Source organism: Trichosurus vulpecula, chromosome 4 (assembly GCF_011100635.1).
Source record: "Trichosurus vulpecula isolate mTriVul1 chromosome 4, mTriVul1.pri, whole genome shotgun sequence".
Taxonomy (NCBI): Eukaryota; Metazoa; Chordata; class Mammalia; order Diprotodontia; family Phalangeridae; genus Trichosurus; species Trichosurus vulpecula.
In genome coordinates, this window is record NC_050576.1 from 80,292,807 (window position 1) to 80,573,698 (window position 280,892).

The following is a 280,892-nucleotide window of genomic DNA, read 5'->3' on the forward strand; positions in this document are numbered from 1 at the left end:
TTTATGTATGTAATTAAAGTAAGACTGTCGACCCCCTTTAAAAACTATTTTTCCTTTAAAAGCAGATCAAAAAACCTCTGCTAGCAGGCCATCCTGAGTATGCTAGGGTGCTTGCTGTTATACAATGTCATTGTGTCATTAAGAGACTAAGCCAGTAGCTAACCATGCATCTAGCTAGGAGCTGGAAGAAGACAAATTAGACATGCCAAGGAAAGGCAGCTTCAGGGAATATAACCTCTTCAGGGGCTAAGAGAAGGCAGCTCTGGACTCTGTAAGGGTATCAACCTTTAGAGCCCAGCCAAGAGCTATACCTAAGGGAAACTTCATGAAGACTCTAAAAAAAGGAGAAATAAACTTTCAATAATTCAAGTCTGAAATTTTACCCTTTTGTCACATGTACTCTCTAAGCTTGAGATCACTCTCCCTGGATTCTATATGTACTTGTAAGAGAATGTGCCTCATACTACTGGGAGGATTGGATTTGTACCAAGTGGTTTTACATCTCTTTAGTAAAATCCCTTTGTAAAATCTAACTAATTCTGACTGTCTAATAATCGGTGGGCAGGACATTGATAGGGACTCATGGGTAATAGTATTAGAAACCCCTCAAACCCCTCAAGCTTATCTCTAGAACCGTAAGGGGAGAAGTGGTCAATTGTCCTCTGTTGACCCAGTTTACCAATGTAAATGGGAGAGTGAACCCAGGTAGAATGGTACATAGAAAAACTGCACACTAAATGTTTTTTTTTTCCTATTAAGAGAAAGAAACTTTTTAAGAGTTCAAAACTGACAACAGAACTAAGTTTTTATAGACCAAATTTTTTGGAGTTTCCCAAAGTAGGTGATACCACCCCTGCAAGGTGCTGGAACAATCCAGGGGGCAGTAGTAGCCTCAGGTGCAATTGGGGGGCCTTGAATAAAAATAAGGGGGTGGTGGAAGCATAAGGAAGGAAGAGAAGAAAATTTTGAAAAACTGTTTATACGTGTTTCATCTGTTGTGTAACAGAGTTAAAGTTGTGGTGATTACATTATTTTCCAAACAAACACATAAAATGCAAGTTATAACTGACTGTTGGTCAAGTCCTCTGACAAGTCTTAACAAGCAAGTGTTGGCAGGCAAGTGTGTTGTTCATGGTCAGATAATCCAACATGTATCTGCAAGAATATGTGCATGTAATGAATTATTTATAATATGATACTATACAGTTGCATGATACAATATTGTGTCATCAAAATTTCAAGGCAGGAAAACCCCACAAATTTACAATAAATTATTAAATTAAAGATGTATCATTTAAAAATGTATATTTTTTTGTAATGAAGCGAATTTTAAAAAACTGTTAAAAGGTTAAAGAAAGTAGATTTCCAGGGGCACTGAGCAAATTTTTTTTAAAAGGGGGCAGCTAGGCCAAATAAGTTTGGGAACCTCTGGACTAAAAGAAGTAAATTGTCACTTAAACGTGAGATCAGTCTAATTCAAGAGTCAGAAGGAACTTTAGAGGCCATGTACTCCAGCTCTGTTATTTTACAGATGAAGAATTATGGATCATATGAATTGGGTGACTTGCCCAAAGTCATACCAGAAATGAGGAACAGAGCCAGGATACAATCCCAGATTCTTGAACTCTAAATCTAGTGCTCTTTTCACTATTCCATATCAATGCTTATCTATCATTACATCATCATTACGTCTGCCACTCACTGGCATCCCAACAGAAAAGGAAAAATTGATCTCATTTCTGAAAGATTAGCTCTTAGCTCAGAGCTAATATTAACAAGAAATCAGTCAAGGATCATGTTAATGCTTGAAAAACCTATCAAAAATGTATCCGGACAACTTTTCGAAGAGAAACATTTTATTGGTATATAAGCACCTTACAAGGTAAATAAATGATTACGAAGTGTTTTGAATTTTATTGACTTTGCAGAAACTAGATAAAACAATCTACAGGGAGTAGGGTTATAAGAACAGTATTTTGTTTTCTTAAAACTGCTACAAAGAATCAGTACAGAATTCAGAGGGTTTGGCCCTCAATCCTGTAGGAACAAGGTGCAAAGACAAGAGTTCCCAAGCCTCTTACCGTCACAACACTACCATCAATGACCGATTTTGTAACATCACCCTTTCCTTTCTTCTAAAAATGTCAATGCCTGGCACATGGGCTATTTAAACATCGAAAGCATGTGGAAAATACTTATTTTCTAAGAAACATTCCCAACTACCACCAAAGACTTTTGTTATGCCTCTTGAAATAATTGTTGGCTCCCTCAAGAAGTGGGATCTAAATATGGGAGACACCATTCATGAAAAAGTCTATGCCAAAGAATCCTGAAGCTTTTTGCATAACTTCAGAGAGAGTTTGCTAAATTCGAATCTCATTAGGGTGGCTCTCAAAAATCTCTCTCTGAAAAGGTAATTTGCTACATGTATTCATTGCAAAGTACACACATCCCTACTGAAAGATAGAAATGGACAAAGTGCAAATCATAAAAACTAATTATCTCTCTGGAGGAAATGAGCCCCCCTCCCAAAGTCAGCAGGGTTAAAACCAGTTGATAATCACACAGCTTTCACCCAAAACTAATACATAAAAGTGACTGTGATGGCAAGAAACCATTGGTGCAAATTTCCATACATTGAGCTCGACTGACGTATATCAGAGAATCCAAGGATAATATTCGTAGGCTTTTAAGAGTGCTAAGTTCATCCTAAGCTTGACACTAAAAATCACAAAAGAAGTAAATAAAATCCCTATGGAAGGCAGAAGAGGCAGTGTGATATGGTAGAGGGCCAGCCTTGGAGTGAGGAAGATCTATGTTCAAGGCCTGCCTCTGATAAATACTAACTGGGACTGTGGGCAAAGTGCTTTCCCAGTCAGTCCCCCAGGTAACTATCAATTGACTATAAATAGACTATAAATTGCCAATCTGCACAAGTGGAGGGACTTCCCAACACTGGTAAAAATCATAGCTCTAGATTTAAAAAAAATTAAAGTACTTCTTTCTTCATTACTGTTGTTTAGTCATTTTCAGTCGTGTCATGATCCCATCTGGGGTTTTCTTGGCAAAGATACTGGAGCGGTTTGCCATTTCCTTCTGGAGCTCATTTTACAGAGGAGGAATCTGAGGCAAAAAGGGTTCAGTGACTTGCCCAGGGTCACAGAACTAGTGTCTGAGGCCAGATTTGAAGCCAGGAAGATGAGTCTTCCTATCTCTTGGTCTGGCACTCTATCCTCTGCACCACCTAGTCGCCCCCACTTATTTCATACTCCACTCTGAAATGGAACAATTGTCTTCTACCTTTTGGTCAAGGTAGCAAGGCCTAGTGGGGGGAAAAATACTGATTATACATCTTGGCTTGAGCCCTGGCCCTGACAATGCGTAACCCTGGCTCAGTCACCTGATTTCTTATGGCCTAGGCTTCCTCATCTATAATATGAGGAGATTGGTGTTAATGACTCATAAAGTCCTTTCCTAGCTGCAACATCCTATCACTCTACTGACAAGTTATGAGATATTTTAAAAGTGATTATTATGCATTTTAATTTTGATAACATTTATGTAATTTAATGGCTACATGTAACCTGATTTTTTTTTCTGTTTTGCTTTCTGGAGTAACACATGATAGTGTACATAGAAAAATGTCAGTCTATCAAACAGTTTTTAAAAATCATGATAGTCTTTTTCCTTTTCGGAATAAATCTACTTTGAGCTTTTGCTTTGCTAGACAATCCAGCTCAGATTTGTTCTGCAGACTGCAAATAAGGAGGACCAACTGTACTTTGAGTTGAGGTTCCCAAGTGAGAAGTGAACTTGCATTGCCAAATCTGAACTTTTCCCCAGTACAAAGTTGCAAGAACGTTATATATCCTTTTCACTCCCCACCCTGAAATAAAGTGTAAGCTCCCTGAGGGATGGGATTGCTCAATGTGTTGTCTTTCTAGCCCTGGAATCTGGCATAGTACCTGACATATAGTAGACAGCCTAATAAAAATGTTTGTTGAAAGTAAAACCAAAAGGCAAAGTTACAAATACAAAGGTGACAGGTGATGGCAAGAAATTCATGAGCCCAATGGGTTAATGGGTCTGAGAGTAAGTTTAATTGGCTACAACCTTTCTTAAGACTTTTCAGCTTTCCCTCATTAAGATCCCTACATTTATAACATAATTAACACGTGTGGGCCTCAAATTGCTGCAAGGACTGTCTGTGTTAATGAGCTTGCTGTTTTGCTCATCCAGGCTGTGGATGATTGATGAACTCCTAGGAGTAGTGAAACTGGGATATTAATGAATGATGAAAACTGGCATTACTGTAAACATTTGCATTAATCCCTTTAAGGAGAGTGAAAGAGAAGGAGAGAGGAAAGGGAAGGAGGGAGGGAGAGAGAGGAGAGAGAGAGAGGGAGATGCTTTAAAGTGCTGTAGAAGGCAATGTCACCTAAATGTAGAGTGGATTGTGAAACCTGATCACAGTGTTTTCTCAGCCATAAATATAACCCTCACCTTTGTCCATCTGTCCATCTCCCTCTTCTTCTCTACCCCCCCACCCAAGTCAAATAAGGACATTCCATTATTTTTGAAATTCCTATGAAAACTGAAGCAATCATTTGCACAGAATAGTTTGCCTTGCCAGCAAGAGCTGCTGCTTGACTACTGTAACTAAGGCTTTCCCTTTGGTTTCACTTTTTAGTTTAAAGGATCTTCTTATAATATTTATTTGTAGAAACTTACATGCAGACCCTAAATAAATCCCCTAATAATTTTTGGCTGATTGTTTTCAGAGAGAAACTCTCTGGCCAATTAACATTGGCTAGTTTTCTGACTGCTGCTCTGTATAGTTCTCCTGGTTACTTTCACAAGGAGATTTTATCTTTCGTGCTTGGAACATTTTCGGATATCTGCTGGTACTTGTCATCCCACCAGCATCGTTAAGCCTTTGGTGTTCTGAATTTTTGGGTCTGCATTTAGGCAAGGGAGTTATTCTCTTTCTCCTGCTCCAGAGGAATCAAGCTCTGCCCAGCAGATTCCATTTGGGTGTGGCCATCATCCAAAACGCAATCTTCTTCAGTTAAGAGCTTACTCTCAAGAAAAAAGGCAGATGTGGTTTCCATCTCAGTTCCTGCTGGGATGGCCTGAAGCTGGGCTCTTTCTATTTCTTGCAACATGGAAGTGCCCCCTCTAGATATACTTTCACTGGGTCCCACTGTTAGCAGCTGATCACTTTGGGGAACTTGACAATCGTGTGCTTCAGTATACCAGACACTGCTAGTGGCTTCTGCCTCTGTTTCCTCTTCTCTGTGTTCTCCTGAGAGTTTAACACAAGCTGGCTGAGGACCACAGTTGCTCACTTCTGGCAATTGCATCGAACTTGTACCACTGATCTCTTGACTGGAAGGAGAAGACAGATTGGCACTGATCTCACCGAAAGTGCGCTCTTCCCAATGGAAAGTGGATGTTGGTTTGGCCTCTTTATTCATTTGGGTTTCTTCTTCCTTCTTCCCTTTCCCACCTTCTTCCCCCTGCTGGTTCACATCATTCTTCATAGCTTCTCCTCTTTCCTTCTGGGCAGGATCTGTTGGCACCTCAACAGTCACTGTCAACAAGTTCCTGATCTCACTCAAGGAGTCTGGGGCAAGGGTTTTTTCCCCAGACTGGTTTACATTCTCAGGAATTCCTACCAACTCGATTCTAAGTGTGTCTGTGCTTAGGAGATCTGCCTTTTCCTCTTGGGATGAATCATCTTGGTCAAACATCCTAGCAATAATCACTTTCTCATTGGTGTTTAGAGAAGGGCTAGACAGCAGGAAAGACATGCTTTCCTCTCTGGCAGAGGGGTATGCAGAGTCAGGTTGGGCTTCTGGGTTCTTCTCCTCTGATGTGAGGAACACTTCATTGCTTGATGTTTCATGGTCTGAAATTTCTTGCAGGCCTGTCAATGATTTCTTGGCGGGACTGGCCTGGTTGGACCCAGAGGGGGTTTTTAGATCAGTTAAGCTGGACACACTTTCACATGGCAAGGCCATATTGTCCTCAAAAAGATTGTGCTTCTTGAGAACAGCGGCTTCTTTTATCACTGTGTAGGAACAGAAAATGAAATGAAAAGTTTACATTCCACTCTGGATATTATATTTTCAGCCAGAACCCCAAGTACCCTCCCAACAAAATCCCACACAATCTTCTAGGTCTGTCCCAAGTCCTACCTCCAGCATGAAACCTTCCATGGATCACACTAGCCAGAAATGTTTTCTCATTCCCCAGAATCCTTTCAGCCCTTAATACAGGCATAACTCACCTGAGCTTTCATGTGATTGGGGTATAGGGTCTAGCTCTAGAAAGAGGCTTTGAGATAATCTTGTCTAGTCCTCTTATTTTATATAATTTACTTCTTTCAAGTGAGCAACCTTTTCTAGGAAGTCTTTCCTGATCCACCTTAATGCTAGTGCCTTTCCTCTATTGATTATCTCCAATTTTCCTGGCTATATCTCATTCATACATAACTGTTTGCATGTTGTCCCTCCCTGTCCCCGTTAGACTGTTAGCTCCTTGAGGACAAAAGCTGTCTTCTGTCATTCTTTGTATCCCCAGTGTTTAGCACAGTGTGCTTTGTATCCTCTTTTCATGGCATGTAGTAGGAACCTAATAAATGCTTATTGACTCATTAATTAACTGTTACACAGTGCTATTATTTAATTGTTGATGTATGCATGTCTCATTCCTGCAACTAGGTGGATAAGATCCCCGGTGGCAGAGACCTATTTTGTACTTCTTTTCTATCCTCCCTGAAGCGCCTAGCACAAGGGGAATATCATAGTACATTTCTTTTGTTTGTTTGTTTGTTCTTTAGGCAATCAGGGTTAAGTGACTTGCCCAGGGTCACATAGCTACTAAGTGTCTGAGTCCATATTTGAACTCATGTTCTCCTGACTCCAAGGCTGGCACTCTATCCACTGTGCCACCTGGCTGCTCCACATAGAACATTTCCAGTAAATACTGTTGACATACATTATGAGGTTCAAGAGTTCTGCTCAGACCCTCCCTTTCATTTTCCTTCCCCCTTAAATGGCCTGAGCACATGGAGGATGAGAGAGCCTCTTTCATCTCTCCAGGGTTTTCCCAGTGAAAGATCTGACCAGACCAAACACTTAGCCCCAGTAATCCTGGGTTGTTCTACTAGGACATGAGGCATTTTGGCCAATAGATCTCTTCTATAAAGGGGTAATGTGATACCCAAGGGCCATTTTTATAGTGGGCAGGCATGTTTTAGTCATAGCAGGTTTTCTAGGTAGCCCACACATTATACTTCTACCAGAATCTTCTCTACCCTCATCCGTATCCTCAATATGGCACAATTCTTGCAGGACTTTGGGTACTAAGTAGTCAGTAATGATGACCTTTAGGGCACTAGGTCATTATCTTTTATCTTTTGCTCCTGGTATAAGTGAGTGATCCTGTGGTGTGGTGGAAAGAACACTGAATTTGGAGTCAGGGGACCTGGGTTCAAATGTCATTTCTGTCACTCACCACCTGTCTTACTGTGGCAAGGCATTTAACCCTGTGGGCCTTAGACTCCTCATCTGTAAAATGAGGAGATTGGACTACGTCAGCTTCTATGAAGGCAGCTTGGTGTGTGAATAAAATATTGGACTCAGAGTCAGGAAGCCCTGAGTTTGAATCCTACCTCAGACACTCACTAGTGGGCTAACTCTGGGTAGGATACTTAACCTCTCTCAGGTTTAGCTTCCTCATCTGTAAAAACAGAGGTAATAATAGCAACCCAGAGCTGGTGGGAGGATCAAGTGAAAGAAAATATGTGATGACTTTGCAAATATTAAGGTGCTTTATTAATATTAGTTATTTATCAAAGGTCCCTTTCAGGGTGAAATCTATGATGCTCTGAAAATGGTAGCTGGCACTGATGTGATTAAAAAGATCTTATGATTTACAAAGGACTTTATGTCCATTAATACATCTGATCGTCTGAGACAGGTACCTTGACTAGACATATCCCTAATCTCTGCCTGGGTAAAGCAGGGGGGAGGAATGTGATTAATCTCCATAGCTGAGTGTAAGCAGCTCTTTCCATTGGAAAAGACTGATATACAGCCAGGAAGAAGACTCTTCTTCCCTTGTCTGAACTGCACTGACAGTGAGTCTCATGCCTGCTTAGAGGAAAAAAAGGACGGTCTGGGTGTCTGCCTTTATTTGAGGTCATCCAGATCTTTTAAATAGGCAGGTGTCTGGAAGAAATTAATCTATTAGCTCTTCCTCTCGTGCTCTCATTTCTTTCTTCCTCTCTTTATGCCCTTTCTTCTCAGGAAGCCCATATAGATCTTTCCTTTCCCCTTCTGTATCTGTTGGTAACAGACTTGGCTGATTCCTTGCATCCTGTTTTGGATTTCCCCCTTCCTGATTGGAGCCCTCACCTCTGAGCATACCCAAGATCAAGAAATGACCCTTACCTTTTATGGTTTCATCAAGGAGGGTCTGATACAAAATCTCCTCATAGACATTTTCAACTTGGATCACATTGGTGTGATCTGCAAAGATGAACTGCTCATATTTCTGAAGCTCCTAGATGGTTAGAGAGAAAAAAATGAAGAGAAAAAAGGTGTGAGGTGATGGTTATTTCAGGAGAAATTGTAAATGAGAGCTACTGTATGTAAGCTCCTTGAGAGCAAGAAGGGAATTGGGATTTTTTTTTGCCTTTGTAATCCCAGTGCCTAGCAGTACCTTGTAGTCCATCAACAAACATTTTTAAAGCATTCACTACATGCCAGGCACTGTGAATATACTAGGTGTTTAATAAATGCTTGTTTAATTGAACTGAATTGAGGACAAGGTAATATTGATCAACTAGATCGGGGGTCAGAAGACTGGAATGCAAATTCTGGACTCTACTACTATCTATGTGACCTTGGGCAATTCACTTCATCATGCTGGGCCCCTCAGTTTCCTCGTCTGTCAAAAGAGGGGGGTTAGATTAGTTGGCTTCCAAGTTTCCTTCTGGTTCTACAGCTATGATCCAATGGACAGTTCATTGGCTCTAGTCTGGATCTGTAGGATTTAGAGGCCATCTAGTCCAACCCAAGCCCCAGAGAAGTGAACGGAATTGCTCAAGGTCACACAGTAGTAGAAAGCAAGGAGAGCATGGATTTGACCTCAGGTCCTTTGACTCCACATCCCCAGTGGTCTTTCTAAAAGATCCACGTAGCCTTCCTCAAAGATAGCTACCGCCAAATATTTGAAAAGTTCTTAAATGGAAGACAGATGTGACTTATTGCCGTGCAGTTCCGGAGTGCAGGACTAGGAATAGTGAGAAGAAGTAACAGAAAGGCACTTTTAGATTTGATGTAAAGAAAAACTTCCTAACAATTAGTGCTGCTCAAAAGTAGAATGAAGTACCCTAACAAAGTAGCAGACTCCCCTCTAAATAGAACTGAAAGTGAAGGCTTCTCGGGCATACCAGAAAGATGATTCCTGTTCAGGTACAGGCTGGACAAGATGATCTCAGAGGTCCTTTCCAAATCTGAGATTCTGTGATTTGACTTAAAGAGCCCAGACTGAATGTGGAAAAGCTATAGACAGTGTGGTACCAGAGATAAGAGCAATGGATATGGTATGAAAGGACCTGAATTCCAATCCTGCCTCTGACTTTGGACAAGTTACATCATCTGTGGTCCTCAGTATCCTTAACTGTAAATTGAGGGGGTTGGACTCCATGGTCCTTAAGGTTCCTTCCAACCCTAAATCCATGATCATATACTCAGTTCTATTCTCAGTTCACATTATCTGGGATCCTGGTAGGGAGAAGAGAAAAGGAGAAGGCTCTATTTGGATGGGGTAGATGGTTTATTCCCTTGGGTAGAATAATGTGATGCCAATCAGTGATTAAAGATCTCCCCCCCTCCCCCCACTCAATAGGCCTCAGGTGGGGCTAGTTATGGGAGGCTTGATTAGAAGCAGGCCCACAGCTTTACTTACTAAATGCTAAGCCCCAGGCCTACACCCTTTCACTGACTGGCCATGAAGCCCTTGGGCCCTAAGAAGAGTAATATACCCAGAAGGTAGCAATTAAGGTCAGAATTCAGCCCAATGAGGAGAGAAGTAAGAACTGCAAGGTGACAGAGCTGAGAATCTGCAGAGACTAGTGAGCTATAGCACTCTGAGAGCTATGGAGAGATGAGAGAACAAAGGCAAGCAAAGTGGGGCTTTTTGCTGTTTTTTCTTTTGGAATGCTTCTCAGCCCTAAGGCAATCAAGTGCCTTTGATTGAGTCTTGCCTTTGTTTCAATTAAGAGTCTTTGATGACCTGCTTAAGTCACATGAGTTTGAGTCACATGGTTGTGACACCCTTTGACCCTGAAGAAGTGTATATATACTCTGAGGTTAGCATTTTGCTTTGGGGCTCACTCATTGGAAGACTGTTTGTGTGATTCTGCCAGATGAGACACTGGGTAGCTGTTAAGGAGGTCTGCCTCCCGGCTTTGAATACCCAGATGTTGGTGCTTCTCTCTCTAGTAACTATGTGTATATTGCTATGGACAGAGAGAAGCCCCTCTCTGCTGATTTGTGTTATTTGCTCTGTTTATATAATTTCTATTTGTGTTTTCTCTGAAGTTCAGGGTGCTGACTTTTTCTCTTGAACTAAGTGAATGATTGATATATATATATACACACATATATTATTATAACATATATTATATATATATATGTATGTACGTTTAATTAAAGTGAGATTGTAAACCCCTTAAGGTTGCTTTCCTTAGAAAAGCAGATCAAAGAACCTGTGCTGGCAGCCCCCCTGTGTGTTGGTGTTATTGGCCTTACACCTCCGTAGCAGCTGCTAGCATCATTGTTGTTACAAATACCAGCTGGCCAGTTTAGATTCCCTTGGTTTTGAAGGCAAGCCTTTTGGATAGCTTCATCCAACTACATTCACATCAAGGCATTGTGCTAGTTAGGGTTGTGTTTGAAAAGCATGAGAGGTTACAGGTTATATATAGCTGAAAAGTCTCTGTAGCATGGTCAGGGGATCTGTATATCACAGGGGAGTCTATCTCTCTTCTACAATGGCAAGAGTGATACCCAGAGGCATAGAAGCTGTTTCCATGTAGCCTTGATTCTCTATGGGCTCCTACAGAAATGCTTTCAGTACCCAACTATCATTCTTATCCCATTACAGAGGAATGAGGAGCTAGAACTCACCCACCAGGAAGGGAAAAGTGATAAAGCATCTCACTGAGTGTCTATTATGAAAGCATATATGCAAAGCAGTAGACAGTAACTACTTCCAAATGGCTCCATTGTATACTGTTCCCCTCCTCTGAGAGACCCTGAGCTCTTTCAATCAATAAGTAAACACACATTAAGGTTCTACCAAGGGCCAGGCACTATGCCAGACACTGGGCATTCAAATACAGGGAATGAAAAAAATCTTTATTCACAAAGAGCTGAGAGAAGACAAAAGACAATTTATAGGCGCTGAGGGGACACAGAGTTTACTGGACATGAGTGCTAACACTAGGGCATGGAGGAGGAGTCAATTAAGCCAAGGGAAGAGGGAGATTAGGGATGCTATCCAGGAATCTGGAAACTTTGCTGTAGGTTTTTACCAAAACACATATTGTGAAGTCTATTCCCTCACCCAGAAAATAGAGAGTAAGCATTTATTGATTACCCACTACCCACTGAGCACTGTTTGGACCATGTACACCATGGTCCCCATTCTGTGGGTGTCACCAAGTATGATATGCTAGAGTTTCCAATGCCCATTTGCACTGTCAGGTTAGGCTCTCAGATGGCACCAGCTACTTCTCCCCTCATGGTTCTACAAGTAGCCCTAAGGGGTCAGGGATGGTTTTCCAATGGTATAACTCATGAGTTTCTACTTGCCAGCAGCAGGGAGAGACTAAAACTCATACTCAAAAGATTGGCCAATAGGAGCTGGTCTTCTCCCCCTCCTCATTACATTCAAGAGGGAAAATGAGTATTTTGTGTTGAAATGTTCTTAATATAGTAAATATTGATTAAGACCTCATTAGCTTGTAAGTTTTTGGAATAGGGGCATAATTGCACATTTCCCCACCAAGGTTAACCTAGAACAGTAGGTCTCAGAGAAAGGGGTGGCACCATGGCATATACCAGGATCAAGGTGATGGCCTTCTATCCCAGGGCAAGACCCTCACTATTCAAAGCTGACCCATTTGTTAAAGAGTGACAGACCCCAGTAACTATCAGATCTATCACAGAGTTTGGAATTCAGAAAGCACAATTTTACTTCTAACTCTCAGGCGGAACTGATGAATAGGCCAGAGATCCTAGCCAGAGTCAAGGTGATTTTGTTCATAGGTCCATAAATCCAGAGGTGGAAGGGACCTAGGAGGACTCCTTTCATATGTTATCCTCCCAAGTTAGAATGTGATCTCACTGAAGGTATGGATTGTTTTTCTTTCTGCTCTTATCTGTATTCCTAGCACTTAGCACAGTGCCTGGCACATAGTAAGTGCTTCATAAACGCTTGTTGACTTAACTTATTGCACCCCCTCATTTTACAGATGAAGAAAATGAGGCTCAGAGAGGTCAAGGTCATACAGGTAGTCAGCTTCAGAGGCAGGATTTCAATCCAGATCCTCTTATTCCAGTCACCTATCTTCCTACTGTACTCCTTAACACACAGCCTATTTAAGCTACAAGCTAAAGGAAGAACATGAGAAGCATGGACCTCCTATGCTTTACCATACATGTGGTAACACTGCCTTCTTTTCTTCTCTCCCTCTGGCAATACCACTAATAGCATTCCAATCTCAGTTTCTAGTTTTTGGCCAGGCTTGAAAATGCCTTCCTCTGAAGGCGTTCCTGAAAATCTTTCAATCCCTGCCTGTCCTGCTAGGCCAGTGGCAGAAGCAAACAGCAGCATTTTTTCCTCCTGAGCCTCTGTTTAGGAGGTCACATCTCTTCTCTTTCCTTTTTTGGGGAATAGATGAAGATTGGGGCAGAGGTGTGGGAGGTGAGGAGCACTGAAAATGAAGGTTACCACCAAGCCTCCTTCCCTCTGGTTTGCCAGTGACACACATCCCTTCATTCAACGTACTCATTCTCTTTCTGTGCTATGCATATTAAATAAATCCAGTATGGCCCAAGGGAGGTGCTGATTTCTAATTCAATTCTGTCTTTGTAGGGTATGTTCTCTCTCTCTCTCTCTCTCTCTCTCTGTCTCTCTCTGTGTATACCCCCTTAGACTTGTTAAAATGAATGTTTTCCATGTGCTCGCTAAGCCTTATTAAATCCCCCAGCCATCTCAAGGAAATTCATGTTGGTTCATTGGCCAATGTAAAAGATACCAAGTATCTGAATGGGGAGAAGTGTTGAATTATACATCCAGGATCTCTTCCTGGAGCAGTGATCCACTTGGACCCAAGAATACCATGAAATTATCAAACACCTTGCTGGATACCTTCCAGCCTTGTTCTACATTATTTCCATTCCTGCGCTCTAGGGTCAAGTGCCACTGGCTTCCATACAGTCCCTGAAACATGACACTTTGTTCCCCATTTTCTTCCTTCTGCACAGGTTGGCCCCCATGCCTGGAATGCACTCCTTCCTTACCTGGCCAGTTTTAGATTCCCTAGTTTCCTGACCTGTCCCACCCCCTAGCAGCAAGTGCCCTTAAATACCTTCAAGGTCTTCTGCAGGAAGCCTTTCCCCATCCCTCTTAATTCTAGTGGCCCCCTCCGTTGATACTTTCCTATTTAATACCTTGTAAATAGCTTGTTTGTACATATTTATTTACTTGTCTCCCTGATTAGATTAGGAGCTCCCTGAGCCAGGACTGTCTTTTACCTCTCTTTGTTTCTCTTATCAAAATTCCTGGCACAGAGTAGGTACTTAATCAATGTTTATTGACTGACTGATTGACCTTGCATATACAAATCTCCACGTATTTATTATGGATATACTATATATCTCCTCCAGTAGGATATAACTTATTGATACCAAGGAGTGGTTTGCTTTTGTCTTCCTACGCCCTAGCACACAGCACAGCACCTGGCACAGAGTTAGCGTTACTGGGGAGCAGCTAGGTGGTACAGTGGATGGAGCATTGACCTCAGTCAGGAAGACCTGAGTTCAAATTCAGCCTCAGATACATCTGTGTGACCCACCCCCCCCCAATAATAATAAATGTTTATTGATGGCTGGATAAAATTCAAACATACTGAATGTACAAAATTCCCTTGGATCTTGTACCTGATCAAAAAGGAGATAAGGTCAGTGTGTACAACTTGTCCTTAATGTGCTCATCCTGGTTTCCTAGTGAAGACCACGTTTTTGTTTGTTTCTTTAAATATACGCACCTAAATTCCATTGAGGGATTAGGGACTCGACCTGTGATTTCCTTAGCATAGTAAACTCCCAGATGAGGAAACATCCTCTACCAATACAGATCCCCATCAGTTTTGTAACCTCTAGCTTTAGAGAGTGGCCTAGGGGTTCTGAGAGGTTAAATAATTCCTCCAGGCTTCCACAGTCAGTATGCTTCAGAGGCAGGCTCTGACACTAACTACTTGTGTAACCTTGGCCAAGTCACTACCTCAATCTGTGCCTCAGTTTCCTCACTTTAAAATAAGGAGGTTAGGGGAAGCTAGGTGGCGACGTGAATAGAGCACCGGTCCTGAAGTCAGGAGGACCTGAGTTCAAATCCAACCTCAGACACTTGATACTTACTAGCTGTGTGGCCATAGGCAAGTCACTTAACCCCAATTGCCTTGCCTACCCCCCTCCAAAAAAAAATAAGGGGGTTGTACTAAATATGTGTAAAATCTCTTAGCTCCAAAGCTATATGAAATATGATCTATGATCAACTAAGATGATCCAAAGGCTGTTTAATTTCAAATGACAAGAAAAAATATATTACTTTTTGATTAAGTTAATGAATGGGAGTGGGGAGGGAAGAGGAGAAAATTTAAAATTTGTGGAAGTGAATGTTGAAAACTAAAAATAAATAAATTAACTATTATAAGTTAATGAATGAGGAGGGGAAGGAAGAGAGGGATTCCATCTGTCACTGTTCGCCTTAGACAAGTGGCCAAAGCTCTCCAGGAAATTTGATCAAGGGCCTACTGTGCCATTGTGTCTGTACTGTCCTAGGCACATGTGCCCCAGTAGGCATCATGTCGGGCAGTGAATACTAGGTGCTGTCTAATAAACACTTAAGAGGCAGTGGGGGGTTGGGTCACTGGGAATAAGTGAGCTCTCCCTGGAATGCCTACTGCAGGGAGATTCCCTGGTCGTGATTTACTAAGGTATTCCTTCTCTGGCCTGGTCTGACCTTGCTTCACTGTCATTCTCTGTCCTTCCACAACAAGGAATCCCTTAACTCCCACAGCTTTCCAAGGGTTTCCAGCATGTGAAAGTTCAGGATCAAAACGTACCAAATCATATCCCTAATGATCAGCTTGATAAACCTTGCAATTGCTCATGCTGGAGGATAAAGTTTCACCACAGATTGCAATCATAGAAGCATCTGGTTTAGGGAGTCATTCAGTAATAGGGTATGAAGACATTTGCCTGCAGGTCGCTGGTTTACAACAGGTGATCACCATTCAACAGCTGTTCTGTGGAATGACTCGGTGGCTTTTATCCAGTGTCTTGCTAATAGCTGAATAGTTTGCAGCTGCTAATAATGGAATTCTTTTTTTTTAAGCAACCTCAGAGGAAAGCCAAAGCACATATATGAGACCCATCCCCCCACACTCTAGCAGTGACTATAAATGAGAGTCTCCATTTAGACAGTGGATAGGGAGTTGGCTTTAGAGTAGGGAACGCCTGGGATTATGTCTGGCCTCTGACACATATTGGCTATGTCACTTGAGCTCACTTAAACCCTCAGTTGATCTGACCATTCTTGACAAAGTCACCTACACTAGTGCCTACACTTTCTCTCCTCTTAGTCACTTCTAAACTCTGTGCAATTTATCTTCTGACCTTGGCATTAAACTGGAAATTCCTGTCTAAAATTACCAATGATTCTCTAATTTCCAAATCGAATGGCCTTTTCTCAATCCTCATTCTTGACTCTTTCTGTACATTTGACTACTTTTTCCTCTTGAATACCCTCTCCTCTCTCGTCCTGTGATACCGTTCTTTCTAGGTTCTCTCCCTGTCTGATTGCTCCTTCTCAATCTCCTTTGCTAGTTCTTATATCTATATCATGCCCATTAACTAGAGGTGCACCCCAGGCTCATTCCTGGACCCTCTTCTCTTCTCCCTCTATATACTATCTGACTTGTGATCTCATCAGCTCCTATGCATTTAATTACCAGATAATTCCCAGATCTATATAGTCAGCCCTTGTCTTTCTCCAGATATATAATCCCACATTACCTTTTTGACATCTAGAACTGGATGTCTCGTAGGCATCTCAAACTCAGTTTGTCCAAAACAGAACTCATTAGCATCCTGCCCAAACTCCCCTCTCTTCCTAAATTTCCTATTACTGTTGAGATCACCACCAAATTTTCCCAGTCACCTATAACCCTGGTATCATCCTTGACTTTTCCCTCTCACTTGCAGCACACATCTAATCTATTGTCAAATCTTCTTTCTACCTTCACTGTATGGCTCCTGTATTTCTTCTTCTCTCTACCCTACCATATTAATACAGGCCCTCATCATCACCTTGCACCTAGAGTATTGCAGTAGTCTCCTAAATGGTCTCACTGTCTCAAGCCTTTCCAACCTATCATCCATTTAGCTTAGCTGCCAAAGTGATCTAATCTTACTACCCAACCCCGCCTCCAAACTCCTGTGGTTTCCTGTTAGTTCCAGATCCAACATAACTCCTCTTCAGCATATAAAGCCAATTACAACTTGGCCACTTCTTACCTTTCCTGTCTTCCTACTCCTTACACTCCTCCATTCACTCATCATTCAAGCAACACTGGCCTACTTGCTATTCCTCCTACGTGACATTGCTTCTTCAACTCTGTGTTTTATGTAGTCTGTCCCCCATTCTTAGAGTGTTCTGACTCTTCACCTCTGCTTCTTAATGTTGCTGGCTCCCATCAAGACTCAAATCTCACATTTATCAAGAGGTCTTTCCCAGGCCTTATCACTACTAGTACCTTACTTCTGAGATTACCTTCTCTCTACTCTGTATGTATCTGGCACATGTATTTACATTTTGTCTCCTCCATTAGAAGGTGAGCACCTTGAGGGGCAGTAACAATGTTTTTGCCTTTTTTTCCCTAGAATTTAGCACAGTTTCTGGTTCCTAGTAGGCTCTTAATAAATCCCTGTTGGCTGACAATTTCTCATTGCCCCCAGGAAACTTTCTAAGAATCTAAACTGCAGAAAAGATATCAACCTACCATGGTAGAGGGAGTTCCTCACTGGAGATAAGTTTTGGGAGAAAAAATGACTCCCTCCAAATGGAAAGAGATTTTTTTTATGATAATACCATACATATGAAGAATATTAATGATTCAGTAAAAAAAATCTTCCGACTCCCAAAGTATAACTTTATAGATTTATGAAACTCTTTAAAAAAACTTATTTGTTCTGAGATGAAAAAATGTCATCCTCAGTTCCTTATTCTCATGTGTTTTGTGCCATAGTCTTTTTCTCCTACATACCTACCTATGTAAATAAATGACTTCTAGGTCATCACGGCCAACACAGAGTGGTATAAACAATCCAATGATACCAAGGAGACCAGGGCTCCCAATGGATGCCAAATTGTTCTTTGTAGGCCTAAGTCTTTTCCTCCCATTGACTTGACTGGGAAAAAAAATTATCTTGGACTCCATTATAACCTTGATAATGGAGGACAGAGAAAACTATTATGGATGCCCCTTGTTATATAAAGTATTTTTTAAAAAACTACATATGTTTGTCATATTTAGAGGAGACATGATTTGACACATGGTATCTCAAAGCTGTAGCAACAAAAATATGACAGCAAGATCCAATGGTGCTCAGCATCCAGATAAAATATACCCCAAATGAAGAAGTTGGGAGGAACCATTTTCATTAAGTCTTTGTACCTAGGCCCTTGTCTACATGGAACTAATAATTTAATAGCTAGAAGTTATACAGAGCCTGCTATGTGCCAGGCACTGTGCTAAAATGCTGATCCTCCCAACAGTCTTGGGAGGTAGGTGTTATAAGTACCACTGCCATCTTACAGTTGAGGAAGCTGACTAGTAGGTTTCTGAGGCTGGAGTTGAGCTCAGTTGTTCCTGACTCCAAGCCCAGCACCCTATCCATTGTACCATCAAGCTGCCTAAACTTTGGTTTAGCAAATATCAGTTGGATTGATATAGACTGTCCCCCCCGCCCTGAAATGCACTCCCTACTCACCCCTGCCTCTTAGAATTTCTACCTTCCTTCTATGTACTATTTATATCCTGCCTCCTATAGAAAGCCTTTCCTCATCTCACCAACTGTAATGACTCTCTCCTTCCTCAAATTATCATGCGTATACTTCTCTGTTTATATGTTGTATCTCTCCCTACTCTCTGCCTCCCCCCTAATAAAATGGAAGCTCTAGGAAAGCAAGGTCCATCTTTTGGATCCCCAGTGCCTTGCCTACAGCAGATGCTTAATAGGTGGTTGTTGAACTGCAGTATATTGGAATCTAATGCAACACAAACCTGGGCTCTTTAAGAGTAATATATTCAATCTCTTACTGGTTTGCACGTTGATGCCAATGCCTTTTGCATTGTGGGCAGTGTGATCTGAACCAGCGCCTCCTGAAATAGCATCTTCCGGATGGTGCTGCTATCATAATCATATTGCTGTCAATACAAAGACAAAAGCATATGCTAAGTAATAACACCACAGTCTGGTGAAACTTTTCTTAAAAAAAAAAAAACAACACACAACAACAAAACACCCAACAACCCACATCATCTCACTTTCTTATTTTTGGTATGGTAAGAGACTTTATCGAGGTAACTCCCACATCTATTTGGTAAAGTGATTAATAATAATGATGGTGATGATAAAAATAACATTGTGGAAACTGTGTAATGTATCATTGTAGGTTGCAAAAATTTAGCAACTGCTCAATGCCTAGAAAGATAAAATCAAGTGACTAGGATTACATACCAAAAGGTCAGATTCCTTTATAAAATAGCAGGATAGATCCCAGTACCACAAATGTAAACACCAAAATATGATTGAGAATTCAATAAATCAATTTTGTTGGAAGTGAAGCATAAGATAGGACTGTAATCTACCGCTGCCTTGACATAATATTGACATGTGAAAAATTCAAGAATGTTTTCAATAGATATTGTCATATCAAATACTCATAAAATCAAACCTCTATGGAATAATTAACCTAGCATGTATCACATAGCACTTTAAGGCATGTGAAGTGCTTTACAAATATAATCTCATTTTATCTTCACAACAACTCAGAGAAGTAGGCACTATTATCACCTGCATTTTACAGATGAGGAAGCAGAGACAGATTGAGGTTAAGGGACTTGGTCAGGGTCACACAGTAAGTGTCTGAGGTCACATTTGAACTCCTTATTCCAGGCCTAGTACTCTATCCATTGTAAGACTTAGTTACCAATGAAAGAAAAGCTTTCAAAAATAAAGACCTAGCAGAAAAAATTTAAACCACTTAGGAACAGAAGGATGCATTTGTCGTCTCTTTTGTTCTGATACCAGAATTGTCTTAAAAATGCTTTTAACGAGTTTACGGAAGATGAACTTATATCTCAATGCTTTTATTCAGTTACAAGAAGCAGACATTTTATATACCTGTGCAAGAGTTCACAAAATGTTATAACTATAAAAGAAGCAGGCTAACAACTTTTCCTTGGGCTTTATAGGAAGCCCATAAAAAAAGATAAGGAGACTCTAACAGCAACAACCACCATCATGATGATTGTGATAAAAGCAATGATTGACTTTTCTGTGGCTCTACAAAGGGATAAAATATTTTATTATCTCATCTGATTCTCAACAAATATCTGAGGTAAGTAATGCAAATATCATTATTCCAATTTTATGGATAGGTAAATGGAGACTTGAGAGGCTATGGGAATTGCCTGTTTTGGGTCACACAATTGGTAAGTCAAGGACTCTTTCTGCTAGATGCTGCTGACTATCTCACAGGAGGGAAACTGAAGCCTGACAGAATGAAGCTGTTTCTCCACGTCCTGAATAAATTTGGGGACAGGACTGGGTTTTTAAGTTCATGTCTAATAACATCTTGTTCCAAATTTAGATCTACTTAGTTCACACAGTAACCTACATTCGTTGTACTATAGATGGTCTGTCTTAGAAGAACCTCTTGTTTCTCCTCTAAGAGAGGATATGGATGAGGCCTTTTGTTCTGATACTGATGCTGCTTGGTTGGTAGAGTACAAGTTGGCCTTGCCCTGAGCACCCCATGGGACTAGTGACACCATGTAAGAGTGATTGATTCTTTGCTTGTTATACAGCTGAGCTGTGATTAGATGATTATCTAGAAAGATCTAGCTCACACCTATTCTCTTGACATACATTTTCCCTATGGGGCAGTGGAAAGTAGTGGTTTGGGTGCTAGGAAATCTGGGTTCTAGGCATGAGTTCTAGGTAGTTGTATAACCATGGACAATTTCCTTATCCTCTCTGGGCCTCAGTTTTCTCATCTGTTAAATTAAGGGGTTGGAGTAGATGATTAAGTCCCTTACTGCTCTCATTTTAGGATTCCAAAGTTGCTGTTATTGGTTCTGTATTTTCAGCCCTATAACTATTTCTATGCTCTTTATTTATAAAAAGCAACATTACTTTTAATGCCAATGTTTTGGCCTCCAGTGTCTGCTCTTGCCAATGTGGCTTTACATCTCAAGGATCAATTTTGCATTCATGTCTGCTCTGGTCTATTGCCTTGATAAGTGCAATTTAGAACCACTTTAACAAGTTGCTAAATTAAGTTTCTTTCCTTGAAATGAATAAAACATACTAGAAGTAAATGATTTCATCTGGCATGCTCTCTGGACCAATCTGGGGTTATATTAAGCCATCATTTCGTGACTATCTTTTGAAAAGTAATGCTGCCAAAAGACCTGAAGTTCCACAAGGATCCACCAGATGGCAGAACAAACACAAAAGCCCCACATTGGGGGAAAATCCTGACCAAATTATTTGGTTATAATTATGAAAAGTGTTTCAGAGAGAGGCAGGGAGGATGAGGGAGGAGATGGTGGGGAATAGAGACAAATTTAAAAGGGAGGGGAAGGAAAGGATAAAAGAGGGGTGGGAAGGGAGAAGAGGAGATTAGTTGGGTAGGGAACGTGATAGCGGTCTTCATGTATATGAGTGTTAGCATGTGGAAAAGGGATTAGATTTGTTCTGCTTGACCACAGAAGAGACTAAACTAGAAGTATTTAATCTGTGGAAATTGCAACAAGTCATATTTTTGACTCATTGTTTGAAAAAACTTCCTAACAGTTAGAACTCCACCATAGTGGAATGGCTGCCTCAGGAAATAAAAAATGGAGGGTAGATTACTCATTGGGTATGGATGGGGTCAAAGTGTTCTTGTTCAGTTACAAATTCTATGGTCTCTGGGGTTCCTGCCAGCTCTTAAGATTCTGTGAAGGAAAGAGAAGCAAAGGGAGGGAGATAAAAAGAGTAGGAAGGCATTTGACATTTAACATAAAAAACATAGGAGCCATAATATTGTTTTATACAGTACTTCCATTAAAAAAAAGGAGTTTTTTTTTTTACCTTTAAGACTCGTTTCTTGACTTTTTCAATGGCTGTGGAGATTTTGGACACGTCTCCTTGTTGATGGGGAGATAGAAGCTGCTCAAAAGTATAGACTGCATTTTCCATGAGCTAGAAATCAAAGCCAACACATGAATAGAGCCAGAGTGACATTACTGATTGGAGGTACTGTTTGTATGTTCAACATTCAGTTGGTCCCACCCCCTTCTCCCCTATCCCCCTTCCACTATCTAAATCAGGGCAGTTCCTGAAGCAAGAAAAATCTGGTCCTTTAGGCACTACTCCAAGGTTGACCAAGGAGAATAGCTTCTGGGTATGATGACCCTCTCCATGTGTCTACCTCCTGAAATAATTCTCTTAATGGCCAGGATGGAAACTGTGAGATGATGCATTCTCACTTGGGATTTTTTTTCCCTGATGTCCTTTCTTCTCTAATTTGAATGGAATCAACAAATCAACAATCATTTATTAAGTGCCTACTATGTGCCCTGCATTGTGCTAGGTGCTGGGGATATAAAGACAAAAAAGAAACAGTCCTTGCTCTCAAGAAGCTTATATTCCAAGGGGATATTCAAATATTCACAGATAAGCAAATACAGGATATATATAAAATAAATACAAAGTGATGGAGGGCATATTACCTGGGGGAATCAGGAAAGGTCTATTGAAGGAAGGGGCAAGCTCCTTGATGGGAGCTGGGAGTATCAAGGGGTAGAGAGGGAGAACATTCTAGTCATGAGTGGGCCATGCAAAGACATGGAGCTGGGAGATGGACTGTCATGTATGGGGAAGAGCAAGTAGGCCAGTTTGGCTATAATTCAGGATATACGGGGGAGAATAATGTTTAATTAGCCTGGAATGACAGGCTGGAGCCAAGTTATAAAGGGCTTTGAATGCCAAACAAAGTTAAAATTTTATCCTAAAGGCAATGGGGAGCAACTGAAGATTCTTGAGTAGAGGAGAAAAATGCTCAGTCTTGCTCTTTAGGAATATTAATTTGGCAGCTTCTCAGAGTATGGATTGGAGAGGGCAGAAGTTGGACACAGGAAGACAAATTGGGAGACTATTGCAATAGTCCACATGAGAGGCAATAAAAACCTGACATAGGATGGTGGCTTTGTGAGGGCATAGAACATACATATATATATATATATGGAGAGAGAGAGAGAGAGAGAGAGAGAAGTGGAGACGGAAACAACATTTATTGGATACTTGGGGTGAGTGATAGTGAGGAGTTGATGATGACTGAGTTTGTGAACCTGGATGCTTGGAAGGATGGTGGAACCATCAACAGAAGGAGGGAAATTTGGAGAGGGCCTGATTTGGGAGGAAAGATGAGTTCTGTTTTATACATATTTAGTTTGAAATGGCTATGGGACATCTAATTTGAAATGTGCACTCTCTTCTCCATCGTGGTTCAAGAGGCAGCTGATAGATATGTAGATTTTCTTAAAATAATTTTTTGAGGTGATCAGGGTTAAATGACTTGCCCAAGGTCACACAACCAGTAAGTATCTGAGGCCACATTTGAACTCAGGTCCTCCTGACTCCAGGGTCAGTGCTCCATCCACTGCACCAACTAGCTGCCCTGAGATATGTAGATCTTAGTCATAAGCAGAGAGATTGTAATTGAAACCATGGGAGCTAGTGAGAGATCTGGAATAGACCAAGTAGAAGAAAAGAGAAGAGAAAGCAGGAAAGGAGCCTGGGGGGCTATCACAGTTATGATTTGGATGATGAGTGAATGAAGAAGACTGAGATGGAGTGGTTACATAGGTTAGAGGAGAACCAGGAGAGAGCAGTGTCCTAAAAACCCAGAGAGGAGAGAGAATATCTAGAAGGATCTTATGATCTCTCCTAGCTCCATTTGCTGTATTCTCTATAGTCTACCTGAGTGGAAAGATGGTTATACTTCAATTTTAGTTTGTTGAATGGAATTCATTAAATGGAATTCTATTGAATTGAATTCTGACAGCTTTAATTCTGCTCTACTGATTCTTAGTGGGTGAAAAGCACCCAGAATTATTGTTCCTACTTTCCCTTTTAGACTATTTCCTCTTCTCTCCAGAATTTTTCACTTCTCTTTAGCGGTCAAGGAAGCAGCATCTGGGGTGGGAGTGGTAGAAGCCTGCTTTGGGCTCAAAGCATTGAGGAGGAACCATGCTGGAACCTTCCTTTCTTCCCACCCCTCCAAACTCCCAGTCATGCTGGGGAGAGTCCTACCAAAGACTAGCTCCTTTATGGCTGGGAATATTTGTTCTCTGTTTGGTATCTTGATCTGCCACCCTTTCTACAGTCCCTGCCTCTCTCAGGGGAATGCCCTTGCTTCACTTACTTCTTGCATGTAGTTTTGGGTCCTCTGTACGACCGAGTCAATGTGGGGGAACTTGAAGCGGCTCTTGAGGTCTTGGAGTTGTTCTTGGAGTAGGTTGACTTTCAAGTAACAAGGTTCCATCTTCACTGAGTTCAGTGGAAGATTCCTCAGCTGGTCCAAGTGCTATAATTTGGTAAAGAAACAAAATATCCTTGAGGTCAGACGGGCTGATTTCAAGGAATACATACTAAATTCTCAGGGATTCTGTGCATGAGTGTGTTTCTACAGATAAGAACCCTAGGTCTATGAAATCTCCAACCTGCTATATTTTTCTGCTCTGTTAATTCTTAGTGCGTGAAAATCACCCAGAATCATTGCTCCCTCTTTCCTTTCTTACATTTCCTCTTCTCTCCCAAATTTTTCACCATTCTTTAGTGGGCAAGGAAGCAGGACCTGGGGTAGCAGTTGTTCTTGGTATTAGGATAAACCTATTGGTAGAGGAGGTACAGAGCTGTGGAGAAATCCCAGTTCTAGCTACTCCCTATGGAACTTCAGGAAAATGCAGGTTGTAGAATTTCAAAGTTGGAAGGAGTGTCAAAATTCTACCAGGCCAACCAATAACTGAACAGGAATGCTCTCTATGGCATCGCTTAGCCTACATCTGAAGATTTCTTGAGGCAATCCATTCTACTTTGGGATAGCTCTAATTGTCAGAAAGTTATTTAGGACACTTAGAAAGTGAAGCAGTGATGGTGTCATGCTTTCATCAAGAACAACTCATACCAGATTAACTTTTTTTAAGGACTACTACTAGATGAAAAGATCAGGAGAATGACATAGATAGAGTATTCCTGGATTTCAGCCAGGAACGTTATGTCTCTCATAGTGCTCTTTTGTAAAAAATGAGACGTGGACCAAATGGTTGTATAGTTAGGTGGACTGGATCCAAAGAATGGTGATTGATAGATTGATATTCCCTTTCTCTGAAAGGATAGCCCAGAAATCTGACGTGTTCAACATTTGTTATCATAAAGAGACTGTTGTCATCTTACTTAGATATGGAAAACATTTTAGGGGATTCACTTAATCAAGAATGATGACAGGTTCTCAAGTCTAAGTTACAGTGAAAATCATTATCCCAAATTTTGTCATTGCCACAGCTATATACTGTCTGTTTAAAAAATTCAAATAGATCTCTGCCAAGATGAGAATTCCTCAAATACCCAAATGCTCCATCTCCAACTGGCAGTTCCACTTTATTTCTTTACCTCCTTCAGCTGAGCAGGATCTTTGTTGGTCTGGAAACTTTGGCTGATTTCATTCACCTCTTTTTCAAAGAGAGCCCGGACTTCACTGAACCCAGAACTCACTGGCCCCATGAGTTCCTCCAAGATGGAAGACAGGAATGGTTGTATACTCTCTGCACAAGTTCTTCCAGCAGGTTCAGCCACCATGACTGAGGTAGGAAGAAACAAAGAGTCATGAGTTTAGGGTAGTTGTAGAAATGGCTGCAGAAGCATCAGAAGTCAGGTCAGACCAGCACCTGACAAGGTACTCCAAGGACTCTCCTGGGCTTCCTGACAGCCCCCTGCCCCCACTGCCATGACCAACTAGCTTGGTATTTGCTGTGCCTAGTTTTAGCTATGAAGAATCACTGTCATATACAGCTGTTGTCCCATTGTATCTGACTGTTTTGCAAAGTCCCTTATCTCCCCAAGCTTTCTTTTGCCCTGGGATAGAGACACATATTTCTTCTATTTCCGACAAACATGCAAAGAAGGTGACATACATCTGATACAAAAGGAAAAAATTCTGGTACTCCACACTTCTGTATATTTCATTGTACTTTCGAATACACACATAATACAGGAAAATATTGGGAAAGCCAGTGAGGTACAGTGGATAAAGAACCTCAAAGTCAAGAAGACCTGAGTTCAAGTCTCACGTCTGACAATATCAGCTTGTGTGACCCTGGGAAAATCACAAAACCTCTGAATATCCCAGATAAGTCTCTAATCGTTTAAGTTGCAGGATGGAGGCTGAGCCACATGGGTAAAGAGATTTTCCTCATAAGAAGCTTTCTACCCCCAATACCAATGAAAGTGAAGTTCCATTCCAACAGGTATACACGTGTATACACACGTGTATGTGCATATGTATATATGGTTCCAGTTATGTAACACTATATTTACTTGTAAAATGAAGGGGTCATTTCTAGCACTATATACTATGATCTGCTTTCTCCTGAAATCACTTTGTCTATGTTACATTCATTTATCTGCATACCTGTTGATCCTCTTAGTAGGATGTAAATACTTTGAGAGCGGGTCATGTTTTGTTTTTTCGTCTTTTTTTGTCTTTCCCCAATTTCTAGGACAGAACCTTGCACATCATTCCTCCACAAATACATGGGAAAGAATTAGAACTTTCTTTGGTCAATAAAATGATTGTCTCATAAAGTTTTTTCTAAAGGAAAAGAACTCTGAATATAATTTGAATGACTGGGCAGCTATTAACCAGCCAAACAACTTGTCATGAAGACAAAAGAGAATGATAACATTCACAATAGTAATTTTAAAAAGCATCTTATTAAAATGTTAGAACAATCATGAAAGGTAGTCTTGAAAAAGAAAAATACAACCATAACCTCTACAATAGCCTCTAACCTGCTGAGCTGGTGTTCAAGCCAGGGGGTGGAGCTCATTTTTAATTTGGGGCCAGAGTGAGGTGTAAAGTGGACAGAGGTGGAAATTCCTTCCCTGCCATAGCACAGATCAGACTCCAAACAACAACTTTCGCCTTATCTCCTACTGCACCCCTCCACATGCCCTAAGTTCCAGCCAAATTGGACTATTAGCCATTTCCTTAACAGGCTCTATGTTTTCCCAACTCTTTGTCTTGGCTCATGTTATTCTTTATATTAGGCCATCCCCTCCCAGCTATTTCTATTCACATCCTTCCAAGCTGGCTGAAATCCTTTCTCCTTCATGAAGTCATCCCAAATCTCCCCAGCTGGGAGAAAGCTCTCCTCACTCCAAATTCCTTTAGTTTGTGCCTTTGTTTGTGCCTTTTAAATTACATTTAAAACAATACAACAAGCGTCGATTGGGTGCTTACTACATGCAGAACATTGGGCTAGGTGATGTGGGGAAATGAACATTTTAGATGAGAAGCCCCCACTTTCATTAATCTTATAGTCTAGGAAGGAGATAATCTACCACACCAGGGAAACATACTATGTGGTAGGTGAATTGGAGAATTACAGAACCAGTGCCATATTAGGTCTGAGGGAGAAGTCTGTCATTGACCAGAGTTGAGGGAAAACTTCTTGAAGGGGGAGGCACTTGAATTGGACTTTAAAGAATGAATAGGAATTCAATAAGTGAAGAGAGGGTATTTCTGACACAGGAGGTGAAGGTAACATATGTTCAGGGTCAGGGAATAATCCCATTTAACTGAAGCAAAGTTTTGGGGGGGAATAATAAAAGAAAAGGCTAGAAAAGTAAAGCAGAAACTGCCTTTTGGATTGTGTAAGGCCTTAAATGCTAGGCAGAGGAATTTTAAAGATTATTTGTTAGACAATAGTAGCTACAGAAAAAATGTGAGCTTAGCAATGAAATGAGAAGATCCACATGTAAGAAAGAATATTCCAACAACAGTATGAAGTATAGATTGAAGAGGGGAGTGAGCAGTGGTGGAAGACCTATAAGGAGGCTATTTCAGTATAGGCCAGGGGGTGGTAATAAGGGATCAGGCTAAGGTGGTGGTGGTTGAGATAGAAAGCATGAGTTTGAAAGGTATCCTAGGCATATAATTGTTCTAAGGCAAGCAGAGTAAATTAATCTTTTTTTCTGTATAACCCTTGCAATATTTCCATTTAATTTTATTTAACAAAAATGTATAATATATTCTACTATATACAGGACCAGGTAATGAGAGATACAAAGACAAAATAAAATAGTCCCTGACCTCAGGGAGGTTATATTCTGCTGGGAAGATACAACATATACATAGATAAATTAATCAATACAAGGTAATTTCCAAAGGGAAAGCATATGAAAGTAGGGACATCAGTGAGAGTTTCAGGAAAGAGGTGATGCCTGAGCTAAGCCTTGAAAGATTCTAAGAGGTAGAAATGACAAAGGTGTAGTTTTGGACATAGGAAGGTGAATAAAGGGGAGTAATATAAATATGAAATCAGGCTGGAAAGATAATAATAACCGACATGCAAATAGCACCATAGGATTGCTAGGTGGAGGTGTGGAAGGAGCATTCCCAGGGCCTAGAGTCAGGAAGACCTGAGTTCAAATTCAACCTCAGACACTTATTAGCTGGGTGACCCTGGGCAAGTCACTTAACCCTATTTGCCACAGCTTCCTCATCTGTAAAATGAGCCGGAGAGGGAAATGGCAAATTGCTCAAGTATCTTTGCCAAGAAAACCCCAAACAGGGTCAGGAAGAGTTGGAAATGACTAAAATGAATGCATAACCACAAATAGTGCCATAAGTTAAGCACTTTACATGCATTGTCTTGTTTGGTCCTGATGTAGGAGTGTGCAATCAAAGCTGCTAGGTGGCGCCACAGTATGCAGAGCCCCAGGGCTAGAGCCAGGAAGAAATGGTTTTAAATCCAGCCTGAGACACTTCCTATCTGTGTGACCCTGGGCAAGTTGTGTAACCTCTGCCTCAGTTTCCTCAGCAAAAAAATGGGATGATAACAGCATCTACATCCCAGGATTGTAGTGAGGGTGAAATGAGATGATACTTGTAAAGTGCTTAACACAGTGCCTGACACATGGGAAGAGCTATATAAATGAGAGCCATTATTATTATTAGATATAGTTTGGCTAGTAGAAAGGGCAGAAAGTAGGAAAGTTATGAGATAAGAAAAGGCAGCCCAACAAAGGAAAAAATACTCATCAGGGTAAAGATGATTGAAATGTCCAGTTCCCTGGCATCTAATTTGTATAGAAAAGGATTAGGGAGGATTAGGGAATGAACTTGAAGAGAGACAGAGAGAAGAAGGATAAGGTCTAGGTAGTTGGTAAGACAAGGCAAAGAAAACAAGAAAAGTTAAGTGAAATAATTAGGTTATGCAAATTGGTAGGACAATACCGTCAAATCAATGAAACCGAAGATTGTTACAAAGCTGAAGGGAAGGTGGATATGGCTGGGGCTTTGGCTATGGGTGGAGTTGCTGGAACAAAGGAAAGGAATTTGGGTGAAGTTGCTATAAAAAGTTTTAACTAGGTGCTTCAGCTTGAAGAGCCACAGTTTTAACACATACAGGTTCAAGAAACAAGACTGAAGAAGAGGAGGGAAAATTGTGTAGTGGCTTGTATCAAATTCATGACATTTCCATTTCTGCCACAGTCAAGTGGTTGTTATCTACATTACAAGAATAGGCTGTTCTCCCTCCTGGAGGAGAAGGTAAAGGAAGACTTTTTAAAAATGCCTTTTCACACTTCAAGTTGTTACGGAGAATGAAAGAAATCAGAAATAAAGATTCAATGGGAAAGAAAGGGACTTGAGATTGAGGAGGGGAGGCCTGACCCTTGTCAGAATGATGGAAAATGGAGGTGTAGACAAAGGAGAAAGGAAAGGAAAAGGACAGTCATACAATTAGAGTGAAAAAGAGATTTGAGGCTCATCTTGAAGAGGAAAGAGCTGGATGGTATAAAGACAAAGCAACCACTCCTTGTTCCAAGGATGGTATAGTGGAGAAGCTCTCTGGTGAGAGATTATTTAGTAATGGGAAGAGGAAAAAGAGAAGAGTAGTAGAAGTTGGTAATTCCCTGCTCAGAGGTTTTCTGGAAGTTATTTGTTGACCTGATAACCACATCAGAAAGGTTGGCTGTTCTCCTCAGGCATGGATCCAACTTATAACTATCCACTTCTGGTGATTCACATGGGCACAAGTGACACTTTCAGGAGGAATGTAAAAAGTATTGGCAATGCTTATGAAGTCTTGGGCAAGAAACTGAAGACCATAAGGTTGTGTTTCTCTCACTGCTGCCCATTGAAGGCGAGGAATGCAGAAGAGAACAATTAACATGGGAAGTGAACAGCTGACAATGGATTTGAATTTCTGGATCACAGCTTACAATATAGGGCTGACAGAGTAGTGGCTAGAGATGCAGTACACCAAAGGTTGGTAAGAATGCTTTTTTCTGGTATCTTAGAAATCCTATCAAAATTGTTTTAATCTAAAAAAGGATGGGAAGATTGATGGTGTATATGGCCTTTGTTAGAAGTATAAGAAGGAAGTATAACAGTGGCTGAGAATTTCAGAAATTCACAGGAGAAATTTAAAATCTAGAAATTTACAGGAGATAAAAATCCAAAAATAGAACCAGAAGTAGAATCCATGGATACACACACACACACACACACACACACACACACACACACACACATACCCTTTCCTATCTTTCTAGTCTTCTTACACCTTACCTTACACCCCCTTCCCCCAATACTCTTAGCTCCAATGACACTGGCCTCCTGTTGGTTGTATGGACAGATCTCTTAGTTCGGAGCATTTTTTTTTGCCTCTCCCCCATGCTTGGAATGCTCTCCTTTCTTAGAGAATGAGAGTCTACTGATTTCCCTGGCTTCCTTTAAGTCCCAACTAGAATCCCATCTTTTACTAGAAGCCTTCGCCAACACTTTTTAATTCTACTACCTTTCCTCTGTCAATTATGTCCTATTTATCCTGTATAAATAGCCTGCTTTGTATATATTTGTTGGCACATCTGACATGTGGCCTAGATTTGGGGAAAGCAGATTTCAAAGAGTTCAGAGGAAACATAGGTAGGATCCCATGGACTAAAATGCTGCAGGGACGTCAGCCCAGGGGTGATGGGAAATGCTCAAGAATGATATTCACTTCCCTTTCTAGGGAAACAGTTCCAATGAAGAGGAAAATGGGATTTGTCTGAAGAGATTGATGTAGATACACAGGGAATATACCAACCAACTTAGATTTTTACAAGAAATGTACAGAAAATGGAAGAAAGTCCAGATGCCAAGAAATGAATATAAGAACATGTCCCAGTCCTGGGGAAAAAAAAGATGACAAAAGGGGGATTTTTAGCTAGATGGGGAAACAAAAGATCAAAGAAGGCATAGCTTTTTGCTTTGGGTTGATAGGATGATGATAATTGACAACATAGACAAGGCATAGATGCTTAACTCTTTATTTTGTTTTAGTTTTCTCTGCAAAAGAGAATGACCTTTACCCTGGAAATGACAGAACAAAAATTACTAACACTGAGGTGATAACAATGATAAGTAAAGGGTCAGTGAGAAAATACCCAGCTGCCTTTGATGAATTCAAATAACCTAGCTCAGATGAACTACATCCTTGTTCACTGAAAGAACTAGCAGATATGACTGCTAAGCCATTGTCACTGATATTTAAAAGATAGTGGAAAATGGATTATGGTACTAAAAGATTTGAAAAGAGCAAACATTTTTCTGATTTTTGATAACAAGAAGAGAACAGTATCTACAAATTATAGGTCAGTGAAATTGACTTCTATTCCAGAGATGAGTTCTGGAATGGAGTAAAGATATCATTTCTGAACACCTAGAAAGGGATGCAGTGATTACAAATTTCCAGCATGGCTTCATCAAGAGCACATTCCAGACTGAGCCCATCTCTTTTTCTGACAGGATTACTAGGCTACTCTCTGGGGGAAATGTTTCAGATATAATTAAACTAGATTTCTAGCAAAGCTTCTGATGACGTGGCTGATAATATTTTTTTTGGTGGAGATATGGAGATTAAACATAATCACTTGAACTCAGAACTAGCTAGATGTAAAGAGCAGTTGTTCATGGCTCAACATCAATATGACAGACAGGAGACCTCTAGTGGAATGTCCCCAGAATTTGTGGTTAGCCCTGTGTGTTTAACATTTTTATGAATGATTTGGATAAAGACACAGATGGTATGCTCATCAGATTTGCAAATGAAACAAAGCTGGGACAGAGAGCACAATAATGAACAAATCCAGGTCCAAAAAGTTCTTGACAGGCTCTATCATTGGGCTGAATCTAATATCATAAAATCTAATAGAAACAAATGTAAAATATTACACTTGGGTACAAAAATTCAATTCCATGAGTATAAGATTCCTTCTAAAAAAGATTTAAGTATTTTAGTGCGCTGTGAATTCAATATAAGCAGCAGGGTCATGTCAAAAACAACTAATCAAACTTTGGGACTAAGAGGGACCTGACTTCAAGGAATAGAGAAGAGATAATCCTACTGTACTCTGCCCTTGTCAGACCTCAACTGGAGCAATATGTTTGGGCACCACAGTTTTAAAATGGCATTGACAAACTAGAGAATGTACATAGAAGGATGGTGAATGGCCTTGACTTCATGATCAGGCATGTTTAGCCTAGAGAAGGAAAGAGGAACACAATAGCTGTCCCTTAAGTTTCTGAGGGGCTGTCACATAGAGCAGGGATGAGATTCATTCTTTTTGGCCCCAAAGGGCTGAACCAGGAATAATTGGGGGGAGGTGGGAACTGTAAGGAGACAAGTTTAGCCTTAATGTCAAGAAAAACTTTCTAACAATTAGAGCTGTCCAAAAGTAGGATGGGCTGCTTCAAGACCTCTTTTAAGGTCTTCAAGCAGAAGCTAGATGGTTATTTGTTGGGTATATTACAGTAAGGATTCCTTTTTTGATGGGTTGAACTGGGTAAATGCTGAAGTCCCTTCTAGCTCTCAAATTCTGTGATTGATAGATCTGGTAATGATCACACAGCTAGTGTTGGAAGTGAGAACTGAACCCAGGTCTCTGATGACTCTAGCACTCTTTTTACTATAAAAGCTGCCTCCTAGAATAAGTCAGAGATATCTCAGAGAGATTCTGGAGATAATGGGGAGTCAGCCAGGCTTTTGAGTGGGAGAGTGACATAGCCAGATCTGTGCCTTAGGAAGATGAATCTGACAGCTGTGGATTGGAGGTTGGGATTGGAGAGGAGAGAGACTGAACCATAAAATCAGAATGGCATAATCTAAGAGATGGAAGGAATCTCAGAGGCTACCTAGTCTAAGAAGAATGTTGAAGGTTCACATTAAGAGCAAAAGTTTTTTTCTCACTTGCTATACAGCATGAGAACTGCCTTAAACAATTATCACTCCTCCACCATTGTTTTAATTATTACTCAAAATTACTTATTTTAGGCATACTACAGGAATATAGAAATGTATAGCTTAATCAATTAAAAGGCTTATGACTAGATGTCATAAGCACATCATCTGTTTAACAACGTCTCCAGAGAATAGCTCTGAAATGAGGCCATAAAGAAGGCAACATTATATCTCTAACCTCTGATTTTTCCAGCTAAGAAGTTCTTTGAGTTCACAATCTGATCCATGTCTGAACGAATGGTCCCTTCTAGGCCCTTTGTCAGAGCTCTGCATTTCTCTTTCAAAGCACTTAATCCTTCTGAAACTTGATGCTGGACCAAGTTGTAGGCTTCTTCTAAAATCTATAACAAAACAACACATAAATTAGTGTTCTGCACCGTACAAATGATTGTCTTGACACTCCAAAGAACAGAGATTAGGTTTGTTGATTGGACCATCATAACTTGAACTAAACTACCAAAAAAATATTCATGTTTTTCTTCCCAACTTATGGTGAGTTTGTTTTTGCCCTTATGCAAGTGAGACTGGCCAGAAGCAAGAAGTAGTCATGAAATACAATTCCCTACACAGAATTCTCTTTTTATTTAAAGCCACCAATTGTGAGAAGGCAGTGCTAATTTTGTTTTACCCACAAGCCAAGAGTAGTAATAAGGCAATAGAGTAACTTACACCAAACCAAGCTCTTTTTCTGTCATTCTTCTTTCCTTTCATTTTAGGTAGAAGGTCGGTCTGAAGGGTTGGCAAGAGCTCTTCCATCACTAGGTTGCTCAAGATCTAAAGGATCAAAGAAAAACCATAGCTTTAGCCCTTGGGGGTTCAAATGAATTAGAAAATTATCAAATGATTTCCATGGTGGCGGAGGGGAGGGAAGGAAGAAAAACTCCTGGTTCTCTGCCCTTTCCTTCAATGCCATTTCTTCAAAGTCAGCTAAAACATAGATCTCTTAGCTGGCCTTTCCCTGTGCTAATCACAAGAGAAGCAGGCTCTAAAAGTATAAGTCATCCTGTTGGTTCCCATTGAATGAGGAATGGCAAAAAAATAAGTGGTAAATAAATAGAATAGAATATGTTCCATCAAGGAAGTGACAGATATGAAGGAATCAGAGCTCAGGAAGATTCAAGTGAATCGATGTAGAGCAGAATAAGAAGAACTAGAAAAACGACATTCAAAAGGACAACATAAAGGAAAGATCGACCAAATGATACTGAACTCTGTATAATTGTTAATGACCAAGCTTGACTCTGGGAAAGAGTTGCAGGAAAGTACCTTTTCTTCACTGCAAGGGTGAGGGACTATAGAGATCGAATATTGCAGAGTCAATATATAGGTTAATGTTGTTAACCTGTTTTTTTTTTTTTCACAAAAGATGGCTCACTGGGAAGAGGTGTGAGGAGGAATATATCCAGAGATATAGTAGGCCTTTTAATAAATGTAGGTTGATGTAAAAATAAAAGGCATTCATAAAAACTGGTGAGAGCTTCCCATAATTAGCCCAACTTAGAGCCATCACTAACATGATGTCCCTGTTCTCTCTCTGTACCCATGCCACTGCCTGAGTACCACTACCCTATCTATACCCAACCCCTTCATTGTTCCAGTTCTGATGGCTCAGAGAGAGTATAAACAGCAATTGTTTGTGTTTTGGCTAGAAACCCTGAGGGTCTTTCCTTCCCAGATTGATTTTTTTTTTTGACTAGGTAAAAGAGGCCATTCTTTGCCTCTTTTCTTACCTATCCTTAATCATCAAATGGCAATTGCCTCAGACAGAGACCTGTGAAAGACCTTAGCTTAAAAAGGCCAAGGTCTCCAACAGCATCCTGGGCCACTGCCACTTGTCCTGATGCCTATCTTACCATTGGACCCAGATGGCTCTAGAGGATAAAGTGAGGCTAATGATTTTGCACAGCCCTGCCTCACTTGAATCCAATTCACTTGCAAGTCAAGACATCACCTTCCTGATGTCATTGGTCCTCTTTGAGAATGAAGGACAAACAACGACAACCAGAAGAAAACATGTCAATCAATTGTCCTATGACTCTACTCACAATCTTATGGATTCTCTGGTTCAAATCACCTCTCACTGACTATTCTTTTAAAAGAGTCATTTTCCCTATTAAATGTAAACTTCTTGATAGGAAGGAATGTTTCTCTTTTTGAATTTGTGTCCCAAGAATTTAACAAAGCACTTTGAATGTAGTTAGAACTTTAAAAATGCCTTTTCATTCATTCAAAAGATAATTTGAACAAAAGAGAAAAGGAAAGAATCTGTGATCTGGTGAGAAAATGCTGCAGGTTTCAGTCCTGGATCTGAAGCCACAGAAATACTGAATAAGACAACCTGAAAAGCAAAAGATTTTTAAACATCCTGAATGACAGAAATTCATGAGGATGATGGATATTTTCACATAGAAAAGAGCCAACAACTTACTGTACTCAAAAGAGAAGTATCGTAGCATTTAGAGTTGGAAGGGCGCAAGAGATCACTAAGCCCAGCTCCCTTATTATTTAGGCAGGAATTAAAGGCTCAGAGAGATTAAAGTCAGCCAACTAACTAGTGGCAGCCCCAGGACAAGAGCTCAGCCTTCTGACTCCCAAACCAGTGAGTGAATAGAGATGCTGGGCCTCGACTGAGGAAGCCCTGAGCTCAAATCAGACTTTTACATACTTACTAGCTGTGTGATCTTACGCAAGTCACTTAACCTCTGTGTACCTCAGTTTCCTCAACTGTAAAATGACACTCATGACAGTATCTACCTCCCAGGGTTGTTGTGAGGATCAGATGAGAAAATATTTCGTTTAGCACAGTGCCTAGCATACAGTAAGTACTTAATAAATGTGTGTTCCCTTCCCATTCCCCTACCTTTCCCACTAGGTCACAGTTTCCAAGGTGGGTTAGGTACAGGTAAAAAACTGATCCTTGTGTGTGGGGTTAGACAAGTCCCCTTCAGACCCTGGTCAGCAAGCCCTTTCCAATGTTCCCTTTAAAAATGTGCTTAAGCTAAGGTCTTTAACTTACATCTTGTAGCACATTTTTTTTTTGGTTTTTTTTTTTTTTTTTGGTTCTGTTTCTTCTTTCTCATGATTCATTCCATTGGTCAAAATTCTTCTCCACGACTTGACTAGAGCATAAATTAATTCAATGCGAAATTATACATGACAGTTATATGAGACTTCATGCCGTCTTGGGGAGGGAGGGGGGAAGGAGGGGAGAAAAACTGGAACTCAAAACTATGTAGAACCATGTGTGGTAAACTAAAAATAAATAAAGAAAAAAAAAATGGGAAAAAAAAATGTGCTACAAGATGTAAGTTAAAGACCTTAGCTTAATGTGCTATTGGCTTGTAAACTCCTCGAGGGCAGGAACTGTTTTTTGCCTCTTTTTGTATCCCAGGTACTTTAGCACAGTGCATGGCACACTGTAGGCCTTGAGTGAATGAATAGACATTTCCATGTCAATGGGGATCAAAGTCTTAACATAAAAGGGTGGAGCATCACAAGTGGAGTTTCAGGCTTCAGTAAGTGGTAGAATCAATTAATCAATGGGCAAGTATTTATTAAATGTTTGCTATGTTTTAGGCATAGTGCTAAGTTCCAGGACTGCACAAACACACATAAAAAGTTAAAAAGTCCCTGCCCTCCTTGAGGAAGTAACTTGTTTCTCTAGGAAGGGGCTTATTTTTCCCATGGCCACTGGCTAGCTCTAGGGGAAGACCTGAAGGACTTACAAACCATAGCTTGAGAAAACCCTGGAATCAAGACTGGGAAAGTAACTTTTCCTCTAATGCACAATAACAACAACAAAGGCACATGCCCAGGGACTAAAATAAATGTAACTCAGACCTGAAAGAGACTTTAAGAAGTCAACTAACCCAGGTTGCTGTCTTCAGAGTGAGCCCAAGAAAATCAAGCAATGAGACTCATTAAAATCTGGAGACCTTGGCCTTTTTAATCTAAGGTCCTTCCCAGGCTAGGTCAATCAATCAAGAGAAATTTAACATGCTTTTTGCTTTTGTTTGTTCAATTAATTCAAAAAGCATTTATTAAGGACCTACTACATTCCTGGCACTCTGTACAGAGACAAAAGCTAAAACTATCCTTCAAGGGACTTCGAGTGTCCTGGTAAGAAAGAGCATATATTTGTGTAAGTAAATACAAAAGCAATAAAATGGAAATGCAAAGTTATTTTGATGGAGGAAGGTTATTAGCAGCTGAGAACTAAGGCCTAGGAAAAAGTCTCAAGTAGGAGGTGGTAAGTGAGCTAAGCTGTGATGGTAGATTGGAATTCTAAGAGAGGAGGTGAGGAGGGAGGGAGGGAGGGAGTACATTTTAGTACTGGAACCAAGCCTTGGGCAAAGGTACATAGGCAAAAATGGAATGGAAAAACATACATGAGTAAAATAGCAAATAGGCTGGAAGTAGAGTGTAGAAAGGGGATACATGGAAAATAAGCTTGTAAAAGGTGCTTAAAGTTAGAATGTGGAGAGTTTTAAATTGCAAACAGAGACTGTTTTTTTTTTTCCTAAAGGCAATAGGAAGGGGCTGGAGCTTTTTGAGCAGTGAAGTGACATGGTTTGAATTGTATTTTAGGAATATCAATTTGGAACCTGAGCAAAGAAAGTATTGGGCAGGGAGGAAACTGGAAGCAGGGAGACCAATTGAGAGGCTGTTTCATTAGGGCAGGTAAGATGAGGCCTGAACCTGGGGTAGTAGCCATGTCAGTGGAGAGAAGGGGATGAATGCAAAAGAGCATATGGAAGTAGATGCTGGATATGGGGTGGGGAATGAGGAAGAATAAAGGGTCAAGGATGACTTGGACGTTGTAAACCTCAGTGACTGGAAGGATATCAGAGCTCTCAACAGAAGTAGGAATGTTAGGGAGAGTAGGTTGGGGCCAGGGGAGAGAAGAAGTCTGTATAGAACAATTTTACATATATATATATATATATATATATATATATATATATATATATATATATATATATATATATATATATATATACACCTATTTCTGTCTAATGGTAGCCATCTCTAGGGTGGGGTTGGGGGGAGAGTAGAAAAAAAGGAGAGAAAATAAATTTACATGACAATTCTGTTGTATATTTGAAAGGAATAGCAAGTCATGCATAGTAGATTTGCATGTACAATCATCTTTTTTATTGTACTATGTTATGGAAGTACTTGGATTATTCCATAAATATGTAATAATGTAATAAAAAAGAAAAGAGAAGAAAAAGAAGATAGTGAAGTCTGGTTTAACATGTGAGATTTCTAGGGGATATCCAGCTGGAAGCTGGATACAAAAGCAGATCTGGACTAGAGCATAGGAGGATAGAAGGACTATTACCTTTAAATTATTTTCTCATGGCTCAAAGGTAGGGACAGAGAAGGAGCAGAAAATGGGCACAGGGACTCTGGATAAGTCTCCCACAAATAGACATTCACTGGCTAATACAGAAATATGTTTTACATGACTTCATATGTACAATGGGTATCATATTTTTTGCCTTCTCCATGGGTGGAGAAAGGGATGAAGGAAGGGAAAGAATTTGGAACTGAACATAAAAATAAAATTTAAAAGCAAACAAATAGATGCTCACATTCCCTTAGCCTATTACAAAATTATAAAAGGGCCAGAAAATGGAAAGAAATGCACTTATCAAATAAGTAGGTCTAAGGCATATTTTGTATGAGGAAAAGAAAAACAACTTTGGAGACCCAGGATTTCTTTACCTTGTTGCAAGGCTGTCCTAAAACATTTGGAGGAATTGGTCTCTTTGGCCAAGGAACGCGTGTCTTTGGTGCTTCAGCTGAAATTTATGTACTGTATCATCAGTGCTCCTCACCCCTTCACTGTCATTAGAACAGGAGTGACGTTTTATTTTATTTGTAAATATGATCTTTTCAGGCAGGGCCCTTAACTTAGCCTTTAGTACGAGGCTCTGGGCAAGGACTTGGCTTAGAAAAAAACACAGAGTGAGTTAGGGGTGACGATTTAAAAAGTGGGGAGAAGTCACTCCAAAAAACATCTGTTCTACTCATTTTAAAATAATATTTGGATAAAATTACTTCTCCACGCCTTCTTCCACCCCATAAAAGAGTCAACCAAATTTAACTTTGGAAAGTGAAAAGGATTTGCCCTGAGCTCATCGGTCTAATTGATGCCCCTCTGCTAATGCAACAGTTCATTAGATCATCAAATCCTTTTCTCCATCAGGGCAAGATGGAGGCCACTGACAAAGGAGGGAGATCAGAGGAGGAATTACGGGAAAGATGGCTTTTGAGGTGGGCCTTAAAGCATGGTTAAGATTTCAACCAGTCAGTGCTGAGAGGGAGAACACACCAACCGCAGGGAACAATTTGGCCAAAGAGGTGGGAAAGCAGAAGACACATGCCAAGCAACAGAGAGAAGTCTGGTTTAGCTGAAGTATAGACTAGGTAGAGGAAAATAACATGAGAGGAGGCTGGAAAGGTATGTTTTGATGAGTTCAAGACAAAAACTGAAACATTCAGACTTCATCAAAGTCAAGGTGCCTTGCTACTAAATTCAAGTTGAACACTTCAATTCCAAGTACTCTCAAAGTTCTCAATGAAAAAGTTTAGAACAACAATCCTAGGAGGAAGGAAAGAACTTTACATCCCTACCATCTCATCAGCTGCCTTCTAGCCTGGACCAGAGACCATGCCTGGAGGACTTAACCCTTTTATCGACAGAACTCCAGTCCTGGGGCCCCAAGGTTCTGATTGGTGAGGGCCTTTTGTGGGGCCAATATATTAGCCAACCTTCACTTTACTATCCTTCCATCTTCTTAAAAAGCATAGGGAATTCAGGGGAAAGACCCTGGGGACTTTGGGGAACTGATATACCAAAAGTGCTGGGTCCTTGGCTTTTATCTCACTGTGTTTTCCTCTACATTTTTCACTGGCCACCAGAGATCCTTTGGCGTGCTGCAAGTGGCCCTTGGCTGCAAATTGTGCAGGCCTGGTCTAGAGTCATGGCCACTCCAGGACCCATACATAGTCTGAACCAGAATTGGAAGTCACCTGTGTTTCAGATTCATCCTAAAGCTGCCAATCTGAATATAAAAGCTAAGTTTAGTGGAGCTTTCTCACCTCATAGGCAGCAGAGGACAGAGAATAGGGCTTTGTACTTCAAATCAGGAAGACCTAGGTTCAGATCTCATCTCCTATCCCTGCTAGCTGTGTCAAGTACTTTGTGAATTTTAAAAAGCTTTAAAAATGTCAATTGTTGCCCCTAGAAAAAAAGTACCTGGTAGAAAGGACTTCTGACTTTTAATCCAATTTTTTTCTGCTGCCTTTCATTGTATATGTATATATATATGTGCATATGTAATTATATATGTACACATATGTACATACGTACACACACACACACACACACACACAAAATATAGCTAGGACAGCTAAGTGGCAAAGTGGATGTAACGCTGGGCTTAGAATCAGGAAGACTCATTATCCTGAGCTCAAATCCAGCCTCAGACACTTACTGGCTGTGTGACCCTGTGCAAGAAATGGCAAACCACTCCATCTTTGCCAAGAAAACCCCAAAATATAGGGGTGAAGAGTTGGACATGGCTTAAAAATGACTCAACAGCAACAACATTATAGAAGCATACAAGAAGCACCCCCACACACACATAACTTATTATTTTTGCTAATTTTTTAAAATTTTATTTCACCTGGTGATGTCGTCAGTTCCTATCATCTCTATATTAATAATTCTCAGATCTATTTATTTAGCCCTAAACTCCTTCCTAACTTCTAAACCAACACTTCCAACTTTATCTTTAACATTCCAAATTCTCCCCCCCCCATACCTCCCTGACCCATTGCAAAAGCAAGCAATATTTCAATTGTATATGTGAAGCCATGCAAAACATATTTCCCTATTAGCCATGTTGCAAAACAGCCATGTTGCAAAACAACAACAAAAAGCAAGAACACAAAGAAAGTGAAAAAAGTATGCTTCCATCTGCACTCAGAGTTCTTCTTCTTCTTCTTCTTCTCTCTCTTTCTCTCTCTCTCCCTCCCTCCATCCTTCCCTCCCTCCCTCTCTCTCTCTCTCTGGAGGTAAACAGCAGTTTCATCCTGGGTCCTTTGTAATTAACTGTCTTGGATTGTTGTATTGACCAAAGTAGCTAAGTTTTTCACAGTCGATCATCTTTACAATATTGCTGTTACTGTATACAATGTTCTCCTAGTTCTGCTCACTTCGCTTTGCATTAAATCATATAAGTCTTCCCAGGTTTTTCTGAAACCACCCTGGTCATCATTTCTTATGGCACAATAGTATTCCATCACAATACTATACCATAATTCGCTTAGCCATTCCCCAATTGATAGACATTCCCTCAATATCCAATTCTTTGCCACCACAAAAAGAGCTGGTGTGTGTGTGCGTGTGTGTGTGTGTGTGTGTGTGTGTATTTGTACACATAGGTCTCTTCCCCTTTTCTTTGATCTTTTTGGGATACAGACTAGTAGTAGTATTGCTGGGTCAAAGAGTATGCACAGTTTTATAGTCCTTTAGGCATAGTTCTAAATTGTCCTCCGGAACAGCTGGATAAGATCACAACTCCACAAACAGTGAGTACATCAGTATTCCAGTTTTTCCATATCCCCTCCATCATTCATCATTTTCCTTTTAGTTTTTTTGGGGGGGGCAGGGAAATTGGGGTTAAATGACTTGCCCAAGGTCACACAGCTAGTAAATGTGTCAAGTGTCTGGGGCTGGATTTGAACTCAGGTCCTCCTGACTCCAGGGCTGGTGCTCTACTCACTGCGCCACGTAGCTGCCCTTCATCATTTTCCTTTTCTGTCATATTAGCCAATCTGATAGGTATGAGGTGGTACCTCAGAGTTGTTTTGATTTGCATTTCTTTAATCAACAGTGATTTAGAGCATGTTTTCATGTGACTATTGGTAGTCATTTCTTCTTGACAGTCTTGATTGATAGTGATTTCTTTTTCTGAAAACTGCCTGTTCATATCCTTTGACAATTTATTAATTGGGGAATGGAGGCCAGGCATTTCCAATGACTGCTTTTCATCCTGGAATTCTCTTCCTCCTAATCCCCCATCTCTTTGCTTCCCTGCCTTCCTTCAAGTTCTAACTAAAATTCCACTTTCTACAAGAAGTCTTTTTTGATCCTCCTTAATGCTAAGCCTTTCCTCTGAGATTATTTCCAATTGTTCCAGTATAAACATATATATACTGCATATACATAGAGATATGTATATAAACATAGGAACACACGCATATATTGTATAGACCATTTGTACAAGGTACAAACAAGATATATACTTGATTATATATGTGTATATACACAGATAAGTGTACATATAGGTAAATACATACATAATCGTTTGCATGCTGTCTCCTCTATTAGACTGTGAGCTCCTCGAGGGCAAGGTCTGGGTTTGAGGCCATTTTCCCCCTTTTCTTTGTTCCCCCAGCAGTTAGCACAGTGCATGGCACTTAAGCGCTTAACAAATGCTTGTTGACTGGTTAGAACCAACCAGCAAGAATTTATTAAGCATTTACTATGTGCAAATTATGGTGCCAAGTGCTAGGGATACAATTACATGAAAAAAGAATGATAGTCCAAGGGGACTGTATTCTAATGAAGAAAGAACATCAAGAGGAGCCATGAAAGAGGAAAGGTGCAGGTGCAAAGATAGTGGAGATGTCTGTGAGGTGGTGTTAGGGCTGCATTCCATGCAAAATGAGATGAAAACTCATCTATCCATATAGGGGGACCCAAAGGCTAAGAGACAGGAGGGATGAGGAAGATGGCTACGTGACATGGGGAGGAAATAGTTGGGAGTGTGAAGTTTGAGATGTATACAGGACACCCAGATTGAAATGTCCAGTAAAGAGTTGGTGACATGGGATTGGGAAAGAGACAAAGCTTGGATATATAAAGCTCTAGGAGTTATAAGCACAGAGATGGGAATTAAGCCCAAACAAGCAGAAGAGGCTACCAAGACTATAAAATCAAAAGAGAAAAAGGACTCGGGGTATCCCTATCATTAGGGGGAAAGGAGAAGTGAACAAGCATTAATTGTTGTTTCATTTTTCAGTGGTGTCTAATTCTTTGTGACCCTTTTGGAGGTTTTCTTGACAAAGATATTGGTGTGGTCTGCCATTTCCTTCTCCAGCTCATTTTACAGATGAGGAAACTGAGGCAAACAGGGTAAAGTGACTTGCTCAGGGTCACATAGGTAGCGAGGGTCTGAGGCCAATTTTGAACTCAGAAGATGAGTCTTCCTGACTCCAGGCCCAGCACTCTATACACTGAGCCATCTAGCTGCCCTGAGCCTTAAATTACCTATTATGTTCTAGATTGCCCTAAGTTATACTATAAAGAACATTTTTTTTGTCACATTAAAAGTAGAGGATTACAATATACACCTTGACCCATTTCAAATATGTCCAGTTTTTAGAAGTCAGGATTTCCCTTTGCACAATAGTATTGTTATTTTTCCTAGCACCTTGCTGTTCCTTTCTTTGGGTTAAAAAGGGTACCCAGACCACCTGCCTTAAAAGGTGGTGAGTTTTCCCTCTCTGGAAGTCTTCAAGTGGATACTGGACAGTTACGTGTTTAGTGTGTTACAGTGGGGATTCTTTTAGTATATGGGTGGGACTAGACGGTGGCTGAGGTCCCTCCCAACTCCCAAATTTTGTAAGACATTCACCTATGCTTTCCAACACCTCTAGGACCTCTGGATTACACTATCTATAAAATGAGTGGGTTGGACTAGACCTTCTCTGTGGTCTCTTCTAGGTCTAAGTCTATGACAATTCTAGCTTACATTTATATCACACTTTAAGGTTTACAGAGTGCTTTGTATGTATTATCTCATCTGATCCTTACACTAACTCTGCTGGGTAGGTAATGCAAGCATTAATATCTCCATTTTGAAGACAAGGAAGCTAAGGCTCAAAGAGATTATAATGTCTTTTCAAGCCCACACAGCTAGGTATTGTCTAAGGGGAGATTCGAAGCTGGGTTTATCCTGACCCTCAGTCCAGATATCTAACCAATATGCTGCATTTCCCATGATGCCATGATGCTAATATTTTGACTCCTCCCTTGTTCCCTGAAGAGAGGGTAACATTATTACTGACCAACTGTACAGTTACTTGAAGACAAATATATATTTATATAAACAATGAATCAATCAGTGAGGCATTTCAGAAATACCTTACTAGTTCCACAATAACAAACTTTATGGGTAAGTTAAGCTAAGTTATTTGCTTAGCCTGGATATGGTACCAAAATAACCACAGCCATTGTGCAGAACCAACTGTGGGGGCACACCATGCTTTTAGAGTGAGTCATTACTTGAAAGATAATCTCGCAAATTGTCTGGAAGTCTTCTGATTACAGGTTGCCTAGGTTAGTACATTATGAGTAAGCTCTTGGCTGGTATGAAGGAAATATGAAAATCAGAGCAATGCTTTAAATAAAAGACTATAGATCAGAGGGAGCCTCTGTCTGTGCTGTCTTCTTAAATCAGCTGATAAATTTTATCCTCTTTAGCTCGTGTGTGTTTTCTTTAATCTCTCATTCTGTGGCGTCCTTCTCTGCAGTGCCTGGATATGTTCTGTTCTTTGCCACTCTAGGGGTCTTGCTTTATTGTCAAAGCCTTGACAACTATATTATTTATATCATCAATATTATAATTATATTATCAATAGCTGTTGTCAAGTTGTTCAGTTGTGTCCAACTCTTCTTTACCCTGTTGACTATACTTGTCCATGGGGTTTTCTTGGCAAAGATGCTAGAGTGGTTTGCCATTTCTTTCTCCAGTGGGTTAAGGCAAACAGAGGTTAAGTGATTTCCCCAGGGTCACACAACTAGTAAGTGTCTGAGGCTGAGTTTGAACTCAGGTCTTCCTGACTCCAGGCCTAGTGTTTTATCCACTGAGGCATCTAGCTGCCTCAATGCCTGGCATATAGTAGGTGCTTAACAAGTGCAAAGTCAGAATATCTTGGCTTCTATTGGTAAGTCAGATTACCACAAGTTACATTTAAAAATATATTTTAGTTTATTGATGGCTGTACTTTAAAAATATACACATTATTACTTCCTAGTGACTTCCCTCCCTTCTCCAAACACAACCCTTCTTTGTAGTAGAAAAGTTCCGCTACATAAAACAAATCAACACATTGTCAGATATGTATGGGCTCACTACACACCCTTAGCTTACCACCTCTCTACTGAAACGCTGAAAGTGATAGTTCTCCATAACATTCATAAATTTCAATTATTTCAACTATTCCTAATTAATGGGTACCCACTTTCTTTCCAGTTCTCTCTTGCTATACAAAGTGCCCCTAAAAATATTCTTGTGTCTAAGGCTCAAGCTCCAATGTCTTTGATTTCCTTGGGTAGAACGATCCTACCATCTCTACAGAAAGCAGTGTGGCATTATGAAACTGGACTGAAAACCCAGCGACCAACCTTAGTTCTAGTTCTGGCTCTGGCATGTCCAATACTACTGCTATTAACTAGCTGTGTGATCCATTTAATAAAATGAGGATGTCTCAAAGGTTCCTTCCAGTTCTAAAATTCTTTAAGTTTATAATTCTACTAAAAATACTTAAGTTATGAGGGAGCAAAGACTCAATGATTGGGACATCCTCTGGTACTATGGAGGAGAGCCAAAGGAAAGACAAGCTAAGGCAGTACGCACACCCACCTAGAATTTAACAGAAAATAATAATCATCAATGCATTCCAATGGGATGCTGGCCTCATAAATAGAGAGTAAATACTCTGGGAACTGCTGCCAGGCCTCCCTGGAGTTTAAGTTACTTCATGACTCCAACATATATTGATTTCTCCTCTACTTAATTCAGTTTGATTCATGGTAATGTCTTTATTACAAATTTACAACCCTATTCTAACTGCCTGCATCATTTCATAGAACACTTTGTCACAGCAGTATCCAGCGCTGATGTTTATAAGCGTTTCTCAGCGTTTGTTGTTTCCTGTATATGTTTCCCTTGTCTGTCACCTCCTCAGGGACAGGGTCTTTTACTCTCTCTTTTTGCATTCCAGAACCCTGTCAAGGACAGAGCCCTGTGTTCACTCACTTAGGTTGGTAACTTGGAGTCATCATTAACTCTTTCTGCTCTTCCTCCACCCCCACTTCCAAATGCTTGTCAAGTTTTGTTGTTTCTACTTCTCTGACCTCTCTCCCATCTGTACCCTTCTCTCTATGGAAGCAGTCATGTGATATCATGGCTAAAGAGCAAGAGGCGGGAGTCTTAAAGCCTAGAGATCAAGTCCTGTGGCCGACACCTACTAGCTGTGTCACCCTGGGCAAGCGCCTTAACCTTTTCGCAGCCTTGGTTTCTTCATCTGTAAAATGAAGATAACCCTACCTGCCAGGGTTGTTGCAAGGATCAGATGAGACAATATATGAAAAACAATTTGTAAGCCATAAAGTGCTGTGGAAATGGAAGCTGTTTTCCACACGTTCTAGTTAGGTGGTGCAGTGGATAAAACAGACCTGGAGTCAGGAAGACCTGAGTTCAAATCCATCTTTAGATACCTACTAGCTGTGTGATTCTGGGCAAATCACCACATACTTCAGTTTCCACAACTGTAAAATGAAGATAAAAACAACACCTAGCTCACAAGGTTGTTATGCAGATTAAATGAAATAATATTTTTAAAGCACTTAGTACAGTGCCTAGTACACAGTAGGTGCTATATAAATGCTTATTCCCTTCCCTTCCACCTAATTTATACCATAATTCAGCCCTTTATCCCTCTTGTTTAAACTAATGCAATAGGGTTCTAACTGGTCTCTAATCTCTTCTGCCAAATGTATACTCCTAAAACATAGATGCAACCATGCTGTCTCTTCCTACTTAAAAACACTCAATAGCTCCCTATTACTTCAAGGATAAAATATAAAATCTTCAGCCTGCATTTAAGCACTTCTACAATTTGACTCCCACTTTCCTTTCTGGCCTTATTTCATATTACTACTCTTCGCCTACTCTCCATTCTAGTCCAACAGGTTAGCTAGCTATTCCCTACCCACAGATGACATATTTCCCACCTCTGTGCCTTTTTACTCCCCTCCCCGCAAGTCTAAATTGCTCTCCCTCCTGATTTCTACCTTGTAGACTCTTCTCCCTAGCTTCTATCCAAGCCCAGCTCAGGCACCATCTCCAATATGAGGCCTTTTCCAATTTAGCTGATCAATGGGATCATAGACTTAGAGTTAGAAGACACCTTTGAGGTCATCATATCTCATGACTTCATTTTCCTGTTGTTCAGTTGTTCAGTTGTGCCCAACTTTTTGTGATTCCATGGACCATAGCACACCAGACCCTTCTATCCTCCACTATCTCTCTAAGTCTTTCCAAGTTCACATTCTTTTTTTTTTTTTTTGCCATGACACTGTCTATCCACTTCATCCTCTGCCATCCCCTTTTCCTTTTGACTTCAATCTTTCCCAACATCAGGGTCTTTTCCAATGAATCTCGTCTCCTCATTATGTGTCCAAAGTACTCACTTAAGCTTCAGCTTCAGCATTTAATTTTCCAGTGAATAGCCTGAATTTTAAAATTCTTTAAGTATTCACTGATCATACCCTCATTTTACAGATCAGAAACTGAGGCTCATACGTAACTTGCCCACAGTAAGCTGACAGTGTTCCTTTGCCTAAAAATTACCTTGTGTTACTTGGTATGTAATTCTTCTTTAAATCTATACATGGTAGATCCCACCAGCAGAATATCAGCTCTTTGAAGCTGGGAAATGTTTTGTTTTTGTCTTTGTAACCTCAGGGCTTTGCGCTTATTAAGTATTATTAAGTACCTTAATAAATTGCTGTTGTTGACACAGACGTATACATAGTCAGTGATCAAAAGCAGAGTGGAGAGAACCCTGAGACTGGCATCAGAAGACTTGAGTTAGAATCCTGGCTGCACCACTCACAAAGCTTTGTGACCATGGGGATATCAGTGCATCCCTCTGGGCTCAGCTTCCTTCGCTATAAAATGAAAATGTTGGACCAGATGACCTTTAATGTGCCTTCTAACTCTAAATCTAATGATCATATGATGTGATAAGCTTTTATTTTTTGTCTCTCATAAATATTTGATTTCTTTCTCTTCTTAGAATTTCTAATGAGTGCACTAGGGACACCTCAAATCCAGAAAGTAAGAATTTGTCCAAGCTCAGCTCTTTGTCTCATGTTGGGAAATAAATAGGCTTGGACTCCATGGAAAGGAAGATTCTGAGTCATATGGTAAAGCAATAAAGAACAGCCCTGTCTCCTTGAGAAAATGTTTTGAGCTTTAGAAGTTTAATGACCATAGAGAGGCCAAGAGCCATCTGGCATCTTCCTAGTATTGGCTCCCAATAACAGGTCTCACAGACCCCAAGACTCTTCGGGGACATGGGGAAAAAAAGAATTACATGTTTGGAATCTGGATGCCTATATCTAAATACATATTTTTAAAATCCTGTCCAACATTTCCTCTTTGTTTAATTATACATACAACTGAACCACATTGCAAGAGCTATAGTCACCATGTCGAGGATAGTTTTAGGGAGATCCATGCAATATGATGCCTGGAATAGTACCTAATACAGCAGTCAGCTTACACTGGATATTAATCAGTGTGGACTAAATAAGCAAAAAGGAAATTACAATGACTAATCAGAGTAAATCACCAAACAGGGTGAAATATGTAGAAACTTTGTTGAGGCCTTATTTAAAAACAAAAACCTAGTCCTATTTTGTAAATGCAATTGTCATCTTCTTAGTCCCTCATTCACTTTACTGGATTGTTGGATTACTCTTTATGTAGAAAAAAGATGTAAGCAAGGCTCTTTCTATTTCTATGATGAAGTTCCATTGGCTAGTATTCTCTGGCACAGAGAATATGTATGTATGTGTAAATATATACAGTTGCTGCTTAATCATTCTTGTTGGTATTGAACAACTTTAGATAAGGAGCAAAATTTCCTCCAGAATTACTATCCCTTACATTGCAACTGAGACCATTATCTTAAATTACCATCGCCATCAGAAATAAGACAATTCCAGGAAAGTTCAGCCTAACGTTACCTGGACTTCATTCCCAGTGATCATTTCCCATGATCCATAGTGGCCCTTCTCCTGCCGGAAGAATTGTACCGCTTCTAAAAAGGCTTGGGCTTCAAATGTTTTCTGCTTCAGATAATCTATAAATAAATAAGATCAGAGTAATTAGCAAGAAAAAGTATTTGACATTTTCCGTTGATTCTTTAATATGCTTTAACTTAGGTGAAATGGTCCAAGAAATTCTGTAGTCAATGGACTGCAAATGTTTTGTTCTGCCATTTCGATCAATCGGCCAACAAGCACTTATTAAGTGTCTGCTATGTGCCCAGCATTGTGTTGGAGGAAGGATGTAGCAAAGACAAAAGCCAAACAGGCCCTGCCCTGAAGGAGCTTATGTTCTACTGGGGACACCTCTACATAGACAGGGACAGTAAAGTAGAAACAAGGTGGTTTAGAGGAGAGGGCAGTAGTAGTTGGGGGTTAGGAAAGCCTTCATGTAGAGAGTAGGGCTTGAGCTGAATGTTGAAGGAAACTAGGTATTTTGGGAGCCAGAAGGAAGGAGAGAGTGCCTTCTAGACTCAAGGAAAAGTACAGGGATGGGAAAGGGAATATCATGTAAGAAGAATGGGTTGGCTGAAGCATATAGTGTGTGAAGGGGAGTAATGTGTCATAAGGCTGGGAAGGTAGGTTGGTGCCAGCTTGTGAAGGGTTTTATCAAGCAGAAGAGCTTATATATGCTGCTAGACAAGTTCATATTGTCTCCTGGAAGGAGCCCCTAGAGTTTAGTAAGTACTTGCTGTGTGATCTAGGGAAATTCACTTGACCTTTCTGGGCCTCATTTTCTTATCTATAAAATGAGGGGTCAGATGAGAGGATATCTGAGGACTAGTCTGGGTCTAGATCCATGATCCCATGAGCCCACGGTCCAATGCTCCTACAGAGAAGCAGGGCTGTAGGACCAGGACAAGATCATACATCTGCTCTGATGCCAGAGTCCCTGGGTCCAAACTCCACCTCTGCCATTTTCTACAAGTCTGACTTTGGGCTAATCATTGAATATCCCTTGACCTCGGTATTCTCATCATAAAATGAAGGTGTTGGATTACAGTAAATGTCCTCTGAGGTCCGTTTTAGCTTGAGATTTATGATCCTATGATATATAATCTTATGGTCTATAAATCTGTGGGTCCATGCATAGGTTCCCAAAGTGGGCAATACTGCCCCCTGGGGGGGTACTGGAATGATCCAGTTTAGTTATTTGCAATTGGGGAGCATTGAATAAAAATAAGGGGGCGGTGGAAGCATAAAGAGAAAATAAAAATTTGAAAAACTGTTCATACATGTTTCATTTGTTGTATTACAGAGTTAAAGTCATAGTGATTACATTATTTTCCAGCTATAACTGATCAATGGTCAAGTCCGCTGACAGGTCTTAACAAGCAAGTGTTGGCAGGCAAGCATGTTGTGCAAAAGTCCAGCCTGCATGAGTAGGAATATGTATGTGTAATGACTTGTTTACAATATAATACTACATGGTTACATGGCACAATATTGCATCATCAAAATTTCAATGCAGGAAACCCTCCCACAAATTTGCAATAAATTATTAGATTTAAGATGCGTCATTTAAAAACAAAATTTTTTATATATTTTTTGAAATGATGTACATTTCAAAAAAAGTTAAAGGGGAGATTTTCAGGGGGTTCTGAGTAATTTTTTTTTAGAAAGGTAGGCCAAAGAAGTTTGGGAACCTGTGTTATAGCTTGCAATCCATTAATTATAGAATTCAGAGATGAAAACAGAGGAAGAGTCTGAAGCCTATCAAAGTGAAGTGTTTGGCCCAAGGTCACACATTTAGCCAGGGACAGAGAGGTTGGGAGAGAAAGGTCTTGACTTCCAGCCAGTATTCTTTCCACTACACTGTTCTAAACAAAAGGCTAATTAACCATAAGGAAAGAGACAAGACTTGTGATTTCTCCAGCATATGGAACTTTATGATAAAGACATTTTCTCTACCCATATAGGTTAGCACCTTCTCTGAAATTTGCAGTTTTAAGAGTGTTTCCTAGAGCCCTGGGAAGTTAAATGATTTGCCCAGGATCACACGACTGGTATATGTGAAAGGTGGGACTTGAACCAGGGGTGTACTAATAGATGTTGAACAACTGGCTCTCCCCTCCAGAAGAAACGTATGCATGACATAGTTTTAAATTTAATCTGAATTATTATCATGCTTTCCACCATGTTCTTAAGTCTAGACAATCAACAAAATAATAAATTGAGCCCTGATTTGCACTGTTTGCCAAGGTGTGATTGCTCATGCTGAAAATATGTCAACTCTGGTAAGCTAGTTCAGCTTGGCTCTAGCACATATCTGACTTGAACCCAGGTCTTTCTTATTCAGAGACTGGCCCTCTAGCCACTACACCTTACTCTCTGATGGAAAACAAAAATGTTCAGAGTTGGTACCAGGGCCAAATTCAGGTGAAATTGTTAAATAGGCAGTTAATTTGGGGCACGTAGAAGGAGCCTCTTTCCTCTTCCCATTTTCTCTTGCTCCAGATTTCTTATGTTGCTCACTGCAGGATGAGAAATGTCTCATGCTCCAAAATTATCTCCTCCTTTTCTCTCTTTTTTACAGACATTGCAGATGGACATGAATGTGGGCCTGGAATTGAATAGAGGATGGAAATTGGGCTAGATTGCATTTGGAAAAGTATACTGCACTTTTAATCATCTCCAGCTGCTCCCTGCAGTAAAAAGCCCATCTTTTTAAACACCAATATTCTGCCAGTGATACTATATGGCTGCAAATCATGGGACACCATGATCTCAGAAAAATCCCAACGGTGAGCCATGGAAAGAGTCATGGTGAATATAAGTAGAAGATAGTGTTAATAAGAGAAGAGATATCATCAAGGGCATGGATAACTAAAAAGGGAGGTTAGCTGACCACCCAAGTAACTTTCACATATTTTAAAAACTAAGTGTTTTGAACAAATGGGGGATTTATGTAGGCTGGACAAGAATGACAAAGGGAAAGGCATGGATGAATTAGCAATCTGTATTGGGGAAGAGAATTCCACAGATAGGAGATTATAGATCCATTGAAGTATCCTGCTCCATCAGAACTTTTATCCCCTTGTACAATGTACTTGACTAGTTATTAGGTGGGTCCCATGGTGTCATGGAAAGAGCACTGATTTTAGAAGTAGAAGAGCTGGGTACCAGTTGTGTGACCTTGAGCAAGTCACTGAACCACTTTGAGACTCAGTTTCCTCATCTCTAAAATATTTCTTTTAAGGTTGTGATGGGTCAGTTTTAGGCAGTCACATGAACCAAAGTCTGTGTGTGATGGAAGATGCTGCAAACTGTAGAACTGAAAAGACCCATAGTAAAAAGACCAGGAATTTCAACAGCTTCTGCTTCAAAAAATGGAAACCAACTGTAAATGATCGGTTTGGTATGTGGGAAAAAGTACTGGTATTGAATCAGAGGATCTGGGTTCAAATGATCAATCCTGCATTTTCTTTCTTCACATTCATTTCTTAATCCCTTGTAATTTGGCTTCTGACATCTCCACTCAACCACAACTGCTTTCTTCAGAGTTACCAATGATGCCTTAATTGCCAAATCTAGTGCTTTTTCTTAGTACTTGCCTTTCTCCAATTCTCTGTAGCATCACACTACACTTCTGAACACTTTCTCCTGTCTACATTTTTGTGAAACTACTCTCTCTTGATTCTCCTTCTCCCAATCTGATCTTTCTCTCTCTCCTTTTGTGGATCCCCATCCATGTCCATCCCTCTAAATGTGGCTGTACCCCAAGGCTCTGTCTTGGACTGCCTTCTTTTCTCTCCCCACACTCTCTTTCTTTCTTGGGGATCTTAATAGCTCTCATGGGTTAGAAGATCAATTCTGTCATTCATTCTTTCATTCTACACAGATGACTTCAAGATCTATATGTTTAGTTCTCTACTGAACTTCAGGCCTACCTTACTAATAACCTTTTGGACATTTCCAATTGGATGTCCCAGAGGAATCTCAAACTCAGCATGTCCAAAGTAAAACTTATCTTTTCCTTAAAACACTCCCTTTTTCTAAACTTCCTAATTTCTGCTGAGGACACAATCGTCCTTCCAGTTACCCAGATCCACAGTCTCAGTTATCCTCAACTCCTCAACACCCTTCACTCCCCACTTCTATTTCCAATAACTTGCCAAGTCCTGTTGATCCTACCTCCACAACAACTTTCATTATCTGGCAGTTAGTTGATGCAGTGAATAGAGATATGGGTTTGGTGTCAGGAAGACCTGAGTTCAAGTCCAGCTTCAGACACTAGCCATGTGAACCTGGACAAGTCACTTAACCTCTATCTGCCTCAGTTTCCTTAACTGTAAAATAAGGATAATAATGGCGCCTACCCTGCAAACTTGTTGTAAAGATCAAATGAGATATTTATAGTTCTTAGTACTAGATATATGCCTGGCACATAGGAGAAGCTTTTTAAAAAAAGATGCCTGTTCTCTCCCCCTTCCCTCCCTTCTTATACTTAAGGCCTCCACCAAACTTCAGGTATCTATCACCTCTCTAGGCAGAACTATTACAATAACCTCCTAATGGTTCTCCCTCCCTCAAGTCTCTCTTCCACCTCCAATCCATCCTCCACATGGCCACCAAAATGATATTCCTTAAACAAGATCTGATCATGTCATACCCTTGCTCAACAAACTCCAGTGGCTTTCTACCACACCTGCTAACTTCTCTGTTTGGCATTTAAAGCCCTTAGCAATCTGTCTCCCACCTACCTTTTCAGGTTTATTACATATTGCTCCCCATTATGCATTCTATGGTCAAGCCAGACCAGCCTTCTTGGTGTTCCTCGAATACAACACTGTGTCCACCATCTCTTTGTCTTTGCACAGGCTGTTCCCCATGTCTAGAATGCAGTCTGCACCCACCTCTATCTCTTAGAATCCGTAGCTTACTCCAAAGCTCAGCTCAAGTGCCACTTCTTCTATAGGTGATCCTCCTCTCTCATTCCCTCCACTTTCCAGTGCCTCTCCTAATGACCTCACATTTACTTTGTATATGTAAGGGACTGTCCTTTATGGATGCAGTTTTGTTGTTGAAAGGCACAGGAAAAGAACATTTGTGTAAGGAAAACAGATAAAATCAACTTGTGAAGAAACATAGCCCCTCAGGTAACATGCCTGAGAAAAACAGCTTGTTCTGAGAACCATATAGAGAACTGTTCCTCAGATGAATGTACCAAGAGGATCTGTTTGAAGGCAGAGCAATGAGTAGGATAATGATAGCTATGGGAAATTGTGGCCCATTAGCCTGTGTATCTGTAATTGTTTTCAGAGATTTGTAGTTTATAGTAGACAAGATTTTTTTTAGAGATTTGTAGTTTATAATAGACAAAATTGTAAATTAAACCAAATAACTGCTTGGGGAGTCAAGGGAGAACATTTTAAATAATATTGGGCTCATACCTGACAGAAAAGCAGATTTCTTGAGGTTTGCATCACAATTTTGAGTCATTGACCACCAGGAAGCTCAGATTTGAGGCTTTGGAAGTTATAAAATATTTGCAGGAGAAGAAGCTATAAGAAGAGATAGAAGAAGCAAAAGAGTATGCAGAGCTCAAGAGTCTCAGAAGCTGGGGACTGAATTTAGAAAGTTATAAGGAAAGCTGCGTACAAGAGACAGAATACAGAACTTGACAGGAACTGAGCTGATAGGAAGGCTTTGCATGCAGCTACTCTGCTGGAAGTCCACTGACTGGAAAAAAGTTATTACTTTAAGGACTGGCTGGAGAAAGGCTGGCTAAGGTAAGAGAACTCTTCAGTTACTGTGCTGATTAGAAGGGAGCTGCTGTGTATAATCCTTATTACTCTCTAGCACCAACTACAATCTGAGAAAGGGGAAACTTCTCATGGGTGCTTGGTTGCTCACTATTGTTCTTTCTGGTTAGAAAGAGGGAAAGACAGAATTTGCATTTGCTTTGCTATGGAAAAAGGCTTAACTGAACCTAATGGACAGAGCAGATTGTTGTTGTTGTTCAACTGTTTTCAGTCGTGTCCAACTCTTCATGATCCCATTTAGAGTTTTCTTGGCGTGGTTTGCCATTTCCTTCTCCAGCTTGTTTTACAAATGAGGAAACGGGCAAACAGGGTGAAGTGACTTGCCCAGGGTCACACAGCTACTAAGTATCTGAAGCTAGATTTGAAGTCAGGAAGATGAGTCTTTCTGACCCCAGGTCTTGCACTCTGCCCACTGTGCCACCTAGTTACCATATGTATCAGAGGCAGGACTCAACTTCAGGTCTCCCTGGTTGCTTCAAGGTTTCTTCTCTAATCACCAGGCTGCCTTTCTCTAGGTTTCAAACATGTACAAATAAGAATTCTAGATGAAATTTCCTGAGGCTTGTACTACTACATCAAAAGGTTACTGTGCTGTCCTTAATAAGGAAAGAGAGGAGAACCCTAAAAACACAAAATCCACATCGATAGGTGACACTGAACAAGCCACTCCACTCTTCAGCTGCAACTCTTTACAACCATATGTTGCATAGCAAGTGCTGACTGGCATAGAGAGAGAGCTCAGTCCTCACTGGGAGCTTCTATCTTTGATGAAATCACAGAGACTGTCCAAAAAATCAAAAGTAAAACCCACCCAAAATCATAAAATCCTGGGAAAAGTCTGAAAATTAAAAGAGCTATACAACAAAAGGGGACACTTGTACCCATATTCCCATGGTATGAACAAGTAATACATTTCTTTCTTTCTTTTTCTTCCTTCCATCCTTCTTTCCTTTCTTTCTTCCCTCCCTTTTTTCCTCCATCCTTCCTCTCTTTCTTAAAAAAATGGAAGTTCATGACTGATGCTCAATATCAACATAGGGATTTGATCAAAAGGACATTTGAAGCCGCAAGGAAGACTCTTTGCAAAAACCTAGTCTTCAAAATTACTGCCTTCTATCCCTTATTATTTTCTTAGTATAACAACTGGATCAGAGGTCTCTGTGTATAAAACTGACAATACTTCCTCAAGGGGGCTGGAATAGGGAGCACAGCATGTTGGGAGGGGTTCCACCAGCTGGAATGGAAACTCTAATGACTACATTGGGACTGGGGGATTGACTCATGATCTCTTATTTTTAACAGCTGTTCCCATTTCCAAACAAAGGCGAGAGAGATGGAAGAAAACACTGGTACTGTACTTGGATGGAGCAAGTGTGGCCAGTCACTGGATTTGGAGAATGTAGTTTTAAATTCCTCCAGCCCGTGAAGGGAGCATAACTTTATTTATCCCTTCCACTCAACCTCAAAAATTAAGGGAGGTGACTGAAATTCTGTCCGGGTCATTTGTGGCCACAACAAAGCATGCAATAACATTCTTATTGAGGTGGTCATTGAAAAAATATTTTTTTTCAGATATAACGGAAGAAATGGTTGGGGGGAAATGTGGAAGAAGAATGAAAGAGAAGGAAAGGGAGAATGACCAAAAGAGGGCTAGAGAAGGAGTAATTATGGTCCAGGGAGGGGTAAACAAACCACACTCAGAGACTGAAAGTATTAGTAACCAAATTTACCATGACAGAAAATTATAGTAATTCATCACTGGCAGCGAAGCCTAATAAAATTCAGTTTACTCTTGGTGACCTGACTGAATCTTCACTATCAGAACTAATTCAAACTCTATCTCACCTATTCCATCCACAACATGGAAAATTAGTTCCAAAATGAATTCATCATAAAACGTTCTCTTTATTTTTTTAATATAGACCCTTAAATAAGGAAAGAGCATAGGTTTGCTTCATTAAAAGATAAAAATTACAACCTTTATTCTCTACCTCTCCCTCAGTTGTTTGCTAAAGGATCATTGAACTTTTTCAGAAGGTACAGGTGTTTCCGAGAAAAATGGATATCAAATAACCAGGGTGACAAGCTAATTAACTTCCTGTTCTAGTTCTTTAGCTAAATCCCATGGAAAATAGGGAGCTAAGATGTTAATTATCTTCCTTTTTCTTACCCACAAGCAAACTAAGAATCCAACTCATCTCAGTCCCAGCAACTTCAGTAGTAGCTGCCTTGAAAGGTTCACTTTAGACTGCAAACTGCCTGAGTTAGAGATTGTGTCTATGACTTCCTTAGATCCTAGCTGTGATGGGGTCTACAATGCTCTGTGAGTGTGCACGTCAACTAAGTGATTCCCTGTGCATTTCTTGCAGAAGTATATCTTTATGGCTGTCTAGCTCTCCAGCTTTCAGATTTCAAAATGTTTGCTGGGAAGTTCTTGGTCTGGAAACTCCATGCAAGTTGGGGTTACAGCAAATAGTTCAGGAATATAGCATGGAAAAGAAAGGAATTGCTTTCTTCACCCACCATACTTGACCCAAACACCTCTGAACATCATTGCTCCTTGTTAGAATTTTCTCAGGGAAACAGAGTAGGGATAGGGAAGCAGAATCAAGCCAAGCATCTAGGTGCCACAGTGAGAGCTGGCCCTGGAGTCAGAAGAAGACCCAAATTCAAATCCAATCTCAGACACTTACTAGCTATGTGACCCTGGGCAAGTCACTTAACCTGTTTGCTTCAGTTTCCTCAACTATAAAATGGAGATAACAACAGTGCCTACCTCCCAGGATTGTTGTGAGGATCAAATAAGACAATATTTATAAAGTGCTTAGCACAGTGCCTGGCACACACAAGAAATTATATAAATGTTTGTTCCTTTCCCTTCCCCTCCTCAAACCACTAAGCCACAAATCTAAGTGTTATATCATATTTTACTCACTGTGGCACATTGAACATACCCCCCAGATTTTCCCCATTTTAAATATTTAAATATTCTGTCCTTTTTCCTCCACAAGCTATGAAAATGCTCTGGAAATTCCAAATATTTTGGCAAATAATAATCCAATGAGTAAGTAAGCATTACAGTAAATCCATATAAATCCAATAAAAAATATACATGTCATAGAATATTTGCAGTCATAAAAGTGGTGCTGGCAATTTTGGTTTCTAATTGAATAGCCCTGCCTAAGTTTTATCTACTAACCGGAAGAATAGAGACAACCAGTGCTTGTGACTGGAGGTAATTAACAGGAACAGGGGAAAAGAACACTCCTGAGGAAAGGGGGAATGTTCAAGTCAAGATGGAAGAAAGTTCACTGAAAATCATATGAGGTTAAACCAGGGAGATAAGATAACCAAAGCCAGTGGCTAAGTAAGAGGCTGGAAAGGACTTCAGAGCAAGAAGGCAAAGCCAGAGACATCCACAGACAGTTAGGGAGACTATACAATGAAGGGGGTGGTTATAGTAGGTACCACTGAGGTCATATATAGTTTGTTTCATATAACTTCACTAACCAAGACAGAATTCTTTAATAAAAATATCAAGCTAACTCCATACCACTGTTGTCCCTACTGCATTGTCACTGTATTGGATGACCTGCCCAGGAAATTGTGACAGGAAAGCAAAGTTGTTTGCTGCATGAGGTGATGAAGGTCAGCATTTCTAGGGACTACTGTACTTTGTTACTTTGCCTGTAATCTGAAGCTTTTTGAAGTATGTTCTATGTGTCCTGATTTGGAATCTGGAAAATAAGATCATTGCTGTAAGTGTCCACCAAAAACTGATTGAGAAATGCTCTCTCAGTAAGGTGGTCCCTGCATTTTTTCTGCCAATGACTTCTTTTTGGTATCTAAAAGTTCCCCCATAGCTATTACTGCTTCACTTTTGCTAAAAGCTCTAGATATGCTCTCCTCTTCCAACTTTCATAGGAGATGGTATGGTATACAGGAATGGTCTTGAAGTCAAAAGGTGGGAGGACTGGGTCAGGGCTCTTCTTTTAGGATGTGACAACCTCTGTCTTATGCTTTCACCCAAGTTCCATTTTCCTTATCAGAAAGATAAGGAGATAAAACACATCACCTACTTTACATGTTTGTTGTAAAACTCAATTGAGATGATGAAAGTGAAAGTATTTTATGAACTGTGAAGTACTAACTGTAAGTTTATGTTTATTCTCATTATACGTTGGCCAAGAGCAGAATTCCTATTATCTATGGTTACCCACCCACCACAATCCCAAAACAGTCTTTAGAGGGAGGGGGCACCTGAAGCTTGTGTTGTGTATAATCCTTATACTGGCACTGAAGATTCAAGGGACCTATCCATGGGGTGCTGATAAATGAGCAACCAAAAGGAGGGAGGGAGGGAGAGAGACTATCCCTGTTCCTCTACTCCCATCCAAGAGTTGGATGAATAAAATGAAATAAGATAATGTCTTTGAAAGCATTTCAAAAATATAAAGTGTTGTACAAATTTAGTCCAGTTCCATGATATCATCGAGATAAGGAAATCCCAGGACAGAAACTTTCCACTAATCATCATTGTCAGCTCCTCTTAACTTAGAATCATCTGGGGCACTAAGAGGTCAAGTCAGTCAAGTAGTCAATCAACCAGCATTTATCAAGTGCTAATTAGGTGCCAGGTGCTTAGCACAGTGGGGCTCCCAGCCCTCAAGGAGCTCACATTCTAAGGGGGAGAGGAAAGGACACACAAATGACTTTAAGTACTGGTTAAGTACCAAATTTCTGTAACTTTCCTCATTTCCTTGTTGGATTCTTGAAGAATATTTTTCTGTAATTTCTGGTGGTAATAACCTACCTGCTCCTGATTTACCGTCATAAACCCCTCTGTTTCTATTAACAAATCTGCATGACTCAAGCATTTGTTGTTACTGTCTTGACCTTTCCTTTCCCTTCAAGCAGTTATGGACATTTCCCACTGGCCTCTTTTCCCTACTCTCTGTGGGTTTGTTAATAACCTACACCCATGTTCCTTCTAGAATGTCTCCATTTTATTCAACACATTATGTGTATTAATAGTCAACACCCCAGCCCAGTCCACTCTGCAAAGGTCTTCTGATCCTGAAGATCCCCACTTGAACTATACAGACTAATTAGCCCAGACTTAATGAAACAGTTCCTTAGGGTTCAAAGCTTTGGTAACTGCTTTCTAATTAAGGTCAAGATTTCAGAGCAGCTATACTAGACTCAGCTGCTTTGTCAAAGAGCAAGAGAAATGCTCTGGGTTTGTTATTATTATTGTTGAATATGCAGCTCACAAAGCAGAGTGACTGGAGATCTGCAACAGAAACAAGAGCTTTGGGAGGGAGCAAGTTAGATTTTTTGAGACCCATTCTAGAATTATTTTCCCATGCATCTCTTTCTCCTAATTCTAATGTACTTGTCAGAACTGTCCAGCCTTAAGAAAAGAACTATTCCTTTGTTTTCTTATCTGTAAATCAAAGGGGTTTGGTAATCTAGTTTAATTCTGAGGTTCCTCCTTGCTCTCACATTCTGAGTCGATGATTCTATAATTCACATGTTTGGGCTATTGAGAATATTAGCATAACTTCTGACCCAAACTATTTTGGTCTTCCAGCCTTTTCCCTCCAAATTATGGACCCGGAAAAGTAATGAGTCAGTTCAAGCACAGCTTTTCCTACAGACTGTAATTATCAGAACACTCAAAAGGTCTAAAAAATAATTTAGAATTGTAGACACTGCAAACTGGAATGTACCATAGAGATTTGTTGTTTTCGGCTTACATATGAAATTTCATTTATATAGGGAACTCCCAGTATGGAAACTCCTTCCAGTGATGCAGAGCTGCAACTCATCTATAACTTGTAGTCTTAGAGCCTAAGGCACTCTGACATTAACTGGTCTGGCCATGGTCACATGGCCAATAAATATTAGAGGCAAGATGTGAATGTAGGCCTTCTAGATTCCAAGACTGGTCCTCTATCCCAGTAGACTCTAAAGCGAAGGCTATGACATTACCCCAAGGGGGACATGGCATAACTCCAAGGGGTAACCAATCAGAGTAAGAAGATGAATTATACTCCACCCCAACTCCATGATAGTCAGTTGTGGAGTACCTTTCCAACACAACTATATCATCTTCTTTACTCATTAACAAGAACCAATACCCAACTGTACCCAGTCACAATCATAGCTTGCCTCCTATGGATGTGTGAATTCCCAACCTTTCTTCTTCAGCACTAAATATCAGCCTCTCTGGGTATTTATAACCTAACCCCAACCTGGCACTGTCACCAACAGCTAATTAAAAAGCAGCTAATTAATAAAGCCAATAAAGCTAAGATTAAAAGGGAAGCAACTAGGGAAAAAATTCTTTGCAGCAGGTTTTTCTGAAGGTCTCATTTCCAAGATAGACAAGGAAGTATTTCAGATTTTCTAAGAATAAGAGCCATTCCCCAACTGATAAATGGTCTAAGAATACAAATAAGCAAAAGTATATATGGCCATATGAAAAAAAAATGTTCCAAGTCACTACTAATTAGAGAAATGCAAATTAAAACAATCCTGAGATTCTACCTCACACCCATCTGTAATATCAATTAAGTTGGGACTTTTTTACTGTTTTAAAATGATTAATTAAACATCTTTGATTGAGCCTTACTAGGTGCAAAGAAAGCCCCAGGCCCAAACCCCTAAATACTATATGCTAAGCCTATGTGGGCGCGAAGCCCTCAGGGTCCTAAGGGGAGTTGCAAAGACCAGAGCCAATAGTAGGAGTCTAAGTTCTGGTCGCTCAGATGAGGTTTGATGACAGCTAAAGAGTGTATAAAAGCAAGAACACAGCTATTTGTGGGGGTCTCTCACTCTTGGAGGAGTGCTGATGTGGAGACTCTGGGCAGCTGTAGTTAAGAGCCCTCCAGCTTGTAAACCCAGATGTTGGGACTTTGTTAAATCCTGGTAACTATGCATTGAGATTTGAATCAGACAAGGTCTGCCTGCTGATGTTTGTAATTTGTTTGTATTTGCTCTGAAGTTCAGGGTGCTGGCTTTTCCCCCTGAACTGAGTGAATGATATTTGTGTGTTGGATTGAAATAAGATTGTTAACCCCCTTAACGCTACTTTCCTTAGTAAAGCAGATCAAAAGAACCTGTGATGGCAGCATTCTTGTTGTTGGGCTTGTGTTGGTTTTTCACCCTCATAGCAGCTGCTAGCTGAATAGTTACAACACCATCAAATTGGCAAATAGGACCAAAAAGAGAAAATCATAAATGTTAGAGAGACTATGGGAAAACAGACAAATTGATGTATTGTTGGTAGACCTGTGAATGGATTCAAACATTCTGGAGAGCAATTTGGAATTATACCCCCCCAAATTACTAAACAGTACATACACTTCAACTCAGTCATACTACTACTGGGCCTCTACCCAAAAGAGATCAAAGACATAGGGAAATATTTATAGCATCTCTTTTTTTTCCTAGTGGCAAAAAACTAGAAACTTAAGAGATACCTATCATTTGAGGATTGGATGAATAAGCCATGGAATATGAATGTGATGAAATTCTGTTGTGCTGTAAGAAAAAAGGAAATTAGATGATTTTTAAAAGACACGAAAAGAATTCTATGGACAGATGCAGAGTGAAACTAAGCGGTCAGAACAATTTATACCATTGCATCAATATTATAAAAATGAATAATTTTGAAGGTATTTATAAACTGAGAAAGGATGAAATGAGCAGAACCAAGAGAATAATTTATACAATAACAACATCATAAAGATAAACAACTTTGAAAGCAACAAGAACCATGATCATGGCCATCTCTAGTTTCAGAGAACTGATGATGAAACATGCTATCCATAACATAGAGGTAATGGATTTAGGGGGCAGGATGACATACTTTTGTATATAGTCAATGAGGGAATTCGTTTCATTGACTGCTCATATTTGTTACAAGCAAGTTGTTTTTGTATTCCCCTTTTTTCCCCAATGAGATGGGGGAAGGTACAAGGGAGAGAAAATAGATTTCTGTTCATTTACAAATATTTTTTAAAATAGAGAGGATAGATGAGAGAGCTACAGATGTGAAGTGTTGCTTGTATTTTCATCTGAGGCCCCTGTATTGTTACTTTTTTTTAACTTAAATGTTTTACTTTGTTATAAGAGAGGTCTCATGGAGTTGGGATCTGGGATCTGGAAATGTCTGTCATGGAAAAACAACACATCAACAAAACTAATTTTAAAGTACAGAAAAGTATGTATAATGGAGATTTGCAATTTAGTATGCAATCCTCTTTTTTTCTATGCATATGCATTTGTTTAGGTGGGTTATATCTATTGACATTTACCATATTAGAAATTAAAATATTTTTGCATTATTACAAAAATAGTTTTGACCTCATAGACTCCTTGAAAGAGTCTTGGGGATCTCCAGACCACACTTTGAGAATTGCTGAACTAGATAGTTACCAAGGTCATTTACAGTTCTAAAGTCTATGCACCTCGCCATTTAGTCCTAGAAGCAATAAGGCATAGGACAAAGTGAGAGAAGCAACGTGGTTTAAATGGTGGGAGAGCCAGCCTTAAAGCCAGGAAGACATAGGTTTGAGTTCTACTTCTGATTCCCTTCTTGGTGATCCTGGGCAAGTCCCTTAATCTCTGAAGGCTCTAGTCAACTCTCTAAGACTAAGTTGCAGAGAAGGTGGAGACCAGCCTTGGTGGGAGAAGTTCCATCACCTGGAAGTTCCCTGAACCAGTGAAATCAGAGGTCCTGTCCTCATTCATATCCCTATAAGACAATAATTAGAGCTGCCATTTACATAGTGTTTGAGGGCCTTACAGATGTTATCTCATTTGAATATAAGACACCAGGGAAAGAGGAAAAGAACAAGTGTTTATTAAGCACCTACTATGTACCAGGCACTGTGCTAAGCATTTTATAAATATTGTCTCATTGTTCCTCTCAACAACCCAGTGAGGTAGGTGCTATTATGATCCCCATTTTACAGTTGAAGAAACTGAGGAAGGCAGAGATTGTGACTTGTCCATGGTCACACAGCTACTAAGTATCTGAGGCTGGATTTGAATTCAGATCTTCCTGATGCCAGGACAAACACTCAAAAGACTGCATACGAGAGTATAAAGAGTAATGGATTTGGAATCAGCAGACCTAGGTTCATGTCCAGGCTTTGCAACTTACTACCTGCATGACTTGATGACGTTATTTAACCTCTCTGAGCCTCAGTTTCCTCATCTGTAAAATGAAACGTTGGACTAGATATCTAAGGATGTATTCAGTTCTGAAGTTTATAATCCTCTGATCTTTGCCATTTGGTTCAAGTCAGTCAACGAGCGTTTATTAAATGTTTGCTGGGTGCCAGACACTGTGCTGGGTATAGGGACAGAAGCTGCATAGTACAATGAAAAGAACATGCTGTATTTGGAATCAGAGCACCTGGATTCCAATCCTAACTTTGCCACGTATTACTTGCTCATCTTGGGTCAGGTCACTTCATCTCTGAGTCTCAGTTTCCCTATCTAGAAGATGAAAATGTTGGAGTAAATAAGATTTAAGGTCTCTTCCAGCCCCAAATATATGAACCTCTGCTCATATAAACTGTCTAGGAACACGCTTTCTCTGTCTGCCTTCATTTCCTCATCCAAACTCATTCTCCTACAGCTGCATGGAAAACTCATGTTTGGGGGAGATGAGTGAAATAGCTTTCAGGGGAAAGGAAAACTCCTTCTGTTCCCACAGGGATGTTCGCTGGTGAGAACAGCCAAAGGGAAATCATTTTTCCTTCCATACAGATTTATAACATGCCCCCATCATCAGAGACTACAAACTTCCATAGCCTACTATGTAGTCATCCCAGATCTTGACCTATGTGAGCTTATGGGGGCTCCTTGACTCAACACTGCTTTGGAAGCTGCCATGTTATTCGGCTTTAAGAGGAAACCAAGCCAAGCCTTATTAAGGGCTCTGCCCCAGTGATTTGTGGAAGTTATATAACTAGATTACTCACCATGATTCCTAGTGAATCACCTTATTAAGTTACATTTCCAAACAGTCTGTAGGCCTCATGTCCTGTGCCCTTTACCCTGAGATGACTGAAGTGAGACTGTTGTCCCTGATCTTTTACAATAATAAGGAAGAAGAAAAAAGGCTTTGAGACAACCAAGAACCTTGATTCTGAGCAGCTCAGAGTTGGATCATGAATCCACAAAGAATTCATGAATTTCACCTCATCATTCCCATTTTTATAAAAGGGAGAAACTGAGTCACAGAGAGGTTACTACACTTATGAAAAATGGATATACTGAGTCAGTTACTGGGTATACACTAAAACCCAGGAATCTTCACTCCCAGACTGCCAATTTTTCTCTGTGTTTCTCTATTCAAAATAATCCTTTAGGTGTTTAATAAGAGTTGGAAGGGGTTTGGGGATATTTTTTTTCCTGATTTCAGCATGATTTTTAAAAGATCATATATAATTAGCCTACATCTCCCAAAGCCTTGAAAATTTGATTTATCAAATATATTTTTGATAAATTGCATTTTATCTTTTGAAAACTGTTCCTAGTCTTTGACCACTTATCTATCTGCAAGTGGCTCTTAATATTATATATTTATCCCTATCAATTTTGAATATTAGACTTTCATCAGAGACATTTCAGGAAAATATCTTACCCCAAATTATTGCTTCTCATCTTATTCTAGCTACATCAACTTAGGTAAAAAGTTTTTCACATTTATTTGACAACCAGTTAAAGCAATCTCAAGATTCTACAGGTTGAAACACAAGATAAATTATATCACAAGTGCTCCAATGGAGCCAGAATCTCCTGACTCTTTCTGTAAGAATTCCCACTGACTTCCTTTTTCTAAAATTTTATTCCAAACTTAAGAAAAAACCACAGGATACAAAATAAACCCACATAAATCACCAGCATTTCTATATATTACCAACAAAGTCCAGCAGCAAGAGATAGAGAAATTCCATTTAAAATAACTGTAGGCAATATAAAATACTTGAGAGTCCACCTGCCCAGATGAACTCTATGAACATAACTATAAAACACTTTTCATACAAATAAAGTCAGATCTAAACAATTGGAAACATATGAATTGCTCATGAGTAGGCTGAGCCGATATAATAAAAATGACAATTCTACCTACATTGATCTATTTATTCAGTACCATACCAATCAAATTATCAAAAAAAATTGACAGAGCTAGAAAAACAATAACAAAATTCATCTGGCTCTCAGGAGAAGGAATGAAAGAAGGTAGTCTAGTCCTACCAGATTTCAAACTGTATTATAAAGCAGTAATTATCAAAACAATCTGGTATTGGCTAAGAAATAGATAAGTAGAATAGATTAGGTACAAATTACATTATAGTAAATGACCATAGTAACCTAGTATATGATAAACCCAAAGATCCCAGTTTTTGGAACAAAAACTCATTGTTTGACAAAAACTGCTGGGAAAACTAGAAAACCATATGGCAGAAATTAGATATAGGCCAACATCTCACACCATATATCAAAATAAGGTCAAAATGGGTACCTGATTTATATATAAAGGGTGATACCATAAGCAAATTAAGAAAACATGGAATAGTTTGTCTGTCAGACTTGTGGATAAAGGAAGAATTTAGGACCAAAGAAAATATAGAGAATATTATAAAATGTAAAATAATTTTGATTATATAAAATTAAAAAGGTTCTATACAAACAAAACCAATGTAACCAAAATTATGAGGAAAGCAGAAAACTGGGGAATAATTTTGCAATAAGTATGTATATATAGAGAGAGAACTGAGTCAAATTTATAAAATACAAGTCATTCTCAATTGATAAGTGGTCAAAGGATTTGAACAGGCAATTTTCAGACAAAGGAATTAAAGCCATCTATGGTCATATGAATAAATGCTCTAAATCACTATTGATTGGAGAAATGCAAATTAAAACATCTCTGAGGTACTACCTCACACCTAATCATATTGGCTAATATGACAAAAAAAGGAAAATGTTAGATGCTAGAGGCAATGTGGGAAAACTGGGACACTAATGCATTGTTGGTAGAATTGCGAACGAATCCAATCATTCTGGAGAGCAATTTGGAACTATGCCCAAAGGGCTATAAAACTGTGCATACCCTTTGATCCAGCAACACAATTGCTAAGTCTACATCCCAAACACATCCAGAAAAAAGGGAAAAGGACCTATTTGTACAAAAATATTTATAGCAGCTCTTTTATAGCTCTGGTGGCTAACAATTGGAAATCAAAAGGATGCCCATCAAGTGGAGAATGGCCAAAAAAAAGCTGTGGCATATGATTGTAATGGAATATTATTGTGCTATAATAAATTATAAGCAGGATGGTTTCAGAAAAACCTGGAAAAATTTACATGAACTGATGCTGAGTGAAGTGAACAGACCTAGGAGAACATTGTACACAGTAACAGCAATATTGTTTGATGAAGAACTGTGAATGACTTGGCTATTCTCAGCAATACAATGATCCAAGATGACCCTAAAGAACTAATGATGAAGCATACTATCCCCCTCCAGAGAAAGAACTGATACTGTTTGAATATAGACTGAAGCATGCTACTTTTACTTTCTTTCTTTCTTTTTTTTTATTCCAGTATTCTTGTACAAGATTACTAATACGTAAATGTTTTACATAATTGCACATGTATAACCTATATCTGATTGTCTGCCACCTCAGGGAAGGGGGAGGAGGGAGGGAGGGATAGAATTTGGAACTCAAAACTTTAAAAATAAAAATGTTTAAAAATTGAAAAAAATAAAACAAGCATTTCCATCAGGTCTCATATAATCTCCTCTATCCCTAGTTTGGTTATGAATTTTCCCCCTGTCTTTATGAAATATACAATCTTTTATTCTCCTCTAATTTTTTAATATGATATGATCTTTTATATTAGATTGCCTATTCATGTGGAGTTTGGTGGTGTAAGATGCTGGTCTACTGTTATAATGTGGACCATGAGATTAGGAACTGTGTTTTGGCCTCACTTCGCGTCCCCAGAACTTAGTCTAGTGCCTGGAACATAGTAAACATAGTCTAGTGCCTGGAACATAGTAAACATTTAATAAATGCTTGTTGATTTGAGTTGTTATTTTAAAATAAATTTTAAATTCATGAAGAAACATCATGGCATAGTGGAAAGAAAGCCAGCCATAGAGCCAGGAAGATCTAAGTTCAAATCTCTTCTATAACATATAGCCCTAAGCCCTAAGTCACCTAAACTCTGCAGCTTTCTAAGACTGCAAATTGCAGACAAGGTATTGATCTGAATTAGTAGGAAGCATTTTTTTCCCTAGAAGTTGCTTATAGCAATAAAGCCTAATTCCAGTCCTTATTTCTACACTTCACATCTACAGATACTTCCAGATTAACAAGCAAGATCCTTCTTCACCCCCTGCCATCTGCAGCCTGCACAACAACCTTGTGAGATGGGTAATAGAACGAGTATTATTATTCCTATTTAAGATGAGGAAACTGAGCCTCAAAGTCAAATGATTTGCCCGTGATGACATCACTGGTAAGTAGCAGAGTTGGTATTCCAACTCTAGTGTTTTTTTTCCATTCTACTTCCTACTATTATGGATTTAAAGAAATCACAAGGTATATAGATGCCATTGTACAAAATATTCCAGTTTTGCTATTTATTTGGATAGTTTAAATAAGACTTGGGAAGTCAGATATATTACCTAAGACAAAAGAATCTCTTCTCTAAAGAAGGAGAAATCAGGAGTGTTAGCAAATTAAAGTGTCATACTATTTAGGCCTATTTTAGTCCATGCTCCAAGGCAAAATCAAGTTTGACATAAAGCTTTAATTAATTGATTGATTGATTGAACTTTAAAGTTTAAAATTAAATAGATCTTAAAATGTTTCTTTTATAGTATAGCAGTAGCAAAATTATTGGTTAGAAAAATTTACAACCAAGTGCAAGTGAAAAAATTACCCTTATTCCCTTCTATATAGGGGAAAAAGAATATGGTATCTGGGTACACTTTTTTCCAAATTCTCTCTGTCTCTCTCTGTCTCTTTGTCTCTCTGTCTCTCTCTCTCTCAAACACACAGACACACATATACATATATGTATGTATTTTTTTGGGTGAGGCAACTGGGGTTAAGTGACTTATCCATGGTCACTCAGCTAATAAGTGTCAAGCATCTGAAGCCAGATTTGAACTTAGGTCCTCCTGACTCCGGGGCTGGTGCTTTATCCACTGTGCCACCTAGCTGCCCCCCAAACTATATTTGCTATCCTAAATTATGCTGTAACAACAGTAAAATGGCAGAATCTTCTTTTAAAAGAAAATCACTCAAACATTCAGTCTCATAATACATCAGCCATCTCTCAAGTGCCTACTACGCATGAAGGATTGTGTCTATTAAAGAAAATACATCATAATGCACCATAACTGTGACAGGCTAGAAGCAGGGAGATATGGAATCGAGGTATATATTCTTGCTTCTATTCTCTCTTTCTCTTTCTTGCTAATTCATACTTCCTACCATTTACTCATTGATTCTCTTTATGCATAAATCTGAATAAGTCTGATGAAACATGATGAGTGTCGGTACCACTGAATTGGCATTAGAAAACTTAGGTTCAAATCCTGGCCCAGATGCTTGTTGACTATATGAACATGGGCAGGTCACACCTCTCTGAGCACAGTACAAATATCACCTCCTCTAGGAAGCCTTTTCTGATCTCCCAATCAGTAATCAATCCACAAACTTTTATAAAGTACCTACTGGGTGCCAGCCACTGTACTAGGATGTTGTCTTACCTTCCTTACATAACACACTTATTTATTATTTTGTATTACAGTTGTATGTGTAGGTATTATATCTCTCTACTAGTCCGTAAACTCCACGATTGCAACATTTGGCACATCATCTAGCACCTAGGACACCTTAGCATGGGGTATATGGGGTGTCCAGGGGGGACTAGAACCTCTGGTATAAGGACTTACTGAGCCTTTTTTGTGGCTGCCCATCCACCTTTGGTGTGCACCTTTCACCCAACTCTCACCTGTGCCTCCAAGAAATTGTAGTATGTGCAGTGGCCACAATTCGATAAAACCTTCTCAGCAGTTGAGGGTAACCTACAGACTCCAAACCTGTCAGTGAATGAGGAGGATGTCTACCCCAAGCATCTGAAGACTTTTCCCCAGAGGAATGGGCAGATGAGAACAATTTGTTCCAGTGGCCATGAAGGCAGCTAAAGTCGACACTATGGAGCACTTAGAGGTTGGTTAGATATCGAAGACACCAAGGTCATCCCCTGCATCCCAGGTCATCACCAGTTATCTTGACTTTTGTTCTTCCATTGGATTTCAATGACTCAGGAAGAAAGAGTGAGGCCGACAACTTTGTGCAACTCTGCCTCACTTAAATCCAATTCATGGGCAAATCAAGACCTCACCCTTGTCACTGGTCATCTTAGAAAGTGAAGGACAAATCACAAGCTTTACAAAGAGCCTTGCAAATATTATCTCACTTGATCCTCACAACAATGCTTGAAGGAAGTGCCATTATTATCCCCATTTTACAGCTGGAGAAACTGAGGAAGACAGAGTTTAAGTGATTTGCCCAGGGTCACACAAATAGTAACTGGGACTGGATTTGAATTCAAGACTTCCTGATTCTAAGTCCAATGCTCTATCCACTGCACCACTTAGCCACTTCTGGATCCAAAAGAACCAGATCACTGACTCAGAGAAAATGACAGTAGGTGCTGGACATTTTCCCTCTAGCAATGAATTAATCCTGAAATAGCAGGGGGAAATTTGCAAAACCTCTGCATTGATTGTTGGGGGAATATTTCATTTCCTGGTGATTTTGCAAATTCGTGTGTTTCCTTGTTCATAGGAAACAACTGTAATGAGAGAGAAACAACTACGTTATTTTTTATGAAATGTTGGCAAACATTGACTCATCAAATCTCCTCAGAGGGATAAAAGAGCTTTGACCTAGCTCTGTCATCCGTCACCCATCCCTGCTGAACGTTTCAAAGAATGATCCTCAACAACCAGGGGAACCTCATCACCATGTTAAGACTCATCTTGTTGCTTATGAAGAGACACTAATAATCACAGTTTTTGTTGAATGACATGTCAGCAACTTATGACCAAACTGAACACACTGACACTGTAATATAAATACCAATGGGACTATCTGGAGGGTCTCAAAAGACCACCAGTAGTCCCTGATAGTAATAGCCCACATTTATAGCACATTTTAAGATTCCTCACAACAATCCTGTGAGGTATATAGATCACCTATCTAGACCACACTTCAAAAAGCCCTGGACTAGAATGCTGTCTGTGGATCGTCATTTTTGAAAGGCTTGACAGTATAGTGGATAGAACTCTGGACTTGTAGTAGGGAGACCTGAGTTCAATCCTGCCTTTGACACGTACCAGCTGTATAATCCTCGGCAAGTTTTTTAATGTCTTATCTGCCTCAGTTTCCTCATTTGCAAAGTGAGAATAACAGTAGCAGCTATACCCCAGGGTTGTTGTGAGTATTAAATGAAAGAATATTTGGAAAGTGCTCTGCCAACCCTAAAGTGCTACATAAATGGTAGATATGATTGTTATTTGAGTAACAGATAAGACCCAAGTAGTTGCAAATCATTCCTCAAGACCTGCCTGAGAGTCTCCCTGGCCCTCATAGGCAAACTAGGTCATCTTTTGCTTCAATTCTTATATAGTCTTAAATCACTGAATGGGTGTTACCTCAGACAAACTGAGACCTGGGAAGGACCTTAGCTTAAAAATTAAGGCCAAGGTCTGCCACTGCATCTGGGGCCATCTCCATCATGACCTATGTCTTGCCACTGGATTCAGATGACTCCGGAGGAGAGAGGGAGGTGGATGACCTTGCACAGCTCTGCCTCACTTAAATCCAATTCACTTGCAAGTCACGACACCCTCCTGATGTCATTGGTCCTCTTCTAGAATGAAGGGTGAACAACAACAACACAGGCAGTTACAAAAGACAAAGATGATAGAAGCCCTGTGAAAAAACCTAGCTCTAGGATGTGATTGATTGACTACAAATACTCTTACTCTGTCAGTCACAATAAGGCCTCCCTTCTTGCCAACTCATCTACTTATGATGAATAAATCCTTTCCCTGTTAACAGGCCATCATTTACTGCATACACACCATGTGTTTTATAAAAGGGGAAGAATTCAATGGCTTCTCAAGGCAAACAGATTCAGAGCAGGAGAAAAGCGTTCTCATTCTGATCCTGGGATAAGACTCAGTTCTGACCTAAAATCAATCAACAAGCATTTATTAAGCACCTACCATATGCTAAGCACTGTGCTAAGGCTAGGAAGACAAAGAAAGGCAAAAAACATTCCCTGCCCTCAAGCAGGCATATGCCCATATCTGTAGAGATCTAGAAAGATCATAGAACCTGGAGCCTGAAAGTGATTCTGAGAGATCATTCAGTCCCTTTAGAGCTTACTTTTAGTTATGACTTCTAGGCAACCTTTCCAGAGAGATGAGAATCCTTTGAAAAGGAGGTCATGCAATCTCCCTCCATACTCCATGTTTACGTACCATGATCACTATCTGGAAATATTCTTTTCCCAGAACAAAATTCAGTCTTCGGTGTGTTAGGTGAGTCTCCTTTCTTCTCATTTGGTTTCTGGTGCATATGGAAAACTTGAAGACTTATTAGGTCCTGGACCTGGACCAACTTTGTTAGAATCTAGACCTTCTCTTCTTCAGTAATTACTTCTTCAAGTAATTTTTATTCCCTTAATTTTAGCTCATAGCTTTCTCTTTCTATGGGAACTATCACTATATTCCTTGCAGAGAAAGTGCATGGAGCACAAAACTATCTCTCCCCACTCCCCACCTCTGACCAAATCCCAAATTGTTATTGGTGCAGACGATGTCCCAAAATTCTCAGAAAAAAAGAAGACATTAACAATATACAGAGAGGGAAGTAAAAGAAAACAGAAACTATAACAAAAACGATTTAGTTTTCTCTTTGAACCGAGAATTCTGACAGCGATCGCCATGGAAGGATTTAAAAGCAATGTGAATGCTCGGGTAGCCGAGTCAGTCATGTGCCTCCCGTTAACATTATGGAGAGTTATGTGGCGAACTCTCTGCAAGGAAAAACCCACCACACCGTCTGGATGCAATTTAAGACAAGCATATGCTTTCATGGGAAGGGAGGGGAAAAGTCCTCCAACAAAATAGCATGGTTGTCCTTCATTTTTGACAGAGCCTTTCCCCATGCCTGTTAAGTGAAGGATTTCAAATGGAGCTTTGTGGAATTTGTCGATGTGACAGCATTGCAACCTTAGAAGGGAAAATCCCTTTCACTTCCTGCTTGGTCCTTTGGCTACATCGCCAGCACCCGAGTATCTGATATTTACACCTTCCTTCTGGGGTAAGAGCACTTTAGAAGTGGACCGCCATTAATCTAGACACAGCTCTGTGAACACAGGAGGCATTTCCCATGTGAGGGGATAAGAACCGAATGAAAGGCATGACAGTGAATCTTTGGTAGAGGAAGGGTAAAGGCAAATCTACTCAATGGAACAAATCACTGGTGTTAATCCCCAAGGCTTGGAAAGAGTTACAACCTCTGTATCACACCCCACCCCCACAGCTCCTAAATAGTTTGACATAATCCCAGGGTGTTATTTTGGCACCACCCACACTTGGAAATGGAAAACCCACTTAACAGGTCACCACATAAAAATAAAGAATCAAGTCAAAGCAACTCGTAAGTGAAGTTTTAGTCCTGTTTAAGATCTGATTTACAGAATAATGACCTCATGTAGAAATGACTGGCTCTGTAGAATGGGGGAATGGGAGGGAGGTGAAGAGGAATAACATAATTTAGCTTAGTACTCAGATATGGCAAAAAGTTCATTTATTTGAACTGGTACCTTCAAAAACCCAGTACCAATAAAAGTTTCCCGTGTGCCTGACCTATTTATTACAAGAAGTGATCATATTATCAACAAAGTTATTTTTATTTTTAAACTAAACCTAAACCATAATTCATAATGATGACCTTTTTAAGCCAAAGGGATGTACATATAGCACCCGAATGAAAGACTATGCATAAGACATAAAGCTAGGAAGGACAGATAAAATATTGGATGACAGAGGCAAGATCCAAAAAGAATCTTCATGGTCTGGAACAATGGCTTAACTCTAACCAGTTGAAATTTAATAGGGATAAATATCAAGTTTTATATTTAGGTCAAAAAAATCCACTCACCAAGGGTTGGGGGAAGATGTGGCTTAACAGCTTAAACTGTAGTTGACCATAAATTCAGTATGAGTCAACAGTGTGACACAGCTGCCAAATGAACTAATATCTTAGGCTTCCATAAAGGAAATAGAGCATCCAGCATGAGAGGTGACAGTCCCACTGTATTCTGTGGGGCTGAGACCATTTCTAGAGTAACATGCACACTTTGGGGTACCACATTTGAGAAGAAGGTTGACAAACTGGAATGTACCCAGGGAAGGGGACCTGATCATGCGAGAAAAGAAGCTGGGTGCGTTTGGATTGATGAAGAGGAGTTAGAGGAGACATAATATCTCTCTGCAAATATCTAAAGGGATTTGGAAGAGAAATTTGACATTTTGTCTGCCTCCAGATGGCAAAACCAGTGGGTGGAAATTAAAAGGAAGTAGGTTCTGACTCAACATAAGGAGGAACTTCCTAACAATTAGAACTATCCTAAAATGGAACTAGCTTATGAGGTAGTGTTCCTCATCACTAAAGGTGTTTAAGCAGAGAATGGATAATCTTTTTTTAAAGCTAAATTTAAATCATAACTCATGGCAATAATTTTTTTAAATCAGAAAGATGCATGAGTTGCATCCCAATGCTGAAAAGATACATAATTGCATGCAAGAGGTGTCAGAAAAGGGATTTACATATTAGGGTGAGGATTGGACTAAATTACTTCGAAGTTTTCTTCTAAAATCAGTCTATTTATTTATTATTATTAAAATAAAATATGCAGTTTCTCAAATAAACATATTTAATGTGGCTTTATGTTCAGAGTGGTGTGGTGGTATAGTGGTCAGAAAAGCAGTCTCTAAGCCAAGAAGATGTAGACTCAAGATCTGACCCCAGGTTTACTGGCTATGTGACCCAGGCTAAGTCACTTAAATTCTAGGTACTCTAGGCAACTCTCTTAAGATTGTAAGTTGCACAGAATGTGTAGCTCTTCATCATTAGAGGGAGTTTCCTCTCCTGGGAATTCCTTATACCAATGAAATAATAGATCTAGTCCCTATCCCTATCTTATATTCAGGGCAACTAACTACATACATTAATAGAGATTTTCAGTATAGTTCAAAAAAACCTTTTCCTTCAAAAAACTAGTCCAAGATTCTGTTTTTTGGGTGCTAAATGCCACCATAAGCATTCCTTCTCACTTAACCATTCAATTCAGTTCTCCAGGAAGTTTATAGGGTAAGGAGCTTGGATCTCCAGCAACCAAATGGAGAGGCTGCAATTCTATCACAAAGAGCCTATATCAGAGGTAGCAGGTTCAAAATGGTGATCAAAAAGCCCTAAGAGCTTTAGTGTCGAATGTCATCATATGTTACTAAGGCTGTATTTCCAAAGCTTAATGACTGAGGTAAGTGACACTGCACACATGAAGGCTAGCCCCTTGACATCATTTTTTTTTCCCCAGGAGAAACTGTGTCATTTTAGAGTTCGCCCAATTCCAGTTCTTGTCACTATGCTGGGACCACTGAAAGTTTCCAGTGTGTTTTCCACTGAAGAAGTAATTTCCCCCCCTCTTTTCACCTTCCTCAAAGCTCTTGCTTAATGTAGCTTGCTCAGAATGATTCCTCAGTGGTACCTTCTAGATGGTTGTATTTCAGGGATAGAGGAAAATTCCTGTCTTTGAAAAGAGTTTTGGGAACCTACAAAAAAGCCTGCTGAAGATGATGGAAGACATCTGCCTTATTAGCTGTTAAGTGTATCAGGTAAAGGTATCTAAGTATTTGGATATGTCTTCAATAATACATAAATATCTAATAATCAAGCAGTGTGATATAGTGGGGAAAATAGAGGACTAGGAATCAGGAAGCACGGGTTCTAGTTCTGGTGATAACATTCCCTTGTTGTGATGATTTTGGCAAGATGCTGAATCTCTCTGAGTTTCCCCTGCCATTTCTTCTACAGCCCTGCTTTACTTACATACTTTCTTCCCTGGTTCCCTCCAGTTCTGGAACCATAATACAGTCAGCTGTGCCATTGTTCCTGGATGGGCTGTATCAGTCTACTTTCCTATGACTGACCATCTCCCTCTAGCACTAACCATTCTTATAATTTTCAGGATCAAAATGCCTCTCCCTGATCACCACTCCCCAATGTGTATTTTGTCTCCTTATTAAACATAAGCTCATGGAGGGCAAGCACTGTCTTTGCTTCTATATTTGTATATATAGCACCATGCTTTGCATATAATATGTGCATAATAAATGCTTTTTTCATTCATTCACTTATTCAGAGGCAGCCTGGTGATACAGTGGATAGCGCACTGTATCTGGAATCAGAAGTTCAAATGTATCTTCAAACACGTACTAGATGTGTGACTCTGAATAAGTCACTTAACCTGCCTTAGCCTCAGCCTCCTCATCTGTAAAATGGGGAATAATAATAGTACCTCACTCTCAGGGTAGTTGCTTGATTAAAATGAAATATTTGTAAAGTGTTTTCAAACCTTAAAACTCTATGTAAATACTATTATTACAATTACTCAATTATAAGGGCATTGATAGAATGATTTACCAGTTATCTAAAGGAGGAGAAGATACCAAAGGCATAGAAAAAGTCTCCTACCTTAGTGATGCCAAAAAGAAGTGACCCATGGGAACATCATCAACTACCAGCCCATGTCCTTACTCTCCCATCTTATACAAAAGCTTTATAAGGATCATCCATACACAAACTGAGGGCATCCTTGATCATGGCATTAATAGGGAAAAAACAGCCTTTCAAAAATGAACCATATTTTTTACTATCTTGTAATTTTGCTAAAAAGATGTAGGAACTATAAAATCCATTGTGGCTACTGCTTCATTATGAAAAGGCATTTAACTTGTCAGAACAAAACGCCACCTTACAAACTTTCTTATAACAAGGTGCCTCTCATCCATATAGCAGGATCATTTAAGATTTCTTAGGAGACATAATAATAGAAATAATCCCATTCAATGACCTCCTGATTACAAAGACCAGATTAGGCATAAAATAGGGAGATGTATGCTCACCCAAAATATTGTAATGGAAGAGATCAAGAGTCTCGGTCAAGGAGGGACTTCATCTGGGAATAGTGAAGTCCTCTAGATGCTTCTGATTTTGGGTAATATGGTGTTGATAGCATTAAACTCCAATACATTGCAGAGCCCACTGGAAGAGATCTGTAATCGCTCTAGGGAGTTTGGACTATCCAACTACACAAGAAAGATATAATGCAGGACTATCCAAAATGTGGCCCACAGGCCGCATGCAGCCTGCAGTGCAATTTATATGCCCACCTACAAGCATAGAAATTTACATAAATTCTTCAGTAATCGAAGCTGAGCTACCGCAGAGCTCTCGCTAAAATGGCAATCAAAATATATATTGTCTATTGTTTCAATAAAAATCTAAGGTTGAACAGCCCTGATCTAATGGATGAAGGGCATCTTTGCCTAGATTTCATATGCATCTGAATGGGCACCTCATAGAACTTGTTCAATAGCACATATACTGGAGTCAGACAATGCAGAGCATTGATGGATTGCTTTCAGGAAATTGCAAAAAAATTTTATCGATCCTAAGTTTCCCATAACAACAAAAGACTCTTTTTAATACAAATATCTTACACATGTGCCTGTACAATAGTGAGACCTACAAGTCCACTGCCTCCAAAAAACAAAAAACTAAGCATGGCACAAAATAAAATGGATAGGTGGATGATGAATGTGAGCAGGTTGCTGTATGAAACCAATGAGGAACTCCAAAGAACAGGAATAAAGGATGTCCAGGAATTGTATAACCTATACAGATGATGAGCTGGTCATATAGTGAGAGTGAGGAAGTAATAGTTAGCCAGAGTGCCCCACTGAAGCCCTCATCCTGTTGGGAAAAAGTGAGGAAGATATCCAGAATGTCAGGTGGACCCCCTGGGGCAAATTTTTGAGAGGACATGGTGTCTCCCATAAAACCATAAAAACTCTTTGGCCTAATTACGCAAGAAAAATTAAGTAGATGAAGAATGCCTATTGTCTAAACTATAATATGCATTTGAATGGTCAACCCACAGAGCTGGTCCAATCTCTATGTATCTTGAACAGACATGAAGAGTGGACAACGAATTGCACGTAGGACTGAACAGGTACTTAAGAATAGGTTAGATTGTCCTTAGGAAATTGAAAAGTTCTTTTAATTATCCCTGAAACAAAGGCCTGTTTTTTTAATACCACTACTCTTCTGGTGTTGAATGTACTATCTTTGAAAAATGAAAATTAAAGATCATCCAAAAGGCAATGGAGAGATGAATGGTGGCCGAGGGGAGGTTACAGCACATCACAAATAAGAAACAAAAGAGAAGCAGGTACAAGATGTGATCAAAGAAATGTCTGCACTAAAAAGAAAATCAGCTGGTCATGAACAAATGAAAAATCGTTTATGAAGTGCTTAGTTTGTGCCAATGTTCTCATATAATGAGAAATAGAAATTGATGGACAGTCTATGTGTTCCACTGGTAACCTCACAATGGTAACTCACAAAGAACTTATGGTGAGTGCAGCATGTTGGCTGGACCCTCCATCACCAAGACTCATATGGATGAGTTGTGATCTGCATTAAAGGCAATTACTGAGAGCATGAATGGGGCAAATCACTTCCTTTCTCTAAGCTTCATTTTCATTGTCTGTAGAATGATGAATAGTCCATGTAAAATTATCTTTAAATTCCCTTGCAGTTGTAACAATCTAAGCGAATGATGCTAGTGGCATCTTTGAGGAAGCTAGGTGGCATACTGCTAGACTTGGAGTCTACGTTTAATGACTTCGAGTCAAGAAGACCTGAGTTTGAATCCTGCCTCAGGGGAGACTTATTAACAAGTCACTTAACCTCTAAGCCTAGGGATTTTTCCTCTGTAAAATGCGGGTAATAAGAGCACTTACCTCCTAAGGTTATTTTAAGGATAACATATTTAAAAGTGCTTTGCACATGTTAAAGCACTATATAAATGCCAGCTATCATATTGTAGTGGGATGAGAAGAATGGGAGAGTAGCCATGAAGGTAACTAGCCAAGTCAACAAACATTTATTATTTATCTTTAAGGAGGGGAAGAAAGGGAGGCAGAAAATACTGCTATAAACTTGGATCCTATTCAAGTTATGACATTTTAATAGCACGTGAGATCCAAATATGTTCACAGCCTAAAGGAGAGACCCAAAACCAATACAGAAGGGAGAGACTTATCATGGTCTGAAATTTAATGTTATTTACACAGAACATTTCATAGTTGATGTCTCAGATCTCTTGTAGTTCTATGTTCCTATGATCCCATGTAACAAGAATTCGGTAATAGATAACAGGTCTGAGATCTGAATAATATCTAATAGTAAGGAAGGAGATGTAACATGTAGCAAGTCTCTATGGATCAGTTTCTTCACCATAAAACGAAAATGATAGTACAGAACACTTACCTCACAGGATTGTTGCAAGGCTCACATGAGATAATGTTATGTATAGTGCTGTGCAAACTTTAAAGCCATATGTAAAAGTAAGTAATAATTATTATTATTATAGTAGATACTATTATTATTATTATTATTATCAAAGTTAGGTAGGATTTGAGGTCCCTGGTTTCCCTACAATGAAATAAAAGTCACATTTCCTGCCTTAAGAAAGCCCTGGTATTTTCCTTCTGAAGTTTCTATAACAACAAAGCCACAGCACAATAGCCAGGCCTCACGTGGTTTTAAACTTCTAACCACTAACAGACACATTAGATGAGGTCATTTCCAAACAGGATATATTTGTTGTATTTAGAGTAACAGTCATAGAAAACCTTGCAAAGAAGAGCCAGCAGGCTTCAGGGATCTAGGTGACATGGCTTCCCTTTCCAGGATCATGCATTTCTATGTAGAAAACCAGACTCAAATGATTCTTTCCTTTAATTACTTGGAACGAGTTTCATGCTATGAAACCCCAAGGAAGCATCTGGAACAATGGGTCTGAGGCACTTTACAGCACAGCATAAATACCCTTGCCCCCATCAAAAGTAAAGAAAACATTTACAATTCTTTGGTATCTATAGTTTCAAAGTATATGACACAAAACCATAGTGGTTTTCTACATGTATTTAGAGATGAAAACAATTTTGAGCCTCCATGACTCTATTTAGAAGACTAGGAAGATAAAATTTTGGATAGAATTGTTGTGAGGACAAAACCTATCGATCAACAAGTATTTATTAAATGCCTTCTAGGTGCCAGGTATGGAGCTAGGTGTTTGGGATAGAAAGACAAAAATTAAACAGTCCCTGCCCTCAAGGTGCTTATGTTCTATTAGAGGAACAACGTGTGCATAAATAAGTATAGAATAACATATGCAAAATAAATGTGAGGTGAATTTTGAGGAAGGAGAGAGATAAGAAGAATAGCCAGCATCTCTATAGCACCTAAAGGTTGGCAAAGGGCTTTATAAATCTATTTATTCTCACAACAACCCTGGGAAGTAGATGCTATTATTATCTCCACTTTACAGATGAGGAAGCTAGGTGGTACATTGGACTGGGCTTGGAATCAGGAAGACTCATTTTCATGAGTTAAATCCGGCCTCAGACACTTACTAGCTGTGTGACCCTGGGCAAGTCACTTAATCCTACTTGCTTCGGTTCCTCACCTATAAAAATGAGCTGGAAAAGGAAAGGCAAACCACTACAGTATCTTTGCCAAGAAATTCCCGAGTGGGTTCATGAAGAGTTGGACATGATTGAAACAAGAACAATGAACACATGAAGACACTGAGGAAGAGAAGCATTAGGTACTTGCACAGAGTCACATAGCTAGTAAATGGCCAAGTGTGCTTTTGAACACAGATCTTCCTGACACCAGGTCCAGCGTTATATCCACTGAGCCACCCAGCTTCCTCACTCTACATAAACTATTCATAACGGATACATGAAAGTCAACCTAATTTTGGAGGCATTCAAAGGAGATTCAAATCAATCCAGCTAGTACGTACTAAGTGCCTACTATGTATCAGGCATGGTGTTAGGTGAGGAAGATACAAAGTCAAAAATTACATAACCCCTGCCACTGAGGAGTTTACATTCTGGGAGGGAGAAGAGCAGGTTGGGAGCTTGTATGTGCAGATGTATACCTACTTAGATAAAGACAAGAGACATTGAGAAGGGAGATAGTACTAAATCTCCTCGGGAATTGCTTTCTCAACTCTAATCTAAATATTTCAGGTCACAGAGAAGTTTGACATGGATAATCTTAAATAGATTATCTCTTCACACACTGTTTCCCCTGGCCCTTACTTCTCCAAGATAAACAAGTATAGTGTCTTTAACTTTTCCTTAGAGTTTTCATTTTGCAACCCTTCAGTTAATTCTGTGCATCTATGGCAGCAAGGTAGCCCAGGAGATAGAGAACTGAGCCTGGAGTCAGGAGGACCTGAATTCAAATCCAGCCTCAGATACTGCCTAGTTTGTGACTTTGAGCAAGTCACTTAACCTCTGCCTCAGTTTCCTTAACAATATGGGGATAATAATAGTATATACCTTTCCAGGGTGGTTGTGAGGATCAAATGAAGTAAGACTTATAAAAAGCATTTAGCACAGTGCCTGGCACATAGTAGGTACTGTATCAATGCAATTCATTACTGTTATAATTATTATTAGTTGTTGTTATCTCCTCTGACCCTCCTGCACACTCTTGGTGTTCCTCTTATAGCTGTAATCTCCCTTCAGGAAGAGGGATTAGACTAGTTCTGTTTAGCTTTAGAGGGCAAAAGTAGGAGAGCCTGGTAGAAGTCCCAAAGAGACCAATTTAGGCTTAATTTGGGAAAAAAAAACTTCCTGAGTTACGTGAATGAAGAATGAGGTACCTCAGGAGACAGCGAGCTCCCCTTCACAGGAGAAGCTGGATGCCATATGTTACAGAGGGGACTCCTTTTTGGGTATGAGTTGATCCATTCCAACTGTACAAATTTCTGTGATTCTGATTCTTAAGTTGTAAAGCCTAGCATCAGATATAGCCAGAACACAATTAAAGCTCTTCCTAAAATCAAGATGAAATGGGTTAACTTGGGATGTAATGGGCTCCCCTCACTAGATGTGAGAAATGATTCATTCGGACCCCTACTCTATTCCAATCAGAGTAATCAGCTTGATATTTTACATAAATAGTATAGGGATAGATAGGTTCTTATAGTGGGCCTCAAACTTTAATGTAAGTTATGAGGCTCACTTGCACAACCACAAGAATGCTGACAAAGGTATCTCCATCCTGTTTTGCTTAAATTCCATGCCCAAACCCAGCATGGGTGGGATGCCTTGATGCTTTGGAAACTCTCCCAACTTGTTTTTGTACCTTTAGACCATTCTCTATTGTCCAACATGAGCAGGTGACCATCTTGTGACTATCTTATGATCACTTGGTCCAGATGCCCCATACTTCGTTCAACCTGTGATCCCCTGCTGATACATCCTTTTTGGCCCTTGAGAGCAAAGTCCATCAACCAATGAGATTCCGTATTTTACCAGGCCTCTTTTGCATATTTGGGTATCAAGCCCTATAAAAACAAGATCCTGGAAGAAGGGGACATCTCAGTGTGAGGAAGATCTGACATTCACTTCATTAGATGGGACCATGGAACCTTTAATAAAGTTCTATTGGCTTGGAGTTCTGCCTCAGTTTGTTTTCTTGCAGGCTGGGCAATTTTAATCACCACAGATGTCTTTAAGCAAAGTCTGAATGACCACTTGTCAAGCATTTTGTTGAAGAGATTTAATGCAGATACAGGTTAGATTAGATGGCCCTTGGGTCCCTTTCAACCCTGAGCTTTTGCAAAGACCTATTTTAGCCAATGCTTCTCTCTTAAGGTTAAACTGGTGAACCTGAGAGAAGAGAGATCACAGGAGCCTTATGGTACTCACTCTTCATCAAGGTGGCAGCTACTCAGTACCTCTGGAATAGACAGCGATTCCTCCCACGTGTTTCTAGGCAAAGAAGTTGAGCCTGCAGGTCTAATGGGTTCAGAGTCAAACACTGAATCTTCCACCTCACCTCCACTTTTAATAAGGGTGTTAAATGCTTTCTCAGTCTTTTGAAGTCTTTTTTGGGGGGAGGTGAGGCAATCCAGGTTAAGTGACTTGCCCAGGGTCACAAAGCTAGTAAGTGTCTGAGGCCAGATTTTAATTCAGGTCCTCCTGACTGCAAGGCTGGTGCTCTATCCACTGTACCACCAGGCTGCCCTTTTGAGATCTTTATACATTTTACGAGTAGCATTCCCATTTCTTCCTTTGTGTTTTCTGATCTTAAACCCATGTGGCTCCCTTGGCAAACTGCCCAGGCTTCCATCTTACTGTGGTATTCTTATGCCCGTCTTTGGTGCATTTCCACATCTCCTGTCATTCTTATATACTGTATACCTGGAACTGTGAGAGGAAATATAAGTAGGTTGAAGTTTAACACAGAAGGACAGATTTATGGAATGGACAAATCTCGCTGGCAAATCCGACAAGCGCCATTTGTGATGGAAAAGGATAAGGTTAAATTATAACAAACAGCAGCACCACAATGCAGTACAACCAAATGAAGGGAAACCATGACTCACAGCATACTAATGATTTGTGTGGGACCTGAGAGGCCATTGGATCAACACTATCATTTACAGATGAGGAAACTGAGGAACACAGAGGTTAAAGGTTTGTCCAAGATCACACAGCCAGTACATGTGAGCAAGGCAGAGACCACTTATTATCTGTGTCTCAATCACAAAAGCACCAGTTCTCAGAGCAGAGAATAGTCTAGGCTATCTGCTTCAATCTATAACTGAACGGATGTTCATTTAGTCTTTGCTTGAGGTCCTCCTATGAGGGGGAACTGACCACACACACATATGTGTGCATGCATGCATGTAATGATACACTACATATACATGATGTGTGCATATGTACACACATGCATCTGTGTGCACATATGTACATGTGTGATTATACACACATGGCTAGGTAGCATAATAGTAGGCAGAACTCTGGTCTTAGAATCAGGAGGACCCGAGTTCAAATCCCATCTCAGACATTTATTAGCTGTGGGATCCTGAGCAAGTTGCTTAATCTCAGCCTCAGTTTCCTCATCTGTAAATGGAGATAATATGGAAATAATAACACCTATCTCACAGGGTTATTGTGAGGGTCAAATGAGCTAACATATTGAAGACCTTTGCAAACCCTAAGGAGCTATTTAAATGCTCACAATTATGATGTGAGGTAACTTGTTTGACTTAGAGATAGCTGTAACTGAAAATTTTTTCTTCTATCAAGCCTAAATTTCCCTCCTGTTAAATTCCACCCGCTGATTCCAGTTCTGCCCTCTTGGTCCAAGCTGAATAAGGCTAATCTTTTTTTCCAAAGGATAACTCTGCAAATATTTAAAATAGTAAAAGTAAAGAAGGCATGAGAATTAAGAGAATAATAAGGGAATGTTCTTGGGGGTTGGGGGTCAGGAGGAGAAGAGTGAAAGTGTGTGTATGTGTGTGTGTGTGTGTGTGTGTGTGTGTGTGTGTGTACTGAAGGTACAGTGGGAAAGGATCCACCCTACTTGTCAACTCACGAGCCATCATTGGTTATTTTTATTCATTTTCTAGATCAGGAGTTCAACCATTCTTGTGTCATGTTCTCCTTTGGCAGCCTGGCAAAGCCTATGGACCCCTTCTCAAAATGTTTTTAAATGTACACACACACACACACATACACACACAAACCCAAATGGAATTATAAAGAAAACACATTAAAATATACTTATCAAAATATATTTAAAAAGACAACAGAGTCCAGACTAAGTATTCCTGCTTTAAATCTAAGGAAAGCTATTGGGGGAGTGATGAGCTAGATGAGAAAGGAACAGTATTTCCTCATATTTGTATCTAATCCATTTTTATGTTTTTTGGTTCAGAGCCCAATACCTTAGTTTAGGTCTTTTATCTTGATGAAGAAGCAGTATGAAATAATAGTCACCTCATCAAGGTTTCTTTGTGACCACACATTGCACAACTTTGGCAAATGCCACGCAACATTGTGGGAACATTAAAAACCCAAGAGGCCAAATTTTCCTTAATCCAAGAGGACAATTCTCTTGCCCCTTTCCTCCAAAGGCAAAGACTCCAATGATTGGTAGTCTCACATCTCTCATAAAAGGTGAACACAGAAGTGATGGAGTCCACAGTGCCCCGGAAGTAGTAGGTGCTTAATAAGTACTTCTTGAATGAAACTGAATTCACCCAAATTTTTCTTGTAAAGCTCAACATTTGGATTAAAGCAAAGCAATACTATGTCCCTCTGTGACTTTCTGTTTATACTCAAACTCAAAAAAAGTTATACTTTAACTTTATTAACACTAGGACAATGTTGTTGTTGTTGGGTTGTTTTTAGTCATGTCTGACTCTTCGTGATCCTATTTGAGGTTTGGCAAAGCTACAGGAGTGGTTTGCCATTTCCTTCTCCAGTTCATTTTACAGATGAGAAAATTGAGGCAAACAGGGTTGAATGACTTGCCCAGGGTCACACAGCTAGTACAAGTGTCTGAGATCAGATTTGAAATCATGAAGGTGAGTCTTCTGATTCCAAGCCCCGTGTTCTATCCACTGGGCCACCCAGTTAGTTGCCCCCCAACACCAGGCCATTAGAGGATAATTGTAGCTCTTATAATCTTATTAACATGATGACATGACTTTCCCAGGCAGTGACCCTCTTTCTATTTGAGTTTAACACTATTGCTTTAGAGAGACCAAAAGTTCAGATAATTTTAATATTTCACATCTCAGAAACTGATACTTCCAACCTTCTTCCAGAGTATTATGATTGCTATTCCTTCTAATACGCTGAGCAGGATATTTTCTGGTATCTAACAAGAGCACATATGAAACTGATCTGATTTTTTCTCCAACATGGCTGTTTTGCATTTCAAACTTGACTTCTGTGTTTAGTTAAATCAGGCTGAAACTGACAATGTAAATTTAATACCATCCTAAGTTCAGGTCACTGACCACTATAGCCATTAAAGTTATTGTTTTCTGGGCAATGCAGAACACACCTTTTCCCTTTTCTACGTTTCAATCTCTCAAATATTTGAAGAAAGAAACCATACTCTCTAGGAGTCTTCTCCACATTCAACCTACCCATAAGAGAGGATTTTCCAGTTCCCTTAACTCCCTGATTGCCTTTCTCTGTATTGATTCTGGTTTGTCAAAGTTCCTTGTAAAATATGGTTCTCACAATTTTCTAGAGGTCATTGAATCGGCACAGAGTGGACAGAGAGGCTATTGCCTTCCACAATCTCAACACTATAGTTCTATTAACGTAGCCTCATATCACATTACATTTTTTTTTGTTACCACATCATATGGTTAGGGAATGACAGACAAGCATTCTGTTTGCATTGTTTGTCTCATTTCAAGCCCTGCGCACTAGTAAATGCACTGTATATACATTTTTGAGTCAGGGAGCAAGTGAAGCTTGCTCCGATTGCATATTTGAAGGGTGTAATCTCCTTATAAATTAGTACAACAAAACTTGATGGAGGAGATAGAATTTCAAGCACTGCATGGTGACCTAGAAAAACTGTGCTTAATCCTCATTTTGTTAAAATGCTTATGTAAATGGCTAAAAAAGAGTATAACTGTAGAGAATATGACAATAAACATATACTTTTATGTAATAAATAATAAACAAAAGATACATGGAATAATTTACATATGTATGCATTTCAATAATGAAGTCATATACCCAATTTCACTCTTAGAGTCAACATGACTTATCTATCAGTAATCTAGACTAGTAAAGGCAGAACTTGATTAATTAGCCAGCAATGGCCCATAGAAGAGTTCTTCAAGTGTGGTTTAGAGTGGGGGAATTGGGCCCGTAATCCCCTAGAGTAGGAAGAAAGGAGAGACTAAAAGGAACGAGAGAAAATGACAAGGAAGATGAAGCCTGAGAAAAGGTCTATAGAACTATTGCAGTCTCTCCCTTTCCCAATCCATCCTCTTCATCACTGTTAAATTGCCTTTTATTTTGTCTGTATTCCCAAGACCCAGAGCCACTGAACAGAGTAGGACTTAATAAATGCCTGTTGAATTGAATTGAGCTGAGAGAACCACTGTGATTAATCCAAATAGAGTGGACGGCCCCATAACAATCAAGATAGATTGGCAAATGCCACGCAACATTGTGGGATAGATAGATTATATTGCCGGCTATAGCTTCCAAATATTAGGAAACATTCTCCAGTTTGTTTTCCAATTCTAATGCCAAGACCCTTTCCACTCCACCACGGTACCAAAGGAGAGAGTCATTGATCCAGGCAAACCTATATATTCACAAAGAGAAGGAAGGGAGAATGAGAGGACAACATGAAAATGAGGTGTGGTAATCCTAGGATAATTTGTTTAGAGGAAATCAATACAGCAACACATGTGATGTTAAGATTTAAATCCGTGAAAAATATATTGTCTCAACAATTAAATAACTCCAAATAACAATAACTGAAGTTCTGTGTCACATATTTTCAACCTCAAGTTCATCATCTCCAGTGCCCAGTCAAAAAGTCAAGACACGTTTATTAAGCACTTACTATGGGAATACAAATACAAGGAAAGAAAAAGATAATTCTTCCTCTCAAGGAGCTTACATGAGTGAAAAGATGAAGGTACCGAGTGCAAGGGGTGAACAGGGGGGCAGTACTGTGGAGAAAGTCTGGGAGAATCAAGACTGTAGTCTGAAGAGCAATGAAGACATGTCTGGCCTGGTCCTCCCTCTTAACATGGAGGTTCTGGGAGAAACCAGACAATCACAGGGAGAAACTTCAGGGCCAGAGGATACTTCCTCTCTGTGAAGTCCAAGGGTAGGATAAGTTTCCACGGTAAAGAGGTTTCTGGACCATTATAGAAAAAGTCCAAAAAGTACAAAAAGATGTACGATTTAAGAAACGCTTACAGAATGAAAAGTATGAAAAGAGTAGGGACAGAGTTTCAATACAGCCACCAAATATGGATATCAAAATTAGAAGAGAAACCAGAGATAAAAACATTTTAGTTCACCTTCTCTGCCCAATATCAATGCATTTTACCTAAGCTGGGAATTTTCCTGAATCATCACCTTCTGACTCAACTCCACCATGAAAGCTAATCTTCATGTCTCACAAACTTTAGGTAAAAACCTGGCATTTCTAGAAGACTTTTGCTTTCCTTTATCTTAAATTGGAGATAAAATATAAGAACATAAAAACTTGAAATTAAAAGAAGAATTGAAATGTTGTATATCTCTCAGCCGAGCAGAAGATGTTTCCTCTTTCTTCTGACTTCCTTAGCTGTTGATCAAAATAAGGCCAGTGTTTGCATTAAAAACAAGCAAACAAATAAAAACCAAGTACTGGGCTTTGGGGGAGAGCCTGCAGCTTGAGAAATAATATGAAGTCTGGAACCTGAGCTGTCACCATCAAAGCAAATCAGTGCAACCCCACAGCCCAATAAATATGAATTAAGGGCCCATGATGTGCAACACACCAAGCTAAGAGCCCAATGTATACATTCTTACATTCTGTTCCCCAAAAACCAAGAAGCATGGTATGGTGCATAGTGCTACACCTTGAGTCAAGAAAATATGGGCTCAAATCTACCTCTGACTCTTATTAGCTGTGTGCTGACCTTTTGGAAAATTGGGAGGACATGTCATTTAATCTTCCTAAGCCTCAATATCTTCTTCTGTAAAGGGAAGGAGTTGGAATAGATGGCCTCTGAGGTCCCTGCCAGCCCTAAATCTATGATCCTACGAAATCTGGACCATCCTTAATCACCTGCCCTCCTTCAAAATTCTCTGTTCTAATCATGATTGCATAAGTTCATGATGAAACACGCTACCCACCTCCTGAAAGAGAGATGATGGACTTTGAATATAGATTGATATGTTTGGTTTTTTTCCTTCAATGTGGAAAACTTGTTTTGTTTGACTATGCACATTTGTTACAAAGGTTTGGTTTTCCTTTCTTTTTCAGTGAGAGTGGAGGAGACAGAAGGGAGAGAAAGTAGTACTTCATTCATCAGAAAAAAATATAAAATTTCATTTAGAAAATTCTCTGGTTTGCAATTAGGAGAGTCAGTGCAATGAAGTATATATACCTCAAACTGGAGAGCAGATTTTCCAAAAATTGAAGTATGCAAATGCACCCCACCTTTATTTTAGGAGAGTCTTACTCTTGTGATTCACTACTACTGTTGAAACAAGTGTCTGGCTGGCTAGAAATGTGTTAACTACTTGAAGGAGCCACACTTCATCAGTGTGGGTACTCCCCCAAACAACACCAGAGTGCAAAACCTCTATACCTTAGGAGACTATCATCATGGGTTGCCATGGCTGAAAAAAAATCTGTCACAGGGTGGACGACCTTCTGGCAATGAGCCTCTCCAAACTTAGTGGGGATGATGTTTTGTTAATCTGACAGAAAGGTGCCCCAACCCATACCTGAACTCTTTCCAGTTTGACAGGATCCAAGACAGCTCAAAATCTACTGCTCACAAAACCCTTGAAAACCTAGTATTAGCTCCACGCTCCAATGAAGCACCAGAATAGGACTTTTGTGAAAGGGAAATGCTTTCATTGCTCACAATTTAACAGTCCTTAAAGGGTGAAGGGCAAAGGGACAGAGTAAAGTAGAGGGAAGGAGAAACAAAGATAACAGTTACTCATAACATGGAGGATTTCTCAAGGAGAGGAGAAATAAAAAAATGTTATAGATCTCTGGTTGGAGCAGCACCAAGGTTGGGAGAGTGTCTGAGGGTGGAATGAGTGAAATCATGTTCCAGGTCTTCCTCGATGCCATTTCTTAAAACATTCCCATATGCCCTCCAGTCCTGGCAGATGGTATAGACATCTGAATATTTGTAATGTGAAGTACTTTGAATCATAAAGCACAACAGAAGCCTAAGCTATTTGAGCTGTACATCATAGCAATCTTCAATTTGATGTACAATCCTCTTTTTGTATGTACATGGAAATGCTCTTTTTTATTTGGTGCTTATTAAGTTCACAATTTTTTTAAAGTGTAGCTATTATTACGATATTTGTCTGGGCCTATGATTTCATTGGTATAAGGGATACCAGATGAGGAAAATCCCTTTACCAATGCAGATGGGAAACTACTCTGCAGCTTAGAGGCTTACCCAGTGATCTGGAGCACTGAGAGATAGTCTTTCCCAGGGCCATGCAGTCAGCATGTGTCAGAAGCAGGTCTTTGACCCAGGTCTTCCTTGCTTTCTCTCTATACCATATGCTTCGATGTGTCTCTCATTGTTATTATAAATTATTATTTTTTTAGAACTATATTCCTCTTAAATTTTTATTTATTTTATTTTAATTTATGGATTAAAACAAGCATTTCTATAATGTAACATAATAAAAAAGATGATTGTATATGAAACTGAAAATCTATTATGTACAACTTATTATTCCTTTTAAATATATAATAAAGCAAAATAAATAAATATGTAATAAAGCTATTGTATAAATTTCTTTTTTTCTTTCCCATCTTAGACATTATTGTCCTGTAATAATCTCTAAAACATAGGAAATATTTTTATTTCCTTTGTATCAACCCCCTCCCCAGTACTTAGTACAATACTCTGCAAATAGCAGGCATTTAATAAAAGCTTATTCCTTAATTCCCTGTTTCTCTTTTATTGTAATTTCTAAAGAAACATGTGTTTAAGATGCCCATTTTGTCAATTCTCCCTTGATTTAAACAATTCCAGTATATGAAAATCTACACTTAAGTCACCTAGGTCCTTCTGACTTCCAGACCAGCTCACTACAACAGATATCTCTAAATACATGCAAATAAATATAAAATAACTGGCTGAGGGGGTAAAGTTAGGGGTTATTATTTGCTTTCAAAATAATTCTTCATCATGCAAAACTGAGAATTCTTTATTTGCCACATATGCTCACTAAGCTTGAGCCCACTTTCCCTTGACCTCTATATATTTGTGGGACAGATCCTGGGGGAATATTTTTGTACTAAATGTTCTTATTATACTACCTTGGTAAATAACCATTTTTTAAAGTTACTTAACACTGGCTATCTAATTGATATCAGCTGATGATCAGTGAGGGCACTCAGGAGCAATAGTATTAAAACCCTCAATCCCTCAGAGTTACCCCCAAACCCCAAGGGAAAATAATCAACCTTTCTCTCATACCCAATCTGCTAGTTGGAGTAGAGTTGAGAGAGAATCCAGAGCCTGGGCTACACCAATGAAACCACAGAGCCTCAGAGAAGCTAAGCAATTTGCCCAGGGTAATATAGCTAGTGCAACAAAATTTGAATACGACTTTCCTAATTCCAAATCCAATATTCTTCCCAACCTACCACACTTCATTTCTACTAACTCCTCCAAGAAGGCAGGATGTTTTAATTGCCTGAACAATGGAAATCTAAAAACAGGACATGATTTTTGTAAAACATTCTTCTTTTCTTTGGATCTTTAGGACCTGACAAAGCTACAAGAGAGAAATTATGCTTCCAACCTCCCCTACCAAAGACTATCCAGAGTTTGAGCAGAGAGTTATAAGTTCTAGTAGGAACAGGGTTAAAGTGGAGAGGAGAATGTACCAATACAGAAGTTTCATTTCCTTTCTTAGCTGGCACTTACACATAGCTCATACCTCAGAAAAGGAACTTTGGAAAGGAGTGGATCACAGTCTGGTAAGATGCAAAAGTGGGTTACATGCCATTCTTCTTCCCACAAGTTCCTCCTTTTCCATCTCCCTTCTGGGAGAATAGAAGAGTGCCTCTCACGATAGGGCTGCCCTTCTGACAGCCTAGTCATAGTAAGGTCTAATGAAAAGAAGAGTGAACTTTAAGTCAGGAGATCCGGATTCAGATCCTGGCTCTGTTCTCTGTTGTGTGACCCTAGGCAGGTTACAACCTTTCTGGACCTCAGTATCCTCATATATAAAAATGGGGATGGTGGCACAGTGGATAGAGCTTTGGGCCTGGAGTCAGGAGGACTCATCTTCCTGAATTCAAATCTGGCCTCAGACACTGACTAGCTGGGTGATCCTGTCTGCCTCAGTTTTCTCATCTGTAAAATGAGCTGGAGAAGAAAATGACCAACCACTCCAGTTTCTTTGTCAAGAATACCCCAGATGGGGTCACAGAGAGTCAGACACAACTGAAACAACTGAACAGCAACGTCTGCACTACTGACTTCACAGAGTTGTTGTAAGGATCAAATGAGGTGATAAATGTAAAATGCTTTGTAAATTGTACAGTGTTAGACAACGGTCAGTTATTCTTTATTTGCCATCTCAAGGCATTCACTGGGTTACTGAGTTAGAGCTGGAAGATACCTTAAAGGCCATCTAATTCAACCTCTTTATTTCATAGACGAGGAAACTGAAGCTAAGAGTGACTTGCCAAAGGTCACCAAGATAGAAAGGAGTAGGAATGATTTTAACCTACGTCCTCCTACTCCAAATTCAGCATTCTTTCCACTATACCATGATGTCTCCTGATGAAGTAGCTGCGTGGCAGAGCTGACAGAACTCTGGGCTTGGCACAGTGCCTGGTATACAGTAGGCACTTAATAAAGGCTTGATGATTGACTTATAGAATTGGAGTCAGGAAAACCTCAGTTCAACTCTTACCTCAGATCCTCACTAGCTGAAGGTTATTTCTTGTGTATCGTCTCTTGTGATCCTCAAAACAACACTGTCTAACAAGTCAACAAGCATTAATTAAGTGCTTATTATGTACCAGGCACTGGGCTAAACTTTGGAGAAGCAAAAACAAGAAAAAAGAGAGACAGTTCCTGTTCTCAAAGAGCTTATATTTCTAATGAAAGAAAAAAGACACAAAAGAAAGTTGAAAAGTGTAACAATAATAATATTTCTGATGTTATTATCCCAGTCTTAGAGGAACTGAGGCTCAGAGAGGTTAAGTGATTTTCCCACATCATGCAGCTAAGGAGAGTTAGAGGCAGTAGTGTGCTGGTAAATGTTTAACAATCAAATCTCTGAGGAGTAAGGAAAAATGTGGCCCCTATGCACACACTTTTAAGCTTAATCTATGTTATTAACATTTCCCCCCCATCACTTTGTTAAGTCTAGGCAATCAACAAAACAATAAATCAAGCCTTGATTTATAGCATTTGCCAGTTTCCAAGCTATTAATGCTCACAGCGAATATTTAACATTTGGCTCCCAAGAGCTGGTTCAATCTGGCTCCGGTATACCCTTGAATAGAGGCTACCTTTGAAACTGGCCCTTCCTGACTCAGCGCCCAATAAGTGTTAGATGCCACTGTTTTTTTCAACACCTGGTTCCTACCTTTGTGCAGCCATACAGGATGTCCCAAAAGTTTCAGTGCAGTTTAAAACACTTAAAACTGTACTAAGAAGGAGTTGTAAAAGCTTTAGCAATGCTATTATAGGGCTGGATTTGTTGTTTTATTCATTGTCTAGACTTAAGAAAGAGTTGGAGAAAATGTTGATAATGCAAGAACGTGTTTGGGAGCCAGGGGAGAGAGGTTGTATAACACCCCTAGTCAGCTCTAGTCAAATGTTACTGACCACATGAATTCTGCGGCATTCCCTCGGTTGCCTGGATAGTGTCTCTGCCAAGCAGGCTGAGAGATGGAACCCAGAAGTGGGGAGGACAGAATGTTTTATTTTGCTAAAGCAGACAGTATACAGAGAGTAGGATTTGCTTGCCTGTGCTTTTATACACAAATAGAAATATATGAGAAAATCTAGCTTGAAATAAGAAGGGACTATGGAAGTACAAATCAATCAGCCAAACAATGAGTACTCTCTCCTCTCCAAGTTTTTGTGACTTGATTCTCCTCCTCCTTGTCTGACTACTCCTCAGTCTCCTTTGTGGGTTCATCACTAATATCATGTCCTCCTACTGTGGGTATACCCCAAGGCTTTGGTCTGGGTCCTTTTCTCTCTCTATACTCCCTGTGGCCTCATCAGCTCTATACAAATGACTCACAGATCTATACATCCAGCCCTAGACTTTCTCCTGAGCTCTAGTCCCAATCCCTCCAATTGCCAATACTGTATCTTCCAAAGATGTTTCAAATGTAACAGTTCCAAAGCTGAACTCATGATCTTTCTCCTGAAAATTCATCCTTCTTCTGAACTTTCCTCACTCTATTTAGGGCACCACAATCCTTCCAAACAAATCTGCAACCTTGGTGTCTTCTTCGATTCCGCATTCTCACTACATATCCAATCAGTAACCAAATCTTGGTTTTTTTCTACCTCTCTCATATCTGTGCCCTTCTTTCTCCTCGCACATTCACCACCTTAGTTTATTACCTTTGCCTAGAATATTGCAAGAGCTTCCTAATTGTTCTCCTTGCCTCAAGTCTCTTCCCATTCCAATTCATCCTCCACACCGCTGTCAAAGTGATTTTCCTTAAGTACGGGCATCGCCATGTCATCCCATTATTCAAAAACTATAGTGGTAGTAACAGCCACAGTGTGCAATGACTGGTTTCAATAGACTTAGCCCTACTCAGTAAGGCAAGGACCTAAAACAATTCCAAAGGACTCATGATGGAAAATGCCATCCACATCCAGAGAAAGAACTATGGAGTCTAAATGCAGGGCGAAGCAGACTATTTTCTCTTTTTTTTTGTTTGTTTTGTTTTGTTTTTCCTTTCTCATGGTTTCCCCCATTCACTATAATTCTTCTGTACAACATAACTAATGTGAAAATATGCTTAATAGGAAAGTACATGTAGAGCCTATGTCACATTGTGGGCTATCTTGGAGAGGGAGGTGGGAGGAAGGGGGAGAAAATTTAAAACTTACGGAAGTGAATGTTGAAAACTAAAAATACATAAATTAACTAAAAAAGAAATAAAATGAATAATCTTGATTACATTTAAAAAACCTATAGTGGTTATTATCCATATTATCCTTAAGATCAAATATTAACTCATCTTTCTGGTATTTAAAGCCCTTTACAATCTGTCCCCAACCTACCTTTCTTGCCTTTGTTATTGTTCAGTCATGTCTGACTCTTTGTGACCCCATCTGGGGTTTTCTTGGCAGAGATACTAGAGTGGTTTTCCATTTCATTCTCCAGCTCATTTTACAGATGAGGAAACTGAGGCAAAGAGGGTTATGGGGCTTGCCCAGGGTCACATAGCTACTGAGTGTCTGAGGCTGGATTTGAATTCAGGTCTTCCTGACTCCAGGACTGGTGTTTTATCCACTGCTCCACCTAGCTGCCCTGGCCTCCCTACTTACATACTGCAGTACAGTCAAACTAGACTTGTTACTGATCCTCACGTATGATGCTTCATTTCCCACCTCTATACCTTTGCAGTGACTGACCCCTATGCCTGGAATGTACTCCTTTTCTTAGAATATTCAGTTTCCTTCAAGATTCAGCTCAAGCACTGCCTTCCACAGGAAGCATTTCCTGATCCATCCAGCTCCTAATGTCTTCTCTTCAAACACACCTTATATCTATTTTGTATGTAATATGTACATACCTATTTACGGGCATGTTATATTTCTTGGCTAGACTGTAAGCTCATAGAAGGCAAAGCCTGTGCATCTTTTGTCACAGTGTGTGGCACAGAATAGATGCTTAGTAAACACTTGTTGAGTAATTGATTGAAATACAAGTATCCACCAAGTAAGCAAAATGCCAGATTCACTTGCTATTCAACTTAAGATTATTTTTGAAAGGGAAATTCTATTAAAGCAAAGTTGTCTCCTTGGTTCCCTGATGAAACTATAAACTCCTTCACAAGATTACATGTACTCTTGCTGGGAATATTAGGTAAATACTTCAGGAAAGATTTGCTTGAAATGGTTTTTTTTTAAATGATGACTTTCTACTAGGCAGTGTATTTTAAGTGAAAAAAGATATTAGCCCTTCAAGGAAACTTAAAGACTGTCTAGTCCAGGGGTGGGGAACCTTTGGCCTCAAGGCCAAATGTGGCCCTCTAGGTCCTCAAGTGCAGCCCTTTATGGCTGCAGTTCCCCACCTCTGGAGTCCAATCCACTAATTTTATTTTTTTTAATTTATTTTTAATGCATGGAATAAAACAAGCAATTTCCATAACATAGTATAATAAAAAAGATAATTGCACATGAAATAGCAAATCTATTAAATACAACTTGCTATAACTTTTAAATATATAATAAAGATATCATGTAATTTTTTTTCTTCCCTTCTCCTCCCACCTCACCCTAGAGATAGCTATCATTAGATACAAATAGGCATATATATGTAAAATTATTCTATACCTGCTTCTATTTATCAGTTCTTTCTCTGGATGTTTTACAGGAGTCCCGGAAATGTTAAATGACTTGCCTCAGGTCATACAAATAATCCATGCCAGAACTGACTGTCTAGGTTTCTGAATCCAAATATGGCTGTCTTTACCATTGCACCACATTATCACTGTGAAGTGATATTGATAACCTCTATAGGGCTCTGCAGTTTACAAAGCACTGTATAGAATTTCATTTGACCTTCACAACAATCCTGTCAGGCAGGTGCTACAGATTTGGAAACTGAGGCCCACAGAGGTTCAGTGACTCGCCTGGGGTTGAATGACTAAGAAGTATTAAACAGGCAAGATTTAAACACCAACTTTTCCTGACTCTCCTTATTCTGCCAAATAATGGAAAGGATGAAATTTAAGCCAATTGCCCATTAGAGCCCTCCTTTTCCTTCAAAGTGACAAATCAATTGATTACATGTCAAACTTTGGTTGGGTTATTGGGTTTTTTTGACCATTTTTCTTCTTACCGAATGTTTACCTATTTTTTTCCTTGACTGGACCAAACCCCTCTTTATCTTCCTACTGCTTCTGAGTATGGGACCATTCTGGAAACCTATAGATTGTAGAGGGCAGCTAGGTGGTTCTGCAGTGGATAGAGTGCCAGGCCTGGAGTCAGGAAGACTCATCTTTCTGAGTTCAAATCCAGCCTCAGACACTTACTAGTTGTGTGACTCTGGGCAAGTCATTTACCCCTGTTTGCCTCAGTTTCCTCATCTGTAAAATGAGCTGGAGAAGGAAATGGCAAACCGCTTTGGTATCTTTGCCAAGAAAACCCCAAATGGGGTCACGAGGAGTTGGACACAACTGAAAACAACTGCAGAACAACAACATAGGTCCTAGAAGGCCATGCTACTGGCAGCCAGCCATACACCATAAGGCTATTGCTAGAGTTTTAGCAACAGTTTCTTAATTGTATTGACATAAGTGTAAGGAAGATCACTATCCTAAAGCTTTGGAATAATAAATTACCTCTCCCCTTTCAGGTTTACATTACCATAGCTCACCATCATTCTCTACTCAAGTGATATGCATATTTTCCTAACCTCATTTATCTACAATGATAAATGGATGCACAGTTTCCACAATGCTGTTTATTTCCTAATCACTCTCTCAAAAAGCCGTGTCATATGGTCTTTCACTTTTCTCATATTACATGCATTTAAGGGCTACGAGCTGCCAAAGTAAAGCAGAGGGACACAATTATGAGTTTGGGGTGCTCCCAATCGAGCTAATTCAGGGAAAGCCTTTCATTTGAATTAATCTGAACCACATGCCTCTCCGGTCTTATTTGTAATTGACTGGATTTATCATCTTTAGGCACTATAACCTATTAGAAGTCAACAAACTACAGACTCTGGGCCAAATGTCACATGTAGGCCCTACAAAAAATGGTGTTGGGCCCAGGACATAGTTTGCTGACCCCTAATCTACAAGAATGATTTAATTTGCTGACCCCTGGTGTACACAGACTTTTAGGCTGCGATACCATCAACTAGCCAATTAAATTAAAAACAAACTATTGAATTTAGCCAAACCAGTTATTTTAATGGTTTTTTTTCACTTTTAGTGTTATTTTACTGAAAATAATAGTTGTTAATGCTCCTCCTCCCCAATGAAAAACTTATGATGTATTACCTCATATATACTTTGTATTTACTTACCTACTTACATACATTGTATTCTCCCAGTAGAATAAACACTCCTTATGGGCAGGAAATATTTCATTTTTGTATTTGTATCCCCTCCACTACCTATCATAGTATTTCACAGCAGATGCTTAAGTGCTTTTTCAATTGAGCAGAATTAAATGATAAAATTGGAATGTTCACATAGAAAAGCTTTAATCAACAAATGAACCCAATTCCTAAATATATACTAAATCCCGAATGGACTAAAGAAAACAAGAACTATTTTTTTAAAAAATCATCCTTGATGAAATTATATTCCTTCAGTTTGTTACCCAAATGCTTGGGTTATTTGGAAAGCAGAAGGTACTTTAAGCCAAACCATAGTCATAAATAATCTTAAAATGTGTCATTAACTAACTAACATCTAACTGAAGAACTTCAATATGTGTCTTCCTGAGCAACATAATCTTACTTGGAATAATGGCTCATTAAAATGGATGAACCAGCCAACTTGAAATGGAGAATGATTTGAATTTTGGAATAGATGCACCGTTTGGCCAGGGAACAAGTGCCACCATTAACTATTTTATTTGGAGACCATGTCTAAATTTAAAGTTATTGCATGTTTATCTCATCAAACAAAATACAAATAAAGCCAAGATGGCATGTAACAAATATATCTAGCATCTTCAGAGTTCAAATTATATCAAATGAACGTGGCTACCTAAAACTTATGTAACACTCCACTTTGGATCATGCGAACATGCCACAGATAGGGGTTTAATTTATTTTACACTATTTCAGTTAAGTTTCATCCAACATGTTTCATTTTACTCCCTGCTCTCTGGCCCATGTCTGCCAGACTGCTTTTCCCAGACCAGCATTTCAGGAAAGCCCCAACTTCCATGGTTCACTTGATTCCCTTCCTGTTAGCCATCTTTACCCTACCTCCAACTTCCCCTCTGGGACCGTAAACCATGATTATTTCAAATCTACCACTGTCCTTGGATAGGCCTTGTCAATCTACTTCCCTATGACCCCATTCATCATGTCTGAAGGTTTCCTGACCAAAGTATCCCTCTCTGAACATCCCTCTTCTTTGTGTGTTGTCTCCTCCATTAAAATGTGGCTCCTTACCATCAGGGACTGTCTGTGCCTTTATGTTTGGATACCCAGCCTTAGTACAGAGCTTGCCACATGATAAGTGATTAGTAAATGCTTTTTCATTCATTTATTTATGAGCAAATTTAGGCTCAGGGAGATTGTGTCTTTCCTGGAGAAACTCAAGGCTGTTTGAAATGAATTCTCTCAACTCCATTCCTCTGAACTTCAAAGCTTTTCTCTTTTCAACCATTCTCTCCTTCCCATTTAGTCTTAGAGGAATAGATCATGGGATCTTATGATTACAGATTTAGAGCTGAAAGGGACCTTTGAAATCATATAGTCCCATCCCCTCATTTTATGGATGAGGAAACTGAGGCTGAGTGAGGTTAAGTGACTTGCTCAGAGTCACACAGCCAGTAAAAGTCTGAGGTCATATTCAAACCCAGATCTTTCTGACTGTAAGTCTAAGCGCGTTATCTAAAACTGCTTTGCTGGTGGCTTTTCCGCATCTCCACTTGTGCCTTTGACTTTCCTTTGAGGCATAATTTCTTTTCAGGCTAGGTAGCATAATAACTAGAGTACTAGGTTTAGAATTGTATGTGACGTGGATTTTAGTGTATGTAAGGAGGATTTTTGTTACTTTTTGTTTAGGATACTAGTTCCCAGGATCATAGATATTAGTTCCCAGGATGTATGGCCACAGCAATCTACTAGTTCTCAGGCTCATGGCTTTTAAACATCTCCACCACACTTGCACAGCATTATATAACAATAGACAATATAAACATTTGTGCTTAAAGTTGTAAATACCCACTGTGACTACGGAGTGAGATATAACAATGAGATAATGTCAACTTGTGAGTCTATTGCTAGCAAATTGACTTCTCTGTCTGTTACCCTATAAATCAAGTAAGCACTGATCAGTAAGTGGGGGAAATGGGAATGTGCATGTGTGTGTGCTTTGACCAGCCCCCATCAAGGCTTGAGAGAAGGGGAGGGAATGCACAAGCTGGAATGCTGTGTGAGTCTTGATCAGCCCCCATCAAGACTTAGGGGATCCTGTAGGAGTTGGAACTCCAATTCTTGCCCCATCCCTGTCAGAAGACTAAGTAGGGAGTTGTACTCCCATGATCAGCAACCCCATTGAGAAGAATAAAATAATTAATTAACCCCTTTTTATGACTCCATTCCTGTCCTTCTGGCTGCCCAGATCAAGAATGAACCTGCTAGAAAAGCTCCCATGTGTACTCCCACCCAACAAGAATCATGAAGATGAATTCAATTCTGCCTCTGACACTGACTACCTGTGTGACCCTGAGCAAGTCACTTAACCTCTGTTTCTAGTTCCTCATCTATAAAGTGGGGATAATAACACTACCTCACAGGGTTGTTGTGAGGATCACATTTGATAACATACGTAAAGTATTTTATTATTCAATTAGTTACTCAACAAGCATTAACTAAACACCTACTATGTGTCACACACTATGACCAAAGTTAAACAGTTTCTGCCTTCAATTAGCTTATGATCTGGTCAGGAGAGATAACATATCTATATTTAGATATGTACAAGTCACATACAAAATTGATGTAAGGTGATTTTGAAAGAAGACAGTAGGAGCTGGAGGTATCAGGAAATGCTTTCTGTAGAATGTGATGCTTGAGCTGTGTCCTGAAGGAAACTAAGCACTATAATCAATAGACGATGAAGAAGGAGCACATTCTAGGCAGAAGGAATAGTCATTGCAAGGGCATGGAGGTGGGAGATGAAGTATCATGTATGAGAATCAATAAGACTCTCTGGGAGGTGGTCGTCTGGAGCAGACGAGGGAGCCCTGCAGTCTCCAAGGTGAGTCAGGTGCTTATCATGTTCTTCTTCAAGGACCAGTTCAGGTGCTACCTCTTCTATTAAACCTTGACTTATGGTACCAGCTAGAATTTATCCCTCCCTCCTGAAATCTTCACAGCTCTCCTAGACATTTATATTCCAGCTATCTCTGTTTATCTCTTATCCCCTACTACAAAATTGTTAGATAAATCTTTAGTGAGGGTACATTCTCTGTCTAGTTTCATCTTAGTTTAAGCAAATTTCATCTTAGTGTAGTTGAAAGCAGTATCCCCAGAGCTGCAGTGATTAACGGCAATGTCTACATCAGGAGCTAAGATATACACCAAAAGTGAACTAGATTCACAAGGCAAAGAAGGCCTCAGGACTCTACTAGGATCCTGATCCTTAGAGCCCAGCAAAGAGCTACAACTAAGGAAAGAATGAAAATTCAACCATGGAGTGGGGGATGGGGAGGGAGAAGGACTTTAGTAACCAGGAACTGCGATCTACCCTTTGGACACATGTGCTCTCAAAATTTCAGCCCCTTCTTCCCAGGGACCTCATGTGGGCAAAGGGAGGGGACACTCCAGTTTAGAGGGATGTTTTGGTAACAACTATCCTTACTAACAAATACTCTTTTGTAAAAGCTAATTTACTCTGACTGATAATCAGTGGGGAGTATATCAGTGATGCCTGATGATGGGAATTATTAGAAAACCTAGTTGCTTAAGATTATCAATAGAAACATGAGGATAATAGTAGTCAACCGCTTTCTGATAAACTCATGCTGCCAAGCCAAGTGATAACTGGGGAAGTAGTGGGGAAGGGGGATGCTGCATTTGTATCACTAGCACCTAGGACAGTGTATTACACATACTGAATGCTCAATAAATGTTTATGGCGTTAAACAGAATCACCCATAGCTACATAGTTAGCTCATGGTAAAACTAGGATTAAAACTACAATTCTTCCAATCTCAGTTGAGGGCTCTCACCACTATCTTACATTGGAACAAGTTATTGAATTACTTTGGGCCTCAGTTTCCTCATCTGTAAATGGTAGGGTCAGATTAGATGTTCTCTATGGTCCCTTCCAGCTTATAAGTCTATGAAAGCTGAGCAAAATCTTCCAACTCACGGATCCAAGATATAAACCCTATAAAAACTGAAGGGAAACCACATATCCTAAGGTAGCTAAGAGCAGTGCTTGAGCTGTAAAGGACACTGAGACAGCTAGGTGGTGCTATGGATAGAGAGCTCAGAGCCTGAAGTCAGGAAGACCTGAGTTCAAATTCAACCTCAGACATTTGCTAGCTGTGTGACTTTGGACAAGTCATTTAACCTGTTTGCCTCAGTTTTCCCACCTGTAAAATGGGGATAATAGCACCTACCATGAGAATCAAATAAGATAATATTTGTAAAATGCTTAGCATAGTGCCTAGTTTATAGTAGGTGCCATATAAATATTCGTTCCCTTTCCTTCCCCTTCTGAGTACCAATTATGTGACAGAGAAAGAGAAAGGTCCAGCAAAGAGTGTGGGAGGAGTAGGGCATGCCTCTGATGCATAAGGGAAATTAAACTGTGATTTCTTTTTAATAATTTGGAGTTTCATTTGTGCCAGTCAGTCCTATAAAAGCTTAATATGTTGGTATGACTAGTTATAAAATACATTTTGCCAGTATTTTTCAAGCATTCTATTCTCCCACTCCTGTAGTTTCTTGGTGCTACAACACTGGCATAAGGAACCTTTTTTTCATTTCAGTAAAAGATTTCAAAGGGCTCAACAATATGATGTTAATAGACATTCTACATTCATTTAACTAATCAGTCTCCATTTAAATATTACCCACTAGTTAATTAAAAAGGATTCTAGACAAGCTTAGAAAATGTTATAATTATCCAAGACATAAAATTTCCATTTTTTATTTAAAAAAGCACATGGCTGTGATATTCACAACTCTTGGCATTTTAGAGATGACTGATCAAAGCAAAAATTAAATGATGGTAAGATGGCACAGACGAATTTATGATAGCACGAGAGGAATCCCTTTATACTCTGAAATTGTATTTGTCTTGTTAGCTAAAGACCTCCCCCCAGTCCTAATAGATTAGTCATCAAATAATCAACCAACAAACATTTATCAAGTGCTTGCACACAGTAGGTAGGCCCAAAAAAGTATATGGTATGCTAGCTACTCCAGAATCACAGGGCTCTGGACTTTTGAGTTGTTTTGTCTGTCCCTTTAATTTTGTCTGTTGGGATGGGGAGGGGAGATAGCAAGAGACAAGTTGTGAAGGTAGTGTGGGAGTTAGCCTAACTGGAACTGAGGACTTCACCCTGTAGATAATGGGGAGTCTCTAAAAGGGAATGAGATGGCTCCCCCAACATTGTGTTTCAAGACTAATTTGGAAGTTCTATGAATGCTAAACCAACTGAAAGCAGAGACAGCAGTGAGGAAGCAGGTAAAATTAGGGTAGCTACAGTGGGAATGGAAATAAGAGACAGCTGAGAGAGACAAAGCAAAGGAAGTTTTAGGAATAATAAAAGTAATAGCTAGAGCTTTAAGGTTTGCAAAGCACTGGACAAATACTATCTCATTTTAGGCTCACCACAACCCTGGGATGAGAGAAATGAGTCAAACATAGGCAGCTGGTGGTGTAGTGGATAGAGTGCTGGGTCTATAATCAGGAAGACCTGAATTCAAATCCAGGTGGCTAGCTGACAAGTCACTTAGCCTCAGTTTCATCAGTTGTAAGACGAGGATAATAATTGCATCCACCTCCCAGAGTTGTTGTGAGGATAAAACGAGAGGATATATTTCTAAAGTGCTTAGCGCAGTTCCTGGCACACAGGAGGTATTTAATAAATGGTTGTTCCCTTCCCCACCCTCATGGCCATCACCAGAGTTCAGGTCTTCATCATCTCTAGGATTAATCCCCTGTTGGAAGTAAAATTGCCAGCACCTGATACCATTTTCTCTGGATCAGTGGTCTGGTTCTTCTGTATCCAGAAGCTGCTAGGTGGCAAAGCGGATAGAGTGCTGGACTTTGGCATTAGGATAGACCTAAGTTCAAATCCAACTCCAGACATTTAAAGGGGCAGCTAAGTGACCCTGGGTAAGTCACTTAATCTCTTCTGTCCTTCAGTTTCCTCAACAGTAAAACGGTAGTAATAATAGAATCAACCTCGCAGGGTTGTTATAAGGACCAAATGAAATCATATTCATAAAGCATTTAGCACTATGCCTGGCACATAGTAGGCACTTAATAAATATTTACTATTGACAGAGGTTAATTGACTTGCCCAGAGTCACTTAGCTAGTTAACGACCTGAGGCAGAGAGAGAAAGAGAGCAAGTGTGTGTTTACTATGGAGGAAGCTGAAATGGAGGGTAGCTAGGTGGCCCAGTGGATAGAACATTAGGCTTAGAGTCAGGAAGACTCATCAAATCTGGCCTCAGATACTTACTAGCTGTGTGACCTCGGGAAAGTCACTTAACCTCTGTCAATAGTAACCTGCTTGCCTTAGTTTCCTCGTCTATAAAATGAGCTGAAGAAGGAAATAGCAAATCACTCCTGTATCTTTGCTAGGAAAACCCCAAAAAGGGATCACAAAGAGTTAGACACAACTAAAAAGACTGAACAACAAAAGCTGAAATGGAAGAATATTAAGTTTATTCTGAGGGAAGCAGAATGAAGAGAAGCTATTGAAGAGACATGAGGCCCCCAACACAAAAAGAGAAAAGGTAACAAAAATTCACAGCACATTGTTGAGAACATTTACAAACCCTTAAAAATGCCACAAATGATTTGACTGGGTAGGGAACATGGTAAAGAAGCTTGAATTTCAACTAGATGTGTACTCTTGAGGAAGTCACTCAACTTTTCTGGGTGCCCATTTTCTCAACTGTAAAATAAAGATATTAAAACTTACTCTGCCGATTTCACAGGTTTGTTATATGAAAAGCACTTAAACCTTAAGGCGTTGGAGAAATTCAATTCTATTCACTAAGCATTCAGTTTATCATACATTTATTAAGTGCTTACTATATGCAAATGTGGCAGTATTATTAAAACCTTTTTAGTTTCTCTAGATATATTAAATCTTAAGAAATAATATTTTGCTCTACAGCCCTTTCCAGAGTCCAAGGCAAAGCCCCTTGGAAAGGTGGGTGGAATAAGTCTGGAAAAAAGGAAAAAGAAAATCTCTTATTAGGATTAAGGGTAATAATCAGATACTTAATATCATGTTCTTCTAATCAAAGTAAGAACATTGCATTTCCCCACAGCAGGTACTGACCAGGACATTGATCCATCTAAGGGCAACCTCTTCCCTCTACCCCGGAAAGATTAGACAAGAGTCCACTCCTTGGGAAATACCCTCTTCCACTCAAAAGGATTCAAGCTATCTCCTATTCATTTTGAATTATTGATACAGGTCTATGGGAAGAATTCCACTGGTCTCTCTAAAAGAGTATTCTCAGAGTAAATGGATACAGTTATGATGGTTCAATTCTGGAAATTAACCCAGGCTGTATTTTAAGATACAACTTCCTGGTTTAAGATTCTTATAAATGGTACCTGAAATCTTCTTGGGGTAGTCACACCAGGGTGCCTAGGGCATTATGCCACTCTGGACACTGTTCAAGCTAGGAATGGCTTGGATAAGTGAAATAAATGATAAAAAATAAAAGATAAATGATAAATGAAATAAAAACCCTTTCTGGTAGATTTGGGCCTAAATCACAGAGTAGCGTATTATATTAATATTATTTCTTTGACATAAAGCACTATGCTGGGCCCTTGGGGAACAAACACAAAAATGAATAACAAATATTTACATAGCATTTTAAGGTTAAAACTACATGAGCTAGGCAGAGCAGAGATGTCCCCCTGCAAACTACACAACAGTTAGTTCTTTCACAGGTTTCATAATAATATAGCTAACATATTTATTGCACTTCAATGTTTACAAATTGCTTTACACACATTGTCATTTGGTCCTCATGACCAACCTGTGAGTAGGTACTATTATTATCTCAGTTTTACAGATGAAGAAACTGAGGCTGAGAGACATTAAATGCCTTGTTCAGGGTCACGTATCTGGTGAATGTATGAGGCAGGATCCAAAATCTTTCTGACTCAAAGTCCAGTATGCTCTAGCCAATACACCAGCTAGGTACCTTGTAATGTGCAAGCTTGTCATGTGTGAGGATGTGATATAACCCCACTTTTCCAAACCATTGTTCTATGTATAGTAAGCCCTGAACTTTTTATATAAAGCATTGTTTTCTAATAAAGGAACTAACTATTCTTAACTTATATAGTAAGTTCTATTATATTATTATTTCATGTTACATTCATTATTTATCCATTTTATTTATATAGTTATATACATTTCTATAATAATTTGTAATATAACAAATTTATATAAATAAAATCTCACTTCACTTTCAGTCATTTTTTGGTCATTTCTGACTCTTCATGACCCTATTTGGGATTTTCTTGGCAAAGATACTGGAATGGTTTGCTATTTCCTTCTCCAGCTCATTTTACAGATGAGGAAACTGAGGCAAATAGGGTTAAGTGACTTTCTCAGGGCTGCACAGCTAGGAAGTGCCTGGGGCCAGATTTGAACTAGCAAGATGAGTCTTCCTGCCTCTAGACCTAGGACTTTATCCACTCTGCCATGTAGCTACCCATAAATAAAATTATTATTAAATATTAATATATTTTATTAATTTGTTGTTCTACTATAACATATATATAAAACTATATATTTTATATATTATATATATTATTTGTATATAAACATAGCTTAGACAATACAACTTCAGCCAGAGAAAAGAACATGGGAATCTTCAATGGCATTTCCAATTCCTCCCCTGCCCTTCCGTCTCAGCAATGATTGTGGCATTAAAGCAGATCAGTAAACAATGATTCCAATCTGGGTGATAAATTCAGAAGCCGGACAATAAGAAGGAGCAAGAAAATAATTCTCCCTTCCAATTATAGTGTGCTATATCCTTTTCAAAGCACTTTTACATATATTCTAGTTGTATATATGTACAAGTCCTGAGCCCTGCCCTTCCCAAACGTCCCAGACTATTCTAGAAAGTAGAAGTTCCTTGGAATTCTACTCCCACGGGATGAGGAAGGGGAGTCTCCCTAGGTGCCAGTCATTGACGCCCCAGGCAATATGTATCCAATATTCCCAGCATACAATGAGAGAAGCATGTCTGATAGACAAGTGAATTAATAATAAAAAGAATAACAGCTGCCACTTATACTTTAATATTTCAATGGATCTATACTTTCATTAATGTGAGTGCTCCCTCCAACAAGGAAGACTCCCAACCCATCCTTAACATTTACACAGTGCTATGCAAAGTGCTATGCATTCATTATCTCCTTTGAGCCCAGTAACAACACCGTGAATAAGGTACTATGGGTATTATCATCTCCATTTAACAAATGAGGAAGCCAGTTGGGGTAAATGGCTTGCTCATTCTCACACAGAGAGTACTGAGCCCATGTCTGCCTAAGTTCAAACTGAGCATTCTATCCACAAAATCTGAAATGTATCAATATAGTTCCTTTAAACTAATTCCATATTTTTATCAATCATAATAGTTTAAATAGTACTTTAAAGTTTGCAAAGCACTTTATGAATATTATTTTATCCTCACAACTTTGGGAGTAAGGTGCTAATATTTTCCTCATTTTACAGATGAAGAAACTGAGGTAGACAGAGGTTGAGTGACTTGCCCAGGGATACACAGCTAACATGTGTATGGTATTATAACTCAGGTCTTCCTGACTCCAGGTCCATCACTGTATCCATTACAACTGCCTTTGGCTCCAAACTTACCCATAAGAGCTCTAAACAAACAAAAACAATATGAACTCTTGGCAAATCATGTGTCTTACCCCCAACTAACAGGTGATCTTTGAGGACATTAAGTGACTTCCTGAAAGACTCACAATGAATCACTGGACAGAAAAAGTCATCCAGCAATGTTGAGGCATAGCTCAACAAAAGATAAGTTGTTCCTTATACTGTCAAAAACAGAAACAGAAGAGGGAGGTGGGGAAAGACCCATGAGGTCATCTAGCCTCATGACAGTAAAGGATTGTTCCCTGTAGTAACGTGGTGGCCTCTGGTTATGAACTGGAGGTTTTGCCAAACCACATGAAGCCCATATGAAGGCCTCAGTGAAGAAGGACTGGCCTCAAGGCAGAGGAATGCTCCCCGGTGCCAGGGAAACCTGATTGGACCTCATTACATTACAGCCTTTGATAACATACTGGAGAGCCAAGCCATGTTTTGGATCTCCGGTTATCTTCCATAAATGGAGCCCTAAGTGAGAGCTAACCAGAGCCCAATTGTGTCCCAGGAAGACTTCCTATTATGTGCACAAAAGGAGGAATGCAACAAGGGTTCTCTGGCTGGAGCTAGGCAAGCACTCCCTATTGAAATGTCACGGTCTTAGTGCTTCATTAACAAGTGCTTGTTAATGCTCTACATTGGCCTTGGGGACACGAGTGTTCAGAGGCTAATGGGATACTGGGAAACCAGATAGCATCAGGATTTGGGGCTCCTAGGCTTCAGAGGCTGGTGTACCAGAAGAGAGAAGAGAAAGAAGCAGACCTTTTTTGCAATGCTCTGACTGGGTGATGGGGGTAAAATTATGCCCTCTGTTACTCAGTTGCTATGGCAAAGTAAAGTAACATTATGTATTTCCTTTTGCCTCTTCATGTGCCTTTATCTTTTCTTTCCATTCACAGGGCAACCAAACACATGAGGTAGAAGTTACAGAGATTCATCATCAGTGACTCATCTTTCATGAGACAAATTCTTTCTATTGCATTCTGACTTGAGGGGAAACCCCTGAACATTGAGACACATGCAGGCAAATCAGCTGTGGTGAGAAATATAGGTACAATGGGATGAGGAGATAGACCCCGGATCCATGATGAATGGGGAAGGGGGGAAGGGAACAAGTATTTATGAAGCACCTACTATGTGCCAGGCATGGTACAAGTGCTTTATAAGTATTAACTCATTTGATCCTTACAACAACCCTGGGAGGTAGGTGCTATTATTATCTTGATTTTACAGTTGAGGAAACTGAAGCAAACAGGTTAAGGGACATGCTCAGGGTAATATAGCCACTAGGTGTCTGAGGTTGGATTTGAACTGAGATCTTCCCGATTCCAGGCCCTGCACTCTATCCATCACCTCTGCCTTCTGGAGTTCCAAGGAGGCAACTTACACAGAAGAAGGCACACAAGGAGAGAATGCCGGATTTGGCATCAGAGGACCTGGAATTTCAACGTCAGCTGTCTGTCTCTTTAGGTTAGTCACTCAACTTCCTGGGCCTCCCTTTTCTTATCTCTAAAATTAGAGGTTGAACTAGATTGACCTCCAAGATTGACCTTTCCAGCTCTAAATCTCCTACTTTAAATAAAAGTCATTTTCCCCTTTCAAAAATCCTTTATGGACATGAGTCAATGTTCTTCAGCACTCTCTATTAGAAGCACAGTGGTCTGAAGGGCATTCAATTGGTGAAAATATCAGATCTAGGTTCAAGTGGCTATGCCACTGACTGCTGGGTAACTTTGAGTAAGAGGCTGCTCTTTAGTAAGTTGAAATAAAGATTTGAAAATGTCATAAAGATTAATGAGGGCTGCATGCAACTGGCTTGGAACCCTCCTGTTGACAGGAAGATGAAAGTAACAGGGGGAGGAAGAGGAGAGGGAATGATACTAATAAACAGAGAATGTAAATTGGTTAATAGTCTGAACTAGTTCCAGAATCACACGCCTCTATTTCCCGCTTCTGTTTCACCTTAGTCATGAAGGCTTGTCTGCCTCAGGAGCTCCATGCAGACTGGATCTATTAGAGATCACCGGGCTATAGACATTTTACGATTATTCAAGCCATATTTACATAGGATTTTACAAAGCACTTTGTTCAGAACAATCTGAGAAGGGGGCAGGGCAATGATCATGGGCATCAAATAGTTCTTGAGGAAACCAAAGTTCTGAGCGGTTCAGATCATGTGAGTCGCGAGTTTCACAGACATTGACTCAAACTCGAGTCTTCCACAACATTGTACTATTTCAGAGAACTGAAGAGGAAATACCTCCTCTTATGATCTGATTCTCTGTGTAGCCTAAACTATGTGTGTTGGGCTGATGGGAGGGCTTAGTGGCAGGAGACAAGAGGAAGAAGGGGTGGGGAGAGAAAACAGGTGCGCCTACCGTGATTTAGATGTCGAATGCAGTCGTTCAGTAGAGCGCTGAACTGTTTTTGGTCTCCTGAATCTTGGAAACAGAAGTAGTTGTGTTTGAGGAAGGGCTGCCACAGGTACACTGGGAATTCTTTCGGCAAAACAACAAAGGGCTGAAAATTCTCCTTTTCGCTGGGAGCTGAAGAATATTTGGGGGGAAAAACAGACACAAAATAAAAACTTCAGAAATTGGGGATTATATTTCATTCAGAACATTGCTGTCTCATGTTTTTTTTGGCAAGTGGTAGAAATTTAAGATACTGGGAAAACCAGAATCGGATCTAAGCTACTTCACAAAAGAAAGAAAAAATATCAAAGTCTCAAGTCTTATCAAGTCATCTAGCCCAGTGAAAAGATGGTAAATGACCATCTCTTTGAAGCCACAAAATGGAAGAGCTAGTAGCTATGGGTAGAAGGTACAACAGGGCCAATTTGGTTATAAAGGAAAACTTCCCAATAATTAGAAAAGTGGACTAGACTACCTTGGGAATATACCACCTAGGGAAGTAATGATTTCCCCCCTACTTGTAGTCTTCAGCAAAAGCTAGATGAACTAAAGATGAACTATAATAAAGATGAACCAAAGGCTAGATGAACACTCATCAGACATGTATGGAATCAAAGGGATTCTAGCTTGGGAATGAATGGGACAAAGTGATCTTTGAGATTCTTTTCAATCCTTGAGATACTGGGAGCCCATATATACATATATAGACTCTAATGTCTAATGCTATTCAGTGCAGTTTTAAAGGACCCAAACTTCCCTTAAAAGACAATTTCCAGAGCAAACTGATGATAATCTTACCTATCACACTGCCTTCCTTATTAATTGTGATTCCTCCTCCCCATTATGTTTAGATTTGTTATTGTACGTGAATGATTTTCTTTCTGTAGTGATTATATAGTTACAGAATACTGGGTGGCCTTCTGATAATGACCTTTCAACAGCTACCTTGTACTATTTTGCATTATAATCATTTCTGTATGTGTCATATTTCACTATTAGACTGTAAGCCCCATTAGGGCAAGGATATTGTCTTACTTAAACATGGTATGTCACCCAAAGACTATTACAATATCCTACCCAATGAAGTCAATCAAAAAGCGATCATTAAGCACTAACTATAAGGACAGTAGATAGAAAAAAGTACAAAAACTGTCCCAGCCTTCAAGGTGCTATCTCATAAAGTATTGTTAGCACCATTTTTATATATGGGAAAACAGGGCCATTTTTAAAATACAGAATCAAAGAGGTGAGTCACTTGGTTAAGGTCATACTCTCAATTAAGTTCAATGAGTTTTTAATAAAGGCTTCCTACATGCCAAGTACTATGCTAGGTATAAGAGATACAAAGACAAAAAATCAAATGGTCCCTGCCCTCAAAGGAGCATATGTTCTATGGGAGGAGAAACAGCATATATATATATCAATGGGGAAGTAAATACAAAACATATACAATGGATATACAAAATAGTTGAGGAGAGAAAGCACTAACACCAACGAGAAAATGGTCAGGAATTGCCTCTCATAGCAGATGACACTTGAAGCAAGCCTTGAAAAGAATTACGGATTCCAAGAGTCAAAGAAGAGAAAAAAAGAGTCAGAGAAGAGGAAAGAAAGCATTTCAGGCATGGGAAGGAAGTTGGAGAATATGCAAAGGTGGAAAGGAAACAAGACTATTGCTTTTTTGCTACTGATATCACAATCTATTTAGAGAACTTGAAAGATATAACTGAAGAATTAATACAAGGTCTGAGGCACAACCTATCCGATCCATGTACAGGGAACAGCAAATAGGGCAATTTAGCTGGAATACAGAATGCTTAATGAAGAGTAATTTGAAATCAATCTGGCAAGATAAGTTGGAATCAGATTGTAAGGGCTTAAAATGCCAAACAGAAGAGTTCATATTTTATCATAGAGTCAGTTTGGAGTTATTTCCTGAAGCTAATCGTTTAGGAGAATGATGTCATCAAACCAGTGTTTTAGAGATATCGACATGGCAGCTGTGTGAAGGATACATTGGAAAAGAGAGAATGGAGTGAGGGACACCAGTTAGAAGGTATAGCTATGATCTAAAATGCAAGCTGATAAAGGCCAGCTGAAGGTTGTCACCATGTAAGTTGATAGGAGAAGGATGCCAGAGATGTTAAGGAGATAGAATCTACAAGACTGAGTAATTGATTGGATATGGGGCAGTAATGGGTGAAGAGTGAAGGATGACTTTAAAATTAATAACCCAGAAAAATAGAAGGATGGTGGTGGTCTTGACGGAACAAAAGAAGTTTGGACAGTGCCTAACACATGGTAGACACTTAACAAGTGCTTACTGATTAATTGATTGATTGACTGAAGGATAGACTTAGGAGGAGATTATGTTAATAAATGTTAGAGTTGAAATCAGGTCTTCTGACTCTAAGACCAGTGTTTTTCTACTATTTCATACATGGTTGATCCCTACCAAAACTATTGTAATTATCATTTATAAAATTTATTTAATTGACTTTGAATTCTGTAAGATTTTGTAGCTTCAGGATATATTCATTCTAAAGAAAACGCTACTTAATACTTGAAGAGGACAATGAGGGACCCATATGACCTCAGTTTATTCCCTACTCTGATCTCTAATGAGCTCCTGGACTGTTCATTGTAATCCCAGGCCAATAGAGGGGACCTAAATTGTGCTGTAGCAGGGGATCTACTTATGAGTCAGATTAGCTCCAATGGCCTAGAAGATAATCAGGAGAACAAGTTAGCTTGGCTTCTGTCATCACATTCAGTGCCTGATACACAGGAAGTGCTTAATCATTATCATCATGCCTTTGTTAAAGGCACAGTCACTGGTTGTGTAAAACACAGCTCCTTCCCATTCCCTTTCATGACATGGTTAACAATTTAAATAGTTAATGATTTCACAAGTAATTAAAAATAGCACCTACCTTTTACATGTAGTTGTCCTATTAAGCCACAAGCTCATTCAGCATTACTTTGCTAGAGAATTCTCTTTCACTTAACATTTTGCATCAGTTTCCCAGAAGTATTTATTTGCATTCTTTCTGAGCTGAATTATAAGGCCACCATAAGAGCACCACTATATAATTTTTTAATTTATAATTTAATAATTACAATCTCTATCTTTCAAGATCAAGAATCCCATAACACGAGATAAACAATAATTCATACATACTTTTCTGAAGCTTGGGGATACTTGAATCATTCACAGTGGCCTATAAAAATCACTGAATCTCTTCCAAAATTATTTCACTCATAATTATGCAAGTGCCAAAATGGAAAGAGCCCTGGCACTGGAGTCAAAATGACCTGGGTTCAAATACCACCTCTGGTGATTACAACCTATGTGAGTGAGGGCAAGTCACCTGACCTCCTTGGGCCTCAGTTTCCTCATTTGTAAAACGAAGATGTTGAACTGGCCTCCCAAGGTCTCTTCTAGCTCTAGACCTATGATCTTACATCATCTAACTCCAATAGAGTCTCCAGGTTTTCATCACACTAGAGCAGAAATTGTCTTTTACCTTTCTTTTTTTCCCTAGCACTTAGCACAGTGCCTGGCACATAGCAGGTGCTTAATAAATGTTTGTTGACCAACTAGAAAAGTTCAGCTATGGAGGTTCTGAACACAGTGTGTGCTTTTTGGTATTCATACCATAAGCTGCATCGCTCCTGCAGCCAAAGCAATGTTTAAGTGTAGCTCAAGCAAAAAGGGTGGAGGTTAGGGGGGTGGAGTGGGGAGGACGGGAAATGTCTGGATAATTCAGGCAAGGGTTTGGGGTTTGCTGGAGAAACTGGGGAGGAAGGGGGAGTTGGCTATTTTTTGTTTTTGTATGCATTACTCAGTAACAACTTGTTAGTCTTTGCTCATGATCTATGTACCAATCTCAGCGCCTTGTTATTAAAACTATTCCACCAAGCATTTCAGCCCAGAAATAACAAATGCTAAGAAGATAGCCTTCTCCATAAATTCTGACCAAAGCATTATAGCCATTAATAAGAGTTAGGGCTCTCTGAGAAACCAAATAATTACTGTGGAGTGCAATTCACACAAAGCCAGATGGAGTTATTATAGTGTCTACAGCTCATAAATCTCAATGAAATATCCTTATTTGGTCTATATATCTCCAGTGGCTCTTTTCTATACAGGCAAAATGAGGTGTATTAGAATCATAGAATTTTAGAGCCGGAAGGGCCCTTGGTAATCATATGGTTCAATCTCCTCATTTTATAGATGAGGAAAACGAAGTTCAGAAGATTTAAATGACTTACCCAAGGTCACACAATTGGTAAATGCAAGATCCATGATCAGAACTCAGGTCTCCCCATTCCAGGGCCAGTCCTCTTGCTACTACACCACAGCCCTGTTGTTTGTAGACGTTATAGGGCATGTTAGTGATGTATTTCCCTCTCCTAATGTGACTGAGCCAATGACACTCCAAGTGGAAAGTGTTATTCAGTGAAACCTAAGGCTCCCCTTTCCTTCGGGCAGGGAGGAGGAGTAAGATAGCCAACATCTGAGCTAAGTGAACACGCCCAAAGGTGCAGTAAGAGAGGGGTTCATTGTCTCTAGTGACATAAAGGACTGCTGAGGACCAAAAATCCAAAATATCTGTCACAAATTATTAGCTTCTTAAAAATTAGCACAAAATATAATGATGAACTGATATAAATCATCAGCTTTGGTCTTCTGCCTCAATTATATCATGGGATCACAGATTTAGACCTGGAAGGGATTTAAAGACTAGTTTAATCCCCTAATTTTATAGATATGTAAACAGAGGCACAGATAAATAAAGTGACATGCCTGAGGTCACATACGTTGTAAGTGGAGGAGCTGCTGTTTGAATCCAGGACCTCTGACTCCAAATCCAATGCTCTTTCCACTAAAACACACTGCCCATGATTATCAAGTGATGCTAGATAAAAATGGAATGGAACTCTGAGGAATGCTATCTTTTACTTAAACGCTAACAGATGACTCAACCAGTCCAAGGTTCTAAGTACTGCATCCCATAGAGGTGTTACCACTGAACACATTTAAAGAGAAGAGACTACTACCCAGGGTGATAAGATTAGTGGATCAGGGACCAAAAAGTTTGATCAGTCTGTTCATGTTGGAAAAGTCAAGCCTGGGCTTTTTCCTGATTGCACAATGACAGTTCATTTCTGCTACTTCAGATGGCATTCTCCAAAGCCCCAGCTCATCATAAAAGGTCTCAATGTTCCAGAACAATAGTGTGATTTCTGAGCACTGAAAATATACTTTCAGTCATATCTGACTCTTTGTGACCCATTTTTGGGGTTTTCTTGACAAAGATACTAGAATTGTTCATCATTTCCTTCTCTAGCTCGTTTTACAGATGAAGAAACTGAGGCAAATAGGATTAAAGGTCCCAGAGCTAGTAAAGTGTCTGAGGCCAGATTTGAACTCTTGAAGATGAGTCTTCCTGATTCCAGGCCTGGTGCTCTATCTACTATCACACTTGGCTGCCCCAAAAATATACTGGGCAAATTGCATTCTGTTTTACATCCATGTCTTAGCGGAAAGAGCCCCGGAGCTGTAATGTGAGGACCTGGCTTTCTGTCTCTTCTTTGTCTCTTAACTAGCTGAACAACCCTGAATAAGTCATTTGACTTCTGAATCTCAGTTTCCGCATCAGAATAATCAGGCCGGCTCAACCTACTCTGCAGGGTTGTTGTGATGAAAGTGCTTTGTTAAAGGTAAAGCACTACATTAATATAACCTTTCATCATTATTACTATTGTTCAGAATCATAGCTATTAGGTCAATGAAGATGTCATTTACCTAATGAAAATGCTTTATCTAATGTGATTACACATGTATGCTTCTTTGCAAATCTTTGCTACGTGAATGCAAGTTATTTAACATTATCATAATCATCATTATTATAATAATATGTGGGATTAAAACCAAGCAAACTATCTTTCTGACTTGGAAAGATGCTCACCAACTCACCAATAGGGTCAGGAAAATGTCGGTCAGATAATAAATTGTAATCTTCTTCAGAAGTTAAAACTTTGCCGCCCGCTGGGAGAATGCGACTTTTAGGATTGGCTCCTTTCTGATAAGCCTAGGCAGGGAAAGGTTAAAAAAAAATTAACAATTTCTTCATTTGGATTTTAATAAAAATCAAAGAGTTAATTTGGAAAATACAAAAAAAAAAGAAAAGAAAAGTGCATAACACACCATCTTGTGATAAAAATAATAATAATAGCAAATATCTACATAGCTCTGTGACATTTGCAAAGTACATAACAAATATCTCATTTTTTTTGTACAACAACCCCAGGAGGTAAGTGCTATTATTATCCCCATTTTCACAGACAAAGAAACTGAGGCCAACAGAGACAAAGTGACCTGACCAGGGTTATGCTAGTAAGTCTCTAAGACTGGATTTGAACCCAGCTCTTCCTGACTCCAGGTCCACTCCAGGCCACCTTCCCCATCTCTCTCAGAAATGATGATTAGCACTAAAAATGATTACACATGAACAATTGCTTGACTTGATGGCAGGATAGAAGGCAGCAAACAAGGTAAGAGAGTACTTCATAATTAGATGTCATGTACCAGCTTCAACATTATCCACAGCAATAATGATGCCATTGAATTGTACTTCCCAAGCTTTCCCTACACATAAGAATATGTTGTAACAGCAAAGCATACTGGGAGAGAACCATGATATAAGATTCATTCTAACAGACAAGAAATTCTGCTCTTTCCTAAGCTTCATAAAATCATATAACTTAATGATAAACAAAAGAGCCACCTCATCCCAAGACAAATAAGCATATAGATGGGGAAGAAGCATTAAAATCAGATAGAAGAACAAAGTACAAGCAGTTCTTGGCAATGGAGGTGTTCCGTATATGCTAGCCAAGTAATTAAATGGAAGATTCATTATGCCCTGGCACCAAATTAGAAGTCAATGTTGCACCAGGAGGATCATGTTAACAGCAATAACAACTTGAATTTGACCACCTTTTGCTGGCTAGGAAACAATTTGTCTGCAAAAGTTCTGGGGGATTTAGTGGATTCCGTGCCCAATGTGAACATTGAGAGGCAGGGATCCCTGCCTTATTCTTCCCTAGCCATGCAACCCTTGAAAGATTGTGTTCTACTACGGGCACTACATTTTAGGAGGGACATTAACAAGCTGGAAAGCATTTAAGAAGAGTAGTCAGACTGGAAAAGGACCCCAAGTTCATGCTTTTGAGGATCACCTGAAGGAACTATGAACATTTATCAGGGAGGAGAGAAGAGTTTGGCAGGGGAATGATATCTATCTTTAAGTATTTGAGGTGCTACCGCATGCTGTTCTGCTTGGCCCAGGAGGGAAGAATTAAGAGCAAAGAGTATAAGTTGCCAAGATGCAAATTTAGATTTGATGCAAGTATTAAAAAAAAAATCTCAATAATTAGAGCTAACAATTCCAAAAGTGGAATGGACTGCCTTGGGAGGTAGTGGGCTCTGCCCAATTGTAGGTCTAGGTCATCAAGTACATTGTAAAGGAGATTATTATTCAGGCATAGATTGGGCAAAATGGCCTCTGAGGTCCCCTCTAACTGTGAGATTCTGGGATTCTGCTAAATAAACGTAGTTTTATGTACAATTGTTCAGAGTTTACTCATGTGTAAAGTGAAGGGGTTGGTGACCAGAGCATTGTATCGTGGGAACTAAAACTAAAAGGGGCTTAAGTCAACATTTATTCAGCACTGTGTTAAGCGCTAGAGATACAAAAAAAGATAAAATATAGCACCTGCCCTCAAGGAGTTTACAAGCTTACATGGAAGACAGCATGCAAATAACTATATACAAACAAAATACATAGGGGATAGATTGGGGGGTCATCTAAGAGGGAAGGCACTAAGATTAAAGAGGACTGAGAAAGGCTTCTTGTTAAAGGTGGGACTTTAACTGAGATTTGAAGGAAGCTAGGAGATGGAAATGAAGAAGGAGAGAGTTCAGGCATGAGGAGAGATCATGTGAAAATGCCCAGAGTCAGGAGATGGAGTGTCATGTTGGAAGAAAAGTAAGGAGGCCACTGTCACTGGAATATAATGGAGTGGAGGTGGGAGAGGGGGTGTGATATGATACTTCAGGAAGATTGTTTTGATGGCTGAATGAAAGATGGATTGGAGTGGGGAAAGACTTGAAGCAGGGAGACCAACCAGCAGGCTATTGCCATAGTCCAGATGAGAGATGACAAAGGTCTGCACCAGCATGATGACAATGTCGCAGGAGAGAAGGAGGCATATACTACAGATATTATGAAGGTGGCATAGGAAAGAGTGGCAACAGATTGGCTATGAGGGGATGAGAAAGAGTGAGGAGTGGAGGTGACATCTTGGTTCTGAGACTGGATGACCTGGAAGATGGTTATATTGTCTACAACATTGGTATCAAACTCAAATAGAAATAGATCCCTGCAGCAGTATATTGACTTAGAAAATTAACAGTATCTATGTTGTATCATATTTTTATCTATTTTGCTAAACATTTCCCAGTTCCATTTTAATCTGATTCTTGCTAAAGAGTTTGAAACCTTTGGTCTACAGTGATAGGAAATTAAGAAGAGGAGAAGGTTGGCGGGGGGGGTAGAGATGATGAGTTTGGTTTTGGACAAGCTGAGTTTAAGATGTCTAGAGGACATTCAGTTCAAGATGATCACTTGAAGTCATTTAGTCATCCGGTCTGAAAACCCTTTGTTTTATAGGTGGCACATATGGTTCACTCCTGATACAAAGTTATATGATTCTTCCCTGACTAGCTAGAATAGATCTTCAATCTGATGAACATTTATTAAGCACCTAATCCATGCAAGACACTGGGCAAGAAGCTAGGGATACAAAGATGAACAGTAAGAACAAGGAATACTCAGACTATTAGGCCGGATACAACATGTATACAAATAAGCATGATACAAGGTTGAGCGTGATGGCATCCAACAATGCCAAAAATTTGCTCTAGGAAAAGTCAAGGAAGGATAGAACGCTATCAGCTTAAATTATATTAATAATAGTGCACACTTATATAGTGCTTTAAGGTTTACAAAGTGCTTTCCAAATATGATTCATTTGATCTTTATAAGAACACTGGGATCTAGATGGGATCTAGATCATTTCCATTTTACAGTTGAAGAAACTGAGGCAGACAGAGGTTAAGTAACCTGCCCAGGGTCACACAGCTAGTAAGTGTCTGTGGTCACATTTGAACTCAGTTCTTCCTGACTTCAAGCCCTGCACTTTATTCACTTTATTTAAGCCACCTAGTAGGCTTCTTACTTCCTGCCTAGTCGCAGCAAAGCGTGGTAAACCAAGTGATGGATTTGAAGCCAGGAAGACCTGAGATTGAATCCTATCTGACATGCCCTAGCTGTGTGACCCTAAGCAAGAGACTAAACTTCTTTGAGTCCCCTTTATTTTCTTTATCTATAAAAGGATATAATAGCTATAAACCTCATGTAGGGTTGTTGGGGGGATCAAATGGGACAATGTATTTAAAGCGCTTTGGAAATCCTAAAGCACATTGTAAATGTCACTTATTGTTATTCTCACCTAGATTATTGACCTAGACTGAAAGTAGGACCCCTGAACTGCAACGGGCAACATGTAAGTGCAAAACACATATGGAGAAAATTACAATACAAATATTATTCAGAATATGTTCTAAAGTGGTAAATGACCTAAGCAGATGCGGGACTCTGAAATAAACTTTGCTTTTTTAGCATCACTCCCACAGTCAAAGCAGTAATCATTGCCACACCTAGTAATCACCACACCCAAACCACCTGAACATCCTGAGAATGATGAACAAACAGGAGAAAATAGCTCACCAGATCAATTTCACGTGGAAGGGCAGCTTTAAAAATGTCTATGGCTGTTTGTAAACACTGAGGCCAAGATCAACATGAAACCAACTAGTGCTAAATGTAGGGGCCATTCTGAGAAAACAACCAAACTGTGTGGAGCAGATGGTGCCTGAGTTTTGTAGTATGCCCTTGCTGTTAATTTGCTTCAGAGAGTCAGTCATGTGTTGAATCAAGTCGTAAATGACTTGGACAGATGGGCAGAGACAGAGTCTAGTGTAATGAGTCTTGACTAGGCACAGCTCTACACCAGAAGTCATTTGGGAATTTACTGGTGGGACTGTGAGCTTTATTTCCATTCTCCAATAGAATTGGGGAATAAAGATTACAGGAGCAGAATTCCATTGTCCTATAAGCCCTGAACATTCAATGCCTAATGGCTTGGCATGATGGGTACTTGTCTGGTCTGCTTCGAGGATATTGCCTAACCAGTACTGTACTGAGACTTGAGTTGTAGAGCTGATCTTGCCTTTGTATGAATTAGGATAAGCTACTACCTTCTCTGTGCTTTCATTTTCTTATTCATAAAACTGGAATAAAGAAAAACGTACACTTCCCCTCACCATGGACAGATGTTATAAATATACATATGGAAGCAGCAAGAACATTCTGAGTGAAAAAAAATCTATAGGGAAAGTAGGGAGAAGAGAAGGGAAGAGAAGGAAGGGAAGGGAAAGAAAGGAAGAGTTGGCTTGACTTAATTCAAACACAAATATATTGTATCAAAGGATTTCAAAGGTATAGTGGACATTAAAGATCATCTGGTCTCAGCGTTCTTAACCTGGGATCTATGAGCTTGTTTTTAAAAATATTTTGATAACTGTATTTTAATACAATTGGTTTCCTTTGTAAACCTTTGTGTTTTATTTCATGCATTTAAAACCATGGTTCTGAAAAGGAATCCATAGGTTTCACCAGACATTGCCAAAAGGTTAAGAAGCAAACAAAAAAGGTTAAGAACCCCTGATCCGGGGTAACATCATATGCACACACAAATACACACACACTTTACAGGTGAAGAAACTGAGGTTTTTTAACAAAGGTTAAGTGACTTTCCCGAGGTCAAACAGATAGTTAAGAGCAGAGTCAGAAATTTGAAACCAGATCCTCTCACTCTTAATCCAAGCCTTTTTTTTCCACTCTATCACAGTCTCCTGGATCTCTCATTGTATTAGATGCCTAAGAGTATACAGAACCAGAAACCCTAAGGCAGAAAGGAAGAACAAGGGCAAGGCTAGTGAAGACTAGAGGAGAGATTCCAAGGGAGGCTCAATATGAGAGAGCCTAAGGCTGATCGGCACTAGAGAAGCTGTTGTACCCCAGATCTGGGCACACTCCCTAATACCATTTCCTTCACATACACTTTACTTTCCTCTTTCCCACTACGTTAGCTAATGGAGGCAAGTAGAGTTATTTCCTACCACTATAGGAGTGCCTAGTCATCTATCGCTAAAACACTGAAGTCAGTTTAACTCAACATTATCTCCATGGGAAGGGAATTGGCTGCATCATTCCTGTCATTTACAAATCTGAACGGAAGGAATTGAGTTTGGAAGTTCAATTTCCCTCTCCCAATAGAGCCTTAATTAATTGATCTATAGGGCAAAGTGCAAGAATTACCCAGGAAAGAGGAACTTCATTGAATGAATCAGGAAGGAATGGGCATCCCAACTCACCCAACCACTGTCTAAGAAGACATCAAAAAAATGGTGGTAAAAAGTTTTACCTCTTTGTTCTCATAGCTCTCCACTGCAAAATCATTTTTAACCACAATGTATCTGTCTTTCCATTTCTTTAGGTCATCTGCAAAATGGGACAGCTCTCCTTCATACAAGACTGTCCCTGTATCCAAAGGTGGCTAAAAGAGAATTAATATAATTAGTTCTTTTCTACTGATTTATCATAAGCTTCATATTATTAATCAATATAGATAAGGAAACACACTTTGCAGCTATTTACATTTAAATAAAAGAATTTCAATGTATAAACTGTAATAACAGCTTTTGAGTCATTCCCTCTAAATCTCCATCTGGATTCTTTATTTGTCCATTTTTCCCCATTCACTATTGTTTCCCATTTTTTGCGATTATAAATAATGTTGCTATGAAAATCATGAACAGATAGCTCCTTTTTTTAACTTTTTATAAACTTCCAAGGCATGTTCTGAACAAAGGAATTACTGGATCAAAGGATATGTTTGGGGTTGGGGTTTTTTGGGTTTTTTTTGAGCTTTCATTGCATACTTCTCAACTGCCAGTAGACATTGTTTCATTCTTTGTGCTTCTATCCCCAGCACCTAGCAAAACGTTTTGTACATAGTAAGTGCTTATAAATGCTTGTTGATGGATAGCTCTCCAAAAGGATTTTTTTAAGTTTGCAATTCCAACAGCAATGTATGTTTATAACTGTTTCTTCACAAGCAGTATTTTGCCAACTTAAATGGGTGCGAGGTGGTACCCCAATGTTGTTTTAATTCGCATCTCTTTGATTACTAGGAGGTTATAATTAGCTCTTGTGAAGCAAGGACTCATCTCTTTTTAAATTAAGCCTGGACTCAACATTAACAGGAATCTTAAGAGAAATCATCTTGTTTCTCTCTCTCTCTCTCTCTCTCTCTCTCTCTCTCTCTCTCTCTCTCTCTCTCTCTCTCTCCCCCCCCTCCTCCCTCCTGCCTTCCTTCCCTACATGTCTCTCTCTCCCTTCCCCCCCATTCTGATTGTTCACTATTTACCTGTTCTCTTTGCCCTGTATTAGATTAAGAAGTCACGCTGACTGAGCAAACAGACAGATTTCCAGTTGACCCCCCTCTTTGTTTAACCATACACAATATGCCTCGTCTATAGATACTCAGGGGGATTATTACCCCTTCACTGTTTTCCTAATTCATCATCTTCCACAAAATGATGAATCTACTGCTTTTTACATATTATGTTGCAGTTTTATTTAAATCTTGTATCACAGGATAATAGAGTTAGGGCTGAAAGCAGGGTCCAGAGATCATCTGGTCCAAATTCCTCATTTTACAATCAAGGAAATGGAATTCCGAAGAAATGAAGTGACTTAAACAAGGTATCACTTGTGAGAAGCAGCAGGGAGGGGAATCAGACTGAGGTTCTCTGACTCCAAACCCAGCATTCTTTCCATCGAACCACAAGTTACCCAATCTATCCCTTTACTCTAAGAAGAATTTCTATCTAAACCATTCTAAATAACTGGCATGTAATCCTACTTTAAATATCTCTTGGGGAGAAAATCCTCTTCCCTTCCCTAATTTTAATGTTTAAAGGCTCTCATTACCTTACCAACTATTATTTGTTAACTACATATTAAACAATATCCTTTTTGCACTCATGAAAGGGCCAAAGGAGATGCCCCTTCATTCTCCTTTGGAGGAAAGAGCCCCCACGTCCGAGGAAGAAGCTAAACCTCATAACTCTATTGGGACATCAATCAGTCTCCAGGGATGTCAGCCTAGCTGAAATTCTCCGTCAAAACAAGACTCAATAAGCGTTTACGGTCATGGGTTATGAATATAAATGAAAAAGAGAGAAAGGGCATATAGTCTATTTGTATTCAAGGGATTGAAACAGAAACCCAGGGGAATCTATCACCAAAATGAAAATCCTAATAGTGTCGAGGCACTGAAACCTTGACATTTTTACTAACGCTCTACACAGCAATGCAAATTTCCTGATATCAAACCATCAAAATGAAAAAATATATATATGTAATGAAAATGGAAGAGTGCCATTTTTCTTTTTATATGGGCAACTCTGTCAGCAGGAAATCATATGCTCTGGCTTCCAGACAGATTATGCTGCTGTCTTCCTGGGCTCTAAACAATTTTAGGACAAATCCCTATTTTATCTGCTATTCAAGTTATTGGTTATTTCAGAGACACTGGGAGACATGAAAGTTTCCCCAGTGGCAAATGTAGATCTATGAATGAGAAGGCCAAGGAACTAGTTGTTCCTAGAACTAGCATTCTCTGAACATTTTTCCAAGACTTAGGTTACCTTGGTTTTTAAGAACTGGGACCTCAAGTCTCTATGCTGCTCGACTTCACTCCGAACATCATTGCAGAAAGCCACAGAATATTGGCGACGATAATGTGGGCTGAAGTTTTTGATAGCGGCTTCAGTTTTGCCTGGAAGAAGGGGGACATAAAAAAGAAAAATTACAATTCTTATGACATCATCCAGCCCTCCTGGCATAGACACATGGCCAACTAATAAAGTTATAAAGTAACCCTCACCTCTTCCTTCCCAGATACCTATCAGAGGCACCTAAGAATAAGAGGCAAGGCCTGAAGCTTTTTCCTAGATATAGTCAGGGATAGCTCAAAGCCAAAAGCAACACATACACACACACACACACATTATAACATATAATATATATTGTATAATATAGATCTATTTTCTCATTTGATGTTTATAATAACCCTGTGAAATATGTGCTATCATTAATCCCTTACTACAGACAAAGAAACTGAGGCCGAGGGGCTATATGACTTATCCAGGATCACCAAACTGGTGTCTGAGGTAAGATTTCAGGTCGGGTTTTCCTGACTCTAAGTCTAGCACTCTATCCATTTTCCCATCTAGCTGCCTCATCTTGACTATCTACCATTAGATTGGATGTTTATGGAGACACTGTTTTTTGCTTTTCTATTGCATCCCCACTGCTTCTATCAATACATGGCATACAGTCGGTGCTTAATAAATGCTTGCTGATTTTCTGACTTGACCAACCACAAATCACCAACCAACTTCCATCTACAGGCAGGTAAGCCCAAGAACCCCAGGAATAGCAGTGAGCCCCTCCCCTCCCTTAATCAGTGGGCCTTGCTTCCAGCCCAACCCCTGAAGGTAGGATCTGGGGAATCAGCCTTTGTAAACAGGTGGCCTGGCAACTAACTGCCTCTTCATGTGCTGAAGACATGGAAAAGAAGTCCTTGGCACCAAAGTCCTTGGCACTGTCGAATGATTCAACATCAGAAATGGATATGGTTTTATTGGTGGAAATACTTTAAAAGATCTGTTTCCATCTGCTTTGCTATTGCATGCTAAGGGACATAATGTGTTTGGAAGGCTCTTTATAAAACCTCCTACATATGATGTCTTCCCCTATCAGAATGTGAGCTCCTTGAGAGCAGGCACTGTCTTGTCTTTTCTATTTGTATCCCCAGAGTTTAATGCAATGATTTGCACATAGTAAGTGCTGAAAAATTTTTTTCATTTATTCATTTATCAATGTGGGTGACAATGAAAAGAAGAGTGTGAATACTGACTTTGACACCACTATCCTTACAACCTTGGGCAAGTCACTCAAACAAATCTGAAACTTAATTTTCAAATCTGTAAAATAGAACCCATCTCATACTATTGTTGTCAGGATCAAATGAGATGATGTATGCAGAGAATCATACAAATATTAGCTATAATTATTACCTAACTCATGGGATTGCTTTTAGCACTCGAAGGTTACAGAAAGTGAATTGTTGTTGTTGAAGTTATAGTGGTTTCATAATGATGAAGGGGTTCAGGACTTGGACTTGGAGTCAGAAAAGACCCAAGTTTGACTGCTCCCCGTTAGCCACTTATTACCAATCAGCAAGTATTCATTAGATACCTGTTGTGTACCAGGCTATGGCAAGGCACTGGGGATACAAATAGAAAAGTGATTTAGCTCCTGCCCTCAAGGAGTTTACATTCTATTGGCTGGATGACCTGGGGCAAGTCACTAAGCCTCTCAGGTTCAGTTCCCTAGTCCATAAAATGGGGATTAAAAAAAAATCAAGCCAATGACTTTATTGGGATGTTGTAAAAATTATATATATGTGTGTGTGTGTGTGTGTGTGTGTGTATAACATATATAAAGTATGTGAAAACTCTTTGGACATTATGAAGTGCTTTATAAATATAAATTATTATTTCAATCCTATGACACCCTCTATTCCTTCATATTTCAAAGCACAACAGACACTACACAAAAATAGAAAGCTTTGAACTGAGAGTCAGGAAGCCTGAAAGCTCAAGCTTTGTCATGTGCGAACTCCCACAAACCACAGTCCTTCTCTTTGCCTCAGTTCCCTCGTCTATGAAATGGGGTTACCAATCCCCAAAGCACCTACTTCACAGTGACTCTCATAACAATCAAATGAGAAGTATACGTAGGAAATGCTTTGCAGGCTTTAAAATGATATGTAAATGTAGTTATTATTATCTCAGCTCAAGCTCTTGGGTGTGCAAATAAGTAAATAAGGGCCCTCCCTGAACAGTGAGCTTAAGAAACTAATAAGACCCACGTGTAAGGGAATGGTGAGGTTGTTGCTGCCTTGAAAATCTTTGCAAAAGAATTTTTTTCAAAGGTACCTTCATGAGAACTTGATTTCATCAGTCTAGTCTTTGAGGAGGCTCATTCCAAACCCGCTGTGCCAACAAGGCCTTTTGTTTCTGAATTACACATAGCAGTCATGGGACAAAGGGGTGGAATTTAACATGCCAAGTGAGATCCTGTTGGGCATATTAAGTGTCTGGAGTTCCTGAAACAAATTCCGTGTTCTAATACTATACAGAGAGAGTGAATTGAACCACTCTCCAGGTTAGCAGATAAAACAAGAAGAAACATGGGGCTTGAATTCATGAGTCAGCTTTGGGGACTTGTAAAACCCCCGGTGAAAGAGAGTCCTTAGTCCATAAATATCCTCAACATAAGTAGTTCTTAATTTGCACATGGGCAATTAGGCCTGGGGCTATTTATGAGAGAGAAGGGGATTCTTGCTTATTCCCTCAACAAAATGCTATTTACTTCTCTTACTTGTGATAGGGGTTAATAATGATTACTTATAAAGCATATTAAAATCTGCTAATAATAGGTTCCGTAGAAATGCAAATAAAAGCTACTATAATTTTGCTCGGCCCAGCTTTTATTTGCTCTGCAGATTTACAGTATTACTGTTAGTCAGTATTTGCATAATACTTTTTACAGACTCAAAGGCTTTATCATCATTTAATTGGTTAGTGTGTTTTATTAGCTTTTAGGTTGTGCAGAGGCAGTAACATTCTCTCCCCATTTGGGTAATTCTCCTGAAAGACAATAAGAATATTCCTGGAGGACACCCAAGAAGGAGAATGAATCTCACATCAGAAATGGAAAAATGAGGACCAAGATTTGCACTGTGTGTGTCTTCTGAGGTCCAGGCAACTGTTTCGTCTGTCCTGAGAGAAGCCTGCAGGTGTTTGATGTGGCTTCTAAGATGTTTGCAAACAGCTGGGATGAAAGACTATTCTGTTTTGTAGAGGCTAGAGCACTGATGAGGAACTTGATTTCCTGTACCTATTATAAAGCCTTGGTCAAGAATGCCTGACTAAGAAGAGGTGGGGGTGTCTACACAGCCTCTGGTTTGTTTGTTTTATTATCCATGTGACAGATGAGTCCAGAAGCAGGATTACTGCATGAAATAGCACCATCACCTCACCAAACAATGTGTAGGAGGTCAGAATTGCATGATGTGATTAAGCCAACAATCGGTTACGATACACGAATGAAAAGGTCTTTTACCCTTCCCAGGAGGAAGGGAGTCACAGGTGGAAAAAGTATGGGCACTGGAACCCAGTGGAACCCAGGGACCTGGGTTCCAGGCTTGTTCTGATGCCTACTACTTGTGTGATTTTGCGTAAGTTCTATAACTTCCCTGGGCCTCAGTTTCTTCTTCTATAACTTCTCTGGGCCTGAAAAATGAAGAAGGTTGGACTATATGATCTCTGAGAATCCTTCCAGCTGTAAATAGATGATATCAAACTGGGGAAAGGGAAAGGGACTTCCCCAATGTATGAAAATTTGAGAATAATCTTCCATCAGGAACTAGGTGGCACTCTAAATGCTGGGCCTGGAGTAAGAAAGTCATTAAGTAGTTTTTTTTTCTTTTGGTGACCCCATTTAGGGTTTTCTCAGCAGAATGGTTTGCCATTTCTTTTTCCAGCTCATTTTACAAATGAGGAAATTGAGGCAAACAGGGTTCAGTGACTTGCCCGGGGTCACAAAGCCAGTAAGTGACTGAGTCCAGATTTGAACTCAGGGAAATGAGTCTTGTTGACTCCAGATCCAACACTCTATCCACTGTGCCACCAAGGTGCCCCTCAGCATCAGGAAGACCTGAGTTCAAATATGAACTCACATACACTAGCTGAGTGACCTTGGGCATGTCACTTAACTTCTGTCTGTCTCAGTTTCCTCAACTGTAAACTGGGTTTAATAATAGCATCTAGTATTTCTCAGGTTGTTGTGAGGATCCAATGAGATATTTGTAAAACCCTTAGCACAGTGCCTAGGAAGAAAGGTGCTTAATAAATATTTATTTTCTCCATTCCTTTCCTTTCTTCCTAGGACAGGAGTAATCATAAGGTAATGGGTTTCAGATGTGCTGTATCTTGCACCAAGATGGAATTGTTTGTCAGACTGTATGACCTGGCTTAAAGCTAGATGGAAAGGTTTACAGGAAAAAGATGAAATGGAGAAACTAGTTCAGAGAGATTTCACTGAGTGCAAGAAATAGCTCCATTTGGGGTTTTCAGACCTAGCAAGAAAAAGCAGTGCTTTCAAGACAGAAGCAGAGGGCAGTGGAACCCAGAAGACTTTTTTTTCCCTCAGTGATATCACTGTTGTAGCTTGGATTAAAGCTATAATCTTTATATAAATGTGGAATTATCAGGGAACAATTTAGAATGAATTGGCCAGCTTAAGAGGGAGACCATCACCAGTTAGCCTATTAAGAGCCTGGTTAAAAAGTTAAAATTGCATAAACTCAATTTAAGTAAGGCGGAAGGGGAAATAGAAATGTAAATTTACCTATTCTGTGCACACTGAGTATCCCCCAGGATTCCCTCTGACTGCTAGACTAGAGAGTACCTTATCTAGAATAATCTAATCAAACCCCTTAATTTTACTGATAAAGATACTGAGGACCAGAAATGGAAAGTGACTTGACTAAGGTCACATGGAAAGTAGAAGCGCCACATCTGAACCTATGTCCTCTTTCTAAGTTAATCGATCAACCGATATGAATTCACTGAACATTTATCAAGTATCAGGTACTGGTACAGAGTCAGCTGGGTGGCACAATGGATAGAAGGGAATGGATAGAGCCTGAATTCAGAAAGATCTAAGCTCAAATCCAGGCTCAGACACTAACTAGCTGTGTGTACCTTGGCTAAGTCACCTAACGTCTGCCTGCCTCAGTTTCCCCAACTATAAAATGGGAATAATAAAAGTACCTGCTTTCTAGGGTTGTTGTGGGGATCAAATGAGACAATATTTGTAAAGCACTAAGCACAGTGCCTGGTACACACAGTAGGTGCCTAATAAATGTTTGCTTCCTTCCCTTCTTAACACTAGGGATACAAAGAAAAACTAAAAAGAGTTCCATCCTATCCTTGAGGAGCTTGTATAGGTAGATTTTTGTATGTACAAAATACAAAGGAACGATAATAGCCAACGATGACACTTTAATAAGGTTTACAACGAACTTTACATGTTAACTTATTTTATCATTTATTCAGCAGGTCAAGTCAAGCCAACTAGCATTTGTTAAGTACTTAGAATATTCCAGGCTAGGAATATATGTTCATTGATTTATTGATTGACTTAAAGGCAAATAGACAGTCCATGTCCTCTCAAAGAGCTTATAGTCTAATGGGAGAGATGATATGTAAACACTAGGGAAGGATAAAATAATCAGGGGGTCCCAAAAGTCTTAGTTCTGAGCTCTGAAAGCTTGAGCTATGAAAGAACTGAACTAACACTTTTGGGACACCTTGTATCCAAAAAGACCGGAAGGTACTTTGAGCAGAGAAAGCACTGGAGGAGTTGTAGGGGCTGAGAAAGGCCTCCTGGGGTTGTAGGGACTGAGAAAGACCTCCTGGATGAGGCAGGATTTGAGCTTAGTTTTATCAACAAATATCTATTTGTGCAGAGGCAGACAATGGAGAGAGATTACATTTAATTAGAGATAGTACTTCAATGCATGCTAGGAGGAGTCTTTGGAGAAGACTCTAATGTCTTGGGTAGTTTGTATGTTGTCCTGTTGCAGAGACGATAATTTGTAATTTGGATGAACAACCTATAGGGCTCCTCCATCAGTTTATGCATCTTGGAGAAGCACTACATGTACTGAGTTGAGCCTAGAAATTAGACAGAAAGTAGACAGTGGGCTGAACTGTCTTTGGGAAATTGCAAAGCTCATTGAATGACCCTGTGGTAGGCAATAGCCAGGCCTAAACACATTACAAGGGAAAAAACGGTCAGAAGGAGCAGCTAAGATTGTGAGAGAGACTCCCTGGCCCGTAGAACAGATAAGATGGCAAGCCACTGGGGGTTGGGGACACCCAGACAGCTAGAGCAGAAAGGTTTCTTTGTTCATGCGTAGCAGAAAGATCTGCACTAGTAACATGGTATTTGGCAGCCCTCCACTCCTGTAACTCACACACATACATAAAACCACCCAGTGAGGGATGCCCAATATCTTTACCACCTCCCCAGCCTGGTCCCCATGAAGAAAATGAGAGCTCAGAAAAGTTCTGGGTGATCCATTTAAATAACCCCAAACTCTCAACATACCTCCTTGCTCTGTTATTCAACAACTATATCTTCATAAGCTAAGTAAATGTATTCTTTTATGACCTGTCTTGGCTTGTTTTGGGTCAGTCATTTCTGCACCAACACAGTAACTGGATTATACATAGTACTTGGCTTCCTAAGCTTCCTGACACACATACTAAGCATCTGCTAGAAACAAAGGCCCACCGTTCAATATCAATGTTGATGCTGAAACATTCTACTGATGTTACTGTTGGGCTTTGAGTCATGGAACACTATGGTCTCTGAAGAATTAAAGACAAGATATCTATCACTCAGAGGGCAATGGAGAGATGCATGATAAGAATGAGAAAACTGTTACATTACAAATGAGGAACTGTAAATCATTGGGGCAAGGATTTCATCAAATAAATGTATGATCTAAAAAAGATGGACTGGTCACATGGTGAGATCAAGGGATAAACTGCCTATGTGTTCCACTGGTGTTCTCATGGGAACATGTCAGAATGTTTGGCGGACCTCTGGGGGGCAAACTTATAAGAGCTGCACAGGATAGGTAAGCAGGAATGGGTTGCAAAGTACCTAGATGGAGGGAACATCCACACCCCGAGATAACATCAGTTCAGGTATGGGAGGTTGTAGGTAGTCTGGTGACAACAGCATAAAACTTCAGATGAAGAAATAAACAGGGAGACTCCTGTTTGAAGGTGGTTGTTACATCATAGACCCATATTCTCCTAGGCTCTGATATTACAGTAAACTAAGATGAATAAAATAAACTCTGAAAACAAAGAGAGTCACCTACATGAATTAGATAATGAGGGCAAATAATTGACTCAGCTCTTCCTAAACTTTATTCTCAGAAATCATTTGACATATCATCAAAGTAGGTTCAGTATAATCATTATCAGGCTGTCCTTCCCCAAGAAATTAATCACTGGGAAACTTCACCATCAACAAGACTGGATCTATCTGGTGTTCACACCTCATCAGGATCCCTGTGACTGGAGAACATGGATAGGGGCTCCAGGTGCTCCACATAACAAAGCGGTTCAGCACAATCTTCGCACCATCTTCTATTAGCTACACTGTTTTTGGACTTCTCCATCTTGTCCTCTTTTTCAGCCTTACCCCACAGCTTCCTTTTTGTTATATTGTTTCCTCAATTTGATTATAAGTTCTTTGAGAGCAGGGATTATCTTTTTTTAAAAAAAATGTATTTGTATCCCCAGTGCTTAGCACAATGCCCACCACATAGATGGGGCTTAATAAACGTTTATTGACTGACTATCCAATGGTAGAAGTTGACTATCCATTTATAGTAGGTGTGTTCAACTACTGTCCTGACCTGGATCTTTTATATGTACATTGATGATATCTCTGGGAGATACGCCCTCATAGTCTAAATACCCTTTCATGAGCCCCACCTCCAAGGAATTAATATAATCTTCTGGATTTATAGCAGCCCCAAAGTAGAGCCTCCACCTGGCCACATTAAGTCTCTCCCAGTGGCCCATTTTAAAGCCAAAATTCAGTTGTATGAACTGGTGTGAATCAATCATCAATCAATGGTCGACTGGGCAACAAACATATGGTATAAGACAAGGAATTGTCATTGTCCATGGCAGAACAAAGGTCCCCCAGTGGAATAACGAGAATTTTGCACAATGTCGAAATGAATGTCCAAGTCAATGAGGGAACAAGCACCCAGTATAATGCCTGGGTCTAACGCACACACGTTATGTCAGCATACCCAGGAAGTGGCTGAAATGCTGTAAAATTTAGTTACCAAAAGTAGAAGACCATTTGCTCACCAAAGATTTTCACCAAAATTCCCTAACATCCAAAAGGCAGGTTTACATAATAGAATCAAATATTCTCACCCAGTCCACATAGAAAGAAGAAAAAGACAAAGATGGCCTCTGAATCTTCTCTCTCTCCTCCGTGTAACTTACATTGAACCAAAGTGGAAAGCAAAAATCTCACTTCGAAAAAAAGGCAAAACTTCTGGATCTTTGTGATAGCTTCCACCAATTGGCACTACTTTCCCCCCAGGACAAAGAGGATGGTAAGGGGCCTTAAAATCAAGACTAAGAACAGGAAGTCTTAAACAATAGGGTACCCAACCACACAGGGCCCTAAACAAAGGCCTTGGTGTGGGGGAGTACATTTAGTAATGAGGTGGTTAAGCCAGGTGTTCAGGGAAATACAGTAAGCAGGGAGAGGGATTATAACCCTGGGGAGTTATGGGGAGACCAAGAAGAAGAGCCTGCTTGCCTGCAACATTTTCTGTGGGGCCAGTCCTGCACTGCTCCACGCAGGGGAACTTCCCATCTCCCCCCACACTTGCTCCAACCATCCCAGAATTGTGCCTCTGATGTTCATGTTTACATGCATTTCAAGAGTACAGTACCAGTTGTATGGGTTTTTTGTTCAATCATGTCCGACTCTTCATGATCCCTTTGGGAGGGTTTTCTTGCCAAAGATACTGAAGTGGTTTGCCATTTCCTTCTCCAGCTCATTTTACAGATGGGGAAACTGAGGCAAACAGGGTTAAATGACTTGCCCAAGGTCACATACAACTAGGCTGGATTTGAACTCAGGTTCTCCTGACTCCAGGCCCATACTAAGTATGTAGTAGGCACCCAATGTATACCACCTGGACTGAAACCAAATAAATAAGACATCAAATAAAACTGAGGATCCTTTCACGCCAGATTCAAAAAGGTGGCACATTGGATGTACTCACACAATGAAAAGAACACTGACTTTGGAATCAATCTGAAACCCTGGATTTGAATTTTGGCTTTGCTTCTTACCATGACTTTGGACAAGTCACTAAACCTTTCTAGTCCCCAGTTCGTTCATATCTAAAATGAAAGAACTGGACCAGACAGCCCCTAAGGTCCCTTTCATTTCTGGATGAAAGAAAATAACCAGCCTAAGCCATTTGGTTTTGCACAAGTCTTAATGAATTTTTGCTGAAATGAATTTTCAGGATCTGTGAGAACGGACTTTCTTCATTCTTTTCCAAATTTAGTGGAATTTCTTTCCTCTTTCCCATCCCCTTCCCCACTCACACCCCTCCATTGTTTGCATGAGTCAGAGCCAAGTCCCACACTTGGCTTGTTTGAAAAGACTGAAACTCAAGCACTGAAAAATGAAGTGTGTTTCAAAACCAAATCTCCTCTTCTTTTTTCTCCCCCCAAAACAATGAGAACATATCAAATCTGACTAATTCTATTAGGAAGCTAATCAACGATGAAGCAACACAAAGATAACAGAAGTTAACATCCAGACTCTGAAAACACAAGTAAGTTCAACACAGATGGATAGTCCCATCCATTGGGGCTTACATCACTCTTCAGAGTAATCTCAGCTAAAGCTACAAAAATCCCCTTTAATTGCCATTTTTCACCCCCCAAAAATGACTTGAGCTCATCCTCCTTAAAGCAAAAGATGAGATGTGTTTGGCCTTTAAATGCCAGCAACCACTTGTATTTAAGACTAAGGCACATTACAATCTGTTTAATAAAGAATCTCCACTCAAGTAATCTTCTAATGCCTCACCATGCCATTGAAGGGAACCCTGGGTTCCCCAAAGCTATGCCAGCAACTGACAAATCCAACCACATTGGGCAGGCTTTGAGTTAGAGCAAGGAATGGACTGTGTGTCTGGCTGCCCAAGGCTCCCTGCCTCACTAACCTCAATGACTATCAGGGGAGAGGGAGGCAGGATGGGGAAGGGGAGGAGGGAGGGAGAGACAGAGAGAGACAGAGAGACAGAGAGACAGAGAGAGACAGAGAGAGACAGAGAGACAGAGAGAGACAGAGAGACAGAGAGAGAGAGAGAGAGAGAGAGAGACAGAGAGAGACAGAGAGACAGAGAGAGAGAGATGGAGAGACCGAGAGACAGAGACAGAGAGACGGAGACAGACAGAGAGACAGAAACAGACAGAGACAGACAGAGACACAGAGACAGAGAGACACAGAGACAAAAACAAAGAGAGAGGGGCAGAGAGAGACAGAGACAGAGTGCTTTCCTCATAGCAACTCTAAGAAGGTATGGAGGTGATTGTGATCTTTGCCATTCAACTGAGCAGCCATATGGATGAAAGCATGGATCCTTCATACATTAAAATAAATGGAGACAGTACGGTATAATGGATAGAGCGCTGGACCTACAGTCAGAAGATCTAAGTACAAATGTCACTGGTAATATTTACAAGCTTTGTGACCGTAGACAAGACACTAAATCTTTCCCAATCTGTTTCATCATCTACAAAATGGTGATACCTGTAGCACTTACCTCATAGGCTTGTCTGAGCCTCAAATGAGACAGTATATGTAAAATCCTACATAAATGTTAATTATTCTACCAAAGAAAGATGTAACACTGTCTTCAGGAAAGGAGAGAGTCCTCTGGCTCTCGTTTTTAATGCTTTATTTGATTTTAAACTTCTGTTCCCTGAAAGTCTAATCCTTAGAACATAACAAGATCAGGCTCAAAGGTCAAGTCGAGGATTTTTCATACTGTTGGTTTATAAAATAGATGGAAAAATTGCTTGGAAATTTGTTTATCAAAATCCATCCCTCTTCCTCCCTCTTCTAGCCAGTCTGAAAATGTGGGAAGTATTTGGGGGTGAAGATAAGAGTTATCCAAAGTCTAGGGAACATGACAGATTTGTATATTTTCTCATTCCTGGGTATCCTTTTTATCCTCCTAGGTATCCAGCATCTCAGGATGTTTTAAAACATGGTTAATCACCCCACATTTTGTTGGCTTCCCTCAAGTCTCCAAAACAAAGTGCTGCTGGACTCCTCGGGTATGACATCATTCCTAATGCAGCTGATTTGAAGTTGTAGGTTCTAATCTTAACTCTGACCCCAATGTGCTCTGGGCTGTGACCCCAGAGAGAAAGGAATCCAAAGATTTGACCCTTCCCTGGCCCCATTTTCATTACTTGTAGAAGGGGAAAAACATTAACCAACCTCAAGGGTTATTGGGGAGCAAAACAATATAAATGATTGTGAAACTCTGCTAAATTAAATTGCAGAGGCTGTTTTATGAGGCTGAGCAAGGTGCTAAGACTTTCTTGTACTGTAATTTGTTTCATAATATGTATAATAATGCCTTTGGAAAGCCAGTCAAATAATAGGTTAAGCTCACTGCCCTCAAACAAAATAGAGTTTGTTTTTACTCAGGTCACTGGGATATAACTTGTCATTATTATTTAATAATTTTATTTTCTTTACTGTTTGACTCTCTGTTTACTTCTCCCGGACGGTTTGACTGTTTCATTATAGAATCATGTCCCATCAGCATAGTTACTGCCTAAGCAGCCCCTGCCTGGCTTGGGAGCCCATAGCTAAAGTGGCCTCAAGAGACAAACAAATCTTGAGAACCAGCATTTGCATTCGTTTTTCATTTACCTCTCTGTGTACATATCAAAACTCTCCCCATGGCCCAAGAATATAAGCTCTTTGGGGGCATGGGCTGTTCCTAGTAACATGGCATAGTAGGGAGTACACATGGAGTCAGGAAGACCTATTTTCAAACCCTGCTTATAAAATGCTACCCATGTGACCCTGAACAAGTCAATTTCCTCACTTATAAAACTGTCCTTCAGTGTCCTCATTTATAAAATGAGGAGTTTGGTCTAGAATCTAGATGGACTTTACTGCCTAAATCTATAATTCTATGGTGCCTTTTTTCCTTTGGTCCCCCAACACTTAGCATAGTGCCTTGTACATAGTAGGTACTTAATAAATGTTCAATTTAGATTGTGAGGACTACATAAATATTAGCGATTATAATTATCCAACCTATCTAATATATTAGGGTTTCTTAACCTTTTTGTTTAGTATTTTGGTAAAGCCTAGGGACTCCTCAGAATAATGCCTTTAAATGCAAAAAAATAAAATACATGGAATTACAAAGGGAGTTAATTATATTGAAATACAGTTAACAAATACATTTTTTAAAAGACAAGTTCATGATCCAACCATTCTGGAGAGCAATTTGGAACTATGCCCAAAGGGCAACCAAACTACATACCCTTTGATCCAGCAGTACAACTACAACGAGATCATAAAAAAGGGAAAAGGACCTAAATGCTCAAAAGTATTTATAGCAGCTTTTTTTGTGGTGGCAAAAAAACTGGAAATTGAGGGAAGGTCCATCAATTGGGGAATGACTGAAGAAGCTATGGTATACGAATGCAATAAAATACTCTTATGTAATAAGAAACAATGAACAAGTGGATTTCAGAAAAACCTGTAAAGACTTATATGAACTGATACAAGTGAAATGAGCAGAACCAGGAGAACATCGTACACAGTAATAGCAACATCATGTGATGGTTGACTATGACTCAGCTCTTCTCAGCAATACAATGATCCAAGACAATTACAAAAGACTTGTGATGGAAAATGCTATCCACATTCAGAGAAAGAACTGATGGACTCTGAATACAGATTGAAGCATACTATTTTCACTTTATTTTTTTCATGTTTTTTTCCTCTTGGTCTGTTCTTTCACAATATGACTGATATGAAAATATGTTTTATGTGATTGTACATATATAACCTATATCAAATTGCTTATGGTTTTAGGAAAAGGGAAGGGGAGATAGGGAGGGAGAAAAATTTACAACTCAAAGTTTTGTAAAAATGAATGTTAAAAATTATCTTTACGTATAGCTGGAAGAAATAAAATGCTATTTAAGAAAAAAGACAAGCTCAAGAATCCTAGGTTAAGAACCCCTGCTATGTATCTTGTCCATGTGGTGTGTGTGTGTGTATCTATGACATGCACAAAGACAATGGGACCAGAATTGAAAAGGAAGAGGAGAACAAGCAGCTTTGCTTTCAGGAAATTGCAAAGCTCCTCCCAGAAACAAAGGTCCATCTTTTAAACACCAACATTCTATGTCTGTTATTCTATGTCTGGGAGTCCTAGAACTTTACAGTCTTTGAAGAATTAAAAATTAGTATAACAGAGACATCAAAGGAGAGTCACACCATGTGTGAGTAGGCTGTAGCACTTAACAATTAAGGAACTCTGAATAAGAACTGGAGTAACCAGTGTCATCAGGAAAATATATAAATGCAAAAGAAGATGGGCTGGTCACATGGCAAGAGGGAGACACAACACGCTCATGGCTCTCACTGGTCTGCTTCTGATGTAAAGAGATGCTGAAGAAGAGCGCCAGAGCACATTGGATGTACTGCTCATGGTGAACTTGTGGAAGGCCAGGTCCAAGGTCTGCACGGAAGAAGGAGATGTAGAAGAGTTGCTATCTGCACCATTGGAGAAAACATCTACAACCTGGAGATCCAAGATTCATTTAGTTTAATGATCAGACCTGAGGGAATAAATAGCCCCTATTTACTTCAAAGATTCTGCTAATTCAAGAAAGAATAAGAGATATTCTTGTCTAACTTGTCTAACTCCCTTGACTAACTACAGATGAGGAACCTAAGGCAAAGAGACAAAGATGATCATGGACACATTGGCAGAGTCAGGATAAGAATGTCATGTTCGATACACGTTGTTCTATCACTTCTATAGGATCTCAGGTGGTATAGTAGATGGACTATAGGCCTTGGTGTCATAAGCAGACCTAGGTTTAAATCCCAACTTTGATATTACTTTCAGACCCTAAGCATGCCCACTTAACCTCTATTGTCTCAAGCAACTCCCTAGAGCACATTTAACAAGTCAGAGTCTAGTCTTGAGCTGCTATTGATGAAGGGAGGTCCCTGAACAGAAATCATAGACCATTCCAGTGCATCTTTGTTTCCAGTGGTTCTAGATTTGGTTTTCTCAAGTGCAAAAATAGCAGCAAACAATGACAGGAGAATCTGTCACAGATTCTGTAACATCATCAGCCTCAGTAAAAGGACTAGTTTCTATTTAATTGCAAGTCTCATCACACTTATAATCCCTTATTCATATTAAAGGCTGAATGATTCTGTTATATGAGTTATTCCTCAGTTTCCTGATTTTTCTGGGTTTCAATAAATCAACCTCAGACAATATCAACTCCTTTTAAAGTGCTTTCAAATATGTCAGCACTTTCTATACCTTATTCTCCCAATTTATCTTCAGAAACCCAGCCTATCTGGCATACCCACCCATTAAAGGATGTTGTATTTAAAGAGTTGGGGTAAAGGGGAACAAAAATACAAAGATATTTCTATTTATTTATTTGCTATGTTTTTGAGTTCTGAGCTGTCTCCATCCCTCCCCAATACTAGAAAAGGCCAATATTTGATGCAGGTGTGTGTGTGTGTGTGTGTGTGTGTGTGTATGAAACCATACAATACATCCATGCATCAGTTCTTTCTCCGAAGGTGGATAGCATCTTCCTTCAAAGGTCCTTTGTATTTGATTTGAATATTCAAGGTGACTCAGAGTCATTTAGTCATTCACAGTTACTCTTTAAACAATAATGCTGATACTGTATACAACATTCTCTTGCTTTTTCTGGTTTGACTCTTCATTATTTCGTGTAAATCTTTCCATGTTTTTCTAAAATCAACCTGCTCATCATTTCTTATAGTACAGTAAAACTCCATCACAGTCAGATATTTCGATTTATAAAAGAATTTTACCCATAGCTTGAGTTGCATTCCTAGTGCCACTTTCCTGGAGCTGGGGCCCAATCACACAATCCTGGTGCCATTCAACTTTGGCCATTCCCATCTGACCTCTAAGCTGTTTGTATCATTTGGTACAGAATCATTTTGTCAACAACTAAAAGAAATGATAGGAAAAGGAACTCCCAGGTGAGAAAACTGCTGCCCACCCCCCCCACCAAAAAAAAATTAGGAACTTCTCCACAACTTAGAGTCTTGGAGAGTTGCCCAGAGGAGTGAGAGGTTAAGTGAGTTGCCCAGGAACACACATCCAGGAGATATCAAAGGTCAGATTTGTCTTACTGGCCAGCTCTCTAATCACTAGAGCAATGGTGTCAAATTCAAACAGAAACAGGGGACACTGAAACACACATAAAGATCCCTGCAGGCCATGCATTGGCCTGGAAATCACAAACTAACACTGTTTTATCATATTTTTATTTATTTTGTTAAATATTTCCCAATTGTATTTTTCTGGTTTAAGCAGCACTGGGTGTGTTGTGGACTATATGCCACCTGCCAGCACTGTATTTGACACCTCTGCCCAACAGGATACTGAAATGATTGTGGTTTTAAAATCAAGTAAAATTATAATAATAATAATAATTTAGATCATACCTACTATGTGCCAGGCACTGTGCTAAGCATTTTACAACAATTATTATATTTGATCCTCACGATAACCCTGGGAGGTAGAGTCTATTATCACCCCCAATTTACACATAAGGAAACTGAGGCAAACAGTGGTTAAGTCGCTTGCCCAATGTCACACAGCTAGTTGTCCGGGTGCACATTTGAACTCAGGTCCTAGTTACCTGTAGCTGCCTTTTGTTTTCTTCTCCTCACTAAAAGCTTCATAACCTCCCTTTACCTCCACAAATATTGTAGTTTTAAAGCAATATTACATTATCAATTGGGCTCTACAGTCGATAACTATCATCAGCTTTCACATTAGTGCTGAAGGCTAGGAAATCCCAATGCACAATTCAAAGGTGCAAAAATCTAATTACAGAGAATAATGCCTACGGACTCCTTCCTTCTCTAACAGAATGCCTTAGAGAATGAGAGTAAATTGGTTTCCCCTTAATTGAACTATGGGGTGTGGCTTTTTCCCCAAGCATATTTATTATTGATCTAGAATAGTAGGCCCTGAAAGGGATTTCTAGCAGTGAATGGTATAAATTCTACATGGTCAATCTCACTCTTTCCATGCAACGGAAGTCAACAACAGAAGGCCCACCTCAAGGTGGCCTAAACTAAATTAGCAGAGTTGAACTCGAAGTTCCTGAAATTTCCTTCAGACGATAAACTCTGTATTGGAATACTATTGTGTCAATAATATACAAGATTGTAAAGATCAACAATTTCAAAAGACTATGGAACTCTGGTGAATGCAATAACCAACCATGGCTCTAGAGGCCCATGATGAAGCACGCTACCCACTTCTTGATGCAGAAGTGATGGACTCTGGCTGCAGAACGAGGCATTTTTTTTGGACGTGGCCAGCGTGGGAATTTGTTTTGCTCAATTATACGTATTTGGCATAAGGATTTTTTTTTCTTTTTTTAATGGGGGTGGTGAGAAGAAGAAAAAAAAATAGATTATTGTTCACTGAAGAAAATCAAACCAAGATTGCTCCAAGCCAATTAAAAAAAATTTTAAATGTCCACAATTTTTCACTAGAGTCCCACTTGAATGTTTCATCATGGTAAGGTGACCCTTGCTTCCTATGCCAATACAACACAAGTGATAGAGGGCCAGCCTAGCTTAGTCCTAGTAGACAATGAAATGGCTTTGGAGTCCTAGATTTGAATCTTGACTTTGTCACTTATTAGTTGTGTGAATTTAAGCAAGTTATGTGTCCCTCTGTCCCTCAGTTTCTTTGTCTGAAAAATGACAGAGTTGAACTAGATGGCCTGTAAAGTTTCAGTTCTCAATTATAATCCTAAGGGTGGTCACCAGGCTATAAATGTATGGCCATGGCAATTCAATAAACTGGCTACTAAGGCATGGAGGGATTGTGATCTGGCCAATAAGAAAAGTACCAACAACAAGGAAGTCAGGGATTACTTAAAGTATCAAAGAAGAATAGTACAGAGAAAATTATTAGAGGGTTAGTGGGAGGATAGGTACAGTAATCCACTGTAGAGAGAGCTAATAAGTAGTTCAACCCCTCTGGAAAACAATGTGGAACTATACCCCCAAAGTCAATAAACTGTGTATACTCTTTGTCTAAGAGATAACACTATTAGACCTATACCCCTGAGACCAAGGCAAAGGACTCACATGTACAAAAATATTTACAGTAACACTTTTTGGTCAATCAACTAGCATTTATTAAGTACCTCCTATGGGCCAGGCAATATGCTAGCAAAAGACAGGAAACAAAGTTGATGTTTGCCAATTGGGAAAGGACTGAACAAATTGTAGTATGTGAATGAAATAGAATATATTGTGCCACAAGAAATGGCAGATAGGAAGAACATAGAGAAACTTGGGAAGATGTGCATTAATTGATACAGAATGAAATGAGGAGAATCAGAACAATTTTAATTATGATAATACCATAAAGGAAAACAACTCTGAAAACTACAGAACTCTCATCAACACAGTGACCAATTATCATTTCAGAAGACTGATGAAACAACGTGCCTCCCTACCTCTTGAAAGAGAGGCCAAAGGTCCAAAAAGAGGCTTTTGTTTTCAGTTTTAGCCAATGTGTTGATTTGTTTTGCTGAACTATAATTATTATAAAGGAGGAAAAAGGAGCTTCTACGGGAATAGGGGTGGTGGTTGTGTTGAGTTAAGGGGTAGTGATAGAGACACCAAAAAGGAGTATTAACAAAAACATTACAAAATTAACAGAAGAAAGCAAAAAAAAATTCAGAAAGGAATACAAATAAGGCGACTTTGTTACAAACTCTAGTTATTTACATGTTACCTCCCCCATTAGAATGTCTACTCCTTGAGAGCAGGGACTATTTTTTCCCTATCTTTTTATCCATGCTGCTTAACAGCGCCAGACACACCGTGAGCTTGTAGATTGATTGATAACGTGGATAGACTTCAGCAATCACAGAATGATAGAGCTGAAAGGGGCCTCAGAAATCATCTTGTCCAAACCGCCTCCCATTTTATAGATGTGGAAATAAATTATTATAATCATTTACATTCCAAAACATCCTTCAGTGACGAGGAGAAATGGATGGTAACTTTAAATCATCATTGTCTTCCTTTCCATCTGCAAAAAGAGCTGCAAGGATTATGAGACGGTTTTACCATTGCCTCATTGCATGCTGCTAGTTTTCCCATTACTCATCTTCTGAGAAGACTCAATCTTATTTATTTGGCCACTTTCTGAAGCCGTCTCTTGGCCCTTGTGAATCCGATGTTGTATGGGTGGTATTTTACATTTTTTAAATGACAGATTTGCTGTGAAACACATGCAAAAAAACAAAAATCCATTACACTGAGTTAATCTGATCCAGCTGTTCACAAAGAAAATGTCACTAGAATACTGTATTCAGTCTATGATGAACTTATAATGCTTTTGCCTTTAGGATGACCCATCATGGGGGGCAGGGAGGCAAAGAACCAGACTAAAATACCAAAGGGGTCCTTTTTCAGGAGAAAGGAATAAGTATTCATGTGCTCTTTTGTGATCTTCTAAGAGTAATTAATTATTATCTGCCTATAACTCAAATTTGTAAAGAATCTAAAAAGATTCAAAATTTTTCTTTATTTGCACATTACAAACAAAAAGCAGCAAGTCATTTGTTAAGCACTTATTAAGTACTTACAAGGTGTGTCTTACAAAGGGCTAGGGATACAAAGAAAAGTAAAAACAATCCCTGTCCTCAAAGAGCTTACATCCAATGGTGGAGACAACATGTAAACAACTAGGTACATGCAAGATACATATGGAGTAAGGGGAAAGTAATCTGAGGGGGGAAAGCACTTGCAGCTGGGGGGACCTGGGAAGGCCTCCTGTACAAGATGGGATTTCAGCTGAGCTTTTTAAATGATTGTATAAATGAAGTTGAAAGAAATCAAAGTAACAGACCTAAACGATTTTTCCTTGGCTCAGTTTTTTTTTTGGAGGCAATCTGGTTAAGTGACTTGCCCAGGGTCACATAGCTAGAGTCTGAGGCCAAATTCGAATTCATGAATATAAGTCTTCCTGATTCCAAGTCTAGTGCTCTATCCACTCCATGATATAACTTTGTCATGAGTACTCAATGAGTGCATATGTGTGTACTCATTCACAGTTGTTCTCTATAGCTTATCCTTTTGATGCCACAGAGAATTCAGTATAAAGTATTTCCATTTATCAGACATTAGCTTTAAGGACAAATAATATTCTGTAGTACAGGAAATTTAAAAAAAACTTATTTCTAAAGTAGTAATATTCATTAGTTGAAGCGATTAAAATCTCCAATTAATTCTCCTAAGAACATAAAAAAGAACATACTGGCTCTGACCAACTATTCATCTACCCTGGTACTCTAACTGTCGTATCATGGGAAGTCTGGATAAAGAGAAACTATGACTGCTTTGATACCTACTCACAGCCCTAATGGATAAAATTTAGCCTCAATATCTTTGTATATACAGCCTCATTAACTGGAGACCTTAATAAATGCTTGTTGATTGATTTCCTGAGCTAGCTTCCCTGCATCAAATACTTACAACCCATGTGACCATGGGCAAGCTGCTTAACCCCAGTTAGCCTCAGTTTCCTAATCTGTAAAAATGGAATAACACTAGCTCCTACCCCCAGGATTAAACAAGGATTAAATGAGGTAAATATATGTGCAGCACTTTGCAAGATTTAAAGCTCTATATGTTGGATTATTATTATTATCATTATTTTTAATAACACTTCAGTCAATCCTTTAGTACAGCTCAGCACTACATCAGGAAGCTTGTAGGTAAGATCCATTAAAGGCAGAGCACACAAAAGCCACTCAGAGAGATGTTCCAAGAAAAAATGATTAATGCATTGAGCCATGAGGGTCACAGGTACTAAATGTTGCACCCATCATCAGACTTAGGGGCTCTGTTCACCAGTTATTTTTAACTTGAAATAGATTTCAAAAGAAGGTTCAAAGCCAGTGGAGGGCGTGGAAGAGGAATATATTGAGAAATGATTTATGTTGAAGAAAGTTTTCTATACAAAGTTAGAACATAAAATTCTATGTAAGTACTGTTTCCCCTATTAGACTTTAAGGAAGACTTGATTCCTAAGGTCACTTCCAGCTCTAAATTCATTGTTCTATAAGTATAGGGGTTATTATCTAAGATCTGTATGTCCCGCAGGCTAGCACCAGGCTCTGAACACAGCAGGTACTTACTAAACGTTTGATGACTTGAACTGAAGACCCCTAGAAAACTAGAGAATATAAAGAATCTGAGAATACAGGCACTGTCCAGGCCTTTCTGCCAGTCTAATGTAATTCAAATTCCAAGCTCTAATGGGGTAATTTTTGCATGATCCAAACACTGGTCAGATGACTAAGATAATTACTGATATTTATGGAGTTTTAGAATTCATACAGCCCTATATAGGTGCATAGGTAAATGCATACACATATGTGTGTTATGTGTGTGTATATAGATATACAGTGTACATATAACACATATACTTATGTATACAAAATAGGCATGCATATATGTGTGTATTTGTGTGTATGTATGTGTATATGTACATATATGTATTATCTAGAAGTATATACACAACCAACTTGAGCCTCATCACCATCTTGGCATACTCTTCCCATTTCACAGTCTCAGTCTCAGACATTGGCTAGAAGTCTTGCCAATGGCCCCATCACTAGCATGAGTTGAAGGTGGAATTGGAGTTCAGGTCTTTGGGATGGCAAGCTAAATGCTTTATCCACTACCACAAGCTGCCCCTCAAGAGGTCTCTGCAAGTATAAACAAGTGAACTCTAGAGACACTACAAACTACAAGTTCCAAGAGGTTATGACCTCTTGATTTACTGAACAATGACACAACTATGTCATAAACATTTTCATCTCAACAATTCCCTGGTGAAGAAGAAGGGGCTGAGAAATACCTGTTTCACAATTTTCCATAAAGGAATCTTATCTGACCTGGAAAATAAAAGAATTCACTGAGGTCTCTTTCCCATTCTAAATCTATTAGGCTATGAAGAACATTTTAGCCATGAAAATTCCTCCTTTAAAAGGTCTCACATCAAATGCCTTTAAGTTAAATAAAAAGTGGATGACTGAAGAATTACTTGACCCTTGAAATAATTGCTGAATTACTATATTTAATTCATATCGAACCACCTGAGAAGTTACAACTGACATAGTCAGCCATAGCTTCATAAAGGATGTTTCTTCAAATTTATCAAAAGAAGCAGTATGCCTGTGAGTTTGGGATGTTCCTATAAAATCTATGTGGAATTAGTGACTCAAAAACAAAAAAGAACAACTCTAAAGTAAATCAGATACGGCCTGATCTTGGAGATTGATCCCCAGAAGTCATTTCCACTCTTTATTTCGTTATTCCATAGACATTACTTTAAGAAAAACCTCCCAACATAGTCCTGTTATAGCTCATACCTAGGATTTTTCCAGCTCTGGACAAAAGGGTTCCCAGTTCTTTTACAGGCACTTCCAACAGCAATACAGAAAATACAGCCTATATTTCATCCTATCAAAAATGTAATATAAAATATAATCATAGGAACCTATGAACAGATAATGCATAAAGAAAGCACTTACAAAGCCCAGAAGGAAAGCAAACTTGAGACTGTCACCAGGGCAACCCTGGTATTCCAGGGCATCCTTCTTTCCCACAGGGTCCTCTATAGTGCACACCTACCCCCAAGACTCATGGCACCACTCTGAAGTTAAATATAGTTTGGGGGTTACTGATCAAGGCAAAGCAACAAGTATTTATTAAGCATTTACTATTCACCTGGGATTGTGCTAGGTGCTGGGGATACAAATACAAACAAACAAAAAGTTGTTGCCCTTACTTTCAAATGAAGGAAGACAACACATAAAAAGAAGCCAAAAAGGGATGGAAGGGATCTACAAAGGAGCATAGTGGAGAAATCCAAAGAGATAGCAGCACAGCTAGCAGAAGAATGAAGTGTGGTCACTTTGGCCCCATCCTCAAAATGGAGACACCCAGAAGGAACTCACCAATGGAAAAAGGGGGCCAGCACAGCAGAGGAACTTTCCAGGGTAGCTGAGTCATGGGGGCATTCTGGAGAGTCAGAAGTACTATTGGGAGGAAAAAACCAATCCCTCTTCTGTTGGACCTACACTGTCTAAATAGCTCATTGTAATAGGGTGAGGAAAGGTTTTGCAAGGCTCCTGCTTCTCCATGAAGTGGTTTTAATCCTTTGGCTACTCCGACCATCAAGACTATCCTCTTCTTTCTCCAACAGGCAATGTTGCTCCCAGAAATCTTCCTTTCTCCAGAAGGCCCAATGCTAAAACTTTTACATTTGTCATTTCTTGAACTTAGAATTTGCCATGAGGCAAGGCTTTCACTGCTCAGGATATCTTCCTTCTCTGGCTAGAAGGCTAGATTCTGGGATCTTATTATCTAGGAAATTCAGATCTCGCCTCCTCTACATAGGAGGTTGAGGTTCACCAATACTGTCTATGAATTGTCCTCTCAGGGCATATAGAAAAGCACATCTTTTCCCTCCATATATTTCTGCAGGAAATCTACCTTTTCCCGTTGTTCCTGCCATCTGTCTTAGAAAAGTCTCTGAATCTCAGCATCCTTAGCATCTCTCCTCCAAGGCCTTGTGCAAACATATGAAATGCCAATATGCCTCTACCCAATACAACCATTTCCTAATGCCGGAGGGCAGGGGTTGGAGAGGGGGAATCGTGAAGCAGGCAGGCTTCCCTAACTCAGGCTGCTTGGAGTAAATCTGTGTTCAGAACAAGAAGTTGAAGACTAAAAGGGTAAGAGAGGGCAGAATGTTACTGTGCTTTCCTTTATAGACCAATCAAAAGAATGACTCATGATAAACATGCATTTTCCTGAGTTTCAGCCACAATAAATAAGTCTGTTCTCTCAGCAAGGTGGCAGTGGGCATGCCCACCTCTCTATGGGGAGGTGCCCTTCAAATGCCTCCAAACAAAGGCCCACCCCCAGTAATAACTTTCACTGTGTTGATTGGGGACTTCCTCCCACTTATTGAGGAAGGAGTGATCAGGGGAACTATGGATAAATTCCCCAAAGAAATTAAATTAGTTTTTAAAGTACCCCATGAAATGACCTACAAAAGACATTACAAACATTTGGCTCTGATTCATCACAATTGGCCAAGACTGTTTTCAGGAAAATAGAATCAAAAGGCCTTTGGGCATCAGAGAAACCAGCAAACCATATCTGAGTACCACTTAATCCCATTCAGGTGTTCCAATTAAGTGGTATTACCATCTCAATTAAAGCTGCAGTCTTTGCCAGTTAAGTACCATTAGGCTTAAATCAGTTCCCTGGGATATATCCTAATTAAATAGATTTTCCTATTAACTGAATCCTGATGAAGAGTCTGGGCCATCCACTATAAAAGGAGGGTAAGGCACTGTTTTGGACAGCAGGCTCATGATGTGCATGAGGACATGTGGCACTTTCCCCTGGGGAGATCTGCTTTCTGACCTCGGCCACAATTTACATGAGCCTACAGAATAAGTTTCAATCTTGTTCATTTATATTATAAGTAGTTTGGGGTTTGATGATTCCCAAGGTGGGAAAATGGGGTTAGTTTTTGAAAAGAGTCAAAAAAAGATATTTTTTCTGTTTGATCTGTAAAGTATTATGATGTCCTAGTTCAACAGTTTTATATCCATTCATAAAATATACATTTAACATACACATAAAATGTATGTTTTATGTACACATTTATAAAATACACATAAGCTATGTATATAAAATATGCATCTAGCATATGTACTAAAATTACATAAGCATATGAAATAAAAACATCCTAAGATACTACTTGATCATCAGATAAGTCAGTTAAGAGCAGCCTTATCTGAGCTTAGCTATACACAACACACATGTATGTTTTTATATACGTATACAGGATGTCCCAAAAATTTTAGTGAAATTTTAAGTTTTAATAACTTTATAAATTTTGTTGTTGTTGTGTTTGTCCTTTGTTTCCGAAGAGGACCATGAAATCAGGAAAATGATGATATGACTTGCTTTGATTTGAGGGAGAGAGGGCTGTACAAGGGCACGAGCCTCACTTTCTCTTCAAGAGCCATCTGGATCCAGTGACCAGATATTCATCAGGATGACTGGAGATGACCCAGGATGCACTGAGAGACCCTGGCCCATCTAGGCTAAGGCCTTAATTTTGAGACATCCCATGTGTGATTACACATGTAAACATATGTGTGTATATATACTTCTATATATATTTATATATAACGTGAGAGAGAGAGAGAGAGAGAGAGAATGTGTTTTAATACCAGTTCAAAATGAGTGGGAGTAGGATTGGTTTTTGTTTGTTTAATCTGTGATTTAGTTAATTAATATTTGAGTTTGGCTAAGTTTTAACTAATTAGTGTTATTTATTCCAGTTTAGGTTCTTATTTCAATTCCTTGATTCTATAAAAACATTATGTAAAAGAATTTTCCAAATTCTCTCCCCTCTTCCCTCCCCAAGAAGGCAAGCAATTCAACATGGGTCACACGTGTATCATTATGTAAAACCCTTCCACAATACTCATGTTGTGAAAGACTAACTATATTTTGCTCCCTCCTATCCAGTCCCCCTTTATTCAATTTTCTCCCTTGACCCTGTCCCTTTTCAAAGGTATTTGCTTTTGATTACCTCCTTCCCCTATCTGCCCTCCCTTCTATCACCCCCCTCCTTTTTTATTCCCTTCCTCTTTCTTTCCTGTGGGGTAAGATACCTAATTGAGTGTGTATGTTATTCCCTCCTCAAGTCAAATCCAATGAGTGTAAGATTCATTCATTCCCCCTCACCTGCCCCCTCTTCTCTTCCAACAGAACTGCTTTTTCTTGCCACTTTTATGTGAGATAATTTACCCCATGCTATCTCTCCCTTTCTCCCTCTCTCAATACATTCCTCTCTCATCCCTTAATTTGATTTTTTTTTTAGATATCCCTTCATATTCAACTCACCCTGTGCCCTTTGTCCATATGTATATATATATATACTTATATATATATATATATACATATATATGTATATATATATGTATGTGTATATATATGTATATTCCCTTCAGCTACCCTAATACTGAGGTCTCATGAATTACACACATCATCTTTCCATGTAGGAATGTCAACAAAACAGTTCAAGTTTAGTAAGTCCCCTATGATTTCTCTTTCTTGTTTACCTTTTCATGCTTCTCTTGATTCTGGTGTTTGAAAGTCAGATTTTCTATTCAGCTCTGGTCTTTTCACTGAGAAAGCTTGAAAGACCTCAATCTTATTGAAAATCCATATTTTGCCTTGGAGCATTAACTACTCAGTTTTGCTGGGTAGGTGATTCTTGGTTTTAATCCTAGCTCCATTGACCTCCGGAATATCATATTCCAAGCCCTTCAATCCCTTAATGTAGAAGCTGCTAGATCTTGTGTTATCCTGATTGTGTTTCCACAATACTCAAATTGTTTCTTTCTGGCTGCTTGAAATATTTTCTCCTTGATCTGGGAGTTCTGGAATTTGGTGACAATATTCCTAGGAGTTTTCTTTTTGGGATCTTTTTCAGGAGGTGATTGGTGGATTCTTTCAATTTCTATTTTACCCTCTGGTTCTAGAATATCAGGGCAGTTCTCCTCGATAATGACTTTTTTTTTGTAGGGCAATTGGGGTTAAGTGACTTGCCCAAGATCACACAGCTAGTAAGTGTGTCAAGTGTCTGAGGCCGGACTTGAACTCAGGTCCTCCTGACTGCAGGGCCGGTGCTCTACTCACTGTGTCACCTAGCTACCCCCTTTGATAATTTCTTGAAAGATGATATCTAGGCTCTTTTTTTTATCATGGCTTTCAGGTAGTCCAATAATTTTTAAATTATCTCCCCTGGATCTATTCTCCAGGTCAGTGGTTTTTCCAATGAGATATTTCACATTATCTTCCATTTTTTCATTCCTTTGGTTCTGTTTTAGAATATCCTGATTTCCCATAAAGTCACTAGCTTCCACTTGCTCCAATCTAATTTTTAAGGTGGTATTTTCTTCAGAGGTCTTTTGGACCTTCTTTTCCATTTGGCTAATTCTGCCTTTCAAGGCATTCTTCTTCTCATTGGCTTTTTGGAGCTCTTTTGCCATTTGAGTTAATCTGTTTTTAAGGTGTTATTTTCTTTGGTATTTTTGGGGGTCTCTTTTAGCAGGTCATTGATTTGTTTTTCATGGTTTTCTCACATCACTCTCATTTCTGTTCCCATTTTTTCCTCTACTTCTCTTACTTGCTTTTCCAAATCCTTTTTGAGCTCTTCCATGGCCTGAGTCCAATTCATATTTTTCTTGGAGGCTTTTGATGTAGGCTCTTTGACTTTGTTGACTTCTTCTGGCTGTATGTTTTGGTTTTCTTTGTCACCAAAAAAAGATTCCAAAGTCTGAGTCTGAATCTGAGACCATTTTTGCTGCCTGTTCATGTTCCTAGCCAACTACTTGACCCTTGAGCTTTTTGTCAGGGTATGACTGCTTGTAGAGTAGAGAGTACTTTGTCCCAAGCTTGAGGGGCTGTGCTGCTATTTTCAGAGCTACTTCTACACAGCAAGCTCTGCCACACCAGTGCTCCTTCTCCCCCAAGAACCCACAACCAGGATTGTGGCCCACATCCAGGCAGGGCAAAGCAGGCTTTGCACTCCCGCTCTAATCTGCTGCTTAATTCCTCCCACCAGGTGGGGCTAGGGCAGGAAGCAACTGCAGCTGTAGCTCTGGAAGCAGCCTCAGAGATGCACCACCTCCGCCATGCTCCCCCTCCCCCCGGGGCGGTAGCCCACCAGGAACTCCTTTTGCTCTGTCCCATAAGCTTTTCCCACTAACCTTCTCTGCTGTCTTTGGCGTTTGTGGGTTGAGAAGTCTGGTAACTGCTACAGCTCACTGATTCAGGGTGCTACACCTGTTCTGCCTGTCTTCCAGTCTGGTTGGTACTGGCACTGCCCACGCTGGGCTCTGCTCCTAACTCTGTGCTATGGACCCTTCCCAGCGACCATCCAGGCTGTCATGGACTGGAGCCCTGCTTCCATTTGCTATTTTGTGGGTTCTGCAGCTCTAGAATTTGTTCTGAGCCATTTTTATAGGTGTTTGGAGGGACCTGGGGGGAAGTTTAGCAAGTCCCTGCTTTCCAGCTGCCATCTTGGCTCCGCCCCCCCCCCCTAAAAGAATTTTCAAGAGCTACTATGGTATAGCAGCCTTGGAGTCAAGATTCACCTAGATCAAATCCTACTGATAACATTTAACTAGTTATATGACCTTGGGCAAATAATATAACATCTCTGAACTTCAGATTTCTAATCTGTAAAATGGAGAGGTTTAGACCTTTGGCATTTACCTCATAGGATGGTGAGGCTCAAATGAGATAAGGCATGTAAAGCACTTTATAAGCCTTAAAATACAATACTATCAGCTATCATTATTATTAGGGGCAGCTAGGTGGTACAGTGGTTAGAGCACCAGGCCAGGAGAGATGAAGACCTGAGTTCAAATTTGAACTCAGACACTTACAAGCTGCGTGATCCTGGGTAAGTCACTTCACCCTGTTTGCATCAGTTTCCTCATCCGTAAAATGAGCTGGAAAAGGAAATGGCAAACCATTTCAGAATCTTTGCTAAGAAAACCCCATATGGGGGTCATGCTGAGTCAGACATGACTGTAAAATGACTTAACAAAGATCATAATTATTTAAAATTTCTACGTTTTATAAGACTCTTATTGCTTGTTGGTAGCCACCAAGATGTCCTCTCACTGTGTGAACTTGGGTAAATCTCTCACATAGAACAGGTGTGTGGATCTCATCTTATATTCTATTCTACAAGAATTGATTAAGCTCTTACTCGGTGCCAGGCACTGTGGTAGACACTGGGGATACCAAAAGAAAGAAATCTTGCCCTGAAGGAGCCTATATTCTCGGTGGGAAAGGAGAAGTTCTTTTTGGCCACTTTCTTCTGCATGCCTCCAAGGTATAGTTAGCATTAAATAGCAAAACATGCTCCCCAAAATTAGGTCCTAGAGCACTAACGGTGTATCAATATCTAAGCCTTCTATGTCTGGCCCACCAGAGCCTTAAGACAGAATGTATGCTGAACAAAGGCAGATGGGATACCAGAAAGTTGTTGCAGGGTGAGCTGAAGGGATGGTACTGTCAAGAAGGGAACAAGCATTTATTAAGTACCTACTATGTGCCAGGCACTGGTCTAAGTGCTTTACAAATATTATCTCTTTTGATCCTGACAACAACCCTGGGAGATAGGTCCTATTATGACTCGAATTTTACAGTTGAGGAAAGGGAAGCAGACAGAAGTTAAATGGCGGCTGGCCTGGTATTACACAGCTATTAAGTGTATGGGATCATGTTTGAACTCAGGTCCACATACATGCAAGCACATGTGTGTATGGAGAGGCAGGTGTGGCATAGACAGAGGGCCAACTTTAGAATCAGGAAGACCTGGGCTCAAATTCGGCATTTGACATCCATAAGCTGTGTAATCACAGATAAGAGACTTAACTTCTTGGTTCCCATCAGGCAACCCTTTAAACCTTTAAATGATCGCCAATTTGCCAATCTGCATTGGTAGAGGAAGGTTCCATATCAAGAAATCCTTACATCTAGGAAATCACAGGTCCAGACCTGTCCCCACCCTATATATACATATGACTATAGTATACATTAGAGCTGATAAATTGACATCCACTGCATCCACTGACTAACAGCCAATACGCCAGGAAGTTAGTGGTTCCATTTCTAGCCTTCCGATTTCAAAAAGTCAAATTCTCTGACCCTCATAAATCAGGGCCCTTTCCACTACCTACCCTCGCCCGTCCCAAATTCCCCAGAAGAGGCCTGCCCCCAATCATCAGTCCCAATGACAGGGATAACAATAAAGCTGGGAGTACTAAACTAGATCAGCACTTTTTCAAGGGGAGGAAGCCAAGGTGAACTACATTCTACTTCCATAATGGGTATACAGGAACAGTTTATGGCAGAGAGATCTGAGATGTTAAGACAGAATCTGCTGCCTGGATGCTGCCAGAGCCCCGATTCACCTCCTTTGAAAGTGTGACTAAGACTTTAACTTACTTTGTGGATTCAGAAAGTCCATGACTCCATTTTGGAAATGCCCTGGAGCCTTCCTTGACATGAACATTTCTTTCTGTGTTTCTCCCAGTGCTCTAAGCCTTGGAAAGATACCCTGGGGAGCTGTGTGCTATGGTTGTTTCCCCTCCCCCTGGATATAATTTACTGAGGCTTCTAATATTTCTCCACTGGCTAGGAATCATCCTTCACAAACAAGTGCAACTCACAATCAAATGTGGTACAATGGAAAGCGCCCTGGATTCTGAATCACTGGATTTCAAATCCCAACTCTAACTCAATCCCTGTATGATTTTGGGCAAATCACAAACTCGCCACACGTCAGTTTCGTCATCTATGAAAGGAAAGAGGCAGGCTGGATGTCCTCTACGGATCTTAATTTGTGATCCCAAACATGTGACATGAACTTCCTCAGCCTAGGATGCATTAATGTAGTAGAGCAGTAAACTAAGTCAGGAAGATCAGAGTTTAAACCTAGCTTCAGACACTTAATGGCTGTGTGACCCTGTGCAAGTCATAGAAACTCTCAGTATCCTTATCAGTAAGATGACAGGGCTGGATTTGAAAAGGTCTAAAATCACTTCCAACTCTAAATGTGTGAACCTATTATCTCTGAAACTCTGTGATGCTGCACCTTCAAGCTCAGGACAAATATAAGAGTTTCAGACACACAGAATGCTATTACTAATATTGGGTAGCCACTAGGGCGGCTAGTTAACACAGTGAATAGAGCAGCCCTGAGTTCAAATCTGACCTCAGAAACTTACTAGCTGTGTGAATGTTTGCCTCAATTTCCTCGCCTGTAAAATGAGCTGCAGAAGGAAATGGCAAACCACTCCAGTATCTTTGCCAAGAAATCCCCAAAGGGGATCATGAAGAGTTGGACGTGACTAAACAACAAATAACAGGGAAGTTAAGGTTGAAGAAGATAGATGTGTTCCAAGAATCCTATGCTAAAACTCATAATATATTTTCCCATAGAAACAAATGTTAAATTCAGATGATACAGTATTCAGTGCCATATTTCCCTTCAGTTACATTATGAGTTAAATAGACTTTGTGAGCTGCCCTGGGAATGTAACCATTATGTACAACTTTGTTTCTATGGGGGAAAGCATTCCAAATTCCAAAGAACTGACTTATAAATGAACTTTTGGAACATAACCTGTTCATAAATTGAGGATTGAGTGTTGAGAACAGGGAAGAAGAGGAGAAGGGAGATAAAAGGGAAAGGGAAGAGAGAAAAAAATATTTTCAACCTTTTAAAAAAAGAAAAAAATGAAAGCTAATTGTCTCTTGCATTATACTTGTATTCATTTTAAGCCTGGGTGGGGAGGAATGGGAGGGTAGAATAAGTAGAGAAAGAAGGGAGGGGAAGTGTCCTGTCCACAAAGCCCAATGGATGCAAAAAAAAATGGTTTACAGCCAGCTTGCCAATGACCCCTGACCTACACCAACCCCCATAACCAGTTTGGCAACCAATTAGCAGTTTCAGATCAAGGCCACCCCCAGAGGTCCCAGCCTGCTCTTTAGCTGATTTCTGTTAGAAACCCTCTGGGAGTTTGGATATTTGTGCACAGTACTGACTCTATCTCAGAACACTACCTGTCCCTAAATATGCTCCATAAAAAGACTCATATCTGTCATGGAGGTGTGGGGGTGGGAAGGGGGGAGGGAGAGAGCGTTACAAAACCAAACTTGCTTTTTTGGTGATTACTCCTGCGGGCCTGGTGTTGAACCTGACCGGACCTCCAAAGAATGTTTAAAACCAGCACCCCCTGGGATGGCTAGAGATGTGGCCCAGGCTCTAGGGAAGCAAGTTAGGGAGCCCTTGAAACTAGTATGGTGAACACCCCATGTCCAAGGGCACTCACTTCACAGTCTTCTGATATATGCTAAGAATTACAGCACCCCTCAGGGAGAACCAGAATACTCAGTGCACTTTATCAGATGTATTCAATCATGCTTGAAATGTTTATGTTTTGCTCTAACACTAGTCCTCCAACAAAATAATTGAGAGGAAGAGATGAAAAGTTAATCAGTATGCAAGGTACTTCCTTAACGCTGAGGGAAAGATCTGGTTGCTTCTGGGTAATAGAGGGAGGTAGAATGATCACAAGGAGAGATCAAAGCCTGACTTGGCACATACTCTGCCATTTAGCCAGCCCTCCCTGAGCTTGCTATTATTTCCATAAACTGTAAGAAACAGCTCACACAGCACAACCATTCTGTAGAATCCTAGGGTTGAAAGACAAGTTCAGAGGTTGGTGAACATTCCCATTCTGCAGATGAAGAAACCATCTGTTCTTTCACTTCCCTCTTCAGAATGTAATGCCTATTTTTGTATGGCACTAGAAGACCTTCAGATGAAAGGGGTACTGTGATTATGAGAAACTGTTGTTATTATTTCTGTACCAGAAACATCACTCTTGGGGGGGGGGGTGTTAATGGGACCATTATGGCTTGTGTGGGCTGCTGTCAACCTGGAAACCAGGCTGGATATTAAAAATAGAAGCTGTTGGGTCTGAATACTTAGAAGAGATAGTTGGGGGGAAAAGAAAAAAGAAAAAGCAATGTAACATCTGCCTCAGAAGTTTGCCAAAAAAAAAAATAGACAAGCTATTTAGGCAAAGACCTGTAAAAATATAAGATACCTTATTCTAAAATGGAGATGTCTAGTTGAAAAAATTGAGATTCTCTTTTGTAAATCCCAAATGGTTTGATCTTGTAATATGTATATGATATCAGACTAACATCCCATGTTCTTTTAAATAACATTTCTCTTTAAAATATTAGAGGAGTTATAAAAATAAAACCCTCCCCCATGAAAAAAAAATCACATAATATACAATATGATTCAAGCAGGAGACTTCTATTTACTTAGAGTGGAAACAGAGAAATTACCTGGCATTAAACAAACATACTGTAATTTAAATACTAACATTTGCCCCCAAATTTGTATTCCTATTTCTACCTTAGCCTGATAGGTTTAGAAAACAAATCACCTGTAACTTGGCTCAAGCTTTCCAATGAATGCTACACAAAAAATAAAGGTTATGTTTAAATTTCAAGTCAAACCTGAAGGTTACTTCCTGTGATTTAAATTGCTGATGTTGTGATAGAGATCAGCTCTTGTTGCAATCTGAGTCTTCCCAACCTTCTCTACCAACAGAGTTTAGTGAGACCAGATTGAAAATTAAATAGCCAAACATTTCAGTGGTTAAATTCAGAAAATTTACCCAGAGTTGGGCTTCCAAGTACCCCTGTGAATCTTTGGAAAACTATTTTCAAGGCAGTTCTAACATCTCTTTTATATATGATGTATTTTTATTCCTCTATGACCTTAGTAGTTGAGGCTTAAACATGGAATCTTTCCAGCTTCAGAGCCCATCAACTTCCATTTATTTCCCACCTACTGTCTTTCCCCAGGAGGTGATGGCCTTTTGTAACATAACAAGGTAACTGGAATTGTAGTAAAAAATAACTTGGACATGAAATATTAAATCTAGAAGGGGCCTTAAACATCATACGGTCTGCCCCCTTCACTTTAAAAGGGATGAAATTGGGGCTGAAAGCACAACAGTGGAGAGAGCATTGGATTTGTAGTGGAGGCCCTGGATTTGAATCTTATCTCTGCTACTCATTACCTCTGTGATTTTAGGCAATTCACAAACTCTTTGGGCCTCAGTTCCTCATCTGTAGAAGGAGGGAGGGAGTTAGACTATGTAGCTTCAAAGGTCCTTTCTAGCTCTAAATCTCCAAGTCAATGATAAAATGACTTACCAATGGTTATAGAGAGGGAGGAACTGAAGCCAGGTCTCCTGACTCTTAGTACTGAGCACTCCTTTCCACAATATATGCCATAATGCCTCTCCAGAGAGCCTCATGTACCCAGGATCTTCAGATAATGAGCCACTTTGTTCACTGGGCTAGGAGACTCTCTACTCTGGGTCAACTAATTTGTAAGCCAAATTAATGTGGGTAGAAAGACCCAGAGGAGGTAATTTGTCAGAAGGACTCATCTATGTGGAAAAATAGGGACACTAAAGCACTACTGGTGGAGTTGTGAACTGGTCCAAGCATTCTGGAGAACAATTTGGAACTATGCCCAAAGGACTACAAAACTCGGCATAGCCTTTGACCCAGCAATACCACTACTAGGTCTGTATCCCAAAAAGATCAAAGAAAAGTAAAAAGGACCTATTTGTACAAAAATATTTATAGCAGCTCTTTTTGTGGTGGCAAAGAATTGGAAATTGAGGTAATGCCCATCAATTGGGGAATGGCTGAACAAGTTGTACTTTATGATTATGACAGAATATTATTGTTCTATAAGAAATGACAAGCAAGACACTTTCAGAAAAACCTGGGAAAATTTGCATGAATTGATACCAAGTGAAATGAGCAGAACCAGGAGAACACTGTAAACTGTAACAGTAATATTGTACAATGATCTACTCTGAATGGCTTAGCTATTCTCAGCAATACAATGATCCACACAATTCTAAAAGACTAAGGATGAAAAAAACTTTCTACCTGTAAGGGCAAGCAAAGTGGGACTTCTCACTGTTTTTTCTTTTGGATTGCTTCTCAGCACTCAGGTAATCAAGTGCCTTTGATTGAGTCTTGCCTTTTTTCAGTCAAGAGTCTTTGATGAGCTGCTTAAGTCACAAGAAAGCCTAAGTCGAATGAGTTTGAGTGACATGGTTGTGATGCCCTCTGACTCTGAAGAAGTGTATATATACTCTGAAGTTAGCATTTTGCTTTGGGGGTTCTCTGATTGGAAGACTGTTAATGTGATTTGGCCAGATGAGACTCTGGGTAGCCATTAAGGAGGCCCCTGGCTTTGAAAACCCAGATGTTGGTGCTTCTCTCTCTGGTCACTATGTATGTATTGCTATGGACAGAGAGGAGCCCTGTCTGCTGATTTGTGTTATTTGCTCTGTTTATATGATTTCTGCTTGTAATTTCTGTTTGTGTTTTCTCTGAATTTCAGGGTGTTGACTTTTTCCCCTGAGCTAAGTGAATGATATATGTATGTTTAATTAAAGTGAGATTGTTAACCTCTTAAAGTTGCTTTCCTTAGAAAAGCAGATCAAAGAACCTGAGCTAGTAATCCTCCTGTGTGCTGGTGTTGTTAGCCTTACACCTCCACAGCAGCTGCAAGCAGCATTGTTGTTATACTACCTCCCAATAAAGAGCTAATGCAATCTGAAGCATACTTCTTTTTTAAACTATCTTTATAGTTCTTGGGGTTTTTGGTCTGCATTTTCTTTTGCAATGTGGCTAAAAAGGAAATGTTTTACATGTCCTCATATGTGTAAGCTATGTCAAATTGCCTGCCTTCTCAAGTTAGGGAAGAAGGGAGAAAATTTTGAACTTAAAATTTTAAAAAGTGAATGTGAAAAATTTTTGTTTACATGTAATTGAAAAAAAAAGAAAAGAAAAAAGACATCCTAAAGATATTAAATATATTTAACTAAGCAATGACTCCACTAAAACTCTCCTCTATGGCCCCACCCTAGAATGGAGGCAACTCTGGCTTCTTGAAGACCATTCCAATGGAAAAGAAGCTCCAGGAAGTTCCAATCAAGGGGGACATTTTTTCAAAGCGCAGGATTTGGCATTGATTTTTCACTGACAATTGGCCAAAGGAATTTGTGAAACTGTCAACAAAGAATTAGATAGGATTGAATTGATCTAAACTGAATTTAATTAGAAGGGCTGTAATCTGGGAAGTCAAGTATGAATAGACACCCCCAACAAAATCACAGATCTATTGAGTATTAAAGAAGTCAAATAATGACTCAATATAAGGGTCCTATTGCAAAAGGGTTTCTCCATAATCTCTAAGGCAAATGAATCTCCCACAAACAGGAGCTACCTGTTATGAGTGGTACAGGTCTACCAGGCCTAAGAGCCCTAGGACACCACAGAAAGGAGACTTCTTGCCCTATTTCATTCATTGTGGCTGGTCAGCTTTGAAGCTTGCTACTCTGGTGGTATATGGTTTCATAAGTTTAGGAAGAAATTGGGAGAGAATAAAATTTAGATGGAGCCTATATCTATGGGATACCAAAAATAGCTTGTTAATTCAGACCCTCCCATGGGAGGGAAAAGTCAATTGAATTAAACAGATGGTCTGTTAGCCTTGTTTTTTAGAGGCAGCTGTTGGCACAATGGATATAACGTTAGGCCTGGTGTAAGGAAGACCCGAGTTCAAATCCAGTCTCAGATATTTACTAGCTGTGTGACCCTGCACAAGTCACTTAACTTCTGTTTGCCTTAAAGATTGTTATGAGGATCAGATAAGATTATATTTGTAAAAACTGCTTAGCACAGTAGACTACTCATAGCAGGTGCTTTTTAAATGTGATTCCTGCTCTCTTTAGTTCAAAGCAATTCAATATGCATTTATTAAGCTCTGTACGAGGCTCTTGGGGATACAAAGAAAAAACAGAAAATAGTTCTCTGTCCTTAAGGAGTTCACGGATGAAAGGTTGAGAATAATAGTAATTAATAATAATAATAATAATAATAACATTTATATAGGGCGTTAAGGTTTGCAAAGGGCTTTACAAATATTATCTCATTTGGTCCTCACAACAACCTTAGGAGGTTGTTTATTATCTCCATTTTACAGATGTGGAAACTGAGGTAGACAGAGATTTAGTGATTTGTACTAGGAAGTGTCTAAGGTCATATTGGAACTCAGGTTTTCGTGATTCTAGGTCCAGAACCCTATCACTTTAGTCACTTCATTGGCAAAACTTATTAGTTCTTAGGACAATGAAAACTAGGCAGAAGAAAATACTAGAAGTAATTTTACAGAAATTTATAAAAATCTGGAGCTGGAAAAAAATTTGACCATGTAGTAAAATTTTTTTCTCTCTAATTAATTAATTAATGATTTCTAGGCTTCTTCAATTTTTGTATATTTGGATCACTCCAGGAAGTGAGGAATAAAAAACAGCTAACTCCTCAGGAACAAAAGACCCTTTAAGCAACCTAGGTAATGAGTACGTGCCATAACAGAATACATATGCTTTCTATGAGTCATTGGTTCTTTTATAATCTTCAGATTGAAAGATAATCCCTCAGGAGAGAAGTAGATTAAAATCTTGTTTCATTCATTTATACACATACACATACACATCACAATATTATCTGTGTGTATACATATATATATATAAATATCCATGTGTGTGATATACATATTATATATTTTTTTCACATACATGACTCATTGTTGTAACTTTGAATACACAAAACTTGTCCAGGAAATGAGGCAAACTTTAAAAAGGAAGTTGTATTACGACATCAGATAGGGTTGGGGATAATACTTAAGGAGTGGAAACCCACATAAATTGAGAAATGAAATGGGAAAAACAAAGGTCTCCTAATTTGAAGGAACTTTAAAGTCAATGACTAGTTCCCTACTAACAGAGGCGCAAAATTTACACAATAACACTTACAAAATGTGAAGAAAACATAAAGCATATTCGAGGGGGATGGGGCGAAAGAAAGCAAACAAATTTCATGGACTATCTTTATTTCCATCAAAATTTAATTCACTTAATAATACTGCTCAGAGAAAAAAAAAATTGGCATTAAATATGGGCAGGACTTCTCAAAGAGATACATTCCCAACAGTATATTCAATTTAATGGAGGACAGAGCACCAAGCCTGGATTCCAGAAGACCTGAGTTGAAATCTAGCCTCACTAGCTGTGTGACTCTGGGCAAATTATTTAGCCTCTGTCTGCCTTGATTTTCTCATCTGTAAAATGGAGATTATAATAGCAACTACCTCCAAGGGCTGTTTGTGAGGCAAATGAGATAATAATTATAAAGTACTTAGCAAAGTCAGCACTGTATAAATGCTAGCTATTAAGCATCAATTATCAGCAAGACACTGTTTTAGGCCTTGGGAATGAGAGACTTTTTAAAAACTGAATCAATTAATAAGCACTTATTAAGTACCTACTAGATTCCAAGAATTGTAGTAGGCACTAGAAATACAAGGATTAAAAAATGAAGCAAGGAGACACATTTTGTCAGGGGAGACAACATAAATCCAATCTTAACATGTACAGAATAAATACAAGGCCATGGTGGGGTGGGGTGGGGTGGGGAGGGTACTAGTAGTTAGGGGAATTGGATAAAGACTTAGCTGAATGTTCGTAATAATAATATTAGTAATTATATCTAATAGTCATATAGTGCTTCCGGCTTTGTGGAAACACTTTACATATATTGTCTAATTTGCTCCTCACAGCCATCCTGTGAGGTTGCTGCTATTAACATCTTCATTTTGTAGGTCAGGAAACTGAGGTTAATGTAGGCTAAGTGACTTACCCAAGGCTGGATTCGAACTTGGGTCTTTTTTGCAAGTCTAGCACTTGAAGGAAGGGATTTTAGGAGAGGAAGAGGAAATTAAATGAAGAGGCAGAGTCTGGTAGAAAGAGTATTGGAACTAGAATTAGGAAACCTGATTTTGAAACATGGCTCTGCAAGTTACTAACAGTGTGAACCTGGGCAGATCACTTAACCTCTTGAGTCTCAGTTTCCTCTTCTGTAAAGGAGGCAGCTAGGGGGCACAATGGATGGAGTGCCAGGCCTGGAGCCAGGAAGACTCATCTTCCTGAGTTCAAATCTGGCCTCAGATATTTACTAGCTGTGTGACCCTGGCCAAGTCACTTGATGCTATTTGCCTCAATTTCCTTGCCTCTAAAATGAGCTGGAGAAGGAAATGGCAAATCGCTCCAGTATCTGTGCCAAGAAAACCCCAAAAGGGGGTCACAAGGAGTTGCACATGACTGAAATGCCTCAACAACAACCAAATAAAAGGAATGGTGTTGGGAGGAACGTACTTTGTAACCCTAAAAATACCATTATTACCAACTTGTGGGTTATAGAATGAATTTCACAGTATCTTTCTTGATTTCATTTTGGCATGGAAAAAAAACCACCTGTCTCTAAGGTAACTATGCAAATGAAAACATACAAACGACATAAGTGTTATTTCCACCCATGTAGCCACTGAAGAAGAATGTGCTAAATTCAGGAATCTCTGATTTCATCAGCATGGGTACTCCCTCCACCAACCCAGGGGGAACCCCTCTACAATGCAAGATATCTTGGCAATGCTGAGTTGTGGCTGAAAAATTCATCTTGTGGCCGGACAGGTGATGAGCCAGAACTCTGCTAGCATCTAGAAATCAACAGAAATAGGCCCCGTTCACGGGTAGCCACAAATGGCTGACAGAGAAATGTCTAGACCTTCCAACTTTTAATGGCAGTGTTCTTCTTTCAGTATAAATGTCCAAACATCCTGCAATGGTAATGCAGAAAATATTTGAAAATGATGTGGTCTGTGAGGATTGCCAAATGAAAATCAGCCCAACTCTCTTCCTACTTCATTTTCCTAAATGTCCTAAATATTATGCTTTGGTACTACTTTCCAGTTTGGAAAGCACTATCTTAACAAGCCCAGGATAATTTTCTAATCCAATTCAACAAACATTTAGCAAGGACTAACTATGGTGCTATATAAAATAAAAATGGAGGTTAAGTTAAATTTCCCTTCAACAAAGAAATACAGAGAAGAAAGACATACCTCTGGTTTCAGGATTGCAAAACCAATTATCATAAATATTTTCTTCTGAGAGTGTCATCCCATTATTCCTAACTGTAGAATGTTTTTTCTGGGTACATTTTTAAAAATTCAGTTTTATTTTCTTTCTTAGCTTCTTATATGTTAACTCACATTAATGTTGCTTGATTATTTCAACCCAATAAAATCCCAACTAGAAATGTCAGACAGTAAAATAGTAATAATAATAATAATTGTTCATAAAAAGAGCATTGAAATGAATTCAGAGAAACTTGGGAAGACTTCTTTGAATTGATGCATAATGGAGGAAGCATAACTGAGAGACCAATACACATAATGATGTAAAGCAAATTATACTAAAATACATGAGAATTCAGATCAATACAATGATAATCTCGGCTCCAAAAGTCTAATGATTAAATACTTTTCTCCTCTTAGTAGGGAAGTAATAAACTACAAAATGACCATTAAACATAGTCATCATGTCCATTTGTTTCATTTAACTGTTTTTTCCCCTTTTTTACATAGGAACATTTTATTGGGTATAGACTATTGGGAAGTAACCACAATGTTAAGAAAAAAAATCAAAAGATGAATGATTACTAGTAGGATGTAAGATTTTATCAATGTAGAGAACTCTAGTGGGGAAACTCACTATACTAAAATAAATTAAAAGCAGACAGAAGCCTACCATCTGATTTGGTGATAATTCCTGAACTGCTTGAGGCACATAGATGTTAATAGATTTGCCCATGATTACAAAGCTAGGAATTATGAAAAGCTGGATTTTAAACCAGGTCTTCTGACTCCACACCCAGCACTCGATTCATATTGTTGTTTTTTTTTTGTAGCTAATCTATTTTGACACCAGTAAATCAGAAAATGAAAGTCACATCCAGTCAATAGTGGGGCTAGTAAATGTGGACACAAGATTAGATGAGAGGAAGGTGAGTAAATGGGATATTCAGTCTACCACCAGAGAGGACAGATTCCAAGGTGGCCAGGATTTCGTGTTCTTAAAACAGGGCCATCAATTGACAAACATTTATTAAGCACCTACTATGTGTGTGTGTGTGTGTGTGTGTGTGTATTTATTTATATATATATATATGTATATATATATATATATATGTATATGTATATACCAAGTATTATGCCAGTGCTAGGGATACAAATTCAGAAATTAAACAGTCCTGCCCTCAAGGAGGTTACATTTTGAAATAGATGCAAAATAAGTGCATTGTATTACTGTCCCAATCTCCTTGTGCAAAATTACTCAAAACAGGGAATTCTTTCACCTAATTCTCAGCTAACTCTCCGTTTTCCATCAACAACTTTGCTTGGTTTGGACTCCATGGAACATGTTGCCCCTGCATTTTGTACTCCCACTGATTTACCCCTTTCCGGCTTCCTTTTTAATGTTGTCTTCCTCCATTAGATTGTAAGCTTCTTGATGGCAGGAACTGTCTTTCTTTTTCTTATTTGTATCCCCAGCACTTAGCACAGTGCCTGGCACACAGTGGATGCTTAATAAATGTTTATTGAACTGAACTGAACCTGTACAATTCAACTTCAGATTTTCAGAATTATCCACTTGGGGGTGATTACCCAGGTCCCAAATTTCTCTGTATTCTTTTCACTGCCCCGCAACTCCTGAGTTACCCTGATTAAAAAGAAAACTGAACGACCATAAAACTCAAATCTACCAAACTTTTGATTTGTCAGCAATGAAATAAAAGCTTACAGGAAAAAAAACTTTTAATATAATCTTAAATGTAATGTTTGAAATCACCCCAATTTAGCATGAAGTTTCCCAAAACACAGCTATGTGTGTCATTCTACTGAAGGCCAATGGTGAGGTTGTTATTGCTCAGTTGTTTCAAAAGAGTCTATCTCTCTGTGACCCCATTTGGGGTTTTCTTGGCAAAGATACTGGAGTGGTTTGCCATTTCCTTCTCTAGCTCATTTTACAGATGAGGAAACTAAGGGCAGATGGGGTTAAGAGACTTACCCAGGGTCACACACAGCTAGTAAGTGTCTAAGGCCTGATTTGAACTCAGGAAGATGATTCTTCCTGACTCAAGGCCCAGCACTCATCCACTGAGCCAACTAGCTACCCTTGCTGTCACCAGTGGTGATGACATGAGTTTTATTTCCTCTGGCAAATTTCCAACAACTCACTTTCTCCCTTGTGCGCATGCAAGAGAAGAGTCTGCTCAAATGCATACATGCTTGCAGGATTAAAACAACCCTGATGAGAATGACTTGCTCTGGTTTCAATTTATAGTTTCTAGAATAACCATTGAAAGATCTGATTTCCAAAGAAAAGACAATCAGAAAGTACCTATAACAGGCTAGAACAAAATGTCAGTAAAGTGATAAATAACCTCCCTCAATGGGAGTAGAGAAGAGAGTGTCAAGAAGCTTTCTGTGTAACTTTGTGGTATTGATTCTCAAAGCCATCTTCATGTGGGTACCCACGTAGATACATACCCAGGCTCCCACTAAGGAATAAGAAGCCAAACAGAATTGTCTTCGTGTAACATGGCATCAGAAATCAGACTTTGACACTGGCCACAGATAACATGTTTCAAGAGCTGAAGCACACAACACTGGGCAATCCAAGGGTGTAATGTACATAGCCTAGTCTTGCAGCTCTGGCAAAATAGATGCGCAAATAGATGACTATTGTATTTGTTACCCTCAACCTCCACTTTTTGGCCTCCACTACATCTCCCTTTAGAGGCACTAAGAAGTGCCTTTGAGCTGCCTCCGTTTTCCCTTCCTCCTTCAAAAAAGTGTCAATAGAGTTATTCTTAAATTTAAAACAGTGTTCTCCTTTTTCAAGAGGCATTAGCCCTTTAAATTTTTCTCTACATGTTAAATGGAGATGTAATATGCAGTAATAGTTAAGAGAAGGGTTTTTGTTGTTGTTTGTTTGTTTTTCAATTTGAGGGGCCTCCCTGAGATTAGCAGGAGGCAGTTTCCTAGTTTGCCTAGAGGGAGGATAGAAGTACCTACTTTTGGTTACTCCTTGTTATGATCTGGAACATAATATATTTCAGCATTTTAGAATCGAAGTTCCATAGATTTTAAAGCTGAAAGAGACATTAGAAGCCACGTAGCTGAACTCTCACCAGAGGCCCAGAGAGATAAAGTCACATGTCCAATATCACCTAGGTGGTAACTAACAGAGAAGGAGTTTGAACATGGGTCCCCTTTGTCTAAATCCAATACTCTTTCTACTAGCAGTTGGAAATTGGTATGTATACATGTACACACACACACATACACACACACACACACACACACACACACACACATGCACGCACACACACTTATCTAAAACCCTGAAATCTTCCTCTTTGTAGGACTGAGTAAAAGATAGTTTCCTCTGGTTTCTGTGACCTAGATACTATAAAACTTACCCAGAAAATCTGAAAACTGCTCACAACATTTTAAAACACTAATAAAGAAACAAAAAGTGCGGCCAGAACTAATCAAGATCTTCTCCATCTTAATTGTATCTTATGTCAATCTCTTCACATCAATAAATCAACAAACATTTACGGAGCCTTTATTATTACCACTTACTGTGGTAAGTGCTAGGGATTCAAAGAAAAATCAAAGGCTTATATTCTAATGGAGGAAACAACATATCAGGACATACAAAATAAATACAGAGTAGTGGGAAGATAACCCTTAAAGGGGATGGTATTAGCAGCTGGAGAGACCAGAAGATGCCTTTTGAAGGAAGTAGAATCTTAGCTGAATTTTAAAGGAAGCTGAGGATTTTAAGAGTTGGTGTTTAGGAGGAAGAACATTCCAAGAATGGGGTAGGAGGAGTAAACATAAGACTAGAGGCAGGGAGACCAAAAAGAAGGCAGTTATAACAGTCCAGATGAGAAATACCAAGGCCCTTAACTAAAGAGGTAGTTGTGTGAGTGGAGAAAAAGAGATATGTGAGAGTTAAAATAAATACAAGATATGTGGGGTGAGTGAAACAGCAAAGTTAAGAATAAGACTGAGGTTCAGAACCTAGGTAATTAGAAATACAGTGATTCCCTCCACAATAATAGAGAAATTCAGAAGAAGGGAGATTTTAGGGAAAAGATAAGGAGTTCTGTTTTGGACATGCCAAGTTTGAGATGTCAATGAGCTATCCAGTTAGAAATAGCCAACAGGCAATTGGTGATGGGGAATGGAGCTCAGGAGAGAGACTAGGGATGGATACATAGATCTAGGAATCAACTGCATGGTGATATTCATTGAACTCATGGGAGCTGATGAACCAATGAGATAAGAGTATAGACAGAAAAGAGAAAAGGGCCTATGACAGATTGGTAGGGCACCCTAAGAGTTAGTGGGAATGACATGGATGAAGAGCCAGCAAAAGAGACTGAGGAGACAGACAGACACACATACACACACATATGTATACATATACGTATACATATACATATACGCACATACGCATATATATGTATACATATACGTATACATACACACACACACACACACACACATACACATAGAAGACAAGAACCAAGAGAGGACAAAGTCATGAAAAACCCAGAGAGGAGAAAGTATACAGGAGAAGGTGGTCAGCAGTGTCAAATGTTGCAAGACAATAAAAGGAATGAGGAGACCATTAGTTTTGTTAATTAATAGGTCACTGGTGTTTAGACAAAAGTGAGAAAACTAGAGGTACTCCATCATTTGCTCTTCAGCCCACAGAAGAATAACCTTTACCTCTCTTAAAGTATAACTATGCCTCTGTCCCCAAGAACAATGAGTCTGTTGTTGTAGCAACGTGAAAGTGGAAGTAGATAGATGCATATGTAGATAGACAGATGGATAACTAGCTAGGTAGATGGATGAATGGACAAATAGATAGATAGAAAGATAGACAGATGGATAAATAGATAGGTAGATAGATAAAGCCTTTATTAACCATTTAGTCTGTGCCTAGCACTGGTGCTAAACACTGGGAATACAAAAACAAGAAAACTAGGCAGATTCTACTTTCAAAAAAGTAAAAATAAATAGTAGAAAGATAAAAGCTAATAAAGACGATAACAATGGTGGGCCTCTTCCACTGAAGAATGGCATAGTATAGCAGCTAAAGTGCCAGGATTAGAGCTAGCAGATAATTAGAAGAGCTTATGTCCTGCCCTGAGGCACCTTGCTTATTCATGAGAAATAGTATCACAGGTTGTATTAGGCTGTTCTAGTCCTTGCTAGAGAGGAAACCACTATCAAAGTTATCCAAAAAAATTAGATACTGGGGGTGGGAGTATTTTGTCCCTGGTTTGTTCAACCACTTATACCATACTTCAAAAGTCTCTTTGTTATTCCTTGCCCTACCTCCACAAAACCCCTGATCTTCTAAGGGAGCTATGGTAAGAAAGTACTGATCATACCATGTATTCTACCTTTACTGCCTGTAAACATGATTCCCAAGAGATTATAAGCAGTAATGGAGGATACATAGCATGAGAAATGCAGGGTGTTTTAATGTGCCTTGGTGGGTCTATTGCTCTCAGAGAGAAGAGAGAGAGGGAAAAGATCCTCACAGGGGAGTTGCAGTTCTTCTCGAGGAAAGAAAGAAGAGTCCACATAAGAGAAGCAAATTCTAAAAATGAGAAGAAGTCCTAGTGATCAGCACAAAAACTTGCCTAAGATGATGGGCAAATGGTATTTAAGAGTACCTTCCTTCAGCTAATTTCTGATGAAATACATGTTACATAAAGGTACTTGTAATTTTAACAACAACAACAAAAATCCCTCCAGGCACGACATAAAATTTCATAAAGACCCAAGAGTTGTCATTTATTCTTTCCCTCTCAATAAAAAAATTTAACCTTTGGGACAATTTCCCAAGGATAACAAATGCAATAGTGAACCATGAGAGAGAACAGATAAGCTGCTAGGTCTTTCTACTTTCTATGTAAAGTAAAATCATAGTTTGAAATATTCCTCCCTCCCTCCTTCCCTCCCTCCCTCTCTTCTTCCCTCCCTTCCATCCCTTCCTTTCTTTTTTTTTTTCCAGAGTGCCTTGGATAGAAGTGGGTAGGGGACACATTTCAGAGGATACCAAATGGTTTGATCTTGACCTATGAAGCCACTCTCTGGCACTTTTTAGAAACCATTTTTATTACCAGTCTGAAGAAATCCTTAAAATACACTGCACTCAACTGAGACTTTATTCCTAGTTATTTTCTGGCATTCAGGAGAAATGTTGCTGCCATTTTGAAAAGAATTACATTTGTCTTTTCCCTGCCCACTGAGGTGTCTCCTCCTCCTTTTCCTTCTCCAGTTGTTTTCAGTTGTGTCCAACTCTTAATGACCCCATTTGGGGTTTCTTGGCAAAGATACTGGAGTGGTTTGCCATTTCCTTCTCCAGATAATTTTACAGAAGCGGAAACTGACACAAACAGGTTTAAGTGACTTGCCCAGGGTCACACAGCTAATAACTGTCCGAGGCCAGACTTGAATTCAAGGAGATGAATGTTCTTGACTCCAGACCAACCACCTAGCTGCCCAATGTGTACCCTTAGTAGGTCAATTAATTGGACTATAAGAATCCTCTTAGAGTTTAAAAAAGAGAAAAATATATTTACATCTAGCATTCTAAGAATTCCCATTTGTTCAGCTAATTCTAGGTTAGGGCATGATTTCTCTGTCTTTATGCATGTGGAGTAACAGAAATCATATCAAATGGATAGACTGCCATCTATTCAAATGCTGTCTCTTCCATGAGGCCTTCCCTGATACACACACACACACAAACACACACACACACACACACACACACACACTCCCACCCCAACCCACAACCCTATCAAGCACCATCAAAAATCACAACAAAGAACCTTCGAGTGGCACCCATATTTGATAGAACTCCTTTACTCTGAAGGTAAAAAGTCCCATGGAATGATTCCATATGGCTAACCACATCTGATAGCATTTCTGCTTTAAGAAACAGAAGTAGCTTAGCCAGCAAAGAAAAAAAAATTAGATGGCTCTGCTTCAGTAGGCACTGAACACAGGGTGCTGTCAATCATATGCTCATTTGACTTGCTCTTCCTCCACCTTTCTGCCACTTTTGCCTTTCTGTCCTTCCTCATGTGTACTCACCTACTGTTGCCAATTCCCTAGACCTCGCCTGTACTTCTACTGTGGACTCTTCTCTTTGACTCTGCAGTCAATGCGGTTTCCTAAATATTTGGCCACCGTTTGTTTTCTCTTCTAACTGAAGGCAGATGCCCAACTCTCTCTCCCCTTACCTCAAAACACATAAACACCTAAACACACACACACACACACACCCAGCGCAACAGCTACTTTTCGCCACCAAACACCAGCTATCTTTCTGTGGCACCAATAACATCATGATCCAAGTGGTTCTGATCTTACAGAAAAAGTGATTTCTCCTAAATAATTAAAGATCATTTCTATTTTTAAGGATACAGAATTAAACCTAGAGCAATACATGCAATTACTATGAGTACGTTGTTTCTGATTTCCATTAGACTAAGATCAGTTCAAAAAGATTCCTACACTAATCAACAGATGGAAAACCCATAGGCTTGCTTTGGAAGGGGACAGGAAGAAGGGTTACTTAATTTTACAGATGGTTCAGTTTCAGTTCTTGAACAGTTTTTAAACAGTGACCCCACTGGGATCACCATGGACATCTGGGTCACTGCAAGTTTAAGGCAGCAATAGCATTCCTTAGAAGGGCATTTTCTGGACATGGATAGAGACTTGAGGTTTAAGTTAATGAAACTAACACCTGTTAATTCTGAATGACACAGGAAAAGCCAACCATATTATTTTAGCAGTTGACCACATTTCCTGCTGCCTGGAAATTTTAGAGATGCTGAAGAAAACTAGTGCATCAAGAGAAATAATGTAGGAACCACAATGTCTTACTTACAAAAGAGAGCCAAGTATTTTTTAGGCACAATCAATGGAGTATTGTATTCTTTCATTCATTCAAATATTCAAATGAGTATTTATTAAGTACACACTCTAAGCCCAGTACTGTGATAGACACTACAGGAGATACAAAGGAATATATCTTATGGTCCCCAACTTCATGAAGGGGACCAATTTTGTAGAGCAAGTAAGACTTTATTCTCCTTTATTTGAGGTATATATAAATAAAAAATTACATGATGATTCTAAATAACCATAACAATACAAGAGCTATCACAAGTCATGTGTGTACACATACACACACACATATGCATATATATATATATATATATATATATATATATATATATATATATATATATATATATATGAGAGAGAGAGAGAGAGAGAGAGAGAGAGAGAGATACCTTATACTGATGCCCCGGCTGTTTCATCTCCTAAGTTTTCAGTCCACTTTTCCTTTTTTTTTTTTCTTAAAGAAATAGGGCATACATTTAATAGGACAAAAAATACAGTTATCCCTTCCACATTGCAGGGGTTAGGGGCACCCCACATCTGGAAAATCCTCATAAAAGTTTTCGGCCCTCCCTTTGTACCAGAGAAGAAGTCTGAATTACTATGGTATTAAAAGATAATATATGTTGATATTATACAATCCTATACACACATTTTATACATTTCTGAGTTTCTAAACTTTTTTATGTCATTTTCTGGCTTTTGTGTGTTGTCTGAAGCTTCCACAAAACTCTCCCAAAATTCACATTTAATTTCTTATGCCAACCCATGATATATTGAAATGGTGATAGGGAAAGTCCCAATGTGGAAAGGATAACTGTATTCTGAACCTGAGTTCTCCAGTCAATCTCTATCATAATCAATGGCTAGAGACAGTAAGTGCTATGAGTTTAGCTATGGTGGTGGGGGTGGGGAGGGAAGGAGGGTAGTGTCATTGTGTACTGGAATATTTACTTCTATATACTGAGAAGTTTTCAATACCCTAGAAAAACCCCATATCACTATTAGCCTTACTAGCTAAAAGGCTTTAAACATTTCATTCAACAGCAAGCATAGCTTTAGTCAGGAAGGGTCCTTGAAAATCATATAATTACAGTATCAGACAGGACTTGTTCAGTTGTTTCAACTGTATCCGACTCCTCAGGACCCAGCATTTGGGGTTTTCTTGGCAAAGATACTGGAGTGGTTTGCCATTTCCTTCTCTAGCTTATTTTACAGATGAGGAAACTGAGGCAAACAGGGTTAAGTGACTTGCCCAGGGTCATACAGCTAGGGGGTACCCGAGGCCAGATTTAAATCAGGTCTTCCTGACATGAGGACTAGAAATCTATCAGCTGTGCCACCTAGTTGCCCTAGTTCATAAGTGCTAGAACTCAGATTACAAACTGAGGTCCTCTGACTCCAAATTCAGTACTCATTCCTCTGTACCACGTTGCCTCCCTATTTTAGGGAAGTGTTCCTTATTATGATGATCATTTCCAGAGACTCTTTAAGCAATACACCAATCCTTTGCTTCCTCAAATTTGACTGTTACAGGAGAAACTGTTAGCCCTGACATCATAGGGAAGGATGTGGTCATTGAAAAAAATTTAGTACTAGATACTATTTCCCTTAAGTGACAAATGTTATCACTTGACCTTATATTTAGGACTCCCACTGCATCCAAAGACCTGGTTCACTTTGTTACTTTAAGTGGAGAGAAGTGGGGAGTGAAGGGTAGAACAGGGGATGGGAGCAGGGGAAACATTCCAAATGTAAACGACTGTTTTTTTATCCTACTGATGCTGTAAGTGTCAGACTGTAAACTTATATACTTTTGCTAGAACCTCTCCAAAACAGCATGAAAATAACATTATATAAATGGTAGTGAGAAAGTCAAGCTGGCAACCGTAGGAATTCTTTACAAATCGTACCTCCACATATCTAAATCACTGCCAGCTCTGAGAGATATGAAAGAAAGACATAAAGAAAATTGTCACAGAGGCTTGGTAAGCCCCAGAACAAAGCTCAAGAATTCCTTTTTCCTATAGGTATTCAAATATACAATTCTTGTCCAACACAGTATTCAGCTTTGTCCGAATGCAGTTATGGACACAATAAAATACTATGATCACATGATTAAAACAGCTACTAAATAGAGTTATTGTTGTTATGACTGTATTTTAAAAACAATACTCTATCCTCCAGAATGGGTTCAGATGATGCTATGCAGCTGCGAGTCATGGAATAATGTTATTTTGCTGGTGTTCGGTCATTTCAGTTGTGTCCGAACTCTTTGTGACCCCATTTAAGATTTTCTTGGCTAAGATACTAAGATATGCCGTTTCCTTCTCAGGCTCATTTTACAGATGATGCAACTGAGACAAATGGGTTAAGTGAATTGCCCAGGGTCACACAGCTATTTAGTGTCCGAGACAGGATTTGAATTCAGGAAGGTAAGTCTTCCTGACTTCAGGCCTGGAGCTCTATCCACTGAGCCACCTAGTTGTCCTTCATGAAATATACACTCTGAAGTTGAGCATCATCCAAAAGACAATGAAGAGGTGAAGAGCGGGCTTGAGAAGAATGCAACATATTACCAGGCAAAAACTGAATGAGAAAAGTGGCAAAATGGATATCAACTGAGAGACGTCGAACTTCGAAAAGAAGGTGGGTCGGTCATGTGGCGAGGGTGAGCATGTGGGTATTCCCTAGTTCTTTTTCATTTGAAATGCATTGATTTTTTCACAAAACTTGACCAATGCCCATAATTGATCCAAAAACAAATTGAGAGTTAGTCATTAAGAACAACATAAAGTGGTCCTCTTCGAAAACAAACAAACAAAAAACAAACAGCAACTGTGTACCAGACACCATGTGAAGTGCTCTACAAATATTATCTCACTCAATCCCCACAATGACTCTAGGAGGTAGGTGCTATAATTCTTCCCATTCTGCAGTTGAGAAAACTAATACAAACAGAGGTTAAGTGACTAGCTCAAGGTGACACAGCTAGTACATGTCCTGACTCCAGACCCAGCTCTCTATCCACCTAACTGCCTCATAGAAACGTCAGCATACAATTTAGCATGCATTGTCACACTGTACATTTTTTGCTAAACTTTTTTACTCTTTCTCTTTTATTCTTTGTTATAAGAAATGGTTCTCTCTGAGGAGAAGGACATATATTCAAAAACAAAGGTAATGTTAAAACAAAAGATGGCAATAAAATTATTTTTAACTGGAAAAAAGTTAATATTTAGATAGTACCCTGAACACTCCCTGAAGAAACAAATGGTTTCTGTGCTAATGTTTTCTGCTTGAGTATATAGAACCAAAAGAATAAATCGTGTTAAGCTAATGTTACAATGATAATGTTAAGATGGTGTTGCTACTCCTGGATTCCTATCCTTCTGCAGTACTAAGTGTTCTTTCTTTCGTGACTCTATGTACATGCATATGTGTGTGCATACGTCTGTGCGTACGTCCATGCGTATGTACCACAGGCGAAGTAGGCATACTCCTCGGTTTCTCACTGCCACTTTAAGAACTTCCTTCTGTTGCTATAACTCAACAATCTCTCTTCCTTTGAGGTTTACTCTATCTAGTCAAACCACCTAATCCAGATTTTTGTTGCAGTTATAGCTTGTTGCAGTTATCTTGTTGCAGGTTCTAGATCCTATGCCCTCGTGACTCAAGAAGTATATCACCTGGCTCCAAGTCTTCCTTTCTGCCTCAACCCCTGCCCTTATGAATTTTGACTCCTGATTCATCAGCCTCTCTGACTCCCCAAACTTGTACCATCATTCCACCTCCATCACCCAAAGGGACGGTCATACCCTTGATCCTACCACTCCTCACACATGTTCAGCCTCCATGATAGAAAACTCTGAAATTCTTTCCAATCACAACCTGCCATCTTTCTATCTATCCTTCTTACCCTTACTCCTCTCAAACCTTTCTCTCAACCCTCACTTTGAAATGCCCACCCTTTCTTGCTCTCCCACTACACTACTCCTGTCCTAGCCTCACTCTCCTCCCTTCAAAGTATTGATCCTCTAGTTAGCCAGTTCAAGTGTACCCTGACTTCTAACCTAGAATTCCTTTCCCTCTTGTCCAGTTACTAGTCATGCCTTACTAAAACTCCAACTCTGGGTTACCCCCACTATGGGAAATCACATACCAGGGCTGATAGGATCCACTAAATTTTTTCTTATTTAATCTCTTTTGGGCTCTCTTTGCTTTGATGCAAAGTAATCATTTTACGTTTCCTGGAATGACTTTCTCACAGGCCCCACAGCAACTGTTCTGAAACTTTTCTTCTCTCTTTTTGTGCCCTCTACCTCCCTTCTCTCTCAACAAAGGACCTTTTTCCCTACTTTATCAGAAAATCAAGGCCATCTGGTTTGAGTGTCCTCTCTTCCCTTTATTCATATTTTAATGCCCCTCCATGTCCTCTCCATTTTCTCCTCCTTTGCTCCAGTCTTTAATGAAGATGTGACCCTTCTCCTTGCTGAGGCCAACTTCTGTACTAGTGTCCATGATCCCATCTTCTCCTGTCCTCCAGGGCCTTGTCCTTTCAGCCCTCCCACGCTCTCTAAACCTCAGTCTTGCCTTATCTACTTGCTCTTTCCCACTGCCAACAACGATGTCCAGTTTCTCCCATCTTTATAAACAATGACCACCTTCATTTGACCCTGCCATCCCCTCAAGCTATTATTTTGTATCATCCCTTTTTTTCTCAACCAATACTTCAAATTCCTAGATGACACACACACTTGTTACATCCACTTTCTTGACTCCCACTGACTTCTCAACCCCTTGTAATCTGACTTCTCTCCTGACTGAAATTGCTTTCTTCAAGGTTAACTATGATCTCTTGATTGCTAAATTTTATGGCGTTTCTCAGTTCTCATCTTTCCTGACCTCTCAGTAACTTTTGACACTGTTGGCCACCCCTTCCACTTGGAAATTTTTTCGTGCCAGCCTTCCTTGATACTGTTTTCTCCTGGTCTCCCACCTTTCTGATTGCTTCTTCTAAGTCTCCTTTCCCAGAATCTCTGTCTGGCATTCAAAGCCCTTCATAACCTAGCCCCCTCCTACCTGTCCAATCTTCTTATTTTATTCCCCTCTACAGTGACACTGACCCCCTTTTCTGTTCCATAAATAAGACTCTCCATCTCTTGGGTTCAGGCATTTTCTCTCACTGTTCCCCAGGCCTGGAATGCACCCTCCCCTCCTTCATCTCTACCTCTTGCCTTCCCTGGCTTCTTTTAAGTCCCTCCTAAATTCCAAACTCCAGTCCAAGAAATTTCTCCCAACACCTCTTAATTCTAGTGCCTTCCTTCTTTTCATTATATATTTATCCTGTCTATACCTCGTTTGTACAGATTTGTGTGTTTTCTCGCTCAATAGATTGTGAGCTCCTTGAAGGCAGGGATGGTCTTTTGCTTTTTTGTGTTTCCCCAGCATTTAACATAGTGCCTGGCACATAGTAGGCATTTAATAAACGTTTATTGACTGACTAGATCATCATTCATCTCTTACATCCTAACAAAAGTTCTGTTCAAGGCAGGACAGTTAGCATGATATAATGGGAAAAGCACATTTTGAAGTACCAAGACCTGGGTCCACCCCCTAATTTTGCCCTATGTGACCTCGGGCAAGATTGCTCATCTGTGAAATCAGGGAGCTGGTCTAGATAGCTTCTAATGTCCCTTCTAGTCTTAATTTGTGACTTTGATCACTGTGGATCATCAATCCTCCGTGACCTTCTCAGAACATACAGGGCAAAGCTTCACTGTGCCAAGTTATTAAATAGAACTTCCATTGTTACATGTCTCGTTCTCCTGAAAAAGTACCCCAAATACATGTCATCCCTATAGTCTACCAAAAAATTAATGCTAATTGCCTTCAGAAGTCTTATTTCCCCCAATAAATCTACTCGGAGCTCGCCCCTTCCTTTGTCTATGTTTAGCTTACAAAATGTAATTCCCATGAGCTTAAGGAGAACTTAGTGTACCCTTTGGGTGTTGGGAAGGGGGAGAGGTTGAGATACACAGTAGAAGAATTCTGCCGATAGATGAATTTGTTTTTCCCAATGAAATTACTGCTGTGTGACTTTTAACTCTAACGTGCTTTGTTAATATCGAGGCAATACCAAGAGCCATATGTCCCCTGGGTAATTAATGCCCTGTGGTGAATTTACCAGAGGATGGTGAATTTGTGATCCTACACCCTGAGATGGATGAGAGTTGCATAGGATGAGCAGGCACGGATGGGTTGCAATATATACATCATTATAGAGAATAACCACATCATGAGAACCCAGATCCCCTGGCATAGTAGAGTGCTTTTGTCTACAGGGAGCTTTAAAAGAATGCTCAGGATGGTGAACTTGAGAAGGTTTCATTCATTTAGAAAAAGCCTGTGCCAGGAATTGAGATAAATCGGCCTGAAGCTAAAAAAAAAAAAGTAAACAGAGGCTAAGCCTGCTTTAGGCAAATGGGTCACTTTGGGGAGGTACAACCAGGTGGCATTTAGTCCCCTGGAAGCAGTCATTAACCACGTAATGCCCCGCAATGCCTGAATGCTTGAATGATCAGGAAGAGTGAAGGCAGTTAATTCCCATGCAGACAGGCAGGCTCCGGCCACGTTGCCTTTTCCCCAGCTATCATTCTTCTGAAATGTAACAAGGTCCATTAAGCCAGGTAAGAAGATGAATGGCCAGAGGTGATTATGCCTGCCTTCTGCCTCCCATAAAAAAGTGCCAGTGAACAATAAAGCGAGCTGATGCCCTGTCAGGGAGATGTTTATGCAAATGAGAACATCACAATTATCTTTCTGCTTGTTCATGTGCAAGGCCATCATGAAATGTGAACGGGCAAGCGCAACTGTTCAACAGCATCAGAGGTAAAGGCTGGTTCCACAGCTAAAACTACATTCTCATAATGGAAATTGGACTGAAGGATGTGAACCTGATTCAGCTAGAGAAAAAAACAGCAGCAATGGACAGATATCAGCCTCCAAGCCTTTCTCCTTTGAAAACAATAATTTTACAAGATGACAGTTATCACATCCTTCCTGATTATGGCATGGGGAGTTTTGAAATCAGTTTCATCCTTAGAAGCATAATATGTTATTGTATAATATATGTAAACAGCATCTTTTGTCTGCTAATATAAAAACTGTCTATGTGACCAAATGCTACCTCCTCCAGAAGTCTTTCCCTGATTCCCTCCCTTACCAAAGAAGGTGATCAGGAAACAGAATAGCATTCTGTGTTTCTCATATGAAGTTATCACTGTCTATTTGTACCAGTTATTATTGTACGTATTGTCTGTGGGGACAAGGCTTGAGTTTCCTTTACTTTTCTGTCTCCCCCAGGACAGTGTGGGTTTGGCACAGAGGGCTGGCTCTAGAGTTAGAAGACTGCGGTTCCCATCTTACCTCTTCTAGTACCTTCCAGATAAGTAAGTCACTAACATGAAACTTGCCCCTTCTAAGTCTCAGGCAACCCTGACAGACTGTATATTACAGATAGCTTGGAATCAGCTTCTGTGAAGGAAGTTCCCAAACGACTAGTGCCTAATGATGCTCTGTACACCACAGGAGTTGAATAAGTGTTTATTTGAACAAACTTTCTTAGGTAATTAACTCAAATAAGTAGTAAGTAATGTCAGATAATGCTGCTCCATTTTACATCCACACCTCAGTTCTTATATTCCCAATGGTATTCCCTCACCCCTCAAAGAAAATGAAACTGTCACGTGAGTGATATTAACTCTTAAACTGTCATTTAAACACACAAAAGGCCAGACTTTGAATCTTTGTGATGAGAATTAGTATACTGGGAAGGGAGGGAAAATTCAATAAGAGAAGCCCTGGAAAGAAGAGGTCAGAAGAGGTTCCAGACAAGCTCTCAAATGTGACCATGGTGACTACAGTGGGACGCAGGGAGAGGAAATGGGCAAAACTAAAGCCCATCATTTATTTCCTTTTCCCAATTTCATCTCCGAGGTCCATTATCACTGGGGAATAGCCATTAAAAATATCAGGGCTCTATCTGCCTCTGTCCTTCTAAAGAAGAAAACTAAAAGAACATAGCAATGACCACATCAGACATAATGATAAGCATTTACCAGAGGAAAAACCTAAAGACTCAGAGGTCCAAGAAAAAAAATAACAAGACTTCATGTATCTGACTAGCAGCATTTAGGAAGCAAGTTCTTTAAATAAGTGAATCTTCCAAATAAGCAAGGGTTAACCCTTTTAATCTTTACTTTGATGAAGTTTTTTTTTAAATCCTAAACTATGCTTTTGATGTTTTAACAAAACATGAGAATTTGTTTTAGTTAAAATGGGTTTCATGGAAATATTTCAAAATATTAAATACTTGCCTTGGTGAAGAGTTCTCTAAATACATAGGCGGAGCCCAACTTATGTCCCTTACCTAGGGACAGCTCCAATCAGACTGCACCATGAGTTCCCCTTCCTTCCCTACTGAAGCTAAGAATTTCCCTTTCTTTCTGAGAGAAGAGAAGTTCCCCATTCTCACACCACCTCAAAGGCTGCTGAGGCCTGGAACAACCTTACTTGCAATTTGACTCAAATCTCTGTCCCTTCATTTCACTTTCACCCAACATCTTTTGGTAACCAAAGGCAAAGTCTGTTAGTGGCAATCAGGATGAAGAGGGAGCAGAGGAGAGAAGAGGAAAAAAAGGAGAGAGGAGAGGACAAAAAATTGGCCTCATACCGTGTGCTTCAAAACTAAAGGCAGGACTCAATCATCCCCTCTAATGTTCCTTCCAGATCAAAATCTGTGATTCATGTGTGGTAAAGGAGGGTGATTGTAAAGGGGAACCGGGACCTCTATCTTGGCTTCTGTTATGCCTGTGAATTGGATCTCAAAGGAACTAAGGAGAAGTGTCTTTCCAAGGAAAATGGCAAAGTGGGCTGATGACTCAGTGGCAGAGCACTCTGGGAGAGCCAAGGCCTGAAGTTTCTGATACAGAGAGAATAGAAAGCCCAGAATATTGAAGCACTTGCAGAAGAAATGGTGGACTGAAGCAGAGAGAAAGATCAGACCTAATACCTCCTCAACTCCTATCACTCTCCTCACCAACAGAGACCCTGGAGTTCTGCCTCCTTTTCATCTTTTTAGCCCTTCTCTAGACCTCAACAACTTGTGCCTAAGAGCTGGAGATCACACCTACTATCACCTCTTAGGTAGGGGAGTGGGGAGTTGGGAGAGAAGGAAGTCTATCTCATATCAAGAGGGATGGACAGCTCTAAAAAACAAAATAGTAACAATGTGCCATAATGGTTTAAATATCAGTGACACTGTTTCCCAAACTTGCCTAATTTCTTCCATCCTTCAGATGCCTTCCCCTACTATTTCCTCCTGTACGCCTGTGCTACATGAAGAGGCAACTTTTCTTACCAAAGCAAACCAATTTACATCCACCCTCAATCCCATTCTGATGGGGTGCTTGTGCTTGGACCTTAATTCTAACATCACATTTCAACTTAGCCTTTGCTTGGGTGCCTGTGCCTGAACTCCAGGTCTAAAATCACATCTCTCCCTAACTTCAAAGCATTGGCCCAGATAGCCTCTCCCCAGTTCAAGGGCAGCATGCCTTACCAAAACAACTAGTTCTCAAAACATATTCTTTCCCGGGCAGCCTCTCTATAGCTAAAGGGCAGCATGCCCCAAAATTATCTCTGCTTCTTCCTCAGTAAGCAGCTATTCCCAATTATAGATTGATTTCTGGGTGTTGATAACTGACTATACACTGAGTCTAACCCACATCCTAGACAAAGTCAAATGTATACTCCCTTATATTAATCTTGTCTAACAAGACACATGATGGAATCCACCTGGATATTTCCAGTCAGCTGTGAACTTTTGATGACTTAGTGACATTTCACAGTCAAAACCATACCCACAGGTAGCCCCACCTTGGGCTGTTTCCCAGTGAACGCTGGGTAAGATACCTGAGCAGTAGATACAAAAAGTGCATGTTCCTTTAAGAACTGACCACCCCTTAATCACGCCTAAACCACTCCCTAATCCCACTCCAAAACACCTACTTGACAGGGTTCATCCCTAAATCTTGTACTTAAACTTTCCCTGTAGTCCTGTATGGTTGCAAGTTCCCTAAGTACTCTTGCCCGCTTTATTTGCGTAAAGCATAATAAATCTTTGCCTCCTTGACTTAAAGAATGCTTGAGTCCGTGAATTCATTCCAGGCAACCTGGGAACTTTGGTTTGGGATTCCTACATCCCTGGGGATCATTTCTCCCTCAACAATTCCATCCTGTTTTCCCCAGAAGATCGCCCCTTTGATGATTCCTGACTCTCACATCTTTAATCTGATCCTGTCTGCTAGCTGTTTTGTAGCTGTCTATAAACAGACACCTAAAGATGTCTCCCCCATCCTTAAAAAACCCTCACCATCTATAGGGTTTTCTTGGCAAAGACACTGGAGTGGTTTGCCATTTCCTCCTCTGATAGGATAAAAATCAATACGGTGAGCAATTCTGAAAGACTTAAGAACTCTAATCAACACAATAATAACTAGCCTTCATCTAGCACTTGAAGGTTTGCAAAATGTTTCATAATTATCTTATTTTACCCTCAAGCATTTAAGTGCCTACTACGTGTGAGGCTTTGTGCTAAGTGCTTTACAAATATTATTTCATTTGATCCTTACAATAACCCTGGGAAGTAGGTGCTGTTATTATCCTCAAGGAAACTGAGGCAGACAGAAATTAAATAACTTATCATGGATCATACAGCTAGTAAGTGTCTGGAGCAGGATCTGAACTCAGGCCTTCCTGACTCCAGATCCAGCACTATATCCACCGCAAACCACCATAACTGTCTTCTATAATGATCAACCAAGATTCTAGCAAACCAGTAATGAAGAATGCCATTCATCTCATGACAGAGAGGTGATAGACTAATATGCAGTATGAGACACATATATTTGGACATGGCCAATGTGGGAATTTCTTTTCTTTAACTGTATTTGTTACAATGGTTTTGAATTTCTTTTGTTGAGGGGAGGATGAAACAAATAAGAAAAAATGATAATAGAAAATAAAATATAACATTTAAAATAATCTATAATTCAAGTCTAAAGTGATAAAACACCACTAGAATTTGGTAGTGTGAGTCATTTGTCTGATTTTATTTGGTTTAATACTTTTCAACAAGTAGAGAAATTCTTAAGGTACTTTTAAGCATAATATTTTGGTAATGGTTCATTTCTGTGAAAAGACTTATAGATAACTTCATTTTTTAAGCTTTTAAGGAATGATTGCACTGTACAGCCACTATTCATACCAAGATTTTATATATATATGAAATTCCATATATTGAGAAGAAACTCATTCTTCAAGTTTCCAATTTAAATAATCACTTAGAAAATAGGAAATTTTCTTATAAATAAAATTTCAATGCCTTAAAAAACAGCTCAAATCCAGTTTTCTGCAAGAGTGCCTTTCCTATAAGATTACCTCCAATTTACCCTGCAAATATCTATGTTGTCTCCTTCATTAGAATGTTAGCACCTAGAGGTCAGGGACCATGTTCTTAACCTTTCTTTGAATCCCCAGCTAGAGCTTAGCATAGTACCTAGTTCAAAGCCCTTAAATGCTTGTTGACTGACAAATTAAACAAGATATATTTAAAAGCTTTCTCCATGAATACACTTTTACACAGTAATTTTGCATAATCATTTTTCAGCAAATGCTGACTTTTTTTCTTTCAGAAAAGATCTCATTTTAGAGATAGGCCTATATTCAGACCAATATTATCATCATAAGTTTTCACAATCAGAAAGAAAAGGAAGAGACATCTAAAACTCCACATGGATACATAGGAAGGTCTCTAAGAAGCCCATATTTTTCAAGTACTAAATTTCCAAAGCAAAACAAAGTCACCAGAACTGAGTAGACACTCTTCCTCCAAATAGTCGTACCAAATTCATCATAACATTAAATTATGCTCAGAGTATGAGTGGTCTACTATATTTTAGGCACTGGAGTCACTTCTCTAAGCCTCAATTGGAAAATGTGAACAATAATACTTGTACCACCAACACAGCCCCATTTCCTTGTGAGGAAAACACTTTAGTACTATACACATAGGAAGTATTATTATGAATGAATTTTTAAAATATATTAAGTACTTATCATGTGCCAAGCAATGTGCTGAACCCTAGAGATACAAATAGAAAACCAAGACAGTCCCTGCTCTCAAGACATTCTCATTTTAACGAGGGGAGATAACACACAGAGAATAATCCAACTGCTAGGTGAATAGGGAATCTCAGAAGTTCTTAGCAGGCAAGCAGCAGATCAGAAGCTAGTATAAGGAGGCCTTAGCAACATATCAGAAGGTAAGGCCTAGTGAGAGGCAGCTAGGTGGTACAATGGATAGAGTGCTGGGGCTGAAGTCAAGAAGACTCGTTTCCCTGGGTTCAAATCTAGCCTCAGACACTTAATAGCTGGCACTGAACCCTGTTTGCCCCAGTTTCCTCATCTGTAAAATGAACTGGAAAAGGAAATGGCAAACACTCCAGTATGTCTGCCAAGAAAATCCCAGATGGGATCATAGAGTCAGACACAACTGAAAAAATGACTGAACAAAAAGGTCCAGTCAACCTTTGGAGAGCAATGGAGAGCAGATAATAAGGCCTGGCAGTCCACCATTTTACCAGAGGGATTAGTGGTTGACTTTGTTCTATGGTATGAGTGATCATTTCCCTAGCTCACCATTGTTGGGAAGGGATAATGGGTTAGAATTAAAGTGGAGTGGGGTTAATTCCCTCAGGGTTGGAAATGGGGAGAATAGTATTTATAATAATAATGTCAATAACAATGGTTATGGTGATTATGATCATGTTTTATAGTGCAACGAACAGAGAGCATCAGACTGAGGATCAGAAAACCTGGGTTTAAATCCTGACTCTTCCTTCCACGTAATACCTGTGCAATCTTGGGCAAGTTATTTAACCCTTCTGTGTTTCAGTTTCTTCAACTGTAATAAGATGGGATCGGACTAAATGACCTTTCAGTTCGAGATCTATGATACTATGAATATGTTCTTTCCAACTTAGAATTCATTTTCCCACTGTCATAAATGACGACTAAGTTCTTAAGATAGTCCACAGAAGTTTACTTAGCAAACAATGTAGCTCAAAGAGGACCAAGAATAGCCTTGACCCACTTTGAGTCCTGAGGCAGGTTGGGAAGGAGGACTGGACAGAGACTCGGGGAACTGAGATCAGAGTTCGGGAAGACATGTGGAGGCAGAAAAATAGGGCTCTCCGTGCAGGGGTTACTGAGGGAACCTGGTGTCTGATTAGAGAGTGGAAGAAGGAGCTCCATGAGGCTCTTTAAATTCTGTGGCAGCCTTGGGAGAGAGCTCTTGACAGCAGGGGTTAGGGAATTTGTGGGGAAGTGAATCTTTGGGAATCCAGGAGTAGCCATTTTTAAGACAATAACAGGTGTATGATTCTTTTCAGTGACACTGAGCAGGGATTGACCATTTTTACATACAGGTATTTGTAACCTGAAAGGTACTTGGATACCAGATACAAACAGTGCCTTCTGGAAGTTCTGAGTTTTTAAAAAAAGAAATCTTGCCTCAGCATATTTATTCTTCTTTGCCCACAATTTTCTATTTCTTTAAAAATTATATTGTTATTGGAACCTAATATTATGTTGGAAGGAAGGAAGGAAGGGAGGGAGGGAGAGAGGGAAGAAGGAGGGAAAGAAAGAAGGGAGGGAGGGAGAGAGGAAAGAAGGGAGAGAGGGAAGAAGGAGGGAGAGAAAGAAGGAAAGGAGAGAGGGAGAGAGGAAAGAAGGAAAGAGGCATTTATTAAGCGCCTATTATGTGCCAGGCCCTATGCAAGTATGATTTCATTTGATCTTTCAACAACCTTGAGAAGGTGTGCCATTATAATTCCAGTTGCTTGAGAAAACTGAGGGAAAGAGAGGTTAAGTGACTTGTCAAGGATCACACAATTAGCGTATGAGGTCAAATTTTAATTCAGGTCTTCCGATTCCAAGAATTCTATCCAACATTCTATTCACTGTGCCTCCTAGCTGCCTGAATTAGTGAATTTTGTAGCTATAACTATTCTAGTCTAAAATACAAATTAGGGTAATCGTACTATAATCTTTTTGTAAACTGAACTAAAACTAAAAAAAAAACATAGGCAGAATGCATATCTTTCCCCTTTTTTAAGAGACCTATGATTTCATCTGTATAGAGAGCTCCTGTGGAGAGATTTTTTTCTACCAATAAGATCTGCAACTTCTCTGAAACTTATAATCTTATTTTGGGCACAAAGAGGCTAATGGGTTTGCCCAGGGTCACGCAGAGCCTAATATAAGACTGCAAGTAGGTCTTCCTGCCTCAGAAACTAGTTTCCTAGCCACTATATAATACTATCTCTAAATACTCTTCATCTGATAATGGATTTCTATTTTTGTAACTCTTAGCAATCACAAAAATCATAATAGAAAGATAAGCCTCTACCCATAAAATATGGGATGGTTCTTATGACTGTTGCGATTGTTAAGACACTGCACACTTTATGGGTTTCTGATCAGACCCTATGACTTGGATTTGTCATAAGTGAAAAAAGAGAAGATCAGCATCTTAAGAGTTATCAGGACCCTCAAAGGTAACCCACACAAATCTAGTCCATAGTAACTCTGAAAGTCAATCCACAATTGCACAATCAATGTGTCAACTTCCTGTCACCAACAAGGGGTAATCTAGCTTCTACTAGAAGGCTTCTAATGAGGAAGAATCCACTTCAGCATGAAGAAACCAATTAGACTTAAAATTCAGGGATTTTTCATCTTTTTATGTCAAGGATCACTTGGACAGTTTGGTGAAGCCTAAGGACCCCTCCTTGGAGTGATGGTCTTAAAGCATTAAACGCATGGTATTCAAAGACATCCAAAAAAAAGAAAAAGGTCCTATTTGTACAAAAATATTGGTAGCAGCTCTTTTACAGCTCTGGTGGCTAAGAATTGGAAATCAAAGGTATGCCCGTCAACTGGGGAATGGCTAAACAAGCTGCATTATATGATTGCAATGGAATACTATTGTGCTATAAGGAACTACAAGCAGGATGGTTTCAGAAAAACCTGGAAAGACTTACATGAATTGATGCATAGTGAAGTGAGCAGAACCAGGAGAATATTGTACACAGTAACAGCAATATTAGTCAATGAAGAACTGGGAATGACTTAGCTATTCTCAGCAATACAATGAGCCAAGATAATCCCAAAGGACTAACGATGAAGCATACTATCGCCCTCCAGAGAAAGAACTCATATTGACTGCATATAGATGGAAGCAGGCTATTTTTCACTTTTTTTTTCTTTTATTCGAGTCTTCTTATACAAAATGACTAATATGGAAATGTTTTACATAATTGCGTATGTATAACCTATATCTGATTGCTTACTCTCTCAGGGAAGAGGGAGGGATAGAATTTGGAACTCAAAACTTTAAAGGAAAATGTTTAAAAATTGGAAAAAAAAACATTGAAAAAATGCATGGGATTAAAAAAGGGAAGCAATTACACCAAAAGTTGTTAAAATATTAATAAGCCAAGTTCACCAGATTAAGAACTCTTATTGTGTGACTCTTTTTTAATGAAGAAGTACAAAGGGGTGCTATAAATTGCAATCATTTATCAACAAGCAGTCCAATTAGTATCAATTCTTGTACTGGAGCATCCTGGAATTGATAATGCCAAACACAGATTCAGCATTGGCTCCAATTCAAGCACTTGAAATATTAACTAGTTAATTAACTAGTTAATCCACAGAACAAATCTGTAAGATAAGTATTATCACAATTTTATTATTTATTATTTATTTATTCCGACAGTTTCTGAAATGTTACCATTAAAGATTATTTTATTTGCATTGTAAACTGGATTGGGTGTGGGATTCTTCAGGGCCCAGCTCCTAATACCATATTCCCGCCTCTTTTGACTTCAATAGGTATAAATTAGTGTCATCCCCAACTATCCCCAGGTGATGCATCATTGGTAGAGATGTAAACTGATCCAGCCATTCTGGGGTGCAATTTGGTTAGCGAAATCCCCATTTTACAAAGAAGAAACTGAAGGTAGCACATCGTTAGTCTACAGAGAGAGAGCCAGATCTCGAACTATTCTGTAAACACAAATCATCCAAACTTCTTGGTGCTGGTTAAAAAATAGAGAGGTCATTCAGTGGATCAGGTTAGGTACCCAACATAAGGAAACAAACAAACATACTAGTACAACATTAGTGAAAACTAAAGACCCTAGCAACTGAAGCCTTGACAAAAATTTTTGCTGGGAAAACTGGAAAGCAATCTGTTTGACAGAAATTAAATTTAGACCAACATTTCACAACCAAGATAAGCACCAAATGGATTTATGAATTAAAGATAAAAGATCAAACCATAAACAAATTAGAGAACCAAAGAAAAAATTTCCTGTTAAATCTACGAATGGGGAACAGTTTGTAGTCAAAGGATAGACAGGATCACAGAAGATAAAATGGACATTTTGATGGCATAAAAATATGCATAGACAAACCCAATGCAGCTGAAATTAGAAGTAAAACAGTTTTTTTTGGTGGGGGGAGCCTTTGTAAAAAGTTTCTCTGATAAAGGATATCCAAGGAAATGATTAAAGTATGTAAGAATAGAAGCCATTCCCCAACTGATAAATGGTCAAAGCACGTGAACAAGTAATTTTCAAGGAAAGAAAAATTTTCCAAATCACTAATAGTAAGACATAGGAAAGTTAAAGCAATTCTGAGGTTCCTCTTCACACTCACCAGATTAACAAAATGAATAAAAAATGAAAACAACAAATGTTGGAGAGAGAAACTTCAGGAAAACAGACACATTGATACACTGTTGGTGAAGCTGTGAACTGGTCCAGACATTTTGGGATGAAATTTGGAACTAAGCCCCCAAAATTACAAAACTATGAATACCCTTTGACCTAGCAAATCTCACTATGAAGCCTAAACCCCAAAGACATCAAAGGGAGAGGAAGAGGTCCACATGTATGGAAAAATTTATAGTTTCTCCTTTTGTAGTAGCAAAGAATTGGAAACCAAAGGGGGTGCCTATCAATTGGGGAATGGCTGAACAATTATGGCATAAGAGTACAATTGGATATTATTATTATTTAGAAATCATGAAAGGCACAGTTTCAGATGAACCTAGGGAGCCTTGCATGAACTGAACAAGAGTAAAATGAACTGCAATTATATAATAACAATACAAAATCACACTACTATGAAAGATTTAAGAACTCTAATCAACAATTTTTCTGGAGATGACCACAATTCCGGAGATAACTAACTACAATTCCAGAGAACCCATGATAAAGTGTGCTACCCAAATCCTAAGAGAGATAATGGCCTCAAAAGATGCAGGAAAAAAAAAAACATAGATTTTTGGTCATGACCAACATGGATATTTGTTTCATTTGACTACATATTTGTCACAAATGCCCGGGTTTTCTTTCTTTTTTTTTCATTGGTGGGGGAAGTTGGGAGAGAGAGGAAGGCTAGGATAGAATTCCCACCACTGGGGGGGGGGGGGCGTGGAGCCAAGATGGCAGCTGGAAAGCAGGGACTAGCGTGAGCTCCCTGCTGAGGCCCTCCAAAAACCTATAAAAAATGGCTCTGAACCAATTCTAGAACTGCAGAACCCACAAAACAGCAGAGGGAAGCAGGGCTTCAGCCCAGGACAGCCTGGATGGTCTCTGCGTGAGGTCTATCCCACACAGAGCTGGGAGCTGGGAGCTGGGAGCGGAGCAGAGCAGAGCCCAGCGTGAGCAGCTCGGACCAACCAGACCAGGAGCCGGGAGGAGCAGGCCCTAGTGCCCTGAATCAGTGAGCTGCAGCAGTTACAAGACTTCTCAACCCACAAACACCAAAGACAGCGGAGAAGGTTAGTGGGAAAATCTGCAGGAGTGGAAGGAGTTCACGGTTCTGCCCCTGCCCCTGGGGCAGCGGAGGTGGGGCAGCTACAGCTGCAGTTGCTTCCGGCCCCAGGCCCACCTGGTGGGAAGAATTAAGTGGCAGATCAGAGCAGGAGTGCACAGCCTGCTGAAGATCTAAGCCCAGTCCGGGTTGGGGGTTCTTGGGGAAGGAGGAGTGCTGGTGTGGCAGAGCTGACACATCCCCCCCAAACATGGAACATAGAACTCTCTAGTCTACAAGCAGTCATACCCTGCTGAAAAACTCAAGGGTCAAGTTAGTTGGTTGGGAATATGGCCAGGCAGCGAAAACAAACCCAGATTCAGTCTCAGATTTTGGATTCTTTCTTTGGTGACAAAGAAGACCAAAACATACAGCCTAAAGAAGTCAACAAAGTGCAAGAGCCTACACCAAAACCCTCCAAGAAAAACATGAACTGGTCCCAGGCCATGGAAGAGCTCAAAAAGGATTTGGAAAAGCAAGTTAGAGAAGTAGAGGAAAAATTGGGAAGAGAAATGAGAGGGATGCAAGAAAACCATGAAAAACAAGGTCAATGACTTGCTAAAGGAGACCCAAAAAAATACTGAAAAATATACTGAAGAAAACAACACCTTAAAAAAATAGACTAACTCAAATGGCAAAAGAGCTCCAAAAAACCAATGAGGAGAAGAATGCCTTGAAAGGCAGAATTACCCAAATGGAAAAGGAGGTCCAAAGGACCACTGAAGAAAATACTACCTTAAAAATTAGATTGGAGCAAGTGGAAGCTAGTGACTTGATGAGAAATCAAGATATTATAAAACAGAACCAAAGGAATAAAAAAATGGAAGACAATGTGAAATATCTCATTGGAAAAACCATTGACCTGGAAAATAGATCCAGGAGAGATAATTTAAAAATTATTGGACTACCTGAAAGCCATGATCAAAAAAAGAGCCTAGATATCATCTTTCAAGAAATTATCAAGGAGAACTGCCCTGATATTCTAGAGCCACAGGGCAAAACAGAAATTGAAAGAATCCATCGATCGCCTCCTCAAATAGATCCCAAAAAGAAATCTCCTAGGAATATTGTCACCAAATTCCAGAGCTCCCAGATCAAGGAGAAAATATTGCAAGCAGCCAGAAAGAAACAATTTGAGTATTGTGGAAACACAATCAGAATAACCCAAGATCTGGCAGCTTCTACATTAAGAGATCGAAGGGCTTGGAATACGATATTCTGGAGGTCAATGGAGCTAGGATTAAAACCTAGAATCACCTACCCAGCAAAACTGAGTATCATGCTCCAAGGCAAAATATGGACTTTCAATAAAATAGAGGACTTTCAAGCTTTCTCAGTGAAAAGACCAGAGCTGAATAGAAAATTTGACTTTCGAACACAAGAATCAAGAGAAGCATGAAAAGGTAAACAAGAAAGAAAAATCATAAGGGACTTACTAAAGTTGAACTGTTTTGTTTACATTCCCACATAGAAAGATGATGTGTATGATTCACGAGACCTCAATATCATAGTAGCTGAAAGGAATATGCATATATATATGTTTATGTATATATATAAGTGAATGTGCATGTATGTATAAATGTATGTGTATATATATATATATATATATATAGAGAGAGAGAGAGAGAGAGAGAGTGGACACAGGGTGAGTTGAAGATGAAGAGAAGATATCTAAAAGAAATAAAATCAAATTAAGGGATGAAAGAGGAATATATTAAGAGAGGGAGATAGGGTGAGATAGAATGGGGTGGATTATCTCCCATAAAGGTGGCAAGAGGAAGCAGTTCTGTGGGAGGAGGGGAGAGGGCAGGTGAGGGGGGAATGAGTGAATCTTGCTCTCATCAAATTTGGCCTGAGGAGGGAATACCATACATACTCAATTGGGTATCTTACCCCACAGGAAAGAAGAGGGAAGAAGATAAAAAAGGGGGGGATGATGGAGGGGAGGGCAGATGGGGGTGGAGGTAATCAAAAACAAACACTTTGGAAAGGGGGCAGGGTCAAGGGAGAAAATTCAATAAAGGGGGATAGGTTGGGAAGGAGCAAAATATAGTTAGTCTTTCACAACATGAGTATTGTGGAAGGGTTATACATAATGATACACATGTGGCCTATGTTGAATTGCTTGACTTCTTAGAGAGGGTGGGTGGGAAGGGAAGAGGGGAGAGAATTTGGAACTCAAAGTTTTAAAAACAGATGTTCAAAAACCAAAAAAAAAGTTTTTGTATGCAACTAGAAAATAAGATACACAGGCAATGGGGCATAGAAATTTATCTTGCCCTACAAGAAAGGAAGGGAAAAGGGGATGGGAGGGGAGTGGGGTGACAGAAGGGAGAGCTGAATGGGGAACAGGGCAACCAGAATATACATCGTCTTGGAGTGGGGGGGAGGGTAGAAATGGGGAGAAAATCTGTAATTCAAACTCTTGTGAAAATCAATGCTGAAAACTAAATATGTTAAATAAATAAATTAAAAAAGAGAGAGAGAGAGCAGGAGAAGTAATGACTGATGGGTGGCAGGGCTTTGGAAGTGGTACTTTTGTTGTTTAAGCTGGATCGTGGTAAGACCCTGGATGGAAAGAGGTCTGTGGATCAGCTTGATGCCAGTTCATCTACCCGATGGAGAATGTTGCCTGATGATGAGAACTTGAATTACATCTTGGTGTAACTTAAAAAAAAAAAAGAATTCCCACCACTGACACACATACATATACACATATCAGAATTTGAGAAGAGAACAGAAGGAAGGCCATAAGGAACCACAGCTTTGGAAATTACTTGTTGAATTTATTATATGCTTTAAAAGAAAAGCAAGCTCCACAAAACAGAGATTCACAGTTTCATGTGTAAGCCTCTCCTTCTGTTCCACATTGGATATAAAAATGTTCATTTTATTGGTGTTTGTTAATTTCTAAATAAAAAGAAAAAAGAAAGAAAGACTACAGAGAGGGCAGCCTCGGAATTATGGCAACAACTCAGTTAATTTCTTATTTAAAGAGTAAGAATAATAAAGCAAATATCTATCAAGGAGTGATCAGAGTATTTCAATTTTCCCAAAAGAAATGTGTTTTTTTTTTCACTTAAGATGAAAAGTGTAAGAGACAGCCTAGTGTAGTGAATAGAGCACTGGACCTAGATTCAGAAAGACCTAGATGTGAATCCTGCCTCAGATACTAGTATGACCCTGGGTAAGTCTCTTGATCTCCCTCTGACTCAGTTTCCTCACTTCCATGCCCTCTTATGGAACAAAATATTCCTAACAGTCTTTGTAAAAGAAAAGGATAGGACAGAAAAGTGAATACCCAACCATTAGATAATCACTAAAGAAAACTGGTATATGAAGGGACTGGGATATTATTATACAGTAAGAAATCAGTAACTCAATCACAAGCATATATTAAGTATCTTCTACATATCAAGCACTGCACTAAGTACTAGGGGTAAAAATACAATTCTTTTGGGAGAGATAACATATACATATGTGATGGGGAAAGGGAAGAAAATAAACATTTATTCTACCACATACCAGGCACTGTACTAAGCGCTTTCTTACATATATTATCTCATTTGATCCACACAATAATCCTGGGAGGTAGGTGCTATTATTATCCTCATTTTACAATTGAGGAAACCTGGGGCAAACAAAGGTTAAGTGACTTGCCCAGGGTCACACAGCTAGTAAATATCTGGATTTGAACTCAGGTCTTCCCAATTATAGGCCCAGCACACTATCTACTGTGCCAACTAGCTGCCTCTATATAAATCTATGCAGCATAAATATAAACATGACAAGAGCTAGCATTTCTATAATGCTTTAAGGTTTACAAATAGCTTTGCAAATATTGTCTCATATATCTTAATAACAACCTTGTGGGGTCGGTGCTATTATTAACCTCATTTTACAGATAAGAAAACTGAGACTATAAGAAGTTAAGTGATTTGTCCATTGACAGTAAAAAATATATTTACTGAGCATGTGCTGTACTGCAGGGATACAAAGATGGGTATATAGACTAATCTCTGCCTTCAAGGAGCTAACAATCTATTAAGGGAGCTAGAAAAGAATAAAATACAGAATGTGATAAATGCCATTAAAAAATATACAGTGCCATCTGAAAATTTCACTAAGGACAGAAAAGTTCCACTAAGGAATAACTTACTAGGGTATACAGGATGCTTTTTTTCAAAGTAGGTTTAAAGTGACTAGACTGTCTCATCTATCAATCACCACTGTCAAAATCCTAGCAAATCGGATTTATTATCCTTCTAGCCTTCTGAGGCAGGTAAAATATAATTTTCCAAGTACAGAAGAGATTTTGGACATTTAAGATTCTGTTACATTTTCTCTGAGACATTTTTATAAACTCCCTCAACCAGCAGTTATGAATTTTTAGCTCACAGCTAATAGCTGTTTATATCCCTGGGTCTCCTGCTTTTTATAACATTCTCATTTGTTTACTTTCATCATAAACTGCATATTTGAATTGATCTTCACCTATTTAATCATTTTAATCAAGATCAATTTTCATACATTTTCATCTTTTTATAAAGACTTGGCACTTTTGTCACTGTTGCTAATAAAGTTTAGTATTTGATTCTAATTCTAAGCTTATATCTACATTACCAACCATATATTCATGTTTGAGCAGTTATTCAGATTACTTGGTTATATCCACATTATGCTTCTACATATGTTATTTGTGTGTGGGTTTCACTATTTCTAGGATGTATTTCTATTTGAGGTAATCAGCTTCAAAGAATTAGACTATATTAGGTAGAAATTAGGGCTGAAGAATTCTGGATCTTTTCACATTAAGGATCCCAAAGTTGTCATTTACTTTTTTACTGACTCCTTCCAAAGTCTCAAGGGTAGGCCAGTAACATTTCCAGCCCATCTCTAGCTCAGAGGTTTTGGTGACATGGATGCCTTTGGCAGTCTAGTGAAGCCTATGGCACCCTTTGACTATAAAGTTTTTAAAATGCATGAAAGAAAATACATATGATTACAAAGCAAATCAATTATATTGAAATTAAAATGTAGTTTTTTCCCCCATCCAAGTTCATGGATCCCTTGAAATCTATCTATGGACTCCAGACTAAGAGCCCTTGGCATCAGATGAAACAGAAATTTGCCTTTGGCAGCTGATGGTGGCTCTTAGTGGTTTCTTTTCAGAAATGGTGGCAAATTTTCTACCATTCCTGATCATGTCATGTTTGGGGTGTTACAAATCCAAAGAACTGTTGACCATATCACTCGCTCATACTCTGAAGATAACACCATTTTCCCATTTCTCCAGGATCTTAATGTCCTTCTGCTACTATAGTTGGTCTCTCTGAAGAAAGGAAAAAGAAAGACCTATCTACCTGGTCCTGACCCTTAATATCATACCTCTCCATTATGGCCATTCTCTCACTTCCAATTCTGATTAATGGGGCAGAGAAAAGTTCTAGAAACAAGGACAAATGGGAAAAGGGATTTTCATCAAGTGAATAGATTGAGCAATACTAGACTCTTAATAAACAGTAACTCTTGTGAACTGATCCAACCATTCTGGAGAGCAATTTGGAACTATGCCCAAAGGGCTATAAAACTGTGTATACCCTTTGATCCAGCAATACCACTACTAGGTCTGTATCTCAAAAAAATCACAAAAAGGGAAAAGAACCCACATGTTCAAAAATATTTATAGCAGCTCTTTTTGTGGTGGCAAAGTATTGAAAACTGAGTGGATGCCCATTGATTGGGGAATGGCTGAACAAGTTGTCCTATATGAATGTAATGAAATACTACTGTGCTATAAGAAATGATGAGCTGGCAGACTTCAGGAAAACCTGGAAAGACTTACATGAACTGATGCTGAGTGAAGTGAGCAGAACCAGGAGAACATTGTACAAAGTAACAGCAACATTGCGTCATGATCAACTTTGATAGGCTTAGTTTTCCTCAGCAATACAATGATCTAAGATAATTTCAAAGGAGTCATGATGGAAAATGCTATCCACATTCAAAGAAAGAACTATGGAGTTTGAATGCAGATCAAAGCATACTATTTTCTCTTTTTTTTCTTTCTTGTGGTTTTTCCCTTTTGTTTTGATTCTTCTTTCTCAACATGACTAATGTGAAAATATGTTTAATATGATTGTACATGTATAGCCTAATCAGACTGCTTGCTGCTTGGGGGAGGGGGGAGGGAAGGAGAAAAAAATTGGAACTCAAAGTCTTATAAAAGTGAATGTTGAAAAAAAAAAAACCAAAATCATTATCCCTAAAAAAAAAAGTAACTTATTTACATAAGTACATTTCTAGACCAGAATATATACCCATCTAAGGCAATAGAGGGACACCTCTATTCCCAAAAGGGATTAAACTAGGCTCTACTCCATGGGAAGTAACCTCTTCCACTGAGCTGGAGACACTGAAACCTTCCAATTCAATTTGGATTCTCCTTTTAAATGTGAGAGGAATCCAATTGATTCCTTGAGGAGAGTGGTCAGGAGGAATGGAATAGTGACTAGGTTGCTCTTATGAAATTTTATACCAAAGCTACATTTTAAGATATCATTTTCTTATTCTAGATTCTTAAACATATTAACTGAAATTGTCTTGGATCAGATAGAGTCACATCAGAGCACGGGGAGCTACACCAATTTCAATATCTTTCTCCAAACTTGAGATGGTTTAGATATAGATTAATGTTAAATTAAATTAAACTGTTTCTGGCAGATTGGTGCCTAAAAAGACTACTAAAAAGTAGTATTAAGATTGTTTTTTCAACACTACCAGTGTGACCCTGAGTAAGTAATTTAACATCTCTGGGCCTCAGTTTCCTCATCTCTAAAATGAAGAAGCTGAACTAAATTATCTAAATCTATGATCTTATGAATATGCTTGGCAGGGACCTTGTTGGCTTGATAAAAAGGAATTTAAATTTGAATTTGAAGAATTTGAAGATAAAGTTATATAGTCAGAGACTACAGAAGCCAACAGGTATGGTACAGAAAGGAGTACCAAGCAGGTGCTTCCTTGTGACATGGAAAGGGAAGCCTTTCTGATGATGTCATCACTCAGAAGAGAAGAAGAATCAAAGAGCTTCTATTCTAGATTTAATTTGGACCAACAAGAAGAAACTGGATGGTGATGCAGAAGTGATACTCATCTCAAGAGAAAGTGACCACGCTGTTGTCGAGATTTTAGTAGCAAAGAAAGGGAATGCTGAACACGTCATCTAGGACATGTTTATTTCAGGAAGTGTCCTAGAAATTTAAGAGAAAAGATGGAATTTTATTTATGCCTAGAAACTCTACAGGGAAAGTAGCTTAGGAAGGATGGGAGATGCTAAAGAATGAAATTCTCACCATGTAATCAGGAAAAAATCCCAGCAAGAAAGAAGAGGGAAAGATATCTAAAGAAACCAACGTGACAAAGGAGAAAATTCTCTCATGTGTTCAATTTTTCAAAGGACATTTTAATTAAGTTCCATTAAACCTAGATTCATCAAATGTCTTCTACAAACATTGTCCCCTACTACATTCCTGATACCATGCCATATCTGAGAGGCAGCATTGTGTGGTGGAAAGAGTATTGGATTCAAGGACCTGGGTGTGAATGAGTCCTGGCATCAAATCTTGGTTCTTCAACTTGTTACCTAGAGTGCCATTGGGCTAATCATTTAATTTCCTTGGGGCTCAGTTTCTTCTTCTGTAAAATGGGGGAGTAGGACTAAATAATCTCAAAGGACCCTCCCAGATCTAACTCTATGCTCTTATGATCTGGGGAGTGTTCCTAGTTTCTTAAAGATGCTGCCAGTGGCACACAAGCCCTGGCAAGGCTTTGACAATGTCTCTAGTAGACTGTCATATGAGAAATAGCTGAGCTAAGACACAAGAAGTTTAGCTTCCAGTTACAACAGAATTTCATTGCATTCAGGGGATTAGTTTTAAAGTTACTATATAAACCAAAAAAATTATACATAATCAAAATTACCTTCCCTTTCAAATCCCTTAAATCTTCTCTGTGGTACAGTATATATTGTATTATAGGCAAAATGAAGCAACAAGCCAGATCTGTATTTGGGGTGATATGAGAAGGTTTCAGAATTGCAATTTGGCGTCAGACCCTTGCTAGCTGTATAACCCTGGGCAAGTCACTTAACCCTGTTTGCCTCAGTTTCTTCATCTGTAAAATGAGCTGGAGAAGGAATGACAAACCACTCCAGTATCTCTGCCAAGAAAACTCCAAATGGGGTCATGAAGTCAGATACAACTGAAATGACTGAACAACAGCAAGAGAAAATTTCATAGTAAGAAGTGGCATTCAATTTTAACTATGGTATCAAAAAGACAAAAGCCCTTGAGGTTGCACTGAGACTTGTGAAAAAGATCACAAAAGGGCTTAGTGAACTATATCCGAAGGACTAAAAAAGTGTTGTTGTTGTTGTCTATCCCCTGTACAACCTAGCTGCCCAGAAGAGTCTAAAATTTTAATGATAGAGTTCACACAAAAAATGCAGTGGTAAAAGGAGTATGCCTAAATACTTTAAAGGAATTTATGTCTCCATTTCAGATAAATTATATTGAAGGGCACTGAGAGAATTGACATGTGGGTTCAGGTAATGGACCAATCTTGGTAAGCTTTGAGAAATTATGGGGACTAGAAGTATAATGGATGGGGGAGGCCTGCTGCATGTACAGACCCCATCATCTTGTTCAGCTAATGGAACCTCTCTATATAGATGCTAAGGAGCTTGCTTCTAGGGGAATGATGACATGTAAGTGGCTTGCAGAAGCTGTGTAGGATGTATGGACATTCTATAATTGGTTTTGGTTGGCTAACTATGTGTTTGGGAGGAGCCCTTTGCAATTGCCTAAGTAACTAGAACTGTGGACATTTTCAAACAGCTGCCAAGTCTATTGGCTTTAGCCAGTGACTCCTTTAGCCCATGGTGTACACTGAGACACAATGCAGTAAGGGGAAAGACCGGAGGACTTTCTCCCACTCTGAGAGCATAGGGCCCATGAGAAATGGGCCTCAGCCCTTGGCCTTTTCATTTGTTCTTTTCCATTTTAGATGAAGGGAGTAGAGTCTCTGACCTTAGGAATTTCAAAGGTCAGGAGAGTAAGCTTCCCCATAGGAATTGGGGAGTAGGAACCCAGGACAGGTTTTGGAGCCAGTGTAGCATTGATGCCTCAAAGAGCAATCTTCAGAAATGATCTTCAGGACCCTAGCCCAGGGGAAAGACTCATTTAGCAATCATGTCACATCTGGACATGAATTTGGTGGGACCAGTGTTACACAGGAACTGAGCTAGTTTTCAGCCTACTTACCCAGAGACTGAGGTAGTGTAGGGGAGAACATGCCCCAGAGGTATTAGGGAGAAACATTTGTATAGTTGTCCTTGCTATACCTTTGTAATAAATATCGCTTTGTTAAAGCTACCCAATGTTAAGTGCTTATAAGGAACTGGAGTATTTGTTACTGGCCCCCTAAAAATGGATGGGAAAAAAGCTGGTTGGCTTTAGCCAGAAATAGTAGAGAAGAGACACTCCAATCCCTCAAAGTGCTCCCCTGGAATCCTGAGAAGAGATATAACATATCTGGCTATGGGAGAGGGCACCAGAGCATATTAGAGAAGAATACCACATCACTGAAGACAAGAAGACTGAAGGCAATTTTCATAGTGGAAGAGGGGGACAAAGATGGAAATGGATTCTAGAAAAACTCCATGTCAGCCAACTTGATGTCAATCTCTACCAAAATGCTAGACTGGCTTATTAAAAACAGATGTTTTTCAAGTATTAAAAAAGAAAGTAATAATAACTAAGAATTAGCATGGGTTCACCAAAAATAAGATTTCCCAAACTACCCTGTTAACTTTTTTACGCTTCTTAGACAGGTAGGCCTGAAGAGTTCCATAGAGATGATATATCCTAATTTCAACAAGGTATTTCAGCAGGTCTCTCGTGATAGCCTTCAGACAAGAGATAGATGTGAACTATTTATGTTAAATATTGTCTGAAGGAGTGCCACAGGGCTCTGTCCATAGCCTTGTCCTGATCAATACTGTTATCAGCGTGTACACATGGTGCAAAGCTGGAACAAACAGGCAATACACAACAAGCAAATGAATCAAAATTACCTCAACTTGCCGAAGAAATTGGGAGTTTTATTTGACTACAGGTACAAAACAAGATAATACTGAGAAGCTGTTACTAAGAAAACTACAGTTTTAGACTGTATTAATAATAGTATAGGGAGAAGATGTCCTTAAAAGGACTGCCATTGTTTATCTCAAAACACAACTGATTATCTTCACCACAAACTGGTCTCTAAGTGCTTAGCACAATGCCTGGCACATAGTAGGTGCAATAAAAATGCTTATTCCCCTCCCTACCTCCTAAAGACTTCCCTATTTCTATTGAAGTTACCATAATCTTTCCAGTCATTCAGGTTTACAGCCTCAAAGTCCCATGTTTGTCGTCGGTGTCTTTCTCCCTCTACATATTCAACTTTTTGCCACATCTCGTCAATTTTATTTCTCTCACACAGTTTACATATATTCCCTTCTACACACTCATACAGCTACAATCTTAACTCAAGCCATTTCCTCTCATCTGGACTATTGTAATAGTCACCTAATTACACTCCTAGATTCTCTCCCCGCTCCAATTCAATGTTCCACAAAACTGCCAAAAACGATCTTCCTAAAGCACAGATCTGATCATGTCATTCCCCTGGCTCTAAAATGTTCACTGGCTCACTATTGTCTATTGGATAGGATACATATTTCTCATCCTTAAAATCCTTCACAATCTTGCTCCAGTTTACCTTTCCAGAAATGTTTTACATGACTCCTCTTCATGTATTCTTCATTCCAGACAAACTGACCTATTTGTTATTCTCTGATCTATTTGGCATCTTTTTTCCCCACCTCTGTTTTTGCACAACTGATTCCTCTTAGAAACTCCTTCATGACTGAACTCATGTATCATCTTCTTTGTGACACCTTTACTGATTTCTCTGGCTGTTGGCGCCCTTCCCCCAATAATAACTTTGAGTCTATATGCATGTACATTGCACATATTTTGGGTGTATGCATATACATACATACATACACACATGTAAATACTAATATTCATGTGATAGTGACAGAACACATGTTCCTTGAGAGCAAGGACTATTTTTTTGTTGTCTTTGTCATTTTCGTATCCTTCCTCCCCAACCTAAGATGGTACCATAGTTGCCACTTAATAAATGCTGGCTGATCATGCTCCCTCCATCCTCAAACTATATTCTGTTTATTTATTTCTTTAAATGTTGAACCCCAGTAGATTAGATGTTTAAAGTTAAGGGACTATTTTTTGTTTTGTCTTTGTATCCTTGGCACCTAACACAACGTTTCACATATGGTAGATGCTGAATAAATGCTTGTTGAATTGAGATGAACTCTAAAGATGGTAAGATGACTTTGAAGACATTGGCTTCAGTTCTGTTCAAGTCAGTTTAAGAGGGACATTGACAACCTAGCATATGTCCAGAGGAGGGCAACAGTTGTTAGTAAGGATGGTGAAGGGTTGTATTTCTGTATCATATGAATTTGGATTGCAGAATCTAGGAATATTTAGCCTGGAGAAGACTACAAGAGACATTTTCGAATAATCTGAAGGGCTGTCAGTGGGGAAAAGGTATTCATTAGACATTCTATCTGGATCCAGAGGGCAGAACACAAACCAAGAGACAAGAGCAACAGTTAGACAGATTGCACCTTGAAAAAGAGAAGAGCTAGTTTAAAAAAATGTAACGGGCTATCTCACAAAGTAGTGGAATGTTCATACAAAGCCTTTTTGGATGTCCTTGATTTGTTCCCCAATCCAGTGGAAAGTATTCTAGATGACCTCTATGGTCTCTTCCAAGTCCAAGATTCTATAATTATATATTTTTTCCATCATAAGAAGTAGATTGGTGAATGTGAATCCCAAATCAGGAGGAAATAAAGTAAGTTTAGTGCTCTTCATCCAAATTTACTTGAGTACCCAGATCCCATTTTAGTGTACACTGTACACCTAAGTAGCTTTTTTGAAATTAATTTTATTCATAGCTTTTGTTTTTGTAACACCCATATTTCTCAATGTAGCCCTCTCCCAGTTTCCAGAGAGCCATCATTTACAACAAAAAAAGGAAAAAAAAGAAAGGAGAGGAAAAGTTTAGCAAAACTAAACAACATTTAGAAAAAGTATTATATCATATGTAGTGTTCCATACCAAATCCCTTCTCCCCACATCTGTAAAAAAGCATAAGAGATGTCGAGTCAAATCAGGAAGCATTTATTAAGTGCCTACTATATGCCAGGAACCGATAAGCATTGGGGATACAAAGAAATGGGAAAAAAACAGTCCTTTCTCTCAAGTATCTCACAGTCTAATGGAGAAAACAACATGTAGACAACTATGTATAAGTAGGACATATTCAGGATAATTTGGAAGTAATCTCAAAGAGAAGGCATTAACATTAAAGAAAATGAGGAAAAATGCCTTCTCACATCTTTGGTGACGAAACTGGACTACTACAATTTCATAGCATTAAATTTCAATTGCTTTGTTACTGTTCTTTTCATTTACATCATTGTAATCATGGAATAGGTTGTTTTCCTGGTTCTGCTTACTTCACTTTCTATTAGTCCATATAAGTTTTCCTATGCTTCTCTGTAGTCATCAGATTAACCCTTTTCTCACAGCACAGTAATATTATATTATATTCAGGGGCCCACAACTTAGTTGGCCATTCCCCAACTGATCAGCCAGATAGCTTTATACAAAGTTAGACCTATACCAAGGGATAAAGACACCAAGAAAAGGGACACAAGCTCATCTCTTGGAAAAACTGTACCCTGACCTGGCACAAGTGCTGCCACCAAACTAGGTGACGGCTGAAAGTTCTGTTTCTTTGAGAGGAAGGGAAATGTAGGCCTATGAAAGCTGCTCTAGCAAGGTGAAAAAAGTGAAATTAGATAGACCTGCTATGACCATGTCATCTCAGGCATGTGGAATATTCTTTGCCCATTGTTCTACCTGACATGGGAGGCACAGCCCCAAAACTATCCCTATAAACCAAGGTTGTTCCCTAAGGAATGGAATTTGAAGGAGTTAACCCCTCAAAAATCCCTCTTCTTAGACCTACTACTGAAATTCTCACTGTTAGAAACATGAATGCGTTAAACAATAAAGGCAAAAACATCTCATATGACAGTCCATTCTCCCAGCATTCCTTTATCACCTTAAATCTCTTATGTTTTATGCCCCTAGATGTGTAAATACGAAAAGTGTGTTGAGAAAGGAAAGGAAGAGAAGGAGGGCCCAGGAGCCCTATTATTTATAAATAGGGAGTGGTTGGCATAGGTTCTTCCAGGACCAAGGAAGGCAAAACTAGGGAGATGGGTCTCTAAAGCTCTTTAGACCAAGGAAATTAATAGAATATTATATGTATTATATATATTTTATTATATATATAATTTGTGTATATATATATATATATATATATATATATATATGTATGTATGTATGTATATAGCCCAAAGAGGGACAGCTAGAGAATTGGAGTTTTTTGGGTCAAAGGGAGAGGAGGAAAAAGAACAGACCAAAGGCCTATCTTTTTGATTCGCAGTCTTATTCAGGGTCATCCCTGTACAACCTCATTGGCATGACAGACCATCTTCCTGATCTGGCATCAGAAGCAGCATTGTTACTACTCTTCAAATTTCCCTCAAACCACTGCTTGTTCTTTTTTTTAACATCTGGGGTCTCCCAGGGTGAGGAAACTCACATTGTATCTTTCCAAATAATATTTTAGAACGTCTTTTTCTAGACTAAAGACCTACAAATTTGAAGAAGTGTATTAATGACCATGCTTTTGTAATTTTAACCCTCCCTCCTACCCTCACCATTCTCTCCCCTAAAGAAAAGAATACACAGTGATACACAGTGCAAAGAATACTTTCCAAAGTTGGCATGAATGTTTCTTATTGGCAGGAACTTGCCTGTCTCTTGTTAAATTGCATTTTCCATTTTCAAAAGAGAAAAATCTGTAGTGCATTTAGAGTTATTGGGCTGCGTGTGTGTTTAAATTTGGAAGGTCATCCATGAACTATTAAAATTTTAGTTATTGTGGCCTACTTATAACTCATGTGTCCATTCAAAGTGTAGCAGATACATTATTCTCTTTGTATTTCTCCCCTCTTCCACACAATAGACTTCAACCCCTCCCCCTATTCTCAAGTTAAGTATTATTTATAATGAGAATATAATAATAGATGACAGTACTATTGTGCTTAAACTATGTCACATGTACCATGTGCCTTTGAGTACTATTATTTACTTGTTTTCTATTTTTGTTTGTTTTTCATTTTGCCAGTTTCACTGGCAAAGAATTTAAATTCCCAAGCTGGAGAATGAAATGACAGCAGCATTCTGTCTATGTAATTATCATACAGCAACTTTTAAAATTAGATTTAGAAGAAAATATTTCCATCAGCTTGGCTCAAATAGGGGAGCTGTCAGAAGAACGTTGCCCTTTACATCTTTAGTTCATCCAATTTACACCTTCCCAGAGTCTTCAATGGAGGAAAATTAAAGTCTGTTTCCTAGTCTATAGCAAATGAATCAGTGCTGTCAGTCTGACAGTCTCCACAGAATTAATCATTTTCTCAATTTATGCAATTTGGCTCTCTTAACTGCTTCCATTGGTGAGTCATGGACTAACTTACCATCTCCCTCCAAGAAATTTATTGAGGTTGGCACTGGTACCCACTAATGTGGAGCAGTGGGGAGGGGCCTGAGTCCCATCCCATACCTCTTGACCTGGCATCTCTATCCCTTTTATAAATTTCTTCAGGATACTTTCCTTTTGTTAGGGCAAGAAGACGAGACAAGCAGGTATTGGGATGTCCTCGGTAACTCTATCCAAGGATTGTTTTTCCTTGAGAGACACTCACCTAACAAGATAGGAGGCTAGAGCTGTGATTTGGGAGATAGGGAGCTCTCAGGGTGAAGAAACTCCCTCTACCAATGCAGGTCTGCATTTTCTCTGTAATTTATAATTCTAGAGTTACCTAGAGCAAAGGTGTCAAACATGCAGTCCAAAGCTCCAGAACCAGATTAAAATGTAATTGGGAAATATTTAACAAAATAAATAAAAATACAACATTGTTATTCAGTCATTCAATCATGCCAGCCTCTATGTGACCCCATGGACAAAGTCCATGGGGTTTCTTGGCAAAAGAGATGGAATAGCTAGCCATTTCCTTCTCTAGTGTGTCCCCATTTTACAGATGAAGAACTGAGGAAAATAGAGATTAAGTGACTTGCACAGAGTCACACAAAAATACAATAGAACACAGATAATGTTAATATGTGGTTTTCTATATCAATATATTTGATACCACTGGCCTAAAGAACTGAGAGGTGAAATGATTTGCTTAAGGTCACACAGCTAGCTATATGGCCAAGGCAGGTCTTGACCCTGGGTTGTCTTGGCTTCCAAACAGCTTTCTAACCATTATACTACACTGTCATGTACATGAAAACAGAATTAGCTTGAAGCACCTTACCATGCTTCAAAGAGTGCTCTTCATTCCAAATTTACACGGACTTCATCAATATCTCATTATACACAAAGACATAACAAGAATGAAAAATAGAAAGTTAGAAATCAATACAAGATGTTTCAAAAGTTTTAGTGTAGCTATATGTGTGTATAGATATACATATACATACGTACATACATGTATGTATGCATAGTGGATAGAGCATCAGGCCTGGAGTCAGGAAGACTCCTCTTTCTGAATTCAAAATTGGCCTCAGACACTTAGTAGCTATGTGACCCTAGGAAAGTCACTTAACCCTGATTGCCTCAGTTTCCTCATCTGTAAAAATGAGCTGGAGAAGGAAATGGCAAACCACTCCAGTATCTTTGCCAAGAAAATCACAAATGGGGTTACAGAGTTGGGACAGAACTGAAATGACTGAACAACACCAACAAATATTTAGTAGAATATATTATATTTATTTAATTATATTTAATAGTATATATTTATCAGTTGAGCTGGGCCTTCTCACTTTCCTCTCCTTTCCTCCTTCACAGTTCCACTCAGTCTCGGGCAGTTCCAAGCTTCAGGACCAGCCCAGCCTAGTAATGGAAGCCCTCCCCATGGTAGTTAGAACAGACCTCCCAAGTCTATATGCACATACACATTCTGGGCAGAAATCACAGGAACCTAACCCTAGAGCTAGAAGGGACCACAGAAATCATCTAATACAATTCTCTAGTTTTACAGATAAGGAAACTAAGGCCCAGAGAAGTTATATGATTTGCCCAATACTGCCCAGCTAGTAAGAGGATGCTGGGATTTGGCCCTATGTCTTCTGATTCCAGATCCTTCACTCTTTCCACTTTTTCCAGTTCTCCAAATCCTAACTTTCTCCTCCCTCAGATGAAGGCATTCGGATGAGCTAAATTTTTGGATCACAGGGTCATAGAGCTGGAGCTGGAAGGGTCTTTGAGGGATCTAGTCTAATGCCCTCATTTTACATATGAGACCCAGAGAGGTTAGTGCTTTGCCCAGGGTTGAGAGGTAATAAGAAACAGAGCTAGGATCTGAACTCAGGCCCTCTGACTTCAAAGGCCTCAGACCCAGCACAATAACGTAGGTGCCCCTGAGAGGACTACTGTACTTTATTCTCTTTCCCTGGTATCCTAAAAGTAAAAACACCTCACCTTTTGAATATAAGCTTCTTGAGGGCAGCAACTTTGCTTTGGTCTTTTAGTAACAGTGAGTGGCTACCAGATAGACATACTATAGAGCTCAGATAAGAGCTAACATTTACATAGCACCTTCATGTTTGCAAAGAATTTTACAAATATTATCTCATTTGATCCTCACAATAACCCTGGGAAGTGGAGGTTATTATTATCTGCATTTTACAAATGGGGAAACTGAGGCAGACTGCAGTGACGTAACTTGCCCTACTAGACGTGTATGCTGTGTGGCTCAGTTAATAACTAGCATTTACACAGTACTTTCATGTTTGCAAAATGCTTCACAAATATTATCTCATTTGATAATAACAATAGCTAACATTTCCATAGGGCTTATTACGTGTCAGGCACTGTGCTAACTTTATGAACTTGGGCAAGTCAGTGCCCCCATCTTTAAAACTAGTATAATAATGCTTGATAAACTTTCCCTACTGGGTTGAAATGAGGAAAGTGCTTTGTAAATTCTTATCACGAGTTATAAATGTGAGTTAATTTTTTGTTGTTGTACTGTTGTTTTTCAGTTGTGTCTGACTCTCCGTGACCCTATTTTTGGAGTTTTCTTCAAAAAGATGCAGGAGTAGTTTGCCATTTCCTTCTCCAGCTCATTTTACAGATGAGGAAACTGAGGCAGACAGGGTTAAGTGACTTACCCAGGGTCACACAGCTAGTAAGTGTCTGAGGCCAGATTTGAACTCAGGAATATGAGTCTTGCTGACTCCAGGCCTGACACTCTATCCACTGTACCACCTAGTTACTCAAAAGTTAATTATTAATTCACTTAATTATTTGTATGTTGAATTACCTCCTCCTAGGTTATAAACTACTTAAGGGCAGAAACGATGTAATTTGTTTTCGTCTTTTTATCTCCCGTACTTAATATGTAATAATTGATCGTTACATTCAACTGAATTGACTTCAGGTGAGGTCATGGAGCCACAGAAGTAAAATGACTTCTCCAAGATAAACACTAATCTCTAGCAGAACTAGGAACAGGTGCCAATTTTTTTTTGTCAGTTTCTCCACCGGGATGCTTGGCACATTTATACATTAGCATTTTCTGACCCTGTACTTGAATTATTCAAGAAAGGCAGAGCTGTTGGTGATTTTATTTCCTTTCTGTTTCACTTAAAAAATACAGTGCCAACAAAAAAAGGAAATAGAAGTATTGCTAACACAGGAAAGTGATTCTTTTAGAAACTACCATATGGTTTTAGGCAGCTCCCAAAATAAAAAAAAACCTGACTTGTTGCTGCTGACCTGGCCTGTGCAACACTTTTGCAACAGTGATTCTGCACAGAAGAAAATGTCGTAGACCAACCAAAGTGCATCGTGTAACTTGCCTTCTCTCAAAGGGGCTTTGATGTGCTGATGCTAAAAAAAAAAGCCTTGAAGAACCAGAAATTGAAATCGTTCCTGTGTGATTACTCTTAGGTCTTGTTTCATGACAGCAACTACAAAGGAAGTTACAGAAAGTGATTTGGAAAAGATCAATGAGGTGCTAGAGAGGATCCCTTCCATGCAGAGAAATTGGAGTGGAGGGGACTGCACGTATGTGTCTTAGAAAAGAATTGATAACAAAACTTCACGTTTCTAAGTCCCTTTTTCACACGGGGATTTGAGAAAACTTAGGATAAAATGAAGTATCCTAACATCCATATGAGGGAGCCTCTAATTATTACAAAAATTTAGAACAGGCCATGGGCAGCCACGGGGCACAGTGAGTGACAGGCCTGGTCAGGAATACTCATCTCCCTGAATTCAAATCTGGCTTCAGACACTTAATTAGCTATGGGACCTTGGGTAAGTCACTTAATCCTGTGTGCCTCAGTTTCCTCATCTGTAAAATGAGCTGAAGAAGGAAATGACACACCACTCCAGTATCTCTGCCAAGAAAACCCCAAATGGGGACACAAAGAGTCAGACATAAATGAAAAATGACTGGCCAACAAAAGAACAGGCTGATAGAATGAAAAAAGCAATGACTTAAGCAAGAGCAAAAAATGATTCAAACTCAAATATACAGGTACATACAGCTGAAATCCCATAGCCTCCTCCTCATTTCTTATGTATCTATATCGCCAAGAAAGTCTATAAGCATGAGACATTTATAGAATGAAAAAATAAAGCTATTAATAATCATTCAAACCCATGAAACTATTTTTTTTTCCTCATTTGGGAGAGGACTCATTAAATTTTAGTTCTACCTGAGAGAAAGGTCATCATCTCAGTGACAGAGATCTAGAAAGAAAATCCAGTGATTATCTCAATTCCTAATTTACTGTACTGAAAAGATTACTAAGGACCAGAGAAATTAAAGTGACTTACCCAAAGTCACACAGGTAGGTGACAAGTGGCAGAGCTGGTATTTTGAGCTCCACTCCAGCCCATTGCCACTACATGACACCAGCTTTCAAATCAAGGACCTCATTGGCTGCTTTGTCAAGGGATAACATTCACAGATTTGTACTTAAGCTTTACCTTAGACTGTCCATCATCCTATAAACTGTTCTGTCAACAATTAAACCAAAGTTTCATATGCCCACCAGGTGCCCTATATAAGGCAGGAGTTGGCAGATTCAGAAGCATAAATGAATGTACAATCCTGTGATACTCATTTATTTACATGCCATCCATAAACCATGGCGAATGTTTTTTTAAATAACACTTTGCTTTTGGGGTAGAAGGGGAATGAAAGACCAATAGTCTCATGTGAAATAGCAGTTCATTTTCTCCTTTGGCATTTGGTCTTTCTCTTCCCTCCTCCTTTGCAAAAGATCTACCTAATAAAGAGTTCTGGGACAAATGGGATAGGACGGGGGACCACAACTACTGTGAGAGTCAGCAAGCATATGATATTTCTGTATGCACAGCACAATATTGTGCTTTAGAGTATATAATTATTTTAATTCTATATAAGCGGCCTCATATTTTGACAATAGTAATGTGTGCAGTGGAGGCAGCTATGTGGTTCAGTGAATAGAGCACTGGGCCTAGAGTCAGGAAGATCTGAGTTCAAATGTGACCTCAGACACTTGCCAGCTGTATGACCCTGGGCAAGTCAAACTTCTGTTTGTCTTAATCTGCTGGAGAAGGAAATGGCAGACCACTCTGGTATCTTTACCAAGAAAACCCCAAGGTGCTATGTATTGGGGTGTGCTATGGTCCACAGGGTCATGAAGAGTCGGACACAACTGAACAGCAACAACAAAATGTACATAGCGTCCTTGCAATAGCTAACTTTACATGGCGTCAACCTTACTTCAAGTTAATAGCAACAATTGACATTTAGGTGATACTTCATGATCTACAAAGCATTTTTTTCTACATTATCTCATTTTATTATCTAAACAATCCCATTCTGTGAATGAAGAGACTGATGCTCAGAAATATTAAGTATGTAGCCCAAGGTCACGCAGCTAACAAGTAGCAGAACAGTGAATTCAGCATTCTTTTCAGCCAACCACAGATGCCTCCCAATAATAGCTCACTTTTATGTAGCACTTTGAGGTTTACAGAATACTTTTCTCACGGCAACTATGTATAGCAGATAGCACAAATATCTTTATTCCCATTTTCTAAATCAGAAACTGAGGCAGATGAAGTATCTTGTCCAGGGTCACATAGTTACGAAGTATCAGAGCTGGGATTTGAACCCAACACTTTCTGACTCTAAGACCACTACTCTTCTCCACTAACAATTCTGGACTTTAAATAGCAATTATAATATGGTGGGTAGATGACATCCTGGACTTGAATTAAGGCAGACCTGGGTCCCACTCCAACCTGGGACACCAGCAGTATAACCCTGTGCTACACAGTTTATTCATGTGTAGAATGGGAATAGCGGACAGAGTGCTGGGCCTGGAGTCTTCTTCCTAAGTTCAAATCTGGCCTCAGATATTTATTAGTTGTGTAACCTTGAGCAAGTCACTTAACCCTCTTTGCCTTAGTTCCTCATCTGTAAAATGAGCTGGAGGAGGAAACGGCATATCACTTTAATGTCTCTGCCAAGAAAACCCCAAGTGGTGTCACAAAGAGTGAAATACAAATAAAAATTTAAGTGCTGTGTAAATGTCAATATTCTAGTTATAGGCACATCTAATCTTTCCTGAGATGTTCTTCCAAAATTTAAAGCCACATTAAAATTTTCCTAACAAATAAAAATTAGCCTCTCCTCCCTGTTTTGATTTACATCTCTGTCCACCCCGCTTTCCTAACAATGTTATGATTATTCTATTTCTTTTGTTTATGTAAATAAATCACTCCTATTTCCCCATTCTTACAAGCAATTGGATGAAATTAATGTTTCAAGGAAAGGCCAGGTCTTGTCCTCTTGTCAAACCATATCATCTATGCTCCCCTTCTTTCCTCTAAACAGCACAACATGAATGGTGGTGCCCCTTTTGTGGGCTTACAGTGCTTTGCACACAGAAGGCTCTTAATAAATGGTTGTTGAATTGGCTTCTGAGCTGAAAACAACAATAACAAACAACTATCTTGGTCTTTCATTAGATTGTGAGTTCTTGGAAGGAAAGGATTGTCTTTTGCCTCTTTTTGTACACCCAGCACTTAGCACAATACTTGGCACATAGTAGGTGCTTAATAAATCTTTATTGACAGATGGACCTTCCTTAAAGTGCTCTGGATTGACCTTGTCCAAAGACTCTTAATAGTGCTAAGATCTAAAATGAATATGGGAAAAGAGCTAACTAAACATTTTCCTCTTAAGAAACGTAAAAATCTTTTTCTGAAAGACAGGGTAAAGTGTCAGAAATAAGAATCAGTCACAATCAGGCTTTTCCTAAAGAGGTCTAGAATAAATCTCAGGGTTTAAGGTTTGTTTTTCCTACTCTCACTTGACAGAAGACATTTCTGAGACCAGAAATATTAACTTCAATTTTAACACGAAGAAAATGTGTTTCCTCAGGACTTGGCATCCTTGGCCTTCCTGAGAGGGCTGTCCCCTTCCTTTGACGGTGCTCTGGGCAAGGTTCTAACGACACCTAGAATACCTAGGAAGGAGAACGGGGATGCCTTCTGTCAGGCAGTTTCTGCTCGGTTCAGTTTTGATATTGTACTAAAATCTTTCTAGAACTACCTTCTCGTGTCCAGGGTTTACAAAATCCTCACAAAACACAGCTTCTCCTTATCTATAAACTTTTGCAACGGTTGCAAAACAGGAGACTGTTCCTCTTCTGCTTTCCTTCCCTCTGGCGCGAGGAAAGGAACCTTTCAAACCTGGGAAAATGGAGGCGTCATCTTTTTCCTACCTCTGAGGAAAATAAATCCATCAGCACTAATAGAAAAACGAACATCAAGCCTACGTCGTAGAGAAGGGAGTACTGTTTTTATGTTGAGGATTCCCGAGAACCTCTTGGAGGCAAAACGGTACTCCCCTGCTCTCTCCCTGCCAAAGCAAGCAGGCTCGACCTGTCTCAGTGCCAGGACACTTCGGGCAGTGCCCGGGGACCAGAGAGATGGCTCTCAGAGAGGAGCGCAAGATACCGAGCTTCTAGGGCAGGGGGCAGGGGCAGTGACAGCGGCAGGGCAGGGGGCAAGGGGCAGTGGCAGCGGCGGGTCAGGGGACAAGGGCAGGGCCAGTCGCCACCTCCCACCTGCGGCTCCTCTGGCAACTTTTCTCCCTTAAAATCGTCGCCTATCACTACCGTAACATCTCTATTTCTCTCTTACCCCTCCAGAGCAGACTTTTATGATCACGATAGGGGAATCGAAGAAAGACCTTGAGTAACACCCCTGGCTCCACCTGGGATCAGGGCCGATCCGAGGTCCCTACACACCTAAGGATCCCCAGACGGGGAAAAAAGTTGAGAACGCCAGGTGGGGAGATCCTGGCGCCAAGCTGGGGTGAGGGATTCGAGAGGCAGCGCTCTATTGCTGAGTCCTGCCCCAGCCTCCTGGCGCTAGGACTAAACCCAGATGGGTCAGAAGCCAAAGGATTTGACCAGGGAGTCAGAGCCTAGGAAGCGCTACCCTCCAGGGGAGAGTCTCTTGGAGTGTACCTTGGATATAAGTGCATTTGCTCTCATCCAGCTGGCTGGAGGCAGATCCGCCCATGATGCCAAGGCTGCTGCTGAGGCTGCCGCTTCTGGAGTTGTTGCTGCTGGGACGGCCTCGGAGGCTGCTGAGGACGATCTCCCTCTGCTCGGGACTCGCTGCAGCTTCCCAAGCTTTCACCCCACCCGGGGGCGGGACAGGCAGCTCCCACTGGGCAAGCCGTTCCCCCTGGAGTCACCGCCACACGCCCAGCAGCAGCCAAGCAACTGGAGACTGGTGGCTTCTAGGTGTGGGGATGTGACCCAGTATTGGGCTTTGGGTTTTCTCCCCTCTGTTTCTTCAATTAAAATGTAAACTTCCTCCAAGAGGCGCCGCCTTCTCAGACGCCTCCTTCTGGTCCTCGCCCCCTTGGCAATGTGAGGCAGGCAGGCTGGGCTTTCCCTCTCTAAAACTCGCAGCTCCAAGAAGCTACAGATAGTTTTCTCTCTCGGTCTCAGGCTCTTAACTTTGTTCTTCTTCCTACTCATCTCTCACCCTCCACCCCAAGTGGAGATGCTCAGGCAGGTACGTCTTACTTACTCCAGAACCTTTTTTTTCCCCTTCAGGGAAAGTAAAACAACAACTTCGGGAGAATTGTGGGGTTTTCCCATTCCTATACGAATGAGGTTCAAGGTTCTGAAAGTGTTTCATTGGTTTACAAAGTTACTTACTCCAGAAACTGCCGGCCTCTACCATGAGTACTTCCTAGCCTCTTTTTCTTTCGAAAAAAAAAGAAAAAAAGGGAGAAGAGGGACAGAGAACAGAGAAAGAGACAGAGACACAAAAAAAGAGAGAGAAGAAAATTTATTGCAGGAACAAAAATGGTACAGTCTATGAGAGTCTGCTCCATATAATCTCTTAATTAAGGCATAGATATACTCATGGAACCTGTAAGATTCCATTTACTATCAATATTCATTTCAAGTCATCAAAAACCTACTATGTGCAAGGCACTGTCAGTCTTAACCAATGGTTCATCTTAACTAACCTTCATCCAGGGCAAATGGTGAAAATTACTCTATTCAAATAAATATTGTTCACTTCCTGAAACTCTTAATTATTATTGATGATTTCTTAACAAGTAAGACCCAGTCCTGGTAGAGCTATGGATTCTGGGAAGTAAAAAGCAAAACTCTGTACCTGGCCACATCATAACAATGTCTATCAGCTACTTTAACCTTAGCTCTAATTTTTTTCTTTTTAATTTTTATTAATAGCTTTTGTTTCTAATTCATGTTTAATTTTGAATGTATCTATGCCTCCCCCAGTTCCAAGAGACATCTCTTGTAAACATCCTTCCCACAAGTCTCTCTCCACTCTGGTCTATCCTTCACTCAGTTAAAAAATTGTTCCTAAACTTCCTAAAACTGAGGTGTCATTATATTACCCTCCTATTTGGTAAAGTCCAGTGGCTTCCTTTGGCCTCCAGAATCAAATATAACATCCTCTCTTAGCATTTAAAGCCCTTCATAACCTACCTGACCCCTTCCTATCTTTCCAATCTTCTTACACCTTACTCCACTCTATACACTCTGCAATCCAGTGACACTGGTTTCCTTGCTGCTACTTCTCCCTCAGGATACTCCATCACCTAACTGCATTTTCACTAACTGTCCTTCATGCCTGCAGTGTGTTTGTGCTCTCTCTCTCTCTCTCTCTTTCTCTCTCTCTTTCCCCTCTCTCTTCTTCCCTTACTCCCTCCCCTCTGTCTCTTTCTCTGTCTCTCTATCTCCTTTTCTCTGTCTCTTGGCTTCCCTGGCTTCCTTCAAGTCTCAGCTAAAGTCTCACTCTGTGCAAGAAACCTCATGTAATTTGATTTAGGCTCTACATTTACATTGATACATACATAATAATTTTTTTTAATCTTGAGTGGCTTCCTGTTTTCTATCAAATAACATAGAGACTCCTTTGCCCAGGAGGCACCCAAGGCCCTCCGTTTCTGGTGCTATCCTACCCTTCCAACATTATCTCATATTATTCCTCTGCATGTCCTCCACGCTCCAGTCAAACAGGGATTGCTCTCTGCCTCCCAAACAGGTCCTTTACTCTACTTTCTCTGTGTCTTGAGTCACAATAGAATGTCTCCCCTCCTGCTCTTCACCTACTGGATTCTCATTGATCGCAAAGCCCAACTCAACTGCCGTCTCCTCCTTGAATAGTCTTTTGATACCTGCTGTCAATTGCAACTTTTCCCCTTAGATCTCACATGACACTTTATTGTACAACCTTTTAATGTACTTACCATGTGATAATACTTAATATAATTATCTATGCTTATGTCTCATCTCTCTGTTAAGTTATAAGCTCTAAGATTGTAAGCACCATGTCTTAGCTATTGTATTTCCCTGAGCACCTGATACAGTGCTTTTTACATAGTAGGCACTTAATAAATATGTGTGAAATGAATAAATGACTAAAGATCGATCAATGAACTTCTGACCTGTCCAAGAGGAGCAAGTGCCTAAAGATAGAGAGATTAGCTAAGTGACCACTTGAGGTCTCTAACACCTTTAAGAGTCTATGAAAAAGAGGCATGTCTAGCCTTATCTTTGGGCAATTGGCTGTAAGAGCTAAAAGAATCTAGAGATGAAACTTTATCAGCCTTTATCAGCTTTATACTACCATAAAAATCCTTGAACAGGGGGCAGCTAGGTGGTGCAGTGAGTAGAGCACCAGCCCTGGAGTCAAGAGGACCTGAGTTCAAATTTGGCCTCAGACACTTGACACACTTTCTAGCTTGTGACCTTGGGCAAGTCACTTAACCCCAATTGCCCTGCCTTCCCCCCTGCAAAAGAAAAAGAAAAAAAAATCCTTGAACAGTCATCATTCAGAACAAGAAAAGCAGCAATACCTCATCACACTTGAACATGATGTGTCAATAGCATTCCCATACCTGAAAGCTGCCAAGATCATTTCTTCCTAAGCTTGAAGAAGAATTTTCTGAGTGACTACTCTCAGTGGGAATGATAAGGCCTAACTGGCTGCAGATAGGACAAGAATTCAACCTCTTCTCAATTCTGAGATGCTGCCCACGCAGCAGCAAGTAGGACAATTTCCATTTTAATCTGAAAAAGCTGTAAAAAACATTTGAATTCATTTAATGGATGATGAAGTCAACTGGCACATAAGAAGTATTTTCAGGCAAGAATGTCCTATAATTTAACCTATTAGATTGTTTGAATCATTTCTTAATACTCCATTCAGCTGATAAATATGGTTAAGTGTAGACCGCAGGAAAACATTCTAGTAATGATACACCCTTTGCCTATTCACAGAACAGAGAGTCTTTCCATTATAATAAATTGCTTCTTATGTACCTCAAAATGATCAATAGCTTCATTGTTATGGAAAAAAGTTAATTTGCCTTGCCATCACAATTTTCTCAACGACCAAAATCAAGCTCTTCACTCCTCAGGGTTTCTCAGAGAAAAGAGGTCATTTTAACCTTGAATTCTTTTGCAATGTTTAAAATTCATGTAAGAAACTCTGCAGATTGTGGTGAAGAGAAAAGGTAACCTTGGAGCTAGAAAGACATGGGCTGAAGTCCCTACTCTGACACATATTGGGTGTGCGACCCTGGGCAAGTCACAACCTCTCAATATGCTAGGCAGTTCTCCAAGACTTGTCGAGAAAATGCTCAGCTGCATTGGGAGAGGGAATGCCACTGTAGGTGTTCCCTATACCAATGAAATCACAAGTCCAATCCCTATTCTGTAGACCTTTAATCCTCTCAATCTTAGGCTTGGGCTGTATTCTCCTTTGCTATTCCTGTTGAGGACATCACCATCTTCCCAGTTGTCCATGCTCTCAACCTCAACTCCTCACTGGCACTTAGTCCACATAGCTAATCTGCTGTCAAATCTTGCTTTCACCTTCACAACATTTTTCTGTTTTTTTTCTTTTAAACAGTATTTTATTTTTTCCAATTACATGTAAAGACAATTTTTAACATTCTTTTTTTAAATAAAATTTTGAGTCCCAAATTTTCTCCCTCTCACCCTTCTCCCTAAGATGGCAAGCAATTTGATATAGGTTTTATATATATATATATATATATATATATATATATATATATATATATATATATATATATATATATATATATATATATATATATATATATATATATCACAACATTTTTGTTAAAGTTCCCCTTCACTCACACAGTTACCTCTCTTGACCTCAGGACTGGACTCCTGTAATAGCCTTCTTTTGAAAAAAAAAATAAAATCTATTGATGTTGATGGGGATGGGATCTGAACCCCCAAAAGGGAAAGACCATGTCTTTGGGATTGGGATTCCAAAAAGGAAAAATCTCTGGACTTTCAGCCGTTCCCAGCTAATTAACTGCCCTTTCATTGTCTGCACCTGACCCCACCTTAGACCACCACTCCCTAATTTTATTTAGACCCCCTCTCGGTTCCCACAGTCTTCTGTATAAAAAAATCCATCTTGCCTCCATTAAAGTGCTCAGATTCCTTAAGAGTCTGGCCAATGCCCAGATTCTTAAAATCTGGCCACTATTGCAGATTCTTAAAATCTCGCCCACCCACACCAGGGTTCTAATAAACCTTGTCTCTGGCTGAAAGAAGGCTTGGGTCGAATTCATTCAAGGCAGAACCCATGCATTGCTTGCCCTTGAATTTTAGGGTCCCAACATCCCTAAACCTCAACAATATCATTTGTTTTTATAGCATCTTAATTTCCCCTCCCAATGCCATCCCTTAAAACAAAGCATTTTTTAAAAGAAAAGTAAAAAGAGGAAAAGATCAGCAAAGTAATCAATATATTGAAAATATGAAAATATCTGCAATATTCCACACCCATGGACCTCTGATCTCTGCAAAGGAATGGAGAGAAATGTGTTCTCTCTCTTCTTTGGAGCCAAGCTTGCTCTTGCTCATTTTGGATTGTTTTCAGGGGCTTGTTCTTTTCATGCAGTAATGCTGGAAGTCTCTCTCTTGCCAGTACATCTTCCACTCAGCTGCCAAAGAGATCTTCCTAAAGCACAGATCTGACCGTGTCACTCAATGCCCTTCCCTGATCTGTCGTTGAGTTGTTGAGTCATGTTCAACTCTTCATTACTCCCATCCTGGGTTTTCTTGGCAAAGATACTAGAGTGGTTTGACATTTCCTTCTCCAGCTCATTTTACAAACACAGGGCTAAGTGACTTGCTCAGGGCCACACAGGTAGTATCTGAAGCCAGATTTGAACTTGGGTCTTCTTGACTCCAGGCATAGCACTCTATTCAATGAACCACCTAGCTGCCCTTTACATAAACTCCAGTGGTTCACTATCAAGCAGTTGGTGGTCCAACATTTAAAATCCTTCACATTTTGGCCATCCCCTCCCACCCATTCTAGTCTTCTTATACTTACTTCTTTCTAAGACTCTTACAATCCAACACTGGCCTCCTTCCTGTTCCTCCTAGGCTCCCCTATCTGTTCTGTCCTAGTTAATTCAGTGCTTTTGGACTGGCTGTCCCCCATGCCTGGAAGGCTCTCCTTCATCTCTACCTCCTAGCTTCCCAGGCTTCCTTCAAGACTCAGCTCAAATCCCACCTTTTGGGAGGAAACTTGTCCTCTCTGAGATTACTTTCCATCCACTCTATATACATCTTATATGTGCTTACTTACCTGCAGGTTGTCTCCCAGGCTTAAATGTAGGCCCCTTGTGGGTAGGAATTCTTTTTGTCTTTCTTGGTATGCCCAGAACTCAGCACACTGTCTGGCATATAGCTTTCTAAACACTTGTTGAATGACTGAAGTGACCATTCCCTAGAGTTCTTATGAATATCTCGCTACTTTTTTGATATAGCTGGGTGGTGCAGTAGATAGAACACTGGACCTAGCATCGGGTGGAAGACCTGTGTTCAAATCCAGCCTCAGACACTTACTAGCTGTGTAATCCTGAGCAAGTTACTTAACTTCTGTTTGCCTCACTTTCCTTGTCTTTAAAATAAGGAAAAGATAGCACCTGTTGTAAGATTCAAATTCAGCAATAATTATAAACTACTTGGCACAATGCCTGGCACAGAGTAAGCACTCTATATGTGCTACAAATTGTTATTTTCTAGAATAATCAATAGACTAAAAAAAATCAGCCTGATATATAATCAAATCTGAACAATGTTTTTGACAAAAGGGTGACATCAAAAAAAAACACCAAGGAGATAGTGGACGGGTTTGGTGTCAATAACCCTTAACAAGTTGAAAAATTGAAGTGACTTGCAAAAAGCACTTCCCTTTCTTTTCCTATATGATTCTGCAATGCAGTCATGAAGCATGTGTTTCTGGAGGATGTTGGCCAGATGATCTTTTTGCTTTTCATTGCTCCTGGGTTAGTACTAAATGAATGGCAGAGAGACACTGAGAAATGACAATTTCTCTGTGAAAGAAGCTCTTTTATTGACTGCAGCAGGCTCAGGCTTGTAATGTTGCAGTTATTACTGCAGGACAAAGTGAGTTTCATTTAACCTTCTGCCTTATTCTCAGCAATTGGCTGTCTACTCATGCACATGTCAGACAGCATTTTCAAGATTTAAATGGTTTGGGTACCAAGTATTCTGTCAACAACAATAACAGTTTTTAATAATAAGTCATGTTTGAATTTTTAAAAAATACTTTCACAAGTCTGTGAAATATTGAGTGCAAATATCCCCATTTTGCAGATGAGCAAACTGAGGCACAGGAGGTCAAATGACTTGTCTTGGGTCACATTGATAGGAATAGGTGGAACCGGAACTTGAACCCATGTCTTCTGAAGCATTAAATATTTGACAGGAATTTTTAAAATCTGAGATATCTTTCCTTGATCCCTCCTCCACACTTTCATACTCTATTCAAGCTCCCATACCATGGGGAGCATAGGCATAGATTGGGGTGAAGAAAACAGAAAATAAAGAGAAGGCAAAATGATTTAACTTTTTTTTCTAGAAGAATCTCTACATTAAGAAAGATAGGGGGGAATGGTTAATGATTAATAGGGAGTTGAAAGTGAAGAAAAATGAGATGGTAATTCAGTTTAATTTAATTTAATTCCATTTAATTTAAATTTAATTCAACAAACATTTATTAAATTCCTACTATAGATGAGATATTATGCTGGTATATATTGCAGATGTGAAGGCAGAAAAAGAAAACTCTTCTAATTCTCATAGAATGTATATGCTCCTGTTGTATGGTGGGAGGTAGGGGGTGAGGGAGATGCCCTCACGTACATAAATAAGTAAACGCAAAGTATTTTTTGAAACTAGACCTGTGATTATATTGGTATAGGAAACTCCCACTGAGGAAACTTCCTCCCCGATGCAGATGGGCATTTGCTCAGCAATTTAAAGTCTCGGTTTCAGGGTGGGGTGGGGCAGGGGACAGGGTGCCAAGATGCAAAGTGACTTGCTCAGGGTCATATGTCAATATGAGTCAAAGGCAAGGCTTGAACCCACTCCTTGCTTTGAGGGTGGCTCTCTAGGCTACAGTGTCATTCAAATACAAGTATATACAGAGCATATTTAAAGTAATTTAAATATATTTATAAATTTAATAAATTTGTCATTTTAATAAATTATAATTAATTCACAAATATAATTATTTAATCTTAATTAAATAAATAAATGCTGGATTTCAAGATTAAGGGTGATTTGTTGTTGTTGTTGTTGTTTGTCCTTCCTTCCCAAAGAGGACCCAGGACATCAGGAAGGTAAGATCTTGACTTGCAGGTGAATTGGATTTAAGTGAGGCAGGGCTACGAGAAGTCATTAGCCTCACTTTCTCCTCCCAGAGGGTTGTTGTTGTTGTTGTCCTTCTTTCTTGAAAAGGACCATGACATCAGGGACATGATGATGTGACTTGCAGTTGACTTTGATTTGAGCGAGGGAGGGCTGTGCAAGGTCACCAGCCTCACTTTCTCCTCCAGAGCCATCTGGGTCCAGTGGCCTGAATTCACCAGGATGACTGGAGATGGTAAGTTAAAGATAAATAGTATTACCAACTTGAGGGATCCAGAAAGGCCTATTGTCAAGGTTACCTTCTGACAACTCAGCTATGCTTTACAGAAAGCTAGAGATTCTAAAAGGCTGAAGTGTGGCTGGGGAACACTCCGGACTTGAGGGGCACCTTTTGTAAATACAGAGATTGGAGTTGAAATATCATGTACTGGCTAGTTTAATCTGAACAGAGAGAGCATGAATAATATGAAACCCGGAGTCAGGACCACCTAAGTCCAAATCTAGCACCAAACACTTGTTAGCTATGTGACCTGTGCCTCAGTTTCCTCATCTGTAAAGTGGGGGGGAGGATGGTAATAGCACCAAACTCCCAGTGTCATTGTGAGGTTTAAGTGAAATAAAATTTGGAAAGCACCTTGCAAACCTTAAAGTACTACATAAATACTAGATATTACTATGGTCGGATATGTTTTAAGAGTTTTGCCGTTGAATAGAGGGTAGTTTGGAGAGGGAAGGGTTTGGAAACAGGGAGACCAAGGAAAAGATTACTGTAGTAGTCCAGGGCCTGAGTTACAGTAGATGCTGTGGTAATGGAAGGGTGGCATGTACTGAAAACTTGCAAAGGTAGAATAAAGAGACTTAGCAACTGACTAGACACGGAGAGTGAAGGAAGGGACAGAGCTAAAGATGATTCTGAGTTTGCTAACTTGAGTGACCGAGGAAACGGTGGTGCCCTCAACAGAAATAAGGAAAGTTGGAGATGGGTTCAAGTTTAAGGAAAGATATAATGAGTTCCATTTTGGACATTTTTAGTTTGAGATGTCCATCCAGGTGGCAATATCTAGTAGGCAGTTGGTGATGTGGACTGGTTTTTGCCTTTCTTTGTATCCTCAATGCTTAACACAGTGCTCGGCACATAGTAGGTGCTTAATAAATACTTGTTGACCAACTGACTGGACTGGAGTTCATCAGAGAGATTATGGTTGGATACCTGGGCTCTTCCTCTCGTGTGAACATGCAGAAAAGCTAACACATGTTTAAGGCACTTTATGGGTGAGCACCTACTCCACACTACTGCTTATGAGCAATCTCCCTTATACCCAGGTGCCACATTCTTCCAGAAATTATCACAGCACTAGTGGGGAAGATATATTCAGAAAGAACATATGTGACAACATACATGAAAGGTATGTACATAGGGATTAAGTGTATCCAAAGAACAAGAGTGAAGGCAAAACCATACATGTACAGGGCTCACATGAAGCAAACATGTATGGCCAGAGCACTTTCAAAGAAAATGCCTTGTAGGTGCATATATGCAAGACTGGGGCAACTTAACTCATATCTCAATAATACAGAATTGCTGGTATCAGGGTGCCATTCTCTGCTACTCTTTGCAAAATGTTGCTTTTATGTTCTCCAGCAGGTATATCGTCTTTGTTGCCTCTGTTAGGTATATCACCTTTGCTGGACATTGTATCTCTGGATTGAGTGCCATGTCTCCATTCCTCTATGTCTGCTGGGTATTCGCACTGCTTCTAGGCTTCCCAAGCTGTTTTTTGCTACCATTTGTACCAGTGACTCCAATACATCCTCCAGAGAACTGACAAGTATTTTCCTAAACTGCTCATCTGACCATATCACTCCCCTTCTCTGTCAATTCCAGTGACTCCCTATTGCCTGTAGAATAAAATGTAAATTCCTCTCTTCAACTTTGAAAACCTTTCATCTTTATAAATAAATAAGTAACTCCATGGGAGCTGATGAGATCATGAAGAGAGAATATAAAGAAAACAAGATGTGCCAAGATAAAGCCTGGGAATACGTCAGATATGGAATCTAGCTGTCATCTACGTGTTCAAGTCATAAACCTAGTCATCGACTGGGAAATTTACATCGACTCCTGTTTTCTTCACTCTGTCTACATCTATGATCCCCATTGTATGTAAGCTTAATTGGAGTATAGGAGTTTGGAGGAGGGATCAAGGAAAGAGAGCTCAGATTTTTAAAATCTAAGGATAGTTAATACTTTTAAAATATGTAAAATATTTAATATTTTAGAAACCCGGTCACATGGTAGGTCAACACAGAATGACCACACATGTGCCAGTTCTCCTGTCCCTCAGGAGCAGGTCCCAAGACTCTCCCATGTGGGTAATGACATTTTAGGTGGTCACAGCATATGCCAAACCTCATTACACTATACTATACCATTCAATCAATTGTATGATCATGAAGATGCATCCCCTATACAAAATTGTCTCCCAAAGCCTGCTTGTTTCCTTCCCATACTTTTATCAAGAATATCCTCAGGGGGCAGCTAGGTGGCGCAATGACTAGAGCACTGGCCCTAGAGTCAGGAAGACTTGAGTTCAAATGTGACCTCAGACACTTGACACATTTACTAGCTGTGTGACCTTGGGCAAGTCACCTAACCCCAATTGCCTTGCCTTCCCCCCTCCAAAAAAAAAAAAAGAATGTCCTCAGTATATGTCCCTGTCATTTTCATCAATATTTTATAAAAAATGAGAAACTAGGCATATAGGTCAGTGGCTGCTAATGCCCTCCAGATTGCCTTTAAAAATAATAATACCTTCCATAATTTTTTCAAGTTATTTGGCATCCTCCACTCTGAAATATCTTAAAAATCAATCCCTCGATGCTTTCGAAATTGTGCCACCTACATATTTCTTCTGTATATTCTTGGTTTGATCTTGTCATTTTTCACCACGTAAATCTTACTAAGCATCACTTCTAATTTTCCATCGGGTACTGGAATGTGAAAGTTCAGATGCTGTCATACATAGTAAGCACTTAACAAATATTTATGGAATGGAATCCTGAAAAAGCCAATTTGTGTTGCAGTTTTAGTGTTTTAATAACTGAAATACTTTAAACATCTTAAATCATTCAGTTTACATGTATTTATTGAGAAACTTGCTCTGTATCAGGAGCTATGGGAACCACAGAAGAAATATAAATCATTGTTTCTACCTTCAAGGAGTTTATAAATGCTATAAAAAATTCAGAGAAGGGAAAGAAAGATAAGTAGGGGCTAGTATAGCTGGGGAAAACTTGTTGAGAAAGAGAAGGAACTGGACCATGAAACTCATCCATATTTCAGTTTATCGACAACAATCCTGCCATTTCTTAAAACAAAATTTTCTTTGTAGAAAGATCATTGGATTCAGAGTCAAAGGACCTAGGTTTTTTATTCTTGGTTCACTACTTATTATCTGCATGATCTTAGGCAGATTATGTTATCTCTATGCCTATGTTTCTTTTTTTAAAATAACATTTTATTTTTTCCAAATTACATGTAAAGACAATTGTTAACAGTCAATTTTTTAAAAAATTGGGTTCCAAATTCTCTCCCTCCCTCCCCAAACCCCTCACTGAGACAGTAAGCAATTTGATATATATGCCTACGTTTGTTCATTTTTCATTGGTTGTAGCAACAATCTGGCTAGCAGCTATTGTGAGGTGTAAGACGCAACAAGACCAGCAACAAGAGCTGCCAGCACAGGTTCTTTGATCTGCTTTACTAAAGAGAGTAACTTTAAGGGGTTAACAATCTTACTTTAATCCAACATATGAATATCATTTTCTTAGTTCAGGAGGAAAAACCAGCAACCTGAACTTCAGAGCAAACACAAACAAATTATACACATACACAATATAAACAGACCAAATCACAATTCATAGTTACCAGGAAAGCCTCAACATCTGGGTTTATAAGCCAGGGGTCTCTTAACAGCTGCCCAGAGTCTCTTCAAGTCACATGCCACTCTTCCAGTGAGTGAGAGCCCCAAGGAAAGATGCCAACCTCTTGAGTTTATATATTCTGTTAAGGGTCAAAAGGTGTCGCAACATGCAACTTAAACCTAGGCTTTCCCTTGAGGCAAGGAGGTCATCAAAGACTCCTCATTTAATCAAAGAAACAAAGGCCAGACTCTTCAAGGGCACTTGATTAAATAAGTACTAAAAGAGAAAGAGAAAACAGTAAAAGAAAGTCCCACCTTAATTACCAATACATTGGTAAATGAAGGAATTATACTAGATGGTACAGTACCTGAATTCCTTCCAGCTCCAAATCCATGAATCCTTGGGGGAGGGGAGATGATTTTTCTGAACTTAGAGAAATGAAGAGAAAAGGGGGAGAGGGAGGGAGAAGGAGAAGAAAAGAGGGAGGGAGGGGAGAGAGTGAGAGAAGGGGAGAGAGAGAGAGAGAGAGGGAGAGAGAGAGAGAGAGAGAGAGAGAGAGAGAGAGAGAGAGAGAGAGAGAGAGAGAGAGAGAGGGAGAGAGAGAGAGAGAGAGAGGGAGAGAGAGAGAAGGAGAGAGAGCATTTCCATACATACAGCAGAATGAAAACTGCAGATCTCCACTTCATTTTGTTCAGCTGTTTCAGTCTTGTCTGACTCTTCATGACCACATTTGGGGTTTTCTTGGCAAAGATACTGGAGGGGTTTGCCATTTCCTTCTCCAGCTCATTTTACAGATGAGAAAACTTAGGCAAACAAGGTTAAGTGACTTGCCCAGGGTCACAGAGATAGTAAGTGTCTGAATTCGCATTTGAACTCAGGTCTTCCTGATTACAGGCCTTGCGCCCCCTCGCTGCCACCCTCCATTTCATACTGCTTGTTTTAAAAAATAATAATCAATTCTATACATTCCTTTCAGAACTTCCCTGCTATCTTTTGCGCACAGTGCCTGGCATATAGTAGATATTTATTCAATGCTAGTTGACTGACTGATTGATGGTTTCCTTCTGAACTTACTTCTGTGCATTTAAGAAAAGAAATCACAATGACCTTATTTTTGATGCATCGCTGTTGCTAACTCCCTCCTCCTCAATAAAATTCAAACAACCAAATTAAAAAAAAAACTTTTAAAAATAAACATAGTCAAGCAAAATGAATCCGTACAGTGGTCATGTTCAAAAATGTTTGTCTCTTTACCTTCTGTCCTTCACCTCACTGTCAGATATCTGGAGACATAGTCATTGCATTGGTCAGAGTTCTTAAGTCCTTCAAAGTTGTTGCCTTTTTCAACATTGTCGCCCTTGTATAAATTGTTCTCCTGGCTCTGCACACTTTGCTTTGTATTAGTTCATACTACCCAGGATTCTTCTCTAAAATAGTCTTTTTCAGCATTTCTTACCACAAAATAATATTCCATTACATTCACATACCACAATTTGTTCAGCTGTTCCCCAATAGTCTAAAAGGCCAAAGTGAGACCTATTAAAGACCTTATCTTGAAAAGGCTGACATTCCCCATTGCATTCAGGCCAACTCCCGTTGTTCTGATCCATATCTGGCTCCTGGAGCCAAATGGCTCTGGAGGAAAAAGTGAGGCTGGTGACTTTGCACAGCCCTGCCTCACTTAAATCCAATTCACTCACATGTCATGGTATCACCTCCTTGATGTCATAACAACTAAGGACAAATAGCAGCAATCAAGCAAAAGGCCATCTAAGGCACCCCCTTAGATTCTAGGTTTTTTCTTTTTTCCCATCTTTCAATTCCATCCCTTTGGAATCAGAAGTTTATTTTGCTTGTGTCTATTTACTCTTGGTATTATCTTTTCTCTAACCCCCAACCCCACTTGTTTCTATGTTGAATTGGGTATATTTCTACACCAAACCTTATTTGTGTGTGTGTGTGTGTGTGTGTAAATGTCCTTTGCCCATCTCAGGTAAGAGTGAGGTTCCTTTATTTATTTTCTATTCCCCTATCCTTTCCTCCATGTTTGTATATTCTTCACATATTTCAAACACATGAAATAGCAAGATCGTCTTCCTTCTTCCGCCTTCTTCCTCCTTTCCAAAGTAGAGAATTTCTGCTTTTATACTTCCTTATCTTTCTCCTCTTAAAATCCTCAGGACAAAAATCAACCCACTCTCAGGACCTCTGCTTTTCTTATGTGACCTGAGTCCCAAAGCCCTTTGGTCTGGGACTCTCTCTTCATTAGTAGAGACCAATGTGCACTAATGTGCAACTATGTGAAGGGCAGAATGAAGCAGGAGATCTCTCTTTAGGTCTCTGGATTCTGCAGTCTCTTCAGGCACTTCTGGCTTCCAGAGTGAGGATGAATGATGCTAGAGGGAAAATTGGGAAGGGAATTGGGAAAGGGAAAATTCTTCTGGGAAGAAGCCAACATGAGAGGAGCTTGCACTCTACCTTATGTCTCTTTCCCCAGTTTGCTACACTAGCAACTTCAGGAAATTTCCCCTTTAGGTGAGATTTGGGACTATCTCTTGGTAAGCTGAATTACCCTGCTCCCAATGAGAGAGCTCCTTCAATGTATTATAATATTCTCTACTTTCTCTGATTTCTGTTTTGCTACTGACTTGAAAAAAATAGGTTTCTTTGCTAATTGCTATGTGTGTTCATTGTAAAACTGGTATGTGGTGGGGAAAGTGTCAGGCTTCGGATATAAAGCTTGGGTCCTCCTTTTTGACATTAATGAACAGCAATCAGAATTTAGCTTGAACCTGAAAACCACTTCCCCTAGACTAGGGGTGGGAACATGAGGCCATATATGCCCTTCTAGGTCCTTGGGTGTGGCCTTTTGACTGAGTCCAAGTTTTACAAAACAAATCCTTTTATTAAGGGGTTTTGTTCTGTGAAGTTTGAATTCAGTCAAAAGGCTGCACTTGAGGACCTAGGGGACCACATGTAGCCTCCAGGCTGCCCTAGACTAATAATATTTAAGGGAGCAGATAGATATAACTTTAGCCCAGTACCCCGCCCCTCTATGAGGAGAGCAAAGTGGCCAAGCTTCTGGTCCCAAGCTCCTGCTTCTCTTCCAGGCAGGAAATAGTCTCCCTTGAAGAAGGGGTGATGGGAGAGTAGAAGAGGCTAGAGATGTCTATTCTGCCTCCCTTTAAGCCATCCAATAACACCTCTATGACACATGTGGGGGACAGCCCTTGTTACATTTATTTATCTCCCTCAATGCCTTTTGAAGACATTAATGTTCTGAAGGGATATGTGTTTCTTCTCTATTATAATGTTAACACAAAATCATCATACAGCTCCTTAAATCCTTACTTAAATCAATTTGCCATTCTAAGTTTCACTGAACTCTTGTGTTTGTATTTCAATGTTCCTACTCAGCTCCTCTATTCCATTACAGGTCTTTCTTCTTCCTCTCCCAGCGCCCCCCCCCCATAGTATCATGCTTCGCTTTGCAGGATGTTATTCTATAATTGTAAGCCATTCACTTTTGTCTTTTGCAATATTATAGTCCAAAATGGCGGCTAGGTGGTGCAGTAGATAGAGTCCTAAGCCTGGAGTCAGGAAGAGCTGAGTTCAAATCCAGCCTCAGACACTCACTAGCTGTGTGACCCCAGGCAAGTCACTTAACTCCGTTTGCCTCAGTTTCCTCATCTGTAAAATGAGCTGAAGAAGGAAATGGCAAACCACTCCAGCATCTTTGCCAAGAAAACTCCAAAGGGAACCATGAAGAGTCAGGCATTACTGAAACAACCAAACAATAACAACTTTAAAATCTCCTCTCATGTATTGTAGAAGCTTCCAGGTCTAATGTGATCCTGTCTATAATTCCATGGTATTTGAATTGCTTCTTTCTGGATGCTCATAGAATTTTTTTCTTTGACATGAGAGCTTTGGATTTTGCCTATGCATTCCTGGGACGATTTGCTTTTGGCATTCCTTTTAGGAGGTCATCAGTGAATTCTCTCTGATTTTATTTCACTCTCTAGTTCTAAAGGGCAGTTTTCAGTTATGATTTCTTGAAATATAGCATCCAGGCTTTTTTTAAGCATGGTTTTCAGCAAGTGGAATAGCCCTTAAACTATCTCTTCTTCACCTGTTTTTAAAGCCAGTTTTTTAAAAATATCAGATATCTTATATTCTCTTCATTTTTTTAATCTTTTGGTTTTGTTCTAATGTTTCTTCCTATCTCATGGAGTAGTGGATTTTTATTTGTTCTTTTCTATTTTTTAGAAGTCCATTTCTTGGGACAGAAGTCCATTTCTTCTCTCTTCCAAGCTACTTATCCTTCTAATTCTTTCCTTAAGACCTTTTATTTCATTTTGTTTTATATCTTGCATCATTTCATTTAGGTATTCATGTAGTCCTTGTAGAAAAACCATTTTTTCCTTTATATTTCTGCTTATAGTTGTTATAGAATTCTATTTGTAATTACTTTGGATACTAGTTAGTTGATTTCTTCATGTCTCCAGCTTTAGTTCCTGAATTAGGACTTTGTGCCAGGGCCAATTTCCGTCCTCTGCTGTAGTTTGATTTGGGGTAGTAGACTTTATTTGGTCTCATCTTGAGTTATTTGGGTTCCTTCTCTTGCCTTCACCTGCTGGGGTTAAGACTCCTTGGATCTTTGAGGTTCATAGAATTAAGGACTTCAAGAGTCCCTGTGTCTGGGCTGTCCTCAACCGCACCATATTGGGTACCACCCACTCTTGGGGTTCCTAACTACTCTTTTTTGAGGCAGGGGGAAGCTTTGCTCTTGCTGCTTCAGGATGCAGAAACTTTCATGCTACATGTACATGTCTCTAGTCATGCTGGTACTTGTTTTGCTGGAGATTTTCCCCTTCCTATTGCCCTGACTTTTTGTGCATTTCTGTGGTGGGAAGAGTTACTATAGTTTCTCCTGGGATTTCTTGATCATTATTTATTCTGGTGTGAACTTCAGGGTGTTGCTGAAGTAGACAGTCTGTCTCTCATTCAGGCAGCCATCTTGGCAGGAAGGCCCCAGCAATCCTTGTTGGTCTACGTAATAGATGACAGATCATAGAACATTAGAGTCAGAAGGACCCTGGAGAACATTACTCCAACCCCTTCATTTACGGATGAAGAAACTGAGGCCCAGAGACCTTAAATGAATTGCCCAAAGTCACCCAGAGTGGTGAAGCAGACACCCAATTCTGACTTACTGGATCCTAGATAGTGAGTTAGAAGTGAATTTATAGGGCCTTTGTTTTATATGTGAAGAAATGGAAACCCGAAAAAGTTAAATGACTTACCCAAGGACACTGGTAGTAAGGTATAGAGCTAGGATCAGAAGAATAACTGGAACAGGGCAATCAAGGCTTTTTCTGAGGGCACTGGCAACAGCTCTTCTAATCTTTCAACATCTAGAAATAACATAGGTCCTTGTTAGCAAGATAAATAGTCAAAATAGTAACTTACCAGATGGTAGGTATTTCCTCCATACCCTTATTGGGCTTCTCCCTAGCCCAAGCCACCTTGACCCATGGTCAGAGGCTCTGGGCAGTATTCAAAGTCAGGGTCTCTTGACTGCAAATTCAACACTGTTTCCATTATATCTCAGTAAGTTTTTCTCCAATGTTCTTTCTAATACTGATCTTCTTAGTACAAATTTTAATTAACATCTACATTTCTCCAAAGTTGCCTAATTATCATAAATCCCTTACAGAGTTATTCTCATGGAAGAGGTATGTAGTTTTTAGTGTTGGGCTTTATACAGATTAAATAATAAATATGTCTGATAGGAAGTCACATGATAATCAAGTCCCTTTTATTTACGTATCATACATCCTTGAGAATATAACAACAAACATTCAGTACTGTAACTTCATAGTTAGCCCTCATAATATGAAAAGACTCATCTCAAGCTTAATAATAGCTTGAATATATATGGGTACATATATATACATATATATATATGGAAAGAAAAAGGAGAGAGAATTTTAAATTTATAAAACACTTTATCTACACTTAAGCCTCATGACAACATTGTGAAAGAGTTGATATAGTTATTACTATGCCCATTTTTACAGATGAGAAAACTGAGACTTAGCTGAAATGACCTGTCCAAGACCACCTAGCTAGTCATTATCAGTGGCAAGATTTGAACCAAGCCCCCTGGGCTCTATGTCAAGCATTCTATCTACTACACTAAGCTGCCTCTGGGAATAGAATTCCAAATACTTTTATAAACACCCACAATAGTTTAGAATTAAGTATAAAAACACTGGACCTAGCTGAAATTACCCAGTAACATTTAGATGAGCAAAGACCCATCTTAGTCTGAAGAAAGAAAACAGGCCAACAGTTATCCTTACAAAAAACTGAGGCTGTCTTCATCATCAGAAATGAACTGATTTTATAAGCCATACAGTGCCCAGTCAACTAGATCCCTAGCATGGTGCTAGGGCTTCAAGGGAGCCACCTACTGGATAACTATTAATACTCATTATAGAGTATACTCTCTCTAGTTATTAAGGAAATTATGTTCATGTTCGTTCAAGTAGAACTAATGCTTACCCAGATTGGTTTAACACTCCTTGATGGTGCTATTCAGGTGTTCCTCATAAGTAATTATATCTAAGATCACTTTGCTCAAGAAAGAGTGGCTAAATATAAGAGAACCAGAAGTGAATTATTGTGTTGGTGGTGTTAGTAATAAAGAGAGGCAGTGTGGTTTGGTGAGCATTGTGCCAGGCTTGGAATCAGGGAGACCTTGGTTCAAATTCTGCTCTGACATTTTACTCGATGCATAGCCATGGGAAAATCAGTAAATATCTCTGAGCCTCATGCAACTATGTGGGATTATAAATGAGGGGTATTGCATGTCCTTGATATATTGGTAATAAAGATTCTCAGATGATCTGAAGGAAAAAAAAAAGCATAGAGTTACCCTTCCCCCTCATTGGCCAATTAAAATTTTAAAAAATTTTGTTGATGCCTCTTTTTTTATATCCGAGGTCTTTCCAGATATTACCACCGTTACCACCCACGCATACCACACATTGATTGAACCCTCCCTGGTAACAAAGAATAACAGTAAAGCAAAACTAAATGACACAGTAGCAACTCCCTTTGCAGTATATGAAATATTATCTACCCATAATCCTGCACCTCTTAACAGAGAGGGAGATGTGTTTCAACATTTGTTCTCTTTGGCCAACATCGGTCATTAAAATTAATCAGATTCAACTGTCAGGACCATAAGACTTAAACAGGGAGCCATCAGCTTGGAAACATAGTCTGGCAAAACTGGAAGGAATTGTAGAGGCCATCTAGTCTGACCCTGTCCTTTTAAAAAGGTAGAAACAGAAATCCAGAGAAGTTGGGACCCAGTCCAAGGTCAACTAGTGGTGACAAAATGACACATCATCTAGACACATTTTTGACACATGATTGTGTCTCGAACTATTATCTAATTATTTCACGTATTAGGTTAACAACTCATTTTTCTCATTCTTCTAAAAATAACCAATGTAACCCTTTTAAGTGAGGAGTAACCTTTTGAAATTTGCCAGTCTTTCAGGGCTCTGAGCCCTATATTTAAAAAAAATATTTTTCAAATAAAGAGCCATCTTTGCTTTCTCCCTCCTCCTTCCCCTCCTCCCACCACCATTGAGAAATCAGGGAAAAGAAAACCCCTGTTATAAACATGTACAATCAAGCAAAACGAATTTACATATACACACATATATACACATATATACATATGTATGTATATATATGTATATATGTTTCAATATATACTCTTAGAGTCAATCGCTTCTCCATTAGGAGGTAACTAACATGCTTCATCGTGAGTACTCTGGAATCATGGTTGGCTATTGTGTTGATCAGGATTCTTTCATTGTTTGTATTTTTATAATATTGTTGTAATTGAGTGAAATATCCTCCTGGTTCTGCTCACTCCCCTTTGTACAATTCATGCAAGTCTTTCCAGGTTTCTCTGAAACCATTCCCTTCATTATTCCTTACAAAACAATAGTATTCCATCACATATATACACCATAACTCGTTCAGTTTTTCTCCAATTAATAGAAACCCCTTGATTTCCAATTCTTTGTTCCCATAAAAAGAGCCACTATGAATATTTTTGTACATTTGAGTGCCTTTCCTATTTCTTTGCTCTCTTTAGGATATAGACCAAGTAATGCTATTGCTGGATCAAAGACTGTGCACAGTTTAACAATCTTTGAGCATAGTTCCAATTTTCTTTCTAAAATGGCTGGACCAGTTCACAGATCTATTAACAATGTATTAATGTACTTGTTATCCCGAAACTCCTCTAGCATTTGTCATTTTCCTTTTTGTGTCAGCTTTGCCAATCTCATGGGTATGAGATGGAACTTCAGAATTGTTTTAATTTGCATTTCTCTGATTATTAGCGATTTAAAGCATTTTTTAATATGGTTAATGAGAATTTGGATTTCTTCCTTTTAAAACTGTTCTTATCCTTTGACCATTTTCCAGTTGGGGAGTATGAACCCTGCATTTTTTTAATGTTCTAAGGAAGAGAGGGATAGAAGACAGGACCAGAATCACTGGTAAGTGAAGTTTTCTGAAGGAACCCTGGAAAATTTTCTCTCAAAAGTAATCGTGTCCAAATAGATTGAAATTTCTTCAATTAGAGATTCACATTATGATGGAAGTTAGTTTGACTAGATTGCTTCTTAACAGTCATTATAAACCTTGTCCCTTCTTGGTTTCATTAAACAATATGTAAATATAAAATAATAAACATATATATTTACCTACACATGTATATGTACATATACATACACATGATGTATATGTACATATACATACACATGATGTATATGTACATATACATCATGTATATGTGCACATACATACATATAAACATACACATATATATATATGTATATGTATATATAGATTTATATTTATATATCCACTGCAGCTAGGTGGCAAAATGGAAAGAGGCCCAAGTCTGGAGACAAGAAGACCTGAGTGCAAATCCAGTCTCAGACACTTATTAGTTGTGCGACCCTGGGCAAATCATGAGTGTAAATGTTGCTGGTGTGCTTGTGTTTTCTAGCAAAAGGAAGTCTTCAGTGTATGAGAGCACTGGATACCTAGAGAAGAAGGCCACTGAGACATGAGAGAGGGGAGAGGAAGCAATCAAAGCAAGTAAGGTAAGACAGCAAAAACAAAATGTGATTCATTTACCTTCTTGTCAAATGACAGCTTGTCTGCACCACAACCAGCTCTGTTTCATCTGCATCTGGCTGCTTCCTGTTTTTTGACTTGCCTCGTCTGTTTGTGACTTCCCTTGCCTATTCCAAGTTTTTAGCCGCTTTGCCCAAAATCTTGTTTGGTCTCTGTTCCTTCCTGCTTCCTTGGTTTGGGGTTACACTCTCCTCTGTGATCACTGAATTTTCTTTTGCTGATGTATGATTCATTGACATCACATGCCTTATTCTGGTCCCAAAGTAGCGGCTGCTGGCAGAGTCATTAAATTCAATTAGACTTTGGGGATATAAGGACAAAAATGAAAGCATCTGTCTTCAAAGAGCTTATAATCTATTGAGAGGAATATAGCATATATGCAAGATAGCAAATAAAGTACATTTTTGTTGTTCAGTCATTTCAGTCGTGTCTGATTCTTTGTGACCCCATTTTGAGTTTTCTTGGCAAGATATTGGAGTGGTTTGCCATGTCCTTCTCTAGCTCATTTTACAGATGAGGAAACTGAAGCAGACTTAAGTGACTTTCCCAGGGTCACACATCTAGTAAGTATCTGAAACTGGATTTGAACTAGCAAGATGAGTCTTACTGACTCCAGGCCTGCTACTCTATCCACTGTGCCACCTAGCTGCCCCCAACAAATATTTATTACATGCTTATTATGCTCCAAGCACTGTGCTAAGTTCTGGGCGTATTTTTTTAAAAAGGCAAAAAATCAGTCCCTGTCCTCAGGAAACTTACATTCTAATAGAGAAGACTACTTAGAAACAACTATCTGTGTGCAGACAAGATATGTAGGTAATCTCACTACGAAGGAATGGAAGGGAAGCTCTTATTGAAAGTGAGATTTGAGCTGAGCCTAAAAAGAAGTCAGGAAGGCCAGGTTATCAAGGAAAACATTCCAGGCATGGGTAACAACCAATGAAAATGCATGGAGCGAGGAGATGGGTGGATCCAGTGTCATGTGGTCTTAGAATACAGTTATACCTTCCACATTGTGACTTTCCCCTTGGGGGTTTCAATATATCATGAGTCAGCATAAGAAATTAAATGGGACACAGAAAAAATTTAGAAACTCAGAAATGCATAAAATAGACATATAGTATTAGATAATATCAACATATTTATCTTTTAATATTGTAATCATTCCATAAAAGTAAAAGAAAAAATTCAGACTTCTCTTGTATGAAGGGAGGGCCAAAAAATTTTGGGTGGATTTTCCAGATTGAGGGGGTGCCATGCCTCTAACTCCCATGATGTAAAAGGGATAACTATACTTGGAAAGGAGTGTAAAGTGTAAAGAGCCTGGAAAGGTCGGAAGGGCCCAGACTGTAAAGTCAAACGGAGGATCTGCATGGAAGACGAAGCCACTGGAGTTTATTGAGTAGGAGGCTGATTTGGCCAAGCTTGTGCTTCAGGAAGATCACTTTAGTAGCGGGGTAGAACATGGATTAAAGTGGGGAGAGACTTGAGGTAGGAAGAACAACAGAAAGTTATTGCAATCGTCCAGGCACGAAGAGATGAGAACTGAACCAGGCGTTTGACAAATTTGATTAATTATTGCTCACAAAAATACACACTAATTCTTAGTCACACTTAAAAGAAGTTAGTTGGCAAAGTGAATTTGTTGTCTATCAACAAAAAGTCCTGGATTCAAACTCTGAAAGAGGTGATAAATTAAGTCTCAGCCCACCCCTTGAACCCATAATTTTTAAGTTAAGGATACATAATGGGAAGTGTCAATTCAAGAGAGAAACATATAGTATGACCTTGAAAATTCTGTTCTACCTGCTATCACAGAATTGTTACAATCTTCAGAATGCATTGTTATAATAGAAATTTGATCATTTAATTTGAGAATTCCTGGAAATTATTGTATGAGAGTACATAAACTTGAAATGCCTGGAGATAGCCTAAGGCAGATAAGCTGAGATGAGTTGAAAAGCATTTTATAGTTACTATATGAAGGGTGCCCCCCAATAGTTTAGCTCACATTTAAGCTTTAACAGCTTTAAGTGAAAGAGAGCATGGAGTAGGGGAAAGAGAACAGGGATCAGCCAGAAAGACCAGGGTTCAAGTATCCATTGTGACATATACGGTAATGGAAGTGTGATCCCAGATAAGTCACTTAAAAGGAAACTAGGCTATACGTTGTGAGCAGTTACTGATTTGCATTAGTGGAGGGATTTTCTTCACTGGGAGTTCACTATAGCAATGAAATCACAGTTACAGTCCAGTATACAAATTTATTAGAATCCCAATATTAGGGACAAGAATAACAAGTACTTTCTAGGCTTCTCACACTATAGAGAGTGGTGCATTATCTACTTGGAATATGGCTTAGAGTCAAATGGTTGATATTTTATAATTTTATTTTGTAATTTTATAATGAGATTGTACTGTAGTTGTGGGACAGCTAGATGGCACAGTGGTTAGAGTGCTGGACCTGGAGTCAATCTGTCCTTAGACACTTACTAGCTATGTGACCCTGGGCAAATCACTTTAACCCTGTTTGCCTCAGTTTCCTCATCTATAAAATGAGCTGGAGAAGGAAATAGCAAACCACTCTAGTATCTTTGCCAGGAAAACCCCAAATAGAGTCACGAAGAGTTGGACACAACTGAAACCACTGAATAACAACAACAAAGACTCTAAGGAAAGGCATTGTGGTGATAAAGAGAATTATTCTAGATGTCAAGCCTAGGAAGACCTGGGTTCAAGCCCTCCCTGTGACACATATTAGTTGTATGATACTGTGCAAGTTGTTTAACCCCAAAGTGCCCCCAAGCAACATAGCCTCTAAGCCTCTAAGATGTAGATAAGTTGTTGATGTACAAGCTTGCTACAGCCCTAAAATGTCAATTTTGGACCAATATTCATGGTAGCCATAGGCATACAGGTAGTACCATTGCCTGGTTAAATAAAGTTATCATTTAACCAGCACGGTATACTATACAGAGTAGTTGCTTGGTATGTGATGAACAAACAAATATTTCTTAGGAATTACTGGTGCTGTAGCTGAAAAGACACAAAATTCCTGATTTTGAAAACTTTGCAATCTAACATAATTTATTTTATAAGTTGCTATAATAATAAATGAATGAATCATGTATTTATTAAGCACCTACTATGGGCTTTTAAGGAATGAACTTGTCTTTTTGAGTTGCCATATTTCCAAAAACACTGAACCCAGAGCATACAGGAGGCCCAGAATGTGTTAAGGATGAAGCCCTCTCATTCCCCCCACCTTGCTGGCATAATTTCTTATTGCATCCCAGATTGGACTCCCTGTGTGTCCTTTGGAGTGGAGACAGGTGCCAGTCAGTCTGCACCAGACTGGGAAATTGCTTATGCAGCTGCAACCCTTGTAGATAAGCAGATCGTTCCCTGGGGAAAAGAATACAGCTTTTACCATCCCCTTACTCTTCCCCTTTGGGAGGGAATTTGTCCTTTTCCCACCTTTACTGTACCTTTCTCCCTCCCATGCCATGCCCCTTTAGGTGGAGATTTGTGGTTTTTGCTCCTCCCTTTGTCCTACAGTTATAAATTTGCAAACCGATTGTCAACTCTGGGTTCCATATACGTGTTCATTCCTCTTGTAATAAACCCAATTTTCAGGTAAGTTCAAGAAATTATGATTACCTGTTAATAGCACAAAGCATTGTGCTAAGTGCTAGAGATATAAAGAGAAAAATAAAATAATGCCTGCTCTCAGGGAGCTCCCATTCTATTGAGAGAGACAACACGTAGGAAAGGTTTCACCTGTAAGTCAGATGGAAAAGTCCCAAAGTCCTGAGGTTGCAGCCGCAAAGGAGATGTTAAAGCCTAATCTTTAGTGTCATTTCTGTTGATAATCACATAAGTTTCCGATGTTGAACCGCTTACAGCACCAAACACATTGGTGGCAAGAGCCTTCTTTTGTGGTTCTTCTGTAGCTGTGGCAACTGAAGAAGTTGCCCTGGCACAGGTCCACAGGGACTGCTTCCTAGGGTGATGGTGGCAGGCTTTGGGTAGGAAACATTGCTATTCCCAAAACTCCTGGGTTCAGAGTCCAGGGTTCTCTCCATCAGACCTGAGAGAAGATGGTGGTCAAAGTGGAGCTGGTGGTTTGAGTTATCTGATACATGCTCCCTCTTGCCTCTCTTTCGAAGTATCTTGTTCTGTCAGCAAGGCTGGCTTCCCTACCCTGTATAATTCTCCCTCTCCTTTGTCCTATTATAACAACTTTGCAAAGAAATGAGTGGTTCACATGTATTTATCTTGAGTATAAATCAACTGTGAATTCATTAGAGGGGAATTAATAGGAAATCATTGATTTTTTTTTTAAAGTCTCTAATCTACCTATGGGGGAAGGAGACTCAGAAATCATGTTATATTTTTGATGTAAAATTTGCCTTAATGATTTTAAAAACTTAGATAAAAACTTTTTCTATCCTATCATTTGAAGTGATGGTGGGAACAAGGGGTGAACTAATCCTTCAAATGCTATTTCTCAATTCCATCATAATTCTATGCTGGCAACAATAGAAGATTTTCAAAATAAAATTTATCCAATATGATCTTTGTTTAGGTTACTCAGTTGTACACCTGGATATTCTAATTGGCACTTAAGACAGCTAAAGCTCAATGTCAATTAGGTAATCAAACAATTCTGAAAATTGGGCCCATTGGAATAATGGAAGAAACATGATATATTTTAAAAAATACCACTGGGAAAAAGGAAGTCAGTAGAAAAACATAGTTCTACTATCTATGGTTCTTTCTTCACATTATTAACGTGTTATATTTTCTCTGGAGCTATAAAATGCATTTACTGGTGCCTTCAGCCATATATATATATATATATATATCCATCCTGCCAACTACTAAAAATATTTGTGTGACACACTTTTTATATTGAATTATCAGCTGTATCTTACATCTATTCCCTTGAAATCTATCTAGAGCTGTAGATTTTAACACTTGTCTGAGTGTTCAGATACAAATGAATGAAAAGAGAATGTTCCCTTTGTCTTTGTGATAATAACACTTGTGTTTCTGTAGTGCTTTATGATTTACAGTTATGTTCATAACCATTATAATAATGATAAGCTAGAATTTATATAGTGTTGCAAGGTTTGCAATGCTCTTTACATTTGTTAACTCATTTGAACTTCACAACAACCCTGTGAGGTAGGTGCTGTTATCTTTCTCTTACAAAGGAGAAACTGAGGCACAGAGCTAAGTGACTTGCCAAGGGTCACACAGCTAGTGTCTAAGGCAGAATTCAAACTCAGGTCTTCTTGACTCCAAGTCCTGTTCTCTAGTCACTGCTCCATGTGAGCTGTCCTCTCCCTCATTTTATAGATAAAAAACTGCAGCCCAGAATGGTTAAATTACTTGCCCAAAGTCACCTGGCAGAGACAGGATTTGCTTCCACTTCTTCTGACTGCAAGTTTAGCACTCTTTCCACTGAGCCCCTCTCTCTCTCTCTCTCTCTCTCTCTCTCTCTGTCGCTCTCCCTGTCTCTGTCTGTCTGTCTCTCTCTGTATATATGTGTACATATATATATACATATATCTAATTTAATCTTCACAAAAAAAAAACATGTGAGATAAGCGCTACAAGGTTATTATCTCCCTGCTAATAAATAAATTGATCCTCAGAAAGGTTAAAGGACTTGAGCCTTGAGGGATATAAAATGAAAAAGAAGAAAGAAGGAGCTCTCTATGAATGATCTAAATATTTTTCAAGGAAATAGACATTTACTAGCTGTGTGACCCTGAGTAAATCACTTAACCCTGTTTACCTCAGTTTCCTCATCTGTAAAATGATCTGGAGAAGGAAACGGCAAATCATTCTAGTGTCTTTGCCAAGAAAATGCCAAAAAGGGTCACAAAGAGTTGGATATGACTAAAAAGAACTTAACCAACAACAAAGAGACTAGGTTCTCAGATGAGAGAGTGAGGAGAAGGAGAGCTATGGGAGATTGGAAGAAGGATGAAAAAGTTTGGGAAAAGCCACTGTGGTGAGTGGGATCATAAGTCAATTGGAAAAGTATAAAAGGATTGCCTTGCTGCAATGAGGCTCTAGTTGAGATTACATTACATAAATTTATAATGGTTCTAGTTAGCATGATTTTGTGGTTTTCTATAGCTTTGTTCATCAGAAAAGGCAATGAACAGTGGGAATGTTTTTTTTTTCTGGTCTTACATTTTTAGTCAATCTGTTTCATTATCATTGTACATTTTCTCTGAGGATAAGAATGGAAAACATTTTTTTTATGAGAGCCTAACCAAATATCCACCAGTTAGCCATAGTATTTATAATAATTAAAAGTATTAGAAGAAATTATGTTTTGCATGACTTCACATGTATAATGCATATTATATTGCCTGCCTTCTCAATGGGTGGGGGAGGGGCTGAAGAGAGGGAGAGAATTTAGAACTCAAAATTTAAAAATGAATGTTAAAATTTTTTAAATTTTTAAAAAATAAGTACTAAGAAGATTTGGAGTATTTTTTTATAAAAACAGCTTCTGGTTTTCTCTTAATTTTATTAAGCTCTTCTTTGATTTTCAGGACTCCAATTTGGTGTTTGATTGAGGATTTTCAATTTGTTCTTTTTCTAGTTTTTTTTTTTTACTGGTATGCCTAATTAATTGAACTGCCACTCCCGAATTCATTTTGAGGTGTGATTTTATTAATAAAAGTGTTTAGAGATATATATTTTCCCCTAAGCTGCATCCCATAAGTTTTTGTATGGTGTCTCATTGTTGTCATTCTCTTTAAAGAAATTATTGGTTGTTTCTGTAATTTGTTCTTTGACCCACTCATTCTTTAGTATTAGATTATTTAGTTTCCAATTAATTTTTAATCTATTTCCCTAGGGAAAAAATGTAGTCCATTCATAGAGAGCACCTTCTTCTCTCCTTTTCATTTTATATCCCTCAAGGCTCAAGTCTTTTTTTTTTTTCTGAGGTTAAGTTTCTTTATTTATGTTTCTAGGGGCCCTTTATTGAAAGTACTTTTTATTGTATTATGATCTAAAAATGATATATTTAATATTTCTATTTTTGCATTTGGTTGTGAGGTTTTTATGCCTAACACATGGTCAATTTTTTTTGTGTAGGTGTCATGTACCACTGAGAAAAGGGTATATTCCTTTCTATTCCCATTCACTTCTCTCCACAGATCTATCATCTCAAACTTTCCTAAAATTTTATTCACCTCCTTAACTTCTTTCTTGTTTAATTTTTGGTTAGATTTATCTAGTTTTGAGAGGAGAAGGTTAAGGTGCCCCTCTAGTATAGTTTTATTATTTCCCTCTGTGGCTCATTTAACTTCTCCTTTTAAAATTTGGACACTATACCATTCGCTGCATATGTTTAGTAATGATATTGCTTCATTGTCTATGGTACCTTTTAGCAAAATGTAGTTTCCTTCCTAATCTCTTTTAATTATATCTATTTTTTCTTTTGCTTTGTCTGAGATCATGATTGCTACCCCTGCTTTTTTTTAACTTCAGCTGAAGCATAATATGTGTCTCTCTGCTTCAGATGTGTTTCTCATAAACAATATATTGTAGGATACTGTGTTTCCTTTACCAATCTGTTGACTCTTTCTTCATGATCCTCTTGCATTGATCTCATTTATTTTCCAAATTTTTCTTCTGACTCTCTTATTTGATTTTTTGAGATCCTTTTTGGGATCTTCTAGGAGTTCTTTTTGGGCCTGACACCAATTCACATTTTTCTTTGAGGCTTTACATGTAGGTGTTTGACATCATTGTCCTCTTCTGAGTTTGTGTTTTGATCTTCTTTGTCACCATAGTAACTTTCTATGGTCATGTTCTGTTTTGTTTTGTTTTGTTTTGCTTTTTTGCTTATTTTTTCCTATTTCTTGACTTTTAATTTTATGTTAAAGTTGGGCTCTGCCCCTGGGGTGGAGGAGGCACTGTCCCAAGCTTCAGGTTTTTTTGTGCAGCTATTTTCAGAACTAATTCTGTGGATCTGTAAGTTTTCAGTTCTTCCAGGGTTGTATGATCTAAGAAGTGCCACTGCTCTCCTGGCCTGTGCTATGGTCTGTGAGTGACCATGAGTACTCTTCTCTGTCCTGGACCTTTGACCAGGATACCTGCTTCCCTGTGACTGTGTGCTTTAATGTGCTAGAGCTCCTTCTCACCTTGGGATTGTGACCTGGGTCTGTGAACCCAATCCCTGTTTTAGCAATGCAACAAAGTGCCAGCAAAGCATCCTCTATAATCTCCTGCTGTCTGGCCCTCTTACCATCTGTGGATTAAGAGCTCTGGGAGTCATTGCTTCTGATTCAGTTGCCCCCAAGGTCTACACTGCCCTGCTGAGGCAGGACCTGTTGCTGGCTTGCACTATGGTGCTAGGTCTCACTTTTGGCTTGCCCTGTGCCTGGGGTGGAGGGAGGGGACTTGGGCCTCACTGCTAGCTTGCTGGGGCTCAGCCTGGGCCATTTGCAGTGGTCTGTGCTCAACTCTCACCTCAGTGAGACAGACTTCTCCTGTTAACCTTCTAAGTAGTCCTGGGCTGGAAAATTGTTTCACCCCAACCTTTTTTGGTTCTGCCACTATAGGATTCATTTTAAAATGTTATTTTAAAGTTGTTTGGAGGGGAATTGGGGAGAGTTCAGGTGAGTTCCTGCTTTATTCTACCATCTAGGCTCTGCTTTCCAAGCTCCTAATATAATGAAGACATATTACAGGATAAATCTGAGGTTCCCAAACTGTGTTCTGGGGTTTCACTGCAAACTCATAGGGGCATTGTAGGTTATTTTATATTTTCAACCAGACTATTTAATAAATGGAACTATTAGGTTTTTCTTTTGACTTAGGGGTACTATGAAAAAGTTGCCGGGGGCGGAGCCAAGATGGTGGCTGGAAAGCAGGGACTTGCCCAAGCTCTCCCCCAAATCCCTCCAAACACCTGTGAAAAATGGCTGTGACCAAATTCTAGAGCTGCAGAACCCACAAAATAGAGGGAAGCAGGTCTCCAGCCCAGGACGGCCTGGATGGTCACTGGGAAGGGTCTATCACACTTTCTAGGAATGGAGGACAGCCCAGCGTGGGCTGCGCCAGGACAGACCAGGCTGGGAGTTGACTGGAGCAGGCCTTAGGGCCATGAATCATTGAGCTGTGGCAGTTACTAGACTTCTCAACCCACAAACACCAAAGACCACAGAGCAGGTTAGTGGGTAAACTGCTAGATCGGGTTAGAGAGTGGTCTGGCCCCAGCCCTGGCAGAGGCAGAGGTGGTGCAGTGGTGGATCTCCACTGTCAGCCGCTTCTGGAATCCCTGACTCACACAGTGGGAGGAATCAAGTGGCAGACCAGAGAGGGAGTGCAGGGCTTGCTTTGCCCTGCTTGGATCTGGGTCACAATCCTGGTTGGCAGTTCTTGGGGGAGGAGGAGCGTGGCTGTGGCAGAACCTGGGGTGACGGTGGAGTAGAAGCAACTCTGAAAACAGCAGTGCAGTCCCTAAAGCTTGGGATGAAGCACTCTCTACCGTACAAGCAGTCATATCCTGACAAAAAGCTCAAAGATCAAGTAGTTGGCTGAGAACATGCCCGGGCAGAGAAAAAGGATGCAGACTCAGTCTCAGACTCTAGAATCTTTCTTTGGTGACAAAAAAGATCAAAACATACAGCCAGAAGAAGTCAACAAAGTCCAAGAGTCAACATCAAAAGCCTCCAAGAAAAAGATGAATTGGTCTCAGGCCATAGAAGAGCTCAAAAAGGATTTGGAAAAGAAAGTAAGAGAAGTAGAGAAAAAATTGGGAAGAGAAATGAGAGTGATGTGAGAAAACCATGAAAAACAAGTCAATGACTTACTAAAGGAGACCCAAAAAAATACTCAAGAAAATAACATCTTAAAGAATAGACTAACTCAAATGGCAAAAGAGCTCCAAAAAGCCAATGAAAAGAAGAATGCCTTAAAAGGCAGAATTAGCCAAATGGAAAAGGAGGTCCAAAAGACCACTGAAGAAAATACCACCTTAAAAATTAGATTGGAGCAAGTGGAAGCTAATGACTTTATGAGAAATCAGTATATTATAAAACAGAACCAAAGGAATGAAAAAATGGAAGACAATGTGAAATATCTCATTAGAAAACCACTGACCTGGAGAATAGATCCAGGAGAGATAATTTAAAAGTTATTGGACAAAAGCCATAATCCAAAAAAGAGCCTAGACATCATCTTTCAAGAAATTATCAAGGAAAACTGCCCTTACATTCTAGAACCAGAGGGTAAAATAGAAGTTGAAAGAATCCACCAATCACCTCTTGAAAAAGATCCCAAAAAGAAAACTCCTAGGAATATTGTCACCAAATTCCAGAGTTCCCAGGTCAAGGAGAAAATACTGTAAGTAGCCAGAAAGAAACAATTTGAGTATTGTGGAAACACAATCAAGATAATACAAGATCTAGCAGCTTCTACATTAAGGGACCTGAAGGGCTTAGGAATACAATATTCCTGAGGTCAATGGAGCTAGGATTAAAACCAAGAATCACCTACCCAGCAAAACTGAGTTTCATGCTCCAAGGCAAAATATGGATTTTCAATAAAATAGAGGACTTTCAAGCTTTCTCAATGAAAAGACCAGAGCTGAATAGAAAATTTGACTTTCAAACACAAGAATCAAGAGAAGCATGAAAAGGTAAACAAGAAAGAGAAATCATAAGAGACTTACTAAAGTTGAACTGTTTTGCTTACATTTCTACATGGAAAGATGGTATATGTAATTCATGAGACCTTTCTCAGTATTAGGATAGTCGAATATAGACAGAGGGCACAGGGTGAGTTGAATACGAAGGGATGATATCTAAAAAAATAAAATCAAATTAAGGGATGAGAGAGGAATATATTGAGAGAGGGAGAAAGGGAGAGATAGAATGGGGTAAATTATATCACATAAAAGTGGCAAGAAAAAGCAGTTCTGTAGGAAGGGAAGAGGGGGCAGGTGAGGGGGAATGAGTGAATCTTGCTCTCATTGAATTTGACTTGAGGAGGGAATAACATACACACTCAATTGGGGATCTTACCCCACAGAAAAGTAGGGGGAAGGGGATAAAAAAGGGGGGATGATAGAAGGGAGGGCAGATATGGGGAGGAAGTAATCAAAAGCAAACACCTTTGAAAAGGGACAGGGTCAGGGGAGAAAACTGGATAAAGGGGGATAGGATAGAATGGAGGGAAATATAGTTAGTCTTTCACAACATGAATATTGTGGAAGGGTTTTGCCTAATTATACATGTGTGGCCTATGTTGAATTGCTTGCCTTCTTAGGGAGAGTGAGTGGGGAAGGAAGAAGGGAGAGAATTTGGAACTCAACGTTTTAAAAGCAGATGCTCAAAAAAAAAGTTGTTTTTGCATGCATCTGGGAAACAAGATATATAGGGCATGGGGCATAGAAATCTATCTTGCCCTACAAGAAAGTAAGGGGAATGGGGATGAGGGGGAGTGGGGTGACAGAAGGGAGGGCTGACTGGGGAATGGGGCAATCAGAATATATGCCATCTTGGAGTGGGGGGAGGGTAGAAATGGGGAGAAAATTTGTAACTCAAAATCTTGTGGAAATCAATGCTGAAAACTGAAATACTAAATAATAAAATAATTGTTAAGAGAAAAGAAAAGAAAAAATTGCAAAGACACTAAGGGTACCATGAAGTTTGGAAACTTCTGAGGGTAAATGAAACCAGGGAGAAATATGTACCACCATAGCTGCTGCCTACTACTACTGCTACTATTACTACTGCAGCTGCTACTAGTATTGCTGCTATTGCTGCTGTAAAAGTAACAAGTAGACCCCCAGAAACGCAAATGGAGCATAGAGTAGTTTGAGAAGCTAATTAAAAGAATTAAAGGAAGAGGCCAGGAGGAAAATTAGAGTTCTTACTGAAGATTCTAAAAGACAAACAAAAGCCCTGGCATTTTAGAAGAGAACATAGAAAATAGACAAAACGGTAAATAGTCTGACAGAATGGCAAGGAAAAAAGAGAAAAATTCACAGATGCAACAAGAAATTTAGAGCAAAGTTGAAAAACAGCAAAATTAAAGTCTCTACACAACAAAACAATAGACCTTGGCCAATATAGTTTGGTAAGGTAATATGAGAATCATTGGCCTTCTGTAAAAATACAATGAAGCAAAGAACCTGAATACCACATTTGAGAGAAACATACGAGAAAACCATGTGGAAGTTTTGGAATTAGAAGACAAAAGGCAGATCAATAGACTCAGAGGGCACATGATAGCTCCCTTCAATATCTGAAGGGATATAGTGAAGTAGAGAGATTAGACTTGTTCTGGTTGGTCCTAAAGGACAGAACCAGGAGTAATTGATAGAAGTTAGAAAATTTGTATGAAGCAACTGAGAGTGAGAAAGTAGAGCCAACAGAACAACATAATTAATTAATTCAATCAATCAACCAATACTTATTAAGTAACTATGTGCCAGGCAGCAACATAAGTTTTTTTAATTACTAACGGCCAACAAAATTTAAATTAAATAGACAATGTTAGTGCCTTACTACTAAAGTCGAAGGACACACTCTTCCTTTCTGTTAACAATCAGTAAACTGCAACCATGTGATAAGACATGTATATCAGTCATAATCACACTCTTAAGGGGTTTTGCTAAGATGTTTTCAGGGAGTGTACAGGAAACATAATGTTTGAGTGTTTGTCAGGAAGGGTCTGTCATGCCCAAATAAATTATAGCAATAAAATGATTTTTTTAAAAGGAAATAATAACAAAGGAAAATTCTGCATCAGAGAATGCTACATCAGACATTTACACCAATCCAAAGTACTTGGAGTACTTTAAATTCTCTGGGAAAAAAATCGCTATGGTAAATATTACAATTCCTATTTCAAGATAAAGGAAGTGAGGCTAACAGAAATGAGGTGACTTGAAGAATATGTATGTAATGGAGTTTTTTAAAATACCAGTCACATTCAAGTGAATAGCTGAAATGTAAACACTATTATTGTCTTTTGGTTGTGGTTTTACCCATTCTAACAAGTTGAGAAGCAACATGGTGTACATAAAGGGCTAGTCTGCAAAACCTAGAAATCTTGCCTTCAGGTCTCACCTTTGACATCTACTAGGTTATGTGATTCTGGGCAAAGCACCAAAACCACTCTCCAAGACCATAAATTTCACAGAAAGTGGGGGCTTGCCTTAGTAAAGAGAATTTCTTAGTCTTGGAGTTCCCAATGAAATCATAGGTTAAGTCCCTATCGCGAATAATAAGTTGATTGTTATTAAAGTTATTTGACACATTTTTCAGATTAAGTCTCTTAGCTGCATGAGACTGCTTCTTTCTTTCACTGTGCAATGTTGCCTTTTATCAAAATATCAAGGAAGAACTGAAGGAACAAAATGTAACCTTGACATGACTAAGTAGCATTTTTCTGTTCAACAAGAAAAGAATTATAGTGAATAACTTAACAAAAAATTTGCTTACTGGGTTTCTGAACCCATGTGCTTATTCATTAGACAGGGATACCAAGCCCTAGAGACAGAAACTAAATTTATCTTTGTAAATATACTTACTGGAAATACCATTTGTGCTAATAATTCTGTAAATATACCTAAGCTGTGTTATTTTTGGCTACTTAATATAAACTAGGGAAGTATTTCATACTTATAGGGATTTTTTTTATTCTAGGGAATTTTAATATTTACTTAATTTAAAAACTCCATTGTGATTATTATTTTTTTTGGAGGGGCAAAGGCAAGCCTATTGGGGTTAAGTGACATGCCCAAGGTCACACAGCTAGTAAGTGTGTCAAGTGGCTGAGGTTGGATTTGAACTCAGGTCCTCCTAACTCCAGGGCCTGTGCTCTACTCACTGCATCACCTAGCTATCCCCATTGTGATTATTTTTACAAAATTATTATTATGTTCATAGACAAAGACTGTCAAATATTCTCCACCTAGTCAACCAGTCAGTCCGTCAACAAGTACTTAGTATGTGCCTGGCCCTCTACTAAGCCTTGGGAGATACAAATACAAGCAAAAAGAAATGGAATCTCTGCCCTCAATGAGCTTATATTTTAATGTGGGAAGACAACAAATAAAAGGAAGCTGAAAACCAAGGAGGAGGGGAAACAGAAAGTGCCTACACCTGGGCTTGGTGCCTACATCCAAAAAATAGAGGATGGCTGGCCTGGGCATTTCTTCAACAGGGAGGTTCTAAGAACTCACCAGTAGGAGAAAGAGGCTGCAGATCACATAATCAAAACAAGTAAATCCAAAAGAAAGGCTTTATTGGTAAAAGCCACTGTTTAATTCAGTTAAGAAGTAATTTATCCCATGCATCAGAAGATGTTTTAAAAGTTATTTATCTCATTAAGTAAAATGTGCCAAAACTTCAATGGATCCATGATGGATATGAGCATTTGCTCCATCACAGTACATAGGAAATTGTTCCCATCTTTTCATCCTTTCAGATTCTTGCCTATGTTCTCCTTTCCCCAATGTGCTGGAGGACTTACTTAAAGTCCTTTTGCATATTTCATGTGCACCAGTGCGATATTTGAGCTGTCCATCTGTTATATCTCATCCTTGCTTACTCAATCAACTCATTTCCTTTTCTGATCATATATTTCCTAGATAATACCCTTCACTTCAATTCTTACATGTGTGATGTATGCCGAAGACCATCTGTCTCTACATTTCCTGTCGGGCCACCCTCCCAAAATGTTTGGTAACTGGATTTTTCTAAAAAATGTATTTTACTTAGTGACAACCCACTTAAAGTAATAATGATATTCCATTAAATTGTCAGCTCCTTGAGGGCAAAGACTGTTATTGCTTCTTTTTGTATCCCCAGAGCTTAACATGGTGCCTGGTACATAATTTATTGACTGATTGACTGAAGTGGCTTGCTGAGGTAACTAAAATATGTTAAATACATTAAAAATCTAACTATCAGGCAGATCAGGAGGCTACTAAACTGTTTTAACCTATCAACACTGATCCATGATGTAACATATCCTCAACACAACCAACTTCCCTAATTCTTCATTTTTCCTTCTAAACTTAAGTCAGTTTCAAGAAAATTCAGTGTCTCAGAATTTTCTAGTAGCTCCCCTTTATATGTTAAAGACCATAAATGTCTTACCTCCTTTTTCCTTGCAATGGGGCTTTGGACTTGATTTGTTTTATTGACAGTGGAAAGGTACTTGTAATATCAATTAAGTTGGGTGTCTTTGATTGAGTCTTATCAGGTGCTAAGCCCCAGGCCCAAACCCCTGTCTATTAGGTGCTATACCTATGTGGGTGTGAAGCCCTCAGGGTCCTATGGGGAGTTGCTAAGACCAAAGCCAATAGTAAGAGCCTAAGTTCTGGTGGTTCAGATGATGTCTGATGATGGCTAAAGAGTGCATAAAAAGAGAGAACAGAGCTATTTGCTTCGGGCTCTCACTCTTGGTGGAGTGCTGATGTGGAGACTCTGGGCAGCTGTAGTTAAAAGCCCTCCAGCTTGTAAACCTGGATGTTTGGACTTTGTTAAACCCTGGTCACTATGAATGGAGATTTGAATCAGACAAGATCTGTCTGTCAATGTTTGTAATTGTTTGTATTTGCTCTGAGGTTCAGGGTGCTGGCTTTTTCCCCTGAACTAAGTGAATGATATTTGTATGCTGGATTAAAATAAGATTGTTAACCCCTTAACTTTACTTTCCTTAATAAAGCAGATCAAAAGAACCTAGGCTTGCAGTGTTCTTGTTGTTGGGCTTGTGTTGGTTTTTCACCGCCACAGCAGCTGTTAGCCGAATTGTTGGAACAGCATTCCATCGGGAGACAACAAGATTTTACACACGCTATAATATAGTACCAAAGCCATGGGGTCTTTTGTTGTTGCTGATTATAAATATACACAATAAAAATCAGAATGAGGAGTTCTTAAAGCTTCCAACTTGTTGTTTAGTCCTTTTTCAATCCTGTCTGACTTCTTGACCCCATTTGGGGTTTTCTTGGCAAAGATACTAGAGTGGTCTGCCATTTCCTTCTCTAGCTCATTTTACACATGAGAAAACTGAGCCAAGCAGGGTTAAATGACTTGCCCAGGGTCACACAGCTAGTAAGATAGTAAGTGTCTGAGGCAGAATTTGAACTCAGGAATATGAGTCTTCCAGACTCCAGGCACTCTTATCCACTGCACCATCCACTGCATTCTTCTTCAACTTTATTTGCATGCCAATCAGAAAGGATTTCTGGAGTGGTAAGGTTTTCATAGCCCCAAGCTCCAGATATCTCATATTTTGTTTTTCCTGAGTCTTCCCAAAATGGCTTGAGGGAGGACTTCAGAGTTAAATTGGGCATTACAAGGAATTTTCTAATCCTAAATGGGTTAGCTGTATGGAACTAGTTTTAAATCAACACCAGAACAGATAACTCTACTGTGCTTGGGGGCACTCAGGCTGGATTTGATGGCTTTCTAGGTAACAGGGTGGCCTGTAGCTCCTCAGTCAAAGGGTAGTTTTCATGCCATTATACTTTAGCACAATGGAGTCATGATACACAGCAAAAGACCCAATAACTAGCATTTATATAGTGTTTTAAGGTTTGCAACATGCTTTACAAGTGTTATTTCATTTTATTTTCACAACAATCCTTGGAAGTAGTTGCTATTCTTTTCCCCATTGCACAGAGGAGGAAACTGTGGCAAGTAGAGGTTATGACTCGCCCAAGGTCACACAGTTAAGTGTCTGAGGCCATAGTTGAGCTCAGGTCTTGCTGACTCCAGGTCCAACATTCTATCCCCTGGGCCACCTAGCTAGAGAATGATAAGCACATCAACAGAGAAAGTCAGAAGACGCTAAGCCTCAGAGGAATGAGTTGCCTTGGTCCCTGAAAGCATTTCCTATGTGTGTGTGCTGTGGTCATATGGACTTCTGCCACTCTTTACCTCACCTGGCTCTGATAGATGAACTTTTTGCCTTATCTCCTCAGAGCCCCAGCCTCCACACAGTTTCTCAAAGCCTTGTCAGTCTGGCCCATTTCATTGCATAAATCCACCCCACCTGGAACATGGACTTCACCCCTGGCTCATTTGAATTTAATGGAAGGTCTTTTTACCTTATCTCCCAGGAGCTCAGGCTTCATGCAACTTTCTCCAGTCTCTTTGCCATGTTCTCCATCATCCTCTCAGTCCCACTCAGACTTTCAAGCACCCTTTATGCATTGTTGTCTTTTCCCCCATTAAAATGTAAGCTCCTTGAGCTTGTTTATATGTCTTGTTTATATTTCCATCACCAGCATTTAGCACCTTGCCTGGCACATAATAAGTACTGATACAATAAATATTTATTAAGTGCCTACTATGTTCCAGGCACTGGTTGTACAAATTAGAAAAAGAGACAGTCCCTTATTGCTATATTACTTGTTTATGTCTTTAAAAAAAGAAAGAAAATAAACAAATGAAAGCCTAATATGTCTCCTGACTAGCTGGCAAATAAGCACAGTGGCTGGTAGAAGTTTATGACTTTGGATTTTGAGTAGGTGCAGAGCCACAGAGTATCTCAAACCCAGGTTTGTTTTCCTGGGGCTTCTTGTGAAAGAGAGGTTGCCCCAGGTGCTACATTACTCTACCTTTAATTTCATACCTCATAATAATATGGGATGGTGATAACCTGTTATAATTCAGTTCAATGCCACAAACATATTAAATTTCTATGATGTGTGTGACAGAAATTGTCAGAGATCTGTTGACAGGTACTACTACTGCCAATTATACTCTCAACTACCCAGATATGGGGGGAAATGGTTTATTTTATGCTCAGAGCATAGACTCACTGTGTAAGAAAGTCAGAGAGCCTAGAAACAGCACTCTTAAGCTACATTGTATAGGTTTTGGTTACATAGGTAGGATGGGTACCAATGGAACTTTACAGAAGGCACAAGGGGAAAGTAATGATTCAAAAAGAGATAGCAGAAGGGGAAGATCTATATCAGGTAAAACAGAAAACTTGTCAGTAAACATGGGCTATGGCTGGAATTTGCAAACTAACTATTAACACTGGAGCTAAAGTTGATGCCTCAGCTTGATTTTGCAGATCCTAGCTAGTTAGTAAATGACCTGCTGGTCTTAAGTAAATGGTAGTGATAAAGCTGAGCCAGAAACTCTCTTATCACACATTCAAGGTACTATGATAGTCAATAGGATGAAAAAAAACAAAACAGAAATGAAAAGGTACCTACCCTCAAGGAGCTTAAATTCTATTGAAAGATACAAACAAGAAACCTAAATAAAAACAAAAAGGAGAGAGCATTACAAGAAGGAGGGCTAAAAAAAAGTTTCCAAAAGGACAGAAGTTTCCATTTAGTGCTTAGTGAACCCACAAAGTTCGTGACAATGGTCCAAGATATTTGTGCTAGAAATTCTTTACTGGCTCCTTAAGCAGAATATTATGAATAGCATGTTAAATTAATCTATCAGATTGGCTAAAATGATTGAAGGGGAAAGTGACAAACATTGGAGGGGATGTTGAAAAATTGGGACACTGATTCATTGTTCATGAAACTGTGAAGTGATCCAACCCATTTTGGAGAGCAATCTAGGATCATGCCCAAATTGTTATAAAACTGCCTATACACTTTGATCCAGCAATACCACTACTAGGTTGGTTTCCCAAAATGATTAGGGGAAAAGGAAAAGAACCTATATGGTCTAAATTATTTATAGCAGCTCTCTCTGGGTGGCAAAGAACTGGAAATTGCGGAGGTGCCTGTCAATTGGGGAATGGCTGAACAGGTTGTGGTATATGATTGTGATGGAATATTACTGTGCTACAAGAAATGATGAGCGGGATGCTCTTAGAAAAACATGGATAGACTGCACAAAATAATGAAGAGCAAAATGAGCAGAACCCAGGGAACAATGTATACTGTAACAATAATATTATTTAAGAACAACTTTGAGTAACTAAGTCATTGTGACTATTATAAATACTCAGATTAACTACAAAAGACATATGAAGGAAGATATCTGCATCCAAAGAAAGAACTAATAAATAGAAGTATGTATAGAATGATTTTACATATGTATACATATTTGTGTCTAATGGTAGCTATCTCTAGGATGAGGGGGAGGGAAGGAAAAGAAGAGAAAAAAAGAAAGTTACATGACATATATTTAAAAGGAATAGCAAGTTGTACATAATAGATTTGCAGTTTCATGTACAAATTTTTTTTCTATTCTACTACATTATGGAAATGCTTATTTTATTTCTTAAGTTCAGAATAAAATAAATTTAATTTTCTAAAAAAGAATTAACTGGGGGGAAAATCACTCTGGGGGTTCACAACACATTTTGTTGTTGTTGGAAGGGAATGGGGGGGAATATTAGGAACTGCTGCAGTATAAAGGGGTATAGCACATAAGCTGAACCTTGAATCAATAGATCAAATGTTTATTAAGCACCTACTATATGCCAAGCACTGGGAATACAAGTATGAAGAATCCCATATGGGGGCAAGACTGCTGATGAGGAGGTGGAGGAGTCCACAGAGTGAGTTGAGGTATGAGTGATGTAAACACAACTGGGTGCCCTCATGCAATGATAGCCCTAGGCAAGGACTCCTCAATCACGAGGTCAGACCTCTGGGCAGAGATACCTGCTTTTCAGGCAAAGAGATTAGCCAGTGTAAAGAAGGAAGGTGTGATGCCCTGTGTGAAGAAAAGAGAGAAGGCCAATTTGGTACAACAAAGGAAATCAAAACACCGACGTCCTAATTCTGTTACCCACCAGCTATATGAGCTTCACCAAGATACTTTCCTGTTTTGATCCTCAGTTTCCTCGTAATGAAACTCAGCAAATGAATGACGAAAAGCTAAATCATGACTAGGCAGTCATATTTCAGTAACTTGGTCTTGGGTCAGTGATCTCTTGACTAAAATCCCTAATTAATAAACACAGCTGCTTTTCATCTCATTTTTCATACTCACATCTAAGGTAATTCTACTTACAGTTAGGAATGAAAGGAACGCTGTCGTTGGCATTTTAATTTAATCTACTAAATGGATATGACCAAGATTGCATTAGAGACCGATTTTTAAAAACGAAGTTGCTAGGTAGTGTAATATGTATTTTACACATTGTTGCTGAGGGCCTATAAATGTTTTACATACATTATCCACTGAATTCTGACAGAATTTTTTTTCCATCTTCAAATCTAAAACATGATGAAAAGGAAAAAAAAATGATAATTTATTATACAATTTCTACCCATCTCATAGGTGAACTCCATTTTCTTGATTTATGTAGAATTCACTCTTCAATTATAGTACTAACCTTTAGCATTTGTACAATAAAGAAGCATAATGATTACTCCTACAGTATATAAAAAATAATTCATTATTCCCATTCCATTTATCCTATCCTGTCTAATTAAAACTCGTCTCATTTCATTTTTCATTCTTCCTTTTCCTGAGTCTATCACTACGATGTCCTTTCTGCCTTCATAATTTTAAAAAAATACATCTATAAAATGCAAATTTTCTTTTGTACGGAAGGGACATTTAGTCAGAACAAACAACTTGCTAATGGCAACAGAACATGTCTGACTAAAGCTAGTCTCTAGATCTGTTTTTTAAATAAGTACCTGGACCTATTCATTTCCATATAAATTTGCATTTTGACTTCAAAAGCGTCTAACATGAAATTGCAGAATGAATTTTAATGGATTGAGTGACCTTATGTAATTATATTCAAAACCAGTATCAGGGCAAGACCCCCAATAAGTACCTTCAGAGCCACCCCCAGGGAACTGCAAATTAGGACAGTTACCCTGCTCCTCCTTTCAGGGGCCCTGCCAAAGTGGTCAGAGGAAGGGGCAGATCCTCCAGCTGGTACTAAAAAAGGAAGAGCTCTGAGGTTCACATAATAGTCCACAAAATACACACATATAATCCACAAAAAAGGAGAGGGTAGGAAGGAGTGAATGGTTGGTGGGCAGCTACACCTTCCAGCCTCTTCCCCACCCCCACAGCAGGTTGTATGATTCCTCTTTGCAACTTTTTCCCTCTTCAGCTCTGCCCTTGGTATCCATTTTAACAAGTAGCTGACATTTATACTTGTTTGTAGAAAACACTAGGGAGAATAAATGTCAGCTATTATTCTTATAAACCACAGCTCTGACATAAAGTTTGGGGTTCATATGGCCTGGATTCAATCCTGGAGGGTCCTTATACAAACCACACTTTTACACTCTTAGTTTTATGCCTTCCTGCAGCATTTCCTCTGGGAATACACAAATTTGGTTTGTCTTAAGTAGGATTTCTCAGTTTCCATGTACCTCCGCCCTTTGGACCCCTCTTCTGATTGGCTAGGTCCCCAATCCTGGACATTCTATTTCAGGAAGAGCCCCAACTTTGCTCACCTGATTCCCTGATCAACTCTTTCACTTTCTGGACTTCAGTTCTCTAACTTTCTCCTCACTCCACCCCTCAGCTTTCCAGTCCCTTTTTTTCTGTGTGATCTTTCTTCATTAGAATTTAATCTCCTTGAGGGCAGGACTCTCTATTTCTTTCTTTCATAGAGTTTAGCCCCAGGCATATATTAAGAAGTTTGATTGGAGCTATCCATTCAATTCGATGAAATATTTATTAAGTACCTACTATGCCACTATCCCAACCCCAACCCCCACTGGGCTAAGTGCTGGGAATTTTGTTGTTGTTCAGAAAGGATTAAGGAACTTCTCACCCTCTCTAAGGTGGTGGTTGTTCAGTCATTTCAGTCTTGTCCAATCCAGCTCTTTGTGACCCCATTCAGAATTTTCTTGGCAAAGATACTGGAGTGGCTTGCCATTTTTTTCTCCAGCTCATTCTACAGATTGAGAAACTGAGGCAAACAAGGTTAAGTGACTTGCCCCAGGGTCACACAGATAGTAAATGTCTGTGGCCGAATTTTAACTCAGGTCTTCCTGACTCCAGGCTTAGTGCTCTATCCACCACTTAGCTGCCAGGTGCAAGGGATATAAATAGGAAAAAGAAGACCGACCCTGCCCTCAAGGAGTTTACAATCTAATGAGGGAAGACCAGACCAAGAAAGAAGCTGAAAAGGAACTGAAAAGGGAGGGGGAAAGCGTAGGCTACTGAGAGTACTGGTGGGGAGGTGTAAGTAGCAAAGCTAACGTAATCCCAGATAATTGAGTTTCCTATTTATCATCACCATAAGTATCCAAGCTACCAAAAACTATTACATATGGGGCAGGCTTTAGTAAATCCAACAAAAAAAAGTAAAAGGACTTGGCTCTATGCTCCTAAACAGTTAAAACAACTCTGCCTTCCTCTCTGATAACTCCGCCTTCCCAAAGACCTATACTTCAGACTCACAGCATTGCCTTAGGCTGGGCTACACCAGAAAGGCAGAGAATTAAGGGATATATATGTGTGTATATGTATGTATATGTATATATATATATATTATAAGTATGTGTATAAGAATGTATATATATATTATAAGTATGTGTATAAGAAGAAACAAACCTCAAAACGAGGTCATGAAGAGGTAGAAGCCACTGAATAACAACAAAAAAGAGAGGATGCTAACTTCTGAAATATTCCTTTTTTTAGGGGCAGCTAGGTAGTACAGTGGATAGAGTGCCAGGCCTGGAGTCAGGAAGACTCATCTCCCTGAGTTCAAATTCTGCCTCAGATACTTACTATCTGTGTGACCTTGGACAAGTCATTTAACCCTGCTTACCTCAGTTTCCTCATCTGTAAAATGAACTGGAGAAGGAAATGGCAAACTCCAGTATCTTTGCCAAGAAAACCCCAAATGGAGTCACTAAGAGTTGGACATCCCTGAAATGATTCAACAACAAAAAAGAAGAAACGAAATTACCACTTTTAGCAGATGAGTCAGAATTAATGGAAATAACTTCAGCAAAGTTGCAGAATATAAAGTCTACATAAATAATTAATATTTCTGCATATTAAATTTATTTATTTCTGTAATAAAATCTAGAAAGAAGAGATGGAAAGATTAATTTCATTTAAAATAATTATAAAACCTATAAAATACTTAGGAGTCTAGCTACCAAGATAAATACTGGGAATATATGAATACAACTATAAAACACTATTCATGGAAATAAAGACAAATAAATAACTGGAGATATATTAGTTGTTTATAATGTTGAATGCAGACGTCAGAAGGGACTACATGACTTTGATCACAACTGCCCCCATGATTGGAGCATGTCCAAATCAGTTTTCCTATTGCTGAACCTGGAGCCCTGGCCGGCTGTTCTGGCCAGATGTCACACCTCCCCCCAGCCTCCCTTAGCCTTCTCTATGGATTTTCGGTTGTTATGCAAAACAACTTATTGAACAGCTTCTACAAGCTGTGCCTCCCATGAGATTTCCTCCTTGTTGAAATGTATTTAACCCTGCCCACCCCTGCTCCTCTTGGGTACTCCAGGACTTCTGTGGTGCATTGTGTCCTGAATCACAATTCCCTTGCCTTATTAAAGATCCTAGTTTTTGCTACTTTGGTAGTCTTCTTTATTTCAGGTTGACAATAGGTAGGCTGAGCCAATATAATAAAAGTGACAATGCTACCCAAATTAATTTACTTATTCAGTGCCATCCCAATCAAATTGCTGATTACTTTATAGAAATAGAAAAAATAATAACAAAACTCATCTGGAGGAACAAAAGGTCAAGAAATCTCAAGGGAAATAACAGAAAAAGTGGTAAAGAAGGGGGCCTAACAGTAATTTTGAAATTAGTGAAACAGTAATCGTCAAAATGATTTGTACTGGTTAAGAAATAGAAATGGATTGGTAGAACAGATTCGGTATATAGCATACAGAAACAAATGAACCTAGAAGCCCAGGGCTCAATAAACCCAAAGACCCCAGCTGCCAAGGTAAGAACTTCTGCATTCTACAAAACTATTCGTAAAACTGAACAGCAGTCTGGCAGAAATTAGGTATTGACCAACATCTAATACTATATGCCAAGATAAGCTTTAAATGGATACATGACTTAGAGATAAAAGGTCAGAATAAACAATTTAGAGGAGCAAAGAAGAAATTACCTTTCAGATCTCTAGACAGGGGAATATGAATATGAACAGAATTCATGATCAAATAAGGAATAGAGAGAATCACAGAAGATAAAATGGACAATTTTGATTATGTAAAATTAAAAAGCTTTTGTATAAAGAAATACTATGCCTAAGATGAAAAAGGAAATTGTTAATTAGGGGAAAAAACTTTTTGGCAAATTTATCTGGTGAAGGCCCCATTTCCAAAAGGAACTGATTCAAATTTATAAGAATAAGGGCTATTCCCTTATTGATAAATAGTCAAAGGATAAAAAAGGCAAGGGAAGATGTATAAACTATTTATAGGCGAAGGGGAAAAATGCTACAAATCAGTAATCATGAGAAAAATTAAAGCAACTCTGAGGTTTCAGTCCATACCTATTAGATTGGCAAAGCTAACAAAAAAAGGAAAATGAAAAATGTTGGAAAGACTATTAGAAAATATGCACATTAGTACACGGAGCTGTAGTTAGTTACACTGAGTTAGTTACTGGAGCTGAGAAAAGGCCCAGACATTCTGGAAAGTAATTTAGAGATAAGCCCAGAAAGTTACTTACAAGTATACCTTTTGACTTAGGGACACCATTACCAAGCTTATAACTTGAAAAGGTCCTAAAGGGACAAAAGGTTTTATAGGTTTACAAAGTATAGATAAAAAAGGTATTCACAGCAACTATTTTTGTAGTGGCAAAGAACTGAAAACTAAGAAGAACGGCTGAACAAATTATGGAATAGTAACATAATGAAAAGGGCAGCTAGGTGGCAGAGTGGGGCAGAGTAGATAGAGTGCCTGGAGTCAGGAAGACTCATCTTCCTGAGTTCAACTCTGGCCTCAGACACTTACTAGTATGTGACTCTGGGCAAGTCACTTAACCCTTTTTGCCTCGGTTCCTCATCTGTAAAATGAGATGGAGAAGAAAATGGCAAACCACTCAAGTATCTTTGCCAAGAAAACCCCAAGATGTGGTTATGAAGAGTAAGACATAACCAAACAACAGCAATATAAAGAAATACAATTGTACTGTAAAAAAATGATGATTTGGTTTTAATAAAACAGGGAAAGAGTTTTATGAACTGATGCAGAATAAAGTGAACAGAAACCAGAAAAAATTTTATTATAACATTGATATTATAAAAAAACAAATAATTTTGAAAAATCTAAGGCCCTAAGTGGTTCTTGGCTTTAGCTAAATTATTTTATCTCCAAAAGAGAAGGAGTGTTGTTTGCTTCCTAGTCATTCGCGTGATGTTCTTCCCCATCTGTCTACATTTGTACTTTGTCATTAGTGTCTTATTATGTATTCTCCTGTTTTATGACTGCACAAGTCTTTATCTCTCTCTGCTCTCTTTGTATAATTTATGACTATTGTTATCTTATTCATCAATAATTTTCCACATATGCCTTATCTCACAAACTAGATTATAACTTAGTGATTTTCACATAGGAACATAGTTGCTTAATAGTCATAGATTCAAAGTCTCAATTTTACCCAGAATTATCTGGAGAACTGAACAAAAGTTATATTTGGCCCAAAAGTTTAAGTAATTAGATCATTAGATTTAGAGCTGGAAGAGACCTTAGATGTCATATACTTCAACCCTTTCAATTTACAGATGAGAAAATCAGGGATCAGAGATATCTTACATAAAGCCATACCTTTAGTAAGTTAATAGCTGGGTTTTGAACTCAGGTCTCTTGATTCTAAATCCAGTGCTCTTAGAAGTGTCCAAATAATTGGTCAGTTCTCTTCTTTCACTTTGACCATGAAGATGTGGCCCAATAGTATTTTCATTTCCTCATTTCACCTTTTCTTGCTTTCTAAGAGAAGGATCCCTATCTTTGAATAGGATGTCAAAAATACATCTTGTCTCTGCGTCCCAATATTCCTTTCTTTCTGCCATTATTCATCATTTAAGCTTGAAATTGTATTACTTAATCTGATAAATTCAACTTTATGATACAGTGTATATTAAAAAGGCTATAGAAAATTAAATTGGATTGAATTTTTGGCTTTTGGCAGAGTTCCTTTGCTCCTGCTGTTCATTCTTCACTTAAATTCATAAGACTCTTTTTTCCATGACATGATAATCATCTCCACAGCAACTAACTATTATATCACAAAAGAAGATGCCTATGAGTGGAGAATGATCAGCAGGAGCTGCAGAATGCTTAAGCAACAAAGATTCTATTTTCATACAAATAAACCCTAATTATAATAAGCCTAGGGAGAAAAATATCCCCCACCCCTCAAAAAAACTACACTAAGCAGAGCTGTCTCTAGGTAATATCTCAAAAGAACAGAATGCTTTCCATCCCCAAATTGTTTTCATACGAACATATTCTTAAGGAGAGATAACATCACCTGTTATTGCAAGGCGACCATGTCTGTTTGGGCTGAAAAAGAAGCAATACTTAAAAGCACCAAGAAATGCAATGTGTTTAGGTGTAGGATGTGAGGCAGAAAGTGGCAAACAAACAAACAAACAAACAAAAAGCTGTAAATTCTAGTGAAGCTAGGGAAATTGGCTTTAGACCAAGATTGATCTGTTGCCAGTGCTTCTCCTATGAGAAAAACTAGAGATGATGTTGGATTGGTTGACTGTAACAATAGTGAAATATATTTAGAGTTAAAGGAGTTGGGCCACTTTGACACAAATTCAAAAGACCACACCTTCAGAAACATCCTAAATTCACAGGGATTAAGGAATAATAGCCAACAATTACATGGTGTTTTAACAGTTGCAAAATACTTTATATATTTTGTCTCATTTGATTCTCACAACAACTCTGGGAAGTAGGCATTTTTATTATCCCTATTTTATGGATAAGAAAACTGAGACTGAGAGAGGTTAAATGATTTGCCCAGGGTCACACAGCTGGGCAAGTTTAGGTTTCCCGACTCCAAGGCCAGAACTCGACCCACTATGCTGCCTTGATGTCTCTGGGAATCAGAAATAAACATCTTATATTGAGTGATTAACTACTAGTGCCTCTTCTGGAGATTCTTCCAAATCATCTTTTGTGGTGGTGGTGATTGTTTTAACAAAAGACCTCTTCCCAAATTATAACTTTGTGGCTTTCTGTTGATTTGATAGTATACAAACCACACAATCTCCTATTTGAGTGTATACTCTCCTATTGTTCTGTCATTATTTCATGCAATGGTAATAACTAATATAAAATCAAAGAATTTCAGACTTGGAAAGGACCTCAATGGCCAGCTAGGCTAAGGATCCCCCTCCCCCAATTCCCTGAAAAAAGAATCTCCAAGTCCCACCCAACACATGCTCCTCCAGCCTTCGCTTTTAGACTTTCTACCTCTTGAGGAAGTCCATTCATTCCATTTTTGGATAGCTTTAATTATTAGGAAGTTTTTCCTGACATCAAACCTCCATTTGACTCCTTGGGGCTAAAGTCTATTGTTCCTAGTTCCGCCTTCTGGGGCCAAACCAAATAAATCTAGGCTCACTTCCAACTGACAGCCTTTCAAGTACATCAAAACAGATAGCATGCTTTCCTAGTCTTCTCTTCTTCAGGCTAAACATCCCTAGTGCTTTCAAACAATCCTCATATGGCATGTGCTCAAGATCCTTCATCCCAGTTGCTCTTTCCTGGATGTTCTCCAGCTCATAAGTGCCCTTCCTAAATTGTGATGCCCAAAACAGAACACAATATTCTAGAGATGTAATCTGACTAGGGCAGAATACAATGGGACTATCATATCATGTTCTTATTTCTGGAAGCTATAGTTCATTTGGGCCAGGTGATTTGACAAGGGTAGTGGAGTGATTTCTTAGTATCTCCTTATTTATAGTCAATATCAACTCCCTAGTGGCTATTTATGCTGTCTGTTGACATCTGAAACATCATTCTTCTTGGCAGAGAAAACAAAAGTAAAAAGAATAGACTACTTTTGATTTCTCTCCATTTTCAGTTATCATCATCATATCCACACTGAACAATGGTCATATTCCTTCTTGGATCTTCCTCATCTCAATGTAGCTAAAAACTCTTCCCCCCCACCCCCCTTTTTTTTTGTTTTTACCTTTTCTTGATAACCTCAGCTCATTCTGAACTTTATCACTCTGGATGGAATCCTTATGGCAACAGGCCATTGCTTTTGTGTTCACCCTCTTGTTATCTGCCCTTGCTACCATATTCTGTATGCATCTTTTAAAAATGTAATTTGATTGCTGAATTATTGGTGAATGTGCATCCACATTGCTCTCTTCAGACAATTCCTATTCTTTCTCCTTATTGTAATTGTTTCTTTTGGGATTTTCAGGGTTTCTAAAGATTATTCCAGTAGAATTTTGTCATGTTAATTTTGTCTGTCCTTGCTCTGATACATCTGCAAAATGCTAACTCAGTGTCTAGGATATATATGAATGACTTGGAATGACTTTCCTCTTCTCTATCACAAACTCAAGGTGGGAATGGTCACTTTTCCCTCAGGTTTCCATCATTTTCACCACAGCAACCAATTTTTCTCCATTGGTGAAAATCAGATCCACAGTAGTGTCATTCCTTAATGGCTCCTCCAACTTTTTATATTAATTTTATCATTTTTATTTAATATTTTAGTTTTCAATATTGATTTCCACAAGATTTTGAGTTGCAAATTTTCTCCCCATTTCTACCCTCCCCCCACTCCAAGATGGCATATATTCTGATTGCCTCATTCCCCAGTCAGCCCTCCCTTCTGTCACCCCACTCCCCGCCCCCATTCCCTTTCCCCTTACTGTTTTGTAAGGCAGGATAGATTTCTATGCCCCATTCCCTATATATCTTGTTTCCCAGATGCATGCAAAAACAAATTTTTTTGAGCATCTGCTTTTAAAACTTTCAGTTCCAAATTCTCTCCCCTCTTCCCTTCCCATCTACCCTCCCTAGGAAGGCAAGCAATTCAACATAGGTCACACATTTATCATTATGTAAAACACTTTCACAATACTCATGTTGTGAAAGGGTAGCTATGTTTCCTTCCATCCTATCTTCTCTCCCTTTATACAGTTTTCTCCCTTGACCCTGTCACTTTTCAAAAGTGTTTGTTTTTGATTACCTTCTCCCCCTATCTGCCCTCCCTTCTATCATCCCTCCTTTTTTATCCTCTTCCCCTTACTTTCCTGTGGAGTAAGATACCCAATTGAGTGTGTATGTTATTCCCTCCTCAAGTCAAATCCCATGAGAGCAAGATTCACTCATTCCCCCTCACTTGCCCTCTCTTCCCTTCCAACAGAACTGCTTTTTCTTGCCACTTTTATGTGAGACAATTTACCCCATTCTATCTCTCCCTTTCTCCCTCTCTCAAGATATGCCTCTCTCAGCCCTTAATTTGATTTTTTTTGGATATCATCCCTTCATATCCAACTCACCCTGTGCCCTCTGTCTATATATATATATATATATATGTGTGTGTGTGTGTGTGTGTGTGTGTTCCCTTCAACTACCCTAATACTGAGAAAGGTCTCATGAATTACACACATTATCTTTCCATGTAGGAATGTAAGCAACACAGTTCAACTTTAGTAAGTCCCTTATGAATTCTCTTTCTTGTTTACCTTGATTCTTGTATTTGAAAGTCAAATTTTCTATTCAGCTCTGGTCTTTTCATTGAGAAAGCTTGAAAGTCCTCTATTATTGAAAATCCATATTTTGCCTTGGAGCATTATATTCAGTTTTGCTGGGTAGGTGATTCTTGGTTTTAATCCTAGCTCCTTTGACCTCCAGAATATCATATTCCCAGCCCTTCAATCCCTTAAAGTAGAAGCTGCTAGATCTTGTATTATCTTGATTGTGTTTCCACAATACTCAAATTGTTTCTTTCTGGCTACTTACAGTATTTTCTCCTTGACCTGGGAACTCTGGAATTTGGTGACAATATTCCTAGGAGTTTTCTTTTTGGGATCTTTTTCAAGAGGTGATCAGTAGATTCTTTCAACTTCTATTTTATCCTCTGGTTCTAGAATGTAAGGGCAGTTTTCCTTGATAATTTCTTGAAAGATGATGTCTAGGCTCTTTTTTGGATTATGGCTTTCAGGTTGTCCAGTAATTTTTAAATAATCTCTCCTGGATCTATTCTCCAGGTCAGTGGTTTTTCCAATGAGATATTTCACATTGTCTTCCATTTTTTCATTCCTTAGGTTCTGTTTTATAATATGCTGATTTCTCATAAAGTCACTAGCTTCCACTTGCTCCAATCTAATTTTTAAGGTAGTATTTTCTTCAGTGGTCTTTTGGACCTCCTTTTCCATTTGGCTAATTCTGCCTTTCAAGGCATTCTTCTCCTCATTGGCTTTTTGGAGCTCTTTTGACATTTGGGTTGGTCTATTCTTTAAGGTATTAATTTCTTGAGTATTTTTTTGGGTCTCCTTTAGCAAGTCATTGACTTGTTTTTCATGCTTTTCTTGTGTCACTCTCATTTCTCTTCCCAATTTTTCCTCTACTTTTCTTCCTTGCTTTTCCAAATCCTTTTTGAGCTCTTCCATAGCCTGAGCCCAATTCATATTTTTCTTGGAGTCTTTTGGTGTTGACTCTTGGACTTTGTTGACTTCTTCTGGCTGTATGTTTTGATCTTCTTTGTCACCAAAAAAGGAATCTAGAGTTTGAGTCTGAATCTGAGTTTGTTTTCACTGCCTGTTCATGTTCCCAGCCAACTACTTGACCCTTGAGCTTTTTGTCAGGGTATGACTGCTTGTAGAGTAGAGAGTACTTTGTCCCAAGCTTTAGGGTCCAAACGATGCTGTTTTCAGAGCTGCTTCTCCTCCATTGTCACCACAGGTTCCATCACAGCAGCACTTCTCCTCCCCCAAGAATTGCCAACCAGGACCACACTAGAGCCAAGCAGGGCATAGCAAGAGAACCTGCCTCTATGCTCACAAAACGTTCCTTACACTCCCACTCTGATCTGCTGCCAGATTCCTCCCACTGTGTGAGCCAGGGACTCAGGAAGCAGCTGATGCTGGAGCTCTAGAAGCAGCTTCAGGAACTTCCTGCTGCTGCCATCTCCACCGCTGCCCCACCTCCACCACCCCCAGGGATGGGTCCAGACTGCAGTTTCCCATTAACCTGCTCTTTGGCATTTGTGGGTTGAGAAGTCTGGTAACTGCCACAGCTCAATGATTCACGGCCCTACGGCCTGTTTTGGCCGGCTGACTCCTGGTCTTGTCTGTCCTGGCATGGCTCATGCTGGGCTGCAATGCACTCCTAGCACCATGTGATAAACCCTTCCCAGCAACCATCCAGGCTCTGCTGGGCTGGAGATCTGTTTCCCTCTGGTATTTCGTGGGTTCCACAGCCCTCATATTTGGTCAGAGCCATTTTTTACAGGTGTTTGGAGGGATTTGGGGGAGAGCTTAAGCAAATCCCTGCTTTCCAGCTGCCATCTTGGCTCTGCCCCCTTGGCTCCTCCAACTTTTGAGGGATGAAATTATGATTAGGCATCATCCCTATATAGCATTTAATGTTCAGAAAGCCTCCAATTCCCCAGGAGTCTTCCCTCCATCCATTAGCATGAATCAGCACCAAAATCCAGGTCCAGGCTCCTCCTCCTTTCCCTCAATACCTTGTGATGCTAGGTGCAGATAAGAACCCTATGAACACCCATCAGATTTTACTGGTTGACATGCCCTATTCCCTTCAGGACCTTAAAGACTTGCACCCAGTTCCACTCAGGTCTCAGCTGACCTGATCTGTTTCTGCCATTTTCTCTGACTGCCCTTCGTATCTGAAGTATGTGCCCTCAAAGGAGCTAGCTTGCTTTACTGTCTTGCTGTGTATATCATGTTTGATCCCCAACCTTCCTAAGTCTTCTTTAAGTCACTTTCTTACATCACTAAGTCTTTTTTAAGTCACTTTAAGTTCCAAAGCTAATTCCTCCACAAATAAGTGCTCTGGATTCCCATTCCCTTCTTCAAGACTTGTACCTTCATTTATTCCATCTTCAGCATTTTTAATCTCTCTCTCCTTCACTTTCATCCTTGGGGAAAAAAAAAAAAAACTTCCTTTGGTCTAAATGCTCCCTCTAACTACTGTCCTTTTTTTAAAGGACAGTATCTTTCCTATCATTGCCAATGCCAAATTGTTAGAATGAATATATAATCTTCATTTTATTACTGTCTACTCGGGGTGGTGGGGGGAGGAGGAACCTGCTTCCCTGAGTGGCCTTCTAGTCCTTGGGTGCAGCCTTTTGACTGAGTCAAACCCAGAACTAAACTGGGTTTCCATCCCACCAACAAAGTGAAACATTTCTTTAAAGGGTTAACAATAACTTCCCACTTGTAGACTCAGTGACCCTTTTGGAGTATTCACCTTGATCTCTCCAGAAAAATGACTCTGTCAATAGCACCTTTCTTTTTTAAAGTTCTCTCTTATTTTGGCCTCTATGATGCAGTTTCACCCTCAGTCTCCTACCTGTCTAACTGACCCATCTCTGGCACCTTTACTAGTTCCTCTTCCTCCCCTCCCCCATTCCTCCTACCCCTTCCAAAAAAAGAACATTCCTTTGGGTTCAGTTCTTGGGTTTCTACCTTTCTCTACATAGCTGCTCTTACTTGGAGATGTTGTCAGTTACCACAGTTGAAAGTTGAATGGGAGTTTTGACTATGTGAGAGGAGAGGGAAGATCAATAATTTTGTATCTTGGAACTGAAGAATAAGGCAGGCCCAGAAAGAGAGAAGCAGTGGAGGGATTAGGACAGCTCGAGGCCAGTAAAGGACTTGAAGAAAGAGGGAATGGAAAGTGGGAGAAGTGTAGAAAAGAAGTATGTTAAATACACAGTTCATCTGTTTCAAAATTTTACTTAAATCATATAAAGGTTCCTAACCTTTTTTTGCATTGTGGACCCCTTCCATGGTCTGGTGAAGCCTTATGGACCCCTTGTCAGAATTATGGGTTTTTTTTTTAAATGCATAAAGTCAAATACACGGGATTACAAAAGAAACCAATTTTATATATATAGTGTATTTTTATGTGTGTGTATATATGTGTGTATGTATATTTACATGCACATACACACATACATATATATACATATGTATGCGTATGTATGTATGTGTATATATTTATAGTTACCAAAATTTTTTTTTTAAGTTTGGTGGACCTCCAGGTTAAGATTCCCTGACTAAGAGGAGAAAAGTTTTCTTTCCTTTTCTTCATCCAGGATTTGATCAATTAGTACTAAAGTTAATCTATGTTATGGATTAAATAGGCTATTACTGGCTACCCAGGAACTAACTGCTATTTATAACACTTTTCGCAGGGAAATGTTCTCCCAGTTCCAAACATCCTTTGACAAATGAACTTTTAGAATACAATCCATTTATCATCTGAGTACTGCCTGAATGTGGACGTTTTTATATTGTATTGAAATGTTATTGCTCTCTTATTTTGTTATTTAAAAACACACTAATGCCCTTTCCTTAGAGCTTTGGACATTAAAAGAGCTACACTGTGGGAAGATGGAGAAATCTGGGATGAGGGAATTTTAAAAGGATTAGTTTTGACTTCAAGGGGAAAAGAAGAAAAAATTTTGGTACTGTGGAAAGATCTAGGGCTGGGCAGTCTGAAGACATTGGTCGAAATCCAATCCTTGACGCTTATTTCCACAATCCGGCTAGCAGCTTCTGTGGGGGTGTAAGATCCACCCACAGCCAGCACTCAGAAAGCTGCCAGCAGGCTGGGAAAGCACAGGTTCTTTTGATCTGCTTTAATAAGGAAAGCAAGGTTAAAGGGGTTGACAAGCTTACTTTAATTCAGCACACAAATATCATTCACTTAGTTCAGGGGAAAAAACCAGTACCCTGAACTTCAGAGCAAATTACAAAGTACAAACATCAACAGACAGACCCAATACAATTCATAGTTACCAACATCTAGGTTCAGCCCAGGAGCTCAGAACAAAGGCTGGCCCAGAGTCACATGCCACCACTTCTGAGGCAATGAGCTCCAAAGAACAGACAGCCAACCCCTGGTTTTTCATATTTTTTTCAGCGTCAGGGGTGAGTCACACATGCGACTCACCCACATGACCTAGAATCGTCACAAAGAGGCAGACTTAAACCCACGTGGTCTAAAAGCCTCTGCTCTCCCAGACATGTAAACTAGGCCCTCCCTGGAGTTAGCCCCACCTTGGGCCCCACCTTAGTTGCCAATCCACACCCACTAAGGTTTTACACCTAATAGGGGTTTGGGCCTGGGGCTTAGCACCTAGTAAGACTCAAAGACACTGAATTAATCAAAGGAAACAAAGGCCAAACTCTTCAAGGGCACTTGTTGAACTAAGTGCTAAGGAGCCCATTTTGATTACCAACACACCTGTGTTAAGTAAAACAAGTCACTTAGTCTTTCTATGACTCAGTTTCCTCACATGTAAAATGAGGAGTTTGGGGTAGATGGTTTCTGAGGTTTCTTCTAGCTTTAGATCTCTGATGCAATGATTCATGCTTAGGAGAGGCTGACATCCTTTCCTCTCCAATATCTGCCCTGGACTAAGCTAATTGGGCAGCTCTCTGGGAATGTTGGGGGAGACTCCTGGATTCTCCTCAATAGGAAGTCTAGCAACCAGTGTGAACATTGCTGTACTGGAAGGGATTTGCTGTGATTTAAAAAAAAATATCCTGGACAGATATTCTCGCCATTTCCATATGAACTGGGAGGGAGGAACTGAACTTTGGGGTTTAGGGGTCTGCCTGCTCCTGAAAAATTGATATCTGATCTGAGAACATGCAAAACAAAACAAACAACAAATCCTGCATTTTTTGTTGTTTTTCAGTCATGTCTGACTCTTGTGAACTCATTTGGAGCAAAGATACTGGAGTGATTTGCTATTTCCTTCTCCAGCTCATTTTAAAAATAAGGAAACTGAGGCAAAAAGGGTAAGTGACTTGCCCAGGGTCACACAGCTGGTAAGTGGAATCAGTGAGGCCAGTTTTGAACTCAGGAAGATGAATCTTCCTGACTCCAGGCCTGGCACTCCATCCACTGTACCACCAACCTGCTTAAGCCACATCCAAAAAACATGTTTCAATTTGTACCCTGAATCCATCTCTTCTCTGTCAGGAGCTAAGTAGCATGTTTCATCATGAGTCTTCTGGAATTGTGGTTGGTCATTGTATTGGTCAGAGTTCTAAAGTCTTTCCAAGTTGTGTTGGTCTTTATAACATTGTTGTTAACATATAAATTATTCTCTTTGCATCAGTCCATACATTTCTTTCCAGGTCTCTCTGAAACAATCCTTTTTGGCATTTCTTACAGCACAGTAGTATTCCATCACAATCCTATGCCATAATCTGTTCAACCATCACCCAACTGATGAGTATCCCCATAGTTTTGAGCTATTTGCTGCCACAGAAAGAACTGATTGACACACACACACACATGTATATACATACAGACATATATCTTCATATTTATATACAAGTACTTATCCTCTTTTTTATTTCTTTATGGTATAAACTTAGCAGTGGCATTTCTGAGTCAAAAGATATTCATAAATCTGATAAATGATATGTCCATGTTCTTCAAATTTTCTTGTATTATCTCCCTTTATATTTAGGTCACATATCCATTTTGACTTTATCTTGGTAAATGGTATAAGATGGTCTATGCCTAATTTCTGCCAGACTGCTTTCTAGCTTTCTCTCTCTCTCTCTCCCTCTCTCTCTCTATATATATATATATATGTTTTTTTCTTTAACCAAATAATAAATTCTTATCCCCAAAACTTAAGTCTTTACATTTGTTAAACACAAGGTTACTATAGTCATTTACTACTATAAATTTTATGTCTACTCTGTTCCACTGATTTACCTTTCTATTTCTTAGTCAGTACCAGATAGTTTTAATAATTACTGTCTCATAATATGGTTTAGGATCTGGTACTGTTAAGCCTCCTTCCTTTACATTTTTTTTTTTGTCATTAGTTCCTTTGATATCCTTGACTTTTTAAGTTCTTCCAAATTAATTTTTTCTAACTCAGTAAAATAATTTTTTGGTAATTTAATTGGGATGACATTGAATATAGAGATTAATTTAGGTTAAATTGTCATTTTTGTTATAGTGGCCCTGTCTTCCCATGAACAATTAATATTTCTCCAATTATTTAAATCTGATTTTATTTGCATAAAAGACTTTTTATAATTTTGTTCATATAATTCCTGTGTTTGTTTTAGTATTTTATACTGTCTAGAGTTATTTTAAATGGAGTATTTTTTACTATCTTTTCTTGCAGAGTTTTGTTGGTGATATATAGAAATGCTAATGATTTGTGAAGGTTTACTCCACTGCAACAAGAAAATGACACTTGCATGTCATGGCATCACCTCCCTGATGTCATGGTCCTCTTCAAGAATGAAGGATAAACAACAACCTCGGTGAGTAGAAAGAGGAGCTGCCCCACTGGAGACCCAACTGCAACTGGTCAGTTGAGCAACATAGCTCCTTTCTTTTTCTTTTCTTTTCCTTTCTTTACTCTTCTCTTCTCTTCTTTTCTTTTTCAATATCTGCATAGGGCAGGGGTGAGGCACCTGCAGCCACCCTTGAGGACTTGATCTCTGAAACTTTTTTTTCCCCTAAAGACCATGCCTTAAACTCAAATCACTCAGTCTGTCACTGATTGCCCAGCAATGGTTGTTGTCCTTCATGCTCCAAGAGGACCAAAATGACATCACTATGCTTGAGTCAAGATTCAATGTGTCTGACTGTAGCTGATCAGGCCAATATGAGCTCGGAATGCTCTACCACAGGTCGGCCACAAATAGTCCTTGTGAACTTGAGCATCCTGTGTTTCCTTTGAGCTGTTTCAATTCTGCTTTGCTCGTGGAGCACAGCATCTTCTCATGCTGAGCCATCCTGTGCCAATGTCTCCCATATCACACAGTCATTTCCAAAGTTCTTGAGAGTGTCCTAGTATCACTTCTTCTGACCACCATGTGAATGCTGGCCCTGTGTGAGTTCTCCATAAAAGTCTTTTTGGCAAGCGTACATTTTGCGTTTGAACAACGTGGCCAGCCCATCAGAGTTGCGCTCTCTGAAGCAGAGTTTGAATGCTTGGCAGTTTCGTTTGAGTAAGGACCTCAGTGTTTGGTACCTTATCCTGCCAGATGATCTTCAGAATCTTCCCAAGACAATTCAAATTGAAGCATTCAGTTTCCTGTCATGGCGCTGGAAAACTGTCCACGTTTCACAGGCAGAAACAATGAGGTCAGGAAAAATCCTTTCCTTTGGTAATCAGTCTAATACCTCTTCTCTCCCATACTTTCCTTCGGAGCCTCCCAAACACACACAAACACCCACAATAGGTCCCACGCCAAGCCCCACTTGGTCATTGTTTGGGCCCTGATTGGCTCAGAGTGAATGTAAATAGTAATTGTTTCTGTTTTGGCCAGAAACCCTGAGGGTCTTCCCCTCCCAGATTGATTTTTTCTTCTTTTTTTTTGTGACTAGATAAAGAGGTCATTCTCTGACTCTTTTCTTTCCTAGGCTTAATCACTAAATGGGCGTTGCCTCAGTCAAACTGAGACCTGTTAAAAGACCTTAGTTTAAAAAGGTCAAGGTCTCCCACTGCATCTGGGATATCTCCAGTTATCCTAATCTATATCTTGCCGTGGAACACAGATGGCTCTGGAGGAGAAAGTGAGGCTGGTGACTTTACACAGCCCTTCCTCAATGAAATCCAATTCACTTGCATGGCCTCCCTGATGTAAAGGTCCTCTTCGAGAACAAGGGACAAACAACAACGTTTTAACTAACTTTTTAGTTAAAGTCTTTAGGATTTTGCAAGTATATCATCATATTGTCTGCAAAAAGTGATAATTTTATTACCACATTGCCCATTCTGCATTCTTCTATTTCTTTTCTTTTCTTATTGCTATTGCTAGGATTACCAATACAATATTGAATAATATTGGTAACAGTAAGTACCTTTGTTTCACACCTGATCTTACTGTGAAGGCTTCTAGCTTATCCCCATTACAAATAATGCTTGCTGATTGTTTTAGGTAAATGCTTTTTTATCAATTTAAGGAAAAACACATTTATACCTATACTTTTAAGTGTTTTTTAATAGAGATGAGTGTTGTACTTTATCAAAAGCTTTTTCTGCATCTATTGATATAATCATATGATTTGTATTACTGTTACTATTGATATAATCAATTATGTTAATAGTTTTTCTTGGGTTAAACCATCCCTGCATTCCTGGTGTAAATCTGGCTTGGTCATAAGGTATAATATCGTTGTAATTTTTTAGATAGTATTTTATTTAAGATTTTTTGCATCCATATTCATTAATGAATTTGATAATAATTTTCTTTCTCTATTTTCACTCCTCCTGGTTTAGATATCAGTATCATAGTTGTTTCATATAAGGAGCTTGGTAGTATCCTTTCTTTGCCTATTATTCCAGATAATTTGTTTAATATTGGAATTAGTTGATCTTTAAATATTTGATAGAATTCACTTGTAAATCCATCTGGTCCTGGTGCTTTTTCTTAGGAGGCTCATTTATGACCTGTTCAATTTCTTTTTCTAAAATAGGTCTATTTAGATATTCTATTTCCTGTTCTGTTAATCTAGATAGTTTATATTTTTGTAATTATTCTTCCATTTCACTTAAATTGTTAAATTTATTGGCATATAAGTAGATAAAATAACTCCTTATAATTACTTTGATTTCATCTTTGTAAGTGGTATGTTCACCCTTTTCATTTTTAATACTAGCGAATTGGTTTTCTTCTCTCATATTAGCCAATGATTTGTCTGTTTTATAGGTTTTTTCGTAAAACCAACTCCTAGTTTTATTTATTAATTCAATGGTTTTCTTACACTCAATTTTGTTAATCTCACCTTTAATTTTTAAGATGTCCAAGACTTCTTGACATAAGCATCTTTGGTTATCAACCCAACGTGGAGCTTTTAAGTTTTAAAAAACTGACATTGGATATAGTTACCAATGGATTTTTATCTCACCAGTTGTAGTCCTTCCAAGTCCTTCACAGCCTCATTAATCTGAGAACCTTGACATGGTGAGCTATTCATTTCCCATTCCTCATTTGCCACCCTGCTCTGCCTTCTTTTGAACTTCTCCATCATGTTGCTGCCTAGTACTTCTCCCTTCCCCATATGTTCCCTGCCCCCTCTTCAGTATCCTTTTATATGTTGTCTTTCCCCATTAGATTGTAAGCTTCTTTGAGGGCAAGGACTATCTTTTTTTTTTTTTGTATCCCCAGCATGTAACACAGTACCTGGCACATAGTGTGCCTTTAATAAATGTTTGTTGATGGAGCCACATTGTTATTATATTACATCTAGAAAGGGGCAAATATGTGGGTATTAAAGGTTTTATTCATTTAAGTTGCTTAAGGTAAGTCTTAAGCATGAAAGGTAAGGTATGTTTGGTACAAAGTATTCTGGGTTCTGAATTAGCTTTTGTCCGTTTCAAATTTGTGTGGTTTCTGGCTCTAATCTGTGGTTAAAGACCTTCTCTTACTGCTCCCTCAGCAATGAAAAGGTAATAAAGATAGCATTTTCCCCACAATTGCTAGCATTTACACTGATAAGCCCATTCCATACCCTGGGTTATATTTCAGATTCTATCCTTTATCAGTAGTCTGTTTTAAAATACACATTTCCAGATAATAACTTTTTGGAAATTAGGAAATTTGTCTATTGTCTAACTCGGTATTATCTGTTTTGAAGGAACAAGATCACCTGGAACACTTCTCTGACCAAAGCCTTAACTAGGATAGGACCATGCAGACATTTCCCAGGGGCCTGGTTTAGTACTCAGCAAGTAAAAAAGAACTCAGCTTAGTACCTATTTGGCAAGTATAATGAGTTAAAATACAAATCTAACGAATAGCTACCAATACCACTTCTTCAACAATGATGGCTGCCCATCTTAGTGAACATAAGTGTCATCCTGAGACTGGGCTCCAAATCCTGACTACCTCTCTGCTTTTTGCTCTTTGCATTTCTTTCATGGAACACAGGAATGGAGTCTATGAGATGGATGTTTTCAGCCTTGGTGGCATCAATAAAATGAGATGGAATTTGTAAAATGCTTGGCAAACCTGCAAGCTCTATATAGATTATCTCAAACATCTGAGAGATGAGGAACTTGTGTGCTTGGGTGCTACTACTTGCCCAGTAGTAATCTCAAAAAAATTTCTCAGAGGAGATCACTGCCAGGAAGATGAAATCAATCCATACCCTGGCTTACCAGAGGATATGGACCTTCAGTGAGTTACTCAGAAGTACAGGTCTGAGGGGAAAGTAAAATACCTGTTTAGCATGCCCACCAAGTGATTCATGTTTTGATATTTTAAGAATGTTTTTGATATTTTTAATTTATTTTGATTTTAGAAATTTAGATTTTCATTTAGATTTTAAATTATTTTGATATTTTGAGAATCAACCTTCCAAGAAGGTATAATAGGAATTATGGTTAATTGTTTCATGCTTTAAGCATTTCTCAATGTACATCTATGAGTCTTTGTTTTAAGCATGTCTTTTGTAGTGGTGAAAATAAATAGCTGCTCTATATTAAATACCTTTTTAGAAAGGATCCCTCTTAATCCTTTTTAGGAAGACCGTGTGGGAGAGGTGCAGAAAGGGAGAATACTACAAACAAATTTCATTTGTTTCAAAATTTTTCTTAAAATCAGGCCCTGTGCCTCAAAGACAAGAGTTCTCATCTTTTGTGTATGTGTGTGTGTGGTGTGTGTGTGTTTTGTGTCTGTGTGTATGTGTGTGGTATATGTGTGTGGTGTGTGTGTGTGTGTGGATTCCTTCAGCAGTCTGGTAAAACTTAGAGATTCCTTCTCAGAATAATGTTTTTTTAAATGCATAAAATAAAAAAAAACATACACTTTTATAATACATAAACTACTCACTTCACAAGGTAACTATGAGAAAAGTACTTTTCAGACCTCAAAGGGCTATGTAAATGTGAGTGTCTGTTATAGTAACAGTTAATTGCCTTCAAAGTTCAAGGAGAATTTTTCTAGGTACATACAGCATTGCCCAATTGATACAGCACATAAGTGAATTTCATCAAGCAGTAATGTCAGATTGCATTAGAGTAATGTTTCTGCACCTTTCACATTAGCATGCAGCTTCCTCAGCTACAGGACAGAATATGATGAATGAACAGGCTTTTTTATGTGAAAAACTCTTTGTCTAATAATTCATAGAGAAAACATTGTTTCTTTTGAGGTTATATCAATGTGGAGTGAACAGATCAATTGTGTTTTCTTTTTTCTTTTTTTTCCTTTTACTGAATTGACTGTTCACCTTACAAATAGGTTAATTGACTTTTTTTAAAAAAATGAATTAACCTGTTGTTTGATTGACTTGACTAAATCAACCACTTATTTGAGGTTTGGAGGAATAGGACTTGTTCTGCACAGGCATTCTTCAATGAATAAATAATCCTCCTTCTGCTCTTGTACTAGACAATTTGTCAACAGTAGCCCTGACTCTGTTCAAATAAGCTCCCTTAAACAGAGAGCAGAATTATAGACGTGTATGCATAGCTGTTCAGTAGAGTAAATTGAGTCTTGTATTGCTTCTCTATGTCTGAGGCTTGGCTAAATTGACTGATTATTCAAACAAGATCTATTGTATCATATCAAAAGCAAAAGAGCATTAAATCAAAAACATATTCAAGATGGGCATTTTTCTCAATTAACAATGCTTCTGAAGATTCTATTTTACAAAGCAGTGGGACTGCTATAAAAAAACCAAAACATTTTGTACTCTTTTATTTACGTATTTATTGGGAAAGGGGGGGGAGGGGATGAATTTCCAAGAGTGTAAAGTTATATGCTATTAGAATCGAGTTTTTTCCCCTTAAGTGAATAATTGTAAACATTTCTAAAAATAAAAGACTACATAATTACGTAATCATAACCTCTATTGAATTTATGTGAAAAAACACTTAAAATTTTTTTTCATACTCTCCAAAGTCATTGAAATGAAATTACTCAATATTTTAATGTGATTCGAAAGAACAGAGGCGTTAAAAGCATTAATTAAGAAAAGCAGATGGCAAAGAAAGATGTGTTGGTTGATTCCGGCTGATTTTATTTGTTAAAATGTAATGTATAATTTGCAGATGATAATGGAGTTAAGGGGGAATGTATAAATGTTTTCATTTATGTAGAATTTTATTGTCCAGGAATCTTTTGCTTTAGGCTGTTTAAAATAACTCAGAAAATCTTAAATTCTAATAGAATTTTTAAATTCTGTGTTGTACCCATAAAAAGTTTCAACTCCTTTGCTGCTTAAGACATTGGAGAGCCATATATAGCATCACAGATCTTTACAACTGGAAGGTACCTTTAAGATGATCTGATCTAAACCCTTCATTTTATAAGTCAAAGACTGAGGTCATAAAGGTCATAAAACTTATAAGTATCACAGGCAGGACTTCACTCAGTTCTTCTGTTTTAAATCCTGCCTCTCAAAGGGCTCTCCTCTTTGGGAAGAGAGGAATAGGGGGAAAAGAGCACCATGGGAAAGACTGGAAAAATTAATTCAAGACCGAGGAGGAAATTTATTTGGAAAGGATCTAGGGGTTTTCATAGACTGCAAACCCAGTATAAGTCATCAGTGAAATATGGCTGCCAAAAAAAGCTAGTGCCATCTTGGATTACATTTAAGAGGGGCATAGCTTCCAGGAATAAGGACACGACTTTGTTTGGAGTATTGGGTTCAGTTTTGAGCATGACAGTGTAGGAATAACCATGAGCTGGAGAACATTTGGAGGAGGACCAGAAGAGTGAAGGATGGTGAGGCCTTATCTTATGAGGTGACAGCTACTGAGTTCCTGGGAGCTGCAACCATCACGGGATAGTTGTAACTCAGGTTTGGTCTAGGCCTGCTATGAATGCCATCACTGTAACAGTTCCCCATCTTTGTGGGCAAGATGACTGTCTACTAAAGCTCCTTCCAGTGACCATCTCGAAAAGTTGAAGACATAAGGACCTTGTCAGGAGAGCCTTACTAGACTCTTCCTGGGTGTAGTCTCTAGGCTCATTTGATCCTTCCCATTCCTTTGGGAAGGTTCCTTCTGGGAACTCAGAGTGAGGCTGGTTACATCTCCCTCTCAAGGTTCAAGGGGATCCTTTGAGGGGCTTGAGATGTCCCTTCTCTAATGCTGTTTGTTGGCTAGAACCTTCACTGGTTATATTGCCTCTATCTTTAGCCAGTGACTATTATCCCAATTCCATTTAACCACTAGCTTTTGCAAATTGATATGTACCTCAAAGATATAACAAAAATAAATACGATCAATCATCACCCCTCCCCCCACTCTCCCCTATACCATCTTGGTCTCTGGGGAGAGTAGGCTCAGATTTAACACAGTTTCTATATAACATTGGCCCTACCAGGTTCAAATCCAGATATGGCACGACTGATAGATAAGTCCTTATTTCAACTACTGCTGGGCTGAGTCCCAAATGTCATTCCTAAAAGTTCACATTTTTTTTCCCTTGAGGTATAAGACCAATAGCACCAGCACACAGGAGGGCTGCTAGCAGAGATTCTTTGATCTGCTTTTCTAAAGGAAAGCAACTTTAAGGGGTTAACAATCTTACTTTAATTAAATATACATATATCATTCACTTAGTTCAGAGGAAAAAGTCAGCACCCTGAACTTCAGAGCAAAAACAGACAGAAATTATAAACAGAGAAAATAACACAAATAAACAGACAGGCTTCTAATTGTCTGACCATAGCAATATATACATAGTTACCAGAGAGAGATGCACCAACATCTGGGTGTTCAAAGCTGGGGGGCTCCTTAATGGTTACCCAGAGTCTCATATGGCCAAATCACAGGAATGCTCTTCCAATGATTGAGCCCCCAAGCAAAATGCTAACCTCAGAGTATATATACTGTTTCCAATCAAGGACTCTTGATTCAGTCAAAGACTCTTGATTTAAACAAAGGCAAGACTCAAAGGCACTTGATTGCCTTAATGCTAAGAAGCACTCAAAAGAAAAAACAGCAAAAAGTCCCACTTTGCTTGCCATTATAGTGCCTCATTGGTAGAGTGCTGGGTCTGGGATTAGGAAGACCTGAGTTCAATTTCTGCCCAAGACATTTACTAGCTGTGTGATTCTGGGCAAATCACTTAACCTCTGTTTGCCTCAGTTCCCTCAACTGTAAAATCAGGATGATAATAATAGCGCCTACCACCCAGGGCTGTTATGAGGATTAGATGAGATAATAATTGTAAAGTACTTAGTACAATGCCCTGTGCTATATAAATGTTAACTATTATTATTATCATTATTATTAGATGGACTGGCTGTAACACTTAGCATAGATTAAGACTCTCACACTGTTGGAGGCTCACTCTTCCAACCTGTTGAAACTTGTAAGATGGAAGCCTCCAGATTCATCTCTTTCAACTCAAATGGAAAATAACAAAAGGTGAAGTCAAAGAACTAAGACCCCTTTTCATGGGGCTGGCTCCATGTCAGCTTCAGAGGGCTTCCCTTACAGCATTGTCTCTCATTGGATGATGTCAGAAAAGTTAAACCAGGAGAGAGAAGATGAATGAATCACTCTGATTAGTTAGTGCTTTCTGAAGGCACCCACAGTTCCTGCTACACAGGCAGTAAAGGGGCTACCATTGACCACATGGCCCATACCCAATACCCATATTGCACATTAAGTGCTTATGTGAAAGCTGGGAAACCTGAGACTCCCTTTTGGGGATATCTCAGATATCTCAGCTGTATTGAGATTTCCTTGAAGTTTTACTTTGATATTCTGGCATATGGAATATAAGAGGATGATCCCCCAGAATAGAACTTAGTCTGACCAAACCCAGAAGCCTAGGAGTGGGGGCTGGAGGGGAAGGGAAGGGGGCATCCTGGGTCATGATTCATACTTTTCATTTTTGTTGAGTTGTTTCAGTCGTGTCTGACTCTTTGTGACTCCATTTGATGTTTTCTCGGCAAAGATACTGGAAGTTTGCTATTTCCTTCTCTAACTCATTTTATAGATGAGGAAACTGTGGCAAACTGGGTGAAGAGAGTTACTCAGAGTCACACAGCTAGTATATGAGACCAGATTTGAATTCATGAAGATGTCTTCCTGATTTCAAACCCAGTACTCTATCTACTATGCCACCTGGCTGCCCTCCACTTTTTATCCACTTTACATGTATACATACATACACACATATGTACAAATATATATACACACACATATATTTATATATACACACATAGATCTATTGTGTATACATATGTATGCACACATACATTTCTATATATATGCATCTATATATATATATGCATTTCTATATATACGCAATATAAGGTCTTTAAGGGCAGGAACTGTTTCATTTTTTCCCCTTTGCATCTCTAGGGTCTAGGAAAGCATCTGTACACATAGCAGGTACTCAATAAATGTTTTTTGAGTGATTAATTCTTCACAGACTCAGCAATTAATGCATGGGCAGTGCCTTATCAATTACCTCCTCCAACCCTCTTATTTTACATTTGAGGCTCTCTTCTCTCCCACTGCTGTTACTACATGGTGAAGAAGGAAATTACACACAGGCAACTTGGCTGAATTAAAATACTGGGCAGCCTGATCGGTATGTCCCCACTAGACTTCCAGTCTTTTCTATGAAGACTTTAACTTAGCTTTTCCAGCTGAAGTCAGCTATTTGGTAGGATTCAGAATTGTCTTTGTAAAACTTAATTAAAGGACCATATAAATGTGAGTTATTGTTATTATTGCTATTCTAAATACATTAGGACTGAGTGCAGAAGCCCAGCTCTCTTTTCTTGTGGTGATGTTTTCAGCAAGTAAAAGTTTGAAAGCAAAAATGTGCATACCCTGCCCTCCCCCCCCAATCTTGAATGGAATGAAATGTCTTCATATTAAAGTCTAATAACAATAAACATTATATTATGCTTTACTTTATGTTTGAAGATGGTCTGCCACATTAATTATAATTAGGTAATTGACTGAGCTGAATTTAAATGAATACTTTAAAAAATTCTCTCAGTTATTCATAGTCTGGTTCATTATTTAATAAAATGCACTCACAGATGTTGTACAGATCATGACCACATCTGGGACACATAAAATGCTATTCTCTTTCCATACTAAAGAGGAGGGAGGGTGTCTGCCCCTACCCTAAAATCCCCCTGATGGTTGCCATTCCCTACACCACCTTTTCTAAAATGTTGGCATTTATCAGTGGAACCAGTAAGCTATCGAGAGCAATGCCAATTATTTTTATTGCCTCTAGAATCTACAAAGAGAAAGTGAATTAATATACTAAAAGAATTGTCAAAGGCTCCAAGGCAAGGCAGGATGCTGAGAAGCAAGCAAATAATTCAGCAACATTAATACAAATAAGACTACCCTGCTGCTTGTGAGCTAGAGCTATTGTTTTTTCAGCTGGCTCATGGAGGGGTTGTCATAAACTATGACTTGCCTGCTTCCTGAGCCTGTTTCGCATAGTCCATCATTTCAGGCCTGTTCCATTCTCTCTTTGCTTACTCGGTTCTCCCAAAGGAAACACATGACGTAGGTCTACAAGATGAACAAATGTTTTGGTATAGGAGAAACTATGGCAAAATGATATAGATGGTAATGTCTTAAACCCTAAAGCAGTTTCAACTTCCCTTTTCTCCACCCCTCTCCCCACCCACCCTACAGCCTGCTTTCTAGGAAAAGTCTCCCGATAGCAAGCTGTATGGGGGGGAGATCTGTTTCGCTTTAGCACTTAGCACAATACGTGGTATGAAGCAAGCACTTGATAAGCGCTTACAGATTGATCGATTGTTTATTTCTCAGTGATTTAGGTCTATTGCACAACTTACTTTTAACATCTTTCCCACCTCTTAGAGATTGTTGCTGTTTGTCCTTCGTTCCTGAAGAAGATCATGACATCAGGAAGGTGGTGCCATGACATGCAAATGAATTGGATTAGAGTGAGGCAGAGCTTTGCCAATGTCACCAACCTTACTTTCTCCTCTGAAGCCACCTGGGTCCCGTGTCAAGATATAGATCGGGATGACTGGAGATGACCTCCTCTTAGAGATTGACCACTTTGAGGATGCAGGGGGAGGTGTCTAATTCAAGTTCCCTTTAGCTACTAGAGCCTGGAAGAATATTGTTGATTCCACTGTAAGGTTTTTGGTGGCCTGAGCATTTACTTTTCTTTGTCTTTAAATATAATAGTCTGTCCCTCCCACTTGAGCAAATAAAAAAAAGAGTAAAAACAAAAAATGAAACATAAAATCCTTATTGCAAACATGCATAGTCTAGCAAAACATTCCCACATTGACCATGTCAGGAAATAGATCTCTTTCTTCATTTTA

The 280,892-nt window shown here is 39.3% G+C and overlaps 1 protein-coding gene across 1 annotated transcript; it reads right to left on the bottom strand.

Annotated features, from left to right (window-relative positions):
• Positions 1-1,835: 1,835 nt before the first annotated feature.
• NIBAN1 (niban apoptosis regulator 1) lies at positions 1,836-212,855 on the bottom strand. Its single transcript, XM_036758153.1, has 14 exons — positions 212,516-212,855; positions 124,585-124,715; positions 122,295-122,426; positions 116,659-116,773; positions 110,640-110,807; positions 49,329-49,444; positions 33,878-33,982; positions 33,387-33,549; positions 25,311-25,498; positions 24,064-24,225; positions 21,729-21,839; positions 18,686-18,793; positions 8,460-8,571; positions 1,836-6,073 (listed from the first exon to the last, which is right to left on the bottom strand). Exons 1-14 carry the CDS (start codon positions 212,568-212,570, stop codon positions 4,965-4,967), a joined length of 2,775 nt encoding a protein of 924 aa, XP_036614048.1. The 5' UTR covers positions 212,571-212,855; the 3' UTR covers positions 1,836-4,964.
• Positions 212,856-280,892: the final 68,037 nt, after the last annotated feature.

Excerpts from the sequence above, each read along its gene's own strand:
- NIBAN1 (XM_036758153.1), bottom strand. The coding sequence starts at position 212,570 with ATGGGCGGATCTGCCTCCAGCCAGCTGGATGAGAGCAAATGCACTTAT. Across the intron at positions 8,572-18,685 it reads TGGCATCAACGTGCAAACCA|GAGCTTCAGAAATATGAGCA; the intron begins GTAAGAGATTGA and ends CTAACCATCTAG. Across the intron at positions 6,074-8,459 it reads CCTTGATGAAACCATAAAAG|TGATAAAAGAAGCCGCTGTT; the intron begins GTAAGGGTCATT and ends GTTCCTACACAG.